The sequence below is a fragment of the Astyanax mexicanus genome, chromosome 16 (assembly GCF_023375975.1).
Source record: "Astyanax mexicanus isolate ESR-SI-001 chromosome 16, AstMex3_surface, whole genome shotgun sequence".
NCBI lineage: Eukaryota > Metazoa > Chordata > Actinopteri > Characiformes > Acestrorhamphidae > Astyanax > Astyanax mexicanus.
Window position 1 is genome coordinate 41,605,824 of NC_064423.1, and position 243,117 is coordinate 41,848,940.

At 37.8% G+C, this 243,117-nt stretch overlaps 4 protein-coding genes and 1 long non-coding RNA gene across 18 annotated transcripts; 1 reads left to right on the plus strand and 4 right to left on the minus strand.

The window, feature by feature from the left end:
• Window positions 1-6,367: 6,367 nt before the first annotated feature.
• On the minus strand, window positions 6,368-144,048 carry dennd2b (DENN domain containing 2B). 2 transcript variants are annotated; one of them, XM_022670121.2, is made up of 20 exons: window positions 143,908-144,048; window positions 97,073-97,168; window positions 80,772-82,040; window positions 77,195-77,340; window positions 61,627-61,772; window positions 61,004-61,198; window positions 58,402-58,498; window positions 58,194-58,238; window positions 56,086-56,270; window positions 53,099-53,208; window positions 50,441-50,510; window positions 40,677-40,754; window positions 39,039-39,179; window positions 35,410-35,558; window positions 19,286-19,463; window positions 14,014-14,055; window positions 11,390-11,501; window positions 9,142-9,381; window positions 7,589-7,675; window positions 6,368-6,960 (listed from the first exon to the last, which is right to left on the minus strand). In XM_022670121.2, the coding sequence occupies exons 2-20, from the start codon at window positions 97,144-97,146 to the stop codon at window positions 6,935-6,937; spliced, it is 3,390 nt and encodes a 1,129-aa protein (XP_022525842.2). In that variant the 5' UTR covers window positions 97,147-97,168; window positions 143,908-144,048; the 3' UTR covers window positions 6,368-6,934. The 2 variants fall into 2 exon arrangements, with proteins under 2 accessions (XP_022525842.2, XP_022525841.2); XM_022670120.2 differs by lacking the exon at window positions 143,908-144,048 and adding an exon at window positions 124,982-125,161.
• LOC125782179 (golgin subfamily A member 6-like protein 22) lies at window positions 47,291-50,434 on the minus strand. Of its 3 annotated transcripts, none has more exons than XM_049465402.1 (2): window positions 48,808-50,434; window positions 47,291-47,607 (listed from the first exon to the last, which is right to left on the minus strand). In XM_049465402.1, the coding sequence occupies exon 1, from the start codon at window positions 49,816-49,818 to the stop codon at window positions 48,913-48,915; it is 906 nt and encodes a 301-aa protein (XP_049321359.1). In that variant the 5' UTR covers window positions 49,819-50,434; the 3' UTR covers window positions 47,291-47,607; window positions 48,808-48,912. The 3 variants fall into 3 exon arrangements, with proteins under 3 accessions (XP_049321359.1, XP_049321358.1, XP_049321357.1); XM_049465401.1 differs by lacking the exon at window positions 47,291-47,607 and adding an exon at window positions 47,768-48,319; XM_049465400.1 differs by lacking the exon at window positions 47,291-47,607 and adding an exon at window positions 47,768-48,389.
• On the plus strand, window positions 106,017-238,537 carry LOC125782180 (uncharacterized). Of its 9 annotated transcripts, XR_007424760.1 has the most exons (5): window positions 235,272-235,354; window positions 236,153-236,272; window positions 236,313-236,561; window positions 237,823-237,982; window positions 238,478-238,537. It is a non-coding gene; the product is annotated as an uncharacterized LOC125782180 (long non-coding RNA). The 9 variants fall into 9 exon arrangements; XR_007424762.1 differs by lacking the exons at window positions 235,272-235,354; window positions 236,153-236,272 and adding an exon at window positions 106,017-106,100 and having other exon boundaries at window positions 236,353-236,561; XR_007424758.1 differs by lacking the exons at window positions 235,272-235,354; window positions 236,153-236,272 and adding an exon at window positions 235,374-236,072.
• On the minus strand, window positions 148,538-160,514 carry tmem9b (TMEM9 domain family, member B). The gene is made up of 5 exons (XM_022670122.2): window positions 160,246-160,514; window positions 158,213-158,304; window positions 157,499-157,607; window positions 156,617-156,751; window positions 148,538-153,151 (listed from the first exon to the last, which is right to left on the minus strand). Exons 1-5 carry the CDS (start codon window positions 160,321-160,323, stop codon window positions 152,996-152,998), a joined length of 570 nt encoding a protein of 189 aa, XP_022525843.1. The 5' UTR covers window positions 160,324-160,514; the 3' UTR covers window positions 148,538-152,995.
• On the minus strand, window positions 165,834-240,787 carry scube2 (signal peptide, CUB domain, EGF-like 2). Of its 3 annotated transcripts, none has more exons than XM_049465386.1 (23): window positions 240,027-240,787; window positions 234,638-234,760; window positions 232,526-232,651; window positions 230,705-230,839; window positions 225,932-226,057; window positions 225,453-225,569; window positions 221,758-221,847; window positions 216,112-216,228; window positions 214,872-214,994; window positions 214,378-214,494; window positions 212,516-212,638; window positions 209,315-209,431; window positions 207,709-207,762; window positions 207,071-207,187; window positions 205,125-205,292; window positions 202,719-202,922; window positions 184,598-184,768; window positions 178,958-179,125; window positions 173,119-173,280; window positions 171,708-171,905; window positions 170,240-170,392; window positions 169,357-169,436; window positions 165,834-166,853 (listed from the first exon to the last, which is right to left on the minus strand). In XM_049465386.1, exons 1-23 carry the CDS (start codon window positions 240,118-240,120, stop codon window positions 166,707-166,709), a joined length of 3,030 nt encoding a protein of 1,009 aa, XP_049321343.1. In that variant the 5' UTR covers window positions 240,121-240,787; the 3' UTR covers window positions 165,834-166,706. The 3 variants fall into 3 exon arrangements, with proteins under 3 accessions (XP_049321343.1, XP_049321342.1, XP_049321344.1); XM_049465385.1 differs by having other exon boundaries at window positions 202,719-202,925; window positions 240,027-240,785; XM_049465387.1 differs by lacking the exons at window positions 205,125-205,292; window positions 207,071-207,187; window positions 207,709-207,762; window positions 209,315-209,431 and having other exon boundaries at window positions 202,719-202,925; window positions 240,027-240,786.
• Window positions 240,788-243,117: the final 2,330 nt, after the last annotated feature.

Below are 243,117 nucleotides of genomic sequence, written 5' to 3' on the forward strand. Positions count from 1 at the left end.
TTTAGAGAATTAAGGCACAATATTTCGAGTATGTATCTAAACCATATCAAGACTAAATATATTGTGCAGCATGATCTGCATGTGAAAGTTATGATCTCTACAATGTGAAATTGTGTTTATTGAGATCTCAATACCTTTTTACCAATACAGGGCCAACATTGTATTAACTGAATAAACACAATTGATATTTAAAATATTATAATATTAAAAAGGCAGCCAGAGAAAAAAGGACCTCCTTTTTTCAAAATATTCCGAAATTAATATCGTAATATTAGGACTTTATTCTTAAAATATTACAACTATCATTTTAAAATATGTATAATAGATTATAGTCCTAATATTACAATATTAAAATACGTTATATTATTAAAATTCACAGTGGTAAAATTGAGAATCAAGACAGTGGCAGAATTGGGAAAGGACACTGATCCAAAACCAAATTCGATCCAGAAACACTGCAGATTTGGGACAGAGCCCTAATCCAAAACTTCTGAAGATTTGGGACAGAACCCTGATCCTAAACTTCTGCAGATTTGGAACAGAGGCCCGCTCCAGAAGCACTGCAGATTTGGGACAGAGCCCTAATACTAAACTGCTGCAGATTTGGGACAGAACCCTGATCCTAAACTTCTGCAGATTTGGAACAGAGGCCCGCTCCAGAAGCACTGCAGATTTGGGACAGAGCCCTAATACTAAACTGCTGCAGATTTGGGACAGAGCCCTAATACTAAACTGCTGCAGATTTGGGACAAAGCCCTGATTCTAAACTGCTGTAGATTTGGGACTGAGCCCTGATTCAGAACTGCTGAAGATTTGGGACAGGACCCTAATCCTAAACCGCTGCAGAGTCCTGATTCAAAACTAATGCAGTGCAGGTTTGGGACGAAACCCTGATCCAAAACCACTGCAGATTTGGGACAGAGCCCTGACCCAGACCTGCTGCAGTTTCAGGACTGGACCCTGAAACTTCTTACCTGCTGTAGATTTGGGACAGGACCCTGATCCTAAACCGCTACAGATTTGGGACAGAGCCCTGATCTTAAAGTACTGCAGATTTGGGACAGAGCCCTGATTCGTAATTGCTGTAGATTTGGGACAGAACCATAATCCTAAAATGCTGCAGATGTGGGACAGAGTTTTAATCCAGACTTTAATCCAGACTGTTTCTATAATTCTTCCAGGTGTTGTGGGCTATAATTATATACAATTGTATCTCTTACAAACTACATAATCAAATACTTGTTTAGTATTAGTAAATACCCAGCTAAATTTGGTTAGTAGAAAGTTTTCTGAACATTATAGTTAACATTCTTAGAATCTTCAATCTGTCAAGTAATCTTAAATTTTTTATTTAACGTTTTTAAGCATTCTGGTAGCGTTGCTGCAACGTCACTTGTGTCAGTGTTTAAATTTTACATTTTGGAAATGTTACTTTAAGTACTTAACATTTCTATAATGTTAGTATTTATCTAGCTCACAACGTTACATAAGAAACGCTCTAATATTGTGCAAACTAATATCATGTCGTACATGTTTTTTTTAATGTTCCTTGAACATTATTTCTGGCTATCCTTCCTGGAATCTTTTCAAAATGTTGCTTAGCATTATTTTAATGTTCTTTGTTACCCGGGCAGTATGCAATTGGGACACAGCCAAAGTATTTTTACAGCTTTACCTGTAATGTACATCACCTGGCCTTTCATAGCAATGATCGTAAATGTGCTGTACAATATAAACCTGATTAAGCTTTATAAAGGTCAGAGGTGGAAAGTAACTAATTACATTTACTCACATTATTGTAATTGAGTAGATTTTAAGAGTAATTTGTAATTTTTAAAGTAGTTTTTAAAATAGGTAATTTTCCTTTTACTCGAGTACATTTTGACACAAGTAATTTACTTTGCTACATTGGAAAACTCTCCGTTACTGAGTAAAAAATTAAATGCTGGTACAAAACGATTTGTATGAATTAAAAAAAAAAAGAGATTTGTTCTCCATGGCAGCGCAGCTGAACTTTTTCCAGCAGTGTTTATTATTACGGTTAGCGAGAGAGACGCTGTGTGAATCAGCTGTGTAGTCTGGGGTCTGTGCTCGCGGCTCGGGGGAACCGGTGTTCTGTCGAGTTATGCTACCCATCGATATGTGCTTCTTTACGGCACTGTGCGTGCACGACCAACATTCTTTTTTGTATGATTTCAATCCTTAAGTTTTTATTGGGAACCTAAAACAATCTGCTTGAATGTTAAAAAGAAACATGTAAATATCAGTTGAAGCAAAGAAAAAGTTAAAAAATAATAATGAACTGTAAAACTATAAAATTACAGTTTGTAGTCGCCTATATGACCATAACTTTTTAACAGTAAAAAAAAAAAAAAGAATCATAGAAACCTATACCACTTGTTCTTGAAAATGTTTTATAAGGTGGTCTGAACAAATACTGCCTGAAAGGTCCAAATTATTTAATTTATTAATTATTTAATTTATGATTTGTACTTTTTTTACATCAAATAAAAAAGTAACTATTTAACTTTTACTCAAAGTACATTTGAAATTAAGTACTTTATTACTTTTACTCGAGTAGATTTTTAGATGGGTACTTTTACTTTTGCTCGAGTAGAATTTTAGCAGAGTAAAGGTACTTTTACTCAATTACAATTTTTCAGTATTTTTTCAACCTCTGATAAAAAGGTAGAAGATAAACTACAGATAAATGAGATTAAATCAGTATAAATGCCGTGTCCTACTTTACTCTGTGAGGTGGCACAGAGTCTTTAGCGAGCGACTGAAGTCCGGGCGAGCCGTTTGTTAAGCAGTCAGCGGGACGAGCGCCATTTCCTGTAGAGCCGTCCACATGGGCCTCCGTCCCACTATTTGATACTGATATTTTATGTTTTAAGAAGGTTTTTATTCCGCCGCACGTTTTAACAGAGTCGCACCATCTGTGCTTAATCTGAAGCTCTTTGAAAAGTCGACAGGCTGAATTCTGCCTTTAACCCCTTTATTCTCTCGCAGGTCTCTCTGATTTGGCCCGAGTTCCTCCTCCTGGTCCAACGGCAGCTTCCATCAGATCCATCAGTACCTTTCTGTTGGGAAGGTAAGATTTTAAAAGAATAGTTTGGCACAAAAATACGCATACAGTATCCAACAAAAAAAAGTAGTAGAGTAGACATCTCATATTTCTGCAGATAATGTATTATATCTCTTACTGAGACCACACTATAGAAATTAATCTAAAAGCTATAATTTAGAGTTGTCAGTTTACAGCAGAGGTGGAAAAAGTACTGAAAAATTGCAATTAAGTAAAAGTACTTTGCTAAAATTCTACTTAAGTAAAAGTAAAAGTACCCATCTAAAATTCTACTCGAGTAAAAGTAAAAAAGTACTCAATGTAAAATGTACTTTGCGTAAAAGTTATATAGTTACTTTTAATTATTTGAGGTAAAAAAAGTAAAAACAAATCATAAATTAAATTGTTTTTAATGAACTATTATTCCACATAATAATTTGGACCTTTCAGGCAGTATTTGTTCAGTCCAGCCCATAAAACAAGTGGTACAGGTTTCTATGATCCATTTTTTTCTTTACTACACTTTACTATTAAACATTTATGGTCATATATGTGACTTTAAACTGTAATTTTATAGTTTTACAGTTCATTATTATTTTTTAATTTGCCATTGCTATTATTTAACTGCTATTTACATGTTTTTTTTTAACATTTAAGCAGATTGTTTAATTTTAATTTTGTATTGCATGAGGACGTTATTGCCTCATTAGTCCACATACGAGCATCCGTGCCAATTTTTAAAAATTCAGACAATTGTTTTTTCCCCAAGCACTTAATTATTAACTCAGTAATCAGGAGTTTTCCAATGTAGCGGAGTAAATTACTTGTGTCAAAATGTACTTGAGTAAAAGTAAAATTACCTATTTTAAAAACTACTTTAAAAATGACAGATTATTCATAAAATCTACTCAATTACAGTAACTTGAGTAAATTTAATTAATTACTTTCCACCTCTGGTTTACAGCTTGTATAGCAGTAAATATATATATATATATATAACCCATCCTCACACTCTTCTATAGAGGGTCCATTGAGAGCATCTTGAGCAGCTGCATCACTGCCTGGTTTGGGACCTGCACCGTCTCTGACCGCAAGGCCCTCCAGCGTATTGTGAGGACAGCTGAGAGGATCATCGGCGTCTCTCTCCCCTCCATCACGGACATTTACACCACCCGCAGCATCCGCAAAGCAACCAGCATTGTGAATGACCCCACTCATCCCTCACACAAACTGTTCTCCCTCCTGCCTTCGGGAAGAAGGTACCGCAGCATCCGGTCCAGCACGACCAGATTCTGCAACAGCTTCTACCCCCAAGCCATCAGACTCCTCAACTGCAGAGACTGAACTGATGGTTTTTCTGTACATGCACACACACTCTTACCCCACTTACCCCAGAAAATGGAAAGCACTAAAAACCCTACTACCTCACTGGACTCTATTGCACACTGTGTAATAGAGGTAATTACTACCCCACTGGTCTTTTTTGCACACTGCATAATTTGCACACTGTCTTGTTATTTATTATTCTTTGTCTGTATTGTGTTGTATTGTCTGTCTGCACTTTTGTACTGTTGCACTATTGTTCTGTCTACACTGTGTTTATGTGCACCATGGTCCCTGGAGGAACGTTGTTTCGTTTCACTGTGTACTCTGTATATAGCTGAAATGACAATAAAAACCACTTTGACTTTGATATAATAGTCCTCTGAAAATCTAAAACTCAACACACAGCTATTAAAAGTCTAAATAGCTATAATTCTGTCCATATTTTGAGGTAGCCTCCTTTTTTGTATGGAATTCACTAGGGGTGCAGGAAAAAATCGATTGGAGCTCGAGTCGCGTTTCTAACATTGAATTGATTCTCATTTTGCAAAAATAGTTTTTTTTTGCGGGTGCAGCTACTTTAGTTCACCATTGCTTCACAGGTTGCTTCTGGCATTCTCTTTTAACATCCCAGAGCTGGTTATCTTCTTCTTGAGGATGCCCCACAGGTGCTCAACTGTGTTTAATTCTGGAGACCTCACAGAGAACAGTTATTCTGCTAAATTTGGTGTTTTAAGTACAGTACTGTCATACTGGCCATTGGATATTCAGCATTATTAGGCTATTAAAAGATTGCGAACACTGTGAACCCGAGATGCAGCATGGTGGTCAAGGTCATACAGCAGTTTTACACTGCCCAAAGACCAAATAAGTTGAGTCCATGTGTTCAGTGTAATATCCAGAGGCTGGCTTTAAAAAAAATAGGCACGAGTGCTGCCAGCATTGCTGCAGAGGTTGAAGAAGTGTGAGGTCACCCTGCAGTTCTCAGACCGTATGCCCTGCACAAATATATATCTATATCAATCTGTCTGCATGGCACTAAAAGAAAGCCTCTTCTGAAGCTGATGCACAAGACAGCCTGCAAACAGTTTGCTAAAGACGATCAGTCCAAGTACATGGATTATTGGATTATGGATTATAGATGAGGAGTACCAAGACATGTACTATCACATTCTGAAGCAGAGCATGATCCCCTACCTTCGGAAACTGCCGTACGTCAGTTTGCCCAACGTAATATGACCCCAAACACACCTCTGAGAGGACATCTACCTTGTGTTGCAGCTGTTTTGAGATTAGAGACAACAGATCCTTAACCCGTCCCTGACAAGCCAATAATGTAGATTTCCAATAATGCAGTGGAGTGAAAAGTAAGATGCTTGAATTTTTAATGCAGTCAAATCAAAGTAAAGTCACCAAAAACAGAAATACTTTAGTAAATATGCACATATTTCTACAGCTCGGGGAAAAAAAAAGAGAACACTTCAGATATCTCTGATTTTGCTATTTATAGGTTTATGTTTGAGTAAAATGAACATTGTTGTTTTATTATATAAACTACAGACAACATTTCTCCCAAATTACAAATAAAAAGAGTTCAGAAATCAATATTTGGTGGAATAACCCTGGTTGGTTTTTAATCACAGTTTTATTTTCATGCATCTTGGCATCATGTTCTCTCCTCCACCAGTCTTACACACTGCTTTTGGATAACTTTATGCTGCTTTACTCCTGGTGTAAAAATTCAAGCAGTTCAGTTTGGTGGTTTGATGGTTTGTGATCATCCATCTTCCTCTTGATTATATTCCAGAGGTTTATAATCAATATAATCAGTATAATCAGTGCGTTGATGAACAATTAAGTAATCTTATTTGATGGCTTGATGTATTTACACAAATACTAAAAGTGTATATTAAATCATATTTATTACAATTAGATAAACAGAATTAAAATAAGTGTATATAAAGGACGACACAGTGGTAAAGAATACTCTGAAAAGCTTTATTGATTTATTTATTTTTTTGTACAAAGCATTGCAAGTATGGCAATTATATTCAAGTGTTAATAGATGTACAAAATGCAACACACTGAGCAAAACCTAGCGTTAAATACTACAGATAACTTTACACCCGCCTCACATTAGTTTCCATTTATTCATCCGACTACAGTCAGTACATTATACACTCCTCCTCACCCACCGCTGTACTGCTGCACTGTACCAGTATAACCAGCCATTCATTCACACAGTACCAGTCTATCATCTTCATCATCATCATCATCATCACCTCTCTCATACTCTCATACACTCGTACACGGTACCAGGAAACCTAACGACGTCGCTACATACCAGGATCACAGACGATTTTATAAATATATACACTAGATTAACTGCTCGAGTCAGTTCAGCCATATATCTACTGATATATAAACTGTGTTAAATCTTCAAACTCAGTGATTTGCCAAGAGTGATGTACAAATGTCCTTAGTTTTGGGTTTTTTTTTTTTGGTTCCATATTCCACAATGTTCCACATGTTTCACAAGTTCCATCAGTTCTTTTTATGGAGAAACCTCCCTGTAAAAAAATAAAATAAAACAGTGTTACTTTTAACTAGTTGAACGAACATTAATGAAAATATCTTTTAAAAAAATTCTAACATGAGGGCTCAAAGTGGTCCAGGAAATCACTGGTTCGAATCCTGTTCATGCAGCTTGCCATCAGCTGCAGGAGCCCTGAGAGAGCACAGTTGCCTGAGCCTTGCTCTCTCTCTGGGTGGGTACAGTACAGTAGATGGCGCTCTCTCTTTCTCCTCATCACTCCTAGGGTGATGTGGATCAGCACAAGGCTGCGTCTGTGAGCTGATGTATCAGAACCGAGTCGCTGCGCTTTCCTCCGAGTGTTAGCGCTGTGATGCTACTCAACAATGCTACAGCATCAGCAGCAGTTAAAAAAGAGGCGGAGTCTGACTTCACATGTATTGGAGGAGGTGCTAGTCAGAGTATTTTGGTTTTTAAGTTACTACATGATTCCTTATATGTGTTCCTTCATAGTCTGGATCAATTCAATACTATTCATTAACTATGTAGGAAAAAAAAATAGATAAAAGTGTGTCCAAACTTTTGACTGGTACTATATAAGTACTTATTTTAGCATTTATCATTTAGGATTCTAAAGAGTTCTAAAAAGATGCTTTAAATCTCACCTAATCCTTTCAGAAACTTGTTGACTCCACTCTGCTCTGTATCTGGTAACTCCTCCAGGTACTGCTCCACTCTCTGCTCAAACAGACCTGAAACAATAAAATCAAAATTTACACATTTTACAGTAAATTACTGATCATTTTACCATTTAACTATTCATCCAAACTGCAGCACAGCAGAGCTCCACATCACCAGCAGAGGGCAGCACAGCACAGAGCTGGATTTAAATCTGCCCCTCTGTTCCTCTCCTTCCTCTTCTTTACCCCAGAAGAAGGTGGAGGAGTCGAGGAGAGGAGCAAGAGGAGGTAGAGGAATGGAGGGAAAGAGAAGAAGATTAGTAGGGGAGGAGCAGGAGGAATGAAGGGAAGGAGAGGAGGAGCAGGAGAAATGGAAGGAAGGAGAAGAAGATAAGAAGAGGAGGAGCAGGAGGAATTGGAGGGAAGGAGAGGAAGAAGAATTGAAGGGCAGGAGAGGAGGATCAGGAGGGAAAGAGGAAAAGAGAAGCAAGAGGAATGAAGGGAAAGAGGAGGACCAGGAGGAATGGAGGGAAGGTGAAAAAGATAAGAAGAGGAGGAGCAGGAGGAATGAAGGGAAGGAGAGGAGCAGGAGGAATGGAGGGAAGGAGAAGAAGATAAGAAGAGGAGGAGCAGGAGGAATGAAGGGAAGGAGAGGAGGAGCAGGAGGAATGAAGGGAAGGAGAGGAGGAGCAGGAGGAATGGAGGGAAGGAGAAGAAGATAAGAAGAGGAAGAGCAGGAGGAATGGAGGCAAGGAGAGGAGGAGCAGGAGGAAATCGAGGGAAGGAGAGGAAGAAGAATTGGAGGAAAGGAGAGGAGGATCAGGAGGGAAGGAGAGGAAGAAGAATTGGAGGAAAGGAGAGAAGGATCAGTAGGGAAGGAGAGGAAGAAGAATTGGAGGAAAGGAGAGAAGGATCAGTAGGGAAGGAGAGGAAGAAGAATTGGAGGGAAGGAGGAAAAGAAAAGAGGAGCAAAAAGAATGAAGGGAAAGAGGAGGAGCATGAGAAATGGAGGGAAGGAGAAGAAGATAAGCAGAGGAGAAGCAGGAGGAATGGAGGGAAGAATAGGAGGAGCAGGAGGAATGGAGGGAAGAAGATGAAGAGTAGGAGGAATGGAGGGAAGAAGAGGAGGAGCAGGAGGAATGGAGGGAAGAAGATGAAGAGTAGGAGGAATGGAGGGAAGAAGAGGAGGAGCAGGAGGAATGGAGGGAAGAAGAGGAGGAGCAGGAGGAATGGAGGGAAGAAGAGGAGGAGCAGGAGGAATGGAGGGAAGAAGAGGAGGAGCAGGAGGAATGGAGGGAAGAAGAGGAGGAGCAGGAGGAAAGTGTATCAGAAAATTAGACCAATTGGTACTTTCTGCAGTGTGGGCAGTGTGCCAAGTCCTGCTGGAAAATGAAATCTCCATAAAAGTTGAGAATTTAATGGCCTGTCCTCCTGTTGCTCTGTAGCAGAGTGATGTCTGATTTTAGTGGGTGATGGTTTACAGCCTGCAGCTACAGGAACTGGAGTTTAAACGGTCGCTGACCCATCACTCCCTTTACCTTTAGCCCTGCACTTCCTCATCTCTCGGTCCTGAATGAACCCAGCGAACATCTGCGACTCCATGAAGACCCCCAGGAAGCGCCGGATGCTCTTAGAGGCCACAGATTTGCGGAAAGCTTCTCGCTGGAAGATGCGTTCCCCTCGTTCACCCTGTGTCAGGAACAGGGAGTAGTGCCCGATGGTCTCCAGGAAGAACCGGATGAAGGCCTCGGATACGACACTGTTCAAGGAGTTACACTCTGGAGGAATAAGGGGAAATATCATGTTAATATATTACAGATAGGACATATTTTGCAAAACGTCCCATCAACCCTCACCTGAGCTCCACCCACTAGATCAGGTAAAAAAATAATAAGAATTAAACACGTTCTGCTGGTTGAAAACCTCAGACAATACACAGCAAGAGCAGTTAGAGAGGGTAGACTTCTTCTGAGGGAAGGATCTGTACCTTGCTATAGTCTGCGACGAGTTAGCAGATGATGGAGATGTAGAAACTTTGAAATCCTGAACTAGCTTGTTTTTGTTTTGCCATTTAGCACATTTAACATTATTTAACATTATTACTTCACTTATGGGAAGTTCAGCTTCTTTACAATGGTACACTCTGGGTCAGGTCCCTAGACAGGGATTAAGCCTAGTTAAAACTCTATTTTTCTTTTATTAAGAAATCTCCATTTGAAATGTGTAGTCAGAGACTAGGCTAAATTCCAGCCTGGAAACCCTAGTGAAAAAACTAGATTAAAGATTGATTAAAGTATTAAGCGTTATTATGCTAAAGTGCACTAAAGTGTTTTCCTGTAGCCAAATTATTATTAATCAGTATATTTAAAGACAGCTAAAATTGACCCTTTTTTGTGCTACATTTAATTTAATTATAGTATAAAAATAGTACAAGTGCTAAGTGTACTTTACTGTATAAAAATATATGTAATCAATTTATATTAGAGTACAAATTAGAGTACAAATGTGCTTCTTGTGTCTTTTGTAAGTAGCACACTTCTAGTATAGAATACTTCGTTGGGTATAAAAATATATTTTAATATACTGTTCTACAATTTTTAGCGTGTTACAAATTTCCTTTCCTTTTTTTATTAGTAGTAATTTGATTTACTTTATAAAAAGTACTTTAAGTGAAGTGCTGTAACAGCTGTTTTTAACACACTTTGCTAAAAATGTACTTAATTATATTTGGAAATAAGTATTTTAGAAGTATATTGAATTACATTAAACTAAAAGTGTACTTTCATAGTAGTCAATTTTGTTAAGTACATACATAAATCTGTTAGTATATTTACAGCATACTTAAGACATTTTTCAATATGTTTTAAGTACAATTAAGTATATATATATTTCACCAGGGAAACTTACCCTATATATTCATATGTATGATTTTGAGCATTTACAAAAACAGGGATTGACATGACAAATAAAATAATAACTAAATGTAATTATTTTAAAATAACAGTAAATAAAATATAAAAATTGATAAAAATATAAAAATAAAATTTGAATTAAAATAATAATAATAATTATAATAAAACTTGGTTTAATTGATAAGAAATTAAGATCAAAAGAAGATAAGATTAATACGACAAAAATGACTTAAAATTAACTTAAACTTAAACTTTTACATAATGCAATAAAAAATACAAATAAATAAATGAACTAAAACTATATATGTATATATATATATATATATATATATATATATATATGTGTGTGTTTAAAAAATAATAATAATACTAAAAGGAAATCTAAATAAGTTAAAAAGAAATAATACAAAACGATTAATTAATAATAATATTAATATAAATATATTTTAGAAGTATATTGAATTACATTAAACTAAAAGTGTACTTTCATAGTAGTCAATTTTTTAAGTAAAGTACATAAATCTGTTAGTATATTTACAGCATACTTAGACATTTCTCAATATGTTTTATGTACAATTAAGTATTTTTTTACCCTATATATTTATATGTATGATTTTGAAAGAAACAGTAAATTAGCAGGTGTCCCAATACTTGTGTCTAGAGATGCACGAATACCTATACTGGTATTGAGCATCTGCCCAATACCCATGCTCATTTACCTGTACAGGTAATACAGATAATACAGGTAACACGTTCACACAGCCATGAAAAAATCAGATTTGAGTCACTTCAGCCTGACATAATGTGAACGTAGCCTCTGTCTGTTATTAACCAGGTACTAATGGTTTGGTGTGAGATATATCGGCCTCCTTACCGTCGTCTGATTCGCTGTCGGAGTCCTGATTGATGATGTCGTTCCTCTGCTCGAGGGCCAGCTCCAGAGCAGACTGCAGTTTGCGCGGTAGGAGGGAAGCCTCATCGTCCAGCTGCACAGTGACACACAGTTACAGAAGCACATTTATTACCAACATCTGTCTGCATAAATTCTCCTCAACCACACTGAACCTGACAAGATGCACTCGACTGCGCTTCATCGGCCGTAACCAAGAGTTCACACTGAACATGTAAACGGTAAAAGGTCAGGGGGAAGGGGCAGCGTTCAGAAAATAAACCAGGGATGTTTTATAATGGTTTTTGGTACTGAGGCATTCAGAATTTAAAGAAAAACGGCTGTAACTCGTGCTGTCCAATCGATTGCAGGGGGAATCTAGTAAAAGCAATAGCTGCTGGGGAATTATGGGAAATGCAGTGCCTGTAGTGAACCTATCATACATAAAAATCAGTCAATGAACCTTTATTTTGACTTGGAAGTACATTAAGGGCAGCCCTTACTTTTAATATAGTCCAGCATTTACAAAAACAAGGATTGACATGACAAAGAAAATAATAACTAAATTTAATTACTTTAAAATAACAGTAAATATATATAAACATTTATAAAAATATAAACATAAAATTAGAATAAAAATAATAATAATAATTAGAATAAAACTTGGTTTAATTGATAAGAAATTAAGATCAAAAGAAGATAAGATTAATACGACAAAAATGACTTAAAATTAACTAAAAAAAACTAACTTTTACATAATACAATAAATAATACAAATAAATAAATTAACTAAAAAATCGGAAAAAAAAATGTGATTAAAAAAATAATAGTACTAAAAGAAAATCTAAATAAGTTAAAAAGCAATAATACAAAACTATTTAAAAAATATATATATATATATAATAATAATAATAATAATAAAATAAGGAAATAAATAAAAAGGAAATAAAGAACTAAACTTGAATGGTTAACTGTTGAAGACAGATGGAAAGCCTGGTGAGATTCATAAAGAATACACAAGATCAACAACATCCAGTGGATTTTTATCATCAATTAGAGCAAGTAACAGAGAGAGAAACCAATACCAGAAGATATTCAACCAAACATTATTTCAGATTACCAAAAGCTAAAACTAACTACATGTGTAAAACAGTAATTTATAGAGCTATTAAAGAGTGGAATTATTTACCAGAATCATTGACTAAAACTGATAGCAAAACACATTTTAAAAAACGAGTGAAAAAACATTATCTAACTAATATTAAAGACAGTAAATCCTAACAATTAAATTGAACAGTGGAGGAAGTTGTGCAAGGGAAAATCAGGATTGAATAGAGGTGATGAGGTGTCCTGGACACACTAGATTATTATTTCTTTGTTTGTTAGTTTTTTTTTTTTTTTGTGTAGTTAATATTCACTTTTTATGTATATATATGGAAACGTGAACATTCTTTTGAACATATGTGTGTGTGTGTGTGTGTGTGTGTGTGTGCTTATGACTGGAATGTATTATTTGGCAATTGTTTGTATCTTTTTCTGTCGGACCCCAGGAAGAGTAGCAGCTATTGCGATAGCAGCTAATGGGGATCCAAATAAAACAAAACTAGGGGAAGAACTAAAATTACAAAAATATATAAAAGTTAAGAATAAAAAAGATGAAATAAAACAGGTAACGGGCCGTTTGAAGGTGGACATTGTGAAAACAACATCAGGTACAGGCTGTAACAGTGTGCACTGCAGTTTAACTGCTGCTGTAGTCTTTAACTCTATCTGGACGGGATTAGTTTTGAATAGTTTCTCAGGGGCACGTCTGTGAAAATAATTTTACACTTCTACTCTTTAGTGATAAAACTCCTGCATCCGGACTGCAATTGAAAAAACAGGAGCACCAGTGAGTTTTTATTCTCAATTACCAATAAAAAAGTTCACTGCGCTTTAAAAGGGTGTAGCTGCATTATTATCAATCAATCAATTAACCTTTATTTTCACTTAGAAATAGATTAAAGGTAACTCTTCTTGTTAGAGCTGCTGAGAATTAAAACATTTAAAGGGACAAAAAAATAAAACTAAAATTAAAATCAAGGATTTATTCAGGATAAGCTAAAGCAAAGTAACTACATAAACAGAATAATACAATTTAAACGGTTAAAGCCTTAGAAAAACAAACAATTATGATTTATTTAAGAAGAAATAAAATGATTCAGAGTTAAAGTTTAAAGAATAGATAAATAGATAAACAATTAGATCGATTATAGAAGACTAAAACATTACGTAGCTTAAAATAACACTACAATTATAGAGAAAGTAAATGATAGAAATAAAATAAAGAGGTAAAACAAAGAAATAGAATAAATAAAAGGAATAAATAAATAAAATGTTAAAAGAAAAACTCAAATAAAACAGGTACAAACTGAAGGTGGTTTAAAAATTTAAAAACGTTTAAAGTAATTTAGTGACTTTTAGTGAGTTTTAGAGTCTCCTGTAATGAAGCTTTGTAGCTAAAAGCAGATTTACTATTATATTATGGTTTATATTAGTGGACTAAAGTAAGTTTAATCTTAATGAACACAGTATTTTTGACATGTATGTGAGAACTGTGATAAACGTACCTGCCTGATGAACTTGTCTGTTCCCAGATCCACCATCAGGGCCTGAAAGGAGAGAACAGCAGTTAGCATGATCGCTGCTCACAATGAGGATCAGTTTTAATCACAGGGTTTCATTTATCGTGGGAACACGGTTAAGTCTCGACATCTCCAGATGCTGATCTGTAACAGATGGAGCTCGACAACCAATTAAATCTGAGGAGTTAAAAATGAGGAGTCTCTGAAAGAGCTGCTGCTGCTGTACACGTGTTCATCACACAGAGAGGACTGAACACCACGCTTCTGACCAACACGCTATAATCAATAAACAGGGGAAACGCTAGGGCTGCGCAATATGGGTAAAAATATTCTCTATGTTTATATCTATATATATTTATCTCGATATTTTTTATCCCATAAGGTAAAAACAAAAAGACACTTATGAGATAAAGCTATATATTCCCAAAAAATTGTAGGCACTTTTCTGACACTAATTGATTATATCTAACAGATCCTTTAAAGCTCCACTAGGTAGGATTGAGATTTTGTGCTCGTGGGCTCCCCCTACAGTTCTAGAGTGTAATAAATGTTTCATTAGAACTAAAGGTCGGAAAGCAGGTCGCAGTTCTCGCGAGCGTTGGTCGCGGCCCCCTCGGAAAACTTACAGAGTCTGGTTTGAGCTCAGAGGAGCTCCGGCACAGACACAAGAGCACCGCTATTCCTCCTATTACACCTCAATGTAGCGCTGCAGTGAGTTTCAAGATGTAATTTTACTTCTTTAAAAAGATCAAAAATCAAGGAAATCCTACCTAGTGCTGCTTTAAATAAATAACCATTTTCCAGTTTAAGTAGCCTTAAAAAACAAGCGACGCATTAAAAAATACAGTGCGTTTTTGGAAAACGCTTTAAAAAAGCGCTTTAAAAAAAATAAATAAGTGATTAAACAGTGCAGTTTGAAATTTTGTATAAATCTGGGCCGAAACAGTGTCCAATCTATTCTCTTTTTCTTTTTTTCCTAATTTGTCACCCATCTTTTACCGAGAGACAGTGCTAGCATAAGTGAGAGAGAAAAACAGAACAAGTTAGCGAGAGACAACAAAAGTGAGAGACATTGTGAGTGAGAGACGGCACAAGTGCGAGAGAGAGACAGAGCGAGTGAGAGAGAAAGACAGCAAGAGAGAGTGAGAGAGACAGCATGAGTGAGAGACTGCGCGAGTTAGCAAGAGACAGCGCAACAAAGACAGCGTGAGTGAGAGAGACAGAACGAGTGAGAGACTACGCGAGTGAAAGAGAGAGAAAGACAGTGAGAGAGAGTGAGAAAGAAAGCACGAGTGAGAGACTGCGCAAGTTAGCAAGAGACAGCACAACAGAGACGGCGCGAGTGAGAGAGAAAACACGAGTTAGCGAGAGACAGCACGAGTGGAAAGAGAGCGCGAGTGCGACAGTGCAAATGAGAGAGAGACAGAAGGAGTTAGCTAGAGACAGTGCGAATAAGAGAGACAGTGATTGAGAAAGAGACAACACAAGCGAGAGAGACAGCGCAAGTGAGGCTGCGTGAGTGAGAGAAAGACAACACGAGTTAGCGAGAGCTAAATAAGTTAAGTAAAGCTTAACTTTACTAGTATTTCTACTAGAGACAGATTATATCTGTCCAGTATCATTTATTTTACTTTAATCCTGGATATATGGAGATTTTTGGAGTGTAGTATTAGTATTATCATGATATTCTGGATCATTGACTTCTGTTAGAAATCTGATAAAATTCTTGTATTTTTTTTTATAACTCAGTTAGGGGTGTGCTGTATCATCTCGTATTTTCATTTTGTTGCAGTAGTATATTGCAGTAGTAGTTTTTTTTTTTTTTTAATTCAGCATTTTTTTCCATATCGTCAAAAGTATTGTTATCGCAAAAATACCATGAAATATCATGATATTATTTTAGGACCATATCGCCTATCCCTACTTACAGGTGTTGGAGAATGAAACTGAAACACCTGGTTTTAGAGCACAATAATTGATTGTGGTGACGGACAGTTCTGGTGGAAACAGGAGAGTTGAGGTGCACATTGAATTCTGCGTGATTTGATCAGCCGTGGTTTTATGTTTTTTGGATACAATCCGGGTTAGCACCCGAACATCCCTTTCAGACAGCTTCCTCTTACAGCGTCCACAGTTAATCCTGTTGGATGTGGTTAGTTCTTCTTGGTGGTATGCTGACATTACCCTGGATACCGTGGTTCTTGATGCATCACAAAGACTTGCTGTCTTGGTCACAGATGCTCCAGCAAGACGTGCACCAACAATTTGTCCTCTTTTGAACTCTGGTATGTCCCCCATAATGTTGTGTGCATTGTAATATTTAGAGCAGAACTGTGCTCTTACCCTGCTAACTGAACCTTCACACTCTGCTCTTACTGGTGCAATAATGTGCAATTAATGAAGATTGAACACCAGGCTGCTCCAATTTAGCCATGAAACCTAAAATCCCACACTAAAATGATGACAGGTGTTTCAGTTTCATTGTCCAACCCCTGTATATGTCATATGAAAATATATCAATATTTCTTAATATCTCAATATTTTGCCCAGTCCTAGTAAACGCCTTTCCTGCCAGCCCTCTCGCTGGGTGCAAATGTCACATCAAGCGGCAGCTTGGCACTGCCCCCTCAGGCAGCTGAGATCCGGGTCTCTCTCAGAAGGAGGAGAAGAAGAAGACGAGCCGCCAGAAACAGAAAGCTGGAGCTTAAGAAGTTGACGTCAGTTTAAAGACTGTTCAGGGCACAGTGTTCAGTGTGTGATGAGTTTTCTCGCTTCCTGGAAGCTGGAAAACACTAAATCTGGCCCCAGTTCCTGAGTTTCTTGGTACAGAGCTCAACTCAGCGGGTCAATGACCAGCCAGTTTATTTAAATAACGGGATCATTCAAGAGACAACACTGAAAATCAAACCTTTTTTTCCCTAAAACAAAAAAAAGGCTTCATTTCTTCATTTGACCTTAAAACAGTTTTTATAATCAAAGAACAGTCAAACAAAAGTCATGATTAAAAAATGACATTTTTCCTACATTCAGTAAATGAATAGAGAAGTGATCTATCAGATTATAAAGGAACACAAAAGGAATCATGTAGTAACAGTGTTAAACAAACCAGAATACTCTGTAAAGAATTATGTATTATCGGCATGTAGTCTGCTTCTAACCCTAGCTAGCACTGCTGGAGCAGCATTAGCATTACTCGCCAACTTTCGCTGTTTAGAGATGAGTGTTATCGGCCTTTAGCCTACTGCTAACCCCTGATAGCACTGCTTTAGCAGCATTAGCATTATCTGCTAACCACACTAATCGCTAGCTCTTTCATTGTTTAGAGATGAGTATTATCTTCCTTTAGCCTGCTGCTAACCCCGGCTAGTACTGCTGGAGCAGCATTAGCCGCTAACCGTGCTAAGCATTAGCTCTTTCGCCATTCAGAGATGAGTATCTCAGCCTGTAGCCTGCTGCTAGCCCCGGCTAGTACTGCTGGAGCAGCATTAATTTTAGCCACTAACCGTGCTAAGCGCATAGGTCTGTTTTATCTATCTTTGTCTATCTTTTGTCCTTCAGAGGAAAGTATATTAGACTGTAGTCTGCGTGTTTACGGTGTTAAAACAAGCTACTTTGGACGAACCGCTAATGGCTAGTGCTAGCGATTAGCTGCTAATGCTGCTGCACCCAGTCTTAGTGAAAATCTGGAAATCTAAGCTTACTGTGAATAAATGAAGGTGCTTTACTCGCCCCAATAAACAGTTTTTAGGAAATAAATCTGTGTAGATTGTTTACTTAACTAAGCTTAGCTTTGCTGATGAGACCTGCTGAATTAGAAGAAAAACATGTCTACACCCCTGTTCCTTACTAGTGTTGCATAATGCTCCTTATAATCCGGTGTGCCACAGTCTGTGTAAAATGATGAAACAGAAGAATAAGTTTGGACAGGTTTGTTGGGTGTTTAAGATCTCAGCAGGCTTTTGTTTGGGTGGGTGTGTTTGTGTAGTTTCTACATCATAACTACTCTAAGCGTACGCTGACGTGGCTCAGCTTGTGTATGTGTATTTACTCAGTCTGGATGAGTAATAATGAAGAAGAAGGACAGAAGAAAGCTGCTGTGGATGATAAACAGTGTGCTAAAAGGGTGGAGCTCTGAGTCCCAGCGGTGCTGAATCACTGTCCCTCTCTCTAAAGCTCATCAGATAAACCCTAATCTGGTCTGGACTGGTACAAACACAACATCTCCACAAATAGAGCCAAACAAGTAACTCAAACGCTAAATAAGATAAATAAAACTTATACAGAAAGAGACAAGCTGTATTTTTAAATATTAAAGATTAAAAATGGCCTTCTTTGCACATTAGACATAATTAACTGACAGAAAACCAGATGATAATGTTAGGAAAAGCAGAATTATTCTCATTTATGTGCATTTTGCAGGGTTCGTATGGTCATGAAAAACCTGGAAAAGTCATTGAATTTTTAAAATAGCAATTTCCAGGCCTTTTTTTTTGGAAAAGTTTAAAAAAAATAAGAATACTCAAAAGTTTTTTGTTAAAGTCATGGAAATTTGCTCTACAAATCTTTGTGTTTCAGTTTATCGAAGGAGAAAAAATATTTTGAGCTACAAATACATCAAATACATCAGCTCAGAATGAATTCAGTAATTCTCTACATAACGCTACATAATAAAGCTCTCAGGATCTGACACACATTTTATTATTGAAAATACATTTTAGATCTACTATAATCAATTTTAATGATAATTTTAGTTGTTTTTTTGTTTTATTGTCCATATAGCTGTATAGGTGTCCTAGAAGGAGGCCTCTTCTGAAGCTGATGCACAAGATAGCCTGCAAACAGTTTACTAAAGACAAACAGTTCAAGATAATCGATTCCTGGAGAACCGTGTCCTGTGGTCTAACGAGACCAAGATAAACTTGTTTGGTTTAGATGGTGTGAAGCATGGTGGTGGTAGCATCATGGTCATGAGCTGAATTCCAACACTTACGCTGACCTTTTAAAGTCGAGCTTGATCGCCTAACTTCAGAAACTGGGCTACATGGCAGTTTTTCAACACAAGAACAAGCCCAAATATACAAGCTTTCAAAATGAGTAAGATTAAGATTAAGATGATGGACCGGCCAAGTATGTCTCTAGACCTAAACCCAATTGAGCACCTGTGGGGCATCCTCAAACAGTGTCTTCCAATTGAAAGAATCTGTATTTAAATAATCTGTATATAAAGCATTATTAAAAGAGTGGTTTAGCGGTTTACCTCCTCCACTGGCAGTTCCTTGAGTTTGGGCAGTGAGCTGGACAGGATGCCCACCAGGAAGGGCGTGGGGCAGCAGACGATGTCCACCATGGACGTGGGCAACACTGGGATGAAGGTGTGCTGCCAGGAGAACGGGTACAGCAGTGCCACCACCGCGTGAACACAGCTGGAGAGGGTGCTGAAAAAAAAAAGAAGAAAACAATCAATAAAAATAAATAAATAAAAACAATCTTGTTACCAGGTACTGACAGGGTTCTTGCTCCATTTTAAAAGTCAAATTTAATTCTTTTTAAGACCTTAATAAATATAACTTAAGATTGTATTTATATACGCATTAGTTTCGTTAGTAGAAAATAATTTATTTTAATTGAAAAATAAAAAAATAAAAAAATGTTCAAAAATTAACGTTTTCCATTTGTTATCAATTTTATTTTTTAAATTTTGTTCCATTGTGATGCAGAACATGTTAGCTAGCTCGCCACTAATGTTAGCTAGCTCTACGCTAATGTTCGCTAGCTCTATGCTAACATTAGTTATCTCCCCAGTAACATTAGCTAGCTCGCGGCTAATATTAGCTTGCTCTCCCCTAATCTTAGTTCTCTCCCCAGTAACGTTAGCTAGCTTGCGGCTAATGTTAGCTAGCTCTATGCTAACATTAGTTATTTCCCCAGTAACATTAGCTAGCTTGCGGCTAATTTTAGCTAGCTCTATGCTAACATTAGTTATCTCCCCAGTAACATTAGCTAGCTTGCGGCTAATGTTAGCTAGCTCTTCCCTAACCTTATTCTCTCCCCAGTAACGTAAGCTAGCTCCCCACTAATGTCAGCTAGCTCTACTCTAACCCTAGTTCTCTCCCTGGTAACGTTAGCTAGCTCTCCACTAATGTTAGCTAGCTCTATGCTAACCCTAGTTCTCTCCCTGGTAACATAGCTAACTTGCAGCTAATGTTAGCTAACTCTGCGTTAACCTTAGTTCTCTCCCCGGTAACGTTAGCTAGCTCGTGGCTAATGTTAGCTTGCCCCCCTCAACCTTAATTCTCTCCCCAGTAATGTTCGCCAGCTCTACGCTAACCCTAGTTAGCTAGCTCTATGCTAACATTAGTTATCTCCCCAGTAACATTAGCTAGCTTGCGGCTAATGTTAGCTAGCTCTTCCTTAACCTTATTCTCTCCCCAGTAACGTTAGCTAGCTCCCCACTAATGTTAGCTAGCTCTACTCTAACCCTAGTTCTCTCCCTGGTAACGTTAGCTAGCTCTCCACTAATGTTAGCTAGCTCTATGCTAACCCTAGTTCTCTCCCTGGTAACATAGCTAACTTGCAGCTAATGTTAGCTAACTCTGCGTTAACCTTAGTTCTCTCCCCGGTAACGTTAGCTAGCTCGCGGCTAATGTTAGCTTGCCCCCCTCAACCTTAATTCTCTCCCCAGTAATGTTCGCCAGCTCTACGCTAACCCTAGTTAGCTAGCTCTATGCTAACATTAGTTATCTCCCCAGTAACATTAGCTAGCTTGCGGCTAATGTTAGCTAGCTCTTCCTTAACCTTATTCTCTCCCCAGTAACGTTAGCTAGCTCCCCACTAATGTTAGCTAGCTCTACTCTAACCCTAGTTCTCTCCCTGGTAACGTTAGCTAGCTCTCCACTAATGTTAGCTAGCTCTATGCTAACCCTAGTTCTCTCCCTGGTAACATAGCTAACTTGCAGCTAATGTTAGCTAACTCTGCGTTAACCTTAGTTCTCTCCCCGGTAACGTTAGCTAGCTCGCGGCTAATGTTAGCTTGCCCCCCTCAACCTTAATTCTCTCCCCAGTAATGTTAGCCAGCTCTACGCTAACCCTAGTTAGCTAGCTCTATGCTAACACTAGTTATCTCCCCAGTAACATTAGCTAGCTTGCGGCTAATGTTAGCTAGCTCTTCCCTAACCTTATTCTCTCCCCAGTAACGTTAGCTAGCTCCCCACTAATGTAAGCTAGCTCTACTCTAACCCTAGTTCTCTCCCTGGTAACGTTAGCTAGCTCTCCACTAATGTTAGCTAGCTCTATGCTAACCCTAGTTCTCTCCCTGGTAACATAGCTAACTTGCAGCTAATGTTAGCTAACTCTGCGTTAACCTTAGTTCTCTCCCCAGTAATGTTAGCTAGCTCGCAGCTAATGTTTGCTAGCTCTCCCCTAACCTTAGTTCTCTGCCCGTAACGTTAGCTAGCTCTATGCTAACATTATATATCTCCTCAGTAACATTAGCTAGCTTGCAGCTAATGCTAGGTAGCTCTATGTTAACTCTAATTCTCTCCCTGGTAAGTTGTTGCTAATGTTGCACTGAACGCACTGTCTAAAAATGTAATACCTACAGCAAATTTAAGACAATTTAAGCCTTAATTATCAATATTTTAATTTAAGACGTTTTTAAAACTTTTTCAAGACATGCAGGAACCCTGACTGATACACACACACACCTCACACACACTCGGCAGTCAGTCACACACACACAGCTCACACACAGATCCAGTGATGGACGCCGCTGTGGAAATAAAAGCATGGCAGGCTGAGATTTTCCAGTTGATCCTGGCTTTACTGAGCAGACGGTGGAATCTGTGATTAGTGAAGAATGCAGGAAAATAAGCAGCTCATCAGATACTGAGAAAGAACAGATTTAATACAGGATTCTGCAGAATATTACACAGTATATATTAAAACTAATGTATTTATCAGCTCCATCAGTGTGAGATAATCAGTATATTTTTATTAAATTAGTATATTTGTATTAATGAGAGGAGGTAGAGGTCAGATATATTTTTAGTTTTACTACACTATACTTACAAAGCAGGGATATATATAGCTTGGAAATAATAAGGGGACACTTAAAAATTATGAGTTTCTTTGCTTTTATATGCATGATATATACAGGCAGGCCTCCTCAGTCAAGTGATATCGGTTAGCGGCTAATGCCAATGCTGCTGCACCCAGCCTTAGTGCATGAGAAACTTCAATAAAAAACTCAACCTAACAAAATATTGGAAATCTAAGCTTACTGTAAATAAACGGAAGAGCTTTACTCACCCAAATAAACAGTTTTAAGCAGAGAAATCTGCAGAGAAATCTTTTGACTTTAAAAGTCAAAAGAAAATGTTTTTAATTTTTTTTTTACAGTTTTGGTGACATGGCGATATCCTTGCTCACTTCGATATAGGCATCCTTACTAGTGTCGCTTAATGCATCTTATAATCCGGTGCACCTTATGTATGGAAATTGACTAGAAAATAGACGTTCATTGATAGTGAGCCTTATAATCTGAAAAATACGCTACATAATCAACTAACTTTTTTAATTGTTTAATTCTAGTTTCTAGGCTGCAACAGGCTGTGCAAAAGACTTATTCTAAATTCATTTAAAAATAATTTTAAGACACTATGAGCGGGAGGTCGCAGGTTTGAACCCCTGCTCATGCAGCTTTGCCATCAAGCCGCCGGCGCTCAGAGGGAGCACAACTGGCCCTGCTCCCTCCGGGTGGGTACAGTAGATGGCGCTCTCTGCCCACATCACTCCTAGGGTGATGTCTGCAGCACAGGGCGTCTGTGAGCTGATGTATCAGAACCGAGACGCTGCGCTGTCAAGAGAGAACCATTACAAAATGAATCAGTAAAAATTGATATCACTCAGAATATCAATTTGATTTAAGTATTAATAACCTCCATAATAAATTATTCAAGTCCTGCACTGTTTTAATGTAGTAAGGAAGTTGTGAGATAGCTGATAGCTCGTAGCTGCAGATACCCTGCTGTTCTTCTCACGCTCCTCCGGCTGTTTACTGTGGCCGACTCGCCCCGACCCCGTCCCCGACCGCCACAAACCCACAACACACAGAGACAATGAAAATAAACCGGCAGAACCGGACCAGCGCCGAGAACCCGGCCTTACAGCCAGAACAGAAAGAGGAATGTAAACATTATACTCCAGATCAAATCCTCCTGTAATTACCACAGCGTCTACTGATCCACTTTCACAGCCCAGCAGAACAGCGTGCTCTACACTTCACTTTATTTCACTTTATTTCACTTTATTTAACTGTGGAAACTAAAGAACAGGGTTTCATCTATAACACTTTTCCCCAACCGAGCACCAGTACATGTATTTATGTACTCACTAGGGGTGAAACGATTACTTTAGTAATTTGAGTTACTTATTTAATTAATTTAAAAACCCAAAGCACGGAATTTAGCGAGGACTTTTAATGTGAAACAGCGCTCTTAGCGTTACGTCACCCACAAACAGGAAGCAGGAAGTAAAGGAGGAGGCAGAGGTTTTTAGAGGGGAGAGCAGGTAAATTTAACTTCTAATAAATCAATGAGATTAACATTAATGTACCTTAATAACAGAACTACAGTGCTGTGGAGTTCTGATTATTATTAATACTGTATAATGTGTGTGTGATTAGTTTATTACAACGACAACGAGATAAGTTCTCAACTTAATACAGACTCTATGTAATCAGTATATAGAGTATTATAGAGTTTATAAATAAATACATGTTAAATTTAGCTGGCTATGAATTTACTGTATTGTCATTTAGCTAAGATACACAACGTAAAGCCAATGTTTATGCCTTTATTATTGATAAATGCCCTGTTTTTAATACTTACAAGAAATCCTAAGTTGAAATAATTTAACTTAATTTATTGAATTATTACTTGTGGTATTTATGTCTGTTTTGTGTTTTATTTATTTCTATTTGTGTTTTCAGTGTGGAAATGTATGTTCTGAATTTAAAAATGAAACAAATTGGTCATTCATTATTAAGTGAAATTTCTTATTTTATGAAATCTCTTATTTTATGTTTTATCCGATTACTCGATTAATCAGTGGAGTACTCGATTACTAAAATAATCGATAGCTGCAGCCCTAGTACTCACCATTACCTGCTTACAATTAACCAGTCAAAAGCATTATGTAGTAGTGTAGTATTTAGAGAAAAGTAGTTCAATTCAACAGTTAATTTATTGATATTTAGATTTTTTTATTTTTACAAACAAGAATATTAAAAAGTTTTACTCTCTCTCTCTCATTCTCTCTGATTCTATCCCTCTATCATGCTCTCTCTCACTTTTGCTTTGCCAATTTGCTCTCTCTCTCTCTCTTTTTCTCTTATTTCCTCACTCGGGACTGAATATATATAATTCTGATATATAAAAAGTACAAGTAGGAGTGTGCCATATTATATCGTACATAATAATATTGCCAATATTTTTTAAACATGGTGAACGATATTATACACTGATATATGGTGCCATATCACCCACCCCCAATTACTACAGGGTACTACATTTTTACCGGTACAATACACTACTGCTGCCCCGGCTAGTGAATTGGGACACGGCTGGAAAAAAAACGCCCTTATAAGGAGATTGGGAGTCCGAGAATGGGTGGAAAAACGAGAACGGGCGGAAACTAAAGTCTAAAGTCACGCCGAGCGACAGTGATAGAGAGAGACAGGGGAGGAAAATAAACAAAAGCTCACCAGAGAAGAAGCATTTAATTTATTATTTTGTTCATTATTGTTCATTATAATTCAAACACCATTACAGGCCAGATGTTTCATGCTTGCGGGGCCACATCCGGCTGCCTATTGCCGACCCCTGTTATAATAATAATAAAATTATATTAAAATACCATAAAATTACATAAAATACCCCCCCAATTACATGAGCATGGTAACTGACCTGATACTGATACCAGTAATTATGCAACTTTACTTACTTATGCATTCTAGACTTAATGAACTCACAGTAAACCACTGACCGATCAGTACAGCTCTACACATAAACCTACTGGTGAACAGACAACTGGAAAAAGCTAATTGGAAACGTTGGAAAGAAAAATTATCATAAAACGTAAAAAAAGTCATAATTCTTACAGAGGGCTGTATGTGCTGCTGAGTGGAGCTCAGTCAAAACTGTGGCGTGTTGGAACAGGGTGTGTTAAGTGTTTAGAAAGCTTAGCCACAGGCTAGCGCTATCTAACAGCATCTACCAGCCTGTCAGTACTGCTCAAATTCAACCTCCGAGGGTCAGCCTGCATCTACAGACAGCTGCTGCATGTGTGTGTGTGTATGTGTGTATGTGTGTGTGAGAGAGTGTGTGTGTGTGTGTGTGTGTGTGTGTGAAGAGTAAAAGTGTAAATAGATAGTGTGCCTACGTCAGCACACAGCGATTAATACACTTATATCTCAATATTTTATAGCTGAAAGGATATTTATGATATCTACAGCTCTGGATAAAAATAGCAGAGCACTAAAAATGTATCAAATTAAAAACCTCTGGAATATAATCAAGAGGAAGATGGATGATCACAAACCATCAAACCACCAAACTGAACTGCTTGAATTTTTACACCAGGAGTAAAGCAGCATAAAGTTATCCAAAAGCAGTGTGTAAGACTGGTGGAGGAGAACATGATGCCAAGATGCATGAAAAAAAACTGTGATTAAAAACAACCAGGGTTATTCCACCAAATATTGATTATTTCTGAACTCTTAAAACTTTATGAATATGAACTCGTTTTCTTTGCATTATTTGAGGTCTGAAAGCTCTGCATCTTTTTTTTCTGTAAATAAATGCTCTAAAAGAGAATATTTTAGAATAAAACAACAATGTTCATTTTACTCAAACATAAACCCATAAATAGCAAAATCATCTACAGCTGAAAGTTAATAAAAGTGGCTTATTTGAACGTTAATCTGACCATTTTTTTTCAGTAAGGAATAATCTAACAAGTTACTATTTCCAATCCAGTAATCAGATTAAAGTAATTTATTAAACTTCAAAAATATATTAATTATTTCTTACTCCCATTTTTTGTTATTCTTAGATAATAATAATAATTGCTCTTCTGTATAATACACAGTATTTTTTTCCATATCAATCCAAAATCCATTACCACTTTAAAATAAGACTACCTTTATAAAGGGTTTATAAATGGTTTACAATTAGTGTATTAATGGTTAGTAATTAGGTTGTAAATGCCTTAAAAATCATTAATAATCAGTTATAACACATAATTAGAAGGGCAACAGTATAGATGGCTGTGGGTTCACTATTTAGCTATTTTTCTATGTATGTGTTATAACTGATTATTTATGATTTTTAAGGCATTTACAACCTAATTGGTAACCATTAATAAACTAATTGTAAACCATTTATAAACCCTTTATAAAGGTAGTCTTATTTTAAAGTGGTATCCAAAATCCAAACGCTGCTATTTTGTCTCTCAGGCTGAACTGTGGAGATTTCTGATGGTGGTGTTGTAGTTTATTTTATGGGAGTTTTATGAGAGCATCAGCTGTTTGGCTGCTGGCTGAAGAGGCTGTGAGTTCAGCTGTATCCTGTAAGAGCTATTAAACACGTGTTTTCACATTTCACATGCTGTACTGAGCTGTACTGATCTTCTTTACTGTGAAGAAAAGTAATACAGAACGCCAAATTTCCTCTTTAACATCAATAAAGCAGCAGTTAATATGGTTAAATGTGTTCTAGAACAACAGAAACAGTGTAGAACAGAGTGTGTTATAACTACAGTATCCAACAAAAGTGAGTATACACACTAGATATAGAATAAAACTGCTGCCGAGTGGTCCAGCAGTCTAAAGCGCTGCCACTATGAGCGGGAGGTCGCAGGTTAGAATCCCGCTCATGCAGCTTTACGATCAAGCTGCCGGCGCTCAGAGGGAGCACAATTGGCCCTGCTCCCTCCAGGTGGGTAGATGGCGCTCTCTCCCCTCATCACTCCTAGGGTGATGTCTGCAGCACAGGGCGTCTGTGAGCTGATGTATCAGAACCGAGTCGCTGCGCTTTCCTCCGAGCGTTAGCGCTGTGATTCTACTAGGCAATGCTACAGCATCAGCAGCAGCTCTAAAAGAGGCAGAGTCTGACTTCAAATAATCACTATATAAGTATTATTATTAGTTATTAGTATTAGTAGTAATAATACAAAGAAAACAAACAAGTTCATATTCATAAAGTTTTAAGAGTTCAGAAATCACTTTTTGGTGGAATAACCCTGTTAGTCTTCCCCCTCCTGGTGTGTTGGGGCATCACTAGTGATAGGAGGAGTCATAATGAGTGGGTTTGAGTAATTGGTCGTGTAAATTGGGGAGAAAATAGGAAAAATTTGAAATAAAATTATAAAAAATAATAAAATAATAATAATGCATTACTGATTCCAAATTGCAACATTACCATTGAGAGTCCTAATAAAACATTTTTTAATAATACTACTACTAATACTAATAATAATAATACTTATATAGTGATTTTCAAGAGTTTGAAAAAAAACAAACCTTAAAATGCTGAGGCTGTACTCCAGATTTACACTTCTCACTGAAACGACCATCATCTACACCCACAATCCACTGCTGCAGGCCAGGGAAAGTCATTTAGACGTAGCCCAGAGCACAGGCAGATCAAAACCAGCCAAAACCAGCCAACAAACACAAGATTAACCCTTTCCTGTCACCACAGATCCACTGGAACCCGAGGATAGGAGCAGGACGAGACTGGAGCAGTTATTTAATGTGAGTGTAGTTGAGTAATCCTGTACGACAGAGCGGCTGATGGATTTATCACTCTGAGAAGAAGCCGAGCCGTGTTTCCCCTGCAGGAGCTGAATCATCTGCTTGGCAGCGTTTCGCTGTCTGTCTGAGCAGAAGATTCTCACAGCAAGTGAGACACTGAGATGAAGATACGCTCAAGAGAATCCAGGAGTTCCTCAACACTCAGACTCAGATTAGCTCCACGCTGTGACTCTGCATGATCACTCACCATCAAAACAATGGCTGCACCCAGAAGGAAGTCTGGGAATGCGATATTATTCAGAAGGAAGGAACAATAAATTATTAAAGTTCTCCTTCTGCCAAAATGCACTTTTTCTTGTTCGTTTATATTCTGAAATACAGCAGGTCTCTCTGAGTTGTTTATGATGCTGCACATGATGAACTCTTCCTCAACCTCTTCCTCATTGTCTGCAGTAGCTGGTAGCATGCAGCATGCAGTTCATTCCTGTGTTATTTGTGCGAATAACACATCAGTGTTTATATACTTTACCCAGTAATTCAGAGCTAAGAAACAAATAGTTACAATTAGTCTATGGAGGAACAACACCGCCAGCCAAGTACAATTGAGATTAGGTAGGTGTAAAAACAGTTTAAAACAGTTCTGTTTACACTAGTTAAAAGTAAAAATCCAACCCGGGATTTTATTTGTTCCAACTGCCTGAACGGCTCTGCTGCAGCTCAGCCAACAAAACCCGGGGTGGATTTTAACTTTCTGGACCTGGACTCTACCCACCTCTGTTAGTGCTTTTCCACCGATGTGGAAGCAGCACCGTTCTGGTTTGCGGACCTAATTTTGAACCGCTTGCCATGTTTCCGGAACCAAGAACATTCATTCGTTCGCAGTGGGAACCAAAGAATACCAGGTTCCTCAGCGCAAACCGTGACAACATCTGTGGTCTAGATGGAAACAGGGGTCCACAAGCACATAGTGGATTTTTTTCGCTACCTGTTTTTTCTGAATCTTTGAAGTGTCTATTTTAAGATAATTACAGGTAACAGGATGAAATAATGTCCCATGACATTTACTTTTAACCCTTTAATGCATCTATTCCAATACCAAAAACCTATAAAGACAAATGAACACACTTTTCCATACAATTCTGGGCCAAGGAATTTAACAGAATAGTTATTTTTTAGTTTTTGACACATTTTGAGTTAATTCTGTGACAAAAATATCAAAAATTAGCAGAATTTTTTTAAAGTTTGCCTGTATGTTTTCACATTATACTAAAATCCTGTGCACTAAATAAAAACATCTTGAGTTTTTTCTTAATCTTTGAAGTGTCTATTTTAAGATAATGACAGGTAACAGGACAAAAAATGTCCTGTGGGGCTTATTTTTAACCTTTTACTACACCTATCCCAATTCTGAATCTGAAAAAATTATGAAGAAATTGGCATAGCTCCTTAAGTTAAAAACCTATACAGACAAATAAGCAAACTTTTCCATACAAGCCTGGGCCAAGGAATACAATGGAATAGTTATTTTTAAGTTTTTGACACATTCTGGCTTAATTCTGGGACAAAAAAAAATAGCAGAAAATGTTAATTTGCCTGTATGTTTTCACATTATACTAAAATCCTGTGCATTAAATAAAAACATCTTGAGATTTTTCTTAATCATTGAAGTGTCTACTTTAAGATTTTGACAGGTAACAGGACAAAAAATGTCCTGTGGGGCTTATTGAAACTCTACAGTGAACTAGAGGAGGATTTATCTCGGGCAGGATATGTTCACACTAAAGATCAAGTGTTTTTTTAAGCTGAAAAAGCTTAAAAATGGAGTGGAGTTGGGCGGGGGAATGGAGGTGGGTGGGGGAGTGTACCGGTGTTTTAAGGTGTGCTGGACAGAGTGCTGGGCAGTAGGTCAGATAACCAGATTACTGTGGTCGTGAATTCGGCCACTGCAGCGAACCAGTGCAGCCCTGGCTCTCCGACTCCGCCCACATCAGCCAATAGTGCCGCCGGTACGTTTCCTGATGTGACGTTTTGACGGTTCCACTAAAACTGGTAAAAATGTGGGCTGGTTCACTGAAAAGCACCACGGTTCTTATAAGTCCAAATGAAACTGGTTTAAGAACCAGAGTTCTTTTGGTGGAAAAGCACTATGTGTGTAACTATAGGTTTAAATAGGATCTCCAGTGGATTTGGCGTTTTACTCGGAGAGACTCTAAGACTATATCAGTATAGGCTAAACTGCACTTAGCAGAGCATTATTACACATGTTGTAAAGTAACATATAACATTGTAAAGACTGTTGTTAGTGTAAAAATGTCTTTATTTCAAAAAGTTTCTAACGGTTGGTCGTCTTGCTGGTGTCGCAGTGTTGTTAGCCAACTAAAGCAGCCCTCCTGCCCTGCCCCTAAACCCATACATCATCCAATGCCCCACTCAAACCACCCCTCCCATTTTTTTAAAAGTATTTTTCAAATTTGAGCTGAGGTTTACCCTTTAAACATTTAGGCTCATTTGAGCAATAGCACTTTATAACTGGAAACATAATAATTCCATATGTTTTTCTTCATAGTTTGAATGAATTTAGAATAATGAAAAAACACAGAAACTACTACAAACATGTTCTCTGTGTAGGAACATTTTTCCCTCAGATGAACTGAAAAGTAGTTAATTTAGCTGTAAATAAGAAAATAAGTCTTTAGAGGTGAAAATAATCCTGGATATTTGGGCTAAGGGCTGATTAATCAAGCTCAGACAGGGCTTTTCCTAACATGGTCTGAAGTTTTCTGAAGCAGTAAATATACATTACAGACTGGAGGAATTCAGTACATCATGCCCGGCTGGCAGGGAGAGCTGGGACTGGGCTATACTGGTTATACTGGGTTTTCCCATGGGGAGATGATGTGGGAGAGCGAGGGGAGTCTGACAGCATGTTCAAACCCACCCAGCCCTAAACAAACTTCCTACCTGCCCTCGCCCTCCTATATCCTGTTTTTAACAGGGCCGAACCCAGAGTTAAAAACATCACAAACACAGATCCAGCTATTGTGTAAAGGGGCGTGTCCTCAGGTTCACAACTAAAACTCAACGTGAGTTTACAAAATAATTCTATTTCTAATTTGATTTGTACCCTACCCCTTGTTTTGGAGTGTACTCCTTCTAGGGCTGCACGATCTTGGAAAAATTTTACAAGAATGTTTACAAAAATGTTCTTTTTTGACGATATATATCGCAATATTAAACAATGCAGGGTCCATGACGTCACCAGCCCCGGCCCCACCCGTGCACTGTCTCACATCCAGACCAATCAAGAGCTGAGTCAGCGCCAAGCTCTCAAATCCCGAGGAAAACAGCAAAACAACAGTAATCGGCCCTTTAATCAGGCGTTTAAATGGGTTTTTAAAAGGTAAATAAGAGCATTTTCTGTTTTTCTGGGATTAAAAGTGTGAATTCAGCTGTAAATGGAAATATCTGCACTGCTAAACTGTGCTGGACTGAGGCCATGCGGTTACCTCGTGTATACTCATCATTCTCTTTAAAAGTAGAACCAGGTGAGCTCTGTCTTTGGCGGATTGCTATTGTAACGGTGCAGCTACCTGGACGTGTTCAACAAACTCTTCTCAGCAGAGGAAACTGAGCTGCTGGTTGACGCTGTGAAGGAGCTCCAGCAGCTCATTTACGGGAACAGCAATGTTATTTTATTTACTATTCTGTTTATTGTTGGTGTAAAAGTTGGGTTTGTGCTGCTGTGTGTTCATGTGTGTGTAATAAGTGGGGGTGTACGCTCGGCTCGGCACGGCGCCTGTGTTACCGAGATAGCGATGAACGTCTGACTGTTGGCGTCTGTCTAGGTTGTATTCAGTCAGTGGAGCTCCTGTGTTTTCTGTTACCACGATAAACAAGATAAAACTCCAGAAATGTACCTGAACACACCTCATTTCCAGAACACCACGCCCATCAGTGTAGATATATTCAGAAGATCTGCTGCTATTTAAACTAGACTGCTGGCGGGGTGTAAGATAGCAATGAGCATCACAACGCACCTTGGCCTTGCCTTACACAAGAATGTAAGTCCTTAAAGAGTATGATGTGTGTGTCTAATGTGACAGAACTTTTTTGGTCAGTCACCCAGTGACACCGAGTTCACTTATCTCTCTCTCACACACACACTCACACACACACACACAGGAAGTACATTCCTTCCCTCCGCAGTCACTGCGTGCCCCAGGTTCCCCCCCGCTGCTGTTTGTTTAAACTGGCCACTGATTTGTAGAGATTAGCTTTTCACAAATAACCCAAATAACCCACTGCCCGGTTCCTCCGCCCCCATCCATCCGCCTCTGCCCAGCGTCCTGGGACCCGCCGTGCCCCCCGGCGCTGCCCTGACCCACTTCTACATCCACATCCACAGGCCGCCCCAGGAGCGCCGGGCCGGGTTTGAGTGGGGCAGCGGCGGGTGCGGTTCAGAGATGATTCCCCTGATTAATTTAGCAGCGACCCGCCGGAGCAGAACCGCAGAGGAACGCTGGAACGCTGCTATTAGCCAGATATTCCGGGTCTAACACCGAGGAGCTGACGGACTGACCGGGTCAGAACCCTGCAGTTCTGGCTCCACTACGCTAATCTGAGACGCTAAACTCCGTCTGTGGTGGAATTATATTATAGTACTGGTGTTATGGTTGGTATTCCACTCACAAATTCAGCAGCAGCAGCCGGAGGCAACAAGCTGCACTGTAGTTTAGCCAGAGCTGGGCAATAACTTGATATCAATATTTATTGCAATATAAATTTTCAGTATCACTTACAACCTGTTTAAGTTCTGTATTAGAAAGGTACTGTATTTTTCGCACTATAAGGTGCACTTAAAATACTGACATTTTCCCAAAAATCATCAGAGCTCCTTATAATCCGGTGCTCCTTATGTATGAATTCTATCAGTCAGGTATTAAGGAGCAGTGAAGACACTCCACTGAAGTACAGAGTTATACAGGAGTTTCAGTTTAGTTCTCCATCAGTATTAGCATTAGCTGCTAACCGTGCTGGTCTGCATGTTTACCGTGTTAAAACAAGCTACGTGGGTCGAACCGCAAGCTAATATCGCCCTGGTTTACCGGAACACTCAGGCGTCCTCTGTGTAGCGCTGTCCGGCAGCAGTTAGACGCAATTAGCGGTTAGCCACTAATGCTAATGCTCCAGCTTTAGTGCTGGAGAAATTTGGGAATGTAAGCTCACTGGAAGCGCTTTACTCACCCAAATAAACAGTTTTCAGGAGGGAAATCTGTGTGGATTAACATCCAGCACTCGATTGACTTGTCTGACTCGTCTGTACATTTTTTTTTTATTATTATTTGTTTTAAGAATTACATTTTTTTTTGTTTACTTAGCTTAACTTAGCTTAACAGGTCTCGCTGCTGCGGGGCTGAATTAGAAGGAAAACATGGCGGCACCCCTGTTCCTTACTTGTGTCGCATAATGCGCCTTATAATCCAGTACGCCTTATATATGAAAATAGACCAGAAATAGATGTTTATTGATAGTGCGCCTTATAATGCGAAAATCAATAAAATTGTAGTAGTTCATAAACTCGGTTTAACAGTTTAACCCTTAACTAGGCTACAATTTGATTGAAATAGACCATAATGTTTAATGTGCTCGACTACAGTTACAGTTCTGGAAACTAATACTCCGCAATACTCAACCCCTCCTCTACAGACCATTCCTCTATTTATAGATGGAACTAAAAGCTAAATAAAGACAGAGTTCACTAATATAAACATCAGTAAAGGATCTGCGCTGATGTCGGAGCGTGGAGAAATGGATGTGATGCTGCAGATCAGAGAGGAAGGCCGTTATTGGGAACAGCTGCTCGGGGTTCGCTCTGGAACTGCGCTGGTCGCGGCGGTCGGCGTGTTTTTAGAAGCTGTGGAGGATTATTTGACCATGTTTGGTCTGAAGAGGGAGAATCTCTGAGAGGCGGTCAATGTGTGATGTAATGCTGCTCACAGGATCTTCACACTCCTTTAACCAACCACACACACACACACACACATACACTAACTACCCCACACACACACGCTGCAGAAGAACCAAGTCAACAGCGAGTGAACGTCAAGGTCAAAAGGTCAGATTGAAGGGCTCTGAGTTGTCCGACGGTGTAAAGTACTACCACTTAGAGCTTAGATTCTCGGCCCGAACCCGACCTGACCCGAGGACGGTCGGGCCGAGATTTCCTACCACATTCCCCGGGCCGGGTCGGGTCGGGCTCCAGAAAATAGTCCGAGATGTAGGCATCTGTTTTCTAATTCTAGCGAAATAGTGAAAACTGAAAGTGAAAAAACATTTGTGTTAACTGAATCGGTAATTAAAAGGTAAAAACATAACTAACTCGAACTGTATTTTGTGTTTATAAAACTAACTAAAACAAACTGAAATTACTGATAGAATACCCTCATTTTCGTGTTTAATTTATTTATAAGCGCTGTTGTACAGCGAGTTGTACAGCGGGCGGTGTTGTGCCGATTCTGTTTGAGAAGCGTAGTCGGATTCAGCAGGGAGTCGGATACGGCACAGCAGCGGCCGCGCGCGCCACCTCGCGGTCCGTGGTATTAGTTCTAGTTTAAAGCGCTCGCGCTAGCCGCAAAATACGACATAAAACACTGAGAAACTGAGATACAGTGTGTGAGAACTTTTACCTGTGAGTAGCTCATACACCAGAACACGCAAATCTCTCTCTCTCTTTCTCTCTTTCTCTCTTATGTTTCTTACTTCTTAAAAATCATTTAAATTAAATAATGGTTTATGCTATGTTACAGTGTTAATTAACATAATTCTGATTATATTGCGCTTATTCAATCAGCCCAAAAACAGCCAGTTTATGGGTCGGGTCGGGCTCAGGCTCAGGCTCATAATGACAGTTCATCGTTCGGGCTGGGTCGGGTCGGATTTTTTTCTGGGCCCGATCTAAGCTCTACTGCCACTATAATCGTGGAGATCGCTGGTTTCGAATCCCGGTCATGCAGCTTGCCATCAGCTGACAGAGCCCTGAGAGAGCACACACAGTTGGCCTTGCTCTCTCTGGGTGGGTACAGTAGATGGCTCTCTTTCCCCTCATCACTCCTAGGGTGATGTGGATCAGCACAAGGCTGCGTCTGTGAGCTGATGTATCAGAACCCAGTCACTGCGCTTTTCTCCGAGCGTTAGCGCTTTAATGCTACTCGGCAATGCTACAGCATCAGCAGCATTATATATATGTATATCTAGGTGCATGTGTGTGTATGTACATGTATGTATATGTATATATATATATTCATTTATTATGTAATATGTACATATATATAGCATATCTTTAATATTTATTGCATATTACACTTATTTTCTTGCACTATTGCTACTATTTGCACTGCTGGTTGATGCTAACTGCATTTCGTTGCTGGGTACCTGTACTGAGCAGTGACAATAAAGTTGAATGAATCTGAATCACTAGTGATAGGAGGAGTCCTAGTGAGTGGGTTGGGTAATTGGCCGTGTAAATTGGGGAGAAAATGGGAAAAAATAAAAACATGAAGATTCCTCACCTGAGCTTATCGGCTACGAAGATGACCCTGCGCTCCAGCAGCAGCGAGGCGAAGACCCGCACCACCTGCCTCACACTCAAACACCTGAACAGGCTTCCAAAATCCACGTGTTCCAGCCTGGAGTCCATCGGCCTCCTCAGCTCAATCACCTACGACAAGATAATCAATACGCATCTTCATTAAAACACAGCACAACTCTAAAACTCAGTTTAAATACTCAATACTAATTACATTCAATCAAATAAATAACATACTAAAATATACCCTATATCCAACAGTATTAAACAAGAGTGAGAACACCACTGGCAGTCCTAGTGGCGGGGCCACGGGGGCATTAACCCTAATTGAAATCTGATTGGCACCCTGAAGTGCCCCTCTCCTGTCACTCATATTGTCTACGTACAGTAAAAATGCATGTAAAATTGGGAAGGAGATTTGTATCTCCTTATTTATTATTTTTTAGATAAAAAATTTGTTTTGGCAAAAGTTTTACACAAAAATATGAAATCTGCAAAAAACAAATTGCAGATTATTTACATATAGAAGCAAAAAAATAAATGAATAAGGAGAAGCAAAAGAGATATTCAAGATGCAAAAGGCTTTAGCACAAAAAAATATATTCTTTTTTATGTATGTTATAGATTTGTTATACTTTCTGTTTTTAATTTGCAACATACACTTTTTCCTTTTGATTCTTAACATTTTGATTGCAAATTTAATTTTTTGTTAAACTCTGGCACAAAAAAGATTTTACTTTGTAAGATTTATTTTATTACATTAAAGTGTTATAAAAATAACTCAAGACACAGCCCTTAATGTCTAAATATCTAACTCAAGTGAATACACATCTAAATCACTATATATTATGGGCCATTCCACTGAATGGGTGCAATTTAATTGCTGTAACTCTTCCAAATTAAAACTTATTTATTTTTTATCTTTTTTTTTCATTCTGAATCTAATAACACATATATTAAAATATTCAAAACATATACTACTCAAACTCAGGCAGCTTTACTTCATTATTTTTTTACAAGATCTCTAATCTGAAGATGTTTATAAATCTATATGTGACGTTTAAAAAGCTTAATAAAGTTTAAGTTTAATAAAGTTTAATAAAAGCAAGTCCACTAATTCCTTTAATTTTCTATAAAGAAAGTGTTTATTTAAAGAAATATACACTGCATGTTCAAATAATTGATATTTAGGACAAAATAAATCACTCCTTTCACTGACACTCACTCCTGTTACTGGAACTCACTCCTGTTACTGGAACTCACTCCTGTTACTGGAACTCATTCCTGTTACTGGCACTCACTCCTGTTACTGGCACTCACTCCTGTTACTGGAACTCACTCCTGTTACTGGCACTCACTCCTGTTACTGGCACTCACTCCTGTTACTGGAGCTCACTCCTGTTACTGGAACTCACTCCTGTTACTGGAACTCACTCCTGTTACTGGAACTCATTCCTGTTACTGGCACTCACTCCTGTTACTGGTACTCACTCCTGTTACTGGAACTCACTCCTGTTACTGGCACTCACTCCTGTTACTGGCACTAAATCCTGTTACTGGAGCTCACTCCTGTTACTGGAACTCACTCCTGTTACTGGAACTCACTCCTGTTACTGGAACTCATTCCTGTTACTGGCACTCACTCCTGTTACTGGTACTCACTCCTGTTACTGGAACTCACTCCTGTTACTGGCACTCACTACTGTTACTGGCACTAAATCCTGTTACTGAAACTCACTCCTGTTACTGGCACTCACTCCTTTTACTGACACTCCTTTTACTGGAAGTCGCTCCTGTTACTGGAACTCACTCCTGTTACTGGCACTCACTCCTTTTACTGACACTCACTCCTTTTACTGGAAGTCGCTCCTGTTACTGGAACTCACTCCTGTTACTGGAACTCACTCCTGTTACTGGCACTCACTCCTGCTACTGGCACTCACTCCTGTTACTGGAACTCACTCCTGTTACTGGAACTCACTCCTGTTACTGGTACTCACTCCTGTTACTGGAACTAATTCCTTTTACTGAAACTCACTCCTTTTACTGAAACTCACTCCTGTTACTGGAACTCACTCCTGTTACTGGAACTCACTCCTGTTACTGGAACTCACTCCTGTTACTGGAACTCATTCCTGTTACTGGTACTCACTCCTGTTACTGGAACTAATTCCTTTTACTGAAACTCACTCCTGTTACTGGCACTCACTCCTGTTACTGGCACTCACTCCTGTTACTGGTACTCACTCCTGTTACTGGAACTCACTCCTGTTACTGGCACTCACTACTGTTACTGGCACTAAATCCTGTTACTGGCACTAAATCCTGTTACTGAAACTCACTCCTGTTACTGGCACTCACTCCTTTTACTGACACTCACTCCTTTTACTGGAAGTCGCTCCTGTTACTGGAACTCACTCCTGTTACTGGCACTCACTCCTGTTACTGGAACTCACTCCTGTTACTGGAACTCACTCCTGTTACTGGAACTCATTCCTGTTACTGGCACTCACTCCTGTTACTGGTACTCACTCCTGTTACTGGCACTAAATCCTGTTACTGGCACTAAATCCTGTTACTGAAACTCACTCCTGTTACTGGCACTCACTCCTTTTACTGACACTCCTTTTACTGGAAGTCGCTCCTGTTACTGAAACTCACTCCTGTTACTGGCACTCACTCCTTTTACTGACACTCACTCCTTTTACTGGAAGTCGCTCCTGTTACTGGAACTCACTCCTGCTACTGAAGCGCACTCCTGTTACTGGAACTCACTCCTGTTACTGGCACTCACTCCTGTTACTGGAGCTCACTCCTGTTACTGGAACTCATTCCTGTTACTGGCACTCACTCCTGTTACTGGTACTCACTCCTGTTACTGGAACTCACTCCTGTTACTGGCACTCACTACTGTTACTGGCACTAAATCCTGTTACTGAAACTCACTCCTGTTACTGGCACTCACTCCTTTTACTGACACTCCTTTTACTGGAAGTCGCTCCTGTTACTGAAACTCACTCCTGTTACTGGCACTCACTCCTGTTACTGGTACTCACTCCTGTTACTGGAACTCACTCCTGTTACTGGCACTCATTCCTGTTACTGGCACTCACTCCTGTTACTGGTACTCACTCCTGTTACTGGAACTCACTCCTGTTACTGGCACTCACTACTGTTACTGAAACTCATTCCTGTTACTGGAACTCACTCCTGTTACTGGCACTCACTACTGTTACTCAAACTCATTCCTGTTACTGGAACTCACTCCTGTTACTGGAACTCACTCCTGTTACTGGAACTCACTCCTGTTACTGGCACTCACTCCTGTTACTGAAACTCATTCCTGTTACTGGAACTCACTCCTGTTACTGGAACTCACTCCTGTTACTGGAACTCATTCCTATTACTGGAACTCACTCCTGTTACTGGCACTCACTCCTGTTACTGGAACTCACTCCTGTTACTGGCACTCACTCCTGTTACTGGAACTCACTCCTGTTACTCCTGCTAAATGTGGCTGTGCTATTAGCATGAGCACACTGAGCACATTCTAGTGACTGAAGATAAAAAGCAGATTTGGATCTGGATCATACAGCACTACTGAACTCTGACCTCATTTCCTGCTCCAGGCAGGAAGGTTTTAACTCTGATGGTTTTGCCGGGAGCCGGGAACGGAGACTCCATCAGGCTTCTCATGAACGGGTAAACCAGCGCCGCCGAGATCCCTCTCCTCCTCTCCACCTCATCCAGAATCTAAAAATAAAACATACCGGATTAATATCAGGACTCTTTAAGTGGTGCAGCATGTGGGATCAATAACATGCAGATAAATTCATGTTATTTATATGTAATTCAGGCAACAAAATGTGTGTTTGATTATTACATTGTCCTTTCATTACTGTATTATTATAGTACGTATATGTGCCTATTTTGTTTTAATTTACTCACTAAAACACTGTTTTTAAATTGTTGCAGCTACATAACAAGCCAATCATACTGAATCAGTCTTTCATATTTTTTCAATTCAAATACCAACAGAAAAATATTTATTTATTTCTTAACAAATAAATAAAATCCTGCCATAAAGGATTAAAATCTAACTATTTTTTTTAAATTAACTTAAAAGCTAAAATCTAATTTTCTTAATGTTTTTATTTTGGTATATCCAATATTGCTTTGTACAATAATTCTACCTAATAAAAAAATTCCAGTTAGCTACAATATAAAAAATTCTATTGAAAAAAGAAAGTGCTATATCCTCTTAAAAAACCTGTGTCCTCAAATGGGGACATTACAGTTCTGATGAATTCAGTTCATGATACTGAATTTTTTTAAACTTCTTCACTTCGGCTTCATATGGAGGACACTGCACACACCAACCATACTAGTGATCACATGACAACCCTCGATTCAATTGATTAAAGTTAAGAAAGATGGTGGGAATCCCAGGCAAACCTTTCTACAGCCAACCCAAATTTCTCAGCCCGGTAAAAATTCTCACTGAATTTCATGTTTTATCTTTATATAGAATGTTTTTTAGACATTTTAGCAAATTTATAGAAAGCTACGAAAATACTGTCCCCATATGAGGACATGTTTGTTAAGTCCTACTAATGACAAGTAGCTAGGAGAAATTAAAAACACATATAAAATTAAAAAGTCCGGGTCTCAGGAGGATATAGTGAACAGGGCAGAAAACGACGCTTGTTCTTACAGCCTACAACACCGAGGCCAGGCAGTTAATCATAATACAGCTCTGGAAAAAAAATTAGGGACAACTTAAAAATGATGAATTTCTTTGATTTTACCAAATTGAAAACCTCTGGAATATAATCAAGAGGAAGATGGATGATCACAAACCATCAAACCGCCAAACTGAACTGCTTGAATTTTTGCACCAGGAGTAAAGCAGCATAAAGTTATCCAAAAGCAGTGTGTAAGACTGGTGGAGGAGAACATGATGCCAAGATGCATGAAAAAAACTAATTTACGGGAACAGCAATGTTTTTTTATTTAGTATTCTGTTAATTGTTGATGTAAAAGTTGAGTTTGTGCACTGCTGCGTTGCTGAGATAGCGATGAACATCTGACTGTTGGCGTCTGTCTAGGTTGTATTCAGTCAGTGGAGCTCCTGTATTTTCTGTTACCAAGATAAACAAGATAAAACTCCAGAAATGTACCTGAACACACCTCATTTTCAGACCAGTTCTGTTCATGATGAGTATAGAGGAGATACAGGTATGACCTCACCTTGGAGAACAGGTCGAAACACCCCAGTCTGCTGATGACACAATACACCTCCGGGAGGCGTGGCCCTTTCCCGCTCGGCTGCAACACAGGAAACATCAAACACCTGACGTTACAATCAAACACAGGAAACATCAAACACCTGACGTTACAATCAAACACAGGAAACATCAAACACCTGACGTTACAATCAAACACAGGAAACATCAAACACCTGATGTTACAATCAAACACAGGAAACATCAAACATGACGTTACAATCAAACACAGGAAACATCAAACACCTGACGTTACAATCAAACACAGGATGTTACAATTAAAACTGTGAAAAGTATCTCCATTCATTACTCTGTAGGTAGGAGTATATTTTAGATACTAGTGTTTAATAAAATACTTCTGTAGAAGCTGAAGAAGAATCAACTCAAGCTTTTTAATCTTTAAGTAAAAGTGTTTAAAAAAGTTCTGGTTTTAAAACTACTTAAAGTATAAAATTACAACTAATGTAAGGAGAAAAAATCAATAAAGCCATTAAGAACAAAAGCTTAGGCCACGCCCACAGAGTCCTATAGTGCACCCCCCAAAACACATTTTACTAAAAGCTATAATGACTATAATGTTAAAATATTAAAATGTTAATGTTGATAATATAATTTGGGATTTTGCACTAGGCTCCTCACTAGTGTTTCAGCTGCATATATGCCCCATTGTAAATCAATGTATTTTATTTAGTAGAATGTAAATATATTAAAGATAATAAGCTTTAGTTGAATGACTGGAGAGCTGGAGTTCTGTGGGGGCGTGTGCAGGTGTGATGGATCACAGTATAAACCAATAGGGAGTGGGAATGGTATATTTTTATAATTCTCTACATCCAATCAAATCAGATTTATTCACTCTATCTGGATGGAGAGATTTATCTGGATAGGGGTTTTATTGAACGATGAGAAGCCGGAATAAAAAACAGCTGAAATGAAACAGGAGTAACGAGGCTGTTTATTATAATCTGAAGAGTAGAAAGTTCAGATAATTGTGTGAAAATGTGAAAATTATTACTACAGTAAAGTAGAGATAACCAACATTTCTACTTAAGTAAGAAAATAAAGTATTTGTATTTCCTTATTTCACACCTTTGTATGTGTGTGTATAGGTTTATATTTGAGTAAAATGAACATTGTTGTTTTATTCTATAAACTACAGACAACATTTCTCCCAAATTCCAAATAAATATATTCTCATTTAGAGCATTTATTTACAGAAAATGAGAAATGACTGAAATAACAAAAAAGATGCAGAACTTTCAGACCTCAAATAATGCAAAGAAAACAAGTTCATATTCATAAAGTTTTAAAAGTTCAGAAATCAATATTTGGTGGAATAATCCTGGTTGGTTTTTAATCACAGTTTTTTTTTCATGTATCTTGGTATCATGTTCTCCTCCACCAGTCTTACACACTGCTTTTGGATAACTTTATGCTGCTTTACTCCTGGTGTAAAAATTCAAGCAGTTCAGTTTGGTGGTTTGATGGTTTGTGATCATCCATCTTCCTCTTGATTATATTCCAGAGGTTTTTAATTTATTTAAAATTATTTTTCTTATTCATATTTTTTCCAGAGCTGTATAAAAGTGAGAACTATGAGTGAGTATGAGTCTATGAGTATACTATACTGCGACAGTAACAGGTGTGTTAATGATTACTCACACACACAGTCTAGTTTTACTCTGATGAACCCACACACACACACACACACACACACACAAAAGAATTCTCTATTCCACTTCTCCATATTAGGTAAGCGATTCTCTTCTTCAGCTTTGTACAAATGGATGATTAAGTCAAGCATGTGGATCTGAGCTCAAATCCTCAGGAATGCCGCCCTCATGCCAGCGCCTGGACCTCCTCCACCCCAGCCTTGCTCTCAAACTTCCACATCTCACTAAATGATTAATGCAAAATATTCCGCTAAAATCTACTTTTTCTTGTTATTAGTGAAATATAGCAGGTCTCTCTGAGTTGTTTATGATGCTGCACAGGATGAAACTCTTCCTCAACCTCTTCCTCATTGTCTGCAGCAGCTAGTAAAAGAAAATATTCAGAAAAACACAAACGAGTCGATCAGGAAAAGAACCGTGTCTACATCAACCTGTGAATTGGTATTCATGGCCCCGCCCACCTCGGCTCAGGACCGCCCACAGACAGAGCAGAGCTGAAGCAGGGCAGCGACGTCGTCCCGTCAGATAGGAGATAACTAACAGTGCTAGGAACAGCATGCAGTTCATTCCTGTGTTATTTGTGCGAATAACACATCAGTGTTTATATACTTTACCCAGTAATTCAGAGCTAAGAAACAAATGGTTAGAATTAGTCTATGGAGGAAAAACACCAGCAGCCAAGTACAATAGAGATAGGTAGGTGTAAAACAATTTAAAACACTTCTGTTTACACTAGTTAAAAGTAAAAATCTAGCTTTTTACTTTTTGGACCTGGAATAACCACCTCTCTCTGTGTGTAAGTAACTATAGGTTTAAATAGGATCTCCGGTGGATTTGGTGTTTTACAGAGACTCTAAGACTAGGTCAGTGTCTGAACTGCACTTAGCAGAGCATTATTACACATGTTGTAAAGTAACATATGATGACATTGTAAAGACTGTTATTACTGTAAAAATGTCTTTATTTTAAAGCGTTTCTAACTGTTGTCCATCTCGCTGCCTCTTGGTGTCGCAGTGCTGTTAGCCAATCAGAGGCGACATGTTTTCTGTTTGCATGTAGGAATATTCATGAGCAAGAGCCGAATTCCTATTGTTTCTCCCTGTCCCCCACTCCTCCACTGGATTAAAGCAGTGTTATACCGGATCACCGGAACACTTTTTCTTTTCACAATAAACAGCTCACATGGCATTTATTGATACTAGAAACCACAACTAGACATTTTAAAATTAATTACAAAAAAATATGGAATGAGACCTTTAACACTTTTTTGTTTAATAAATAATTTTAGATGTTTTTCGTTACAGTTTGGATGAGTTTAGTAGTAATGTACAATGCAGAACATATTTAAATAATTGAAAAACACTAAATTTGATGCTTTTCTTACTATGAGGGACTAATCTGCGAGTGTTTTTGTCTCTGTGTAGAAATCTCCAGGTTTTCCCATCCACTGAAAAAAACTCTGTTTTTAGTTTTTCTTTAAAGATAAAATATGTTTACACAGCATCTACAGATAAAAATGTATTTCCGTGCTTTGATATTCACTTATAAACTGAAACCTGTCACACACACTCACACACACACACACATCACACACACACACACACACACATCACACACACACACACACTCGCTACATTTCAAAGAGTTCTCCTTCACTGATTAGATCCTTAACTCTACTGATCACACACAGCCAATCAGAACCCGTAGAGCTCCATATTCCACAGCACAGTTCTGATTATAGAATGATTTCTGATAAACTATCTCGATGCTTGAGTACACTGTAAAAAACAACAATATAATTTCCAAAAAATAACTTAAATAAAGTAAAGTTTACTCCATATTTAGAGAAAATATTACCTACGTATAACAGCTGAGACACACTAAAATATTTTTTATTTAACATTTCTTAGTACATAACACAAAAATTACACCTTTCCCATTGGTTCCTGGCATCATTTATTTGCATAATAGGCATGCCCCCCCCATATTTAGGAAAGGTTGGTTTTTGTTTTAGTTTCTCAATACAGGATAAAAGTTAATACAAGATGACGTCACACTTTAAAGCAGAGAATATAGTAACTTGCTCTAATAGCCTACAACACTGTGGCCAGGCCGTCAATCATTAAATAAACTACAGTAACTGAATGGTTGAGTGAGAGTTGGTTGGACACACCCATTTTGCAAATTAAGGAAACCAGAAGCCAATAGGAAAGAAGTAATTTTTACACTTTTAAAAAATCCATCTATCCATTTTCTTTGAATCAGCTAAAAGAGTTGTGGGTCAGAAATCATTTGCTTTTATAAGCCGTTTGGCTCCTCCCTTATTGTGATGTCACAATAAGGATACCCGAATAGAACCACCCTGGCATGCCCCTTCCTCTCCAACCCCCACCAGAGCCCCACCCACTAGATCTGTTGAAGAAACCTTTTCAATTAGGTCTGCTAGTTGAGAACCTCAGACAGTACACAGCAGGATTAGCCAGCAGACTTCTTCTAAAGGAGGGATCTATACCTACTTTCCCTCAGATCTCACTGGATCTCACTGGATCACGTTTTAACACACCCAAAGTCCATTTCACACCGGAGTTCTGGACATGCTGGACACGCCCCATGTTTACACTGAATGTGTGGTCAATGTTACAGAGCGTAACATGGGTCGTGTCCAGCAACAGCTTATTTGCATAAAAGTGACAGAGCCCTTAAACGGCTCATTCTGAAAGAGACTGAAACTGGTAAGAATAGAGCTGTGAAAATGATTTTGTGTAAAAAAAAAAATAATAATAATAAATAAATTGGTATTAAACATAGACATATTCTAACTTGTGTAAAAACAGCTATAATACGTCTTACATAATCAAACTTTAATTAATATTAAGTGTCTCGGCTGTTTAGTGTTGGTAATATTTTCTCCTAATATGCGATAAACTCTTCCCAAATACAGTGAGTGAATTTACTTATTTGTTCTTAGAAAAGAGCACAAAAAACCTACTCAAACAAATCCACACTGTTACCTGCATAAATAACTTTATATTATGCTATAATTACTATTACTCATGAAATGTTTAATTTTTGTACAGTTTTTTTTACTTGAAACTTTTATTTTGACTTAATAATAGAAATTATTCAGCTTTTGGCTACTCTACCCAAATTCTAATTTAGGATAATATGCTGCTATAAGCCATTTGGATGCTCAAAATCCACCCACTAGATCAGATAAAGAAACCCAATTTCAGTCTGCTGGTTGAGAACCTCAGACAGTACACAGCAGGATTAGCCAGCAGACTTCTTCTGAGGGAGGGATCTGTACCTACTTTCTGTGATAAGTCAGAAGATAAGGAAGATGTAAGATCACTAATTCAAATAATGTGTTTTGTGCTTCTATAGCAGCTAAGCATGAACTAATTAAACTTATTTTGGTGTTTTTCTGAGGCTATTGTTCATCCAATTTAATTCCTTCTGTTCTTTTTAGATCATATTTATACTCAGTAATTTACACAGTAATGAGAGATAAACACAAGTTTATTTTTCCTCTCTGATAAGCACAGGTTTTGTGATGTGCAGAAACATCTGCAGTAGCACATAATGAATGGATACGTACATTTCCATGCTTTAAAATAAACCAGCTACACACAGAAGCACATCACACACACTCGCTACTGTTCAAAGAGTTCTTCTTTCGACTGATGAGACGTTTAACTCCGCAGCCCGTATACAACCAACCAGAAACCAGAGCTCCATAAAACTACAAACACAGAGAAAGTACTGAATTACTGCATCTCTCTCTTTCAGTTCTTCTCCTGAGAAAAGCCCATTAAACTCAGGCAGTGTTTATGAGCAGCTGCTCCTTTTTTCAGCAAAAAACAAAGAAAGAGGAAGATACGGGCCGAACAGCAGTGATGTGGCTGAGATACGGGCCGAGCCGGCGCTGTTTAACCCTCAGTACCAGGTTCACCCTGTAATTACAGTGACCAGGGCCTTATATACATTACTCACACGTCATTCAGCAGAACAGAAACCCTAAACCCAACAAACACAACCTCGCAAACACAACCTCGCAAACACAACCTCGCAAACACAACCTAACAAACACAACCTCGCAAACACAACCTCGCAAACACAACCTCGCAAACACAACCTCGCAAACACAACCTCGCAAACACAACCTAACAAACACAACCTCACAAACACAACCTCGCAAACACAACCTCGCAAACACAACCTCGCAAACACAACCTCGCAAACACAACCTCGCAAACACAACCTAACAAACACAACCTCACAAACACAACCTCACAAACACAACCTAACAAACACAACCTCACAAACACAACCTCACAAACACAACCTCACAAACACAACCTCACAAACACAACCTCACAAACACAACCTAACAAACACAACCTAACAAACACAACCTAACAAACACAACCTAACAAACACAACCTCACAAACACAACCTCACAAACACAACCTAACAAACACAACCTCACAAACACAACCTCACAAACACAACCTAACAAACACAAAATCACAAACACAACCTCACAAACACAACCTCACAAACACAACCTCACAAACACAACCTAACAAACACAACCTAACAAACACAACCTCACAAACACAACCTCACAAACACAACCTAACAAACACAACCTCACAAACACAACCTCACAAACACAACCTAACAAACACAACCTAACAAACAACCTCACAAACACAACCTCACAAACACAACCTAACAAACACAACCTCACAAACACAACCTAACAAACACAACCTAACAAACACAACCTCACAAACACAACCTCACAAACACAACCTAACAAACACAACCTAACAAACACAACCTCACAAACACAACCTCACAAACACAACCTCACAAACACAACCTCACAAACACAACCTAACAAACAACCTCACAAACACAACCTCACAAACACAACCTAACAAACACAACCTCACAAACACAACCTCACAAACACAACCTCACAAACACAACCTAACAAACACAACCTCGCAAACACAGCCTCGCAAACACAGCCTCACAAACACAACCTAACAAACACAACCTCACAAACACAACCTCACAAACACAACCTCACAAACACAACCTAACAAACACAACCTAACAAACACAACCTAACAAACACAACCTCACAAACACAACCTCACAAACACAACCTAACAAACACAACCTAACAAACACAACCTAACAAACACAACCTAACAAACACAACCTCACAAACACAACCTAACAAACACAACCTCACAAACACAACCTAGCAAACACAACCCAACAAACACAACCTCACAAACACAACCTCACAAACACAACCTCACAAACACAACCTCACAAACACAACCTCACAAACACAACCTCACAAACAACCTCACAAACACAACCTCACAAACACAACCTCACAAACACAACCTCACAAACACAACCTCACAAACACAACCTCACCAACACAACCTAACAAACACAACCTCACAAACACAACCTCACAAACACAAACTAACAAACACAACCTAACAAACACAACCTCACAAACACAACCTCACAAACACAACCTCACAAACACAACCTCACAAACACAACCTCACAAACACAACCTAACAAACACAACCTAACAAACACAACTTCACAAACACAACCTAACAAACACAACCTAACAAACACAACCTCACAAACACAACCTCACAAACACAACCTAACAAACACAACCTAACAAACACAACCTAACAAACACAACCTCACAAACACAACCTAACAAACACAACCTAACAAACACAACCTCACAAACACAACCTCACAAACACAACCTCACAAACACAACCTAACAAACACAACCTCACAAACACAACCTCACAAACACAACCTAACAAACACAACCTCACAAACACAACCTAACAAACACAACCTAACAAACACAACCTCACAAACACAACCTAACAAACACAACCTCACAAACACAACCTAACAAACACAACCTAACAAACACAACCTCACAAACACAACCTCACAAACACAACCTAACAAACACAACCTAACAAACACAACCTCACAAACACAACCTCACAAACACAACCTCACAAACACAACCTAACAAACACAACCTAGCAAACACAACCTAACAAACACAACCTCACAAACACAACCTCACAAACACAACCTAACAAACACAACCTCACAAACAACCTCACAAACACAACCTCACAAACACAACCTCACAAACACAACCTAACAAACACAACCTCACCAACACAACCTCACCAACACAACCTAACAAACACAACCTAACAAACACAACCTCACAAACACAACCTAACAAACACAACCTCACAAACACAACCTCACAAACACAACCTCACAAACACAACCTCACAAACACAACCTCACAAACACAACCTCACAAACACAACCTAACAAACACAGTCAGGAGCCTCCGGGTCCATGCAGTGATTTGGGCACTTAGATTGTATTTTTGAATGTATTTTCCCCATTACTTTTCCATGACTTTCCATGTCTTATCCATGCTTTTTCCATTTCTTTTTCATGCCTTTTTCAGAGTCTTTCCCAAGCATTTTCCAGAGGCTTTTCCATGTCATTTCCATAATGATTTTCCTTGTCTTTTCCATGTATTTTCCAGAGACTTTAGCATGCTTTTTCCATGTCTTTTCCCGAGGCTTTAGCATGCTTTTTCCTGAGCCTTTTACATGTCTTTTCCAGAGGCTTTTCCATGTCTTTTCCCGAGCCTTTTCCAGAGGCTTTTCCATGTCTTTTCCCAAGCCTTTTCCATGTCTTTTCCTGAGGCTTTTCCATGTCTTTTCCTGAGGCTTTTCCATGTCTTTTCCCGAGCCTTTTCCATGTCTTTTCCAGAGGCTTTTCCATGTCTTTTCCCGAGCCTTTTCCAGAGGCTTCTCCATGTCATTTCCCGAGCCTTTTCCATGTCTTTTCCTGAGGCTTTTCCATGTCTTTTCCTGAGGCTTTTCCATGTCTTTTCCCGAGCCTTTCCCAAGCCTTTTCCAGAGGCTTTTCCATGTCTTTTCCTGAGCCTTTCCCAAGCCTTTTCCAGAGGCTTTTCCATGCCTTTTCTCGAGCCTTTCCCAGAGGCTTTTCCATGTCTTCTCCTGAGCCTTTTCCATGTCTTTTCCCGAGGCTTTTTCATGTCTTTTCCATGTCATTTCCAGAGGCTTTTCCATGTCATTTCCCAAGCCTTTTTTCATGTCTTTTCCCAAGGTTTTCCCAAGCCTATTCCAGAGGCTTTTCCATGTCTTTTCCTGAGCCTTTTCCATGTCTTTTCCCGAGGCTTTCCCAAGCCTTTTCCAGAGGCTTTTCCTTGTCTTCTCCTGAGCCTTTTCCATGTCTTTTCCTGAGCCTTTTCCATGTCTTTTCCTGAGCCTTTTCCATGTCTTTTCCCGAGGCTTTTTCATGTCTTTTCCAGAGGCTTTTCCATGTCATTTCCAGAGGCTTTTCCATGTCATTTCCTGAGGCTTTTCCATGTCTTTTCCATGATGACTGTCCATGTCTTTTCCATGTATTTTCCATGTATTTTCCAGAGACTTTAGCATGCTTTTTCCATGTCTTTTCCATGCCTTTTTCAGAGCCCTTTCCGGTGCCTTTACCATGATTTTTTCATGCTTTTTCCTTGTCTTTTCCATAATGATTTTTCATGTCTTTTCCATGCCTTTTCCCAAAACTTTTCCAAGCCTTTTCCTGAGCCTTTTCCCAAAACTATTCCAAGCCTTTTCCAAGCCTTTTCCTAAAACTTTTCCATGTCTTTTATGTGATGATTTTCAATGTCTTTTCCATGCCTCTTCCCGAGGCATTTCCATGTCTTTTCCCGAACATTTTTTACAAAGATGCTCTCGCGCTCTCTCTCACATTTTCTCTCTCTCTTGCTCTTTCTCTCACTTTCACACACAGTCTTACACATTCTTTTTCTCACAATTGCTCTCTCTCTCTTTCTCACATTCTCTGTTGTTCTCTCTTACACTTTCTCTCATTCTCACACACACATTCTCTCTCTCTCTCTTTCTCTCTCTCAGGACTCACTAGTAGTCGTCTGCAGTAGCCGAACCTCCGGCTCCCGTCTTCTCCGGTCAGCATGAAGGAGAAAGTTTCACTGCATCATAATCAGAATAAACACAGATCACATCCACACTCAGTTACTGCATACATACTATATCTCTTACTATACATATACTATATCCTGTATACGGGTGAAAAACGAGACATAGTTCTTAAGGGTCCTCACTTGATAAATGTTACAAAAACATTAATATCAGCGGATTTACCTTCAATCTGATCTCTCTATACATGTAACGTGAAATAAACCAATCAGAGTGTCTCTTTCTCATCATTCTCTTTAAGAGTAGATCAGGTGAGCTCTGACTTTGTTGGATTGCTATTGTAACGGTGCAGCTACCTGGACGTGTTCAACAAACTCTTCTCAGCAGAGGAAACTGAGCTGCTGGTTTAGACTACTGCAGCCTGGCAGTGCCAGTGCGTAATGTAGCTTAGCTACACCACAGATAATTTCCATACAAAAAATGATGAAATTCAGTCTCGATCACTTCAGATTCTGAATCAGTTTCTCTGGTTTTGCTATTTATAGGTTTATGTTTGAGTAAAATGAACATTGTTGTTTTATTCTATAAACTACAGACAACATTTCTCCCAAATTCCAAATAAAAATATTCTCATTTAGAGCATTTATTTACAGAAAATGAGAAATGTCTGAAATAACAAAAAAGACCTCAAATAATGCAAAGAAAACAAGTTCATATTCATAAAGTTTTAAGAGTTCAGAAATAATCAATATTTGGTGGAATAATCCTGGTTGGTTTTAATTACATTTTTTTATGCATCTTGGCATCATGTTCTCCTCCACCAGTCTTACACACTGCTTTTGGATAACTTTATGCTGCTTTACTCCTGGTGCAAAAATTAAAATTTAAGCAGTTCAGTTTGGTTTCATGGCTTGTGATCATTCATCTTCCTCTTGAATAACCAAACAAGTCCCCACACATCAACGGTAGTATATATTCAGTATTATTATATATATATATATATATTATTATCACTTCTGTCTATTAATGTCTCATTAAATCAGTCCTACACACAGTACTGTACTACTTTTCATACTGTTTGAATTCTGAGGCTACATGTCATTAGTTTTTATAAGGATACGCTCCCTAAAAAAAGCGTTTAAAGGTTCAATATGAATTATTATGAATGGGGTGAAAAAACCTCCAGCTGTTTAAGAACTGTAATTAAACAGAAAGCCTGGAGTATAATTTCTGAATAAACACACAGTAAAGACATTTAAAGACCATAATAGCTCTCAACCCTCAAACCATGACTGTGCTTATGGAGGAGATGCAGTCGAGCAGAAGCTGAAAACCCTTCAGTGATGGAGTCAATCACATATAAGCATTTTAAACCAAATTTTAGGCCAAATGTAATGTAAAAAAACATAAAAATTAAATGTATTTTTGCAATTGTTTAAACATTTAAATTGTTCAATTGGCTGTGGCACTAAAATGTCTAAAGATGTGACCATGGTTTGTTTATCTTATAATACAAATACATACATATATACACATACAGCTCTGGAAATAATATAAGAGAGCAGTTAAAAATGATGAGTTTCTTTGATTTTTACCAAATTAAAAACCTCTGGAATATAATCAAGAGGAAGATGGATGATCACAAACCATCAAACCACCAAATTGAACTGCTTGAATTTTTACACCAGGAGTAAAGCAGCATAAAGTTATCCAAAAGCAGTGTGTAAGACTGGTGGAGGAGAACATGATGACAAGATGCATGAAAAAAACTGTGATTAAAAACCAACCAGGGTTATTCCAACAAATATTGATTATTTCTGAACTCTTAAATAATCTTTATGAATATGAACTTGTTTTCTTTGCATTATTTGAGGTCTGAAAGTTCTGCGTCTTTTTTGTTATTTCAGCCACTTCTCATTTTCTGTAAATAAACGCTCTAAATGAGAATATTTTTATTTGGAATTTGGGAGAAATGTTGTCTGTAGTTTATAGAATAAAACAACAATGTTCATTTTACTCAAACATAAACCTATAAATAGCAAAATCAGAGAAACTGATTCAGAAACTGAAGTGCTCTCTTTATTTTTTACAGAGCTTCTAAATATATCTACACTGATGGGCGTGGTGTTCTGGAAAGGAGGTGTGTTCAGGTACATTTCTGGAGTTTTATTTTGTGTATCTTGGTAACAGAAAACACAGGAGCTCCACTGACTGAATACAACCTAGACAGACGCCAACAGTCAGACGTTCATCGCTATCTCGGTAACACAGGCACTGTGCCGAGCCAAGCGTACACCCCCACCCCCACCCCCTCAGTTTCCTCTGCTGGGAAGAGTTTGTTGGACACGTCCAGGTAGCTGCACCCTTAAAATAGCAATCCACCAAAGTCAGAGCTCACCTGATCTACTCTTAAAGGAAATGATGAGCAACAGAGACACTCTGATTCGTTTATTTCACGTTACGCCAAAAATTAACCACACCCATCATTAATTAAGAGAATTAGTACATGACTTTTACACAACATTTCGAGCTGTGCAAGGTGTACTTTTCCTGTCATTACGATAGCAAAGACACACTGACACGCCCTAAATCAAGCATCAAGCTGCTTATAACTTGCCTATAAAGAGTTAAAAGGTAATACCTGCTGTAATCAGACACAGGGCTCCAGTCTTTGGCGTCTGGGAAGCAGAACTGTGGGATGGCTTTGAGACGCTGCTCCGCCTCCCTCATCTGCTTAGTCGGTCTCTCGAGCTGCAAAAGTACAAAATACAAAAATACATCAAATATCAGGTGAAAATATATAAAAAAAACTAGGACTGTTTTAATATGCATCAACACAAATTATAGTTAGTCAATTGTAGTTAGGAACATTTTAATTCTATTGACTGTAGACCATTGAAACAATCTTCAAATTCAACAAATTAAAGTCAAATAAAGTCAAGCAACAGTTTCTTAATTTTGTTTTATTAACAAGTAAATAACTAATCATTAAAAATAGCATGCTATAAAAATGAACGCTGATTAATCGACTACCTTGATGCTTTTTAAATTTACTTGACTTTATAACCTTTATAAAGGGTTTATGAATAGTTTATAAAGGTTTTTGTTAATGGTTATTGATTAGGTAGCAAATACTTTAAAACCCATTAATAAGCACTTATACATATATAACAACACATAAATAGAAAAGGCAACAGTGAACAGCTGAACATTTGCAAAATAGTGATCACACTCATTATTACTGTTATTTACTCAACTAAATAAAGGTTAGTCAATCCGAAAGTCAACTTCAAGAATTCCGAAAGTTCAGCCGCAAAAGTTACCATCAAAAACGTTATAATGATGGAACTGGCACTTATCAGGAACGCCCCAGGAAAGGAAGAGCAAAAATTCCCTCTGTTATACAGGATAAGTTAAAAATTAAAAGATTAAATATAAAGATTACAAATGAGTAAAAATAAGTTTCTTTGATTTTACCAAATTAAAAACCTCTGGAATATAATCAAGAGGAAGATGGATGATCACAAGCCATCAAACCACCAAACTGAACTGCTTGAATTTTTACACCAGGAGTAAAGCAGCATAAAGTTATCCAAAAGCAGTGTGTAAGACTGGTGGAGGAGAACATGATGCCAAGATGCATGAAAAAAATCTGTGATTAAAAACCACCAGGGTTATTCCACCAAATATTGATTATTTCTGAACTCTTAAAACTTTATGAATATGAACTTGTGTTCTTTGCATTATTTGAGGTCTGAAAGCTCTGCATCTTTTTTTTGTTATTTCAGTCATTTCTCATTTTCTGTAAATAAATGCTCTAAATGAGAATATTTTTATTTGGAATTTGGGAGAAATGTTGTCTGTAGTTTATAGAATAAAACAACAATGTTCATTTTACTCAAATATAAACCTATAAATAGCAAAATCAGAGAAACTGATTCAGAATCTGAATCATTTTTTTCCAGAGCTGTATATATTTGGTATATATGGTATGATTGCTTACTTATGCTATTTATTCCCATCATATCATAAATCTTCTTGGCATAAATGTCAAAGATCAGTCAATTTGAAAAGTCAGCTTCAAGAATTTTTTTGAAAGTATCCTCAAGTGTATTTGTAAAAATGACCATCAAAAATGTTATAATGATGGAACTGGCACTCATCAGGACTGCCCCATGAAAGAGCAAGGAAGAGCAAGAGTTTCCTCTATTGCACAGGATAAGTTCATCAGAGTATTATGTGTTCCTTCATAGTCTGAATCACTTCTCTATTAATTTATAATGTAGTAAAAAAAAAAATATATATATATATATATATATAGAAACATTAGATGAAGACACAAATTAAAACTAAATTATTAAACTAAATCAGTGTTCTGCTCTCCCTCTGCAGCCCCTCAGCTCTGCTATGTGAAATATTTCTGGAACGGTCATCTCCCACACTGGGTCACCCCCCCGTCCCCTCTGTCCCCTCCGTCCCCCTCGTCCCCTCCGTCCCCAGTGCCCCGCTATTCCAATTCAGGACGGTGACGTCAGCAGGGTCGACCCTCGTTCTGGCTCACAGCCAACATATTTTCTGTTTATCGAGAGGACGCCGTCACCCAACCGTATCTAAGCGAATTAAATCCACATTTCAGAATAACTAAACAATTGTTGGCAGGGGCAACGGTCTCCTGGCAACAGCGCTCGGTGTCAATAATAAGTCTTTTATACTGTTACAGATACGAGGAAAAGCCAAAATACGGCATATCTGTAAATCTGAGCCAATGGCATTCATGCAAAAACAAACAGAACAGCCTAAGATAATTAAATATACCACATTCATATATATATATACCAACATCAATCACATTGTATCGTTTCATTGTATCGACACGTGACGTCAAATATGGATATTTTTATATCTATTTTATTTATTGCCCTAAACTTTCTAAAACGTACCCCCTGTTTGCACAACTTTGAGTGCACTCTATTTCTCTCGGACTTTGGCTGCTGATGCTGGAAAAGCAGCATGACCTACTTTACTCTCTCTCTCTCTCAGACTCCGGCTGCTGATGCTGGAGAAATAGCACAACCTACTGTACTCTCTCTCTCTATCTCTGACTCTGGCTGCTGATGCTGGAGAAATAGCACAACCTACTGTACTCTCTCTCTCTCTCTCTCTCTCTCTCTGTCTCTCTCTCTCTCAGACTCTGGCTGCTGATGCTGGAGAAATAGCACAACCTACTGTACTCTCTCTCTCTCTCTCTCTCTCTCAGACTCTGGCTGCTGATGCTGGAGAAGCAGCATGACCTACTGTACTCTCTCTCTCTCTCTCTCTCTCTCTCTCTCTCTCTCGGACTCCGGCTGCTGATGCTGGAGAAGCAGCAGTGTCTAACAATCTGTATCTAATAAAAGTAGAAGTTCTTTCTTTTCTTTAGAGAAATTACAGATGAAGTCAGAGAGCGGTGAGTACTGTTTCCTACACCTTCAAATAAAGACTCTTAGAAACTGGAGAAAAAAAACTGCTACAGGAAGACGTCTGTCTGACCCACATGGAAACAGCAGCTTTAGCCTTTAGCTCTTTAGATTAACGTGATTAAGGACTGAGTCTCAGTTTCAGCAGTAAAGAAGAGGAGGACTGGATTACCTTGGGGAACTGGTAGGTGACCTCGGGGGCGTACGAGTTCTTGGTGGGTTTCTTCTTCAGCGACACCACCACGAAATACTCGAACAGTTCCCGCTCCTGCCACTCGAGGAGCTGTAGCTCCAGCGTCCGGTAGCTCGGCGCTCGCCGTAGGATGGACTGTAGCTTCAGCAGCCTCTGGGTGTGAGCTGATTAAATTAAAAAAATAATTTAAAAATTACTAAATCACTGCAATCGACTATATCACCATCATTCATTTAGAGATAAAAATAAAATAAAAACCAGTTCACTCTTTATTTTCTTACTAAAGATTATTCTTAGATTAAAGGAGCTTTCATGTATGGAGGACCAAAAATGACATAAGTATAAAAAAATAAATGCACGCATAAATGTAGAAATAAATAAATAAATAAATAAATAAATGTTGAAATAAATAAATAAATAAATATATAAATAAATGCACATATAAATGAAAAAATAAATACATTTATAAATAAGTAATTGCACGCATAAATAATTGTATAAGTAAATAAATTAATTAATATATATTTATTTATTTATTTATTCATTTATATGTGCATTTATTTATTTATTTCAACATTTATTTATTCATTCATTCCTTTATTTCAACATTTCTTTATTTCTGTATTTCTGCATTTGTATGGTAATTAGTAGGCGGTCCTATCCTCGCTCGCGGGCCGCAACCAATCCTTCTTTTTCATATTTATTCATTTATATATGCATTTATTTACATATTTATTTATTTATTTATTTCAACATTTATTTATTGATTTATATATTTATCTATTTCTAAATGTATATGTGCATTTATTTATTTATACTTATGTCATTTTTGGTCCTCCATATTAATGTAATAATCAGTTTCTTCATTCAAATTTATTTACAGAAAAGCAAGATTTATTATTCTCTGGCTACGGCCATCTCATTCCCACTCATTAGAATCTTATCCTATGCCTTAATAAGTTGTGGCCACGACTTATTATCTCATTCAGATGCCTTAATTATCTTGTTCCCACGCATTAGTATCCTGTTCCCACACCTTAACTTAATAAGTAGTGGCTATGCCTTAATTATCTTGTTCCCACACATTAGGATCTCATTCTCATGCCTTAATAAGTCCTGTTTATGTTTATGTTATGTTATCTCGTGGCCACGACTTATTATCTTGTTCCACTTATTTACCTCATTCACATGCCTTAATTATCTCGTTCCCACATATTAGGACCTTATTCCCATGCCTTAATAAGTTGTGGCCACAACTTATTTTCTCATTCAAATGCCTTAATTATCTCATTCCCACGCATTAGTATAGTAGTAAGTTGTTCCCACACCTTAACTTAATAAGTAGTGGCTATGCCTTAATTGCTGTATTATCTCATTCACATGCCTTAATTATCACGTTCCACTTATTTATCTCATTCACATGCCTTAACTATCTTGTTCCCACACGTTAGGATCTTATACCCCTGCCTTGATAAGTCGTGGCCACATTTTAGGATCTCGTTCCCATGCCTTGATAAGTCATGATCATGACTTAATTATCTCATTCACACACCTTAATTATCCTCGATGATGTTATAGTTCATGGTCTATTTTGGTTTAATGAGTGTGTGATGCATAGCCTTATTAATGTTTTTTTGTGTTTTTTTGCTAAAGGCTATATGTTAAAAATATTTGTTTGTTCTGAAAGTATTTTTATTTCTTAGACAATGTTAATTATATTAGCGTAGATTAAGGGAGATCAGTTATTAATAAACGTTTTTTCTTAAATCATTGGTCTATACTTTCATTCAGAATAACATCATTCTTAACAGATTTTGCTCATTTAAACAGCCCGTAAATGTTTTTAGCTCAGTTTTAACGCTCTACTTACTAAAATAATGTCTGGTTTAAATCTGGCTCGGGCTCATAATGACAGTTTATGGGTCGGACTGGATGTTTGTGAGCCTGATCTAAGCTCTATTTTGAGATGTGTTCAGTCCGTGTTGTGTACAGTTGGACGCTCTGAGGAAAATAAAGTATTTAACATCTGCAGAATAAAAAACACTAAAAAAAAAAACTAACCTCCAGCTGAGGATCAAAACTCTTACCTTTAAACCGATCATCAGAGTCGCTCTCGCTCTCGCTGTTGTCGTCTGCAAACAGAAAAAAAAGAATTTGTTTGGTGTTAAAGGGCAAATCAGCTAAATTTAGCTCGGGCCCAGGACTGACCCCAGGGGCACTTCTTTTTATAAGGTCAATATAAATTATAATAGAGTAAATATATTTATATATATATATATATAAATATATATGTACCTCTGAGAGAAGCAGTCTCTATGTTGGTCAGTGAAAGTTTCTTTAGCCTCTTCTTGCCTCGTTTCGTACAGTAGATAGAGTTTATTCTTTGCACCACCTGACGAGAAAAATATTTAAAAAATATATATTATTATTGTGGACGCCCATTACGATAAGATTTGGTCCTCAGTGCTGAATTTCTTTGCTGACAGTATAAAGGAGATTATATTTAAGAGTGTAAAATATGTTGTAGTGGCTCCATCCTTTTGTAGGCATAGTAAAAGAAAAAGACTGCTGTAAAACTCATTTTTTTGTCAAATATTGGGTAAAAGAATTTATATATTCAGTAATCGGGAGCACATATTTATAATAGCTGTGTGACTGAAGATGTGGATAGACAGAATGTAATTGATGCTATGTGTAAAATATGATTGTAAACCAAAAGCATATTAAAAAGCATATTTTTATTTCATTTTATTATTATAATTTTTGTTGCTTGTGGGTTTTTTCTCTCTTTATATATATATATATTTGTTGGGTACCACTTTAAAATAAGACTACCTTTATAAAGGGTTTATAAATGGTTTACAATTAGTTTATTAATGGTTACTAATTAGGTTGTAAATGCCTTAAAAATCATTATAATCAGCTATAACTATATATAGACGGCTGTGGGTTCACTATTTGGCAAACAGCAGGTCATTGTTGCCCTTTCTACGTATGTGTTATAATTGATTATTAATTATTTATAAGGCATTTACAACCTAATTAGTAACCATTAATAAACTAACTGTAAACCATTTATAAACCCTTTATAAAGATAGTCTTATTTTAAAGTGGTACCATTTTTTGTACCTTTTGATTTGTATCTTGTAGCTGGTCTCGTCTGGTCATTTTTTAATTTTTTTTCTTGCTTGAAAACTGAATAAAATTTATTTCCAAAAAGAAATATTATTGTGATGTTGAACAACGTACTGTTAAAAAATCAATCTAACTTCATCTAAAATCAGTCAAAAAAGGAACAATTTTTCGCTTTTGTCCAGTAGAACAGTGCTTCTTAAACATTTTAGACCAACTAAAAACTCACAATATATATATAACAAGCACTAACAAGCACTAGGAAATCAATTTGATATTAAAAAAAAAAACAGTGATTAATTCAGCTCAGAAATACAGTTAGCGTCGCCGGTTAGCTATTGCAGCTAATCCACTAAGATACAGGAGCTACACACTAAGCTACATTGAAGAAATTATCCTCAAGTGCAGTCGCAAAAAAGACAATCAAAAATATTATTATGATGGAACTGGCACTCATCAGGACCACCCCAGGAAAGAAAGGAAGAGCGAGAGTTTCCTCTGTTGTACAGGATAAGTTCATTAGAATTTCCAGCCTCAGAAACAAATCGCAAGTTAACAAACAGCTCCCCAGATAAGATTATTTCAGAGTATTTTGGTTTGTTTAACACTGTTTTTAAGTTACTACATGATTCCTTATGTGTATATTTTATTATATAAGACTGTTTATAACTTTATAATGCAGAGCACACTGTGCTGATTATAACTGCAGCTACTGGAGCTCAGGAAAAACAGTGAAACTCTATCCTCCGGGCCCGAGGGCTCGAGTACCGAGCGCTCATGTGAACCTGAGTAATGAGTTCCATGTTTTTCTCTTCCTTTTTTACCTCACAGCTAATATTTATGAGCATTAAAACGAGCCCTGCCAGAAAAAGAGCATCACCCCCCCCGAAACATCTGCTCCCACCAAATACCACACAGCCCTGATACACATTAACTCAATTATTACTCTATTATAACACTGTATTAACTGCTTACAGTCAGGAAAGTGTGGAACTGTACATTTCTTCTAAACTCCATTAGAAAAAAATACAAAACTACTTAAAAATGAACTTCTTTAATTTTACCAAATTGAAAACCTCTGGAATATAATCAAGAGGAAGATGGATGATCACAAACCATCAAACCACCAAACTGAACTGCTTGAATTTTTACACCAGGAGTAAAGCAGCATAAAGTTATCCAAAAGCAGTGTGTAAGACTGGTGGTGGAGGAGAACATGATGCCAAGATGCATGACAAAAACTGTGATTAAAAAACACCAGGGTTATTCCACCAAATATTGATTATTTCTGAACTCTTAAAACTTAAAACATAAATACATAATACACACTTCTTAAATGAATGAAATTCATTAGACTAAAACTAGACTGAAATGTTGTTTATTTTCGTCGATTAAAACGAGACTAAAACTAATATTAACCAGAAGACTAAAACGTGACTAAAACTATTATACATTTTAGTCAAAAGACTGGGACTAAAACTAAATCAAAATCATCTGTCAAAAAATTAACACAGCATCATAGTAGTACCTAAATCTGCACCCCGCCATGAAAAGCACCCCCTCTCTGCAGCACGTATGCACCGTCTTCTTGATAAAGTTGTAAAGTTTCTAAACTTTAATTAGAAACGTGCTGCAGAGAGAGGGTGCTTTTCATGGCGGGGGTGCAGATTTCGGGTTTATTTTAAAACAATTTCAGCTTTTTCTGCGCTATCAAATGCCACCCATCCCCCCCCGGTTCCTGAGCCAGTGTACTGGGCATGCATACCTTGGGTACCCGCCTGTGTCTGCGGGAGGCCAGGGTATCGCTGGCGGTGCTCAGGCTGTGGTCCAGCACGCCCAGCTGGGGCATCAGCAGCATGTCGTCGTGACTGTGCCTCTTAGAGAGGCGGGACAAGCGGTGGCTCTTCCTGTCGGCCGGGCCGGAGAGACGCAGTGATTGGCTGCTGGGTTTAGACGGGAGCTGGAGGCAAAAAAGGAGAAACAATTACATTCAGGTATGGTGCATTACATCATACAGATATAGAGATATAGACCATCATCTCCAGAGCAGTGTAGAGTTTACCATAGTATAGAATTTCCCAACATGCTAAAAAAAAGCCCTGTCAAACCGTGCTTCCCTTGTTTATATTATATTATAAGGTCTCGGTAAAACGCATAATCAACCGGAGATCCTATTTAAACCTATAGTTACTTACACCAAATAGCTAACGCTAACTAGCTCTGTAAACAGAGCAGACAATGAGGAAGAGGAAGAGTTTCATGTGCAGCATCATAAACAACTCAGAACAAGCGGATTTTAGTGGAATGAGACCAAATAATGTTTATTATTTTTATAAATATTTCATAACGATCACTGTTTCATAGAGCTGCTTTATGAAGTGGAATTACCTGGGGAGGTGAAGTGCACTTGCTGTCTTGGGAGGTCCACATCCTGTTGAGGGAGTCGTTGGACCTATCAGGTAACAGCCGGGACTTACGGCCAGCGCCCCTCCCCTTCAGATCCACGTCCTCGTACGGATTCTCCTTCATAGACTCTGAGAGAGAGAGAGAGAGCAAGAGAGAGAAAGAGAGAGAGAGAGAAAGAAAGAAAAAGAGAGAGAAAGAGAGAGAGATAAATGGTATGAATGAGCTGTACAGGACTAGAATAATAACGTTAGCTGAGTCTGCCTTTCTTTGTGTGTAAATTTCCCCACACATGTGACTTGAGTAGCACTACTGAGGTAAATGTATGCTCAGAATAGCGCTGCTGAATAGGCCTTTCACAATAACATTCTTTTCTTTTAGACGATATATTGTCTAAGAAATAATTGTGATAAACCATGTTAAGAAATGTCTGTTTCCATTAGTTGTCATTTTATGTCACTTAATAATAACATAACATAAAGCAATGGCACCCTTTAAAAGAGCAAAACAATTGTTATCATTACCCAAAAAAACACAGAAAAAAGTATGTCTTTGCTATCGTAATGACGGGAAAAGTACACCTAACGCGACTCAAAACGCAATGCAAAGCCATGTACCAGTTCTCTTAATTAATCATGGGTGGGGTTAATTTTGGGCGTAACGTGAAATAAACCAATCAGAGTGTCACTTGCTCATCATTTTCTTAAAGACAGGGTTCTTGCTCCATTTTAAAAGTCAAATTGTTGCTTTTTAAGACTTCGATAAACAGATTTTAAAACCCAGAATTGTAGTCATAATTTATTTGGTAGAAAATAGTTGTATTGTATTGTATTGGAAATCAAAACTTATTGTTTCCTATTTGTTATCATTTGTTAGTATGTTAGCATGTTAGCTAGCTTCCCGCTAATGTTAGTTCTCTCCCCAGTAGTGTTAGCTAGCTCTCTGCTAATGTTAGCTAGCTCTCTCCAGTAACATTAGCTAACTCATCTCTAAAGTTAGTGTGTTCTCTAGCTCTTCACTAATGTTAGCCGGCTCTCTGCTAACCTTAGTTCTCTCCCTGGTAACATTAGCTAGCTCTCCGCTAACCTTAGTTCTCTACTCTGTATCATTAGCCAACTTGCCGCTAAAGTTAGTATGTTAGCTAGCTCGTTGCTATTGTTCCCTAGCTCTCTGCTAACCTTAGTTCTCTTCTCAGTAACGTTAGCTAGCTTGCTGCTAATGTTAGTATGTTAGCTAGCTCGCTATTAATGTTAGTATGTTAGCTAGCTCGCTGCTATTGTTCTATTGTATATATTGTACGTTAAATCCTATAGCAGGTCTATTGCTGAGATAAATATATTGTTTTGTCTTTTGAGATAATGAAAAAATATTGAAAAAAAAACACATTATGCTATGTAATTAATTCACTGGGGCAAAAAGGGGCAACATTATAATTATAACATTATTATAAGATTTAATTATATGTTCGGTTTCAGTTTCAGCCACAAACTAGATTTTCATTTCAGTGTATCTCTAGAATAAACTCAAACATTAGCGAATGGAGAATGGAAGAATTAATATATGTAATATATATTTAATAAGTTTTTTATATTTTTTATTAAAAATGGTATTTTAGGGGTGTATGGGAGCGAGACGGGGGTAGAAGAGCAGGACAGAATGAAATAAAGAAGCAGAGACTGGCATCCAGCTGGGCATCTATAGAGGGTTTATAGCAGATGAGTCAGGCTGGCATCCTGACGGCTCCACACTGCGTCCGGCACAAAACACCAGCGCCGGGGTTCAGACCAGATCATTCAGACCTGAACCATCACCATACTCATCTCACTAATCACCATAACACACTATAACACACCATAACACACCATAACACACCATAACGCACCATAACGCACCATAACGCACCATAACGCACCATAACGCACTATAACGCACCGTAACGCACCGTAACGCACCGTAACGCACCGTAACGCACCGTAACACACCGTAACACACCGTAACACACCATAACACACCATAACACACCATAACAAACACACTATAACACACTTTAATACACTATAACACACTATAACACACCATAACACACCATAACACACCATAACACACCATAACACACCATAACACACCATAACACACCATAACACACCATAACACACCATAACACACTATAACACACCATAACAAACACACTATAACACACTTTAATACACTATAACACACTATAACACACCATAACACACCATAACACACCATAACACACTATAACACACTATAACACACCATAACACACCATAACACACCATAACACACCATAACACACCATAACACACTATAACACCCTATAACACACCATAACACACCATAACACACCATAACACACCATAACACACTATAACACACCATAATACACCATAACACACCATAACACACCATAATACACCATAACACACCATAATACACCATAACACACCATAACACACCATAACAAACACACTATAACACACTTTAATACACTATAACACACTATAACACACCATAACACACCATAACACACCATAACACACTATAACACACTATAACACACCATAACACACTATAACACACCATAATACACCATAACACACCATAACACACTATAACACCCTATAACACACCATAACACACCATAACACACCATAACACACCATAACACACCATAACACACCATAATACACCATAACACACCATAACACACCATAATACACCATAACACACCATAATACACCATAACACACTATAACACACCATAACACACCATAACACACCATAACACACCATAACACACTATAACACACCATAATACACCATAACACACCATAACACACTATAACACACCATAATACACCATAACACACCATAATACACCATAACACACTATAACACACCATAACACACCATAACACACCATAACACACTATAACACACTATAACACACCATAACACACCATAACACACCATAACACACCATTACACACTATAACACCCTATAACACACCATAACACACCATAACACACCATAACACACCATAACACACCATAACACACCATAACACACCATTACACACTATAACACCCTATAACACACCATAACACACCATAACACACCATAACACACCATAACACACTATAACACCCTATAACACACCATAACACACCATAACACACCATAACACACTATAACACACCATAACACACTATAACACACCATAACACACTATAACACACTATAACACACTATAACACACCATAACACACCATAACACACCATAACACACTATAACACCCTATAACACACCATAACACACCATAACACACTATAACACCCTATAACACACCATAACACACCATAACACACCATAACACACCATAACACACCATAACACACCATAACACACCATAACACACCATAACACACCATAACACACCATAACACACTATAACACACTATAACACACTATAACACACCGTAACACACCGTAACACACCGTAACACACCATAACGCACCATAACGCACCATAACACACCATAACACCCTATAACACACCATAACACACCATAACACACCATAACACACCATAACACACTATAACACACCATAACACACTATAACACACCATAACACACCATAACACACTATAACACACCATAACACACCATAACACACCATAACACACTATAACACACCATAACACACTATAACACACCGTAACACACCGTAACACACTATAACGCACCATAACGCACCATAACGCACCATAACACACTATAACACACTATAACACACCATAACGCACCATAACGCACCGTAACGCACCGTAACGCACCGTAACGCACTATAATGCATTATAATACACTATAACACACTATAATACACTATAACACACCATAACATCCTCTCAATACACTCACATTCCATAAACCACAGGACACCATCATGTACAGTACATTCATCGTTACATGTTCCCTTAGGGGACAACAGGTTTGGGAACCCAGATTCCTGTATACGTAATGAGGTGTTATCCACTTCCACAGTGTCACGTATATCGAGGAATACACCATAGAAACATAATATTACCACCAGGGCTTGGGCCATATGGACCTAAAATAATATATGTGATTATTTCAGAGGCAATATCTGATCCAATCGGAATCAGTCATCATGTCAGGGCTGGGTTTGAGGACGTGGCTGAGTTGCTGATCACTGCAAACAAAGACTTGCTGTGAGGAGAGAGATAAACAAACCCAGAACAAAACTAAACACCTAAACACTGAATAACTACACTCAGCACTAAACTCAGCACTTCTTAAACTCAGAAATCAGAAATCTACAGCTCTCAGGACAGTGTTAACACTCTAAAACATTAAAGCTGAGAGACAATAACAGATCCAAAGCCTCATAACATACCCAAATCATGCAGTGTAATCACATGTTACTTGAAAACAATCTCCATTTAAAAAACTAAGTCTATCATCTACCCTATTATATGCAATGAGTATATATATATATATATACATAAACATCTCTCAAAACAAATTAGACGAATTAAAATTATTATTTTCTTTGATTTTACCAAATTGAAAACCTCTGGAATATAATCAAGAGGAAGATGCCAAACCATCAAACCACCAAACTGAACTGCTTGAATTTTTGCACCAGGAGTAAAGCAGCATAAAGTTATCCAAAAGCAGTGTGTAAGACTGGTGGAGGAGAACATGATGCCAAGATGCATGAAAAAAACTGTGATTAAAAACCAGGGTTATTCCACCAAATATTGATTATTTCTGAACTCTTAAAACTTTATGAATATGAACTTGTTTACTTTGCATTATTTGAGGTCTGAAAGCTCTGCATCTTTTTTTGTTATTTCAGACATTTCTCATTTTCTGTAAATAAATGCTCTAAATGAGAATATTTTTATTTGGAATTTGGGAGAAATGTTGTCTGTAGTTTATAGAATAAAACAACAATGTTCATTTTACTCAAACATAAACCTATAAATAGATAAATCTGATCCAGAAACTGAAGTGCTCTCTTTCTCTCATTTTTTACAGAGCTGTACATATGTGTAAAAAAATTATGAATCCAGGGAAATCTGGGCCAATGGTTAAATCACCTTTCAATACACTAAAATGCAGCATAAAGTGATGTAAGATTATTAAGTAAAATTAAGTAATTGACAATTAATATAATACATAATAAAAAGTAAAAAATTATATTAAAATTATCACACTTTAGGCAGCATTAGGCTGTTACCCATAGAGGGTGGAGGGAACGGAGGGTAGAGGAGGGGGTTAATATGAGTAATAAAAAAGTTGGGAAGGACGAGAGGGGAGGGAAAAATATGGGTGGATTTGGGGGAGGAACTGGATTTGTCTTGTTTCTCTAACTTCCTGTTTTATTATTGTTATTTTTGTCCTCTTCTCTCACTCCCTGAATAAAAAAAATCAATATATGCATTTATAACTTAAAGAGAGAATACACACCCCGGTTTAACTTATTTACTACTAATTTAAGCTAATTTAATTTAACTAATTTAAGATATGTATACCTTACATTTCAGCTGCACACAAACAATACAAAAAAAGCTTTATCCTGAGAAATGAGTTTTCACATTTTGTGGTTTTAAACGCAGAAATCTCCATCATCCACAGCTCCTCCATCTCTTTCAGGAGGAGGAGGAGAAAAGTCTTTAAACTCTAAAAACTCCTAATAACTCTTAAAAACTCTTAAAACGCTAAAAGATTAAAGCTGAGAGACAATAACAGAGCCGGAGTTACGATACGCCCCCCGACCGCTGATCTGCTGCTGGGTACTAATCAGGAGCTAACACAAACACACACACACCCACTACTTACACACCCATTACACACACACACACACACACACACACACTATACACACACACACACACAGCGCTAGTCCTTGTTTACACAACAGGCTTTCTTTGAAAGCAGAACGGACAGAGAGTTCAGTTCAGAGGGTGAATCAGACAATATGCTGTATATCACATTACAGATAAAAACACCACACTGAACTGCACTCAGAGCTGCTGTAATCTTTACAGCAGCAGCAGCAGCAGCAGGAATTCGTGTGGTGGTCTGAACGTCCCTCTGAAGCGACGGTTCGAGGGGTTCTGGCTCTAATTAAACATTATGTGGCACCAATAAACTACAGTGTATAATCCAACAACAACCCGACCATTCCTGCTCTGTAAAACCTGAGGAGTTAAGTGAACTTAAAGGCTTTAAGGAAACGGGCAGCCTTAACTTATTTACGTTACATTATTTTTTCTTTATTCGCCTAGACATTTTTTTACATTTTGTTTTACATGTTTAACACCTTGCAACCACAAAATTAAAAGTATTTATTGGAGATTTTAACCCTCCTGTTATGTTCATTTGTCAAAAACATCAATGGTGTTCCCAGGTCAGTTTGACACGGTGCATGTTCAATTATCCAAAAGAAACCAAAACATTTTTTTAAAGGACCATCAAGGATTATTTTTTCAGTAGTAAATGAAAAAAAGATCAGGATGTATCATCAGATATTAAGAAAACATGCCAAGTTAAAGCACTGGTAGCTCGTCAGCAGCAGGTAACTCCACTCCTGAGGTGGCCAGTACGGTACACAACAGGGAGTGATCGGTGCTGCAGCATGGAAGCTAACAAGCAGAGCTGGTTCAGTTAAACCTCGGCTGCTACACAGCTTAAAAAGCCTCAGCATGTCTCAAAAAAGCTCAAAGATCAAAGAAGGAATAATAGATAAGGCAGCAACAAGATAACAAGGCTACTCAAATATAGATATATTCCCAGGTTCGCAGTCAGTTTGATCCGGTGCATCTTTTATTTAATTATTCAAAAGAAACCAAAAAAATCATTACAAGCAGTGTAAATATTTCATTACTAACTACATTACTAATTATTCTCCCAATATTTAGTTCAATGCTGTTCCTTTCCTCTAACAGGTAATGCTTCAATTAGGATTATTCACAAAGTTTTTCAAAAACAAAAATACATTATTACTTTATTACTTTTTAAAAAACAACATATAAAACACAATACTTTTATGTAACATTGAAACATAACGTTGCAATTTAGTTTTAGTTTTTGCAAATATGTGAGAAGAACAATTTTCATATTATATGTTGATTACACTAATTATAGCAAATAGAAGAAGTTTCATACTGAAAAAAAATACTTTTACCTATTTTTTTACTTTTAATTATCTTCAAATTTTAAAACACGTCAATTTGACCTGGAACAAAATAGGAGGGTTAAAAGATAGACCAAAAAAATAAAAGTAGCACATAATTGTGAAGAGGAGAGAAAATGCAGTGCAATGTGCAAAAACTATTCAGCTTCCCTCTAACAATATTTAGTAGAGCTATCTTTCGCTTCAGTTACAGCTACAAGGATTTTAGGATTTTGCCCAATTATTCGTCTTTTAAATTGCACGTCCTATATCTTTCTTTCAACAATGGTTTTCTTCTCGCCTCTCTTAAATAAAGGCCAGATTTGTGAAGTGCAGGACTTATGAGCTGCGATCCACTGAGCTGTGGATCTCTGCAGCTCCTCCAGAGTGACCATGGGTCTCCTGGCTGCTTCTCTGACCAGCCAGTGCTCTTGTGAATGTTGCTGCTGTTGGGTTTACGTGTGGAGGAGTGTAAGGACTGGAAGGCGGGCTCCACCAACAAGAGAGAGACGAACACATCCGAGGTAAGTGCACAATCCCAAGTGATTTTATTTTAGTTCTCAGCACACAGAAAAAATGTTAAGAAAAACTGTACAAAAAATGATAAGAAATGAGTTTTAAAAGTAACGAGGGCTACCTGACTTCACATCAGCCAGTGAAGGGTCACAGCTGGCCTGCTGCACAAAAACCCTACCTCCCTCTAACAATGCCCTTTCCAAATACAAAGAGGAGCCCCAAGTTTAGTCACGCCTCCCCTTTTAAGGCTGTAGCCCCACCCACCAAACAATCGGCTGCTACCATTACTAGGGCTGACTAAAACATATATATATAGACATACAGATACAACACTTATTTATACACACTACTGATATCAGTTATTTACAGACATGTCTCATCCCCAAAATAGTACACTTTACCGGTAAGGGGGTCAATGTGGAAGTGGTAAAGTTCTACAGATACCTTGGTGTGCACCTGGACGATAGGCTGGACTGGTCAGTGAACACTGACTCCCTCTACAGGAAGGCTCAGAGCAGACTGTACTTCCTCAGAAGGCTTGGGTCCTTTAACATCTGCCAGAAACTCCTGCTGATGTTCTACCAGTCTGTGGTAGCCAGCGTCCTCTTTTACGCTGTAGTGTGCTGGGGAGGCAGCATCAGCAAGAGGGACGCTGGACGACTGGACAGGCTGGTGAGGAAAGCTGGTTCTGTGTTGGGACTAGAGCTGGAGTCCTTAACACCACTGGCAGAGAGGAGAGCCCTCAGCAAGCTGCTGAACATCATGGACAATGTTCACCACCCTCTGCACAGCACCATCACCAGGCAGAGGAGCTCATTCAGCGGCAGACTGCTGTCCCAGTCCTGCTCCACAGACAGACTTCGAAAGTCTTTTGTCCCTCAGGCCATAAGACTGTTCAACTCATCTCAGCACAGCAAACTGAAGACTCTGTGACACCTTTTCTTTCCAGCAATTCTGGCCACACCATGGACACACCCTCAGCTATGGAGACACTCTCAGACTTGCTGATGCCTATAACAGTATTTTTATAGTTCTACCCTATTTTGCACTAGTAGTTCATTCACTAGTTCACTCATCTACTGTTTACGTATCTTTTGCACTGCTGAATTTAAATCATTATATAACTGTGTTTGCACTTTCTGTATGGCGGACATCAGTTATCCTTATCCTCACTTTATGCACTTTATCAACTGGTGTTCACTGTCTACTGTTCAACTGCACTACCTCCAGTCTACATTACACACACACACACTAAAGACTGTACTTTTATACTTTTCATTTTATTTTTTATTTTGTTGTATTTATATGTATCATTATATTTTATCTTTTTGTAACTTTGTGTACTATACACACCTGCTGCTGGATGTCAAGAATTTCCCCTCGGGGATCAACAAAGTCAACTATCTATCTGTCTGTCTGTCTGTCTGTCTGTCTGTCTGTCTATCTATCTAAGTATTTACACAATATATTATTAATAACATTCCCCTTTTTCCCCCCACAGGATTTACGGAGCAGCAGTCTCACCCCCCTCCCCACTAGTGAATCGAGGGCCCTTCGATCACCCAGGAGAGAGCTGGCAGACCACGAGTCCCCTAAGGAAAGTTATCAGGTAAGTATTACAGGTTACAATCAATTATTAATACAGTGTTCATATTAAGGTTTTAGAAAGTGCTGGTGATGGGTCTGGCCTATTGACATCATCACAGCTCTCCTTACTCCATCTGTCAGTTTTTTTATTATTATTTTTTTGGATGATGGATTGATGGAACAGAGCTCTTTGGGATGCTCAAAGCGCTTGGGACGTGTTTTTATGATCTAACCCTGCTTTAAACATCTTCTCCACAACTTCTATCTGTCTTTTTTCAGACCCGTCTGCTGAGTTCCTCCTTGATCTTCATGATGCTGTTTGTTTCTTCACTCGTGTTCACCAACAAACCACTGATAATTTCACAGAACAGCTGTATTTATACTGAGACTGAATCACACACAGCTGGATTCACTCTATTAACTCATTCAGTGACTTCTAAAGGCAAGTAGGCCTGTCACAATAATCGCAATATCGATTTATCGTACAATAAATGAACATGACCTCAATAATTTTTGATAATCGTGATATTTTTCGTCTATTGTGTTTATTTGTATGTTTGTTCACATATATATATATATATATAAAACAGTGAAAAGTATATTAGCCAGTCATGCTTCAATAACTGTGACTCCATAACATATACACACAGTGTGGACTAAAGTAGGTGAAGAGATAAGTATATAATTCTCAAACTAATTATAATTAATGGTTATTTCATTTTTTGCTGTCTTTAAAAAGTTTATAATTACTGTTTTATGCTATACTGTGATCATTATGTCAGTGGAATTTATAGTCTTAAAATGACAAAAATATCGAGTATCGCAATCATTTTTGGGACAATATATCGTTCACAAAAAATCTTATCGCGTCAGGCCTAAAGGCAAGTTATTGATTGAAGTGGATTTTATTTAGGGAAGGATGTACAAACTTTTTTTGTTGGGGCCAGAAGGAGAAATATATTTGAGGTCACGGGCCACACTGTAATAAAACAAATAATGAAATATACCACTTTAAATAATACTTTTTCCTGATTATTTCATTTACACACCATTTTACTTGACTTACTATCTTTATCTTTGACAGTGTTGTGTAAACTAAGATTTTTTAAATTGATGTTTCATTTCATGATGCCTCTTAATATTAAACTCCTTAATTACGCCAACTTTTAGACTCTTTGGCCTGTTTTTCTGTGCTAGAAATGCGCACTCTCTCCGCTTTTAGACTCTTTGGCCCGTTTTTCTGCGCTAGAAATGCGCACTCTCTCCGCTTTTAGACTCTTTGGCCCGTTTTTCTGCGCTAGAAATGCGCACTCTCTCCGCTTTTAGACTCTTTGGCCCGTTTTTCTGCGCTAGAAATGCGCACTCTCTCCGCTTTTAGACTCTTTGGCCCGTTTTTCTGCGCTAGAAATGCGCACTCTCTCCGCTTTTAGACTCTTTGGCCCGTTTTTCTGCGCTAGAAATGCGCACTCTCTCCGCTTTTAGACTCTTTGGCCCGTTTTTCTGCGCTAGAAATGCGCACTCTCTCCGCTTTTAGACTCTTTGCCCCGTTTTTCTGCGCTAGAAATGCGCACTCTCTCCACTTTTAGACTCTTTGGTCCGTTTCTGACACCTAGCGTTCAAACTTTGAATCTCACAGTATAAAAACCTGCTTAACAGCGGGCCAACTTTCATTCTATTTCTAAAATACCTCGCGGGCCGCTCCAAAAAAGAAAAAGGGGCGCAAATGGCCCGCGGGCCGTAGTTTGGACACCCCTGATTTAGGGGTTCAGAGTAAAGGGGATGAATACTTTTGCACGTCACACTTTTTTTTCCTGATTTTTCGGATCGTGTGTTGTTTTTCTTCCACTTCACAATGATGTGCTGCTTTGTGTTGGTTTATCAATAAAATCCATTTAAATTTGGGTTGTAAGGTCACAAATTGTGACAAATTGTGAAAAGGTTCAAGGGGCATGAATACTTTTGCAAGCTATTGTAATAGAAAATGGAAGTAGCTCTGAATGGAAGCCTTGGAGCTCGTATCTCTGCTTCTGAGCTGACGTCTGCAGCTTCCTCCAGGACTTTCACATCGCAGCTGAGTGTAATCTGAGGCGTCTGCAGGAGCTGTTTGACGGATCCATCATCACTAAACTAATGTTCTCAGCACAGCGACCCTGAGGCAGCGTGGAAAATAAGAAGGCTATGTGCTAAAGCTGCTCCTCCGTCAGAGCACAGCGAGTACAACTGCGGAAAAACAGACCACGCTCTGTCCTTGAGTCCTCCCCAAAAATGAAAGTACAGCCTGATAACTCTGATAGGACCAGAGAACACAGTGATATCAGCTTTAATATTTATAATTATTACAGACTCTGAGTCTGTTTACCAGAACAGGATTAAGCCTAGTTATAGATCGTTTGTCAAAGATAGCTAAAATATGGCTCCAGGTTTCTTGTTTAGCCCAGTAAACCAAGGCTGACTGAGATACAACTGGCTAGATTGAGGTCAATGCGTGGAAACGACCATCATTCTTCTCCCAGACCAATGATGCTCATCTTCTCAGAGTCTAGAAAGTAAATGTTGAAGAAAAATGCCTTTAAAACTGTAGTCTATCAATCAGTGATCTCTCACCAGGAGGTACACTACCCTAACAAAAGTAGCTTTTGAGTAACTTTCCAGTAATATTTGCTATAAACGTCTTTGGCTTGGTATTTATTATTATACACTCTGGATTCGTTTCCTAGACAAGGAATAAGCCTAGTTATACACTGTATTTTCTTTTGCGATATGCACGATTGACAATTCGCCAAAGATTGCTAAAACAGGGCCTTGTGTTTCTCGTTCAGCCCAGTAAACGAAGACTAAAAGAAGTACAAATGGACCATCTATCTTCTTTCAGTCCAATGATGCTCCCCCTTCTAGACTCTAGAAAGTAAATGTTGAAGAAAAATGCCTTTAAAACTGTAGTCTATCAGTCTGTGATCTCTCACCAGGAGGTACGCTACCCTAACAAAAGTAGCTTTTAAGTGACTTTCCAATAATATTTGCTATAAATGTCCTTTTGTTTGGTATTTATAATTATTGTACACTCTGGATTCGTTTCCTAGACAAGAATTAGGAATAGTTAAAAGACTGTATTTTCATTTGCGTTGTGCACGATTGACGATTCACTAAAGATTGCTAAAACAGGGCCTTGTGTTTCTTGTTCATCCCAGTAAACGAAAGCTAAAAGAAGTCCAACTGGCTAGATTGAGGTCAATGCGTGGAAACGACCATCATTCTTCTCCCAGTCCAATGATGCTCCCCCTTTTAGAGTCTAGAAAGTAAATGTTGAAGTAAAATGCCTTTAAAACTGTTGTCTAGCAATCTCTGATCCCTCACCAGGAGGTACACTACCCAAACAACAGCCTTTGAGTGACTTTCCAATAATATTTGCTATAAACGTCTTTTTGCTTGGTATTTATAATTATAATACACTCTGGACTGGTTTTCCAGATGAGGATTAAGTCTAGTAATAGCATAGTAATATTAGTGTAGTAATAGTAATAGTAATATAGTGTATTTTCTTTTGTGTTGTGTACGATTGACTATTTGCCAAAGATCGCTTAAATTGGGAACAACCATCTTTCTTCTCTCAGTCCAATGATGCTCCCCCTTTTAGAGTCTATAAACTAAATGTTGAAGAAAAATGCTTTTAAAAATGTAGTCTACCAGTGAGTGATCTCTCACCAGGAGGTACGCTACCCAAACAAAAGCAGCTTTTAAGTGACTTTCCAATAATATTTGCTATAAATGTCATTCTGCTTGGTATTTATAATTATTATTCACTCTGGAAAACTAGTTATAGACTATATTTTCTTGACAATTCGCCAAGAACCGCTTCTTCTCTCAGTCCAATGACATGCCCCTAAAAGTAAATGTTAAAAAAATGAAGTGTAAAGTAGCAGTCAGAGATCTCTCAACAGGAGATACACTACCCAAAAAAGCAGTGCAACCCACTGTCTAATAAGAGTAGCTTTGATAACAGTGATAGCACAAAATAACAATGCAATGATGTTGGCTATGGTTGTCCTTCTACTTTGTATTTAGAAGTTTCCCAGAAAGCGATTGAGCCTAATTATAATCTGTATTTTTGTGACTGTAAAAATCTCCATTTAAAACACTGTTTAGTGAAAAAATTGGCCTGAATCCTGTTTGGAAAACAGCTGCTCAATGTCCGAACGTATATTGTAAAATATTTAAAATAATATATCATAAACAATAGTAGTTTAGTAGCTTATTGTTAAAATACATGGTAACATTTTTATTTGGTTTATCAAACTTGAAAAATGACTAAGACTAAAATAGTTTACAGGCCCAATCTTACAAAGCTCATTGCTATCTTACACCCAGTCAACCCCATGCCTCGTTTAAATAGCAACTAGTAGCCGTAATTCACGGCTGTTACCCGAGAGGTCCAACAATTCACTCAACAGGATGTGGACCTTCCAGTACAGGAAGTGCACTTCCCCTCCCCAGGTAATTTCACTTCATTTCACTAGATCATTGACTTCTGTTACAAATCTGATAAAATTTATTGTATTTTTTAATCTCAGTTAGGGGTGTGCCATTTTACATTGTGTGCAATAATAAAATAAAATTTTCATTTTGTTGCAGTAGTGTATTCTTGAAATATGTTTTGTCAAAGAATATCGTCAAGAGTATCGGTATCACGAAAATACCATAAAATATCGTGATATTACTTCAGGGCCATATCGTCCACCCCTACCCCTAATTAATACTCTTGATTTCAGAAGAAATAATGAATCAGCATGTCTCCCAACACTTTCATCCATAGGAGGAAAAGGGAAAACAGCATTGATTTCACTAATCATTAATGAATCATTAATTAATCATCAACTAATCATTTAACTAATCATTTAAATAATTATTGAACTAATCACACAAAGCAGCTGAAATCCTATTAAAAACATCCTGCAGGCGCTGTAAGCTGGGGAACGGCCAGGTTTGGCTTTTCCCAGGAGGAGAATAAAATATAATATATAATTTTAAACATGACTTTCTGATTCTGCTCTTCCAGCATTACGCAACCCATCAGTTATTGCTGGCTTACTCCGCTTTATTGTCTGGAAGCTCTGGCAACCCGCGCACATCAATCATCCAAATAAAATGCCTTTAAAAGCCTGAGATCTGTGGGAAAGGAACACCGCCGGCTTGTCTTTTCTTGCTGAGTTAGCGACTGCTCTCATACCATCCTGTGCCAATAGAGCAGCGCTCTTCTGCCAATAGCATTACTGCAACAAGTTACACTACAGTCAAACGTTTCTGAGCACTCCTATAGTTTAATAATCTGTTTTTTTTAATATTATTTTTATCTTATTAATGACTTTATTACTGCAGTTCTTCTCCTGTCCTGTCAGTCTACCTCTGATTCTTCTCTTCTCTGCTGAAACTGAGACTCAGTCCTTAATCACAGCCAGACGTCTTCCTGTAGCAGTTTTTTTTCTCCAGTTTCCAAGAGTGGTGTTCTGGAAATGAGGTGTGTTCAGGTACATTTCTGGAGTTTTATCTTGTTTATCTTGGTAACAGAAAACACAGGAGCTCCACTGACTGAATACAACCTAGACAGACGCCAACAGTCAGACGTTCATCGCTATCTCGGTAACACAGGCACTGTGCCGAGCCGAGCGTACACCCCCACTTATTACAAACACATGAACACACAGCAGCACAAACCCAACTTTTACATCAACAATAAACAGAATAGTAAATAAAATAACATTGCTGTTCCCGTAAATGAGCTGCTGGAGCTCCTTCACAGCGTCAACCAGCAGCTCAGTTTCCTCTGCTGAGAAGAGTTTGTTGAACACGTCCAGGTAGCTGCACCGTTACAATAGCAATCCACCAAATCCGTCAGAGATCACCTGATCTACTCTTAAAGAGAATGATGAGCAAGAGACACTCGGATTGGTTTATTTTATGATACAGCCAAAATGAACCACACCTATGATCTCTATTTAATTATAATAATTAGTACATGCCTTTTGCACGGTGTTTTGAGCTGAGCAAAGTGTACTTTTCCCGTCGTTATGATAGCAAAGACACACAGACACACCCTGAATGAAGCTGCATGGTGCACGGTTAAGGACTCATCTATATATCACAAACCAAATAAGTAAAAATGATGAAAAAAAAAATGAAATAAAAGAAGTAACATAAAAGTCGACAGTTTTTATTTTATCTACCTATGATGTCCTCGTAGGCGTTCTCCTCTGGCATGCTTTTAGATCCGGGTCGGCTGCGGTTCTCTGTGGACGCCGTGCCGTTTTCCGTGGGCGAGGAGGGGTAAGAGGAGGGCAGGCTGGTGGCGTCTTCAGATTCACATGATTCTCTGGAAGAGAAATGAAAGAGAAAAGATAAAAGAAAAGAGAAAAAGAGAGAAAGAGCTCAGATTTAAACCTTTAAAAGATGTTTTTTTTCACTGAAGCCATTAATAAAGTACAAATGCTGTGATTCCAATCAGACTGGACCACCTGGGCAGATAAAAGCCTCTTAATATGATACAAAGAGTCCAAATACGTTTCATCTCTCAGCGTTTATCTCTATATACCGGCTTTAGACGCGCCGTTCTTATTAGGTCTGCACAATATATCGCTTCAGTATCGAAATAGCAATATTTACACAATCCGAACCAGAGCTGTAAACTAAACTAGTATCACGGTATTTCAGGGATATTTCATTTTTTTTGCGATTAGGAAATAATTTTTATACTTTCTATTTTCTGGAACTTTCTTAAACCCACGTATTTTGTTCCAATTTTAAAAATTAAAAAAGTAATTAAAAATTATTTTTCTTTTCCTTTTTTGGGCCCCCCAATTAAGCTTTATTTTTATTTCAGTGGTCACTTTGCTCATATAAATGTCAATAAAATAACAGGCAAAAAAAATGAGGGGGGGGGGGGGGGGGGGTTGAGAGAACAAAAAAAATGGTAGTAAAAAAAATAATAAAAAAAAGAACATAAGAGAGAAAGACCATATATAGTGAAAAAAGAATAAATAAATTAAGAATAAAAATCGGAAAATAGTAAAATAAAATAATAAGTAGCCTGTCTGCTCAATGTGTGTGTGTTTGTGTGTATAAAATTATTAAAAAGATGTTAAAACAGAAATTTGGTGATACGAGGAAAAATAATAATAATAATAATAATAATAATAATAATAATAATAATAATAATAATAATAATAATAATAATAATAATAATTGTGTAAAAAATTACAAAAAATTTAATTAATGTAACAACTAAGCATCTAAAATGCAGCAAATTCAAAAGCCTCTTTGTATGAGGAGATTGAGAGAACAAAAAAATGGCAAAATAAAAAAAAACAACAGACAAACCAACTAAAAAAAAGAACAAAAGAAAAAGGTGAGAGAAAAATATATAGCAAAAAAATAATAAATAAATTAAGAAAAAAAAAAAATACAAAATATAAGTAGCCTGTCTGCTCAATGTGTGTCTGTGTGAAAAAAATCATTAAAAAGATATTTTGGTGATACAAGGAAAAGGAAAAACACTGAATATATTACTGGAACTATATTTTATCTAAATATAGGAGTTTCATATATCCAATAGAAACAAAAAAAGTATATTTTGTGCACAGTAACCAATACTTATTTTGTATAAAATAATAATAATAATAATAATAGTGTAACCAAATAAAACAAAATGACAAAAAATGTAATTAATTTAACAACTAAGCATCTAAAATGCAGCGAATTTAAAAGCCCCTTCGTTTGATATGAAGCATCCAAATACACATCATCCCTCAGGTTTATCTCTATATACCGATTTTGGACGTGCGGTTTTAATAAGAGCTGCACAATATATCGCTTTAGTATCACAATATCACTGTTTTCATATCGCAGGAAATACAATATCATGGGCAATGCTAAACCATTTAAAACATCTTATTAAATCTGGTTAACCTATCATGATATTTTTTTTTTTTGTGGACAATATATTGACATAAATTACTGTGATAAATAGGGGTGTGACCAGACGCTAATATCACGAGACGAGACGAGACACGATACTGGGTTCACGAGAACGAGACGAGACGAGATTTAAAAATAAAATTGTAAAGAAAACGTCAAAAATGAAAAATGGCTTGAAAACTATATAACGCAAACTTAATAGACTGGTTTCTCTCAAATATTTATTTTATAAGAAATAGAAATAAGAATAAAAAATAAAAATAAAACTTTTCTAGGTCTTATATAGAGCAAACAATAAGTGCAAACCACAACCAGTCATATTAAGACTATGGTTTGTGTTTTTTTTCTCCTAAATCTCTTGTAATTTAACTATTCATAACCATAACCAGTCATATTAAGACTATACTTGAAGTGAAACAGAGACAGAACATGTTTTTAAATACAGTACAGAGCTAAGGGATTAGTACAGCTGTCTATGAAACAGTCAGGTGTAGGATTTATTTACAGTATTTATATATGGTTTGTATCTTGTTGGTCACTCTGTTACCGTTTATTGTTTCCACTGGAGCCAAAATGCAGCCAGACATACAACTAAAAAGGGGGTATGCAGCCTGTGCTACGCATAAGGGCGCTGCACTAAAGGGGGCGCCAAATGAAAGCCCTAAATATTTTTTTCTCAGGAGAAACAGCCAATCAGCTTGCTGGTTTTGTGGAGCGCGGTGGGCTAGTAATGACAGAACGTATCTCCTCCACAACAACCTCCCCCAACCACAACCCCAACCCCCCCCGGGGGGCTCAGATACTACGTTTGCATACACCAACAGTACATAGTTGCACTCCTGCTGTGTTGCCAGATCCCGATTAAAAAGTCCACACTAAACTCTTTTTTTTTCCACAAGACAGATTAAAGCTTGACGAGAAATATCGTCACGTTTAATCTTGCGAGATATCGTGACACGAGATCTCATCACACCCCTAGTGATAAATGATATTATTGTCATTTTAAAAGCATTAAATGCACATAAAGAAAATATAATAGCTTAACAAAGCAATTATATATGTAGCAATATATTGTGGTTTTTGAGGCTGGAAACTCTGATGAACTTATCCTGTACAACAGAGGAAACTCTCGCTCTTCTATCCTTTCCTGGGGCGCTCCTGATGAGAGCCAGTTTCATCAGTGTATTATGTTTTTGATGTATTTGCAGTGACTGCACTTGAGAATACTTTCTTGATAAGTTCTCCAAATTCTTCTTTTCAGATTGATTGATCTTCATTTTTTCATTTTTTATTATTTCCTTTACTTAGTTAAGTATTTCTTGCATCTCATAATCTGGATTAGAACATTACTCAAATATTCACTATTCACTGTATACCTGTAACTCTACCTCTTCACTACTTGAAGAAACACCATTTTGCTCATTTTGGTTGATAATCTCAGACAGTACACAGCAGGATTATCCAGGAGACTTCTTCTGAGGGAGGGATCTATACCTACTGTCTGTGGCATTTAGGTACAAAAAAAAAAAACACTGATACCTTTTCAGCTAATGCTCTCAAACACATTAAGAGACAAGAAATTCAAGTAATTAACTCTTGATGAGTTCAGCACAGCTGTTAAAGCTCCACTAGGTAGGATTGAGATTTTGTGCTCGTGGGCTCCCCCTACTACCAAAATGGTTTTGCCTTGTTTTTGGACTTGTTGTGATGTCCTCTATAGCAAAACAAGTTACAGTTACGTCTATAACTTTAACATATATATATATATATATATATGTATATATATATATATATATATATACATATATATATATATTTTTTTTTCCTCACCTGTCCTGAGATCTTCGGGAGCCTTCATTGGTCTTCAGGTGGCGCGGCAGTGTCGGGGTGTTGGATCCGGAGCTGAGAGGTAATCCATTGCTGGGTGAAGAGTCCCTGTGGTTGCGATTGGCGTCGTACTCAAAGGTGCGCTTTGGTTTAGGCAGGGGGTTGACGGGGGTACCCGGCGTTCCCGGTGCGGAAACCGGAGGAAGCTCCAGGTTCTCAGACCTGATGGAGCTCACGCTGAACCTCTGCCTGAACTTCATGAGTTTTTCCGAGGCGAGGCAAGAGTCCGGCTCGGTGGAGACGGAGCAGATGCTGCTCCGCTTGCTTCCACATGTGCTGTCCAGGTCGTCCATCCCGCCGATGGTGAAGGGCTTGTGGCGGGGCTTGTCCAGGCCGTAGCAGTTGTTGAGGTACTGCGGTGGAGACGGGGACGGACTGTCCTTCAGGGCTTGCTCGATCTTCTGTATGCGGTTGAGGACGGCGGAGGTCTCCTTGCGAGCGGAAGGATTCCGGAGAAAGATGCCGGATTCGGTTTTTATCGTCCTCTTCTCTCGTTCTCGCTTCTGGAACTGCCTGAGGCACTCCCGATCCGAGGTCCCGTCCTCTTCCTCGGTCTCCGGGTAGGAACATTCGGAAAGCGCCGTGCTCATCCTCCGAACGCTTTTAAAATCGAAGGTCTTGTCGCTGCAAGGAGACGACAAGAGGCTGGGGCAGCCCTCGCTTCCACCGCCAGGCCTCTTCTCCAGGCAGAGACTCATCCTGGACCGAGCCTCTTTACGACATTCCCATTCCGAGATCTTCTTGCGGATAGTGGCGGCCGAGGCACCGCTCCCGGCGAGGCTGAGCGAAAGGGTGCGTTTGTGGCCGTGGTTGGCGCTGACGTTGACGGCGGAGGGCGCTAAGGAGAGGGTGCTCCAGCTGAGAGGTCCAGGACACAGTCCATCGCCTGCTGAAGGTCCCTCCTGTGGCTGGTTCTCCTTCTGGTCCTGGTCTCCTCCTCCAGACCCAGCAGATCCAGCAGTCGGCCTGTAGATGCTGAGCTTCTTGTCGAGGTGACCGATGCTCTTGGCCTTGGTCAGCCGGCTCTGGGGTTCGAACTCCGCGGACAGCGAGGATCCGGGCCGCAGACTCGCAGTCTTATAGCTCCAGTTCCTCTGAGATCGGAGCTTCAGGCCCGGCTGAGAGACGTTCTCCTCCTCGGTGTCGCTGAGCTGAGACTGACGGAGATCTTTTACAGAGGAGAGATGGGCAGGAGGGAACGCAGACCGGCACCTAAAACAAAGAGACAAAGAGACAACAAAAACGGGAGTTTAGAGACAACATGTTCCAAAAACCAGTGTTTTGGTACTTTATAAAATACACTGAAAGAAGAGAACGCAAAGCTACACTGCAAAAAAAAAAAGATAAAGGTGCACTTAAACACTTTTCATTTTCCCAAAAATCGTCCTGGTTTATATCGTGGCTGCCCAATGAAAAACACTCCAAAACATCTCAACAATGAAAAAATCTCCAAAACAGCAACTTTACAGGAGAGAGAAAAAACCTGTTTAACTTTGTAAAAAGAGTTTATTTCAGGTCATTTTGATGAGTTTCTATTGGTCCGTTCATCAAGAAATTTTGGCACAGTGTAAGGGACGGTTTGTCTGTTCAAATTATGTACTAAACTAAAAATCGACACAAATGGAGATAAGTGTTTTTTTTTTATTGGACAGCGACGATATGCATTTTATGAAGTTGGGGTGGGTGAATCAGCCTTTTTTCGTTTTTTTTTGTTGTTTTTTTTTTCAGTTTGTTCAATTGGTGTTCATCATTTTATATTGCTTAAAAAGCTTAAAATAAAATTTAATACAAAACTTTAATTACGAAATAAAATTCCCAAAAATGGTCAGTGCGTCCCATAATCAGGTGCTCCTTATGTGTGTTTTTTTTTTACTGAATTCTATCAGTCAGGTATTAAGGAGCAGTAAAGTCACTCCACTGAAGTACAGAGTTATACAGGAAATTCAGTAAAGTTTCTCCAGCACCCAGACTGGAGCAGTATTAGCATTAGCTGCTAACCGCGCTAAGCGCTAACGCTTTCACTGTTCAGAGGTGAGTATATCGGACTGTAGTCTGCACGTTTACCGTGTTAAAATAAGATACGTGGGATTAACCACTAGCTAATATCACTTTGACTTACATTTTCTAAATTACATTATCGACTAATCGTACAATAAATAAACAAGACGGCGATAATGTTCAATGACCTTGATATTAATGCTGTGTTTATTTTGTATATATTTAAGGTATTTAAGCTTTTTTTCAGTTTATAGTTTATATGTTTATTTAGTTTAAATGCTCTAGCAGTTCACTGCAAATCTAGTACAGTAGATTTTGTGCAATTTCCAGTTATTAACCAGATCTGAAGAGTTTAAATGGGAAAAAAAAGTTCAAAACCATGTACTGTAAAACAGCTATCACGACAGGTCCAATTTTAATACTTAAGCATGTTAAAAATAATAATTAATAAATAATAAAGGCATTAGTTAAAACATGTTTTAGTAATAAATAACTATGCTCTCTCTCTCTCTCTCTCTCTCTCTATATATATATATATATATATATATATATATATATATATACTGTATATATATATATATATATATAACCTTACTCTAAAATGTTACCAAAATAACAGTACAAAATAGAGGAAAAAGTACAACTATTTTCTCTACAAAGATTTTCTCTGAAAAATATAATATTAATGTGACAAGAATACAGTTTTTCATGGGATTTTGGAAATTCTGTATATACAAGATAATTTAAACAAAACTACATAACCATCAAAAGCTTTTTGCTGTTTTTTTTAACAGTGTTTGCTGACTATAGAATATGTTCTGTATTTTACATTCTTCAAAATTGAACATCTCTGCTGGATTTTCTCAGTCAGCTTTATGAGGTAGAGTCACCTGGAATTCAGGCTTTCAGTTAACAGCTGTGCTGAACTCATCAAGAGTTAATTACCTGAATTTCTTGTCTCTTAATAAAGTGTTTGAGAGCATCAGTTAAAGTAAAGTAGTGAAGAGGTAGAATTACAGGTATACAGTGAATAGTGAATATTTGAGTAATGTTCGAATCCAGATTATGACAAGCAAGAACTACTCAACTAAATAAAGAAAAGTGAAAAATGTCTTTAAGAAATGAAGATCAGTCAATCCAAAGTAAATTTCAAGAACTTTGAAAATATCCTCAAGAGCAGTCGCAAAAAAAGCCCATTGAAAATGTTATAATGATGAAACTGGCACTCATCAGGTCCGTCCAAGGAAAGAAGGAGAAGAGTTCCTTAAAGCTACGAATCCGGTGAATGATGTGAGAAACTATGCATGGAATTACGTCATTATCCTGAGATGTTCTCCGCCTGCCAACAACTTAATCTGTATATCTCTGAAATAATAAAACACTTCAGAAAAAAAACTCTAAAACATAGAAACAGGTTTTATATAAAACTCAGCACTGAGTCAAATTCCAGAAAACGCTGGAAGGTTTTACAGCAAATCTCTCTCAGCTTTAGTGAAACAGAATCTCAATCCAGGCCAAAACAAATACAGCTCAGCAAAACGCCTGAACATGAGGAATTTTCCACCTAATTACTGAATCATTTCTGAATTTATACAGAACTCACGCTAGAAACGGGTGATATGTACCAGTTAAAGTCTTGAACACACCTTAACTTTCAGTATAAAAAAAAATCCCAATATATTAAATAAATACAGACTATGAAGGAACACATAAGGAATCATGTAGTAACTTAAAAACAGTGTTAAACAAACTAAAATACTCTGTATTTTTCTGTATTTAAGGTGCATCAGATTATTATATGCAAAAAGCAACAGTACTAAGGATGCTACATCGACGTTAACAAGAGTTTCGCTATGTTTCTTTTCTAATATTTAATTTTTAAAAAATAAATAAATTGATATTTGGCTTGTCACGATAATAACATTATTAAATTATTGTACAATAAATAAACATTTATTATTTAGTATATTAAGGATATTTAAACTTTTTTAGTTTTTAGTTGTTTTGTTTTCCTTACATGCTTTTTACTGCAAATCTAGTACACTGGATTTTGGAAATGTCCAGTTATTAATCAGATCTAAAGACATTAAGCTGCAAAAATAAAGAGAAATTTCTAATCCTTTAAAAAACAGTTAAAAAGTATAATGAATGAATAATGAGACATTAAAGTTAAAAAAATATATTAATAACTGTGCTTTATCTTGTATCAATTAAATATTACTCTAATTGGTTACCAAAATAACAGTAAAAATTTAAAGTAAAAATAGTACAAATAGTAAAAAGTTTTTCTCTTGAATTATTAATATTAATGTGACTTTAGGAAAGTCATGTGATTTTAGGAAATTCTGTATATACAAAGCAATTTAAACACGACTAACAATAAAATTTTTCGTCTGTTTTATTATTTTTTTTACAGTTTATTGACTAGGAGTGGGAATCGCAGGTTATTCTGTATTGTAGATTAATACTAAACTACTCATCTAAACTATAAATAAAACATATGTAATAATTTAGTGAACAAAAAAGTGTTAAACAAACCAGAATATGTTTTGTATTTTACATTCTTCAAAGTTGTACATCTTTGCAGGATTTTGGGGAAATAAATAAACAAACTGTAATTCTTAAAAAAAAAAATTCTGTTAAAGTTAAACGAGTGCTGGATGTTAATCTAAACAGATTTCTCTCCTGAAAACTGTTTATTTGGGTGAGTAAAGCGCCTCTGTTTATTTACTGTAAGCTTAGATTTACAGTATTTTGTCTAAGGGTGAGTTTCCAGTAAAGTTTCTCCAGCACTAAGGCTGGGTGCAGCAGCATTAGCATTAGCATTAGCCACGATGGTGCTAAACTGAGAAACTTTGAGTGTTCCGGTAACACAGGGCACTATCAGTTTGCGGTTCATCCCATGTAGCTTGTTTTAACATAGTAAACACGCAGACTACAGTCCGATATATTCACCTCTGACTGGCGAATTAGCTAGCGCTGTGGTTAGCGGCTAATGCTAATGCTGCTGCCCTTAGCCTTAAAGCTGGAGAAACTTTACTAAACCCCTACTTTACTGCTCCTTAATACCTGACTGGTAGAATTCATACATAAGGCACACTGTCAATTTTTGGGAAGAGGATTTGGGGAAAAAATTTTAAGGAGGAAACTCATACTCATACTTCCATCCTTTCCTGGAGCGGTCCTGATGAGTGCCAGCTTCATCATTTATAACATTTTTGATCGTCTTTCTTGCGAATGCACTTGAGCATACTTTCAAAGCTCTTGAAATTTTTCTTTAGTATTTAAGTACTTTAAAAACACTAGTTTTCCTTTAATTAAGTAGAGTAGTTGTTTCTTCTCATAATCTGGATTCGAACATTACTCAAATATTCACTATTCACTGTATACCTGTAACTCTACCTCTTCACTACTTTACTTTAACTGATGCTCTCAAACACTTTATTAAGAGACAAGAAATTCAAGTAATTAACTCTTGATGAGATCAGCACAGCTGTTAACTGAAAGCCTGAATTCCAGGTGACTCCTTTTCCTATAATCAATAAAATATATTCATATTGCTTTTCTCCACTAGAAAACTGTTAAACAATACAGAATCTGAATGAACATACCTGTTGAATCTTCACCTGTCCTGAGCCGTATCCTTTAATGTGTCTTTATGGATTATCTCAGCTCTTACACTTTCTCTCATAGACAGACTACCTGATTGCTTCATCATCATCATCATCATCATCATCATCATCATCATCATCGTCATTTCCCGCCCCATTGTTCAGCACTCAGACGCTGACTAATCACTGCTGAGTGATCCCAGCGCTGACCTCATACTAGCCGTCGCAGCGTCGCTCTCGCGCTCGCTCTCGCTCTCTCAGCGTTTAAACTCTCGCTCTGCGCTGAGCAGATTCCAGCCGTCGCTCTCGCGCTCGCTCTCTCAGCGTTTAAACTCTCGCTCAGCGCTGAGAAGATTCCAGCTGTCACTCTCGCGCTCCCTCTCTCAGTGTTTAAACTCTCGCTCTGCTCTGAGCAGATTCCAACCGTCACTCTCGCGCTCGCTCTCTCAGAGTTTAAACCCTCGCTCTACGCTGAGCAGATTCCAGCCATCGCTCTCGCACTCTCAGCGTTAAAATTCTCACTCTGCGCTGAGCAGATTCCAGCCGTCGCTCTCGCGCTCGCTCTCTCAGCGTTTAAACTCTCGCTCTGCGCTGAGCAGATTCCAGGAAGCGGGGCTTGACTCGGCTCGTAGCTGAATGAAAGCGTATCTGATGTCATACTGCTGGTTAGAATAACAAGTGTGAGCTGGGAGGAGGCAGCGCTGAGATCCAGGCTGCAGGCTGGGGCAGGTTCTCCAACACCTCGCCCAACATCACCAGAGAGATACACCAGCACCCGGAGCCTGCAGGCCCTCCTTTACACCGTTACACCTTTCTGCCTTTCTACCATCATACTATTACACCACCTCCACCTGCTGAACATCAACGGCTCTGCTGTGGAAATTGTGAAGAACACCAAGTTCCTCAGTGTTCACATTGCAGAGAACCTCACCTGGTCCCTCAACACCAAAACCAGAACCAAGAAAGCCCAGCAGCGCCTCTACTTCCTGCAGAGACTGAGGAAAGCACATCTCTCACCTCCCATCCTCACCATGTTCTACAGAGGGACTGTAGAAAGCATCCTGAGCACCTGCATTACCGTCTGGTTTGGGAACTGCAACACCTCAGACCGCAAGACCCTACAGCGGATAGTGCGGACAGCTGAGAAAATCATCGGAGTCCCTCTTCCCTCCATCACCGAGATCTACACCACACGCTGCATCCGCAGCCATCCGGCAGAAAATACAGGAGCATCCGAGCCTCCACAACCAGACTCTGCAACAGTTTCTTCCAACAGGCAGTCAGACTCCTCAACACACAGAACCTCCACTACCAGACTCTGCAACAGTTTCTTCCACCAAGCAGTCAAACTCCTCAACACACAGACAGAGCCTCCACTACTAGATTCTGCAACAGCTTCATCCACCAGGCAGTCAGACTCCTCAACACACAGAGAGAGTCTCCACTACCAGACTCTGTAACAGCTTCATCCACCAGGCAGTCAAACTCCTCAACACACAGAGCCTCCACCACCAGACTCTGCAACAGCTTCTTCCACCAGGCAGTCAAACTCCTCAACACACAGACAGAGCCTCCACTACCAGACTCTGCAACAGCTTCTTCCACCAGGCCGTCAAACTCCTCAACACACAGACAGAGCCTCCACTACTAGACTCAGCAACAGCTTCATCCACCAGGAAGTCAGACTCATCAACACACAGAGCCTCCACTACCAGACTCTGCAACAGCTTCTTCCACCAGGCAGTCAAACTCCTCAACACACAGACAGAACCTCCACTACCAGACTCTGCAACAGCTTCTTCCACCAGGCAGTCAAACTCCTCAACACACAGACAGAGCCTCCACTACTAGACTCTGCAACAGCTTCTTCCACCAGGCAGTCAGACTCCTCAACACACAGACAGAGCCTCCACTACTAGACTCTGCAACAGCTTCATCCACCAGGCAGTCAGACTCCTCAACACACAGAGCCTCCACTACCAGACTCTGCAACAGCTTCTTCCACCAGGCAGTCAGACTCCTCAACACACAGACAGAGCCTCCACAACCAGACTCTGCAACAGCTTCTTCCACCAGGCAGTCAGACTCCTCAACACACAGACAGAGCCTCCACAACCAGACTCTGCAACAGCTTCTTCCACCAGGCAGTCAGACTCCTCAACACACAGAGACAGAGCTGCCCCCCCAACCCACCACACACTCAACACACACAAAACTGAACTAAACCTGCCCACCACCACCCTTTACACACAAACGACTTTTCTGTAAAGGGGTCAGGACAACTGCATTGTATTTAAGGGGAGACAGGTGGAGTAACGTATTGTGAAATTTTTAAGATGGGTCATGGCTGGGTCTTCCAGCAGGACAATGACCCGAAACACATAAAACAGGACAACCAAGGAGTGGCTTTATAAGAGTTATTTCATGTTCTTCTAGTGACCTAACTAATCTCCAGAGCTGAACTCAACAGAAAGTGTTTGGAGGAGCTGAAACTTAATGTTGCCCAGTGATAGCCCTGAAAAACAGAAAGATCTAAAGATTTTTATTGCATTTATTGCAATAAAACGTTTCGGCACCAAATTTTAAGTTTTGTTTTTTGTCTTGTGTAAAATAATTATTTCAAGCAATAAAATTCAAATGAATTATTTAAAATCATACATACATAAAGATATCTATTTGTTTTTTTTCTGTTTGTTTTATATGCGTGAAACTAAACCAGGTTGACCCACCTGTCAGCCCAGCGTTCACTACAGTTCAGTTTAAAATAAATTAAAATTAAAACAGTGATTAAAAATGCTAAACTCAACATCAGATTTCCTTCAGAATTGATTTAGATTATTATCAGTGAGTACTGATGAGTTTAATGTAGAAAATTAGCAGCTCACCATCTGTCTTGTAGTCCTTCTGGGCTCTAAGCTGTCTTCATCTATTACTGGCGTTTTACTTTGTCTTTGCTTTCTGTGCTTTTTAAACGGATGCCGAGGCCCTGTTAACTTGTAATTGTGTTCCACACCTGGCAACCAAGGGTGTGGAAATAGAGCTAGGAAATGGGTGGAGTAGTGGTCGGGTTGAGATGCTGATACACAAATTTTCAAATCGTAATGAAGCTCTGCTTTCAAGAGCTTAAACTTAGCTTTTTTTAATAGCATGCAGTTTAATATATACTTATTCTTTATATATATTTCCATTTATCTTCACTGCAGTTGGTGTAGTTTAAAGCTCAGCATCTCTCTGTAAAAACATTGCACAGAAAATAGTTTTTAATCTATAAACAAACACTGAGCAGTTGCGAAATGTACTGTTTGCACTCGTCCAAAGTTTACTGCATGTTCTCTGCTTATTCTATTATTGCATTATTTCACTGCCAGCTATATTTCCTCTGTATTTCACTACGCCAATAATTAATCATACTTTGAGGACCCTGATTGTAGTGAGTTTCCTATTTTGCCTGTCAGATTTCTCCATAACAATGTTAATCAGCTCAGACAGCCCGGTAATACAGAACACACTGCAATCTGGGATTATATTACAAATGTTGGACACGCTGTGTGATTTTCCCCCAAGATTAATCGCTTATTTCCCCCCATATTTAAACTGAACTGAAGAGAAATAGCAAGAAATGGAAGATGTTCAGAAATTCAGCCTATATTTCAGCTTATAGTTCAGTCAAAATTAGCTGAAAACCACCCCACCCCAGTGTCTCCATGCCCTCTAGAGTGGCAAAATGAGTAAAAGTGCCCTAATTGTTGCCCTTTTTTGTGGGTAAGATAATAAATAATGATAATGTGCCCTCTAGAACATAAATGATATTATAGTGTCGTTATGACAACATTAGCTAAAGATTACATTAGATGAAGCTCTACCATTCTACCACTCTTTCATTCTACCGCTCTACCATCATACCATTCTATCATTCTAACGGTCTCCCATTCTACTGTTCTGCTATTCTACCGTTCCATCATTCTACTTTTCTGCTATTCTATCGTTCCATCATTCTACTGTTCTACCATTCTACCGTTCTACCATTGCACATTCCATCATTTTAGCATTCCATCATTCTACTGTTCTACTCTTCTACATTCTATAATTCTACTGTTCCATAATTTTACCATTCCATTATTCTTATGTTCTACTCTTCTACCATTCTATCATTCTACTGTTGTATTTATCTACCATTCTATCATTCTACCATTCTATCATTCTACCATCCCATCATTCTACTGTTGTATTCATCTGCCATTCTCTAATACCATTGTATCATTCTACCATTCCATCAATCTACTGTTCTATTCTTCTACCATTCCATCATTCTACCATTCCATCAATCTACTGTTCTATTCTTCTACCATTCCATCATTCTACCATTCCATCAATCTACTGTTCTATTCTTCTACCATTCCATCATTCTACCATTCCATCAATCTACTGTTCTATTCTTCTACCATTCCATCATTCTACCATTCCATCATTCTACTGTTCTACCATTATATCATTCTACTGTTGTATTCATCTACCATTCTATCATTCTGCCATTCTATCATTCAACCATTCCATCATTCTACTGTTGTATTCATCTGCCATTCTCTAATACCATTCTATCATTCTACCATTCCATCAATCTACTGTTCTATTCTTCTACCATTCCATCATTCTACCATTCCATCAATCTACTGTTCTATTCTTCTACCATTCCATCATTCTACCATTCCATCAATCTACTGTTCTATTCTTCTACCATTCCATCATTCTACCATTCCATCATTCTACTGTTCTACCATTATATCATTCTACTGTTGTATTCATCTACCATTCTATCATTCTGCCATTCTATCATTCAACCATTCCATCATTCTACTGTTGTATTAATCTGCCATTCTATAATACCATTCTATCATTCTACCATTCCACGTTCCACCATTTTACCATTCCATCAATCTACTGTTCTATTCTTCTACCATTCCATCATTCTACTATTCCATCATTCTTCTGTTCTACTCTACTACCATTCCATAATTCTACTATTCCATTATTTTACCATTCCATTATTCTACTGTTCTACTCTTCTACCATTCTATCATTCTACTGTTGTATTCATCTAGCATTCTTTCATTCTACCATTCTATCATTCTACCATTCCACATTCCATCATTTTACATTCCATCAATCTACTGATCTATTCGTCTACCATTCCATCATTCTACTATTCCATAATTTTACCATTCCATCATTCTACTGTTCTATTCTTCTACCATTCCATCATTCTACCACTTTACCGCTGTAACATCCGACTGTTTCACTATTGTACCGTTCTACCATTTTACCTTTATACCACTCCACTCTTCTACCATTCTACCTCTATTAAACACACTAACAATATTTACTACTGTGTTGTGGAGCCAGAGCTGCACCATGCTGTGCTCACCTGTTATTATGTTCTATACTTGACAAACAGGGGTGTGGAATAAGAACTAAGAAATGGGCGAAATCCGAGGCTAAAACACAAAGATTTCAGCATGAAGTTCAGCCTATAGTTGAGTCAAAATTAGGGGACAGGACAAGCTCTCTGAAGACGTCCACTCAGCATGAAGAAGAGCTGAAATTAAGGTTAAAACAGCACTTAACATCTCTTAACATCTATTTAACACTGGGCTCTTAGCTCTAGTTAAAACATGCCATTCCAGATCAATGACTGTATACATAAAGCAGGGACAACACAACGTCTCTAAAGCAATGAAACTAAAGGTCTTCAGCCACATCCTTTATAGGATTATTTTAAAATCCATATCAATTTTTTTTTGTGGTTGGGTTTTTTTAATCCCTATCGCTGGCTCACATTTAACAAACACAAACACTTGTTAAAATAAAAGTTTCTTTAAACAGAAACTACATTAATCTACATTAATCTACAGAAATCTACATTAATCTACATTAATCTACAGAAATCTACATTAATCTACAGAAATCAACAGAAATCTACATTAATCTACAGGTCCACCTACTCATCACATCTCACACCTGAACACAGCTTTTACAAATGTAGAGAAATCTACATTAATCTACAGAAACCTACTAAAATCTACAGAAATCTACACTTCCACCTACTCAGCACATATCAAGCCTAAACACAGCTTTCACAAAGCTACATTAATCTACATAAATCTACAGATCCTTTTAGAGGAGTGGTCTCAAACTCATTTTATCTGGGGGCTGGAGGTGGATTCTGGGTGAGGCTGGGCCGCATCCGGACAACGACTCACTGAATGTATTTTCTTCAACACATTCTGCCATAATCCCCTCATCACTCCTAGGGTGATGTGGATCAGCACAAGGCTGCATCTGTGAGCTGATGTATCAGAACTGAGTCGCTGCGCTTTCCTCCGAACGTTAGCGCTGTGATGCTACTCGGCAAAAAGGTTCGAAAAGAGGCGGAGTCTGACTTCACATGTATCGGAGGAGGTGTGTGCTAGTCTTTACCCTCCTGGTGTTGGAGCATCACTAGTGATAGGGGATATACAGCTAGACAATTGTTCTAGATAAATTGTGGAGAACTTTGAAAGTACCCTCAAGTGCAGTCCCCGTAAAGAAAATCATAAACATTAGAATGATGAAACTGGCTCGCATCAGGATTTCCCCAGGAAATGAAGAGCAACAGAGTTACCTCTGTTGCACAAGATAAGTTCATCACTAAACATGATGTGTTTAAATGCAGTATTCAGCATGTGTGAGAGTTCAGTACAGGGAGCTCCAGGGCTGTGGAGGCTCAGCTGCTCGGGCCACACAGGAGTCCAGCTCAGTGCCAGCGCCGGTCTGGCCGTTCCCGGGTCCTGAGGGCAGAGCCGACCGCAGGCCGTTTCCTGCTGAAGAGCTCTGCCATCATCCTGAAACCCTGAAACTCCACCAACACACATCAAACAGCTCAAACCCAACCCAAAACCAACAGCTTCAGTCTCGTGCTTACACCAGCGCTTCATCTGAGAGAGAGAGTTATTACTACATTTATTATCTTTATAATAAACAGAACTGAACTTATACTCCGTGCCAACCGCCCGCCCACCCGCCACCACCCGCCACCACCCAGCATTAATCTACACATCCACCTACTCAGCACATCTCACACCTGAACACAGCTTTCACAAATCTACAGAAATCTACTAAAATCTACTGAAATCTACAGAAATCTACAGAAATCTACAAAAATATACAGAAATCTACAGAAATCTACAGAAATCTACAAAAATATACAGAAATCTACAGAAATCTACAAAAATATACAGAAATCTACAGAAATCTACTAAAATCTACAGAAATCTACTAAAATCTACTGAAATCTACAAAAATATACAGAAATCTACAGAAATCTACAGAAATCTACAGAAATCTACAGAAATCTACAGAAATCTACTGAAATCTACTGAAATCTACTGAAATCTACAGAAATCTACAAAAATATACAGAAATCTACAGAAATCTACTAAAATCTACTGAAATCTACAGAAATCTACAGAAATCTACAAAAATCTACAGAAATCTACAAAAATATACAGAAATCTACAGAAATCTACAGAAATCTACAGAAATCTACACATCCACCTACTCACATCTCACACCTGAACATAGCTTTCACAAACCTACATTAATCTACATTAATCTACAAAAATCTACAGAAATCTACATTAATCTACAGAAATCTACATTAATCTACATTAATCTACATTAATCTACAGAAATCTACAGAAATCTACATTAATCTACATTAATCTACATTAATCTACAGAAATCTACATTAATCTACATTAATCTACATTAATCTACATTAATCTACATTAATCTACATTAATCTACAGAAATCTACAGAAATCTACATTAATCTACATTAATCTACAGAAATCTACATTAATCTACATTAATCTACATTAATCTACAGAAATCTACAGAAATCTACATTAATCTACATTAATCTACAGAAATCTACATTAATCTACATTAATCTACAGAAATCTACAGAAATCTACATTAATCTACAGAAATCTACATTAATCTACAGAAACCTACTAAAATCTACAGAAATCTACACTTCCACCTACTCAGCACATATCAAGCCTAAACACAGCTTTCACAAAGCTACATTAATCTACATAAATCTACAGATCCTTTTAGAGGAGTGGTCTCAAACTCATTTTATCTGGGGGCTGGAGGTGGATTCTGGGTGAGGCTGGGCCGCATCCGGACAACGACTCACTGAATGTATTTTCTTCAACACATTCTGCCATAATGCGCATGCAGTGTTTTATAATAATTCGTTTTTTCTAGTATTTTTTTGTGCATTAACAACCTGGACTCACTGTCATTACACTGTCAAAGTGTAATGGCATTTAATAATAATAATAATAATAATAATAACAATAATAATAACAATAATAATAAAATATTATCTAAAAAATAGTACATAAACTTCTACTGGAAACATGCTCTAAAATTGTGCTTCTTTTGTATTTTTACCTTAAAATATACACAAAAGGACAGAACACCGTGCTCATCGTGTGGGCATGTCCATGTGGGCGTGTCCGTGTGGGCGTATGTGGCGTTTTTTAATTCAAATAAAGCAACAGATGTAGTCAATGATAAGTTTAAGATTTTACATTTTCAATCAACCTTACTGTGATCTAGTTCTATTAATCCATATTCCGCCGTTTTCAGCTTCTCCTCCATGGATAAGAAAAGGCAGCTGTTCTCTGTATGTGTGTGTGTGTGTGTGTGTGAGGCTCGCTCGTATGTGTGTGTAAAGTCGCAGCTCTGCTGAACGTTTTTGCCGGAGGGTGGGGTTGTGCTCAACGCAACCCAGCATGCACCGCGGCATGCAGCGGCTCTCTTCACTGATATGAATAGGATGCGCTGTGCTGGTGGACGGGAAGAGGGTGCATCTTTCTTGAGGGCCACACTAACAATACAATTTAATTTCAAGTAGCGGGCCACAAAATATTGTTCTGCAGGCCGCGAGTTTGAGATTCATGATTTAGAGGAACCCTTCAAGGTACCCTACACCTTTTTTAAGCGTAAATCTGTTCCAGGGTGAAAGAACTGGGACAACCCCTTAAGCTCCCGATACGGATATATCTATATCTATGGTTTATCGTATGTCTTCAGAAAGGGGGGAGACTAAGTGCAGAAATTAATTATTATTCTCCATTCCTTAATTCCTCTGTGAAGGGAAGCTAAAATGAGCTTTGATAAGCTTTTATTTTACTTTATTGTTCCATTCCACCTTAAATGCTGCCGTGTATGCTGTCTGTTTTAAGGTAGACCATATAAGGTAGAACGAGAAAGTTAGCTAGATAGTTAGCTAGACTGAGACAAACTACTACAATTTCTTTAAAACTTGATGAAAGCATGAACAAAATGTCAATAAAACATTGCAAATAAACATTAAACTATAGTAATATTGTGGATATTGTCATTTTAACAAGGAAAATACTCAACTGTAGCCCTTCCTTTATTAACTATTATGGTTATCGCACTTCTTGTACGGTTTTCGTGAAATCTTTGCACAAATGACCTAGCAACACCTGAGCAACCACCTAGAAACCACTCAGCAACACCACAGCAATCACCTTTGACCAGTTAGCTACCACTTAGCAACACATTGGCAACCACTTTGCCACAGCTTACCAACACCTTAGCAACCGCTTAGCCACACCACAGCAACTAACTTGGACAGGTTAGCTACCACTTAGCAACAACCAGGCATATCGTAACACTTTTTCTTAAATTCTTTATTTAACCAGACAAGACATTAAGAACACTTTCTTATTTACAATGGCTGCCTGAACACCACCATATGAACCACCTTGGACACATTAGCTAATTAGCAACACCATAGCAACAACAACCAGGCATACCATAACACCACTATACAAAACACATTGGACACATTAGCTACCACTTAGCATCACCATTGCCACTACCACTACAGATACCACTACCACTACCACTACAGATAACATAGCAACACCCTAGCAACCGCATAGCCACACCATAGCAACCAACTTGGACACATTAGCTGCCACTTAGCAACACCAAAGGAACAACCAGGCATGACATAGCAACACCATAGCAACCACTTAGCAACCAACTAAGATACGTTAGTGATCGGTGTAATTCCTTCAGGTTGGTTTGAATAGTTTTTTTTCCTTTAATAAATAAAATCATTATTTAAAATCTGATTTTTATATTTACCCGGTTTATATGTGTCTGGTATTAAAATTTGTTTTAAATTAAAAAAATATAAGTATGACAAAAAAGCAAAAACAAAAGGGGCACATTTTTTACAGCACAGTACAGTAGATACAGAAAGTTTCAGCAGATACTGAATCAGGATTTACAGTGTTTGCAGTTGTTCTACAGAACAGTCAAAATTATTTTTATAATATCACATTTTCCAGGTGCTAAAGCTCAGAAAGTGAGTATAAACTACCTTAGAAACGGCTGTTTTGGCAACTTTGACGCCAAACTTTCCAGAGAGGCTCGGGTTACTCTCTAACACGTTACAGCACAGAGATCTGAGTATGAGATATGTGAGATCTGAGCGTTATTGTCTGGGTTTGGGGGAAATTCTGGCCGGTCCGGTTTGGTGCTCACCTGTCGGGGATCTCCTGTGGGCTCTTAGTGCCTCCTGATCTGGGAGCAGTCTTGGCGTTCTTGTTGGCAGTCATCTCCTCCCTCTGACCACCCACTCTAAAAAACAACACACACAAAAACACAGAAAAACAGTTATCACAAGATAACACCTCACAACTTATACTGGTGAGCACCATCTTCCTACTTAATATAGAGAGCATGGCCTTTTAATAGTGCTCTCTCAGACTCCAGCTGCTGATGGATCTATTATGTAGTACTGGGATGATCCACTTTTTTCAGCTCCGATCCAATTCCGATATAAAACTGATATAAAACTGCCGATACCGATACACATACCGATACTTTTAGTTTTTTATAAGTACTATGATTAAGATTACATAATGAGGCTAAAACAGATACACAGCTCTTTGAAGAGTTTACACAAGCACATTTAATGAAATGCATTTAAAAGTCATTTATTTGACACACTTTATATCCAAACACACAATAATTTTCTTTCAAATTAAATATTTTATTGTTTATTAAATATAAAAAAGTTAAATATTAAATATGTTAAATATTAATTTCAGGGCTCTAGACTATTTTTTTGCACTGGTTGCGCAGGAGACAGGTAGCGTAGTGGATTAGCTGCAATGGCTAACAGCTAACTGGCGATGCTAACTGTATTTCTGAACTATATTAATCTCTGTGTTTAATAACAGATGGGTGTGTTTGTGCTTGTTAGTGTTTGTAGATGCTGTGGTTTTATAGGATATGTGGATTATGACTATAGTTTAGTCCAGTCTGTAGTCTGTAGCTGTTTTTCTACATTTTTTTTAGATAAACAGCTAAATTTACTCAGTCAGGCGCAGACTGAAGCTGCTGGGGGTTCAGGGTAAACTGTGGAACTGGAATCTGGATCGTGTTAACGTTTTGTGTTAATGTTACAGAAGGTTATCCGATTCATTAAATTACACCAATATTGAGTAACTGAGTAACTTTAGCTGTACCGATATTGTGTCGGATCGGTCCCATCTGTACTATTATGGCTTGCTTTCAAAATTTGTTTTCTTCTTGCTTCTCTTCCATTAATTCCAGATTTGTGGCGTACACAACTTATAGTTGTCCTGTGGACAGATTCTCCTGATCCACCTGAGCTGTGGATCTCTGCAGCTCCTCCAGAGTGATCATGGGCCTCTTGGCTGCTTCTCTAATTAGGTGTCTCTGGTCTGAGCTATCAGTTTATCTGGTGTGTTCTCTGATTCTATTTAAATACTCAGGTTCTCAGGTTCTTCTCAGTGTGAATATTTCATTACTAACTCTATAATAATAGAGTTGATTGAATAATTTCTGATAATTTCTAATTATTCTATCAATATTTACTGCAATGGTGTTTCTTACCTCTAATAGGTAATGATTCAATTAGGAAAATTCACTTTTTTCCCCAAAAAAAAAATACATACATTACATTTGAAAGACCAACACATAAAACAAAATAGTTTTACATAACATTGCAAGTTTGTTTTAGTTTGCTCTGGACAGCTTAGTACAGTTCTGGAAAAAAAAATGAAGAGATCACTTCAGTTTCTGAATCAGTTTCTCTGATTTTGCTATTTATAGGTTTATGTTTGAGTAAAATGAACATTGTTGTTTTATTCTATAAACTACAGACAACATTTCTCCCAAATTCCAAATAAAAATATTCTCATTTAGAGCATTTATTTACAGAAAATGAGAAATGGCTGAAATAACAAAAAAAGATGCAGAGCTTTCAGACCTCAAATAATGCAAAGAAAACAAGTTCATATTCATAAAGTTTTAAGAGTTCAGAAATAATCAATATTTGGTGGAATAACCCTGGTTGGTTTTTAATCACAGTTTTTTTCATGCATCTTTGCATCATGTTCTCCTCCACCAGTCTTACACACTGCTTTTGGATAACTTTATGCTGCTTTACTCCTGGTGTAAAAATTCAAGCAGTTCAGTTTGGTGGTTTGATGGTTTGTGATCATCCATCTTCCTCTTGATTATATTCCACAGGTTTTTAATTTGGTAAAATCAAAGAAACTCATCATTTTAAGTGCTTAAGGGGTATGAATACTTTTTTTACTGCATTGTAAAACTGACTTCTACCAGGAAAAAAACATTTGTAAGTATTTTGTAATCCATTAAGCGTAACTGTTCATGGGAAAATGCGAACGCTGGGCTGTTTAATGAGCTCAGAGACTGGTCTGTCCTGTTACTTTTGGCTGTTCTGTTAAAACATGGCTGAAGAACAGCAGAAACACCGACTCCCAGCAGAGGCTGGAGAAACGCCGGGGCTCAGCTTCTGGCACGGCTCTCTGTTTGCAAATAATCTTTTATCCCAGCTTTCATCAGGCTGAATTCCTCCCCACTCTCGCTGATGAAGGGCTGTGATGTCATCGGTTAGAGTTGGTACTGAAGGACTGTGTAAACCCATTAAACACGACTCTCACGCAGTGGAAAATCCAGTGATCTCACTGTAAACAAAATCCATCACAAAATCCCTGCTGAGGTTTAGAGCCGGGATTTTATTACTGTGCTAGAAATTCATTCAGCCCAAAAACCATCATTCAGCCCAAAAAACATCATTCAGCCCAAATCCCATCATTCAGCCCAAAAAAACATCATTCAGCCCAAAAACCATCATTCAGCCCAAAAAACATAATTCAGCCCAAATCCCATCATTCAGCCCAAAAAAACATCATTCAGCCCAAAAAACATCATTCAGCCCAAATCCCATCATTCAGCCCAAATCCCATCATTCAGTCCAAAAACCATCATTCAGCCCGAATCCCATCATTCAGCCCAAATCCCATCATTCAGTCCAAAAACCATCATTCAGCCCAAAAAACATCATTCAGCCCAAATCCCATCATTCAGCCCAAAAAACCATCATTCAGCCCAAAAAACCATCATTCAGCCCAAAAAACATCATTCAGCCCGAATCCCATCATTCAGCCCAAAAAACATCATTCAGCCCAAAAAACCATCATTCAGCCCAAAAAACATCATTCAGCCCAAATCCCATCATTCAGCCCAAATCCCATCATTCAGCCCAAAAAAACATCATTCAGCCAAAAAACCATCATTCAGTCCAAAAACCATCATTCAGCCCAAATCCCATCATTCAGCCCAAAAACCATCATTCAGCCCAAATCCCATCATTCAGCCCAAATCCCATCATTCAGCCCAAATCCCATCATTCAGCCCAAAAAACATCATTCAGCCCAAAAAACCATCATTCAGCCCAAAAAAAATCATTCAGCCCAAATCCCATCATTCAGCCCAAATCCCATCATTCAGCCCAAAAAACATCATTCAGCCCAAAAAACATCATTCAGCCCAAAAAACATCATTCAGCCCAAATCCCATCATTCAGCCCAAAAAACATCATTCAGCCCAAAAAAACATCATTCAGCCCAAAAATCATCATTCAGCCCAAAAAACATAATTCAGTCCAAAAACCATCATTCAGCCCAAATCCCATCATTCAGCACAAAAACAATCATACAGCCCAAAAACCATTATTCGTCCCAAAAACCATCATTCAGCCCAAAAACCATCATTCAGCCCAAACACCATCATTCAGCCCAAACACCATCATACAGCCCAAAAAACATCATTCAGTCCAAAAAACATAATTCAGCCCAAATCCCATCATTCAGCCCAAATCCCATCATTCAGTCCAAATCCCATCATTCAGCCCAAAAACCATCATTCAGCTCAAATCCCATCATTCAGCCCAAAAACCATCATTCAACTCAAAAACCATCATTCAGCCCCAAAACCATCATTCAGCCCAAAAACCATCATTCAGCCCAAAAACCATCATTCAGCCCAAATCCCATCATTCAGCCCAAATCCCATCATTCAGTCCAAAAACCATCATTCAGCCCAAAAACCATCATTCAGCCCAAATCCCATCATTCAGCCCAAATCCCATCATTCAGCCCAAAAAAACATCATTCAGCCAAAAAACCATCATTCAGCCCAAATCCCATCATTCAGTCCAAAAACCATCATTCAGCCCAAAAACCATCATTCAGCCCAAATCCCATCATTCAGCCCAAATCCCATCATTCAGCCCAAAAAACATCATTCAGCCCAAAAAACCATCATTCAGCCCAAATCCCATCATTCAGCCCAAATCCCATCATTCAGCCCAAAAAAACATCATTCAGTCCAAAAACCATCATTCAGCCCAAATCCCATCATTCAGCCCAAATCCCATCATTCAGCCCAAATCCCATCATTCAGCCCAAAAAACATCATTCAGCCCAAAAAACCATCATTCAGCCCAAAAAAACATCATTCAGCCCAAATCCCATCATTCAGCCCAAATCCCATCATTCAGCCCAAATCCCATCATTCAGCCCAAAAAACATCATTCAGCCCAAAAAACATCATTCAGCCCAAATCCCATCATTCAGCCCAAAAAACATCATTCAGCCCAAAAAAACATCATTCAGCCCAAAAATCATCATTCAGCCCAAAAAACATAATTCAGTCCAAAAACCATCATTCAGCCCAAATCCCATCATTCAGCACAAAAACAATCATACAGCCCAAAAACCATTATTCGTCCCAAAAACCATCATTCAGCCCAAAAACCTTCATTCAGCCCAAACACAATCATTCAGCCCAAACACCATCATACAGCCCAAAAACCATCATTCAGTCCAAAAAACATCATTCAGCCCAAATCCCATCATTCAGCCCAAATCCCATCATTCAGTCCAAATCCCATCATTCAGCCCAAAAACCATCATTCAGCCCAAATCCCATCATTCAGCCCAAAAAACATCATTCAGCCCAAAAACCATCATTCAACTCAAAAACCATCATTCAGCCCCAAAACCATCATTCAGCCCAAAAACCATCATTCAGCCCAAAAACCATCATTCAGCCCAAAAACCATCATTCAGCTCAAATCCCATCATTCAGCCCAAATCCCATCATTCAGCCCAAAAAACATCATTCAGCCCAAAAACCATCATTCAGCCAAAAAACATAATTCAGTCCAAAAACCATCATTCAGCCCAAATCCCATCATTCAGCCCAAATCCCATCATTCAGCCCAAAAACCATAATTCAGCCCAAACACCATCATACAGCCCAAAAACCACATCATTCAGTCCAAAAAACATCATTCAGCCCAAATCTTATCATTCAACTCAAAAACCATCATTCAGCCCAAAAACCATTATTCGTCCCAAAAACCATCATTCAGCCCAAAAACCATCATTCAGCCCAAAAACCATCATTCAGCCCAAATCCCATCATTCAGCCCAAATCCCATCATTCAGTCCAAAAACCATCATTCAGCCCAAAAACCATCATTCAGCCCAAATCCCATCATTCAGCCCAAATCCCATCATTCAGCCCAAAAAAACATCATTCAGCCAAAAAACCATCATTCAGCCCAAATCCCATCATTCAGTCCAAAAACCATCATTCAGCCCAAAAACCATCATTCAGCCCAAATCCCATCATTCAGCCCAAATCCCATCATTCAGCCCAAAAAACATCATTCAGCCCAAAAAACCATCATTCAGCCCAAATCCCATCATTCAGCCCAAATCCCATCATTCAGCCCAAAAAAACATCATTCAGCCAAAAAACCATCATTCAGTCCAAAAACCATCATTCAGCCCAAATCCCATCATTCAGCCCAAATCCCATCATTCAGCCCAAATCCCATCATTCAGCCCAAAAAACATCATTCAGCCCAAAAAACCATCATTCAGCCCAAAAAACATCATTCAGCCCAAATCCCATCATTCAGCCCAAATCCCATCATTCAGCCCAAAAAACATCATTCAGCCCAAAAAACATCATTCAGCCCAAATCCCATCATTCAGCCCAAAAAACATCATTCAGCCCAAAAAAACATCATTCAGCCCAAAAATCATCATTCAGCCCAAAAAACATAATTCAGTCCAAAAACCATCATTCAGCCCAAATCCCATCATTCAGCACAAAAACAATCATACAGCCCAAAAACCATTATTCGTCCCAAAAACCATCATTCAGCCCAAAAACCATCATTCAGCCCAAACACAATCATTCAGCCCAAACACCATCATACAGCCCAAAAACCATCATTCAGTCCAAAAAACATCATTCAGCCCAAATCCCATCATTCAGCCCAAATCCCATCATTCAGTCCAAATCCCATCATTCAGCCCAAAAACCATCATTCAGCCCAAATCCCATCATTCAGCCCAAAAAACATCATTCAGCCCAAAAACCATCATTCAACTCAAAAACCATCATTCAGCCCCAAAACCATCATTCAGCCCAAAAACCATCATTCAGCCCAAAAACCATCATTCAGCCCAAAAACCATCATTCAGCCCAAATCCCATCATTCAGCCCAAAAACCATCATTCAGCTCAAATCCCATCATTCAGCCCAAATCCCATCATTCAGCCCAAAAAACATCATTCAGCCCAAAAACCATCATTCAGCCAAAAAACATAATTCAGTCCAAAAACCATCATTCAGCCCAAATCCCATCATTCAGCCCAAATCCCATCATTCAGCCCAAAAACCATCATTCAGCCCAAACACCATCATACAGCCCAAAAACCACATCATTCAGTCCAAAAAACATAATTCAGCCCAAATCTTATCATTCAACTCAAAAACCATCATTCAGCCCCAAAACCATTATTCAGCCCAAAAACCATCATTCAGTCCAAATCCCATCATTCAGCCCAAAAACCATCATTCAGTCCAAATCCCATCATTCAGCCCAAAAACCATCATTCAGCCCAAATCCCATCATTCAGCCCAAATCCCATCATTCAGCCCAAAAACCATCATTCAGCCCAAAAACCATCATTCAGCCCAAATCCCATCATTCAGCCCAAAAACCATAATTCAGTCCAAATCCCATCATTCAGCCCAAAAACCATCATTCAGTCCAAATCCCATCATTCAGCCCAAAAACCATCATTCTGCCCAAATCCCATCATTCAGCTCAAATCCCATCATTCAGCCCAAATCCCATCATTCAGCCCAAAAACCATCATTCAGCCCAAAAACCATCATTCAGCTCGAATCCCATCATTCAGCCCAAAAAACATCATTCAGCCCAAAAACCATCATTCAGCCCAAATCCCATCATTCAGCCCAAATCCCATCATTCAGCCCAAATCCCATTATTCAGCACAAAAAACATCATTCAGCCCAAAAAACATCATTCAGCCCAAATCCCATCATTCAGCCTAAAAACCATCATTCAGCCCAAATTCCATCATTCAGCTCAAAAACCATCATTCTGCCTAAATCCCATAATTCAGATCAAAAACCATCATTCTGTCTAAATCCCATAATTCAGATCAAAAACCATAATTCAGCCCAAAAACCATCATTCAGCCCAAATCCCATCATTCAGCCTAAAAAACATCATTCAGCCCAAATTCCATCATTCAGCTCAAAAACCCTCATTCTGCCTAAATCCCATAATTCAGATCAAAAACCATCATTCTGCCTAAATCCCATAATTCAGATCAAAAACCATAATTCAGCCCAAAAACCATCATTCAGCCCAAAAAACATCATTCAGCTCAAATCCCATCATTCAGCCCAAAAACCATCATTCAGCCCAAAAAACATCATTCAGCTCAAATCCCATCATTCAGCCTAAAAACCATCATTCAGCCCAAATCCCATCATTCAGCCCAAATCCCATCATTCAGCCCAAATCCCATCATTCAGCTCAAATCCCATCATTCAGCTCAAATCCCATCATTCAGCTCAAATCCCATCATTCTGCCTAAATCCCATAATTCAGCCTAAAAACCATCATTCAGCCCAAATTCCATCATTCAGCCCAAAAACCATCATTCAGCCCAAAAACCATCAATCAGCCCAAATCCCATCATTCAGCCCAAATCCCATCATTCAGCCCAAACACCATCATTCAGCCCAAAAACCATCATTCAGCCTAAAAACCATAATTCAGCCCAAAAAACATCATTCAGCCCAAATCCCATCATTCAGCCTAAAAACCATCATTCAGCCCAAAAAACATCATTCAGCCCAAATCCCATCATTCAGCCCAAAAACCATCATTCAGCCCAAAAAACATCACCCTCACACGCCTCCTCCAACACATGTAAAGTCAGACTCCACCTCTTTTTGAACCTTTTTGCTGATTAGCATCACAGCGCTAATGCTCTGAGGAAAGCGCAGCGACTCGGTTCTGATACATCAGCTCACAGACGCAGCTTTGTGCTGATCCACATCACCCTAGGAGTGATGAGGGGAAAGAGAGAGCGCCATCTACTGTACTGTACCCACCCAGAGAGAGCAAGGACAACTGTGCTCTCTCAGGACTTCGGCAGCTGATGGCAAGTTGCACGGTCAGGACTCGAACTGGCGATCTCCTGATCATAGCGGCAGCCCCCACAATAACATTTTTGACATGAAAAAGAAACTTCAAAAACTGGTGTTAATAGAAACGTTTAGAAATGTCTTTTATTTATTTAATATGTATAGAATGTATCTGTAATTCCTAATTGTTTGCATGTAGTTTAGATGCATGTGTAAAGTTTAAATTGAGAGCAGAATTGGGATATACTGTAAAATGCTTTTTCCTGTGGGAGGAAGATGAAATCTTGAGAGGAAGGAGTTCAGTATCCTAAACATTCAGCTCATCCGGAGTTAAACACTAACGTCATCAAACCAGTTCAAAAAGTATGTCAAAACTAAAATTTGCATTGTGATGTACAATTTTGTACCAAATTAAGCTGCATGAAGTTTGGAGGTGTGTAGTGATGAACTCTGAAGCTACATGAAGTTTGGAGGTGTGTAGTGATGATGAACTCTGAAGCTACATGAAGTTTGGAGGTGTGTAGTGATGATGAACTCTGAAGCTACATGAAGTTTGGAGGTGTGTAGTGATGAACTCTGAAGCTACATGAAGTTTGGAGGTGTGTAGTGATGAACTCTGAAGCTACATGAAGTTTGGAGGTGTGTAGTGATGATGAACTCTGAAGCTACATGGAGTTTGGAGGTGTGTAGTGATGAACTCTGAAGCTACATGAAGTTTGGAGGTGTGTAGTGATGATGAACTCTGAAGCTACATGAAGTTTGGAGGTGTGTAGTGATGATGAACTCTGAAGCTACATGAAGTTTGGAGGTGTGTAGTGATGATGAACTCTGAAGCTACATGAAGTTTGGAGGTGTGTAGTGATGATGAACTCTGAAGCTACATGAAGTTTGGAGGTGTGTAGTGATGATGAACTCTGAAGCTACATGAAGTTTGGAGGTGTGTAGTGATGATGAACTCTGAAGCTACATGAAGTTTGGAGGTGTGTAGTGATGGACTCTGAAGCTACATGAAGTTTGGAGGTGTGTAGTGATGGACTCATCACTGGAAGTGGAGCGTTAGCCGTTGCCGCTACGCTAACAGAAGTCAGTGTTGTGGTTTATGAGGAGGTCAGTGAGAGAGCCGGGTTAATAGGTGCTGAGAGCTGAAGCTTGTTTACAGGAAGTGTTTGTATGGAGTAAAGAGTCTAAAGCCCTGCAGAGCCGAAGGAGCAGCGACGGCATTCCTTCTCCTCAGCTATTTCCTGTTTCAGAGCTGCAGGATGAACATGAATCTTCATTTATGATCTGACCCGGGGTTCACTCGTCCACTCTGTCCTGCGCTCTGCCCTGATCTGACTGTTTGTTGTTCGCCCTTATCTCGCTAAATCTCTGTAAAAGCTGGCCTGACTCTGTAGTAGGGGTGGGCGATATGGACCTAAAATAATATCATGATATTTTATGGTATTTTCGCGATAACGATACTCTTGGCGATATGACAAAACTGAATTAGAAAAAATATTTCAAGAATACACTACTGCAACTAAATGAAAATGACATTATATTATTGCATATGATATGATATGATATGATATGGCACACCCCTAACTGAGATATTAAAAAATACAAGAATTTTGTCAGATTTGTAACAGAAGTCAATGATCCAGAATGTCACAATCATCTATTAGCATTAGCTGCTAACGGTGCTAAGCACTAGCTCTTTCGCCATTCAGAGGTAAGTATTATCAGTGTGTAGCCTGCTGCTAACCCTGGCTAGCACTGCTGGAGCAGCATTAGCATTACCCGCTAACTGCGCTAAGCACTAGCTCTTTCACAGTTCAGAGGCGAGTAATATCAGACTGTAGTCTGTGTGTTTACCGTGTTAAAACAATCTACGTGGGACAAACCGCTAGCTAATATCATCCTGCCTTACCAGAACACTCAGGGTTCCTCAGTGTAGCGCTGTCAGGCAGCTAGTGCGAACGATTAGCTGCTAATGCTAATGCTGCTGCACCCAGCCTTAGTGGAAATCTGGAAATCTAAGCTGATTGTAAATAAACTGAAGCTCTTTACTCACCCAAATAAACCCAAATAGACATATATATATATATATATATATATATATATATATATATATATATATATGTGTGTGTCTATGACATTATCAATACAAAGATGGCGGCGCTCAGAGCTGAAGCTAGTAGCGTTATGGGATGTAACCAGTGTTTTTAATGAGCTTCTTCTGCACTTTTTAAGTTATTAATGCCTCGTTTTAAATGTCAGGACTCTCTGGATTCTAGTAAAGAGATGTGGAGCTACTTTGAGCTGGATAACGGTGTAAAAAGTGATTTATCAGGGTAAATTATGCCCCATATCTCCCAGTCTGAAGGGTGTTTGTTGGATAAACTGTTAAATTTCTGGATCTCTGAACGCTGTGGGAGAACGGAGGTGTGCTATTCATCAAAGATAAGAACTTTTATCATGTTTTACTACAATAAAAGTCCATTTTACACCAGAGATCTACTTTAATAACCAGCACTTGTTAAAATTACGTTTTGTTTACTTAGCTTAGCTTTCCAAGTCACCCAGCGGTGAGATCTGCTGAGTTAGAAGGAAAACATGGCGACACCCCTGTTCCTTACTAGTGTCGCACTAAATAATCGCGCCTTATAGTCATTCGCCTTATAATTACATGGTTATTTACATGCTTGAGTTTATACAGTAGTATATAACTGATCCATCCTATGGTGCATGACTGTGTTGTGTTTGTATCTCCTTTTTTCCTTCCAATTACAAATACGAATCTTTTTGCTCTCCTTCCTGAAACAAATCTCCTCAGAATCGTGAGTCACTTTCAGTCACTTTCAGTCCGACGTGTTTAGATTACCGTTATAATCCCTATAATCTGCTCCTAAGATCACAATTTATCATGTTTTGTGTTTATACGGTATGACTCATGTTCCAGTTAGGGTTGGATATTGGTTCTGTGTTGTCTTCCTTCTGCATCATCTCCACGGTGCTGATAAATTCCAGCCAATCAGGTGGAGCCCCGCGCTTCCTGCTGCAGATATTTATCTCTGAAAGAAGGGATTGTTCTTCACTTTTCTGAAAATGAAAGCTCTGTACGGTTCAGACGGCTGAGAAGAACACATGATCCTACAGCATGAAACAGTATATCCTCTGTATTACACTGTAATAAAAATTATAATGCATGTATTATGTGATTAATTATAGATACGGCATGAAAAAATTGCATTTATATGCTATTCGAGCAGCACTAATATTCATATTCATGCTATTTTTAATGCATAAGCATTACAGCTGCACAATGTTTCATGTATACTGACTGTGTAGAATAGCACCACCAAAGAAAGAAGTAGATATAGCTCGCTAGCTAATGCTAGTCAGTTAGCATAGCAAGCTAACATGCTTGAGTAATAATAGCTAAGCTCCGCAGAGTCAAAACGCTAACGCTTGTCTCGCTTTGTTCTGTCTGGAGATAAATGAGAACATCACTTTATCTGAGGAGCTCCTGCTGCTGTTCCTTACTGTATGAGTGTTTTTATCTGAGTAAAATAGAAAAACAACAGGAAACAGCAGTTAAAAAAAGGAGACAAATGGAATTATACATTCAATCCACAGCTCGGAGAAAAGTTTCTTTCGTCTCTGAGACGATTCCAGATCCAGTCCTAAACAGTTCGGTACAGAATCTTTACTCAGCACAAGAGATAAAACTCTTAAAACAACTCCACTAAAGTAAAGCATTATACAGGAGTTTCAGTTCAGTTGTCCAGCAGTATTAGCATTAGCTGCTAACCACTCTAAGAGCTATATCTTTTGCATCTTTTGCCGTTCAGAGGTAGTGTATAGTATTTTCGGACTGTAGCCTTTTGCTAGCTAACCCTGGCTAGCACTGCTGGAGCAGCATTAGCATTAGCCGCTAGCAGTTAGCCACTAATACTAATGCACCAGCTTCAGTGGAAATCTGGAAATCTAAGCTTACTGTAGATAAACGGAGGAGCTTCACTCACCCAAATAAACAGTTTTCAGGAGAGAAATCTGTGTAAATTAACATCCAGCCCTTGTTTTTTTAAGAATTACAGTTTTGTTTACTTAACTAAACTTATCTTAAAGAAAAATATGACAACACCCCTGTTCCTTACTAGTGTCGCATAAAATGTGCCTTATGTATAAAAACAGACCAGAAAATAGATGTTTAATGACAGTGCGCCATATAATCCGCTGTTCCTTATAGTGCGAAAAATACAGTAATACATATTTATAATATATGAGTTCCACATTTTCAACTGAATTACTGAAATAAAGTAACTTTTTTCAATGATATTCTCATTTTTTTGAGATGCACTAGTAGACCTGAATAAACTATTTTTGTAATTAGGAATCTTCATGTGTAAACAGAATAAATGTGGTGTTTATTAAAAAGCTTCACTCAGATTTATTTTTATTTCAGCACAGTTCTGTCCAAATCAATATTCCTGAACTGGTTTTGCCTGATTGTGTATTGAGCAGCGTGCTGCAGCCTGCAGGTCGAGTAACTGGAGCTGTGAATCCAGAGATTTACCACCACGGCCAATTCAGAAAAACCTGTTTATAAACAGAAACTCCTGCCAAGTCTTCTGTTCCAGCTTCAGGAGAGTCATCACTGCTCATACTGATAAATAAAATTATATACCAGCAGGCCTGTGTGTTGGCGATTTAAAACAAAAAAGAGTATCAATATTTTATTATTAGTTTACCATATTTTCGCACTATAATCTGCACTTAAAATCCTTGAATTTCCCAAAAATTCATCAGAGCTGTTTATAATCCGGTGCTCCTTATGTATGAATTCTATCAGTCAGGTATTAATGAGCAGTAAAGACACTCCACTGAAGTACAGAGTTATACAGGAAATTCAGCCAGTTAAAGTCTCTCCAGCACTAAGGCTGGAGCAGCATTAGCATTAGCCGCTAACCGCGCTAAGCACTAGCCATTTCGCTGTTCAGAAGCGAGTATATTGGCCTGTAGCCTGCTGATAACCCTAAACTAGCACAGCTGGGGCAGCATTAGCATTAGCCGCTAACTTTCTTTCGCTAAAAACAGTAAAAAAAAAAAAAAAAAGTAGTACCCTGATGTGATAATAATATAATATTCCAGGGTAAAATATCATTCATGATAATCAAAAATGTTGGCAATATAATTGCGTACGATACAATATGGCACACGCCCAATATAGCATCAGTTAAAAGTTTGGTCACAGGTTAAATTCAGTGTTTTTTCATCATATTAAAATGTTCTGCATTGTAGATTAATACTAAACTCATCCAAACTATAAAGAAAAACAAAGGGAATTGTTTTATAAACAAAAAGGTACACATACAGTGAATAGTAAATATTTGAGTAATGTTCTAATCCAGATTATGAGAAGCAACATCTACTCAACTTAGGCTACGTTCACATTATCAGGCTGAAGTGACTCAAATCTGATTTTTTCATGGCTGTTTTATTAAAATCAGATTTGCGTCACTTTCATACGTGCTCCTAAATCCGATACGCATCCGATCCACGGACATGCAACATGAATGTGAACGGCCAAATCTGAATTCATCCGTCTCCTTGGCCTTACGCATTAGCATTAGCGCTATGTGCTTCTCTCTCATACCCAAACTGTATCTCTTGGTGCAGCTGTGCAGCTATAGCTGCAAAAAAAAAACAGCAAAAGCAAACCACCTGTCCTTTTTTCTTCACCTCCTGGACCTGAGCATGAACTTCAGAGCAGCTGTTTACTCCCCACTCCAGTAAAAGATGCTCCACATATGAGCTGCTAACTCATCCATTTCCCTTTATAAAGCTACGAGTCTCTCCTCTCTCTAATATGAGGGTTTTTGTGAACCGACAAGACAGAAAAATCTGATCTGATCTTGAGCAACGTTGCTTATAATGTGAACCTAGCCTAAGTAAAGAAAACAAATGACTAAAAAAAAGTCAGTCAATCTGAAAATAAGAATTTCAAGAACTTCACCGTAAAGACAATCAAAAACATTATAATGATGAAACTGGCACTCATCAGGACCGCCCCAGGAAAGAATAAAAGAGCGAGAGTTTTCTCTTTTGTAAATATAAGTTTATCAGAGTTTCCAGCCTCAGAAACCACAAGTTAACAACACTTTTAACCCATTTTAAGTTACTATAGGATTCCTTATGTGTTCCTTAATAATGTGGATCACTTCAGCTGTTTCCTCATAAAACAGACTGAGAAAATCCAGCAGAGACGTGTAAAACTGATGAGCTAAACCAAAAGGAGCTACTTTGAAGAATCTTATATATAAAACATATTCTGGTTTGTTCAACACTTTTTTGTTTCTAAAATAATTCCATATTTATTTTTTTCTTCATAGTTTGAGTGATAAGTTTTAGTATTAATCTACAATGAGGAACATTTCAAAATAATGACAAAACACTGAATTTAATATGTGTCCAAAACTTTTAACTTTTAAAATAGCATACTCCAATAATAAATATATAGAGCTCTGGAAAAAATGATGAGTTTCTTTGATTTTACCAAACTTCTTGAATTTTTGCACCAGGAGTAAAGCGGCATAAAGTTATCCAAAAGCAGTGTGTAAGACTGGTGGAGGAGAACATGATGCCAAGATGCATGAAAAAAAAACTGTGATTAAAAACCACCAGAGTTATTCCACCAAATATTGATTATTTCTGAACTCTTAAAACTTTATGAATATTAACTTGTTTGAAAGCTCTGGATCGTTTTTTTTGTTTGTTTGTTTGTTATTTCAGCCATTTCTCGTGTATCTATTTTCTGTAAATAAATGCTCTAAATTACAATATTTTAATATTTTCATTTGGAATTTAGGAGAAATGTTGTCTGTAGTTTATAGAATAAAACAACAATGTTCATTTTACTCAAACATAAACCTATAAATAGCAAAATCAGAGAAACTGATTCAGAAACTGATTCAGAAACTAGTGTTGAGAGGCAGGGCAGTGGAAAGTGTTGCGGTGGGTTTTGGTGATCTTAACTCTGAACTGGTGCTGGATTTGAGCTTCAGGCTCAGTGATAGAGATGATTTAATGGTGTAATATATTTCCCAGAGCAGTGGACTGTATTTATACAGCTGTTCGTCCTTCAGCAGCTCAATAAAAATATTCAGCCTCATTTAAAAAAACAGTTCCATCTGAACGCGCTGTGTTTGAATCAGAGAAGAAAGAGTATTTATTCTTTCGGCGCTGTTCTACCACAGCTTTATCTTTATTTTTCCAGCGCCTGCCAATCTGGAGCCTGGAATATTTTGGTAATATTTCGGTCCATTTGATCTGTGTTCACTCGCTGCTCCCCGATCCGTTCACTATAACGAAGAGAACCGTATAAATGTTTTCAGAAAAAGTTCTCCAGTGAAGAAAAGTACTTACTGAAAGCTGAAAGCAAGACCTGGATGAGTCTTATTTAAAACCAGTAGCGTGCAGTGAATATAGTGGGTACCCCTTCTGCAACACTGCCCACACTGTGTCCCAAAAGTACCAATTGGTCTTATATAATATTATATAATCTTGAAACATCTCAATTAAAGCTAAATATATTTAATATATTTACATTCTACTAAATAAAATACATTCATGTACAATGGGGCATATATGCAGCTGAAACACTAGTGAACAGCCTAGTGCAAAATCCCAAATTATATTATCAACTTTAACATTTTAATATTTTAACATTATACTCATTATAGCTTTTAGTAAAATGTGTTTTGGGGAGGGGGAGGGGGGGGGGGTAATAGTGCACTATAGGACTCTGTGGGCGTGGCCTAAGCTTTTGTTCTAAATGGCTTTATTTTTTCTCCTTACATTACTTCAACTTTTATACTTTAAGCAGTTTTGAAACCAGTACACATGCCAGAGGTTATTTATAGGAGATTTCACACTACTCAAATATATTTTAAAGAGTAACCACACTCAAATATGTTGCTGTGTACTCATAAAATATACCAGCCTAATATACCCGCTTCATATTATTAAAAATTAGATACAAATATGAATATTTTAAATGATTAACAGCTAGCTGGCAATGCCAACTGTTTTCCGAGCTGAATTAATTGCTGATTTTTGGCAATATATTGATAAAAGATAGAAAATGTGTTTAACAGTTTAATCACCTTTATTAAAACATTTCCTACTGCAATAAATATCAATATATACATTATTGCTTAACCTATATTTGCGATATTGTCTTAAACTACAGTTTCTACAGATATCAGTCGCAGCTCGTTTTAATGTGTTCGTTTTTTTTGGCAGATAAAGTAAAAGCTCTTTGTTTAAAAGGTCCTTGAGAAGAAAAGAGTTAAAAAGTAAACCTCTTTATCAGCGACTAAAACAAACCCCGCTCTATCTGAGCAACTCTGTTACGGGAGCGCACGCTGTGGAATGTTCCGGGTCAGGAGAAGAACTGACGGGTAACTGGTCCTTGCTGCAGAGCTCCATCAGCAGAATGAGCTAATATTTACCCTGTCCATCACATGCATTTATATAGAGCACAGAGAGGAGGACGGGGAGGGTGTGATTTTGTAGAATGAGGTTGAGAGGTTGTAATCCTGACACTGAGTTCTCCATCAGCTAAAAACACACCGAGCAGAACCGTAAACTCTGCACAGACAACACTTCTCAACCCAGACCAGACACCAGAACCCCTGGAGATCCAGAGCTGAACTGGACCGGTCCGAGTATTCACAGGAGACCCATTCATCTTCTGGAGAAGATCCGTCTCCATCCAGCCAATCGTTCTTTAGTTCAGAGTCAGACGGGACTGTGTGAGAGCTGAGGTTAGATTACTGGGTAAATACTGAAATACGGAGGATTCCCTTTACAAACACTTAGATACTTACCATCGACCCAATCCCATCCTTTATTTATACCCTACCCCCTGTTTCCAAATGTCTTCCCTCCTTCTTCCCAAGAAGAAAAATCAGGACACCCTACTGCTCTATCCAAACAAAGAGAATCAGGACACCCTACTGCTCTATCCCAACAAAGAGAATCAGGACACCCTACTGCTCTATCCCAACAAGGAGAATCAGGAAACTCTACTGCTCTATCCTAACAAAGAAGTATTAGGGCATACTACCCCTCTATTCCAAAAAGAATCGGTACACCCCCCCCCAAAAAAGAATTGGGACACCTTACTGCTCTATCCCAATAAGAAGAATCAGAAACACCCTACTGCTCTATTCCAACAAGAAGAATCAGAAACATCCTACCACTCTATCCCAAAAACAAGAAACTGGAACACCGTACCCCTCTATCCCAACAAGATGAAACTGGACACCCTACTGCTCTTTTGCAACAAGAAGAGTTAGGGCATCCTACCCTTCTATCCCAACAAGAATTGGTACAACCTACCCCTATATTCCAAAAAGAATTGGAACACCCTACCCCTCTATGCCAACAAGAATTGGTACAACCTACCCCTCTATTCCAAAAAGAATTGGGACTCCCAACCCCTCTATCACAACAAGAGAAAGAGGAAACCCTACTGGTCTATCCCAAGAAGAAGAATCTGGACATTCTTCTGCTCTATCCCAACAACAAGAAACTGGAACACCGTACTGCTCTATCCCAACAAAAAGGATCTTACTCTCTATACCAACAAGAACTGTAACACCCTACTGTTCTATCCCAGCATGAACGACCTAGACAACCTACTGCTCTATCCCAACAAAAATAATCAGGACTCCCTACCCCTCTATTCCAACAAGAAGAATCTGGACACCCTACTGCTCTATCCCAAAAAGAAGAATTAGGAAACCCTACTGCTCTATCCCAGCATGAACGAACTAGACACCCTACTGCTCTATCCCAAAAAGAAGAATTAGGAAACCCTACTGCTCTATCCCAGTATGAACGAACTAGACACCCTACTGCTCTATCCCAAAAAGAAGGATTAGGAAACCCTACTGCTCTATCCCAGTATGAACGAACTAGACACCTTACTGCTCTATCCCAAAAAAAAGAATTAGGAAACCCTACTGCTCTATCCCAGTATGAACGAACTAGACACCCTACTGCTCTATCCCAAAAAGAAGAATTAGGACACCCTACTGCTCTATACCAAAAAGAAGAATTAGGAAACCCTACTGCTCTATCCCAGTATGAACGAACTAGACACCCTACTGCTCTATCCCAAAAAGAAGAATTAGGACACTATACTGCTCTATCCCAAAAAGAAGAATTAGGAAACCCTACTGCTCTATCCCAGCATGAATGAACTAGACACCCGACTGCTCTATCCCAACAAAAATAATCAGGACTCCCTACCCCTCTATTCCAACAAGAATCAGGGTTATCTACCTCGCAGAAAACAGAAGGGTAGAGGCACGGGGTGCAAACTAGGGCTGCAACTAATGATTATTTTGGTAGACGACTAATCTGACGATTGTTTCTGCCGTGTCCTCCATCTCTAAAAACAATAGAAATGGCTGAACATGATGTTTAAAAGGCATTTAAATGTCTGGGTGTTGTTTAAATGTGGAAAGTACTGATATTTACTGAGTAAATATATAATCTGTTGTGTTTGGGCACTTTTGGAAACACAAACTGAGTTGAATTTAAACTGTTTGAATGAGTCATTTAAACACATTTATCTCCCACTGCGGCGCTTCTGTCTTCAGCACTTTGTGTAATGTGGTACTGTTACAAATCAACAATTAGTCGACAACGAAATTTGAGTCGACAAATTTAAATAATCGACATTGTCGATTATATTGACTAATCGTTACAGCTCTAGCGCAAAGGGAATGAGTCTTAGCTTTCCACCATCATCTGTTCTTCATCAGGGCTCACATTAGCTGAACAGGACTCGAGTCTGCAGTAGATGTTCCTGCTGGTGACATCGTCCAGTCCTGTCCTGTTTAGACTGAGAAGAGCGAGGACGCGAGTTCTGTCTGGACGTCCTGAATAAAGTGAGAGGTTTTTAAACAGTGGTCAACCTGGACGAATCCCTGGTGCCGCTAATGAACTGCTCACAGTTCCGTCTCCGGCAGAGACGAGCCCTTACACCACCAAACCACAGCCAACAAAGAAGCTGTCTTCTGTCTCCTTTTGACTCTGGATTCAATGCCCGGGTCGTTGTGTTTGGGACGTGAAGGGTAGGGGACGGGGGGACGGGGGGGTGCTGGACCTCGCCGAGCTCAGAAACGTCTCCCCATCTGAATCCTTTTCTCTGCAGCTTTCTCAGCCGGTCACAGCTCACAGCAGCTGCACACTCTCCCCAAACAATACCCACGATCCCTCGCTCCCAGAGCTCCCCACCGGACAGCCAGATGGAACCAATTCTTTAAGACCCTTTTATTCCATTTCTGCTCTGACGCTCAGCTGCTCACGGCTGGGAAACATGGAGAAAAGTGCATTTCTGCAGTTTGAGGAAGATTGTGCAACTGGAACTAAAACTGGAACAACAGCAAACTGCACTAAACTCAATAAACTGATCTGGTTCAATTTCCACTGGCAATCATACCTACATACATATAAATATATACACAGCTCAGTTTCTGAATCAGATTCTCTGATTTTACTATTTATAGGTTTATGTTTGAGTAAAATGAACATTGTTGTTTTATTCTATAAACTACAGACAACATTTCTCCCAAATTACAAATAAAAATATTCTAATTTAGAGCATTTATTTACAGAAAATGAGAAATGGCTGAAATAACAAAAAACTCAAATAACGCAAAGAAAACAAGTTCATATTCATAAAGTTTTTAAAATTCAGAAATAATCAATATTTGGTGGAACAACCCTGGTTTTTAATCACAGTTTTTTCATGCATCATCTTGGCATCATGCTCTCCTCCACCATGGTGATAGCAACCACCAAGCATACTATAGCAACGCCTTAGCAACCACCTAGCAACACCTTAGCAACCACTTAGCAAAACCATAGCAACCACCACGGATACCATAACACCACCTTAGGAACCACCTAGCAACCACAACAGATACCAAAGCCACGCCTTAGGAACACCTAGCAACCACAACAGATAACTTAGCATCACCTTGGCAACCACTTAGCAACACCACAGCAACCACCACGGATACCATAACAACACCTTAGGAACTACCTAGCAACCACAACAGATAGCATAGCAACACCTTAGGAGCCACCTAGCAACCACAACAGATACCAAAGCAATGCCTTAGGAACACCTAGAAACCACAACTGATAACATTGCAACACCTTTGTAACCACCTAGCAACACCTTAGCAAACACAACAGATCCCATAGCAACACCTCTGCAACCACTTAACAACACCATAGTAACCAAACGGTGAACCGTGCTTGGTAGGTGGTTGCAGAGGTGTTGCCATTTTAGCTGCACTTTTCCGGTTTTCTTCTGTATTTCGACTCAATGCTGCCTGTATTTATCAAACTACTACATTTAACACTGTTTTAAGTTGTTTTCCAGTGTTGTTTTCGCCTGTATTTGAATTAAAGTAAGACCTGTCCCGCTGAAGCTACAGTTAGCTTAGCTGGTTAGCGCTTTACTGGTTAAACTAATCCCCTTTTAGCTGGGTATCCAAACACCAAACGCGGCCAGCACGCTAAGCTAACCCCGCTGGTGCGCTATAGCAGCTTCAGGCGGTCGCTCAGTGTAAAAGGTTTAACTGTTAGACGGAAAAACTGTAGATTAACCTGTAACTGAGTGATTTAATGTGTAAATAGTGGAATTATGATCATGTTCTTTACGAAGCTCAATTACTAATTCAGATTATTTTATCCCCAGAGCCCCTTATAACGGGAAACTGAACTCCGCTCAGACCGGCCGCTTTTCCTTTGAATTTAATACATTTTTCTCTCTTAACATTATTATTATTAACATTTTACTTGTTGTCTTTTTGTTGTCACTGTCACAGATTGTGCTTATTATATTATCACATCTGAATTAGTGGGTCTGGGTAAATTTCACACTTTTATTTACACATAAATAAGAAATGTATAAAGCATGTTATGTTTCAGTTTTATGAAACTCAAATGTCAGTATATATGTTCATACAGCACTGTTGAAAACAATGCTTTTCATCGAAGCCTCATTAACGCTCTGGATCACGTTATGTTTTACCCAAGTCATTCCAAACCTGTATAGAGATGTGAAACACGGTGTAGCAATGAACAAAGCTACTTTAAATTATATTAAAAGAAGAATGTAACCGTTGTGTTTATACTAGTCTATATAATATAAACACTAATATTTTAATAATGGGAGTGTGAGTGTTCCTTGTATAATTACATTTCATATTTATATATACAGTTTTTATTATAACTAAAATTTACCTAAATTAATCAATTTTGAATTGAATCGGGACCATGTGAATCGGAATCGAATCGAACTAGGAAATCAGTGACAATTCTGATACCACCCCTAGTGTCTGGTCCTGAGAGCTGTATTGTTTGGGGCTAAATTATTGAATTAACTCTGAGCTAATGTATTTTATTCAGCTCAAAAGCTTTTCCAAAACTTATCCAGGCCTGGAAATTGGCATTTTTTAAATTTCATGACTTTTCCAGGTTTTTCATGACTGTTTGATCCCTAGTAGAATATAGTAAAATATACAGGGGTTGGGCAATGAATCTGAAACACCTGGTTTTAGAGCACAGTAATTGATTGTGGTGACGGACAGTTCTGGTGGAAACAGGAGAGTTGAGGTGCACATTGAATTCTGCGTGATTTGATCAGCCGTGGTTTTATGTTTTTTATTGGATACAATCCGGGTTAGCACCCGAACATCCCTTTCAGACAGCTTCCTCTTACAGCGTCCACAGTTAATCCTGTTGGATGTGGTTGGTCCTTCTTGGTGGTGTGCTGACATTACCCTGGACACCGTGGCTCTTGATGCATCACAAAGACTTGCTGTCTTGGTCACAGATGCTCCAGCAAGACGTGCACCAACAATTTGTCCTCTTTTGAACTCTGGTATGTCCCCCATAATGTTGTGTGCATTGCAATATTTAGAGCAGAACTGTGCTCTTACCCTGCTAATTGAACCTTCACACTCTGCTCTTACTGGTGCAATGTGCAATTAATGAAGATTGAACACCAGGCTGCTCCAATTTAGCCATGAAACCTAAAATCCCACACTAAAATGATGACAGGTGTTTCAGTTTCATTGTCCAAACCCTGTATACAGTAGAGTCTTCTTTTTTGTGCATTACAGACTGAAGAAAAACGACAATAATATCGTCTATCGTAATAATTTCTGGTACGATATATCGTGAAAGTCCTACATAAGCTCAAATTAAGCTGAATTAAAACGTCAGTCAGAAGAGCTAAAGGCGCTAATCTCTGCAGGGCTGTGTCCTGTATGACCTGAGTTTGACACCTGTAGACTAGATACAGCATGCGTCTTACGAGCTAAACGCGTGAATTAACCACCGACTGACGCTTTTCCAGCTGAAATCTCAGGGTTAAATCCGTATCTGGAGGTGAGTAAAAACTGGCTCGTGTTCCAGAGTGTTTCTAATGATAAATGGTCCAGAAAACAGAGACTCTGCGCAGAGAAACTGCAGGTAAATAATCATAAAGCCTGGAGGTGTGACGAAACTCTTCCTGCCCAAACACTCCTCCTTCAGTTCAGCACTTAATTACAGGGGTTTTGTAGTTTTTCACTCGTCACTCCAGTGGACATCCCCCCATCTCTTCAGACACACCCTCCTAATAGATTCCCTGTTTTTATCATGATTTAAAACCATTTTGCACTAATAGTTTTAACAGTTTATTTAATATTTATTGTCCACTGTTTGCATCTTTGCAAATTTGCACTGCTTTATGATTATATAACTGCATTTTCGCATTATCACAGATGTATCTATCTGTCTGTCTATCTATCTATCTGTATGTCTATCTATATCCATAGAGAGAGTTGCGGTGCACATTGAATTCTGCGTGATTTGATCAGCCGTGGTTTTATGTTTTTTGGATACAATCCGGGTTAGCACCCGAACATCCCTTTCAGACAGCTTCCTCTTGCAGCGTCCACAGTTAATCCTGTTGGATGTGGTTGGTTCTTCTTGGTGGTACGCTGACATTACCCTGGATACCGTGGCTCTTGATGCATCACAAAGACTTGCTGTCTTGGTCACAGATGCTCCAGCAAGACGTGCACCAACAATTTGTCCTCTTTTGAACTCTGGTATGTCTCCCATAATGTTGTGTGCATTGTAATATTTAGAGCAGAACTGTGCTCTTACAGCCAATTAAAACAGCAGGATCTAATGGCGATAAGAGTACAACGCCGCTTTCTAGTGATTTCTTTATACCTAAACTAATCATTAAAATTAAATTCTGTACAAAATACCATCATGCTGCCCAGCTCTAATGCTCTAATGCAGAATTGTTCATGCTAAAACTCAACTCAACCCTACAGACCCAGTTTCTACACAAAAAACAACCTGTAACAGATCTGAATCAGCATGTGGATCAGAGATAAGCCCTGAAATAATCGATACTGCTGGATGAAAATGATAAACAGTCCAATGTCTGGTGACATCCTGCCCTTGTCCACATTACGCAAGATCTGCCCCCCCCCGCGAGCTCCAGCGGACCATCCGGCCAATCAGGAGGAAGGTCATTGTTCGGGGGGCACAATAGCCAGTCTGTTCAGAGGACTGGAGAATAAAGGCCTGCAGTGAAGGGGCTGCTGGGACTGAGGGCAGGAGCAAACATTACTTTCACCAGTTACACCAGTATAGAAACACCTCAACCACAGATCTGACTGGAGCCTGATTCATCAGGAAACCAGGACCTGGCTCTGATTTTATATTGTCTGCTTTTCCTATTAAATAATATTTGTTTACTATAAAATGAAGCACAAACACACTGAAAAGAAATTTCACAACTTTCTTCATTTGCTTTTTTTTTAAATGTTACATAAAGTGCATAAGTAAACTGAAATAAGTAACCTTTACTTTAGTATTTTACTGAATCAATCCTTTCTTTTATTAAACTTTACTTCATTTATTTTTACTGAATCAATCCTTTCTTTTAGTAAACTTTACTTCATTTATTTTTACTGAATCAATCCTTTCTTTTAGTAAACTTTTACTTCATTTATTTTTACTGAATCAATCCTTTCTTTTAGTAAACTTTACTTTATTTATTTTTATTGAATCAATCCTTTCTTTTAGTAAACTTTACTTCATTTATTTTTACTGAATCAATCCTTTCTTTTAGTAAACTTTACTACATTTATTTTTACTGAATCAATCCTTTCTTTTAGTAAACTTTACTTTATTTATTTTTACTGAATCAATCCTTTCTTTTATTAAACTTTACTTCATTTATTTTTACTGAATCAATCCTTTCTTTTAGTAAACTTTACTTCATTTATTTTTACTGAATAAATCCTTTCTTTTAGTAAACTTTACTTCATTTATTTTTACTGAATCAATCCTTTCTTTTAGTAAACTTTACTTCATTTATTTTTATTGAATCAATCCTTTCTTTTAGTAAACTTTACTCCATTTATTTTTACTGAATCAATCCTTTCTTTTAGTAAACTTTACTTCATTTATTTTTACTGAATCAATCCTTTCTTTTAGTAAACTTTACTTCATTTATTTTTACTGAATCAATCCTTTCTTTTAGTAAACTTTACTTCATTTATTTTTACTGAATCAATCCTTTCTTTTAGTAAACTTTACTTCATTTATTTTTACTGAATCAATCCTTTCTTTTAGTAAACTTTTACTTCATTTATTTTTACTGAATCAATCCTTTCTTTTATTAAACTTTACTTCATTTATTTTTACTGAATCAATCCTTTATTTTAGTAAACTTTACTTCGTTTTATTTTTGCACATTTAAGTCTTGAAACTGAGTTAAAGTTACTTAAATTTACACAAAATTAAATTAAAGTAATTTTTACTCAATTTTTTTCAGTGTACTTTTTTTTTTACATAACTTAAGTAGAAATGTTGGTTATCTCTACTTTACTGGAGTAAATATTTTACATTTTCACTATCTGAACTTTCTTCTCCTTAAATTTTAATAAAAATATCCTCGTTACTCCTGTTTCATTTCAGCTGTTTTTTATTCCGGCTTCTCGTCGTTCAATAAAATAAAACCCCTATCCAGATAAATCTCTCCATCCAGATAGAGTGAATCTGATTCTGATTGGATGTAGAGAAGTATAAACATATACCATTCCCACTCCCTATTGGTTTATACTGTGATCCATCACACCTGCACACGCCGCCCCCCCTCCACACACACACACTCCAGCAAGAACATAGCAGACGTATGTAGTCTAGAATGAAGATGATCCGTGCAGAGACTCAAGAGAACTCCAGCTCTCAATACTCTCAACTAAAGCTTAATATATTTAATATATATTTACATTCTACTAAATAAAATACATTCATGTACAATGAGCGTATATGCAGCTGAAACACTAGTGAACAGCCTAGTGCAAAATCCCAGAATATATTATCAGCATAAAAATGTGTTTTGGGGAGGGGAGGGAGGGTAGTGCACTATAGGACTATGTGGGCGTGGCCTAAGCTTTTGCACTTAATGACTTTATTTTTTCTCCTTACATTACTTTTACTTTTATACTTTAAGTAGTTTTGAAACCAGTACTTTTTTAAACACTTTTACTTAAAGAGTAAAAAGCTTTAGTTGATTCTTCTTCAACTTCTACAGAAGTATTTTATTAAACACTAGTATCTAAAATATACTCCTACATACAGAGTAATGAATGGAGATACTTTTACACCTTTGGCTAAATGAGATAGGAAAGAATAATTCTGGGAAAAACATAATTCTTTTGAAAATAGTGATGCCCTGTGTGTTGGCAAGAACTTGGAGATATGATACGTATCTCAATACAGGAGTCACAATATATTGCGATACTGTAAGCAAGGTGATATACTGCATTTGTTTTAATCAAATGTTAGGAAAACACTTATAGTATAAAATAGGGATGCACAATTATATAAATTATATTGGTATTGGCCAATAATTGCTTTATTTTTTTATTATCGGTAAACAGCCCCCATCGGTTTCTCTCATTGTTGCATCCCTAGTATAAAAACATGAATAAAACTAAAACTAATCTAATAACACTAAGAGAACAACACTGTTTCTTAGGGGGCGGGGTTTAAGCACAACACTAAACAAACCACTTCTGAATATATGAGTGTTCCATACATCAGCATTTTCTTACATCCATAGGATGCACCAAAATGTTATGTTATATTATGTTTTTTTTTTGCCCACAACTGAAATTAAACAAAATTAACAATTTGTCAAAAACCTGAATAGCAAACACATTCCTTTTAGTTTTTCATTTATTTATTTTGCCAATATCAACTTTTTCATCTTTGCAGAAACTAAAGAGCCTACAAATATTGTTCTGTATAAATAATTTTATATTTTTTAACTATAAGATTTTTCACCATTCTGGTTTTAGCAGTCTGCCTACACAGATTTTAGGTTATACAGATATGGCTACACAATACATTTTTTTAGGATTATTATGTGTCTGTGCTCAACAGTCACATAATGTTAAATCTATTTATTTAAATGGTCAAACTTAATGAATTTACTTTTTTTCTGCTTGATGTAAAAAGAACATTCACACTGTTCTCACTATCTGCCCAGTATCATTCAGTTCACTCTAGACATACAGATGGATAAACCGAGCCCAGGGACGGACAGACAGACAGACAGAAAGACAGATGGATCAAAAATTGTGTAACGGGATGGAGTTACAGACTAGTAGCTCTCCAGCCCAGAGGGATGTTGAACCCAATTGCAGAACAGAGCAATCTCAAAACAGGTAAACCCAAGAAGAAAGAAATAAAAATAAATAAATAAATAAATAAACACAACGCTCCTCAGGAGGGATCTATCTATTGTATGTGTCTATCTATCTATCTATCTATCTATCTGTCTGTCTGTCTGTCTGTCTGTCTGTCTGTCTAAATCCGTGTCTGTCTATCTATCTATCTATCTATCTATGAATGAGAAGAAATAGGCAGTTTAGTGACAATAGCTGAAGGAGTTGAGAAAATCAGAGATAATGAAGATAATAGTAATATAAACTGTATAAACATAAGAATAAACTGTTTTAATATTCTATACACACAGTGCTCAGCATTAGTAATATTAAGCTACAGTATGTTGGATCATTGATTTTGATTTCTGTTGATAATCAGAAGCTTTAAACACGCTAAAATATAGTTAATAAAGTAAAACTACTGCAGTGTGATTTAATTCCGATACCGACCAGCCTTCACTAACTAACTACACAGAATTACCGATCATAAAACCACCACTAATAACCCTACCAGCTTTAGTTTCCGCCGGATTTAACGGTAGCGGGACTTTTTTCACACGTTTAAAAGTTGTTTTACGCTTTTCTGAAAATCAAAACATCTAAAATCAACATGTAAGAGTGGTGTTTAGCGGATGGACTGAAGACAAAACTGTGTTTTAAAGAGTTCCGCTGTTTTTTTCTCAGAGGAAGATAAATAACAAAAAATAACAAAATAACCAAAAGCGGGAAAAGCGGTTTTTACCTCAGAAAAGCGCGGCAACGTCCGACCCATCCTGCCGCCGGTTTCTCCCAGAATAACGCGATTTATCCGGTTAAATAAAGCCCGAATCTGAGGTCGGATCTGCCGGTGCTTTCAGAAACTTCTCCTCCAACTTCCAGACATGTTCTTCTCCTGTTCTCCTGAACCCTGCCTTCTGCACAGGCTTTCTGGCTCAGGGCTGGGTTGCCAGATTGCGACAGAGTTTTCCATCCAAAACGTGTTCCAGAACCATAAAAACGAGCCAAAAATTTTAAAACAAAAAATACAACCCCAAAACAAATAAAACAGCCGCTGTTCTTCAAATCAACACTATCAAACTTTATTAAAGATTAAAAACTGAATGTCCTAAAAATAAAATTGTTAAATAAAACTGTTCATCTTAAAATTGAACAGATCAGGAATTGCCAAAAAATATTTATAAATAAATTATTAAATTATTATAATCTTTTAAGTAGTTTCGAACTTGTTTTTTTCTGAAGTTAAGAGTCAAGCATTTATTTTCTAAATATTAACTATTTAGCATGTGTGTGTATTATACACATTTTTAGCTTATATTTGAAATTAAATGCACAATTCTTATAATAAAGGCTTAAAGAGTTTAAAATATTAACATTTTAGCTGTTTGTGGAAAGTTTGTAAAACCCTTTAGAATTTTCTATATTTCTGCATAAATGTGACCTAAAACCTCATCAGATTTTCACACAAGTACTAAAAGTAGATGAAGAGAACCTAGTTTATCAAATTAGACACAAATATTATACTTCCTCATTTATTACGGAAAATTATCCAATATTACATTTTTATGAGTTTAAAAGTATGTGCACCTTTGCTTTCAGTATCTGGTTTAATTTCCCCTCTTTGCAGCAATAACTGCTATAACTAAATGTTTTCAGTATCTGTAGATCAGTCCTGAACACCAGCCTGGAGGAACTTTAGCCCATTTCTCTGGATAAAACAGCTTCAACTCTGGGATGTTGGTGGTTAATCTGATTTTCTCACATTAACTGATCACTTCAGCTCCGCACACAACATTTCCATTGGATTAAGATCAGGACTTTGACTTGGAACCCATTCTAAAACATTAACTTTATTCTTATTGATCCATTTTCTGGTAGAACGATTTACGTGATTATAGGGTCATTGTCCTGCTGCATGACCCACCCTCCCTTGAGATTCAGTTCATGGTCAGATGTCCTGATATTTTCCTCATCATAATTCTTTGATATAATTTAGAATTCAATTAAGACAAAATAGGCCCAAACCATGATACCACCTACACCATGTTTCACTGATTGCATAAGGTTCTTATACTGGAATGCAGTGCTGTTCTTCTCCAACATAATACTGTTCATTTAAACCAAAAACTTCTATTTTAGTCTCATCCGTCCGCAAAACATTCTTCCAAAAGTCTTCTGGCTTGTCCACGTGATCTCTAGCAAACTATATATGAGCAGCAATATTCTTTTTGGAGAGCTGTAGCTTTAGTGGCTTTTCTTCTAGCGACATCGCTGAGTATTATACTTTTTCATTATTGGTCAACCACTTCTGAGGAGGGTAACAATGGTCTTGATTTTCCTCTATTTCTACACTGTAATCTGTTGATTAACGGAGCCCAAACTCTCAATTTAGAGATGTTTTTATAACCTTTACCAGCCTAAGGAGCATCAACTACTCCTTTTTTTGGTCCTTAGAAATACCCTTTGTTCGTGTCATGATACATGATACATTTCCACAAACGTGTTGTGAAGAGCAGAATTTGATAGATCCCTGTCTTTAAATAAAACAGGCTCCGCCCACTCACACCTGATTATCATCCCACTAATAAAAAAAAACACCTGAGTCTAATTTCACCTTTAAATTAAGTGCTAATCCTAGAGCTTCACATACTTTTAGCATAAATATGTAATTTTGGATCATTTCCCCCAATAAATAAATTATCAAGTAAAATATTTTAAAATATCACAAATATTTTACCCTCATATATATGTGACATTTGATCATTTCCCTCAATAAATAAATGGGCAACTATAATATTTTTTTTCTCATATGTTTATCTGGGTTTTCTTCATCTACTTTTAGAACTGAAAGCAAATGTTCACAAACTTTTACCCTCATAAATATGTAATATTGAATCAATTTCCTTAATAAAAAGAGGAAGAATAACATTTTTCTTTCTTTTGTTTAAATAGGCTCTCTTTATCTACTTTTAGGACTTTAAGTACAAAAAATCTGATGATGTTTTAGGTCATTTTATGCAGAAATGTAGAAATATCCAAAGGGTTCAATACATTTTCAAGCCCCACTATAGACCTGTAGTATTTTCATATTTCATACATATTTCTTCATATGTTGAAAAGAAATACTTTTTAAAGTCTATATGTTGTTTATTTAATTCAGTATGTGCATTCAATCTTAAATGGATGTTTAATTAAGAAAAATAATAGTTAATCTGTACATTTATTCAGTACTGTGCAAAAGTTGTAGGCACCAAAGCAAATTACACTAATCTATTTATCTCAGCAATTTCTTTGTGTTTTTACTTGAAAAAAAACATCAAATTTGAACAGATGCAAATAAACATAAATACAGTAAAATGTAAGAAGGAATTCTCATTTTTAACTATAAGTATGTTTTATATCCTGTGAGCCGAGCTGAAGAACAAAGTGTAGACATTCAGATTTCTCCTGGATGCTCCTCAGACAGCATGTGTTTATTATGTTCAGTTCCGTCAGCAGCTCACCTGATTTACCACATTTACCAGTAATTTACCAAACCAGCTGTTGATTAATATGATGAGAACTAGAAATAAATAACTATATTAAACTCAGATTAAGAGGAGGAGAGATTAGGAGATGTTTTGTTGTTTTAAGGAAAACTTTTGCTTTTTGTAAATTTGCTGTTTGTATTTATTCTAATGCTGTAATGTGTTTTAATGAGATAATAAACACTTACTGCACAGATAAGAAGCTTTTTCTTTACTGAAATTCCCACAGGTGCCTAAAACATTTGCAATATACAATATACAGTTATATACAATACTGTATATAACAGAATACGTAGTTTAAAAAAATTATATTAAACTTTTCAAGGTTTAAAACAAGGAAATATATTATATAAGATCACAACATCTATACCTGAATTAAAGCAACTTGTTTTATGTTCTTTCTTTCTTTCTTTCTTCTATTAATTTTATTAATGGGTTTTGAGTTTGGATGTGTTTCTAATTACTGTTTAAGAATTTAACCCTCCTCTTATGTTTTGGGTCAATTTGACTTGTTTTAAAGTTTGAAGATCTAGGAAAAATAGTGAAAAGTATTTTTTTTCAGTATGAAACTTCTTCTGCTTGCTTTAATTTGTTTAATCAACATATAATATGAAAATGATTCATCTCACATATTTGCTTCAATCACCCCCTGCAAAAACTAAAACTAAAACTAAAACTAAATTGCAATGTTATATATGTTGGTCTTTTAAAAGTAATAAAGTAGTGAAACATTTAAAAAGTTAAAAAAATATATTTTTTATATGAAAAATTAGTAAATTATCCTAATTAAAGCATTACCTGTTAGAGGTAAGGAACACCATTGCACTAAACATTGACAGAATAATTAGTAATGGAGTTAGAAATGAAATATTTACACTACTTCTAAGGATTTTTTGGGGTAATTAAACATGAACCGGGTCAAATCAACCCCAGAACACCATTGCTGTTCGTGACAAATGAACATAACAGGAGGGTTAAACTTGTCTAAACCAATAGAAATCATGTTGCCACCAAAAAAATAAAAAATCAGCTTCAATTTAAGTGTGAAACTGCGCAATCTGGCAACCCTGTCTGAAGGCTGAGCCTGTTCCCATGGAGAGGGGTTGTTTTGCCCCCCACGCGCCTCTCTCTTCACTTTCTCACTCCTACACAAAACCCAGAGCATTCCTCAATCAGAACCACATGGTCCAGTTCAGCTCCAGCCAGAACTTTATGCTCTATATGGACAGAAGTGTCGGGACACTGATCTCTCACTGTTTCTTCTGAAATTAAGGCTTTAAAAAAGAGTTTATGCTGCTTTTGTTGGAGTAACAAAAGATTATACAAACAAACATGCAAACATGCAAACCTCTGGGTCTCAAAGATCAAATTTCATAGTTTTTTAATTCATTTTAAAATGTCTAGGTGTGTTTTTTATGGAAAAAAGTGCTCCAGGGATCCTGTACAGCACTGTTTTAGTCCGGTGAAGGAGTGGACAGAAAGCAACAATAAGATTTCCGCTTTTGCTTATAAATATTCATACATGAAAACATAATACATCGCCTCTGATTGGCTAACAGCACTGCGACACCAGGAGGCAGCGAGACGAACAACAGTTAGAAACGTTTTAAAATAAAAATACATTTTTACACTAATATCAGTGTTTTGCGATGTCGTATGTTACTTTACAACATGTGTAATAATGCCCTGCTAGGTGCAGTCCAGCCACCTAGTCTTAGAGTCTCTGAAAAACACCAAATCCACCGGAGATCCTATTTAAACCTATAGTTACACACAGCGGTGGGTAGAGTCCAGGTCCAGAAAGTAATTTCTGTTTAACTAGTGTAAACAGAACTGTTCTAAACATCTAAACACCTACCTATCTCAGTTGTACTTGGCTGGTGGTGTTTTTCCTCCATAGACTAATTCTAATCATTTGTTTCTTAGCTCTGAATTACTGGGTAAAGTATATAAACACTGATGTGTTATTCGCACAAATAACACAGGAATGAACTGCATGCTGTTCCTAGCACTGTTAGTTATCTCCTATCTGACGAGATGGCGTCGCCGCCCGGCTTCAGCTCTGCTTGTCTGTGGGCGGTCCTGAGTCGAGGTGGGCGGGGCCATGAATACCAATTGACAGGTTGATGTAGACACGGTGCTTTTCCTGATCGACTCATTTTTTTCTGAATATTTTCTTTTACTAGCTGCTGCAGACAAGTCAAGTCAAAAGTCAAGAGGTTTTTATTGTCATTGTAGTGAACTTACGTTCCTCCGGAACCATGGTGCAACATGGGACAACAAGCAATAGACAAAATAAAGTGCAGGAGTGACGACTAATCATTGCAGTCCTACTAATAACCAGAGGTTTAATTGAGTAGATTTTATGAGTAATTTGTAATTTTTAAAGAAGTTTTTAAAAATAGGTAATTTTACTTTTACTTAAGTACATTTTGACACAAGTAATTTACTTTGCAGCATTGGAAAACTCCCTGTTACTGAGTAAAAATTGAAATGGTGGGGAAAAAATAAAATCGTCTGAATTGAAAAATGAGTTTTTTTCTCCATGGCAGCGCAGCTGAAGAGACGCTATGAGACGCTGTGTAGCCGGTGTTGAGTTAAGCTACCCATCGATATGTGCTTCTTTACGGCACCTTAAGTTTTTATTAGGAACATTAAACATCTGCTTGGATGTTAAAAAAACATGTAAATAGCAGTTAAAGCATAGGAACGGCAACTTAAAAAATAATAATGAACTGTAAAACTATAAAAATACAGTTTATAGTCGCCTATTCGAACATAACCTTTTAATTTTTTAACAGTAAAGAAAAAAAAATTATCATAGAAACCTATAACACTTGTTCTTGAAAATGTTTTATGTGGTGTTCTGAACAAACACTGCCTGAAAGATCCAAATGATTTAATATAATATAATTTGATTTGTACTTTTTTAGATCAAATTGATAAAAGTAACTATGTAACTTTTACTCAAAGTAAATTTAAAATGGAGTATTTTTTACTTTTACTCGAGTAGATTTTTAGTTGGGTACTTTTACTTTTACTTGAGTAGAATTTTAGCAAAGTAAAGGTACTTTTACTTAATTACAATTTTTCAGTACTTTTTCCACCTGTGCTAATAACTCATTTGTAGCACTTTGTCTCTGAGTACACAGCATTTCCGTGGTTTATAAACTGGCAGTTTAAAGAAATGCACCGTCCAGAACTTGTGACTTGATGTTCTAACCCCAGATTTTCCTGGTTTTTGTGATAAAAACACTCTCTAAATATTGCCGCTGTGTTTTGTTTTGAACGAGGAGAGCAGATTCCTGCGGGACTATAATTAGGTCTCTGGCTCGGACTCCGCTGGACGTCCACGCCTGCCGGGAAGCCCACAGACATCCAGAACCCTCGGCTGATTTACCGTCCAGCCATGTGCTCCAGTTCCTCGCTCAGCGCAGAACAAGCGTAACGCATCGCTCACAGCTGCAGAAACTGAGGAATGCAGAGCTGTGCATTAAAGTCATACGCTGCGTAAGTGGAGGAGGAATTCTGGGAAACATTGGCAGCTCGGATCAGATCTGAGGAGCACTGTCCTCCTCACGGTCCCTCCAACACAGTGTCATCAGCACTGAGCGGCCGGGTCACCGACCTGCTGTCCACATGCAGCCGCCAGAGTCCTGAGAAACACGACGCGTTCCAGAACACTGACTCATTATTCACATTCCTGCATAAAACACGCAGTCACTCTCATATAAATTCAAATTTAAAGGAGAACTCTGGTGTAAAATGTACTTTTGTTTTAGTAAAACATGATAAAAAGTTCTTATCTTTGATGAATAGCACACCTCCGTTCTCCCACAGCGTTCAGAGATCCAGAAATTTTAACAGCTTATCCAACAAACACCCTTCAGACTGGGAGATACGGGGCATAATTTACTCTGATAAATCACTTTTTACACCGTTATCCAGCTCAAAGTAGCTCCACACCTCCTTACTAGAATCCGGAGAGCCCTGACATTTAAAATGAGGCATTAATAACTTAAAAAGTGCAGAAGAAGCTCATTAAAAACCACTGTTTACATCCCATAATGCTACTAGCTTCAGCTCCGAGCGCCGCCATCACTGTACTGATAATGACATAGACATATATATACATAGACTGCACGTAGCCTGCCTCCTGGCGCCAGCTGCTACACTATGTAGAGTCTATGTATATATTCGTCTATGTTATTGTTTTAGTTCAGTTCAGCGGCGCTCTGAAGGGTGTTTGTTGGACTAACGGTTAAAATTTCTGGATCTCTGAACGCTGTGGGAGAACGGAGGTGTGCTATTCATCAAAGATAATAACTTTTATCATGTTTTACTAAAACAAAAGTACATTTTACACCAGAGTTCTCTTTTAAGATACAGTTCTGGAAAAAAATAAAGAGAGCACTTCAGTTTTTAATTCAGTTTAAGTTTGAGTAAAATGAACATTGTTGTTTTATTCTATAAACTACAGACAACATTTCTCCCAAATTACAAATAAAAATATTCTCATTTAGAGCATTTATTTACAGAAAATGAGAAATGACTGAAATAACAAAAAAGATGCAGAACTTTCAGACCTCAAATAATGCAAAGAAAACAAGTTCATATTCATAAAGTATTAAGAGTTCAGAAATAATCAATATTTGATGGAATAACCCTGGTGGTTTTTAATCACAGTTTTTTTCATGCATCTTGGCATCATGTTCTCCTCCTCCACCAGTCTTACACACTGCTTTTGGATAACTTTACGCTGCTTTACTCCTGGTGCAAAAATTCAAGCAGTTCAGTTTGGTGGTTTGATGGTTTGTGATCATCCATCTTCCTCTTGATTATATTCCAGAGGTTTTCAATTTGGTAAAATCAAAGAAACTCATCATTTTTGTGATCTTTTTTTTTTTTTTTTTTTTATTGGTCTAATGTGGAATGATGCACAAAAGAAAAAATGTACTGTCTCTGGTTTGTTTTCCCAGTGGTAGTGAACTGGAGGTCATAAAGGCAAAACAACACACTGTAAAAATAAAAAAAAGCTTGAGCAATTCAAGTTATGACAACATACTTTTTATAGAATTTATCCTGATTCATCACTTATGACTTAAGCTACAGTGGATTGCAAAAGTATTCATACCCCTTGAACTTTTTCACATTTTGTCACCTTACAACCGCAAACTTAAATGTGTTTTATTTTATGAGATTTTAAGTGATAGACAAACACAAAAATATTGCTATTTTAATGGTGCAGCTACCTGGACGTGTCCAACAAACGTCTAGCGTCCATAGCAATGCCATGTGTGCCATTTATGCAAATATGTTATTTAGCAACCACCTAGCAACTGCTTAGCAACATCATAGCAACACCATAGCTACCACCTAGCAACACCTTAGCAACCACCTAGCAACTACTTAGCAAAACCATAGCAACCACCCCAGATACCACAGCAATGCCTTAGCAACCACCTAGCAACTGCTTAGCAACATCATACCAACCACCATGGATACCATAGCAACACATTAGCAACCACCTAGCAACTGTTAGCAACATCATAGCAACCACCCCGGATACCATAGCAACGTCTTAGCAACCACCTGGCAACACCTTAGCAACCACCTAGCAACTGCTGAGCAATACCTTAGCAACCACCATGGATACCATAGCAACGCCTTAGCAACCACCTAGCAACATCTTAGCAACCACCTAGCAACTGCTTAGCAACACCTTAGCAATCACCACAAAAACCATAGCAAGCATCTATCAACATCATAGCAACGACCATAGCGATCGGTGGGAGAAATTTTAGCTGCGCAACCATCCTGCGTTTCTAGTTTTATTTACTATTCTGTTTATTGTTGATGTAAAAGTTGGGTTTGTGCTGCTGTGTGTTGATGTGTGTGTAATAAGTGGGGGTGTACGCTCGGCTCAGCACAGCGCCTGTGTTACCGAGATAGCGATGAACGTCTGACTGTTGGCGTCTGTCTAGGTTGTATTCAGTCAGTGGAGCTCCTGTGTTTTCTGTTACCAAGATAAACAAGATAAAACTCCAGAAATGTACCTGAACACACCTCATTTCCAGAACACCACGCCCATCAGTGTAGATATATTCAGAAGCTCTGCTGCTATTTAAACCAGACAGGAGGAAAACAGGAGTAAAAATAGACTGTTGGTGGGGTGTAAGATAGCGATGAGCATTGCGATGTGCCTGAATTATCAGAACAAGGCTAATTGGCATTCTCCTAATATTTATCTGTAGAGTAACTGAGTCACAGTCAGTGCAGCTGGTGATTAATCACAGTGGCGTGGTGTTGAGCGCTGAGGCTGTAATTGGTCTAATTGTGAGAACATCAGTTCACCATCATCCCACAGTGAGAATTACAGATCAGTGTGGTGAACCACATCTCAGACTGGGAGCTGTGGACTGGGTTCAGCTGACACTCAAACCACTGCGGCTCAGTTTAACAGCTACTGGTGATGCTCTCAGTTAAAGAATAAATCTTCTCCACGTCTTTTACATTAAATCTGTTCATACTATATCCATCTGATCTCTTTACTGAATCTTTATTTTACTAAACTTTACTTTTATATCATTATATTTGACCAAAAATGAAGCAAACCCAACTTTTACATCAACAATAAACAGAATAGTAAATAAAATAACATTGCTGTTCCCGTAAATGAGCTGCTGGAGCTCCTTCACAGCGTCAACCAGCAGCTCCGTTTCCTCTGCTGAGAAGAGTTTGTTGAACACGTCCAGGTAGCTGCACTGTTACAATAGCAATCCGCCAAAGACAGAGCTCACCTGATCTACTCTTAAAGAGAATGATGAGCAAACAGATGACACTCTGATTGGTTTATTTCACTTTACGCCCAAAAGTAACCACACCCATGATTAATTAAGAGAATGAGTACATGCCTTTTGTGCACAAGGTGTACTTTCCCCGTCGTTATGATAGCAAAGGCACATTGATATGCCCTAAATCACGCTGCACAAAGAGGGCCCCAAGCTTTGAAGAAAAATAGGAGATCACTTAAAAATGATGATTTTCTTTGATTTTACCAAATTAAAAACCTCTGGAATATAATCAAGAGGAAGATGGATGATCACAAACCATCAAACCACCAAACTGAACTGCTTGAATTTTTGCACCAGGAGTAAAGCAGCATAAAGTTATCCAAAAGCAGTGTGTAAGACTGGTGGAGGAGAACATGATGCCAAGATGCATGAAAAAAAAACTGTGACTAAAAACCACCAGAATTATTCCACCAAATATTGATTATTTCTGAACTCTTAAAACTTTATGAATATGAACTTGTTTTCTTTGCATTATTTGAGGTCTGAAAGCTCTGCATCTTTTTTTGTTATTTCAGTCATTTCTCATTTTCTGTAAATAAATGCTCTAAATGAGAATATTTTTATTTGGAATTTGGGAGAAATGTTGTCTGTAGTTTATAGAATAAAACAACAATGTTCATTTTACTCAAACATAAACCTATAAATAGCAAAATCAGAGAAACTGATTGTTATTATGACGTTACCATAAGGAAAACAGGGCAAGCGATTGAGTAAAGCTGTGTGATGTATATACAGGTGTAATCAGGTTGTAAAATCACAGATTATATCCTGTAGAGTCGTGTTCTGTACTGAGCGTATCCGTGTGTGTTCTGATCTTCTGACCCGAGAATAACTCGCTCCTCCAGCAGCAACATTCAGCTACAACAATACGGCTCAGTCTGAACATCTCCCCAGAGACTGCAGGTCTGCGAACATCATCACACAACTAAAATATGCAGGACCCGAGCTTCATCTGACCACACAGACCTTATTCTACTCACACAGCGCCGCCCACACCAGCGTAATGCATTCTCAACCTGCAGACTCTTCACTACAGCCCAGCGTACAGAACTCAGGAATTCAGTAACCACAAGATCCGGCTGATTTACACCAGTTCCTGTTCACACCTTCACCAGGGTCCACCAGCACATTCTTCCCTCTCCATCCCACACAGTGCAGCACTTAAAGCAGCACTAGGTAGGATTTCCTTGAGTTTTGATCTTTTTAAAGAAGTGAAATTACAGCTTGAAACTCACTGCAGCGCTGCATTGAGGTGTAATAGGAGGAATAGCGGTGCTCTCGAGTCTGTGCCGGAGCTCCTCTGAGCTCAAACCAGACTCTGTAAGTTTTCCGAGGCGGCCGCGACCAACGCTCGCGAGAACTGCGACCTGCTTTCCGACCTTTAGTTCTAACAGTTCTACAAGGACTACTGGTTCATTCTTTACAAACTAACATACAGACACTCTGGCAGAAGCTGGAAAGAGACCGAATATGTCTGTGGAAGCCAGAAAACGAGAAAGAGAAACTAAAATCTGGCTGAAACATTTATTACACTCTACAACTGTAGGGGGAGCCCACGAGCACAAAATCTCAATCCTACCTAGTGGAGCTTTAAATGATACAGCATATTCTACCGAAACGGTGCCAGATAGATATTTACAGTTACAGAAAAACAACAGGGGTGATGCAATATAATCAAATAAAGACGTAAGTAAAGGTGCAGCAAGAAAAAGAAAACGTATTATTATAAGATATATGCAAGGATATATAGATACAAACAATACACATTTTTTTTTACAAAGTATGAAGGTAACCTGACTGTAAATGGGAGAGAGCGCTGTAATATAGAATAAATAAAATTTAAAAACTTATGTAAGTATTGTATAGTATTTAGTAGAATGTAAAGGTGACAGTAGTGTATTGCTTACTGCAATTGTTTTATTATTATTACTATTATTATTATTATTATTAGACTTTTCTCAGTTAAAATGAGACAAGGTGCAAATAACTAGAAGCACCAAACTTGGACACAAGGCACAGTAGGTGTAAAATGACTTGACCACCAAAAATTACATTCAAAAATTACAATCATTATTATTTTTGAGCCATAATTTTTAAAACTCAAGGCCTATTTTTTAAATTTTAATTTAAAAATCTTTTGGAGCTACATTCCTTGAAACTGTGGATGAATATATATCTATATCACTATCATATAAAGAGATCTCAGCAGCTCCATTCTTGTTTCCAGTTTCAGTTCAGTTTCAGAACGAGCTGTTTAAGGGCTCTGTCACTTTTATGCAAATAAGATGATGCTGGCCACGCCCCATGTTTACGCTGAGCGTTTACCATATGGTGTTGACAAAACATTAACTGTGATAGAAGCACAAAATCATTTTTTAACGTTCTTACTCATCTGATCGCTCTCATTTGCTGACTTGCCATAGACAGTAGGTACAGATTCCTCCCTCAGAAGAAGTCTGCTGGCTATTCCTTGCTGTGTATTGTCTTAGGTTTTCAACCAAAGTTACCGAAATGGACATTTTTTTCAACTGATCTAGTGGGTGGGGCTCTAGTGGGGTTTGATAAATGAGGGGTGGAGCCAGAGTGGTTCTATGCAGGTTTCCTGGTTTGTTGTGATGTCACACTAATAAGGGAGGAGCATCCAAACAGCTTTTAGAAGCAAACGATTCCTGACTCAAATCTCTTTCAGCTGATTCACAGAAAACAAATTTTTAGTGTTTGGAGACCAAAGTAGAAATAAAAAAGTGCGCAAAACGTGAATTTTGCATAAAAATAAATAGATTTATCTGCTAAAGATCAGAGTCAGTTCCTCCAGCTCTGCCTCTGGAAGTTTTTTTTTTAAGAATTTAAAGACTGGAAGATTCTGGAATAATGATCAACACGTTCTCCAGCTGCTGCCGGAGGACAGTTATGTCTATAAAAGAGTTTCAGAGGGACATTTTCCGGGAGACCGGGAAGCTGTCACGTGTGGGACATGTCCTCTGAGACGTCCCATCAACCCTGAGAGTGGGAGCAGGTCCCAGAACAGTGGTGTAGATCTTCACTCAGAGCTTCTCTTATCTTACAGGATGTTGACCGTTGGTGAAAAACGTCATTTTTTCACTGCTTTAAAAAAACAACCATTTAAAATTATTTTTTAAACTCAAATTTTATAACTACAGCCAATTAGAAGCTAGTGGATAAAGCTACTGCCATTTCTAAACTGTGTTACTGTGTAAATATAAAGATATTATGCTCATTTAAATGTGACTGTAGAAAAATATAACTCTATTTCAGTGTACCTCTCTCTGCCTCAGTTTACTTTGCTCTGCCTCGTTCTCATTCGCTTCACCTCTCTCTGCTTTGTTGTATCTTATTTTACCTCTCTCTGCCTCAGTTTATTTTGTCTCACTCTGCCTTGCTCTAGTTCTCTCTGCCTTGCTTCACCTCACTCTTCCTCAGTTTACTTTGCTTTCATCTACCTCATACTACCTCGCTCTGCCTTGCTGTACCTCATACTACCTCGCTCTGCCTTGCTGTACCTCATACTACCTCGCTCTGCCTTGCTGTACCTCATACTACCTCACTCTGCCGTGCTGTACCTCATACTACCTCGCTCTGCCTTGCTGTACCTCATACTACCTCGCTCTGCCTTGCTGTACCTCATACTACCTTGCTTTGCCTTGCTGTATCTCATTTTACCTCGCTCTGCCTTGCTGTATCTCATTTTACCTCGCTCTGCCTTGCTGTACCTCATACTACCTCGCTCTGCCTTGCTGTACCTCATACTACCTCGCTCTGCCTTGCTGTACCTCATACTACCTCGCTCTGCCTTGCTGTACCTCATACTACCTCGCTCTGCCTTGCTGTACCTCATACTACCTCGCTCTGCCTTGCTGTACCTCATACTACCTCGCTCTGCATTGCTGTACCTCATACTACCTCGCTTTGCCTTGCTGTACCTCATACTACCTCGCTCTGCATTGCTGTACCTCATACTACCTCGCTCTGCATTGCTGTACCTCATACTACCTCGCTCTGCATTGCTGTACCTCATACTACCTCGCTCTGCATTGCTGTACCTCATACTACCTCGCTCTGCCTTGCTGTACCTCATACTACCTCGCTCTGGATCACTTCACCTTGCTCTACCTTACTCTCCCTCACTGTGATTTGCTGTACCTCACTCTGTCTCACTCTACCTCGCTCTGCCTCAGTTTACTTTGCTCTGCCTTATTCTACCTCAATCTGGAGCCCTTTGCTTCGATCTACCTTAATCAGCCTCACTCTGCTTCACTCTGCCTCACTCCACCTCCCTCTGCCTCAGTTTACTTTGCTCTGCCTCATTCCACCTCTGCTTTTCTGTACCTTACTTTACCTCGCTCTGCCTCAGTTTACTTTGCCTTGTTCTACCTCGATCCACCTCCCTCTGCTTTGCTCCACCTTCCTCTGCCTTACTGTATCTCATTCTACTTCGCTCTGGATCAATCTGCCTCGCTCTACCTTACTCTGCTTCACTCAACCTCAGATCACTTTGCCTCAATGTACGTTGCTCTACCTCACTCTGCCTCAGTTTACTTTGCTCTGCCTTGCATCACCTCACACTGCTTTGCTGTACCTCACTCTGCCTCGCATTGCCTCAGTTTACTCTGCCTCATTCTAGTTTCCTCTGCCTTGCTTCAGTTTATTTGACTTAACTCAACCTCAGATTACTTTGCTCTGTCTCACTCTGCCTTAATGTACTTCACTCTACCTTGCTCTGCCTTAGTGTACTTTGTTCTGCCTCATTCTACCTCAATCTGCTTTGCTGTACCTCATTTTACCTCTCTCTGCTTTAGTTTACTTTGGCTTGCTCTACCTCACTTCATCTATCTCTGCCTCAGTTTACTTAGATTTGCCTTGCTCTACCTCAGCCTACCTCACTCTGCTTCAATTCACCTCCTTCTTTCTGCCTTAGTTTACTTTACTCTGCCTCTTTATACCTATATACCTACTCTGCCTCGCTCCACCTCACTCTGCTTTGCTGTACCTCACCCTACCTCAAGCTGCCTAAGTTTACTTTGCCCCGCTCTGCCTCACTTCATCTATCTCTGCATCAGTTTACTTTGCTTTGCCTTGCTCTACCTCAGTCTACCTCATTCTACTTTGCTCCGCCTCACTTTCCTTTGCTATATTTTTATTTACCTGTCTCGATTTACCTGACTCACTCTTCCTCGCTTTGCCTCCAGCTCTGTTATGTAATGAGTGCAGTTTGCAGTGTGGAGAGCTCCCTCTGAGGCTGCATAAGGCTCTGCTTCACTCTACCTCAGTTTACTTCTTTCTGCCTTGTTCCACCACATTCTGCCTCACTTTATCTCAGTTTACTTTGCTCTACCTCACTCTCTCAGTCTCACTCTAACTCAACTCTCTCTTGCTTTACCTCTCTCTACCTCTCTCTACCTCACTCAGTGTTATCACGATAACAAATCCTCGATTTGGCTTCCCTCATCATTTTCTCGCTGGTTCTTTTGACCTTCATCAAACCTGTGTTTCCATCAGGCCTACAGTTGTGTAGTTTTTACACCTGTTAAATCAATCCCAGCTCAGGAAAACATGATCCCAGTGCTGCTTAACCCCGTCCACCTCCCCCAGTACACAGATCCAGAGCCTCCATCAGTCCTGTTCACTCAAACCCACAGAGGCACCAAAATACACCAGCCTCTTTATTCCAGCTCTCCTGGAGCTCCTCCACACCCTCACCACAAAATCCTCCCATCAGGATCTGCTGCAGCGTCTGGAGAGAACCAGCAGCTCTCTACAAGATACGGGACAGGATGACGAGACGTCAAGACTCAAAACTCAATGAATCATAACTGTTTTTGATCACTGAACCATGTGCTTTATAATTCACAGATATTACTGTATGCTAATCACTCTCTTATTGGCTGCAATAAAGAACAACTCTGAAGCATAAAAACAGTTCATAAATAGAGCTAGCCTGGCTAAAGTACAGCCTCCACACCAGGGGGTTAGTTATTTAATATTAACGTAACTATTCTGTTAATTCACTTTCTAACTTTTGTCAAGGCCAATTGTCCCTCCCTTCTGCAAATCCTTCTATTACTAGTGAAGACTAGCACATGCCGAGTAGCATCACAGCGCTAATGCTCGGAGGAAAACGCAGTGACTCGGTTCTGATACATCAGCTCACAGATGCAGCCTTGTGCTGATCCACATCACCCTAGGAGTGATGAGGGGAAAGAGAGAGCGCCATCTACTGAACTGTACCCAATTGTGCTCTCTCGGGGCTCCGGCAGCTGATGGCAAGCTGCATGACTGGAATTTGAACCAGCAACTTCCCGATCATAGTGGCAGCACTTTAGACCACTGGACCATTTGGTGCCCACCAATCAAAAATGTTGTAATAAAGTTGTTTAGAAGCTCAGTCACTAAACTGCAGTGTAAAACTGGACAAAACTAATCAGATTCAATTCTGTACAATAGAATATAACGTAACACACACATCAATGTTAGTTCTTAGGTTATATCATGTTCTGCTCTATACTTGGAGGGTTTAAAAGCTCCTACTAACTACTGTAAATCACAGAAAAAAACAAAAAGTTAAGAAAAATAAGAAAGCTTTTTCTCCAACACCGATTGGCCAATTGGCCAAGCTGAATCACGGTTACCAACAACAGTTCGACCTTCAACAGTTCAGTGTGACCTTCACAACCACACAGATCCGCAACTCCATTAATAACACACAACATCTGAACAGACCTGAGGTCAAAAAGTCCATAAAATCTACACTTTCCATGAATTTCTGTGTAATGCTGACGGGTATGTGAGGAATGCAGCATAAACAAGGTCAAACACATCCCATAATAATCAAACATTTACAGACAGATCTCTGATACAGTCAAAATACCAGAGAGAAAAACCTTGAAGAAAAAAGAGGGAAAGAAAGAAAGAAAGAGAGAGAAAGAGAGAGAGGTGTATATGTATATATATCTACAGCTCTGAAAAAAAAAACAGATATCACTTAAAATGATGATTTTTTTTATTTTACCAAATTAAAAACCTCTGGAATATAATCAAGAGGAAGATGGATGATCACAAACCATCAAACCACCAAACTGAACTGCTTGAATTTTTACACCAGGAGTAAAGCAGCATAAAGTTATCCAAAAGCAGTGTGTAAGACTGGTGGAGGAGAACATGATGCCAAGATGCATGAAAAAAAACTGTGATTAAAAACCACCAGGGTTATTCCACCAAATATTGATTATTTCTGAACTCTTAAAACTTTATGAATATGAACTTGTTTTCTTTGCATTATTTGAGGTCTGAAAGTTCTGCATCTTTTTTGTTATTTCAGCCATTTCTCATTTTCTGTAAATAAATGCTCTTATAGTTAAACATGAGAATTCCTTGTTATGTTTTACTGTATTAATGTTTATTTGCATCTGTTTAAATCATATGTGCTGCGATGGATTATATATGTTTATATATATAATATATATGCGATGGATTTTATATATATATATATATATATATATATATAGGAGGTTTCATGGCTACATTGGAGCAGCCTGGTGTTCAATCTTCATTAATTGCACATTATTGCACCAGTAAGAGCAGAGTGTGAAGGTTCAATTAGCAGGGTAAGAGCACAGTTCTGCTCTAAATATTACAATGCACACAACATTATGGGAGACATACCAGAGTTCAAAAGAGGACAAATTGTTGGTGCACGTCTTGCTGGAGCATCTGTGACCAAGACAGCAAGTCTTTGTGATGCATCAAGAGCCACGGTATCCAGGGTAACGTCAGCATACCACCAAGAAGCACCAACCACATCCAACAGGATTAACTGTGGACGCTGTAGGAGGAAGCTGTCTGAAAGGGATGTTCGGGTGCTAACCCGGATTGTATCCAATAAAAAACATAAAACCACGGCTGATCAAATCACGCAGAATTCAATGTGCACCTCAACTCTCCTGTTTCCACCAGAACTGTCCGTCACCACAATCAATTATTGTGCTCTAAAACCAGGTGTTTCAGTTTCATTCTCCAACACCTGTATCTCTCTCTCCCTCTCTCTCTCTCTCTCTCTCTATATATATATATATATATATATATATATATATAGAGAGAGAGAGAGAGAGAGAGAGAAATAGAGATAAAGAGAGATAAAAAAGAGAGAGAGAGCTGTAATCATTTCCCACACTGGTATCTGTGTTCCTGGGGGGTGGGGGTGGGGGGAGTGTCCGGTTGGATGATGGTAGAGATGAGCTGAGAGATAACGGTTGATATAAACACTGTGAATTGCTGTATCATTTACAGATCCCTGCTGGGCTTAATTTCCTCAAAACCAGAATTTATTCCAGCATTAAACCATAATAATATGGTACGAATCCCATCTCAGCCTTAACCTGCTGATAATAACCATTAATAATATTTCATATTAACAATAACAGTGATTATCAGTCCATCTGACAGCAGAACACTGAGCTCTCTGTGATTATAAAAGGTGGAAGAGCGCCCCCTAGCTTCTGCTCAGTGTCAGTGTTTCTGTAAACATTGAATTTCATTGAAAAGTTACTTTATTTCAGTAATTCAGCTCATCAAAATGTGAAACTCTGAAAACTGAATCAGTTTCTCTGATTTTGCTATTTATAGGTTTATGTTTGAGTAAAATGAACATTGTTGTTTTATTCTATAAACTACAGACAACATTTCTCCCAAATTACATATAAAAATATTCTCATTTAGAGCATTTATTTGCAGAAAATGAAAGAAAAATGGCTGGAATAACAAAAAAAATGCAGAACTTTCAGACCTCAAATAATGCAAAGAAAACAAGTTCATATTCATAAAGTTTTAAGAGTTCAGAAATAATCAATATTTGGTGGAATAACCCTGGTGGTTTTTAATCACAGTTTTTTTTTCATGCATCTTGGCATCATGTTCTCCTCCACCAGTCTTACACACTGCTTTTGGATAACTTTATGCTGCTTTACTCCTGGTGTAAAAATTCAAGCAGTTCAGTTTGGTGGTTTGATGGTTTGTGATCATCCATCTTCCTCTTGATTATATTTTTAGAGGTTTTTAATTTGATAAAATCAAAGAAATAATTCACCATATTATCATATTTCACACTTAAGCTGGTTTGTTTTTATCACTTTTACAGGATTTAGACCTCTGCAGGTCTGTAAAATCTGTGATCTACAGAACTCGGCTAAACTATTTCCAACTCTGTTGGAAGTTCTGAACTTCTGAAGTTTAGAAAAACTCAGAAAGAGAGAGAGAGAGACAGACAGCCGTCTTACCTTCAGAACCACAGACCGGACCTCCTCTAACAGCAGCAGCAGCCAGGTTTAACTCTCCACATCTCCACCAGCTTCTTCACCACCAGGATCCAAACACCACCACCGTCTCCCAGCTCTCACAACTCTCTCTCTCTGAGTGTGTGTGGTGTGTGTGTGGGAGAGAGAAAGCTGAGCTGCTCTCTCAGTCCCACAGCAGTGGGGGGAAAACGAGGAAAGCAGGAAACTGAAAGAGAAAAAAGCTGCAGTTCTGCTGCTGAAGAGATTCCGCACACCAAACCCTGCTTACTGAAATAAACCTGCAGCATGAAATCTAAACTACACTGAACTACACTGTAACTTACTCTTACAGCCTACAACTATCCTGATAGCCTTCATTTCCTTCATTACTCTGTAGGTAGGAGTATATTTTAGATACTAATGTTTAATAAAATACTTCTGTAGAAGCTGAAGAAGAATCAACTCAAGCTTTTTACTCTTCAAGTAAAAGTGTTCAAACAAAGTACTGTTTTCAGAGTTTAATAAAATATAAATACTAGATACTAGTATAAAAGTAGTGTTTAATAAAATACTTCTGTAGAAGTTAAAAAAGTATCAATTCAAGCTTTTTACACTTTATTTAAAAGGGTTTAAAAAGTACTGTTTTCAGTACTTCTAAATACTAGAGTTTAATAAAATACTTCTGTAGAAGTTAAAAAAAGGATCAATTCAAGCTTTTTACACTTTAAGTAAAAGTGTTTTTAAAAAGTACTGGTTTCAGTATTTTTAAATACTAGAGTTTAATAAAATATAGATACTAGTATAGATACTAGAGTTTAATAAAAAAATATCAATTCAAGCTTTTTGCACTTTATTTAAAAGGGTTTAAAAAGTACTGTTTTCAGTACTTCTAAATACTAGAGTTTATTAAAATACTTCTGTAGAAGTTGAAAAAGTATCAATTCAAGCTTTTTTACTCTTGAAGTAAAAGTGTTTTTAAAAAGTACTGGATTCAGTACTTTTAAATACTAGAGTTTAATAAAATATAGATACTAGTATAGATACCAGTGTTAAAAATACTTCTGCATAATAAACTGAAGCTTTTTACTCTTTAAGTAAAAGTGTTTTAAAAAAGTGCTGTTTTCAGTACTTTTAGACATTAGTGTTTAATAAAATATAAATACTAGATACTAGTATAGATACCAGTGTTACAAAATACTTCTGTAGAAGCTGAAGAAGAATCAACTCAAGCTTTTTACACTTTAAGTAAAAGTGTTTTTAAAAAGTACTGGATTCAAAACTACTTAAAGTATAAAATTAAAAGTAATGTAAGGAGAAAAAATAAAGCCCCCCCTCTCCAAAACACATTTTTCTAAAAGCCATAATGACTATAATGTTAAAATATTAAAATGTTAATGTTGATAATATAATTTGGGATTTTGCACTATACTCTTCACTAGTGTTTTAGCTGCATATATGCCCCATTGTAAACAAGTGTATTTTATTTAGTAAATAGGAGTAACGAGGCTATTTTTTAGAAAGTTCAGATAATTGTGTGAAAATGTAAAAATAAATTACTCCAGTAAAGTAGAGATAACCTACAGTTTTACTTAAGAAGTACAAAGAATTTGTACATCTATACTTTACGCTTTTGAGGACATCTGATTTGCATTTGGGCCAGAACTATGACTTATTTTTATACCTGGTCCAAAATTGGCCTAGGTCCACCCATCTTCCCAACAAAACACATTCAAACACAAAGAAGATCAAAAATATGCAGCCTTACTGTATATAAATTAATAAAGGCAAAAGACTGTCCATACTTACACATATAAACACACACTATATTTATACAGATGCATCTCAAAAACATTAGAATATCATTGAAAAGTTGTGAAACTCATATATTATATAGATGTATTAAACACAGAGTGATCTATTTTATAAGCTTTTATTTTTTTATTGTTGATGGTTATGGCTTTTGGAAGTGTGAGCAGTGTGTCAAGTCCTGCTGGAAAATGAAATCCACATCTCCATAAAAGCTGTCAGTAGCAGAGGGAAGCTGTAAGATATGAAGTGCTGTAAGAGTTTGTGGGAAAACAAAACTGCACTGACTTTAGACTTGATAATAAAACACAGTGGATCAACACCAGCAGATGACAGACATGACTCTCCAAACCATCACTGATCATCAGTAAATTTTACATTTCATTTAAAGGAAATCAAGGGATCAGAGTCTGGAGGAAGAGTGGAGAGACACACAGTCCAAACTGCTCGAGGTCTAGTGTGAAGTTTCCACCAATCAGTGATGGTTTGGAGAGTCATGTCTGTCATCTGCTGGTGTTGATCCACTGTGTTTTATTATCAAGTCTAAAGTCAGTGCAGTTTTGTTTTCCCACAAAATCTTACAGCACTTCATATCTTACAGCTTCCCTCTGCTGATAACAACTTTTATTGAGATGAGGATTTCATTTTCCAGCAGGACTTGTTACACTGCCCACACTGTGTACCAAAAATTTCAATTGGTCTTATACAGCTCTGGAAAATGATAAGTTTCTTTGATTTTACCAAATTGAAAACCTCTGGAATATAATCAAGAGGAAGATGGATGATCACAAACCATCAAACCACCAAACTGAACTGCTTGAATTTTTACACCAGGAGTAAAGCAGCATAAAGTTATCCAAAAGCAGTGTGTAAGACTGGTGGAGGAGAACATGATGACAAGATGCATGAAAAAAAACTGTGATTAAAAACCAACCAGGGTTATTCCACCAAATATTGATTATTTCTGAACTCTTAAAACTTTATAAATATGAACTTGTTTTCTTTGTATTATTTGAGGTCTGAAAGTTCTGCATCTTTTTTGTTATTTCAGTCATTTCTCATTTTCTGTAAATAAATGCTCTAAATGAGAATATTTTTATTTGTAATTTGTGAGAAATGTTGTCTGTAGTTTATAGAATAAAACAACAATGTTCATTTTACTCAAACATAAACCTATAAATAGCAAAATCAGAGAAACTGATTCAAAAATCTCTAAAATATAATCTGCCATATAAAAGAATGAATAAATTACTAAATAATAACAATTATATAAGAATAACTATTCAATTTGTTTATTAATAAATATCCAGAAAGTCTGTGGATTTAAAGGGTTAAATATGTACCATTTGAGGAATTCATGAATTCCTGCTTGAATTTTGTGTTTATTGTATCAGGATGAACTGATAAGTGCTGCTCAGGGCTTCGTTTTTGACCTTTAGAAAGTTATTTTTGACTAAAAGTATAAAAAAAAAGAAACAAACTTTATTTTAAACTGTGCTGAAAAAAATGCTGAGCATCTAAAAAACTTTAAATAAGGTTTTATTCAGAAATGTTGGCTATTTTTCCTTCTTTAATACAGTAAAAAGATCTATATTATTTATGAATTATTTATGAATCAATATCACTGCGCATATTTTATAACCAGTCATAAAAAATGTATAAAGGCTTTTTGGGAAATGGTTGTTTGAGCGGATGATAATGAATGAACATAAAATAAACATCATTTAAATTTGATTTTTATTGATAAAAAATGAAATTTTGAACAAAATAAGGTAAAAATCTTAATTTATTAAAAGTTCTAGCTTATTAATAATACTTTTTGTAGTTTGTGTTTTTAATTGAGCTACAAACAATAGCTGTGGGAAGGCCCATCATATTTCTAAATGTTTAGAAATGCAAATGGAAAAATTGTCCCTTTTTTAATATAATATAATTTAATATAATACAATATAATTAGCTACTTTTGCTCAGTCAGTATACGTCTATATAAGGATCATTTTAACCTTCTCTGTTCATCTGTACTTCTAGTCTGCATCAATCATAAAACAAACGAAGAAAAATAGAGTTTTTACCTCAAATATCCCAGCAACCTTCAGAAAAATAAAACCATACTCCAAACGTCACGTAGCTTCAGATTAGCTGTAGAACAGTGGAGCGTAAAGAGCTTTATGGAATGGAGAGTTTCCTTGGCTGAACAGCTAAAATCCATCCATTGTGCTGAGTGTAAAGTTTGGTAGAGGGGGGATCATTATGATTATGGTACTCGGTTGTTTTTTTCAGGAGTTAGGCTCCGCCCCTTAGTTCCAGTGAAAGGAACTCTTAGGCGTTTTCACACCAGCACTGTGTGGTTCGGTTAAAACAAACTCTGGTCCGTTTGTAACTTTAGTGCGGTTTAATTGATCAGGTGTGAAAACAGTCGTAATCACACTCGGGTTTCGATCCAAAGAACCGGATTAAAACCAGGTAGAGGAGGTGATCTCTATCTCAGTCCCAAAAAAACTCTGGAAACTTGTGGTGAGAAGGTGATCCGGTCTCGATCCGACCCAGATATTAAATATAGTCCATTTATTTGAGCTAAACTGCTGATAAGGTGCAGTTTAATCTGATATATGATAGTTTTTTTATGTTTTTCATGTTTTGCATGAAATAATATATATATTTTTGGGTTGTTCCGATACATACAAAGGAAATAAACAAGTATATAAGAAAACCTAACATTTTTTGTAATTTCAATCATTTTCTGGGAGAAAAACTTGCTACTCAGATGTAGCAACACTTCCTATCGGCAATGACTGCAGATAGGAACAAAACAAACACAAAACACACATAAATTACACAGAACTGTATTGAAAATTAGAAAGTACCACCAATACAACACAAAACACTCCTCCTTCCTCTACAAACTCAACAGCCAATCAGACACAGTTACATGATTTGAGTGAAACAACCCATTTTTTTTTTCTTCAACAAAAACGCAGATAATGCAATACTGTCCTTCCATATTAGTCTGCACACGTTTTACTCAAATTATACAAAACATGAAAAATCTAGATTACATTTTTAATATTGTTAATTAACGAACTGACACAAGAAAAACTAAAGCCTTAATCCGGATGGGATTAGTTTCTCAGGAGGTCATTTTTAAGGTAGTTTTCTTTTTTTATGGGGTTTTTTATCTTCTGTGATTTTATTCCTGTCCAGAACGATCATGTAGGTGTTTTTCTCAGATGTCCTCTGAGAAAATTACAGGATTACTGAATTATCTAGTGTTTTTCTCTGAACTCTGTGCTCCTCCAGTAATTTTAGTTTATTTTAGTTTAGAGTTTAGTCTCCTCGTATTTAATAAAATAGCTATTTGTCCACTGCTTGCGCACCGTAATTACGTAATTTGGGTGCACCACGGTTTCCACGGAGATCCACGTAAAAAAAAAAAAAAAAAGAAAACAGAGAGTGGAAATGGAGGAGCTACTGAACTCTGCGATGAGGTCATGTGACAGAGAAAGCCTTGAAAAAACTCACTGATCCTCCTGTTTTTTTAATTGCAGTCCAGATACAGGAGTTTTATCACTAAAGAGTAGAAGTGTGAAATATTTTTTTTCACAGACGTCCCCCTGAGAAACTATCAAAAAATAATCCCGTCCGGATAGAGCTGGATTAGACTGGATTCTGAAAGTGGACAAAAAGACATAACATCTGAAAAAAAAAGTAATATAAGTGTGATTTGTTAACAGCGATTTTTTAAAAGCGATCAACTTGATTCTTATGTTTTTTATATATATTTATGTACAAGCTAACAAATGTTTTGGTACCACTTTAAAATAAGGGTAACACTTTATTTCAAGGAACACAAATTAGGCGCTTATTAATGTCTTATTATTTGCTTAATAAATACTTAATTTGTGACATTTGTAAATGATTTATTCACTACTTTCATTTCATTTCACTTCATTAGGCTTTATTGTGTGTTATAAAGTGCTATTGGTGCTTAATTAGGGGTCTGTGATTGATTAAATATATATTTATTCAGTGTTTTTTAGTGTGTAATTAGTGATGAACAGAAGCTCATTTTAGAATATGGTGCACATCTTGGTGTATTAGTGACTTATTAACCCCTTATTAACTCTTAATAAACTCCTTTATTCTATATATATAACTTGTAGAACATATAACATGTAGAATTAGCTAATAGTTAATGCTTAATAATCTAATCTGATTAACAGGGTTCCAACATAAGATAACTGTTTATTATGCTCTATAAGAACTAATACAGTTATTATTAATCATTTCCACATAAGACCCCTAATTAAGCACCAATAACACTTAATATCACAGAATAAAGCCTAATAATAAGTAGTGAATAAATAATTTACAAATGTCTAATTAAGGCTTTATTAAGCAAATAATAAGACATTAATAAGCACCTAATTTGTGTGGTACATAAAATAGTGTTACCAAAAATAAGAATACCCTTGTAAAGGGTTTATAAATGGTTTACAATTAGTTTATAAATGTTTACTAAATTAGGTTGTAAATGCCTTAAAAATCATTAATAATCAGTTATAACACATACATAGAAAGGGCAACAATATAGATGGCTATGTAATATAGTTCACTATTTGGCAAACAACAGGTCATTGTTGCCCTTTCTACGTATGTGTTATAACTGATTATTAATGATGAATGTTTAAGGCATTTACAACATAATTAGTAGCCATTTATAAAATCATTGTAAACCGTTTATAAACCCTTTATAAAGATAGTCTTATTTTAAATTGGTATCATAAAGTGTTACCAAAATAAGACTAATTTTACAAATGGTTTATAAATGGTTTATAAACTAGATTATAAAGTGTCATTATTGATTAGGTTGTAAATGCCTTAAAACCATTGATTAACAGTTACAACACATCAATTAAAAAGGCAACAGTGATCCGTTGTTTGCTTAGAGTCATTAAATTCAATCATTAGTTCATTTAATTTATACTAAATCGTTAAACATATTTACAAATATATTAATACGGCAGGTTTTATGCTGATTGATGGAAAACACAAAGTAAGATCAGTATCTAGAGATATCTGGGGTTTGACAGTAGAAATTAGTGTAGAATCACTATTAACTGCTTATTAATGAGTTTTAAAGTATTTGCAGCCTAATTAATAACCATTAATAATCTCATTTATAAACCATTCATAACCCCTTTATAAAGGTAGTCTTATTTTAAAGTGGTACCAATGTTTAAAAAAAAAAAAAAATCAATGGAGATCAGGGAGTGTGATGAACAATAGAAAACATTTCTGTATACAAAGAATCATCATCATAATCATCATCTTCAAAAATGACCCGCAGTGCTCACTGATATAATAAAGCATGTTTCAGTGTGAGAATTCAGATTAAAGCGATAAATCTCGACTGTGAAAGGAACTCGTATCATCAGCTCGTATAGAAATTGGCACTTCTACCTCGGCGTTTATCTGTGACTGATCTGCATCAGGAGTAAACTGTTCTGTTTACGGAGGAGGAACACCAACACTGCGTTTCCTTTAAACTCGGATATCAGACTATTAATCTAGAAGTGTTTAAATATCTCTGATCACTTTAGAAACATCAGGAGAACCCTAATAGAGAGAAGAATACAAGTGTAGGAATCTATTTTAGGTTTGCTTGGTCACCAGAGGGCGCTAATGAGTGAATGAGTTCATATTGAGCCACTGAGCTTTCTTTGATTTTAGTAAATGTAAAACCTCTGGAATATAATCAAGAGGAAGATGGATGATCACAAACCATCAAACCACCAAACTGAACTGCTTGAATTTTTACACCAGGAGTAAAGCAGCATAAAGTTATCCAAAAGCAGTGTGTAAGACTGGTGGAGGAGAACATGATGCCAAGATGCATGACAACATTTGGAATTTGGGAGAAATGTTGTCTGTAGTTTATAGAATAAAACAACAATGTTCATTTTACTCAAACATAAACCTATAAATAGCAAAATCAGAGAAACTGATTCAGAAACTGAAGTGATGTCTTATTATTTTTTTTACAGAGCTGTATGTTCGAGTAACCAAAGTAGTTTGAGTAATCGAACCAGTATCAGTTTTTTTTAAATGCATCTCAGACCACCTCCTAAAGGGGTTTAAATTGATGGGATTTGAATCTGCTTCGAGTGTGTCTCAGACCACCTCCTTCAGTGGTTTGCGTGATCAAATCAATATCTGTTTTGAAAGTGTCTCAAACCAACTCTTAAAGTGGTTCAAGTAATCATTTTGGTTTTATTTCTGCTTTAAATGCGTCTTAGACCACCTCCTGAAGTGGTTTAAGCGATCGTTTTTGATTTGTTTAAGTTTTGAATGTGTCGGATCTGTATCTGCTTTAAATCTGCCTAAGACCACCTTCTACAGTGGTTCAAATGATCGTTTTGGATTTGTTTAAGTTTTAACTGTGTCTCAGACCATCTTTAGAGTAGTTTGAGTAATCGAATCTGTAACAGTTTATTAAATGCGTCTCAGACAACCACCTGAAGTGGTTTAAGTAATCATTTTGGATTTTTATTTGTTTGAAATTGGTCTCAAACTAACGTCAGAACTGGTTTGAGTAATCGTTTTGTATTTGTATCCTTTTTAAATGTGTTTTAGATCACCTTCTAAAGTGGTTTGAGTGATCAAATCAATGTCTATTTTGAACGTGTCTCAAACCACCTCTTGAAGTGGTCCATATCTGTATAGGTTCTAAATGTGTCTCAAACCCATTTTAAAAGTGGTTTATGTGATCGATTTGGATTTGTATCTGTTTTAAATGCATCTCAGACCATCTCCTGAAGTCCTGAAGGGGTTTAAGTGATGGGATTTGTATCTCAAACATCATTTTTAGCTCAGAAATCCGAGATAAACGGAACGCAGCATTAAATTTCATGCATATTAAATCCTCCGTCAAGTAAAACTAATCTTAAATTAAATGATATAAATATGAAGTGGCAGAATTGGACGCAATCATTCAGAAATCATGAGAGATGAACATGACGATCACGCAGTGAATCATCAGTGGTGCAGCGACGCCCACTGCAGCTCATCAGACGCCTACAGAGAAACACGGGACAGACCGACGAACGCAGGGGTTAAACACGGGCACTGCACTGGAACGGGGTTATGGGGGTAGTGGGTGGGGTTATGGGGTAGTGGGCGGGGCTTATTATTGGGATTGGACAGGTGTAGACCCAGTTTTCGGCAGCACAGCGACAGACTGAGCCCCGTATGGTAAAGTCCAGGAGTTTTCCGTAGTTTTCCGTTTTTAGCTTAGCACCACGTGCCGGTCGAACACAGACTTGCGCTGTTCCTGGACCTGCCTCCTCCAGCGCTGCTGAGCATGCTCCACTTTATTCAGAACGTTGGGACGAGAGCGCGAGCGCGACAGCACGTCATGGGCATTCGCAAACGGCTGCTGGTCCTGCTAACACAAAAAAACAAAATAACAGTGTTTTAAAAACAGACAGGGTTCAAACACCTTTAACAAGGTAAAATTCAAGCACTTTTTTATTGGTGTCTGGATTTATTGGTGTCAGTTTCACACATTTTAACCCTTAATAACCTATAGATGGATTTTCCCTCCAAAATCTCACCTTGTGTTCTCAGCTTAATTACTCAGGAATCCCTTCACACATAAACATAATCCATATATGGTTAGAAAGGGCGGAGCTTACTCTTTCTAAAAATAGTGATTAATAACATCCCAGTGCGGTAAAGCTAAATCTACAAGAAACCCATTGAGAGAAAAACACCTAAAAAAGTGAAAAATCTCCTTCCCCAACCAATATTATTTACCTTTAGTGCTTCAAACATATTTATATGATGTTTCATCAGTAACCAAATAATATCAGTAAATAAAGACTCAAAAGTGTCCACAGAAAAAAACAGTGTGAAACTACCTGCTTTACTCAAACTAAAGCTAGGTATGGTGTGCGCACTACTTATAGTATATATAGTTTTTAATAATTTTACTCGCACATTTTTACTAAGTAGTTATTTTGCACTAAACTTAATTTTTATTTATTTAGACTAAAAAAAAAAAAGTTTACATTTTTGTATATATAGTTAGTTTTCTTTGTGTGTCCTGACTGATTAAAATACTGAAAGGTATACGCTGCTCTGAGTGTCAGGTTTTTAGTATCTACATGTATCCTAGAGGTGTGATTAAGAGCCCGATGCTGTTTCTCCAGGTATTTTAATCAAAGTAATAATTAATAAGCCATGTAATGAACTCAAATCATCAATATTCTTATGCTTTCAACTCAAAAACACTCTAATCTAAACATTTTTGAAAATATATCTTAGGTGTGAATATATTTAAAGTCTATACATTCAAAAATAAGTAATAAAAAAAGAAACGTTTGGTAAAATTTTGAGTAAAACCTGATCAGTTCCAGGAAAATATAACAATTCTGCTTCCTTTTACGTGATTTTAAATGATGATATTTTTGAGCAGCCGTATGTCTTCTGGAGTAAAAGAGATCAGGGCATGTGTCTGTCTGATATAATTACTGTGTTATAAGACCTGAAAGAGGAACTGAAAACAAAAACGCAGAAAAAACACATTAAAACAGACTAGAGTTCAAAGGGTTAAATACCAATGTTCTTCACCCTATTCATTTGATTGAGCTGATTGAGTTACTGTAGAATTTCGAGTTTAGGGGTGACTTGAGAGCATTTATACATACATATATTTAAAATTATAGATGTGCTTTTTGTCACACTGCAAGAGAAGGTACTATATTTACTTGAACACAACCAGAATTGTGTTTGTTAACTGCAGAAGGAGAAGAAATTAAAGTCTTTTTTAATTTACGCTCTGTAATTTTTTTTTAAAGCAAACTTATTTAGTTAATTTTAAGCATTTTCAAGCAATTTCTCCAAAATTCCAGCCTGGAAAACAGAACGTTAAAATTTAAGCTTTTTCCAGAATATCAAGCACCCGTACAAACCTTGAACATCATGCACTTTTTAATCTTGATTACAATCTGATTATTCAGGTAGGCGTGTGTAAACAGCATATTCTGATTCCATAGATTGGAGTAAAAAGGCGTCAAATATTACTAAGAAATCAGATTAAGAAATGGAAGCTGAATGTTCGTTCAGTGATCAGATTTCTCAGTGCATTTATCTCACAAAAGTGAGTACACATCTCATATTTCTGTAAATATTTTATTATCAATATGATCTTTTTTGATTGGGAAACATTGAAGATATTGAAGATATGAGACTTTGATACAAACATTTTTTGTTGGGGGACAGAAGGAGAAATATATATGCAGTCACGGGCCACAGATTCTGTATTAAAACAAATAATTAAATATATAACTTATAATAATAATCAATTTTCTTGATTACTTTCTTGATCTGTATCTATCGTAGACAGTGTTGTATAAACTAAGATTCTTGCTCTTTCATTTCATAATGTCCCTTAATATCACAGTCCAGCAGACTAAGGCGCTGCCACTATGATCAGGAGATCATCTGTTCGAATCCTGTTCATGCAGCTTGCCATCGGCTACCGGAGCCCTGAGAGAGCACAGTTGTTGGTCTTGCTCTCTCTGGGTGGGTACAGTACAGTAGATGGCGCCATTTCCCCTCATCACTCCTAGGGTGATGTGGATCAGTACAAGGCTGCGTCTGTGAACTGATGTATCAGAACCGAGATGCTGCGCTTTCCTCCGAGCGTTAGCACTGTGATGCTACTCGGTAATGCTATAGCATTAGCAGCAGTTCAAAAATAGGCGGAGTCTGACTTCACATGTATCGGAGGAGGCGAGTGCTAGTCTTAACCCTCCTGGTGTTGTCATTTTCCCAACGAGCCGGAAATTTTATGCATTCGCTTATTATTTTTTGTTTCTTTGGAGCTGCCATGTTCTCCCAAAAGGTACATTACTGTAGGCATTATGAAGGAAGAAAAGGAGATCAGGAGCATTTTAAATTGGGTTTCTATGATAGCGACACCTAGCGTTAAAACCTTGAATCTCACATTATAAAAATCTGCTTAATATCGGGCCAACTATCATTTTATTTCTAAAAAAACCCTCGCGGCCAATAATTGGACACCCCTATCTTAGAGCTAAAGCTAAAACCGTGTAAATGTTCTGTGCCCTCAAAATAAAACAAAAACACCTGGTGACAAAAAAAGCAAAGCAAATGTCCTTGCTTACAGTCAAGCATGTTGGTGGTAGCATAAGCTCAGTAAACAAAACTGTAATAATAATAAAAGACTTTCTTTTAAAGTCAAACTTTAAAGAGTGCTGGATGTTAATTTAGACAGATTTCTCTACTAAAAACTGTTTATTTGGGTGAGTAAAGCACTTTCATTTATTTACTGTAAGCTTAGATTCCCAAATTTTGCTGGAGCATTAGCCGCCTGACTGCACTACACTGAGGAACCCTGAGTGTTCCGCAGACTACAGTCCAAAATATTGCAAAATAATGCTAATGCTGCTCCAGCAGTGCTAGCCGAGGTTAGGAGCACATTAAGGCTACAGGCCGATAATACTCACTACTGAATGGAGAAATTGTGGTTAGCGGCTAATGCTAATACTGCTGGAGAGCTAAACTGAATCTCCTGTATAACTCTGTACTTCAGTGGAGTGTCTTTACTGCTCCTTAATACCTGACTGATAGAATTCATACATAAGGAGCACCAGATTATAAGAAGCACTAAAGATTTTTTGGGGAAATTAAAGAATTTTAAGTGCAGCTTATAGTGTGAAAAATACAGTATCGTGGTGCTCATAATAAAGTGCAGGGTCAGTGTATATAGTGTTTTGGGGCAGGTGTTTACTTACACTGCACACCAGATCAACACTTAACAAAACAGTATATTTGCTGTTTACAGGAAGACGGTTAAAGAAACATCTATATAAAGACGTACCCCAACATCATCATCGTTCTGGATGAGCTGAGAGTGTCCGAACAGGCGTCTCTTCAGTATGGGCTCCAGCAGAGTCAGATACACCATGTAGAGCAGGAGCAGCCCCAGAACAGACAGGTAGATTATAATCGTCCCCTGAAAACAAAAAGGTTTAAGAGTTTTACTGTAAAACTTACAATAAACAGGCAGATACACTGTTCTGTGCCAAACAATAAAAAAAAATATCACATCAAATCGCACTTTTTATTCTTCTCAAAACTAAGCTTTTAATTCCGGGTATTTAAATGTGAAAAAAATAATCAGTGGGAGACTGCGCGAGAGCACAAGAGACTGCGCGAGAGAGAGGGCGAGAGCATAAGAGACGGCGCGAGAGCACGAGAGACGGCGCGAGGGCACGAGAGACGGCGCGAGGGCACGAGAGACGGCGCGAGAGCACGAGAGACGGCACGAGAGCACGAGAGACGACGCGAGAGCACGAGAGACGGCGCGAGAGCACGAGAGACGGCGCGAGAGCACGAGAGACAGCGCGAGAGCACGAGAGACTGCGCGAGAGAGAGGGCGAGAGCACGAGAGACGGCGCGAGAGCACGAGAGACGGCGCGATAGCGCAAAAGATTGATTTAGCGTATAAGAGAGAGAACTTAAAGAAAATTAAAAAGTTTAATTTTCACATGGTAATTAATTTTTTTTACTTTAGGACAGAGTTATGCAGACAGAGATGATGCAGTGTGTGCAGGGCGTATGGTCTGAACACTGCAGGCTGACCTACAGCTTATTCAACCTCTGCAGCAATACTGGCAGCACTAATGCATGCATTCCACTAAACACATGTACTTCTGAACTTCTTGCTGTATAATCTTAGTTTTTAGAAGCAGAAACTCACTTTAATGGTTCCAGAACTTCTCTCCTCGTATTTGCATTCACAGCGCAAACAGTACGCCTCCACATCCTTCCCCTCCACCGGCATCGGCTCCACAACATGCAGGCAGTTACTGAGGACAAGAATATAAATGTTAAATATAAACCAATCAACAATTACGTTAACGATTTAAAAACTCGAATTTATGTAGGAATGAACGATGGAAAGGATGGAATCATAACAGTAACAACAGAGAATTTAATCCTAAGAAAATATAATATTAGGTATTACAGAAAAAAAAATAGTTGAGAAAAATGTATTTACTGCATTTGTTATTGTATTTAAGAATTAGAAGGGAATTTTTTGTTTACCTAACTAAGCTTAGCTTTACAGATCCGCCACCCAGTGGCAAGACCTGCTGAATTAGTAGGAAAAAATGGTGACACCCCTGTTCCTTACTAGTGTCGCACAATGCACTTTATAGTGCAAAAAAAAAAAAAACGGTACTCTCAACCGGAAACCTCCGTCCATCAATCCCTATCTGGGCTGTTTATAAACATTAATAATAATTCTGAGTTCAGCGGAAATGACAAAGGTTGTGCCGGGTATAGTGTACAATAAATCAATAAAGTAATTATCGTGTCAGGCTCACTGCACTGTGCAGCTCTCTGAACAGCCCAGAGCTAAATTTAATCCCCTGTGGAAAAGCAGATTCTCAGATTGTGTTTAATGGATTACCAATCCTTCAGTGAAACGTTCTGATTGTAGATCTGTCCTTCGATCTCTTTGTAAGGTGGGCAGATACACTTGCATCGTATGTCTTCAGAGTTCTGAAACAGAGTAAAAAAACAACATAGAAACATAAAAAAACAAGATTAACAAGGGAAATATCTAAACCCTGTGTATCAATCACAAGACGCCACAGGTAAGGGCAGGGCAAAAAACTGTTCACTGTTAAAAATCACCATTATTGCATATTATTAAGGTCATGTCAATTTATTGTACAATTAGTTGATAATGTAAATATCGTGGCAGAGCCTAGCCCCCTTGTTTTGTTTTTAACCTGAGTTCTGCACTACTGGCGGATAAAGAAACATAACCACACTTTATCAGCTAACCAACCCAACCAGCTACATATCCAAATAACTGCAGACATCCTTTTAATTAATACATTAAATCACAGTACTGCCAAAAGAATAGGACTCAGGTACCAGGTACCTTTGTGCACAATGCCTAATCTTAATCTAAATTCCCTTAAAAACCCTGATATACTTTTTGAGTTTCTGAACAACCTTGAAAAAAAAGATTAAGGAGATTATTAAGTAAAAAAAGTGTCAATATGGCAGTAAGTGTAACTAGCTGATGTTAGTGTTATTATCTACCTAAAACTAGAGCTACGGCCAAAATTAGGGCTAAAACTAGGGATACAGATAAAATTAGGGCTAAAGCTAGGGATACAGATAGGGCTAAACCTAGGGCTAACGCTAAAACTAGGGATACAGATAAAATAAGCGATAAATCTAAAGCTAGGCATATAGATAGGGCTAAAGCTAAAACTAAGGATAAAGCTAGGGCTAACGCCAAAACTAGGATTGAAGCTAAAACTAGGGATACAGCTGGGGTTAAAGCCAAAACTAGCGATACAGCTAGGGCTAAATCTAAAATTATGGATTCAGCTAGGGCTAAATCTAGGAATAAAGCTAAATCTGAGGAATACAGCTAGGACTAAAATTAGGGTAAAAAACTGGGGATACAGCTAAAATTAGGGATAACTCTAAAACTAGGCATACAGCTAGGGATAAAGCTAAAACTAGGGATACAGCTAATACTAGGGATAAAGCTAAAACTAGGAATAAAGCTAAAACTATGGATAGGGCTAAAGCTATGTCTTCAGCTAGGTCTAAAACTAGGACTGAATCCAAAACCAGCAATACAGCTAGGGTTAAAACTAGGGCTAAAGCTAAAACTAGGGCTAAACCTATGACTAACTATGTTAAAAGCCCTCAGTTCTAGCCTACACTGCTAACTGCAGCTAGCTAAAGCTGATAATAAAACATGTCATATATGTTTTTGTTTTTTTACTATAACAATTTTAGTGAAAAATAAAAGAATAAGGCGATTTTTATTTAAGATAATTGTCGAAATGACATTTAGTGTAACGTTAACTAGCTGACGTTAGCGTTATAAACCTCATTTTTCAAGTTTTTCTGGAAAACTTGAAAAATGAGTAAGGAGAATAATTTAGGAAGCTAAAGCTAACTATGTTTAAAGCCCACAGTTAACTAGGTTATATACTGCATTACTAACTAAAGAGTTAGCTAAAGCTAAAGCTAACCAGGTAAACTATAGAGTTATTATTTAGCTAAGGCTAATGCTAAAGCTAGCTGGTCACTCAGTTTACAGTCCGCTGTTATATAAGTTAGTTAAGTTACTACACTGATTAACTACAGAGCTAGCTAAAGCTAAAGCTAACCAGGTTTAAAGTCCACTGATAACTACAGAGTTAGTGTTATTATCTAGCTAAAGCTAGCTGGCTAACTGGGTTTACAGTCCGCTGTCATATAGCTATAACGTTAGTTACTACACTGATAACTACAGAGTTAGCATTAGCGCGCTAGCTAGTGAAGCTAAGTACAGTAGCTAGCCTAGTGATGTTTATATGTAAACGGTATCCTGGTGTAGACGCTGATACAGAATGGTATATTTAATAACTGATAGTGTATATTAATGTTTATTAATATTAATATTAATAATTAAATGTGATTATTTACCTTACTCTCGGCGAGCTGCGCTGAGAGCACCAGAACACAGCCCAGCGCCAGCAGCCGCACTCCGCCCGCAGCCTGCATCTCTCTACCGCACAGCTCTCCGCTCACACCCCGCTCACACACACCGATCAGAACCGGAGCCGATCAGAACCGGAGCCGCGGGTTCTGGACGGTTCTAAAGGCTAAAGATCAGATTAATAACCGAGTGTAATCAGTACTGCACTACCAACACATCAGCTGATCATCAGCACCCTGTGCAGCACCAATAACACTCCCCCCTCAAACAACAGGAACCAAAAAACAGGAACTATACAGCTCTGAAAAAAATAATAAAGCACTTAAAAATGATTTTACCAAATTAAAAACCTCTGGAATATAATCAAGAGGAAGATGGATGATCACAAACCACCAAACTGAACTGCTTAAAGTTATTCAAAAGCAGTGTGTAAGACTGGTGGCGGAGATCATGATGCCAAGATGCATGAATGAAAACTGTGATTAAAAACCACCAGGATTATTCCACCAAATATTGATTATTTCTGAACTCTTAAAACTTTATGAATATGAACTTGTTTTCTTTGCATTATTTGAGGTCTGAAAGTTCTGCATCTTTTTTGTTATTTCAGACATTTCTCATTTTCTGTAAATAAATGCTCTAAATGACAATAAATTTATTTGGAATTTGGGAGAAATGTTGTCTGTAGTTTATAGAATAAAACAACAATGTTCATTTTTATCAAACATAAACCTGTAAATAGCAAAAGCAGAGAAACTGATTCAGAAACTGAAGTGCTCTCTTTTTTATTTTTATACTAGTGCATCTTAAAAAAATAGAATATCACATACCTGTCAAGTTTTAGATTTAAAAATAAGGGATATTTTCCTCTGTCCACTTAAAGCCGTCCCACCATCCCCAACGAAGGTTCAGTATCCCTTACATTTTAAGACAGGTTTAAAAAAAATCTAAAATAACCACATGTGAAACACTTACACACTACAATTAGATTATCAGAATCTGAAATGTTGTGGACAATCCTACATATGTCATTCTTTTAATGCAGCCAAATTAAAAATCCTTATCTAGATATTTTAAAAAAAGTTAAGATTTCATGTCTTGGCTTTTTTGGCATAATGCACTCTTTTATATGATATATATATTTTTTTATTTAATGGATTTAAAATTGAACAAAGGGTGCACAAATTCTACAAAATGACTGTAGGTGACCTAAAAAATAGTATCATGAGCTTTTACTAAAAGGACAAGGACCAGATATATTCCATCAGTAAAAATTAGTCCTAATGGGCCTACACAATTAATAATCTTTAATTAATACTTCTTTCTTTTGATCACTCCACCCCTGATCAGTTCAGTTCATTTCGGTCCTCTACAAATTTCTAGTTAAACTGAGTCACAAACTTTATTTTTATAATTTTAAAAGGTTTAATCTGTGTGTTTTATTTCGGAGATGAGTATTTTTAAGCAGCTATCAGAAAAATCTCATCATAGTTTCCATTAGCCTACAGTTACATTTCTTTTAGAAAAATCGCTGTATATACAGATAGGTTTTATCATCAGCTGCTCCGACGAGCTGCCTGAACTCACCGCGACGGGGGGCTTCCCCACACTGACCCTCCTTTGCAAGCTGATTGGCTGTTTCTCCTGAAAGGCGGGACTTTCTCCTTGAACCGGCTCCACGATTGGTTAAGAGACACAGAGCGGTCAGTGCCCTGTCTCCTCAATAATATATATATATATATATATATATATATATATATATATATATATATATATATATATATATATTATTTTAATATAATACGGGAAATTTACGGGAAAATAATAATACGGGAGGACGGCGTGAAAGAGGAGTAAAATACGGTAGCTTCCCGGCCAAAACGGGAGACTTGACAGGTATGGAATATCATTGAAAAGTTATTTTAATAGTTCAAAATGTGGAGCTCACATTATATAGATGTATTACACACAGAGTGATCTATTTTAAGCCTTTATTTATTTTATTATTGATGATTATGAAGCTTACAGCCAATAAAACCCAAAAATCAGTGTCTCAGAAAATTAGAATATTATATAAGACCAATTGGTACTTTCTGCAGTATGGGCAGTGTGCCAAGTCCTGCTGGAAAATAAAATCCACATCTCCATAAAAGAAGAAATTACTTTAGACTAGATCTAGTGTGAAGTTTCCACCAATCAGTGATGGTTTGGAGATGAGGATTTCATTTTCCAGCAGGACTTGGCACACTGCCCACACTGCCAAAAGTACCAATTGGTCTTTTATAATATTCTAATTTTCTGAGACACTGACTTTTGGGTTTTATTGTCTGTAAGCTTCATAATAATCAATAATAAAATAAATAAACATTTAAAATAGATCACTTTGTGTGTAATACATCTACATAATATATGAGTTTAATAAAGCTTGATACAGTTTTACGTAAGGACGGGGCCACAATGACATTTTGGCCCAAGCTGAAACCTGATTGGCCCCCTGAAGTGTCCCTGTCCTGTCACTAATTTTTTTTATCTACGTACAGTAAAACGCATGTACAATGGATAAACAGATTTTTATAGAATTAATTTTGTACAAAAATTTACCCACATTTTCCGTTAAACTTCCGTTCACACCTTCAACAGAGGAGGAGCTGCGTCTGTGGTTGAGGAGCTACATTTTAAAGACCCACCCACCACACGAGAACGTAATGCAGTCTCGATCTGACCCAGCTATCAAATATACTCCTTTAATTTGAGCTAAACAGCTGTTCAGGTACAGTTTAACCTGATTTATTACACAGATTATTACTACAGTTACTTCATTCTACTCTCCCACCCATCGGTTTTTAAATAGATTTGAAACAATACCAGGTTTATTTGTTTTTTTATTTACATGTTAGATGTACAGACATAAAAATATAGACTTTAATTTAAACTCTGTAACATAAATGAGTAGCGTTAAGTAGCCCAAGCTCAGATTCCTGTAGTCAAAACATACCGTTAAATTCCCAGAAACTGATCAGTGATCAGTTGATCAATTTTGTTGACCTAATTTTTAGTAGCAGTAAAAGAGCTAATGCTAACTTTAAGCCCCTGCATCACACAGACAGCAGAGCTTTAGCTAGGAGGTTCTTCCATTAATTGTTCAATATGGAGTGTAAACCTGTTTGTCTCTGTTTTAGTCTTAAACCACGCCCACTACCTCTATCAGGTTGCCAGGTATGGAACACACTAGCGTAGGTAAACTTTGGTGTACTGTAGCCTCAGCATCTTCTTAAAAATCTTTCTTCTACATGAGCAGAGATAGTTTAAAACACCAGTAGATGGAGATCGCTTGGATCCCAGAAGGACTACAAGACGGATGCTGAGCTGCTCATTTTCTCCTCAATTGTCTTTTTTTAAGATAACGGTGCAGCTAGCTAACAGTTTAAAAAGCTAAAAGTTATATAAACTCCATATCTGCTGGTTTATAATGCTGCAAGAATAATGCATACATCGCAACCTTATACAAACATATACATTAGCTGATCGAATTATTATCAGAGTACAGTGTTGAAAGCCCTTTAAAGCGTTCTTGAACTTGCTTTTTCTTCCCTGTAGGTTCTGTTCAAGCAGAAAGCTTTGAAATTGGACTCCGTTATCTATTTTACATGCTTGCTGTAATAAAGTACATTTTGTTCCTTTAAAGGAGAACTCCTGTGTAAAATAGTGTAAATGGATTTTGTTGTAGTAAAACATGGTAAAAAGTTCTTATCTTTGATGAATAGCACACCTCCGTTCTCCCACAGCGTTCAGAGATCCAGAAATTTTAACAGCTTATCCAAAAACACCCTTCAGACTGGGAGATACGGGGCATAATTTACCCTGATAAATCACTTTTTACACCGTTATCCAGCTCAAAGTAGCTCCACACCTCCTTACTAGAATCTGGAGAGCCCTGATATTTAAAACGAGGCATTAATAACTTAAAAAGTGCAGAAGAAGAAGCTTATTAAAAACCACTGTTTACATCCCATAATGCTACTAGCTTCAGCTCTGAGCGCCGCAATCACTGTACTGATAATGACAGACATATATATACATAGATTCTATAGATGCAATGCAGAGTCTATGTATATATATGTCTATGTCATTATCAGTACAGTGATGGCGGCGGCAGCTAGTAGTGTTACGGGATGTAAACAGTGGATTTTAATAAGCTTCTTTTTGTGCACTTTCTAAGTTATTAATGCCTCGTTTTAAATATCAGGGCTCTCCAGATTCTAGTAAGGAGGTGTGGAGCTACTTTGAGCTGGATAACGGTGTAAAAAGTGATTTATCAGGGTAAATTATGCCCCGTATCTCCCAGTCTGAAGGGTGTTTGTTGGATAAACTGTTAAAATTTCTGGATCTCTGAACGCTGTGGGAGAGCGGAGGTGTGCTATTCATCAAAGATAAGAACTTTTTATCATGTTTTACTACAACAAAAGTACATTTTACACCAGAGTTCTCCTTTAAGACCAGACTAGAACAGCATTTCTATCAGAGATTCAACACAAGCATTGCAAACATTGCAACCGTTAAAGTTACTTAACAACCAGTGCTGCACTGAAATTGCTGAGCTGGAAAAGGAAGTGTGCATTCTTGTGAAGTGTTAACAGTGTGTTGCAGCATCGGCTTCCTTCTAAAAAGCTCCATGAACAGAGACGAGGTAAAATACCAATAGATGGAGACAGTTTGGAACCCAGAAGGACTACAAGACGGATGCTGATCTGCTTATTTTCTCCTCAGTGGGCTTTTTTTTAGGATAACAGGCTATTAAATATTTTTTTTTGCTTTAAGCCTAGACCAGCATTTCTATCCGAAACTTAGCACTAGCATTGCTAAATTTCCTTCGGGATCAATAAAGTATCTATCTATCTATCTATCAATCAATGCACCCATTAAAGTTACTGAACAACCAGCACTGCACTGAATCTGCTGAGCTGAAAAAGGAAGTGTGCATTCTTTATCGAGTTAATCACTGCAGACTAACGAAGCGTACAGAACCCCTGACCCCACCTTCAGAGTTTAACTGAATCTAATACCTTTACACACAATATATACAACACATTCATATCATCATAAACGCATAAACGGCCACTGCGGCCACAGAAGTGAAGTAGCTGGAGATTAAAAATAGATATGTACTATATATATATATAGATTTATTTCATATGCAATTGTATCATATCCATATATAACCTAAAGCTCTCAGAAAAAATAAGAGAGCACTTAAAAATTATGAGTTTGTCCGATTTCACCAAATTGAAAACCTCTGGAATATAATCAAGAGGAAGATGGATGATCACAAGCCATCAAACCACCAAACTGAACTGCTTGAATTTTTACACCAGGAGTAAAGCAGCATAAAGTTATCCAAAAGCAGTGTGTAAGACTGGTGGAGGAGAACATGATGCCAAGATGCATGAAAAAAAGTGTGATTAAAAACCACCAGGGTTATTCCACCAAATATTGATTATTTCTGAACTTTATGGATGCCATTTCTCATTTTCTGTAAATAAATAAATGCTCTAAATGAGAATATTTTTATGTGGAATTTGGGAGAAATGTTGTCTGTAGTTTATAGAATAAAACAACAATGTTCATTTTACTCAAACATAAACCTATAAATAGCAAAATATATATACACACGGTACTAAGAAGTGTGGAATATGGTGCTAGAATGGTTACACTTTGGGTTGGTTTACACCTGGCATTAATGTATATTACAGTATATGTTTTGTATCAGGATAGTATCTGAATCTTATATGATCTAAATCTGTTTACACCTGACCTAAAGTATTTCTACTTACAGGACCCCGCCCACTGTTGGTCCTCCCAGGTTGCCAGGTATGGAACACAATAGTGTAGGTAAACAACAATGTGTTGCAGCATCGACACTAAAAAGTTCGGTATCCTTCGAAAAAGCTCCATAAGCAGAGACGTAGCAAAACCGCAGTAGATAAGAGACCGCTTGGAACCCAGAAGGACTACAAGACAGAGACGTATGCTGAGTTTCGTCTGTTAAGCAATGTTAATACCAGGTATAAACAGGATTTTTTGAGTCAGTGTGAAAAGTATTTTGAGTTTAAAGTCCAATATTTAGGTATATACTGTATGTGTATATTTCGTTTTTTACCCCAGACAGGTACGGATCATCACCTGATACCTCTAGTCTTTACAGTTTTACACTTTTTCAGTTACAGTGGCAGCTACCTATTCATTCAGTTGGAAGTAAAGTTCATTCCCTCGTGGAAAAAAAAAAAAGTCCCAATGAAAAAACTTTGGAGGGCAGGAGCTTCTCACTTTCCAGTCTTTTATCCTGCCGAGGAAATTCAGATTCTTTCTTCTTTTTACAGGTTTGTAACTCAAGGGCTGTCCAAGATCCAAAACTCGTAACTTTACGAAGAGTTCTCTGCAGGTTTTAATCCTACGGACGCAAAAATCGCAGAACTTTGGAGCGCAGGAAGCGGATGAAGGATTTGGGGAAGAGTTCTCGGGACTCCTGAGCCGTGTAGTTGAAGAAGTTTTGAGGATGAGCCAGAACATCAAAGAGACACTTCATCAGCTTCTTGTCCTGAAGATAAAAAAAGAAAAGGTTTTAGAACTACTTAAATTAAAGTATAAAAGTAAAAGTAATGTAAGGAAAAAAATATTAAAGCCATTAAGAACAAAAGCTTAGGCCACGCCCACAGAGTCCTATAGTGCACTACCCCCTCTCATTAAAACACAATTTTCTTAAAGCCATAATGACTATAATGTTAAAATATTAAAATGTTAATGTTGAAAACCCTATATTTGGGATGCACTAGGCTTCTTAGTGTTTCAGCTGCATATATGCCCCATTGTAAATGAATGTATTGAAGTAGAATGCATATATATATATATAAGAATATATATATATAAGAATTATCAAGCCTTAGTTGGACTGGAGTTTGTCTGGAGTTCTCTTGAGTCTCTGCACGGATCATCTTCATAGGCAAAGCAAGTTTATTAATATAGCCCCTTTTCATACACAACGGTCATTCAAAGTGCTTTACAAATTCGAAAATAAAAAAAGAAGTCAAAATAAAAAAACGTGTAAAAGAATAACAGTAAAAATGCAATAAAAAACTTACATATGCTTATAACATAAGAATAAAGCATGATAGATTCAAACATGATTAAAACAAAGAGAAGTAAAATTTAAGACATGTAAAAGAACAACAAGGAATTGGAAATAAAAATGAAATAAGAGTAAAGCATGATTAAAACATGATACAAACATGAAGGTTTTCAGCCTAGATTTATACTAAGCTACATGCGCCTGCTATGTACGTGTGCAGGTGTGATGGGTCACAGTATAAACCAATAGGGAGTCAGAATGGTATATGTTTATACTTCTCTACATCCAATCACAATCAGATTCACTCTATCTGGATAAAGGAGAGATTTATCTGGATCGGGGTTTTATTGAATGATGAGAAGCCGGAATGAAAACCAGCTGAAATTAGTAAACAGGAGTAACGAGGCTGTTTTTATTAAAAGATAAGGAGGAGAAAGTTCAGATAATTGTGTAAAAATGTAAAAGTAGAGATAACTAACATAGAGAATTTATAGATAAATTATCCTATTTTAACTAGAAGTACAAAAAGATAATCTGTTTTTCAGGGTTTTTAACACTAAACAACTCCTGCTGTAGAGTTAATGTGATGCATTGCTGCTTTTGTCCACAAGGTGGCGGACTAATCTCATTTTCAAATCCATTATAAAGTTCAGAATAGTTCTCAATAGTCACAAAAATATCAACTACTTTTATAATGATTTTTGTTATAAATTGGTCTACATAAATAAAAAACTGTGTTGGCAAACAGTTAAACAGGGTTGGCTATGCTGTTTCAGTAATATACAGTTAGATTTGTGTTAAAACCAATCTTTTTAGGTTAAACTTAAACCTTTTCTTTATGTTCAGCTGTATGTTTCATTTCCCTGTTTTTAATTTTATTATATTTTATTTTAAAAACGATTACTTAATGATTTTTTTTTTTTTGCTTTTTTTGTATGTCTCTGTGTTTTGTATCACTGTTTATGTAAAGCACTTAGAATTTGCCACTGTGTATTAAAGGTGCTATACAAATACCAACAATGTAAACCTTCCCATTGGCTCTTGGCAACATCAATTTGCATACTGGGTGTTGGTGTGTCCTTCCACCTCTCATCCACTATCAGAATCTCAAAAAATGTAATTAGAATATCATTGAAAAGTTACTTTTTATTTCAGCAATTCAGTTGAAAATGTGAAACTCATATTATATAGATGTATTAAACACAGAGTGATCTATTTTATTAAGTGTTTATTTATTTTATTGTTGATGATTATGAAGCTCACAGCCAATGAAAACCCAAAAATCAGTGTCTCAGATAATTAGAATATTTTATAATAAGACCAATTGATACTTTTGCTACACAGTATGGGCAGTGTCCTGCTGGAAAATGAAATCTACAACTTCATAATTTTTTTTTCTCAGCAGAGGGAAGCTGTAAGATATGAAGTGCTGTAAGATTGTCTAGAAAAACAAAACTGCACTGACTTTAGACTTGATAATAAAACACAGTGGATCAACACCAGCAGATGACAGACATGACTCTCCAAACCATCACTGATCATCAGTACATTTTACATTTCATTTAAAGGAAATCAAGGGAGCAGAGTCTGGAGGAAGAGTGGAGAGACACACAGTCCAAACTGCTCGAGGTCTAGTGTGAAGTTTCCACCAATCAGTGATGGTTTATGGAGATGTGGATTTCATTTTCCAGCAGGACTTGGCACACTGCCCACACTGCCAAAAGTACCAATTAACTTAACTTGGTGGTTTCTGAGGCTGCTAACTCTGATGAACTTATCCTGTGCAAAAGAGGGAACACTTCCTTGCTCTTCCTTTCCTGGGGTGGTCCTGATGAGGGCCAGTTTCATCATTATAAAATTTTCAATGGTCTTTGTGACTACCACATAAAGCTGACTGAGAAAATACCAACAACAATACACCAAAAGGTGCTTACAAAAAATAAAAAAAGAAAGAAAAAATTTATTTACGGTATACCTTTAGTATTTCCTGATGATTTTCGGAGGCGTACAGTCGTCCATCCCTCACTATGTCCTCGATGAGCTCCTGGTAATCCTCTGAATAAAACAATACAAAATATAGGAACTCAATATTCAGTGCAGCACATCATCGGGGGTGGGACAAAATATCGATATCACGATATATTGAATGGTTTTCGTTTACTGTTCATTATCGATATGTTGCTTCAAATATGTGATGTTATTTTTTACACAAACATAGGAATTATAAGCCATTAAGTGGCCACGAAAAAATAATTCTGTTTTGTAAAATGAAGTGGGTGGAGCTACAGACTAGTAGCTATCCAGCCCACAGGGTTGTTGAACTCAAATGCAGAGCAGTTGAACAGGTAAACTCAAGATATAAGGAATAAAAAATGAATAATTAAACACACCACTCCTCACGCGGGATCCAACCCGCGTCTTCAGGGTCGTGCTCCAATACACTACCACTGCCCCGAATAGTGAATTGGGACACGGCCAGGGAAAAACGCCCTTATAAGGAGATAGGGAGCCCAAGAACGGGCGGAAACAAAAGTCTAAAGTCACGCCGAGCGACAGAGAAAGAGAGACAGGGGGAGAAATGTAAACAAAAGCTCTCCAGAGAAGAAATGTATTTTATTTTTTTAATTGTAGATCATTATAGTTTAAACAACCTCACGGGCCAGATGTTTCATGCTTGTGGGCCACATCTGCTCTAAGCCCCGCCCCCCCCTATTTACAATTATTAGACTTACTAATGTTACTGCTTTATTTTAGAATTTTATCATCTTTATTAACACAGCTGCTGTGAAAATCATAGAGTATTGTATTGTGATATATAGAGTATTGGGATAATATTGTTACTATATATTGACTCTTACCGTCGTACGTTACGTACGGCACCTGGAAGCCTTTCCCACTGTTGCCCTCGTTAGACCTGAACTGGATCCACAGCTTCTTGGAGCGAGAGGTGAAGGCGATTGGCCGCTCGTACGTCTGACACGTCTCGTACGTCGTCACTGAGTTCGGCTGAGCTGTTAAAGAAATAAAAAACAAGAGTTTCTTATTGTCAGTGTGTCAGTGTGTCTTTGCTATCATAAAGACGGGAAAAGTACACCTTGCTCAGCTCAAAACACTGCGCAAAAACATTAATTAATTAATCAGGGACCAATCAGAGTGTCTCTTGCTCATCATTCTCTTTAAGAGTAGATCAGGTGAGCTCTGACTTCGGTGGATTGCTATTTTAACGGTGCAGCTACCTGGATGTGTCCAACAAACTCTTCTCAGCAGAGGAAACTGAGCTGCTGGTTGACGCTGTGAAGGAGCTCCAGCAGCTCATTTACGGGAACATAGTATTTTAACCTGAACATAAAGTATATTATAACCAGATATTAATATTTTCATGAGATTCTAGAATACTTACATATGTCTTCAATTGAGATGTTTAAATTAGCAGAATTTATCTATTATCTTAAATTTGACAATGTTTTATATGTGACAGGTAGTGTATAATAAGTGCTTCATAACAAGTGCTTTTATAATTTATATGTTATTTATTAGTATTTACATCTTTTAGTATTAATACATTCCCTGTGGGTTCTGAGTATTGAAGAACAGGGTAAAAGGAGGATAGTAATAGTATAAAAAATTATACAGAGAAACAGATACACAACTACAGTCTGTAAAAGTGATATACAGCTCTGGAAAAAAAAGAGAGCACTTAAAAAATGATGAGTTTCTTTGATTTTTACCAAATTGAAAACCTCTGGAATATAATCAAGAGGAAGATGGATGATCACAAACCATCAAACCACCAAACTGAACTGCTTGATTTTTTGCACCAGGAGTAAAGCAGCATAAAGTTATCCAAAAGCAGTGTGTAAGACTGGTGGAGGAGGAGAACATGATGCCAAGATGCATGAAAAAAAAACTGTGATTAAAAACAAACCAGGATTATTCCACCAAATATTGATTATTTCTGAACTCTTAAAACTTTATGAATATGAACTTGTTTTCTTTGCATTATTTGAGGTCTGAAAGCTCTGCATCTTTTTTGTTATTTCAGACATTTCTCATTTTCTGTAAATAAATGCTCTAAATGAGAATATTTTTATTTGTAATTTGGGAGAAATGTTGTCTGTAGTTTATAGAATAAAACAACAATGTTCATTTTACTCAAACTTAAACCTATAAATAGCAAAATCAGAGAAACTGATTCAGAAACTGAAGTGGTATAATATATAATTTTTAATTTGGAGGAGACGTAAGTTAATGTTTCTCATCACTTTCAGAGATCTGTAGAGTGTATAATTATCTATATCATTACTCTGAACAGCAGGTTTCACTCACAGCTCTTCCTCATCACTAGGAAGTCTCCGCACTCGTCCTCCATGGGGATGAAGATCTCGGGGACGATGATGAGGATCCTGCGTTTGGGCGGGGGGTTGATGATCCAGGTGCACTCGATGTTGGCGGGGTAGTTGCCGGGGTAGTTGGGCGACTCGATGTAGCCGGTGAAATCTCCCAGCTCTCCTCCACAGTGCCTGTCTAGGGTCATTTAGAGAACGAATATTAACAGATTATTAATAGATTAAAAGTTATTAAGGGCTCAGAGTGGTCCAACGCACTAAGGTGCTGCCACTATGATTAGGAGATTGCTGGTTTGAATCCCAGTCATGCAGCTTGCCATCAGCTGCAGGAGCCCCGAGAGAGCACAGTTGGTCTTGCTGTTTCTCTCTGGTTGGGTACAGTAGCAGTAGATGGTGCTCTCTCTTTCCCCTCATCACTCCTAGGGTGATGTGGATCAGCACAAGGCTGCGTCTGTGAGCTGATGTATCAGAACCGAGTCGCTGCGCTTTTCAGCTCAAAAAGAGGCGGAGTCTGACTTCACATGTGTCGGAGGAGGCGTGTGCTAGTCTTAACCCTCCTGGTGTTGGAGCATCACTAGTGATAGGGGGATATATAGTTGTGTAGCAGCTTCTCAACAGAGAACTATATTAAATGTTTAAGTACTGCAGACATAGTTTTATAAGATTAAAATGCAGTTAGTAAGGTTTTAAACTCAGTGCTCTAGATGTAACTCTAGCTCACAGTAGCAGTAATGCAGCGTCTTTACTGACTAAAACCTGTTTACTGTAGAAAACGGAAATATACAGGTATGCTTTCTTTTTACTTTTTAGTAAAATACATTATTCTACTTTTTAAAATTAAAGGAGTACTTAGAGCAACTGTTTTTCATTGAAGTTTTTAGCTTTATTAGCTTTAGCTTTATTTAGCTCTATTCGTCCCCATTTATAGAAAACTCACTCGTGAGCTCCCTCAAGCAACAGTGATTTCCTGATATAACAGGAGAAACAGAGAGTGGTCAGAATCTCAATAAACATTTTGCTAAGGTCACGCAGAAGATGTGTTTTGGACATGTGGTTCTCTTTCTCTCTTTCTACGTTAGCCCCTGTTCTTGACTCCTAGTCTCCGACTGGACCAGATATTAAACCTGCTAGATATTTGCCGGGAGTCTGCCATTCGTTGGTGATCACTCAGTAAACATCTTTCAATAGTTCACACAATATACAACTGAGCGAACGCAGAAAGATTAGCCCCCGATTTGCCTCCTAACAGAGCTTTTTGTCTTTGATCTCCAAAAAAACTGTCGAAGACTGAAAAAACAGGCTAAAATAGCGTAAAGTGTGAAGCTGGCATTAGGGAGCATCCTTCTTTTTACTGCTCGTTGATAGAAAACCCCTCAGATCTGGCTGCTTACTTTTGCACTGAGTTACATCAGTTGATCCATCGTAGTCGGTGGTGGTGTTTCCAGGACAGGAAACACAGAAATTCTGCCCAAACTCCAGCTGATAGGTTCCCAGAGGACAGCGGATGCAGCGGTGTGTGCTGGTGTTGTAGTAGTGCCCTGGAGAACACTGCACTGTGAGGAGAGAACACACACACACACACACGCACGCACACACACACACACACACACACACACACACACACACACACAGTCATTCGGCATGGTATCCAGAGTTAATACACATTTTAACCAATACGTTTCCATGATTTTTTCCTCACTTTTCCATGCCTTAAAGGCAATTTTTTTATGACCATTTTCATGATTTTTTAACATCAGTGCAGACACGGACAATAAAACCAAAAATCAACTAAAACTATAATAAAAACTGATTATAGAAGGCCTAAAATTATTCTGATAAAATTATTACATTACATTACATTTGGCAGACGCTTTTGTCCAAAGCGACTTACAATAATGAAGTACAAAAGTAATAGAAATTAAGATAACCCATTTTTAGATAGGGCTTAAAGGAGGTCAAAGGGAAATAAAGGGATAGAGAAGTGAAGGAGGGGAAGAAGGAAATGAGGTTAGAAGTAGTTAGTGTGTTAGAGGTGTTAGGAGAGTACGTGCTCTTTGAAGAGCTCTGTCTTCAGGAGTTTATTAAAGATAGTGAGAGATTCTCCTGATCTGGTAGTGGAAGGTAGTTAGTTAGAGGTGTTAGGAGAGTAAGTGCTCTTTAAAGAGCTCAGTCTTCAGGAGTTTATTAAAGATAGCGAGAGATTCTCCTGATCTGGTAGTAGAAGGTAGTTTGTTCCACCATTGGGGAACTCTGTATGAGAACAGTCTGGATTGCTTTGTGTGAATGTTTGGTAAAGCGAGGCGACGTTCATTGGAGGAGCGCAGCGGCCGGGAGGTAGCGTAAGCCTTCAGGAGTGAGTGCAGGTAGGAAGGAGCTGTTCTGTATCACCTTGTAGGCGATTGTAAGAGCTTTGAATTTGATGCGAGCATCAACTGGTAGCCAATGGAGCTCAATGAGCAGCGGGGTGACATGTGCCCGTTTTGGCTGGTTGAAGACCAGACGTGCTGCTGCGTTCTGGATCATTTGGAGTGGTTTTACTACACAGGCCGGGAGGCCAGTTAGTAGGGCATTGCAGTAGCCGAGGCGTGAGATGACGACCGCTTGCACCAGGAGTTGGGTGGCCTGTTGCGTCAGAAACTGTCTAATTTTCCTGATGTTATAAAGCGCGAAGCGGCAGGATCGAGCAACTGAGGCCACATGGTGCGTGAAGGAGAGCTGGTCATCAACCAGAACACCCAGGTTCCTATAGCAACCTTTGTCGGTGAGAGAGAGAGAGAGTCGATGCTTATAGAGAATTTGTGTTGAAAAGATGGTTTTGCTGGTATAACCAGAAGTTCAGTCTTTGAGAGATTTAATTGAAGGTGATGCTCCTTCATCCATGAGGATATGTCAGAGAGACACGACGATATCCGTGCAGAGATTGAGTGATCTTCAGGTGAGAACGACAGGTATAGCTGGGTGTCATCAGCAAAGCAATGGTAGGAAAAGCCATGTGAGTGGATAACCTGACCAAGAGAGGTGGTGTATATGGAGAAGAGAAGGGGTCCCAGTACCGAGCCCTGGGGAACCCCAGTGGATAAGGAGCGGGCTGAGGACAGCTGTCCTTGCCACGACACCTTGAACGAGCGCCCAGTGAGGTATGATCTGAACCATGACAGCACATTGTCTGAGATCCCCATGTTTGAGAGTATAGTTAGGAGGAAGTCATGGTTGACTGTGTCAAATGCGGCCGAGAGGTCCAGCAGAATGAGCACTAAGGACTGACCTGCAGCTCTGGCAGTTTTCAACGCTTCAGTCACAGACAACAGAGCCGTCTCGGTAGAATGTCCTTTTTTGAACCCAGATTGGTTCTGGTCCAGAAGGTCATTCTGGGAGAGGAAGCCAGAGACCTGATTTAGAACTGCTCTCTCGAGTGTTTTAGAGAGAAAGGGTAGCAGTGAGACCGGTCTGTAGTTGTCAACCTGGGCGGGGTTGAGAGAAGGCTTTTTAAGCAGTGGTGTCACATGTGCTTGTTTGAAAGCAGTGGGGAATACACCAGAAGTTAAAGAGGCATTGATCGTGTGAGTGATAGCCGGAATGATTGCAGGTGCGATAGTTTGCAGTAGGTTTGAGGGAATTGGGTCAAGCGGACACGTAGTAGGACGGCTACGCGTTAGGAGAGCCAGTGTCTCGTTCTCAGTGAGAGGAGTGAACGAGGAGAAAGCAACGCCTTCGGTGGAGGGACACCGGGCAGTAGAGGATGTAGTAGGACGGCTACATGTTACATCAATAAACTGGTTGCTGATGGCCGCCACTTTGCCAGTAAAGAATGAGGCAAGTGTTTCAGCAGTAAGGCATGTAGCCGGAGGAGGAGGAGGAGGGTTGAGTAGTGATTTAAATGTAGCAAATAGTTTCCGGGAGTCTGTGAGAGAGCAGAATTTATTGTGATAAAATTCAGCTTTAGCAGTCGTGATGGTGGCTGAAAAAGAAGCCAGGAGCAGTTGGTAGTTTTTTAGGTCTGCTTGTTTTTGGTTTTTATGCCATTTTCTTTCGGCAGCTCGGAGTTTGGAGCGTAGTTCCCTGAGTGTGTCATTTTTAAGCCATGGCTGCGGTTTGTTTGAGCTAATGGCTCGAGATGTAAGAGGACAGAGGTTGTCCAAACAGGAGCTTAGTGTGGAGCAGAGTGTATCGTGGCATCATTAACATTGAGTGATGAAAATGAGCCTGGTGGGGGCATGTTGTCAGTCACCAGAGAGGAGTACTGGTCTGCTGAGATATCTCGTAAATTTCGGCGGAACGAGACCAAATTGCTTGTCAAATTATGTTGACAAGCAATCTTTAATAATAATTGAATTGACTGAATTAACTATGAGCTGATGCATTTTTTCTAATGCAAAATTGTTTTTTTCCATCGATAAACTGAAACGTAAAGACTTTTAGACCAAATTTGCATGACTTTTCCAAAACTTTTCTGGGTATTTTTTAATTTTCCAAAACTTATCCAGGCCTGGAAATTGCTATTTTTAAATTCCACGATTTGAGAGTAACAGGTGTGAGAGTAACAGGTGTGAGAGTAACAGGAGTGAGAGTAACAGGTGTGAGAGTAACAGGTGTGAGAGTAACAGGTGTGAGAGTAACAGGAGTGAGAGTAACAGGAGTGAGAGTAACAGGAGTGAGAGTAACAGGTGTGAGAGTAACAGGAGTGAGAGTAACAGGAGTGAGAGTGGCAGGTGTGAGAGTGGCAGGTGTGAGAGTAACAGGTGTGAGAGTAACAGGAGTGAGAGTAACAGGAGTGAGAGTAACAGGTGTGAGAGTAACAGGAGTGAGAGTAACAGGTGTGAGAGTAACAGGAGTGAGAGTAACAGGTGTGAGAGTAACAGGAGTGAGAGTAACAGGAGTGAGAGTAACAGGTGTGAGAGTAACAGGAGTGAGAGTAACAGGTGTGAGAGTAATAGGAGTGAGAGTAACAGGAGTGAGAGTAACAGGAGTGAGAGTAACAGGTGTGAGAGTAACAGGTGTGAGAGTAACAGGAGTGAGAGTAACAGGAGTGAGAGTAACAGGTGTGAGAGTAACAGGAGTGAGAGTAACAGGTGTGAGAGTAACAGGAGTGAGAGTAACAGGAGTGAGAGTGGCAGGTGTGAGAGTAACAGGAGTGAGAGTAACAGGAGTGAGAGTAACAGGTGTGAGAGTAACAGGAGTGAGAGTAACAGGTGTGAGAGTAACAGGAGTGAGAGTAACAGGTGTGAGAGTAACAGGAGTGAGAGTAACAGGAGTGAGAGTGGCAGGTGTGAGAGTAACAGGAGTGAGAGTAACAGGAGTGAGAGTAACAGGAGTGAGAATCTCAGGGCATCTTATGATACAATATCGCATTATCGCGATTCGTTGTCCACGGTAACAAACATATCGCGTTACTGATTTAAAATTTCTCACGATACTCGATATATCACGAGATAATTCTCTACGATATTTCACAGCATCTGTGTTTCTGAAGAAGATAAAATACTACTAAATAATCAAATACCAGCAATTATGGTATTTTTATTGGTGTTACTGTTTTACAGAAAGAATTTAACAATCAATATTCTTCTCCGCAAATTTATAAACCCTATTAATTTAATTATAGCGCCACCGTGTGGAGTAATTATTGAAGCAATAACATTAGTAAGTCTAATTGGGGGCGGGGCTTAGGGAGTAGTTGATACCATGTATCGATATGATATCATACAATTGTATTTATGTATCATACAATCCATAAATATATCATGATATTGATACATTGGCTAACACTTTCTATGAAAGTCACCTCTATAAGACTCTATAAATATACTTATAGTACATTACAATGAATTATAAAGCATTATAAACATGATTATACATATTTATAAAAATGCATAACCCTTTACACCCATGTTTATTATGAATTATGAATTGTGCATTGTCATAATGCATCATTAATAGCTGTGTTTATAACATGTTTTACATCAATACCAAGAAACTCAGTCCCAGCATGCATAATTATGAATTATGATTTAAAAAGCAGCCAATTTATAAACACACTCATGAATTATACCCGTCTTGAACATTAGTTATAAGCACTTATAATGTATTATAACAGGTCTTTGTGTTCTCTAAGTAAAGTGACTGACTTTCATTGTGGGACTAGATTAATAATTACAGATATACTGTATACTATTTTAATATACATATAAACACAGAATATAATGTACTATGTTCACAAGTCATAATGCATAAAAAACTATATGGTTATAATGGGTTATGCATTTTAAAAAAAATATTTATAATCATAATAAATGTTTTTTTATATTATTCATTTTAAAATGTCTAGTTTTGGTCTCTAGTATGAATGAACACCATGTGAGCTGATTTTTGTGAAAAACAAAGCGCTCCGGTGATTCGGTATAACGTTGCTTTAGTCCTGTGGAGGAGTGGGCAGGGAGAAATGATACGATTTCCACTCTTGCTCTTGCTTATGAACATATATTCATACATGCAAACATATCGCATCTGATTGGCTAACAGCACTGCAGCACCAGTAGCAGTGAGACAGACAACAGTTAGAAACGCTTTAAAATAAAGACATTTTTACACTAATAACAGTCTCTGCAATGTCATATGTTACTTTACAACATGAGTAATAATGCCCTGCTAAGTGCAGTTCAGCCACTGACCTAGTCTTAGAGTCTCTGTATAAATGGCAAATCCACCGGAGATCCTATTTAAACCTATAGTTACACACTATAGAGTCCAGGTCCAGAAAGTAAAAATAAATCCCCCCTGGGTTTTTTTGTTAGCTGATCCACAGCAGAGCAGCAGAAACAGGCAGTTGGAACAAACAAAACCCTGGAGTGGATTTTTACATGTATTTTAAACTAGTGTAAACAGAACTAACCATTTGTTGCTTAGCTCTGAATTACTGGGTAAAGTATATAAACACTGATGTGTTATTCGCACAAATAACACAGGAATGAACTGCATGCTGTTTCTAGTGCTGTTATTTATCTTATCTGACGAGACGGCGTCGTCGCCCGGCTTCAGCTCTGCTCTGTCTGTGGAGAGTCCCGAGTCGAGGTGGGCGGGGCCATGAATACTAATTGACGGGCTGATGTAGACACGTTGCTTTTTCTGATCGACTCGTTTTTCTGAATATTTTCTTTTACTAGCTGCTGCAGAACAATAGAGGCTGGAGTTAAATTCTAGTATCTATACTTCTACCTACAGAGTAATCGTTACCTTTGGTCTCACAGGCCTGGAAGGACACGGCACCCTCGTGTTTGGTTATCAGACTCCCTCCACAAGGCAGGCAGGAGGTGCGACCCACTTCCGGCTGGTAGGTTCCTCGGGGGCAGGGCCAGCACGGCACGAAGCCATCGTGGGAGGAGTGCCCTGGAGAACACTGCCCTGAAGACCAGAACAGAAAACATAACCAGAAAAAGAGGTTAAAACACCAAAAAGAACACAACAAAAGGTCCATTTTACAGGAAATGCAGCGGTGTGCTGGAGACTACGTGGGAATCAGACGGCTAATCATTGGCATATATTCTGGGAATGTGCAGTAATCAGGGTTCATACACTTTTTAACCAATACATTTTCATGGTTTCTTCATGACTTTTCTAGGCCTTCAAGGCAAATTTTCATGACCATACGATTTTTAAAAGATCAGTGCAGACAGACAATGAAACCAAAAATCAACTCAAACTATAATAAAAATTGATTATAGTAGGTCTAAAATGAATCTGATAATGTTGGCACACAATCTTTAATAATAATAATAATAATATGTGTGTCATATCCTGAGAGCTCCATTGTGTAAACTGGGCTAAATTATTGAATTAATAAAAAAAAAAGAAAAAAGAAAAAAAAAAAGATTTTCTACGTTGATAAATGTGAATGCAGAAATGCAAATGATTGTATACCAAATTTCCATGACTTTTCCAAAACTTTCTGGGTATTTATATTTTTCCAAAACTTATCCAGGCCTGGGATTTTCTATTTTCAAATTCCATGATTTTTCCAGGTTTTTCATAAATGTATGAACCCTGAGTAATACAGGATTATTGGCTAGAGGTTCATAAAGCATTGAAGGAAATATTCTGCACGGAAATACCTTTTTAATTTGAGGTGAGGATTTGTACCTGGGGAACTGGATGTGGGAAAGTCCAGATAAATATTTGTTTAAGGTTTTGATATCTGCATGTAAAAAAAAATTAACAAGGTGTTTGTGTACTTCTGAACCTCCTCTAACAGACAATTGGATTGATCTAGTGAATGATACGTATACATATATCATGTATATATATCTCATTTTCACTCTGTTTACAAATTAAAAGAAAATTGTATTTTATATGTTAAGACATGGTCAAAATGTCCTTAGGTCCAGATTTCATGGAAATACCCAGTGAATAAGAAATGGTTGTTTATATATTAGTTTTTTTACACTTGGCTCTAATACTATAGTACTATTGTAAAACTGTCAGATATGTGACCCCCCCCCCCACCCTCTATTTTTGTTTAGTTTTTGTTAGTTTTTTTCTTCTTCATTTTTCTCTCTTTTTTATGTTGTTGTTTTCTTGTTATAATTGACAATATAATTGTTTTCTAAAAATGTATGAAAATGTTCTAAGCAACAAAATTTGGATGATGTATATTTCGTCCCTGTCCAATGAAAAACACTTATCTTCACTTTTGTAGATTTTTAGTTTACTACAACATTTGAACAGACAAGCTTACACTTGTCTGTTCCTTACACTGTGCCAAAATTTATTGATGAACGGACCAATAGAAATACTTTAAAATCACCTGAAATAAACTCTTTTTACACTGACTTCCATTGAATGTTTACAAGGTTTTTTCTCTCTCCTGTAAAGTTTTACAGTTTTGGAGATAAGTGTTTTTAATTGGACAGCGACGATATGCAGAGATATGTCTCTTAAAAAAAAAGTATAAAAAAAAAAGAAAAAGAAAAAAACATCAGAAAGACCAGCTATGGTTCCTCACAACCCTGTAAACCAGGGGTGTCGAAACTACGGCCCGCGGGCCATTTGCGGCCCGTTTCCTTTTTTGAAGTGACCCGCGAGGTATTTTACACATAAAATAAGAGTTGGCCAGGTTTTTATAATGTGAGATTCAAAGTTTAAACTCTAGGTGTCAAAGAGTAGAGAAAAACCAGCCAAAGAATCTTAAAGCGGAGAGAGTGTTCAGTTGTAGCGCAGAAAACCAGGCCAAAGAGTCTAAAAGCGGAGAGTGCGCACAGCTGTAGTGCAGAAAACAGGCTAAAGAGTCTAAAAGCGGAGAGAGTGTGCAGTTGTAGCACAGAAAACGGGCCAAAGAGTCTAACAACTCCAAAGAAATGAAATATGGACAGCAAATGCAGAAAATTTCAGGCATGTTGGGAAAATTACTATTTCTTAACTAAGTTCAGAGGGAAGTGTGTATGTTTAATTTGTCAGGAATCAGTCGCCTTATTAGGAGTTTAATATTAAGAGACATTATGAAACGAAACATCAATTTGAAAATCTCAGTTTAAACAACACTGTTAAAGATAGATAAAGACAGTAACTCAAGTAAAATGGTGTGTAAATAATAGTAATGAAGAACAAAAAAAGTTTGGACACCCCTGCCTGCTGTAAACACTCTCAAAAAGAGAGAGAAAGAGAGAAAGATCTGGTTTAAATGATGTAATGTTGTTGTATAAAGTTCTTTATCTCGGACCACACAGATCTTTCCACACGCCCTGAGTGACATCAACAGGCCGGCTGAGGCTCTGAGACACGGCCGATACCCTTCTGTTGTGTCTATCAGGAGAAAGAGAGCTCCAGATTAGATCAGGGCCTCAGCGGAGAGAGAACAGAAACATGGTGGTGCCTTTTTGTTCCTCATCAGGAGCTCGGCTGAAAGAATCGGCAGTGAGAGTCATTATCAGCACAGCTACGCTTCCTACTCATACCTGCAGAACAAAAACGCAGGATGTGATTCATCCCGACACTTCCAGAGCAGAGGAGAGCAACACGGCCGAGAGAGCGGCTATTAAAGATAATCTCTCTCTCTCTCTGGTGAAGCTCTGCCAAAAAACATGCAAACATCCGCGCTGTCAAACGATCCCAGAGCAAAGCCACCTCAATCAGAGGCCACACCTTTAAAAAAACAAACAAAAAAAACTATATAAAAATAATATATAAAATAAGAAACCACTTTAAAAATGATGAGTTTCTTTGATTTTACCAAATTAAAAAAACTCTAAAATATAATCAAGAGGAAGATGGATGATTACAAGCCATCAAACCACCAAACTGAACTGCTTGAATTTTTACACCAGGAATAAAGCAGCATAAAGTTATCCAAAAGCAGTGTGTAAGACTGGTGGAGGAGAACATGATGCCAAGATGCATGAAGCATGAAAACTTGTGAAAATCGCCCAGCACTACTGGTTAGTTTTGTTCACCCTGCACTAAACATAATCACCTACGTGGGCGGAGTCTCACTTTACTCAACACTGATTGGTTTGCTGAAATTTGAGCAGCAGAATCAGTGTAGCAGATTCCCCTCAGATTATGGCTGGGTATCATTTTAACATTTTCATTACCAGTACAGTACCTTGAATTTGGTACCGATACCCAAAGGGTACTTTTTCGATACCTTTTCTAAATTTCAACCAGAAAATACAAAAAAACGATAATTATTCTCACACAATGAGCCTGATTATTTGTGGCGCTTTATTATGAACAAAAAACAACAGCATTAATTTAACTGATTAAACTACACATATTTTTCCCTAAATAAATAACTGGATATTTCAGTGTTCAGTGTTCAGAGTTCTTTTCAGAGAAATTTTGCCAGCATTAGACTGGCAAAATTAAATTATATTATAATTGAAATCTTATATATTTTTTTATAGTGGAATTTTCCAGTATTATTGTAGGGGGACAGTAATAATAGTGCAGTGTGGTTTTGTGTGGTTTTACTCTACAGTTATACAAACCTAAATAAACGAAAATGCACACCAACAAACTATATGAGCATGTTGTCTCTTCTGATTGGTCAGAGCTGTTTGGCAAGGGCATTAAACAGGAAGATGGTTCTGTGTTTTAGACCAGCATGTATAGTTGTGCAGTGTGAAGTCTGTTTTTAAACACATTGTTAATAGCTTAATAGTGATTATCTGGGTAATAAATCAGGTTAAACTGCACCTGAACAGCTGTTTACAGTGTCTTCCATAATTATTGGCACCCCTATAACAATTCTTAGGAAATAATGTAATTAAAGTGTTTCTGTCACTTCTACAGTAGTTTACAAAGTTCATCAGGGTATGTAGGGACATTTAATTAGTAATTCACAACTTCCCTGGTATATAAATATAAGAGAAATAAAAAGTTCTCCAAAGTTCACTGTTACAGAATTGCAACAAATGGTAGCTTCTTGGGGTCACAAAGTCTCCAACACAACCATCAGGCGCTATCTACATGCCAACCAGCTGTTTGGGAGGCATGCAACATGGAAAAAAAACGTTTCTCACTCACAATTATAAACGTGAACGTTTGGAGTTTGCTAAGCAGTACTAGGATTTTAACTGAAACCGTGTGCCTCGATCAGATGAAACAAAGATAGAGCTTTTTGGCAACAAATGCTCTAAGTGGGTCTGACGTACCACAAGAGCTGAGTATGCAGAAAAGCACCTCATGCCCACTGTGAAATACGGGGGAGAATCAGTGATGCTGTGGGCTGCTGGGTACCTTGTTAGGGTGCATGGCATCATGAACTCTTTAAAATACCAGAACATAAAAAAAAAAAAAAAATCTGGTGGCTTCTGCCTGAAAGCTGAAGATGGGTCGTCACTGGATCTTTCAGGAAGACAATGACCCAAAATATTTGGCCAAATCTACTCAAAAATGGTTCACCACACACAGAATCAAGCTCCTCCCATGGCCATCTCAGTCCCCAGAGCTGAAGAGGAGAGTTTAGAGGAGAGGACCCAGGTCGCTGGATGATTTAGAGAGGATGTGTACAGAGGAATTAATGGTGGAAGATGCCTCTTTCTGTATTCTCCCATCTTGTGAAACATTATAGAAGAATATTTTTGTTTTGTTTCGTACAAAGTATTAACATCAGGGGTGCTAATAATTGTGGCACACATGATTTGATGTTAAATAATTATTTCTTAATGTGGGATTTTTTTCCTACTGAATAAATTCACTGGAGTTAACGGTTGGATTTTACTCTTTTTTTTCATCGTGGTCCTATATTATTTAGAAAAAAAAACTCAATTAGTTAGAAGCTACAGAACACATCTTAACCAGGGGTGCCAATAATTATGAGGAGTATGTTTGAAAGTCAGGACGGTCAGGGCAAATTGTGGATGGATCATTTTCTCACAGCAGAACTGCTCTAGGGATCTGGTTTTGGTGTGGTTGTTTTGGTCTGCACCTGACTGCAATTACTGTTTTCACACCTGCCCAAACGAACCACAACAAAAGTGCACAGAAACCAGAGTCTGATTTAACTGGGCTAAATAATGCTGGTGCAAAAAAAACCCAAAACATCAAGCTGCACTGTGCATGGCTCACCTATAGATTGTTTAAGTAGGGACTTAAACAATCTATAGGTGAGCCATGCACCGTGCAGCAGCTTGATTTAGGGAATGTCAGTGTGTCTTTGCTATCGTAACCACTGGAAAAGTACACCTTGTGCAGCTCATAATGCACAAAAATCATGTACTAATCATGTCTTAATTAATCATGGGTGTGGTTAATTATTTTGAGCGTAACGTGAAATTAACCAATCAGTGTGTCACTTGCTCATCATTTGTGGCAGCAACATAGTCAGTGTACTCATACAGCCTCTTCCCAGGCATGTTTAATGTGTTGAAATGGTCTCACCTCCGCACTCTGCGAGGCTCCGGGCTCCTGGGGCTCTGGCGGTGCTCCTGCCCTCCGGCCCCGGGCAGACCTCACACCTCAGCTGCCCTTCCTCGTCCTGGTACGAACCAGCAGGACACAACATGCACCTCCCCTGATCTGTGTCGTAGAACGTCCCGACACTGCAGCTCACTGTAAAGAAACCACAAAGGTAAAAGAAAAGAAAATAGACTGATTAAAAACACTACTGGAGGGCAAACAATTATGATTTTCTTTGATTTTACCAAATTAAAAACCTCTGGAATATAATCAAGAGGAAGATGGATGATTACAAACCATCAAACCACCAAACTGAACTGCTTGAATTTTTACACCAGGAGTAAAGCAGCATAAAGTTATCCAAAAGCAGTGTGTAAGACTGGTGGAGGAGGAGAACATGATGCCAAAGTGCATGAAAAAAAGCTATGATTAAAAACCACCAGGGTTATTCCACCAAATATTGATTATTTCTGAACTCTTAAACCTTTCTGAATATGAAATTGTTTTCTTTGCATTATTTGAGGTCTTTTTTGTTATTTCAGACATTTCTCATTCTCTGTAAATAAATGCTCTAAATGAGAATATTTTTATTTGGAATTTGGGAGAAATGTTGTCTGTAGTTTATAGAATAAAACAACAATGTTCATTTTACTCAAACCTAAACATATAAATAGCAAAATCAGAGAAACTGATTCAGAAACTGAAGTGCTCTCTTCATTTTTTTCAGAGCTGTATAATAAAAGGACTCCTACACTGAAGTGATTGTTTGGTATTGAACTGTGGAGCAGTGGGACTGTGTTCTCTTGAATGATGGTCCAAAATCCTGACATTGATTTTTTCCTACATAGTAAATGAATAGTGAAGTGATCTATCAGATTATGAAGGAACACATAATGAATCATGTAGTAACTTAAAAACAGCGTTAAATAAACTAAAATACTCTGTGAAGTATTTAGATACTCTTATCTGGGAAGCTGTTTGTTAACTTGTGGTTTCTGAGGCTGGAAACTCTGATAAACTTATCCTGTACAACAGAGGGGGGGGCGGACCTGATGAGTGCCAGTTTCATCATAATAATGTTTTTGATGGTCTTTTTTGCGACTGCACTTGAGAATACTTTCAAAGCTCTTAAAATTCTTCTTTTCAGATTGACCGACCTTTCTTAGTCATTTTTACTTTTCTTTATTTAGTTGAGTAGTTGTTGCTTCTCATAATCTGGTTTAGAACATTATAACTCTTGACAATTCAGCACAACTGTTAACTGAAAGTGTGTGTCTGGGGTTATATACCGTTATGGATGATATAAATATTCTGTCTGAATGATAAAAAGAATAGTATCTTAGATAATAATAATAATAATAATAATAATAATAATAATAACAATTAGAAAATGTACAATTATCAAAGACAAGTTATTGTTAAAACTGCTGAGACAGAAACCCCTATTCATATGTATTGCAATGTGATTATGTTTACTGTAGAATTCACCCTCCAGTACCATGCTTTATAACAGGTTCTACAGTGAGAATTTGCACATGATAAATAACTGCGAAGAGAAATAAAGTATTAAAAAATATATGCAATTCATTTTTATTGTTTTAAAAAAGTTATGTATTGAAGATGAATACTAAACTCATCCGAACTACAAAGAAAAACATATAGAACTATTATTCACTTAACAAAAAAGTGTTAAACAAACCAGAATGTTTTATATTTTACATTCTTCAAAGTAGCTCAACCTGCAAAGATGATCAGTTAACAGCTGTGCTGAACTCATCAAGAGTTAATTACTTGAATTTCTTGTCTCTTAATGTAAAGTTTGAGAGCATCAGTTAAAGTAAAGTAGTGAAGAGGTAGAGTTACAGGTGAAGAGTAACTGTTTATTATACCTTGGGTGTATTGACAAATATCTTTAATTATGATTACTTAAAGCTCACCTTCCGTCGATTTTTCTTTCATTTTAAAATGTCTAGTTGTGGTCTCTAGTATGAATGAATGACATGTGAGCCGTTTTTGTAAAAAAAAAAAGTGCTCAGGTGTCTCTGTATAGCTCTTTTTTAATGGACTGTTTTAGGGGTGTGTCCAAAATGACCGGATTCCAGCTTTGCTCATGAATATTCATACATGCGAACAGCATGCAAATATCTCTCCTCTGACTGGCTAGGAGCACTGCGACGCCCCTCCGCCACTCTGCCGCTCACTGCCTCCCACCTCCTAACTGATGAGCGGTGATGTTGCGTCGCTTCAGCTCCGCCTCTGGGAGTTTCTCGAGCCAAGGTGGGCTGGTCTGTGAGTTTCTGCCTACGTAGGCAGAAAGATAATTCAAAATTCACCCGTTTTTCGGAGGGGGGGAGGGGGGATTTCTTTGCTTAGCTCCTGCAGACAATGGGGGCTGCAAAACAGTTTAATGTGCAGGTGTACACATTCAACTCGGAGAGACCTACTGTATTCCACAAAAAACAAGAAAAATCGGATTTTCGCGGAAGGTGAGCTTTAACTTTAGCATCTATAATTACATAATGGTGTGAAACCTTGTATTTCATATGCATTAACCAATACTCACATTTTATTTTATACACATTCAGATAGAAGACTAACCAATAATCACAATATATATTCTTTACACATATAGTAAAACATTGCTTTATCAGGCATGTGACAAACACAGAATGACAAATTAACCCACATGATACATAAGGCATTTACTAACACATAGGATCTATTATATGGCAGACTAACCACGCGTTATTAACACATTAACATATAACATATGGAATCTATTGTGTGACTTGCGTAGCTCATGCTTGAAGCATTTCGTTCACTGCATGACCCTGACTAACGGCCATCAATCATCGGCTGGTACACTCTGTGTGATTTCGACTGGTACACTCGGTACGAGGCTCTTAGATCAAAGCGGCCTACTCTGTGTGGGTGCCTCCCTAAAACCGCTGCTTCAAAGCGGGGGGTGACGCACACACACAGATAGTGCCACGATGTTCCATTCTGGAAGAACACAGTCAAGGTCAGACACTAGTGGTCCGGTCAGACCTGTGAAACTTGAGTACTAACACGTGAAATTATGCATACTAACATGAGCTAATCGTTAGCAACGCCTCATCAGCAGGTTTCACGTCATTTGGGGTATAAAACATGGAGTCAGATCAGAGGGGGGTCAGAACTTATGCTGGGACGGCTGTTAGACGGTCTTTCATGTGTGGGTTCTCCTGAATATTCAGTACTTTGTAATAAATACTTGGTTTGCTTTCAACTTCACTCCACCTGTCTGCGACTCTCTATCAAACGAACACATAGGGGAGTTGGACCCCGGATGAGGGGTGGGTGTGGACCCATCTTTCATTTCTTTTCTACAACACAGGTATACAGTGAATAGTGAATATTTGAGTAATGTTCTAATACAGATTATGAGAAGAAACAACTACTCAACTAAATAAAGGAACGAAGGTCAGTCAATCCTAAAAGAAGAATTTCGAGAGCATTAAAAGTATCCTCAAGTGCAGTCACTGCAAAGACCATCAAAAACTTTATAATGATGAAACTGGCACTCATCAGTTAACAGCTCCGCAGAGAAGAGCACCTAAATGCTTCTTCACAGAGTATTTTAGTTTGTTTAACACTGTTTTTAAGTTACTACATGATTCCTTATGTGTTCCTTCATAGTCAGGAAAAATAAGAGTGAAACAGGCTGAAGCTGTATTTTAGTGAACTACATTTGGTGAAAATGGTGAACACCGCACCAAGCTTTTTAAAAGGGCGTCGCAAATTCTCTTAATACAGCTATGCAGAAAATTCAGATAAACAGCAGAGCTGATCTTCTCTACAGCTCCGGGTTACGCACATCAAAAAGCTGCGTACACACACACACACACACAATCCCACCATAATCACCCCCGTCCCCGGCCCAGCCGCCGAGCCGGTGCTTCCCCTCACCTCACAAAAACACATAAACCCTGATTACAGGGAGAACAGAACAGCCTGCTTAATGTTTGCTTTGTAAAATAAACCATACAGGGTAATTTATAGCCAGGCTTTTACATCAGGGTAGAAAGTGCTACCGTCTCTGCTGAGGGGGTTTATTACAGTGGAAGATGATCTAAAGCTACGTTCACAAAGAGAGGAAAACTATCAGCAAATCTCATCTTATTTTCTCACCAAATCCCATCTTCTTTTTAACATTTTAAACAGTTTACGCTCCTAAACTGAAGCTCACTATCAATCAACCTTTATTTTCACTCGGGAAAACATTGAGGGTTACCTTTATGTACAATGTTACAGAGTATTTACAGCATCAAAGGGATTGAAAAGAGAAGTGGTGTGAACTGGAACTACAGTTCTACAGTGTGTCTCAAACCACCATTTCATTCCGAGGAGATCAGAGACATATGCATATGATCATTTTATTATTATTATTATTATTGTAGTTTGAACACCAAAGCAACGTCTCAATGCATCCCTGACAGCAGAGGTCCGACCACATTAACCCCATCACTGCCCCTGCTGGTGAACATACGTTATAACCACAGAACCACACCGTCCACCATCTGGAGAGGTTAGCTGAGCTACATGCTACAATAACAAGCTGGATTAGGGCTAAGGACTCCATCTTAAAAATAAAATAAAAAAACTGGAAGATTCACCCTCACCCTGCCTCCAGCCCCGCCTCTAAAATCAAAGATACAGGAAAAGAGATGCATTTCGAATGCCGGGTGTAAATCACTTTAACTTTTGCCACTTGTGTGTGTGTATGTGTGTATGTGTGTATGTGTGTATGTGTGTATGTGTGTATGTGTGTATGTGTGTATGTGTGTATGGATGGATGGATGGATGGATGGATGGATGGATGGATGGATGGATGGATGGATGGATGGATGGATGGATGGATGGATGGATGGATGGATGGATGGATGGATGGATGGATGTGGATGGATGTGGATGGATGTGGATGGATGGATGGATGGATGGATGGATGGATGGATGGATGGATGGATGGACGGACAGATCTTAATTGATCCCTTTGGAAGGGTTCCCTCAGGGAAACTAGTTTCCAGAAGCATCATTACAGGGTACAATAAATACACACAAGTAACAGAGGGAAATAAATAAATAAAATACAATATGCAAGTACAAAATACAGCAGAGGAGTTATTGCACAGTATTTTTGCACTCGGTTTTCGATTTGTGTTTATTATAGTCTTTTAGAAATGATTGCAGTCTGGTTTATGTTTGAGTCTCTGTCCTCCTGTAACCCACTAATCTGTAGTCGACTAATCTGGCGATTATTTTCCCAATTATTCGATTAGTCAGCGATTATTTCTGCTTGCTGTGGCTCCGGCTCCTGTTTCTAGCTTTCTCCATATTCGCTTCACAATGATAGAAACAGCTAAACAAGGGATTTAATGTCCTTCAAACATCCAGAACATCGCTCTTTAAATGTGGAAAGTGATGATATTTAGTGAGGAAATGTGTAATTTGTTCTGTTTATGCACTTTTAGAGGCTGCAAACTGTGTGAGTGTCCCCAGTACTTTGTGTAGCACTGCAAATTAACGATTAGTCAACAATGAACATTTGGAGTCAACAATGTCAATTATATCGACTAATCGTTGCAGCCCTAATTAACAGTACTGTCATTAAATCTCAGTACAAGTAAAAGTAAACATAAAAGTCACACAAACTCTAATCTGTCTGTTCAGACTATAAAAGTGCTTATAGAAGTGCACACTGCCAAAAACACCAGATCAGAAACATTAGAAATGAAAAACTCACACCTTTTATTACTATTACTATTTATTACTCTGTGTAGAAGTATATTTTAGATACTAGAGTTTAATAAAAAAATACTTCTGTAGAAGTTGAAGAAGAATCAACTCAAGCTTTTTACTCTTTAAGTAAAAGTGTTTAAAAAAAAGTACTGGTTTTAAAACTAAAAGTATAAGTAAAAGGGGAAACAATAAATCCATTAAGAAAAAAAAGCTTAGGCCACGCCCACAGAGTCATATAGTATACTATTATCCCCCCCCTCCCCAAAACACATTTTACTAAAAGCTATAATGAGTATAATGTTAAAATTTTAATGTTGATAATATAATTTGGGATTTTGCACTAGGCTGTTCCCTGTTTCAGCTGCATATATGCCCCATTGTAAATGTATGTATTTTATTTATTAGAATGTAAATATATTAATCTTTAGTTGGATGTTTGGAGAGCTGGACGTGTGCAGGTGTGATGGATCACAGTATAAACCAATAGGGAGTGGGAATGGTATACGTTTATACTTCTCTACATCCAATCACCAATCAGATTCTCTCTATCTGGATGGAGAGATTTATCTGGATAGGGGTTTTATTGAACGATGAGAAGCCGGAATAAAAACCAGCTGAAATGAAATAGGAGTAACGAGGCTGTTTTTATTAAAATGTAAGCAGTAGAAAGTATTGTAATAATTGTGTGAAAATGTAAAAATAATTTCTAATACATTTCTATTGAAGAAACGTAACTTCACACCTCTCATTACATATAACCAAAAAGATCAGATTTGCACCACTTTAACCTGCTGTGTAATCCTCCTGTTATGTTCATTTGTCAGGAACAGTAATGGTGTTCCTGGGTCAGTTCGACCCGCTGCATGTTTAATTATCCAAAATATGATTTGAAACCAAAGAAATCCTAAAAATCAGTGTAAATATTTAATTACTAACTCTATTACTAATTATTCTATTAGTATTTAGTGCAATGGTGTTTCTTACCTCTAACAGGTAATGATTCAATTAGGATAATTCACTCGGTTTTCATATTTATTTTAATGTTGCACTACTTTATTACTTTTATAAGACCTATAAAACACAATAATTTTACATAACACCTAACAAACCTAACATTGTAATTTTGTTTTAGTTTTAGTTTTGTAGGGGGTGGTTGTTGCAAAAATGTGAGATGAACAATTTATTCATCATATTATATGTTGATTACAGTAATTAAGGAAAGCAGAAGAAGTTTCAAACTAAAAAAATACTTTTAACTATGTTTCCTAGATTTAAAACTTTAAAGCGGGTTAATTTGACCCAGAACAAAACAGGAGGGTTAAAAAAGCCTTTAAATTTTTGAGGAAAAGAACAACATTCAAGAAAAGCTAATAAACAAACACAGCAGAGGGAAAAAGGAACTGCTCAATTGTTTCTTTATGTAAAAATAATAAAAAAAGGAAAAAAAGTGTAACTCTTAAGAGCTTTTCACGAGTTTCTCTTTCTCTCTTTTCTTTTGTTCCGTTTCTTTTCTTCCTGAATGAGCATGAAAAACCACTCCTGCATTGTCTCGGCCTGGAGAGGAGGGCGAGCGAGAGAAAGAAAGACTAGGATACAGAGAGAGAAAGAGAAAGAGAGAGAGAGAGAGAAAGGAGTAAGTGAGTGGAAACTTCTGGAAGCTTTTCAGATGCAAAGCGCTGATTCTATTGAGTTCTGGAATTGATGGCCCAAAGAGGTTTAAAGGACCTTTCACCTCTTTTCAGCCCCCCGGAGTCCCGCCCATTTGATGACATAGGCAAACACTGTGCCGGCACAGCGGTGCGGAGCTGAACCCAATAAAAGGGGTCAGGATTGTGAATCCCCCCATTGAGAGGAGCCCGGCCGGCCCCCTGAACCCCGTCAGGCATGGGGCCCGAACAGCTGATGCTAATTGATTCCCATGGTGTCACTGAAGTCAATTTTCTGGAGTGGTTCGGGGCCGGGGTCACGCCGAGCGGCCCTCCGCTACCAGGAGTCCGCCACTTAAACTGCCCACTCCAATAAAAGCCCTGCTCAAACGTCTTTCTTACCAAAAACAAACACGCCAACAATACAGATACGTATTTATACACTACAGAAACAGCCGACGCTATTCAAACAAACTGCAGCTTAAACCTTTTAGCAGCTATTTAGAGGTATTTAAGTGTTCTCAGAAAATTATTCAATGTAAACAAATGTATTAAGCTGTATAATTCTCCAAATAATTGATTTAGGGTGTATCAGTGTGTCTTTGCTATCGAAACCACAGGAAAAGTATTCCTTGCATGGCTTAAAACGTGCAAAAGGAACATATAAATTTTCTTGAGTGGCCCTTAACTTTTTTTGCAAAAAACAAACACGACAACAATAATGCTACGTATTTATACAAGTTAAACGTGCCAATGCTGTTCAAACAAACTTTAGCCTACTTTATCTGGATGTTCTTAGAAAATTATCCAGTGTAAAGAAATGTATTAAGCTGTATAATTCTCCAAATAATTGGATTTAGGGTGTGTATGTGTGTCTTTGCTATCGTAACAACAGGAAAAGCACAAATTCTTGGCAGCGACCCTTTGAGACTTTCTTACGAAAAACAAACATGACAACAATAACACAACGTATTTATACACTACGGAAACAGACGGCAGCAAAACGTGCCAATTCTGTCCAAACAAACTTCAGCTTAAACCTTTTAGTAGTTATTTAGAGTTATCTGAATGTTCTTAGAAAATTAACCAGTGTAAAGCAATGTATTAAGCTGCATAATTCTCTAAATATTTGGATTTAGGGTGTGTATGTGTCTTTGCTATCGTAACAACGGGAAAAGCGCAAATTCTTGGCAGTGACCCTCTGAGGCTTTCTTACGATAAACAAACATGAAAACAATAACACAACGTATTTATAAACTACAAAAACAGACGGCAGCAAAAGGAGCCAATTCTGTCCAAAAGAACTTCAGCTTAAACCTTTTAGCAGCTATTTAGAGTTATTTAAATGTTCTTAGAAAATTATCCAGTGTAAACAAATGTATTAAGCTGTAAAATTCTCCAAATAATGGATTTAGGGCATGTCACCATGCACCATCATCCGTGCACCATGCAGCTTGATTTACGGCGTGTCAGTATGTCTTTGCTATCGTAACGACGGGAAAAGTACACCTTGTGTGGCTCAAAATGAGCAAAAGGGGTGTACTAATTATTGTATGTGACTCTTCATTACGAGAAATCTGGCACTTAAACTGCCCACTCAAAAAACTTAAAAAGCTCTGGTCAAATGTCTTTCTTACCAACAACAAACAGAGCAACAATAACGCTACGTATTAATACACTACGGAATCAAACGGCATTAAAACATGCCAATTCTGTCCAAACAAACTTCAGCTTAAACCTTTTAGCAGCTATTTAGAGTTCTAAATCTAAATGTTCTTAGAATATTGTCCAGTGTAAACAAATGTATAAAGCTGTATAATTCTCCAAATAATGGATTTAGGGTGTATCAGTGTGTCTTTGCTATCGTAACAACAGGAAAAGTATTCCTTGCATGGTTTAAAACGCGCAAATGGAACATACAAATTCTCTTTAGCGGACCTTCGTGAACTTTTGTGCAAAAAAAAAAAAAAAACACAACAATAATAACGCAACGTATTTATACAAGTTAAATGTGCCAATGCTGTCCAAACAATTTTTTGCTTAAACCTTTTAGGAGCTATTTAAAGTTTTTTGAAATGGCCCAATTTTAGCGATATATATCATGTAAAATTCTCGTGAGCGGCCCCTTCGTGAACTTTCTTGTGAAAAGCAAACACAACAGCAATAACACTAAATATTTAAACACTACGAAATCAAAACGTGCCAATGCTATTAAAAAAAACTTTATCTTAAACCTTTTAGCAGCTATTTAGAGTTATTTGAATGTTATCAGAACTTAATCCAGTGTTGAGAAACGTTTTAAGCTGTATAATTCTCCAAATAATAAGGGTGTGACGAGACACTAATCTCACGAGACGAGACGAGACACGATATTGGGTTCACGAGAACGAGACGAGACGAGATTTAAAATAACATTTAAAAAAAAAAATCAAAAATGAAAAATTAATAAAACTAGAGTTTTATTTGACAAAATCATATAACGCACCATTAACAGACTGGATTCTCTCACACATTGATTTTATAGGAAATTAAAAATAAGATAAAAAATGAAACGTTTCTAGGTCTTATATAGAGCAAACAATAAGTGCAAACCACAACCAGTCATATTAAGACTATGGTTTGTGTTTTTTTCTCCTAAATTTCTTGTAATTTAACTATGCAGAACCATAACCAGTCATATTAAGACTAAGCTTGAAGTGAAACAGAGACAGAACATGTTTTTAAATACAGTACAGAGCTAAGGGATTAGTACAGCTGTCTATGAAACAGTCAGGTGTAGGATTTACTTACAGTATTTATATATGGTTTGTGTCTTGTTGGTCACTCTGTTACCGTTTATTGTTTCCACTGGAGCAAAAATGCAGCCAGACATACAACTAAAAAGTAGCAGAAGCATCTTCTATACCAGGAGTAAGTTATTTAATTAGAATTCAGAAGGGTCCAGTTCTTTACATTACATTACATTACATTTGGCAGACGCTTTTGTCCAAAGCGACTTACAATATTGAAGTGCAAATAATAGAAGAGGTTAAGTACAAAAATAATAGAAGTTAAAAATAAAGCATCTATAGATAGGGCCTTAAGGAGGTCAGAGGGAAATAATGGGATAGAGGAGTAGAGAAGAGGAAGAAGGAGATGAGGTTAGAATTAGTTAGTGTGTTAGAGGTGTTAGGAGAGTAAGTGCTCTTTGAAGAGCTCTGTCTTCAGGAGTTTATTAAAGATAGCGAGAGATTCTCCTGATCTGGTAGTAGAAGGTAGTTAGTTAGAGGTGTTAGGAGAGTAAGAGCTCTTTGAAGAGCTCTGTCTTCAGGAGTTTATTAAAGATAGTGAGAGATTCTCCTGATCTGGTATTAGAAGGTAGTTTGTTCCACCATTGGGGAACTCTGTATGAGAACAGTCTGGATTGCTTTGTGTGAATGTTTGTTTGGTAAAGCGAGGCGACGTTCATTGGAGGAGCACAGCGGGCGGGAGGTAGCGTAAGCCTTCAGGAGCGAGTGCAGGTAGGAAGGAGCCTGTTCTGTCATCACCTTGTAGGCGATTGTAAGAGCTTTGAATTTGATGCGAGCAGCAACCGGTAGCCAGTGGAGCTCAATGAGCAGCGGGGTGACATGTGCCCGTTTTGGCTGGTTGAAGACCAGACGTGCTGCTGCATTCTGGATCATCTGTAGTGGTTTTACTACACAGGCCGGGAGGCCAGTTAGTACGGCATTGCAGTAGCCGAGGCGTGAGATTACCACAGCTTGTACCAGGAGTTGGGTGGCCTGTTGCGTCAGAAACGGTCGAAGTTCTCGTTTTTCCGCCCGTTTTCGGGCTCCCTATCTCCTTATAAAGGCGTTTTTTAATGACCGCGACCCTTCCTTACCGCGTCTGCACAGATCTGATTGGCTGAAGAGAGCGTTTGGTGATCTTACCCCGCATGTGATTGGTCTGTGATTTACCGCGCCCGCAAGCGTGTATACAATTATATCCTTCTCAGTAGGTTTGGGTCCGCATTGGACAACGTTTGGGTCCGGACCCGGACCGCGGTCCGCCCATTAGTGACCTCTGTTCTATGCAAATGCCCGAATTTTCCTCTTCTGCTGAGAGCTGCTCTCTGCTCAGTATTATTTATGTTATTTATATTTATTTTATAGTGAAAAGTAGCTCACTCCTCAGCCGCTCGCTGTATCGCTACTGGGTTGCCAGATCCCTCTTGAAAAATCCACACTAAAATTTTTTTTTTCTTCACGCGAGACAGGTTTAAGCTTGACGAGAAATATCGTCACGTTTACTCTCGCGAGATATCGTGCCACGAGATCTCGTCACACCCCTACCAAATACTGCAGGTAAATATGTGCAAATGAGGTGAACTGATACTGAAATAATCTATATTCTATATATGTGCCCAATTTTAGCAAGCTATAGGCAAACCATCATCCGTGCACTGTGCAGCTTGATTTAGGGCATCAGTGTGTCTTTGCTATCGTAATGACGGGAAAAGTACACCTTGTGGGCTTGAAATGTGCAAAAGGCTTGTACGAATTCTAGTGAGTGTTCCTTCATTACAAGAAATCTGGCACTTAAACTGCCCACTCGAATAAAAGCCCTGCTCGGCAACAATAACGCAACGTATTTATATGCTTTAAATGTGCCAATGCTGTCCAAACAAACTTCAGCTTAAATCTTTTTAGGAGCTATTTAGAGTTATCAGACTGTTCTTAGAAAATTATCCAGTGTAAACAAACGTGTTAAGCTGTATAATTCTCCAAATAATGGAATTAGGGTGTGTCAGTGTGTCTTTGCTATCGTAACAATGGGAAAAGTACACCTTGCGTGGCTCAAAATGCGCAAAATGCACATACAAATTCTCGTGAGCGGCCCTTCGTTATGAGGAATCTGGCACTTAAACTGCCCACTCCAATAAAAGTCCTGCTCCACTTCTGACACCAATCTTTACGTCTAAACTAATAATTAACCCATAAAAGCCCAGACACATTTCTCAATTTTGATACTGAAAACTTGAAAATCAGATTAATTCAGTGAGTAGATCATTCATGTTTGTTTCTTATTGTGGGAAAATGACTGCAAAATGACGGCGTCAGTATTTAGGAATAAATCTACACTGATGGGCGTGGTGGTCTAGAAGTAAATTTCTGATGTGTATCTATTTAGGTGGTGGAAACACAGGAGCTCCACTGATTGATTAAAACCCTGACAACAGCCAATCATCAGAGTCAGTTAAACACTCACGGACGTACTGCAGAGCACAAACCCGACTTTTAACTCAACAAAAAACAGAGAAAAAAATAAAATAATATTGCTGTTCCCTTAAATGAGCTTCTGGTGTAATTTAACAAGCATCAGTTTCCTCTGTTGAGACGCGCAAAAGCGCTGCACTGTTAAGATATGAACGCGTCAAAGTCAGAGCTCACCTGACTCTTAAAGAGAATTACAACCGACACTCTGATAAACAAAAAAACAAACAATCATTAACACACTGTCCTGTATTGAGGGAAACATCTCAGAATGCTTAGTGTAAGTTACTGAGGATTTACAGGGTTTGTGACATAAAAATACATCAACATGGGCTATTTTGGGTTAAAAATCAATACAGTATTGCAAAACAACACACCAAAACACCATGATATATTTATATTTGTTTACATTTACACTTTTTCTTACACCCTTTTTTTAAACTTTGCATTTTATTCAGATTTTGCATAAAGTTTTGGGGGCAGGCGTTCCCAGGGGCCGGGGTAAAGCCTTCAGGACTCCCAATAAAGCTCTTTTTTCTCCCTGAGTGGAGCTCAGTGCTGATGTGGGGATTTTTCCTCGCCCAGTTCGAGCCCCACTGGGATTTACAATAGAGTGGGCAATCTGAAAAGTCTAAACAGCACTTAGTGCAGGCTGCCGGTGGGGGAGGGAGGCGGCAGCAGGGGGAAATATAGCTCCTTTTAAAGAGGAGAACTAAAGCTGCCTTTGAGCTGCTGCTGCTGCTGGAAACTGTAGCTTCTACAACCGAGACCTGTGAGAGTAAAGATGGGACCGATCCGATATAATATCAGTATCGGTATCGAGGTCGATATTGATGTAATTTAACGTATCGGATATCGAGCGACCGCGGCCGACCCACTTACAGATCCATATTCCAGTCCACAGCTTGTGCTGGACAATAAACCCGCCGTAACATTAATACAAAACTCATCACTGATCCGGATTCCAGTTCCACAGTTTACCCTGAACCCCAGCAGCTTCAGTCTGAGTAACTTTATCTGTTTATCTACAAAAAATCTATAATTTATCTGGAGATTTTTTACTTTGGAAACACAGAACAGCTGAACGGCTAAATGTAATATTTATAAATTCAGCTTCCGAAGAGTGAACAGTAGTGGTGGGCAATATTATATTGTATACAATATATCGTGACACAGAAATATCATGATATTAAAAATCCATATTGTGATAACAGGGCTGTTCTGCCTTAAAAGTGGTCTATTATTTACTGTGAAGCTTTAGGTGTATTTATTGTATAATTGTTTTAGTTTGCAGTTTATATTTATGCACTAAATATTCTGCAATATTTTTTGCTGCATTATATTATTGTATGCTATATTATTTATTTTGCCACATTATGATTATACTGTTATACTATTATACTATATTCCTGAAATTAACTAATTATTTCTGTTTTCCTATATCGCCAAGTATATCGTTGTCACAAAAATACCCTGACATATCGTGATATTATTTTAGAGCCATATCGCTCACCCCTAGTGAACAGATTAACACCAGCAGTCTGTTAGCCTAGCTAGCATTAGCATTAGCACTGACAGCAGCATTCTGGTGTTATAAAGGTATTAAACTACAGACTGGAGTAAACTATAGTCATAATCCACATATCCTATAAAACCACAGGATCTACAAACATTAACCAGCACAAACACACCCATCTGTTATTAAACACAGAGATTAATTTAGTTCAGAAATACAGTTAGCATCGCCAGTTAGCCGTTAGCATCTCCATTAACATCTGCAGTCTGTTAGCCTAGCTAGCACTGAGACAACAGCTTCATTCCCGCATTGTGAATCTAACTACAGTAAATAATCCAAATTGAATATTAAACCACAATCCTCCTCACTCTAACCAGCACTAAGAAATCAATCTCTTATTAAAAAACACAAAACAGAGATTAATTCAGCTCGGAAATACAGTTAGCGTCGACAGTTAGCTGTTAGCCACTGCAGCTAACGTGTCAAAATAAAAGTCTCCTTTGCAACCAGTGCAAAAAACAGTCTAGAGCCCTGTATTTAATATTTAACATTTTTTAAAATATTTAATAAAAAATAAAATATTTAATTTAAAAGAAAACTATTGTGTGTTTGTATATAAAGTGTGTCATATAAATCACTTAAAATGCACTTGTGTATACTCTTCAAAGGGCTTTTTTGTGGACGATACATTGTATATACACAATTAAAATACTGCGATAAACAATATTATTGTCATTTTAATATTATTAAAACCCACTGAAATAATGATAATAAAACAGCAAAACAAAACAATGATAGAATTTTCAACACAACAAGCAGTCCACACTGTGTGTACGGAGTCACAGTAATTGAAGCACTGATTGGTCATTTAGCATGACTGGATAAAATACTGTTCACTATTAAATATGTGAACAAAAACGTATTAACAAATAATCACAATAGACCAATATCACCATTAAAACAAATGTTACTGAGGAGAAAAGTACACCTTGTGTGGCTCTAAACGCTGTACAAAAGGCATGTACTAATTCTCTTAATTAGTCATGGGTATGATAATAAACCAATCAGAGTGTCTCTTGTTCATCTCATCATTCCCTTTAAGAGTAGATCAGGTGAGCTCTGTCTTTGGTGGATTGCTATTGTAATGGTGCAGCTACCTGGACGTGTTCAACAAACTCTTCTCAGCAGAGGAAACTGAGCTGCTGGTTGACGCTGTGAAGGAGCTCCAGCAGCTCATTTACGGGAACAGCAATGTTATTTTATTTAGTGTTCTGATGTAAAAGTTGGGTTTGTGCTCTGCTGCCTGTGTATCCAAGATAGCAATAAGCGTCTGACTGTTGACTGTTGTCAGGGTTTTAATTCAGTCAGTGGAGCTCCTGTGTTTTTTCTGTTACCAAGATAAACAAGCAAAACTCCAGAAATGTACCTGAACACACCTCATTTCATAACCAGAACACCACGCCCATCAGTGTAGATATATTCAGAAGCTCTGCTGCTGTTTAAACCAGGCAGGAGGAAAATAGGAGTGAAATTGGAGCTTGGAGCTGCATCCATTAGGAACCTCTACAACTCTCTACAAGCTGAAACATGCATTCTACACTACTTTTCTAGTGCACTGCTCTGCAAAGCAAACTGAAGGCAAATTAGGCACTCTTTTACTACATACAGTCATGAATATAGGCTTCAATAAGAAACATGAAACCCTCGACCTCTCGACAATGAGTCCTTTAAAAGCTTCTGGACTTTTCCAGCCACACCATGACGTCATAAACGAGGCCAGTGAGGGTTTCAGTCGCCAGCAAACTTTTTTCAGAAACCTCACTCTCCTGGTGCGTTATCTACGCTAAAAACAGTGAGTCACAATCTCAAACTGCTGCCCAGCGCTGCTTAAACACAGGCCGTGCCAGAACCAGAGCTGGACCAGAACCAGAACACTGAGACCCGAGCCAACAGCTCCCCCATGGGCCACTTTCCAGTCCCCTAAACTGGACCTCAACACCTCCCACAGCAGCCCACTCCCTCCACACACTCTCTATACTGCACACGGCCAAACACACAGCAGCCAGAATACATACTGGAGTTTCAGCGCCAATATAATAAATGACTGGCTGATACTGTAAAAACCCTGTACAGAAAACCCTGGAAACTCTGCAGAGTTTAACGCATGAGATTCCTGCAGATATTTGATATTTTATGATATTTATTTTCATTGGAGAACACTATAGAAATTAAACCTGGTTATAACTAAGGCCCAATCTCTTTTCGTTTTAGTTCTCTACCCCTTATTTTCAAGTATAACTCTGTTCCAAGGTAATTACATGTATAAATGTGCACACAAAATAACTTTAAAATACATTTTATTATTAACCATGGTGTCTTGTACCTATGTACCTTGACCTAATTGCAAAAGTAATATATCTAATTAAAAAAACATTACTAAAAACTACTACTTAGAATACTGAAAAAGCATTTGCTACCTGTCCCCACTCTCCAACTATAAACTTTACCATGAAATATAATTATTTAAATCCTTCAGAGACCCCACATCTCATCTATGCTTTAAAAAATCATAATAAATCCATAATATAACATCTGGAACATTATACAACAGGAAGTCACATCTACAACAGGAAGTGACGTCAGCTGGTTCTTCTGAAGATCATGGGAAGACCAGAATTAAGTTCCTCATTAGTTTTTTTCTGTATATTTGATCTTATTGTAACTCTGACTGAGGAGCTCAATCTCAACACTCCAGTAACAGTCCTGTTACCTACATTAATTCTTACATCTTATAGATAGATAGATAGATAGATAGATAGATAGATAGATAGATAGATAGATAGATAGATAGATAGATAGATAGATAGATAGATAGATAGATAGATAGATAGATAGATAGATAGATAGATAGATAGATAGATAGATAGATAGATAGATAGATAGATAGATAGATAGATAGATAGATAGATAGATAGATAGATAGATACTTTATTGATCCCTGAGGGGAAATTCTTCTTATTTCTTTATTTTTAAAATACAAATTTGGGGAAAATCACTACAATGTGCTCAGTGTCCTCATGCTGTTAGCATTTCTCCCAAATCCCCGAACAAATATTAAAAATTAGAAAATTTAAAAATGGAAATGAGAAATGTCTGAAATAAAAAAAGATGCAGAGCTTTCAGACCTCAAATAATGCAAAGAAAACAAGTTCATATTCATAAAGTTTTAAGAGTTCAGAAATAATCAATATTTGGTGGAATAATCCTGGTGGTTTTTAGTCACAGTTTTTTTTTCATGCATCTTGGCATCATGTTCTCCTCCACCAGTCTTACACACTGCTTTTGGATAACTTTATGCTGCTTTACTCCTGGTGTAAAAATTCAAGCAGTTCAGTTTGGTGGTTTGATGGTTTGTGATCATCCATCTTCCTCTTGATTATATTCCAGAGGTTTTCAATTTGATAAAGGTTCATATTTTGAGAAAGTAGAATATATTAATTCATAACTAGTGTTGTCCAGCACTCTAAAATTTTAATTTGTCTAGGCCAAAAATGGCTTTTATAAGTTATAATAAATAACGTCAGATCAAGTGTAGTTCAAACAGCAAAGCAAAGGTATAAAACACATTTTAACCACCATCTTTACTAAAATGTTATATTGTTGTTTAACCAATACAGAGGTAAAAAATCAGACAGAGCTCGGCTACAAATATAACCATATAAAACTCAGTTTACTGAAATAATATACTTAAGATTAAGAGTAAGGGCATGTAAAGTTAATCAAATATTGTCAAATATAAAGGATAGGTTTATCCGTTCTAGTCTTAAAGACAGTAAACAGCTGGTGTGCATGGATACTGCTGAACATGTTCCAGTCTGGTTGTATTCTGCTGTCAGTAACTATTGGAACGGGACTGTATTTTTACTCACCGCACTTCCTGTCCACCAGCACTTGTCCCGGGCCGCAGTGTTCCCGAGAGTCCGCGGGACGGCCCAGTTTTTTGGAGAGTTCGTACTCGGAGCCGGCGAAGTGCAGGTGGAACTGCTCTCTGTTGATGGATTTGCGAAGAGTCCGGATGGTTTTCCTCAGACGCTTCTCAGAACGTCGCTTCACACAAGCCAGGTCACAACCCTCTGCTGAGAGAGATACTCAATACCAAACATCGGCCATGGCAACACCGTAACACACATAACAACAACACACACACACACTATAGAGCTTACACAGACACAAAACACAATCTACACTAAACTATATAAAAAAATAAGCTATATCGATTCGCACCAACAGCAGATTTCAGCCCCAAAACAGGAGATACTTTAACTAGTTTAGCTTTATTTTAGTAAAAAAGCAAACAAAAAAAGCAGCAAGCCAAGCATTGTTCAGTAACACACCATCACTGTCACGAGAAAACATATTTTTTTTTAAAGTAGCATCACAGCACTAACGCTCGGAGAAAAGCGCAGCGACCTGGTTCAGATACGTTAGCTCACAGACGCAGCCTTGTGCTGATCAACATCACCCTAGGAGTGATGAGGGGAAAGAGAGAGCACCATCTACTGTACTGTACCCACGCAGTGAGAAACAGCAACGCCAACTGTGTGTGCTCTCTCGGGGCTCCAGCAGCTGATGGCGAGCTGCATGACTGGGATTCGAACGAGCAATCTCTTGATCTTAGTGGAAGTGATTTATACTGCTGGACCACTTGGAGCCCCGACGAGGAAAGCCCCTTCTATTTATCCCCAGTATTCCCAAATACAGCGCTTTTAGCCGATGCTCCCAACTAGCTTACAATGCTAGCGATAGGGGCATAGAGTTACCCATGCAAAGAAATGGCTTTTTTACTCCTGTGTGGAATGGATTTTGGTTATATTTATTAAAACATGATATAAAGTTGTTATCTGTGTTGAATATCTCTCCTCCGCTCTCCTGCAGCTTTCTGACATCCAGTATTTTCTGCTCTTTACCCAAACAGACTTTAGAATGAGTGATATGGGGCATATTTTACCCTGCAGATAAATCGTCGAGCACGAATAGTAAAACATTTTGAGCAACATTTATGAATTTGTTGATCTTTGGCAATCTAATATCGACAGTAACCAGTTTTTTTTTTAATACAGCTGGAATTCATGCATTTCCACAGTATTAATTTATAATCTGCTCAAATATCCTACCTATTAGTTCTCGTGCTCGACGGTTGATTTATTGTGATTAAATTTAAGATGCCGACACCAGAGGTTTATCTACATTATGGGATGTAAACAGTGGTTTTTTTTTAATCTTCTTGTTCAGTTTTAAAGCTCTAAATGTCTGGTTTTAAATATCAGGACTCTCTGGATTCTACCAGTGAAGTGTGGAGCTACTTTGAGCTGAATAACGGTGTAAAAAGTGATTTATCTGCAGGGTAAAATATGACCCATATCACTCATTTTAAAGTCTGTTTGGGTAAAGAGCAGAAAATACTGGATGTTAGAAAACTGCAGGAGAGCGGAGGAGAGATATTCAACACAGATAAGAGTACATTTCACACCAGAGTTCTCCTTTAAAGGTGTTAAAATAGCCATTTCTTTGCATGGGCAGCTCTGTGTCCCTATTTCTAGCATTGTGACCTGTTGGAACATCAGCTAAAAGTACTTTTTTCACATTTTAACAAACATTTTAGTACACCCAAAGTCCATTTCACACCGGAGTTCTCCTTTAAAAAACTCAAGGTATCTGCACACTTCATTGACAGAATTCTAACATTTAAAACAAGGCAGTGAGAACTTTAAAAGTGTACAAATAGTTCTTTAAAAATACTTTTTATACACTTAATTCCTAATGAATATCTATCTGTTTGTGCTTGTCAATCAAACATGAGCGAACTGTGTTATACACAAAAGTGTTTTTAATAAATTAAACAGTTCACACAGTATAAACTGTGTTTATAAACAGCGTTTTTAATAAACTATTTGTGCAGTTTTAAAGTTCTCATAGCCTCGTTTTAAATTTCAGGGCTCTCAAAATTGTACCATTGAAGTGTGGAGCTACTTTGTGCTTGTTGTTTATGTTGTTAAAATAGTAATTTCTTTGCATGGGTAACTCTATGCCCCTATCATTAGCATTGTAAGCTAGTTGGGAGCATCAGCTAGTCCATTTCACAGCAGGTAAGACCTTTAATGAAAGCTGATGAAATAACAAATAACATTTTTAGTCCTATTAGTTTTGGACCGTTTGGAAACTGTAGCTTATGAAATCTTGGTATGACAGTGATGAGGTGAATGCGAGAGTGAGACAGACGCAGAGGGCGGGGTTTATTAAAGGCGAGCTCATGCAGGTGCTGCAGTGAAACCAACCTGTTACCTCCTCTAGATTCACATCCAGCTCAAACTGAGCCGTGATGGACGAGCCCTCGTCCTCGCCCGCCTTCCGTCCGTGCCGATTCCTCAGCCGCCGGCCCGAAGAGCTGCAGTGCAGTTTCACAAAGCTGAACTGCACATTCTCTGTGGGCAACGACCTCTTATCTGCACAAACAAACAAACAAATAAACAGGTAATTCAACAAATAAAGTCATGAATTTTCTATCTTTCTGCATAAATATGACCTAAAACATCCTCAGAAGTCCTAAAAGTAGACTAAAGCCCTATCCGGTTAAGATTAGTCTGGTTCTGGGGTAATTTTCTCTTTTATGGGTTTTTTTATCCTCTGTGATTTTATTCTCGTCCAGAACGATCATGTAGGTGTTTTTCTCAGACGTCCTCTGAGTAAATTACAGGCTGAATTATCTACTGTTTTTCTCTGAACTCCGTGCTCCTCCGGTAATTTTAGTCCCGTCCGGACGCACATCTCTGAGTTTCATCTCCTCGCCTTTAATAAAATAGATATTTGTCCACTGCCGCGCACCGTAGTTACTGTACACTTTGGATGCGCCACAGTTTCCACGGTGAGATCCATGTAAAAAAACACAACAGCGAGTGGAAATAGAGGAGCTACTGAATGCTGTGACATCATGTGACCGAGAAAAAAAAAAAGGCTAAAAACTCACTGATCCTCTTGTTTTTTTAACTGCAGTCCGGATGCAGGAGTTTTATCACTAGAAGTGAGGAGAAGTGTGAAATATTTTTCACAGACACCACCTGAGAAACCCAGTTAAAGCAATTTATTTATTAAATAAAGAGTAAACAATGATCCACATGATACATATTTATGATAGAAAAGGTTCGTGAACCTCTGCTTTCAGTATCTGGTGTAATTTTCTCTCTTTTACAGCATTAACTGCTATAACTGTATATAACTGCTATAACTGCACTCCTTTAGCTCATTCCTCCGTACAGAACAGCTTCAACTCTGGGATGTTGGTGGTTAACGGGGTTTCCTAACATTAACGGCTCACTTCAGCTCCGCCCACAACATTTCTACTGGATTACCCATTTAAGTTTTCAAATATTTTTCCAATTTTCAAGTTTTTAATTTCTGCTCCTCACGATCAGATATACCTAAAATAAATTCTATTCAGTTTTCTGATTTTACAATTTTTGCTTTTTGTAATAAAATCCTGATGGTATAATCCAACCTACTTCATTACAAGATAAAAAAAATGGGCAGAAATCAAAGAAGAAAAAAGAAAATTATTAAAATATTGAATCAGTTTCCTCATGATGATGCCAAATGGACAAAAATAAATCAAGTTTTACACCCAATTTTCTATTTAGCCTCAAACGGTCAGAAAACTGAACTGATAAACGTTACACTGACCTACAGGAATTAAAACTAAAGTCAGAACTTTGACTTGATTCAGTCCATAAACATATGTCCTGACATTTTCCTTTATAATTCTCTAATATAATTTAGAATTCATGGTTCTGTCAATGAAGTAAAGCCATCCTGGCCAAGAAACAGCAAAACAGGCCTAAACTGTAATACAACCGCCACCATGTTTCACAGATGGGATAAGGTTCTTATATATCGGAATGAAGTGTTGTGCTTTCTTCAAACATAACACTTTTCCTTTACAGTCAAAAAGTTCTATTTTGGTGTCATCCGAACACAAAACATATTTAGCAAACTGCACATAATCAGCAATGTTATTTTTGGAGAGCAAAAAGAGCTTTATTGGCTTTTTTCTTGCAACACTGCCATGCACATCATTGTAGTTCGGTGTTCTCCTAATGGTGGACTCATAAACATTAACAATAGCCAACGTAAGAGAGGGGCCTTCGGTTGCTTAGAAGTTACCCTGCCTTTGTCGGCTATTCCACACCTTCTTTTTTGAGTGATCTTTGTTGGTTTGTAGAGGGTTTACCTGTGAGAGCGGCGCTGAAGCTCTGGGTGAACTTCTCCTGGGTGCGTTTCAGACTGCACTTCCCTGGGCCGGATTTAAAGGTGGCTACTGTTCTGATCCGGTGAGCACAGGACGAGTCTAATAGAAAGAAAAGGATTTGTTTTACTCATTATGATGATGAAAAGAGCCATAGTACAATTATTGTGCAATTGTTATCATATACTAAATTTTTTTGGTTCCATGCACGGTGCAGCTTGATTTAGGGTATGTTTAGGGTGTCTTTGCTATCGTAACGCTGGGAAAAGTACACCTTGTGTCTCTTAATCAATATATAATCATGGGTGTGGTTAATTTTGGGCGTAACGTGAAATAAACCAATCAGAGCGTCTCTTGTTCATCATTCTCTTTAAGAGTAGATCAGGTGAGCTCTGTCTTTGGTGGATTGCTATTGTAACGGTGCAGCTACCTGGACGTGTTCAACAAACTCTTCTCAGCAGAGGAAACTGAGCTGCTGGTTGACGCTGTGAAGGAGCTCCAGCAGCTCATTTACGGGAACAGCAATGTTATTTTATTTACTATTCTGTTTATTGTTGATGTAAAAGTTGTGTAAATGTCTGTGTTGCCGAGATAGCGATGAACCAATATCTGAATGTACTCACGTCCGCACTGAGAGCCGCCCACACCACAGGTCACTGTATAGGAATCCTCCGCCCCTAAATAAACAACATACAGAATAAACAACAATAAATCAGGACTGTGATTTATTTATTTTTAAATATACTTAACTGTTGATGTGCTACAGATAGGGTTACCATTAGCTTGCTTTAATTTGGTTACAATATTTCTCTATTCATTGTTAAATATATGATTATTTTAATCAAATTCATAACATTCTGCCATTACTGAGCAGATTTTCTGTCAGAATTACATAAATACATAGTACAAGGGTCAGTGTAACATTTATCAGTAGTTTGAGGCTAAATATGCTAAATGACAATAGAAAACTGGGTTTAAAACTTTATTATTTAATGTTTTTATTTGATATATTAAAGATGAATTTGGGTTTTCAAATATTTTGTCAATTTTCAAGTTTTCAATTTCTGCTCCTCACGATCAGATATACATAAAAAAAGATTTCTATTCAGTTTTCTGTTTTTAAAATGTTTGCATTTTGTAATAAAATCTTGATGGTATAATCCAACCTATTTTTTTTACAAGATGAAAATCTAGTAAAATGTTGTTTTTTTTCCTGGAATTCAAATCTTTATCGGGCAGAAATGGGAAGAAAAAAAAAAAAAAAAACATGATTTCTCCTGATGATGCCAAATGGACAAAAATAAATAATTAAGTTTTACACCCAATTTTCTATTTAGCCTCAAACGGTCAGAAAACTGAACTAATAGACATTACATTGACCTACAAGAATTAAAACTAAATTAGAAAAACATCTCAGCTTTATTTTAAAGTATAAATTTTGCTTTACAGATCGATTGCATTGTTTATATAATAACTTATCATAACTTGGTATGGTAGACAACCTTACTGAAGCTCAGTGATTACCTGTTCAGCTGAAAAATAGTCAGCTTGACCATTTCTATTGCTGCATTTAAAGAACTGCAGATAGTAGCTAGCTATCTATAGACAGACAGATAGATAGACAGACAGACAGACAGACAGACAGACAGATAGACAGACAGACAGACAGATAGATAGACAAACACATAGATAGATACATAGATAGATAGATACATAGATAGATAGATAGACAGACAGACAGACAGATAGACAGATAGACAAACAGACAGACAGAGAGAGATAGACAGATAGACAGACAGACAGATAGAGCAGTAGCAGGTATACATAGTACACAAAAGTTATAAAAGAAGAATAAGATATAATGATATAAAAAAAAAATCAATAAAATGGAGTATTAGAGTAGAGTCTTTAGTGTCCGTGTCATGCAGTTAAACACAGTAATACAACAATGAACAAGTTATTAGATTTGAAAATAAAAAAGAATTCCTTAATAATAAGTGATTTTTTTTTTCTTTTAAAAATGCTTTTTATATTTACTCAGGTTTTCTTTGTTTTAAAAAATGGTTTTTAATCTAAAAAAAATGTAAATATGATAAAAAAGCAAAAAACAAAAATCTGTAAGGAGCAAATGCGTTTTCACAGTCCTTTACTTTTTGTCAGTAAGTGTATATAAGGTTTATTATTATTATTTCTGTAGTGTATAGTTGTGTTGGGAGGTGTATAACGTACCGCTGCTGATGTTGATCTGTGATTGGCAGGTGAGGTAGCAGTGCTCCGCCCCTCCCTGTTTACTGCAGTTCAGGGTGGGTTTAACCGGCGCTGCTACTGCTGAATACCCATCAGCTTCTGGATACACAAGATCAAAGCAAACTCACAGATAAACACACACACATGCAGCACACACACACTGCGGCGTACGAAACCACTTCACTTCACTGAAACACTGATTAATTAGATCAATTAAAAGAAGAGAAAACGATTCACGCTCATCATCAGAAAGATAATAGCTGCACACAGAAGGAATCAACGGACAGGAGTAAAACTTGGTGGGTAGTCGTGCAAAACTGAGGATCATCTTATGTTCTGAGTCAAGGTATCTTTTTGGTGGGGTCTACCTAGACATTGTCAGCTCCCTGATAATATCAGAGCTGCAAACAGCCCAAATTCTTTTATACCTTTTACCGTATGTTCCAGACTATAAGGTGCACTATCAACGAACATCTATTTTCATCTATTACATAATGGGGACGCCTAAGTAAACAAAACTGTAATTCCTTGTGGCGTGAGGAGTGCTGGATGTTAATCTACACAGATTTCTCTCCTAAAAATTGTTTATTTGGGTTAGTAAAGAGCTTAGATTTCTAATATTCTAACAGCGTGAGTAACAGAAATGCTTAGCGCTTAGCGGTAACACTAGGAATGCAATGGTACAGCGTGGCCACGGTTCGGTTCGTATCGTGGATCTTGGGCCACGGTATCGGTTCGGTTTCGATATATCAATATTAGAGCTTAGATTTTCTGCTCGAACTGAGATTTCCCACCACATTCCTCGGCCTGGGTCGGGTCGGGCTCCAGGACATAGTCTGTGACATAGGCATCTGTTTTTTAATGCCATTTTTATTTTATATAAAGCTCTGGTGTGATAATTACAATATAGTCAAGTAGTGCTGGGCGATATGGGAAAAATCATATATCACGATATGGAATTTTTTATATCACGATAACGATATATATCATGATATGCCACATTTGAGTATGTTTTCAGTTATTCTTCCAAAAAATATGACAAAATAATATCATTACTTAATTTTTTCCAACTTTATTTCAAAGTGGCATTAAACCCAACTTTCACAAATGAGAATTACTACCTTTTAGTGCAGCAATATATGTGAATATATCAAATGGAAACAGATGGGGTAGATGCAGTAGCTCATTTTTTAAAAGAACAATGCGTCTTCACTGTTCAGCTCTTATGAGTTTAATAACGTAAAGCACGTCTCAAACCGGCGTGTCCGCGCGTGACCGTCAAATAACGTAAAGCAGCGTCACGTCCCAAAACCACATTATAAAGCTTTTTTGTGAAGATGACTTTATTATCACTTATATAAACCGAGTTTATGCAAAGTGATCACGTCAATACATTTCATCATAACCTGCTTTATATATTTGCATGAATAATTGATGAAATTACTGTAGAAACGATAGAGACGATAAGAAGGTAAGTAGCAGGATAGACACTTTTCTATCATCCCCATGATATTTATCGTCATACCGTACAGCACTATAGCCAAGTAACCAAGTATTATCGTTACCAAAACCGAACGAAATAACGAAAACTAACAGTAAAAAAACATTTTCATTAACTGAAACTAATAAAAACGGTAATTAAAAGAAAAAAGGTAACTAACTGGAACTGTATTGAGAATTTATAAAACCAACTAAAACTAAAATGAACTGAAATTACAGATAGAATACCCTTAATTTTCGAGTTTGTTAATTTATAAGCACTGTTTCCACTCCAGCAACAGCGGCAGCGCGGCAGCGCGGCGGCGCCTCGCGGTCCGTGGCATTAGTTCTTGTTTAAAGTGCTCACACTAACCACAAAATAACGACAGAAAACACTGAGGAAGCTGCAGAATTCTGTATGGGATTAGAATATGAGCGTGAGGGAGATAAAAGAACATGTTCTGTAGTAAAACAGGAGATACAGTATGTGGAATAAACTCCACACAGATATAAATCCATCTGTGAGAACCTTTACCTGTGATTAGCTCATACACCAGAACACCCCACGCGGGAGAATGAACTGAAAAATCTCTCTCTCTCATAGTTGATAATTTTGGTGAAAAAGGAGAAGCACTCACTGCAACCACCAACCGCCGCCCCACCAACCCCCACAGCACACGTTCAGCAGCCCCTCCCCCTGGCCATTCAGTACCAGAGCGTTCCAGATATATCTAACCGTACATGTAAACGTCGTTGAGAATTTTGAAAAAAGTGCTATATAAATAAAATGTATTATATATATACAGGGTTTGGGGAATGAAACTAAAACACCTGGTTTTAGAGCACAATAATTGATTGTGGTGACGGACAGTTCTGGTGGAAACAGGAGAGTTGAGGTGCACATTGAATTCTGCGTGATTTGATCAGCCGTGGTTTTATGTTTTTTGGATACAATCCGGGTTAGCACCCGAACATCCCTTTCAGACAGCTTCCTCTTACAGCGTCCACAGTTAATCCTGTTGGATGTGGTTGGTTCTTCTTGGTGGTATGCTGACATTACCCTGGATACCGTGGCTCTTGATGCATCACAAAGACTTGCTGTCTTGGTCACAGATGCTCCAGCAAGACGTGCACCAACAATTTGTCCTCTTTTGAACTCTGGTATGTCTCCCATAATGTTATAGTGTGCATTGTAATATTTAGAGCAGAACTGTGCTCTTACCCTGCTAATTGAACCTTCACACTCTGCTCTTACTGGTGCAATGTGCAATTAATGAAGATTGGACACCAGGCTGCTCCAATTTAGCCATGAAACCTAAAATCCCACACTAAAATGATGACAGGTGTTTCAGTTTCATTGTCCAAACCCTGTATATGAGCACTCCACATTTTATTTTATTTTATTTTCATTTTTATCTTTTTTCTGATCAGCAGCAGTTAAAAACCCATTCCACACTTCCTTCTGGGTGCAGCTGTTTCTGTGAGGATGAGTGTGAATCACATCATTACAGCTGGATTAAAGTGATTAGTTTGAGACGTCTGTCAGCAGAAGCAGGTGAAGAACGAGAGGAAAAGAGAGACGAGTGAGGAAATTAAAAGTATCTCCTGTTTTTTGCTGTGATATGAGGATAATTACTGCCTGATCAAACGTTCAGACCCCGGGGAAGACCACGCCCACACCTATACCCACGCCCGCAGTCTTACCAACACAGTCCTTCCTGTTCCAGTGCAGTCTGTACCCGGCGTGGCAGTGGCACTGGAAGCCCCCCATGGTGTTCTCACAGGTGTGCCCACAGCCTCCGTTATTCACACTGCACTCGTTTATATCTGGGGAAAAAAAACAAAAAAAACAGAAAATTTTGCACTGGGGTTCAATTAAACCACATTAGCCATCTGTCCAAGCTCCTCCTACTTATACACAGGGTTTATACACATTTTAAACGAAAAATTTCCATGATTTTTTCATGCCTTTAAGGCAAATTTTCATGACCAAATGATTTTCAAAACAAAAATCAACTAAAACTATAATTAAAATTGATATTTAAAATTTTGTAGGTCTATAATAAATCAGATAAAATGATGTTGACACACAATTTTTAATAATAATAAAATGTGTATCCGATCCTGAGAGCTCCATCATGTAATAAAAGTTAAATTACTGAATTAACTCTGAGCTGATTGATGTATTTGATGTATTTGTAGCTCAAAATACTGTCGATTTTCTCCATCGATTAACTGAAACTCAAAGTTTTGTAGACCAAATTTTTTATGATTTTTCCAAAACTTTCTGGGCATTTTTATTTTTCTAAAACTTACCCAGGCCTGTAAATGAATGTTATATTCAAAGTTTTCATGACAGTATGAACCCTGAATACATGTCTGTTGCTAGGTCAGACAAACAGGCTAATTTTATAGTTTCCCATATTTCACAATAAGGGTGAATGATATGGCTTTAAAATAATATTAAAATATTTCATAGTCATTTTTAATAATGATATTCTTGGCAATATGTAAAAAAAATACACATATATATATATATATATATAAACTAATAACATACACTACTGCAACAAAACACAAAATGCATGTTAAAGATTTGCTTAGTGCAACAGTTTAAAAGATTCTGTAGAAACAAACAAATCTGCACACTTTTGTTGATTTTGTTAAAAGTGTAACCAAGTCTAATGTATAATATGCAATATATATATGTCAAAGGTTTTTTTATTATCTGATTAGTAAATTTGTTGTGTTATAGCAGCACATAGGACAGAATGGCATGTCAAAGGTCACTCCCATTTTTTCTTCTTTTAATTGGTGTACAACAATTTTGCATTAGTCTGCCTTTAAATATCATAATATGATATCTTGACTATATCATCCAGCAGCTTTATCAGCACGTAATTACAAACTTTGGCTTTTATTCTGTTCATATCAGTGTCAGAATTGTATTTTATCGACCCAAACTAATAACAATCCTACAATCTTCTCTTGGGCTTCATCTCTCTCTAAGGACCGTCAGCCATGCAGCTTGATTTAGAGCATATCAGTGTCTTTGCTATCATAACGATGAGAAAAGTACACCTTGCGTCATGAACTAATTCTCTTAATTAATTAATGATGGGTGTGGTTAATTTTGGGCGTAATGTGAAATAAACCAATCAGAGTGTCTCTTGCTCATCATTCTCTTTAAGAGTAGATCAGCTGAGCTCTGTCTTTGGTGGATTGCTATTGTAACGGTGCAGCTACCTGGACGTGTTCAACAAACTCTTCTCAGCAGAGGAAACGGAGCTGCTGGTTGACGCTGTGAAGGAGCTCCAGCAGCTCATTTACGGGAACAGCAATGTTATTTTATTTACTATTCTGTTTATTGTTGATGTAAAAGTTGGGTTTGCTCGTGTTGCCAAGATAGCGATGAACGTCTGTTTGACTGTTCAACGACTGGTGATGTCTGTCACATCATTTCCAGAGTGAAATTAGACTGTTGAGCATTGCTTCGATTTTTAAATATAAGTAAATATAAGTAAATATAAACATGCAATCACACAGAACCCGCCGGCCGGGCCTACCTCCACAGTGCGCCAGCCCATACAGCGTATAACCCCTGTTACACACACACTGAAAGCTGCCGGGGGAGTTCACGCAAGTGTGGTCACACGTCCTCTCAAAGAAGCACTCGTCGATATCTGTAATTAAGAAGTACAAACACACAGGAGGAGGTAATTACAGCCAGCCGTCACGTCAACATCGCCTCATTTTGGGTTCTATCATCAAATATGGAATATGAAAGAAGGGATGGGAGCTCGGGTTAATAATAATAACAGGGAGCGCTGCATTCCTGCGCGCCGCTGCAGGTGGAGGGTGTGCTCTTTACCCAACCGTGCTCCTCCAGCCTTTATTCCCCCTGCGTTAAGGATCTTCAAAGGAATCCTGCAAGTCGATACTGGCACCTTTCAGGAGAATCCCACCCTGTCTTATCTCCCAGCGCCACCGCACACACCGGCCCCCGCCCGCCAGCACCCCCCCCCTCATCCCCTCATCCCCACGCGGTGCAGAAGCGTACCCTGGCAGGAGCGCTCGTCCGTCAGCAGCTTGAAGCCTCGGCGGCAGCTACACTCGAAGCTCCCCACTGTGTTCCGGCAGAAGTGGTCGCAGCCCCCGTTGTGGAATTCACACTCGTCTATATCTACAAAAAAATAAATACCATTACACAAAATAACTATTTCTTGCTATTTATAGGTTTATATTTGAGTAAAATGAACATTGTTGTTTTATTCTATAAACTACAGACAACATTTCTCCCAAATTACAAATAAAAATATTAAAATATTGTAATTTAGAGCATTTATTTACAGAAAATGAGAAATGCAGAGCTTTCAGGCCTCAAATAATGTTTAAAAATCAATATTTGGTAGAATAAATCTTTTTTTTTTTTCCACTGTTTTTTGGAATCATGATCTCTTCCTCCACCAGTCTTACACACTGCTTTTGGATGAATAAGCAGATTTAAGCAGATCAGTTTGGTTTAATGGCTTGTGATCATCCATCTTCCTATTAATTATATTCCAGGAGTAAAGCAGCATAAAATTATCCAAAAGCAGTGTGTAAGACTGGTGGAGGAGAACATGATGCCAAGATGCATGAAATAAAAAACTGTGATTAAAAACCAACCAGGGTTATTCCACCAAATATTGATTATTTCTGAACTCTTAAAACTTTATAAATATGAACTGGTTTTCTTTGCATTATTTGGGGTCTGAAAGTTCTGCATCTTTTTTGTTATTTCAGTCATTTCTCATTTTCTGTAAATAAATGCTCTAAATGAGAATATTTTTATTTGGAATTTGGGAGAAATGTTGTCTGTAGTTTATAGAATAAAACAACAATGTTTATTTTACTCAAACATAAACCTATAAATAGCAAAATCAGAGAAACTGATTCAGAAACTGAAGTGAAGTCTCTTCATTTTTTACAGAGCTGTATTTTACAATATTTGGAAATGACCTCAACAATTTTTGCAGACAACGACATCACTTTTTTGCAATGTCAGAATGTTCCAAATTAGTCAGAAAATATTTCCAAGTTTGCAATTATAAAATATCTTAAAGGGTGTAATAGCATTATTATGATATTATGTTATATTTAGTGACATTTAAATATTTAAAATTAACAGTAAATCCTGATTATGGTTATAGTTTCAGGTACAGTTTATGGTTTATTGTGTGTATTAGTTATAGTTGAGTGTATTAGTTAGGGTTTATTGTGTGTATCTGAGGGTGGATCTGGAGGGCAGCAGTTCTGACCTTTACAGGTTTTGCCGTCTGGTTGGAGGGTGAATCCGACCGGGCAGCTGCAGCGGACGCCCGTCGACGTGTCCTTACAGGTGCTGTCACAACCGCCATTATTCACCGCACAGGTCTCTGTGTAAACACACAAATAATAAAAATGATGGTAAAGTATGACTCAATAAAACCCAAACAACTTGATTTTACAGCTTGTTTTGGCTACTGCACCTGCGCAGATCTCCACAACAGATCGAGAGGTTGGGCAGCAAACTGACTGGCTATTTTAGTTGAAGGACTGATTTGGCCATTGCAATGCTCTTTTCTATTCAAATAGAACAACTGTCTTTTTTTACCCCTTCCCTCTGCTTTGTTTAAATAGCAACGGTGCTTCAGGTGTGTTCAGGTAAATATTTTGGCGTATCGCAGTCAGACAGGCGTTCATTGCTATCTTGGTAACAAGTATACACTCCCACTAATAACATGAACAAAACTGTTCTTTCTAAAACTTTTACTACTACTACCAATAATAAAAAAATAAATAAAATAATAATAATAATGATAATAATGAAGCACAGGATGATTGGACAGCTTTAGAAGCGTCTACAAGCAATTTAGTGGCTGTGGTATATAAAAATTTAGTTTGGGGGAGGGGATTTATATGGGCGAAAATATAAGCAAGTTAATGGGAGTTAAATAAATCAGGGTGAAAATGAAAGAACAAATAAACGAGTGCAGGTCAAAACAAATGTTAATTTGTTCTCAGGTCCCCTTCCTGGTACAGTTTATCACAAAAAATAAATCAGAGTTTAACTGAGTTAAATATGAAAACTGTGTGTACCATCAGAAATCTTCGCAAAACAACACCAATACGTGCTTTAGAGCACCAATCACATTTATTACAAAAAATATATACTTATGGCCATGAGAGCCATAACAAACACATAGTTCACACAGTAACAAATACAAATGAAAAACCAGATCAGACTGTCAAAATAAAAGTCACTAAAAGTCACAAACAAAGCAGTATTTATATATATATATATATATATATATATATATATATATATATATACACACACACAAACTTCTGCTCAAAGGTTTTAGAACATACGCAATTTTTGTTCCTTTATCTTTGACATTTTACCTCTTCAGGTTCAGCCATGGAAATTATATAAAATTCAGTGTACCAAATTTTTCAGTAAATCGCAAGAGCCTTTACGCAAAACAAAAGAACCAAAACCTTTTTTCCTGTTTTATATATTTATAATGTATTAGTATATAGTAAAAACAACTTAAAACTGGGTGATTTTTAGCAAACAGACGGTCAGTAGTAATGGAAATAAAAATTTACAAAATTAAAAAAATGACAATTTCACTTTCATTATCATAATAACTAGAAAAAGACACAAAAACATGTGTCTTCCACCTTTCTTCCTCACTTTCAGTGTGTAGTCATTCCCTCCAGGCTACCTTCCCCAGCTATGTGCTCACTTGTAATGTATATGGTATTGAACTTGTGTATATATATGGTATTAAATGCCTGACCTTTAAGTTGTAGACTGTATAAGCAACCATCATTTGTATTGGCAAATTGGTACATCACTGTACTGACTGTGTGCTTTAATGTTCACTCTCTATTTCTCTCACTCTCACATTTTTCTCTCTAAACTCTAAACTCTAAAAACTAAATACATATCAATTTTATTTACAATCTATTTTCTTATTAACTCAGATAGACATAACAACTAAATATATAACTCACTAAACATTACTAAAAAATGATTTAGGTACATTATTTAAAAATTTCAAGGGATACCATGTAGGTAAAACTCTTCGTTTCAGAGAATTTACTGCAAAAACAAGCTAATAGAAACACCATAATGTCACTAACGATTAGCTTCTTATTCACTAACTGCTAATGCTAATGCTTCAGCCTTAGTGCTGGAGAAATTTGGAATTCTAAGCTTACTGTAAATAAAGAGAAGCGCTTTACTCACCCAAATAAACCATTTCCAGAAGAGAAATCTGTGTAGAATAACATCCAGCACTTGTTTAACTTTAAAAGAAAGACTTTTTTGTTACAGTTTTACTTAGTTTAATTAGCTTAGCTTTACTTAATTTAGTTAGCTACCCCCACCACCATTCAGCGTTGAGACCTGCTGAATTAAAAGTTTACCTTATAGTGTCTCTTAAAATTCGCCTTATAATCCAGTGCGCCTTATAGTGCGAAAAATACAGGGATTTACATTGTATTGAACTGTATTGTGGCTTCAATGTTGTAGGCTGTAAGAGCAAGCTATCAGTACAGTAACGCCTTACGCACATTTTGCCATCAGATTTATGAAGAAGATGGTAAAAGACGACGGTTATGGACCAATTTTGTTGGGTTTTTTTCCTCCCACTGTTTTCTGTAGCTCTATAAAGTTTTTTTGTGTTTTATGTAGAAAAATACAGTTAATTTATGTTATTTTTTGTTAGTGTAGACGACTTAAACACAGGTTATCAGGCAGTGGGATACAGTAGGTCCCCTGGTTTCTCTCAACACAACAAAACAGCAGCGGTATCTGAGCGGATTCTCAGCCATTTCACAGTTTGCTTCAAAGCCTGAGGAATGCCCAGAGCGGCCAGGAAATACTCCTCACTATTTACACTAGAGCAGAGATTCAGCCCCGGTCTCCTGAGCCGCTACTGGAAACCATTATAGTTTACATTCGGATTAAAGGGAACGCTCTCTCCTAAATTCTTCTTCTTCTTCTTTAGGTTTTACGTCGCATGAATCACGTGGAACAGCGTCGAAAACACAATTAGCCTCCTGAAGCGTTGCTTTAAATACATAAAGAAGAATATAAGAGTATTTATATTAAATTATAATTGAATTGGACTTGGGTTATAGTTAAACAAGATAAGAAACATCAGTAAGAACTTTTGTCGAATAGCCTACGTCTAATTATTTTGGTTCGAGATACTCATCATTCTCATTTTACATGAAGGAGCACAATACATTTTATCCCATGGAGGTTTAAGACCCAATTTGGAAAAAATACATTGTTTTAACCCTTGTGTGGTGTTCATATTTTTGTTACTCGTTTACTTTGTTACTTGTATTTAATTCAGCAAAATTAAGCAATTCTACATTAAAATGCTTTACACATGCTTGCTTCAATATAAGCAGCTTACATGGTTAATATTTGCCCTTTACCTTTCTTATGTTACATTTCTTTCAAAAAGTGCTGCTCTTTTTTTATTAGTTTTTTAATAAAATGTAAAAGAAAATGAATTAAACTCAAGATATGAGTAGAAAATTATTAAATTTTTAAATTTACAAATGAAGCAATGTTTATTAGCCCTTGGCCAAACATACTGTATGTAATATAAATGTGTGTGTGGGGGGGGGGGGGGTGTACAGTGTGTGTTTATAGAAAATGTGTTTTGATACATGTTTTTCACAAAAAATGAGCCAATGCCAATGAGTTTGAGTTAGAAAAAATATTTTTTTATGTATCATTTGATGAAAAATGAAAACGGGTCCCACAGACCCGAACACCACACAAGGGTTATTCTGCAGCTTTGCTTTGGAACAGACTACCTATAGAAATTAAATGTAACTCATCGGAAAAAAGGTTTTTAAACAGGTTTTAATAGATGATTATTAAAAATATATATATATATATTTTTAATTTTATAATCCCTAGACATTGAGAGTACTAAATACATAACATTATAAGGAATGCCACCTCGCTGTCTGTCATCTTGGAGTATATTTTATGTTTTATGTTGGTTTATTATGGGTGTTTTGTGTTTTGAGGACCACAATGAAAATAAGCCTTTGTGCTCTATTGTGTTTTAATCCTCAATGATCTGAAGTGTGTATAATGTCTGTTGTCTGTGTATGTACTTTTTGAATCATGAAATAAATTCAACAGCCCACCTTTATTTATCCCCAGCATTCCCAAATACAGAACTTTTAGCCGATGCGCTCAACTAGCTTACAGAGCTAGTGATAGGGGCATAGAGGGGCATACCCATACAAATAAATGGCTTTTTTTTACACCATTAACAACGAGCTCAAAGTAGCTCCACACTTCAATGGTAGAATTCTGAGACTTCTGACTCTTAAAAAAACGAGGCACTGAGAACTTTGAAAGTTGCAATAATATTTCTATAATTCTGTGGAAATGCATGAATATTATAGAGATATTTTTGCACTATAAGGTGCACCATCAATAAACGTCTATTTTCTGGTCTATTTTATATGCATAAGGCGCACTGGATTATCTGAATTATAAGGCACAATATGTGACACAAGTAAGGAACAGGGGTGACGCCATGTTTTCCTTCTAATTCAGTTAACTAAGTTAAGTAAAGCTTAACTTAAGTTAAGCAAACAAATTATTTTACAAACCTTTCTTTTAAAGTTAAACGAGTTAAGGAAATATCTCTCCTGAAAACTGTTTATTTGGGTGAGTAAAGCTCTTCCGTTTATTTACAGTAAGCTTAGATTCTTGGGGTTGGAGCATTAGCATTAACATTAGGTAATGTTACTGCAGCTCCAGCATTGCTAGCCGAGGCTAGCAGTGGACTACAGCCTGATAATAATCACCTCTGAAAGGTGAAAGAGCTAGTGCTTAGCGCGGTAAGTGGCTAATGCTAATGCTGCTCCAGTCTCTGTGCAGGAGAAACTTCACAAAGAGCTAGTGCTTAGCACGCTTATTGAGTAATGCTAATGATGTTCCAGCAGTGCTAGCTGGGGTTAGCAGCAGGCTACAGGCCGATAATACTCACTTCTGAACAGCAAAAGAACTAGTGCTTAGCACACTTAGCGTCTAATGCTAATGATGTTCCAGCAGTGCTAGCCGGGGTTTTCATATATGTTTGATATGTGGCGTCAAATATGGATAATTTTATTGAAACATAGACGCTCCAAACTCCCTAACTTTGTAAACTATGTAGCTACTACGGTTGCTTCATTACTACAGAGGAAACTCTTGATCTTCTTTTTCTGGGGTGGTCCTGATGAGTGCCTGTTTCATCATTCTAATGTTTTGAAGGTGACTTTTTGATTGACTGTCCTTTTTTCATAAAGTTTTTTTTTTTACTTAGTTGAGTAGTTGTTGCTTCTCATAATCTGGATTAGAACATTACTCAAATATTCACTATTCACTGTATACCTGTAACTCTACCTCTTCACTACTTTACTTTAACTGATGCTCTCAAACTTTACATTAAGAGACAAGAAATTCAAGTAATTAACTCTTGATGAGTTCAGCACAGCTGTTAACTGAAAGCCTGAATTCCAGGAGACTCTACCTCATAAAGCTGACTGAGAAAATCCAGCAGAGATGTTCAAAACTGATCATCTAAACAAGAGGAGATACTTTAAAGGATCTAAAATATAAAACATATTCTGGTTTGTTTAGTAAATAATTCCATATGTTTTTAGTGGATGAGTTTAGTATTACTTAATACATAACATTTTAAAATAATGAAAAATCACTCAATTTAAGGTGTATCCAAATTTTGCTTTTGTATGAAGCATTATGTGTATGATTTATTTTGCCTTATATAATTTTGCACATCCTGCACTGTGACTATAGCATATATATTGCAATGGCTCAAACGATATATTGTGCAGTGCTGGTATTTACAGTATAGCAGGTTCTTTACCCATAAGCAGACGCCTCTTCACTCGTTTGTCCACCTCGGAGAGGGACGTGGCATTGTGGTCAGACGCGGTGGTGGTGGCATCATCTCGTTCTAAAATAATAAAAAATATATAGAGATAATTTTGTTATTTTCACAAAAATACTTCACAGATTTTCTCCTAAAATTGTGAAAACTGAGAATATAGTGATACTTCATCTAACATTAAATCACATTTAATCACATTCATTCATTCATTCATCCATTCATCTCTTTTCACTCCTCTTTCCTCCTGCCTGGTTTAAACAGCAGCAGAGCTTCTGAATATATCTACACTGATGGGCGTGGTGTTCTGATTATGAAATGAGGTGTGTTCAGGTACATTTCTGGAGTTTTGCTTGTTTATCTTGGTAACAGAAAACACAGGAGCTCCACTGACTGAATACAACCTAGACAGACGCCAACAGTCAGACGTTGGGAACTGTATTCCCTGGAATGATGGAGCTCCATCCAATACATTAAGATGGGATGGGGAGTTGGAAATAAGGGATATACAATATATAACCACAGCTCTGGAAAAAAATAAGAATTAACTAAAAATGATGAGTTTCTTTGATTTTACCAAATTAAAAACCTCTGGAATATAATCAAGAGGAAGATGGATGATCACAAACCATCAAACCACCAAACTGAACTGCTTGAATTTTTGCACCAGGAGTAAAGCAGCATAAAGTTATCCAAAAGCAGTGTGTAAGACTGGTGGAGGAGAACATGATGCCAAGATGCATGAAAAAAACTGTGATTAAAAACCACCAGGGTTATTCCACCAAATATTGATTATTTCTGAACTCTTAAAACTTTATGAATATGAACTTGTTTTCTTTGCATTATTTGAGGTCTGAAAGCTCTGCATCTTTTTTTTTGTTATTTCAGTCATTTCTCATTTTCTGCTTAAAATTAATGATCTAATTTTAATATTTTTATTTGGAATTTTAAGTTTGATGTCACTATGGTTTGGTTGTCTTTAGTTCGTTAGTCATTGGTAGATTTTTGTTGTTTGTTTTATAGTCTTTGTTTTTATTACTTGTTTTTTGTCTATGTTGACTCAATGTTTTTTTTTTTTTGGTTTGATATAAATACTAATAATAATAATAAACCAACATGTGCTTGCTTCCTGCTTCTGGATCGTTACAGAGACGCTGTTCTGAAGGAAATGGTTCTGCTGTTGTTTAGAAGATAATGATAAAGAGCTGAAATCTCCAGAGAGATGAGCTTCTTTATGTTCTGAGGAGCTTCTCAGTGCAGTTATTCACAAGCCGACTCTGTTTACAGCTTGTGTCCTTTTTATATCACCATGATCACCACGATCACTGTGATCACACAATCACCTGCACTGATCTGTGCTCAACAGGCCGAGGAGATAACTTCACCTCCGGCGTTGTGATGCTCTGTGTGGTAACCTCCACAGCGGACCTCCCGGACCGCCGGCCCGCTGTTTACACTCCACCCATCGTCTCCATCTCTTCTCACTGTGAGAGAGAGGAGATAACCAAGAGGAGCGAGCCAGGGACCAGAGGACGAGGCTGGAGGGACGAGCTTACGATAAACACGGACCCCACACACACACACACTCTCTCTCTCTCTCTCTGACTTGTGGTGAGCAGACACAGCCTGCAGGCTCCAGCTGTAGCTCCTCACTATCTGATCTCAGAGTGTGTGTGTGTGTGTGGGGGTAGGTTGTGTGTGTTTATGTATATGTGTGTTTATATGTGTGTGTGTGTGTGTGTGTGTGTGTGTGTGTGTTTATGTGTGCGCAAAAAACCCTATCACCTGCTCTGTTTGGAAATGGAAGAATTATATATCAGCTGCGGCCGCGAGCGACTTGCTAAGAGACGGGAGGGTGAAAAAAAGGTAAAACAAACAAAAACAGAAGAAAGAGAACAAAAACTGAAGCAGAACAGAACATCCACCATCCACAACAATGATATCAGAACATTTTAACCCTTTTTTATATTAATTTTGGCTCAACTGTTTGTTACAGCACATACAGTCATATGAAAAAGTTTGGGCACCCCTATTAATCTTAATCATTTTTAGTTGTAAATATTTGGGTGGTTGTAGCAGCCATTTCAGTTTGATATATCTAATAACTGATGAACACAGTAATATTTCAGGATTGAAATGAGGTTTATTGTACAGAAAATGTGCAATATGCATTAAACCAAAATTTAACCGGTGCAAAAGTATGGGCACCCTTATCATTTTATTGATTTGAATACTCCTAACTACTTTTTACTGACTTACTGAAGCACAAAATTGGTTTGGTAACCTCATTGAGCTTTGAACTTCATAGCCAGGTGTATCCAATCATGAGAAAAGGTATTTAAGGTGGCCAATTGCAAGTCTCCTATTTGAATCTCCTCTGAAGAGTGGCATCATGGGCTCATCAAAACAACTCTCAAATGATCTAAAAACAAAGATTGTTCAACATAGTTGTTCAGGGGAAGGATACAAAAAGTTGTCTCAGAGATTTAACCTGTCAGTTTCCACTGTGAGGAACATAGTAAGGAGATGGAAGAGCACAGGGACAGTTCTTGTTAAGCCCAGAAGTGGCAGGCCAAGAAAAATATCAGAAAGGCAGAGAAGAAGAATGGTGAGAACAGTCAAGGACAATCCACAGACCACCTCCAAAGAGCTGCAGCATCATCTTGCTGCAGATGGTGTCACTGTGCATCGCTCAACAATACAGCGCACTTTACACAAGGAGAAGCTGTATGGGAGAGTGATGCGAAAGAAGCATTTCTGCAAGCACGCCACAAACAGAGTCGCCTGAAGGATGCAAATGCAAAAGCACACCTCAGGCGACTCTGTTTGTGGCCTGCTTGCAGAAATGCTTCTTTCGCATCACTCTCCCATACAGCTTCTCCTTGTGTAAAGTGCGCTGTATTGTTGACCGATTGTTAACCGTATTGTTGACTCTCTGCTTTGAAGTATGTGTCAAAACGAAAAAATTCACACGACCGTCCAAAACAGGTTTCATTATGTCACAAGTTTTCGAAAAGTTTTGAATCTTTTCGTACATTTCGGTTCGCGCCTAAGAACCAATGCTTTGTCCCCAATTGACATGAGATGACATTAGATGTTTGAATCATCATCCACCATCAAAGTGAAATCTGGTGGCCAATCAGAACTACTAAACAACAGGATATCCACCATCCACAACAACAATATCCACCAATATTAACCCTTATTTTGATAAACTACGGCTCAACTGTTTGGTAAAGCACATACGAGTCCCTATATTTTTTATATATGTGTTGAACTAGACTTGTGCTTAAGTAAGCAAAACTGTAATTTTTAAAATAAAAAAAAAAACATCTACACAGATCTCTCTCCTGAAAACTGTTTGTTTGGGAGAGTAAAGCGCTTTTGTTTTACAAGCTTAAGCTTAGATTCCCAATATTTTGTTTAAGGATTCGTGTTCAGTAAAGTTTCTTCAGCACTAAGGCTGGGATGCAGCAGCATTAACAGTAGCCGCTAACAGCAGACTGAGGAAACCTGAGTGTTCCAGTAACCCAGAGTGATATTAGCTAGCGGTTCACCCCACGTAGCTTGTTTTAACACGGTAATGTTATGGTTGAATGGCGAAAGAGCTAGCGCTGAGGTTAGTGGCTAATGCTAATGCTTTTATGTGCACCCTATAGTTACAGACTCCTTACCTGTACAGGTGCGTCCGTCGGCCTGCAGCGTGTATCTGCCGTGGCACCGGCACACCGGCCCTTGCTCTGTATCCTCACAGATGTGTTGGCAGCCGCCGTTGCCATGGATACAGGTCACTAGGCAACAAGCACATCAACACAGTCAGATCATCCAGCCTGGGTCTGAACCACAGCAACATTTCTTAGCTCAGTATTGTTCAAGTGCAATAATAGAATAACCCCTTGCCCCCTTTCTGCACTGTAGATTAATAGTAAAAAAATATATATGTTTTATATTTTGCACTTCACTATTCATTAACTATGTAGGAAAAAAGAAAGAAAATCAAAATTACTTAATGAGAAGGGTTTTTCACACTGTATATATAAATATACTGACAATGATGTCACTTGGACTGAATTTAATAGGCACCAACTGTAACTTTCCTTTTGTAAAATTCTCTTTCTAGAGTCAGAGTCAGTAAATGTATATTGGTACGTACAGGTGCAGCCGCGCTGGTTCTTGGCAAGCTCGAACCCGGGCCGGCACTCGCAGGACACGCCCCCCTTGGGCGTCTCTCTGCAGATGTGAGCACAGCCGTGGTCTTTATTCATGCAGCTCAGACCTTCTGTAGAGGAAGAGAATCAGTTATCTGAGATACGTGTTCTCACAAACTGATCTGAGCTCATATAGTATCACCCAGCTCTAGTACAACTATTATAAGATTATGGGCAGCTTGATTTAGGGCATGTCAGTGTGTCTTTGCTATCGTAACGACTGGAAAAGTACACAATGCACATCTCGAAACACAACGCAAAAGTCATGTACCAATTCTCTTAATAAATTATGGATGTATGGATGAATTTTGGGCGTAATATGAAATAAACAGAGTGTCTTTTGCTCATCATTCTCTTGGTGGATTGCTATTGTAACGGTGCAGCTACCTGGACGTGTTCAACAAACTCTTCTCAGCAGAGGAAACTGAGCTGCTGGTTGACGCTGTGAAGGAGCTCCAGCAGCTCATTTACGGGAACAGCAATGTTATTTTATTTACTATTCTGTGTTAACATGTGTGTGTAAGGAGCAGTGTGTACACGTGCTGGGCACATGCCAAGATAGCGATGAACGTATGACTGTTGGCATAGAATTAGCACAAACATGAAAAATATCTAATTGATATTGAAAATCTGTATCTTAAAAATAAACCAATAAGATGTAAGAATTAATTTAGGTAACAGGACTGAGTGTTGAGATTGAGCTCCTCAGTCATTACAGTTACAATAAGATCAAATATACAGAAAAACTAATGAGGGAACTTTTGGGGAATTTTGGTCTTCCCATGATCAAATGGTATTTTTTCAACTGATTTTTAAAGTAGTTTTTATTAATGTTTTTAATTGCATATCTTACTTTTGCAATTAAATCAATGTACAAGACACTTTGCTTAATAATAATAAAATATATTTTAAAGTTATTTTGTGTGCACATTTATACGTGTAATTTCCTGTGGAGAGAAATGGCACAGATTCTTTGGAATTTCCATTAAACATACATTCATGTTTATACTTTTACATTTTCACACACTTTCGTGTTCAAGTGCAAGTATAGCTTAAGTACTACCCAGATTAACACTGCACACTATATCCAACTAAACACACACACTCACACACACACTTCCAGCCTGATCCATCTGTTCCTATACACACCTGTGTATAACTCTTTTCAAATCCAATGCCATTTAATCCCGTGCACTCTGACCCCCCGTCAATAGCACTCTCGCCCGCGCGAGTGTAACGGGTCAGCTCCCCCCATTCACTCTAACCTCCAGTGGACGTGTTAATGGGATTTAGCACGTTTGCCCAGAGAAACCCAATGGGGTGGAAACCTCGCAAACTTCAGTCCATTTTAGAGAAGAGGGGGGGGTGGGGGGGGGGGTTATTGGTGGTAGGAGGGTAGGATGGGGGTGTGTCTTTGAGTGGAAGGAAAAGAGAGGCAGGAGGAGGGGGGGGGGGGTTAACAATACTTACGGCTGAGAAGCTACAGACACATAAAAAGCTGCTTTATTCCCGTCTAAGGGCCCGGCCCAAAGGCTGAGTGTTCAGTTATTAGCCGGTTTTGTTGGGCGGGACTCGGGGCTCCCGTTCCCACAGCGGGGGCCCTCAGGAGCCGAGCCGCTGAGGATAATGACCCGGAGAGGAGCCCCACTTAAAAGCTGCCACTCCCCCCCTCCCTCCCTCCCTTTTCTGCCGTCAATCACCAGACCTTATGTGCCGACGTTTACGGATCGGCCCGGTTCTCTTACGACCTCTCCCCCGACACGGTCCAGCGACCACTACTGTCAGTACCTTACTAACTTACCCTGATCTCGTATAAAATAGTGTTTTCTCATTGTAAAGTTTTACCTATTATTAGTTTAAATGTAAAGAATGGTGTCAGAAATGGTCCACTTCATGCTGTGTTTAAACTCCGCCCACTAGATAACAGTAGTGAACTCTATCATTCGATTCCACTGTTCTAACTCGATAAAAGAAAACCTAAATCTTTAGGTTTTCTTAAAATTATTTTATTTAAACCATCATAATATAACATGATATATTTAATATCATATATCGTATGCCCTATATTGTGATACACATCAAATCGCTGATTTCTTATACAGGGCCATCTTAAAAAATTAGAATATCTTTGCAAACGTGAAACTCATATTATATAGATGTATTAAACACAGAGTGATCTATTTTAAGTGTTTATTTCTTTTTACTTTTATTGTTGATGATTATTATGGCTTACAGTCAATGAAAAACCAAAAATCAGTGTCTCAGAAAATTTGAATATTATATATTAAGACCAATTGGTACTTTTGGCAGTGTGAGCAGTGTGCCAAGTCCTGCTGGAAAATGAAATCTGCATCTCTATAAAAGCTGTCAGTAGCAGAGGGAAGCTGTAAGATATGAAGTGCTGTAAGATTTTGTAGGAAAACACTCACTGCACTTTAGACTTTAGACTTGATGATAAAACACAGTGGATCAACACCAGCAGATGACAGACATGACTCTCCAAATACATACTTATAAAGAAATGGTTATAGACTGCATGTTCAAATAATTCATATTTATGACAAAAAAATTTACTCCTGTTACTGGCACTCACTCCTGTTACTTTTTATGTTATGAGTGACAGGAAGGAAAGTAACAGTAATAAATGTTTAGCACAGAATTAGCAAATACATGAAAAATAGCTAAACAGCGGCTATGCTAATGATTTCCTAAAATTTGTATTTTAAAAATAAACAAATAAGATGTAAGAGTTAGTTTAGGTAACAGGACTGAGGGTTGAGATGTTATGTGCCGACGTTTACAGATCGGCCCGGTTTTCTTGTGAACTCACCCCTCGACACGGCCCAGCGACACACCTCAACACGCACACACAACTCACCAGTGTGTCCCTACACACTACACACACACTGTGGGCTAACAGCATCTTGTGTCTCACAATATATAATATTATATTTTCACCGCGTTTTTTACTCACTATCAATGAACATCTATTTACTGGTCTAATTTCAGGTTTATTTTCAGACATAAGGTGCACCAGATTATAAGGCGCATTATGTAACACTAGTAAGGAACAGGGGTGTCGCCATGTTTTCCTCCTAACTCAGCAGGTCTGGTCGCTGGTTGGTGAAATCTGTACAGCTAAGCTAAATAAACCCTTTCAGACCCTGCGTCCATTACAGTGGACATCATGTATTTTCTTATTTTTAAATGTTTTGTTGCACAGAACACTAACCGAGATAACTGAGATTAACCTGTTGTTAATCAGTATAGACTTTAAACTAGCCAATAATAAAGTTTATAAGCCAATGAAACAACAGCTTAGTCCCGCCCACTGCACTAGAAAAAAAAGACAGCACTAGAGCCGAAGAGGCAAATTAAAAGAGCTTGATTGTATGTGATTTAGAACTTTAAACACTTTTTTCATGTTTAGTTTGGTGTTTAGGGATAACTTTCAATCCAATGGACATAAAAAAACGTACTTATTTTAGTTAACTGGATTTGATGCTATGTTTTATATTAGAATATTAGAGTCTCCCTTTGTGTGCATTACAAAAGAAATAGCATTGTTATTATTATTTTTATTTTGACAACAGGGGCACATAATTCAGGTCTGAATGGGTTAAGTAAACAAAACTGTAATTCTAAAAAAAACAAAAAAAATCTTTTAAAGTTAAACGAGTGCTGGATGTTAATCTACACAGATTTCTCTCCTGCAAACTGGACTCTTTTTATTTACAGTAAGCTTAGATTTCCAGATTTCCATTAAGGCTAGCCGCGGTTAGCGGCTAATACAGCCGACAGCGCTACACTGAGGAACCCTGAGTGTTCTGGTAAGCCAGGGTGATATTAGCTAGCGGTATGTCCCATGTAGCTTGTTTTAACACGGTAAACACCCAGACTACAGTCCGATATACCTACCTCTGAACAGAGTAAGGGCTAAGGGCTAAGGGCACTTAGCATGGTTAGCGGCTAATGCTAATACTGCTCCAGTCTCGGTGCTGGAGATCTAAACTAAACTCCTGTATAACTCTGTACTTCAGCCAAACAAAAATATTAATATTGGCAAAATATCAATATTGCGATATTGCTGTTTTGCTGCATCTGGATCAGGATGGAACCATGAATTCTGAATCATATCACAGAATTCTCAAGGAAAATGTCAGGACACCTGTCCATGAACTAAATCTCAAAAGGAGGTGAGTCATGCAACATGACAATGACCCTAAGCACACTAAAGCTGCCTGCGATATAAAACAGCAACAGAAGTGAGGTGTGTTCAAGTACATTTCTGGCGTATTGCTATCTTAGCAATGGAAAACACAGGTTTTAAAATAACATTGCTGTTCCCGTAAATGAGCTGCTGGAGCTCCTTCACAGCGTCAACCAGCAGCTCAGTTTCCTCTGCTGAGAAGAGTTTGTTGGACACGTCCAGGTAGCTGCACCGTTAAAATAGCAATCCACCAAAGTCAGAGCTCACCTGGTTCTACTCTTAAAGAGAATGATGAGCAAGAGTCACTGTGATTGGTTTATTTCATGTTACGCCCAAAATTAACCACACCCATGATTAATTAAGAGAATTAGTACATGCCTTTGGCACAGCATTTCGAGCTGCATAAGGTGTACTTTTCCTGTCGTTACGATAGCAAAGACACACTGACGCTGTAAATCAAGCTGCACAGTAATTGGTGAGAGCACTGGTGTGTTGTGGAGCTACTCACCCACAGAGCGATGGATGCATGTGTGCTGATTGTCACTTAAGAAGAATCCGTCTTTGCAGCGACACTCGTAGCTTCCCATGGTGTTCACACACACATGCTGACAGCCGCCATTGTTGCACAAACACTCGTCCACATCTAAAACAGAACACAGCTCATCACTACAGTCCATCAAACACACAAACTCCATTTACTACAAACACCAGCTCACCCTGTAAAAAACACAGCACAGAGTACCCCCCCACTATACACTGACAATAATACTACACGCTAGATAGATAGATCTCTGATTTTTCTATTTATAGGTTTAAGTTTGAGTAAAATGAACATTGTTGTTTTATTCTATAAACTACAGACAACATTTCTCCCAAATTACAAATAAATATATTCTCATTTAGAGCATTTATTTACAGAAAATGAGAAATGACTGAAATAACAAAAAAGATGCAGAGCTTTCAGACCTCAAATAATGCAAAGAAAACAAGTTCATATTCATAAAGTTTTAAGAGTTCAGAAATAATCAATATTTGGTGGAATAATCCTGGAGGTTTTTAATCACAGTTTTTTGGCATCATGTTCTCCTCCACCAGTCTTACACACTGCTTTTGGATAACTTTATGCTGCTTTACTCCTGGTGCAAAAATTCAAGCAGTTCAGTTTGGTGGTTTGATGGTTTGTGACCATCCATCTTCCTCTTGATTATATTCCAGAGGTTTTTAATTTGGTAAAAAAAAAAAAATCATGATTTTTAAGTGTTCTCTTATTTTTTTCCAGAGCTGTAGATGGATTGATGGATGGATTACGTCATCCTGGTGTAAATGTCTTGTCATCTGACATCATAACCAACATTAAACCTGTGGTCAGCTGGGTAGATTTATTGTATTGATCTATTAATACAGAATTATTTACACAGTGTGTAAAAAAATAAAAACCTGATCCGCGTTTTTTTCTTCCAGTGTTAACATCCTTACATAATAAAAGTCACTTTAACAATATGTACCACATAAATAAACATGATTAAAGTGTAACTAAATCCCCTGAATTTAGCTGACTTCACCCTCAACATTTAGAAAATGAGAGGAGTATAGTAGTGATGTATGGGTTTAGGGGCGGGGCAGGATGGAGAGTTTTTTCAAAGTGTATACACAAGTTTTTGGGACACAGCCATCTTCACCACCTACACCCAAACCCCCCCTCGGCACTAACTAATGATACTAGTCAATACATTCCCTTGTGAAAAGTAAAATAAAATGTATTTTTAAGAAACATTACTTTAAATTAAACGTTTTGTTGACAGAAAATATATATGTCTTAGCTTTAAATAAATTTATATTTTTTTCCAGTGTCATTAAGGTGCACACAATATGTGCATCAATATGCAAAGCACTAAATTTACAATATACTTCATGTGAATTACAAAAATGATGTTTAAAAAACACAAACTTAAATCTACTTAAGTTTGCAGAACCTAATGCTTTTATGTTGTATTTAAATATAGCTTAATTACAATTAAAATATACTTACGTTTCCATAAGTTGTTCCAAATAGTACATTTAGTTTGTATTTAAGTACATATTAATTTTAATGCTTAAAGTATGTACTTTTCCATATTAAGTATACTTAAATGCACTTTTCTTTTACTAGGGATATTTAACATTACCCTGTTTTAATGAGTAAGAATGTTTTAAATAATAATGTTTTATAATAAAATATTGTAATGTGTTATTTAATAATTGACATTCTGTTATTAGTACGGTTGTAATTAATGTACCCTCATTGTTACTGCACTATAACCCCAGCTGCGGTGTATAATAAGCTTCTTACCCAGGCAGTTGTGTCCGTCGTGAGCTAAGTTGAATCCATCGTGGCAGGTGCAGCGGTAATTACCGGGTATGTTGTTGCACTCGTGAACACAGCCGCCGTTATACTCCGAATCACACTCATCTACATCTAAAAACAGGAAGCAAGTCAATGTTAATGAAGGATCAGAGTTTCAATAAGAAAAAGCTCTTTAAAGATCAACAGCAGAGAAAAACACATACAAAACAACACAAAACTGCAGGGAAATATTAATAATAAATATGACACTAGTCTAAATAAAAAACTATTGATTGTTAATAACTGAACAGAGAATAAATAATAATAAATACTGTCGAATTTTTCTTTAAAACTACTGATTTATCATTAGATTATTAATAATTTAGTTAAATAAATCCAGGTAAAAGGTTCAGATAATTAACTGCACTCTCCTTTTTGCTGTGCATCTGGACTCACACCATGAAGTGTAGAGTATAGGTGTTTTTCGTATTTGTGTTGCAGTAATTTACTTTTAATAGAAGTTGTTTTAGAAGTTGCCATTTAATTGCTGCAGTCACACTTCACCTTTCACCATACTTAAAATATTCCTTTTAGGCACCATAAAAGTTAAAGTCTATTATTATGTTTTATTTATTACAGATTTGTGGATATACATTGAATTTCCTATACTTATTTACAGTTCCAGTCAATAGTTTGGACAAATCTTCTCATTCAATGTTTTTATTTTTTATTGTTTTCCCCACATAGTAACTTAAAAGTGTTAAAAGTGATGTTAACTTGTGGTTTCTGAGGCTGGTAACTCTGATTATCTTATCCTGTACAACAGAGGAAACTCTCGCTCTTCTTTCCTTTTCTGGGGCGTTCCTGATGAGTGCCAGTTTCATCATCATAACGTTTTTGATTGTCTTTTTTGGCACTTGAGGATACTTTTAAACTTCTTGAAATTGACTTTCGGATTGACTGACCTTCATTTCTTAAATTTATTTATTACTTTTTTTCTACTTTCTTTACTTTACTTTACTTCTTTCTTCTATACACACTATATAGATATCTGCACATTTATATTGCATCGTATATATTTATATATCCAATCTTACTTAGCATATTTCTGTGCAATACCATTTGTCAGTATGTCTGTGGTATAAGTTATTGCGTTTATTGTTTATACTGTAAAGCTATCTGTACATTCTTTTTATTTCACTATTCTACATGCTGTAAAAATTGTTTCTCTGCACAATTTTGGGAATCTGCCCCCAAGTTTTTCACTCCCATATACACCTGTACTGTAAAAAAAATGAATGCCATTTTATAGATTAGAACATTACTCAAATATTCACTATTCACTGTATACCTGTAACTCTACCTCTTCACTACTTTACTTTAACTGATGCTCTCAAACACTTTATTAAGAGACAAGAAATTCAAGTAATTAACTCTTGATGAGTTCAGCACAGCTGTTAACTGAAAGCCTGAATTCCAGGTGACTCTACCTCATAAAGCTGACTGAGAAAATCCAGCAGAGATGTTTAAAACTGTTTAAAATAAAATATAAAACATATTTTGGTTTGTTTAACACTTTTTTGGTTTATTAAAAAAATCCATATGTTTTTCTTCATAGTTTGGATGAGTTTAGTATTAATCTACAATGCAGAAGTTTTTTTAAATAATGAAACTTATTCATTTAAGATGTGTCCACACTTTTGAGTAGTACTGTAAACACACACATATACAATATATATATACAGATTGGTGTAGCTCTGTTTTGAAGCATGATGCATAAAAACTCACAGTAAAAGCTAATTAGGCTAAAGTACAGCCTCCATACCGTGGGGTTAGTTTTACCATAACTTACCATAAAAGAGGAAAAGGAGAGATGTCCATATAAACTCAAATACATTAAAAACAACAAGATTATTTAAGACTTTAAGGCTCAGGTAGAGGCTTTAAACCATTATCATTACTCATTTATGTCCAACAAGTGTGAAAACATCCTAAACTTCAAAGATGCATTTATTTAGCTAGCTAATGCTAAATATGACAGTTTACCTAGCATATGCACTACCACTAAACCATAAAAAAGGAAAATTTAGATAAAGAATTAAAAGGAGGTTAAATTACCTTCACACTGTTTACCGTCTCCTTTAAACCCTGTTTTGCATGTGCACTTGTAGGACGTTGGGGTGTTCTGACAAATCGCGTCAATGTGGCAGGCATCGCTCCCCTCTGCACACTGGTCCACATCTACAACCAAACCAACACAAACACCAGCTCAACACTATTCAACTAATCCAGAAACAATAAATCCACCAAATATAATTTTCTAAATGAATTAGAATTAAATGAATGAATTAAAATCGACATAAAGTTTGGAGGTGTGTAGTGATGAACTCTGAAGCTACATGAAGTTTGGAGGTGTGTAGTGATGAACTCTGAAGCTACATGAAGTTTGGAGGTGTGTAGTGATGAACTCTGAAGCTACATGAAGTTTGGAGGTGTGTAGTGAGTGATGAACTCTGAAGCTACATGAAGTTTGGAGGTGTGTAGTGAGTGATGAACTCTGAAGCTACATGAAGTTTGGAGGTGTGTAGTGAGTGATGAACTCTGAAGCTACATGAAGTTTGGAGGTGTGTAGTGATGAACTCTGAAGCTACATGAAGTTTGGAGGTGTGTAGTGAGTGATGAACTCTGAAGCTACATGAAGTTTGGAGGTGTGTAGTGATGAACTCTGAAGCTACATGAAGTTTGGAGGTGTGTACTGAGTGATGAACTCTGAAGCTACATGAAGTTTGGAGGTGTGTAGTGATGATGAACTCTGAAGCTACATGAAGTTTGGAGGTGTGTAGTGATGATGAACTCTGAAGCTACATAAAGTTTGGAGGTGTGTAGTGATGAACTCTGAAGCTACATGAAGTTTGGAGGTGTGTAGTGAGTGATGAACTCTGAAGCTACATGAAGTTTGGAGGTGTGTAGTGATGAACTCTGAAGCTACATGAAGTTTGGAGGTGTGTAGTGAGTGATGAACTCTGAAGCTACATGAAGTTTGGAGGTGTGTAGTGAGTGATGAACTCTGAAGCTACATGAAGTTTGGAGGTGTGTAGTGATGAACTCTGAAGCTACATGAAGTTTGGAGGTGTGTAGTGAGTGATGAACTCTGAAGCTACATGAAGTTTGGAGGTGTGTAGTGAGTGATGAACTCTGAAGCTACATGAAGTTTGGAGGTGTGTAGTGATGAACTCTGAAGCTACATGAAGTTTGGAGGTGTGTAGTGATGGACTCTGAAGCTACATGAAGTTTGGAGGTGTGTAGTGATGAACTCTGAAGCTACATGAAGTTTGGAGGTGTGTAGTGATGAACTCCGAAGCTACATGAAGTTTGGAGGTGTGTAATGAGTGATGAACTCTGAAGCTACATGAAGTTTGGAGGTGTGTAGTGAGTGATGAACTCTGAAGCTACATGAAGTTTGGAGGTGTGTAGTGAGTGATGAACTCTGAAGCTACATGAAGTTTGGAGGTGTGTAGTGATGATGAACTCTGAAGCTACATGAAGTTTGGAGGTGTGTAGTGATGAACTCTGAAGCTACATGGAGTTTGGAGGTGTGTAGTGATGAACTCTGAAGCTACATGAAGTTTGGAGGTGTGTAGTGATGAACTCTGAAGCTACATGGAGTTTGGAGGTGTGTAGTGATGAACTCTGAAGCTACATGAAGTTTGGAGGTGTGTAGTGATGAACTCTGAAGCTACATGAAGTTTGGAGGTGTGTAGTGATGAACTCTGAAGCTACATGGAGTTTGGAGGTGTGTAGTGATGAACTCTGAAGCTACATGGAGTTTGGAGGTGTGTAGTGATGATGAACTCTGAAGCTACATGAAGTTTGGAGGTGTGTAGTGATGAACTCTGAAGCTACATGGAGTTTGGAGGTGTGTAGTGATGATGAACTCTGAAGCTACATGAAGTTTGGAGGTGTGTAGTGATGAACTCTGAAGCTACATGAAGTTTGGAGGTGTGTAGTGATGATGAACTCTGAAGCTACATGAAGTTTGGAGGTGTGTAGTGATGAACTCTGAAGCTACATGAAGTTTGGAGGTGTGTAGTGATGAACTCTGAAGCTACATGAAGTTTGGAGGTGTGTAGTGATGAACTCTGAAGCTACATGAAGTTTGGAGGTGTGTAGTGAGTGATGAACTCTGAAGCTACATGAAGTTTGGAGGTGTGTAGTGAGTGATGAACTCTGAAGCTACATGAAGTTTGGAGGTGTGTAGTGAGTGATGAACTCTGAAGCTACATGAAGTTTGGAGGTGTGTAGTGATGAACTCTGAAGCTACATGAAGTTTGGAGGTGTGTAGTGAGTGATGAACTCTGAAGCTACATGAAGTTTGGAGGTGTGTAGTGATGAACTCTGAAGCTACATGAAGTTTGGAGGTGTGTACTGAGTGATGAACTCTGAAGCTACATGAAGTTTGGAGGTGTGTAGTGATGATGAACTCTGAAGCTACATGAAGTTTGGAGGTGTGTAGTGATGATGAACTCTGAAGCTACATAAAGTTTGGAGGTGTGTAGTGATGAACTCTGAAGCTACATGAAGTTTGGAGGTGTGTAGTGAGTGATGAACTCTGAAGCTACATGAAGTTTGGAGGTGTGTAGTGATGAACTCTGAAGCTACATGAAGTTTGGAGGTGTGTAGTGAGTGATGAACTCTGAAGCTACATGAAGTTTGGAGGTGTGTAGTGAGTGATGAACTCTGAAGCTACATGAAGTTTGGAGGTGTGTAGTGATGAACTCTGAAGCTACATGAAGTTTGGAGGTGTGTAGTGAGTGATGAACTCTGAAGCTACATGAAGTTTGGAGGTGTGTAGTGAGTGATGAACTCTGAAGCTACATGAAGTTTGGAGGTGTGTAGTGATGAACTCTGAAGCTACATGAAGTTTGGAGGTGTGTAGTGATGGACTCTGAAGCTACATGAAGTTTGGAGGTGTGTAGTGATGAACTCTGAAGCTACATGAAGTTTGGAGGTGTGTAGTGATGAACTCCGAAGCTACATGAAGTTTGGAGGTGTGTAATGAGTGATGAACTCTGAAGCTACATGAAGTTTGGAGGTGTGTAGTGAGTGATGAACTCTGAAGCTACATGAAGTTTGGAGGTGTGTAGTGAGTGATGAACTCTGAAGCTACATGAAGTTTGGAGGTGTGTAGTGATGATGAACTCTGAAGCTACATGAAGTTTGGAGGTGTGTAGTGATGAACTCTGAAGCTACATGGAGTTTGGAGGTGTGTAGTGATGAACTCTGAAGCTACATGAAGTTTGGAGGTGTGTAGTGATGAACTCTGAAGCTACATGGAGTTTGGAGGTGTGTAGTGATGAACTCTGAAGCTACATGAAGTTTGGAGGTGTGTAGTGATGAACTCTGAAGCTACATGAAGTTTGGAGGTGTGTAGTGATGAACTCTGAAGCTACATGGAGTTTGGAGGTGTGTAGTGATGAACTCTGAAGCTACATGGAGTTTGGAGGTGTGTAGTGATGATGAACTCTGAAGCTACATGAAGTTTAGAGGTGTGTAGTGATGAACTCTGAAGCTACATGGAGTTTGGAGGTGTGTAGTGATGATGAACTCTGAAGCTACATGAAGTTTGGAGGTGTGTAGTGATGAACTCTGAAGCTACATGAAGTTTGGAGGTGTGTAGTGATGAACTCTGAAGCTACATGAAGTTTGGAGGTGTGTAGTGATGATGAACTCTGAAGCTACATGAAGTTTGGAGGTGTGTAGTGATGATGAACTCTGAAGCTACATGAAGTTTGGAGGTGTGTAGTGATGAACTCTGAAGCTACATGAAGTTTGGAGGTGTGTAGTGATGAACTCTGAAGCTACATGAAGTTTGGAGGTGTGTAGTGATGAACTCTGAAGCTACATGAAGTTTGGAGGTGTGTAGTGATGATGAACTCTGAAGCTACATGGAGTTTGGAGGTGTGTAGTGATGAACTCTGAAGCTACATGAAGTTTGGAGGTGTGTAGTGATGAACTCTGAAGCTACATGAAGTTTGGAGGTGTGTAGTGATGTAATGACTGCAGAAAGTTGATGAACTCTGTGCACTATGCACTATGTCGCTGTCGTTCCCAGTCTCTTCCACTGTGTTATAATATCACTGACAGTTGGCTGTGGAATATTTAGTAGTGAGTAGTGAAATTTCCCGACTGGACTTGTTGTTGCACAGGGGCTGCATCCTATCACTGAGCTCCTGAGATCCATTCTTTCACTAATGTTTATAGAAGCAGTCCCAGCATGCCTAGCTGCTGCTTTTATTATCATACACCTGTGGAGACGGAAGAGATTCAGGAACACCTGAGTTCAGTCATTTGGATGTGTGAGAGAATACTTTTGGCACTTTGGCATATAAAATAGAAATTATTAGGTTTAAACTTATTAAATGTTTAAAGACTAAGACATAAAATATACAGCTTTGGACAAAAAATAAGAGACCACTTAAAAATGATGAGTTTCTTTGATTTTTAGCAAATTGAAAAGCTCTGGAATATAATCAAGAGGAAGATGGATGATCACAAACCACCAAACCACCAAACTGAACTGCTTGAATTTTTGCACCAGGAGTAAAGCAGCATAAAGTTATCCAAAAGCAGTGTGTAAGACTGGTGGAGGAGAACAAGATGCATGAAAACTGTGATTAAAAAACAGGGTTATTCCACCAAATATTGATTTCTGAACTCTTAAAACTTTATGAATATGAACTTGTTTTCTTTGCATTATTTGAGGTCTGAAAGCTCTGCGTCTTTTTTGTTATTTCAGACATTTCTTATTTTCTGTAAATAAATGCTCTAAATGAGAATATTTTTATTTGGAATTTGGGAGAAATGTTGTCTGTAGTTTATAGAATAAAACAACAATGTTCATTTTACTCAAACATAAACCTATAAATAGCAAAATCAGAGAAACTGATTCAGAAACTGAAGTGCTCTCTTCATGTTTTCCAAAGCTGTACATTGTAACTGTGTTTTGAAGTATGCAAAACAACCCACAGCACAGTGACAGCTAGTCAGCTAGTACAGCCTCCACACCATAGGGTTAGTTTTACAAATGCCATATGAATAAATATATGCTGCTGTTAGCTTTTGCTAATAAATTAGTTAGCTAGATCGACATATCTGACTCATTTATTTGAAACAACATCCTAAACAACAAAGATTCATTTATTTAATTTATAGATAGTTATAGATAACTAGCTTGCTAATGCTACAATTGACTATGTATGTTTCTGGTGCACACAAGCAGAGAACCAAAAATCTTTATTTTTTTTATTTTAATTATGTACTTAAATAATATTTACTTAATGTATTGCACAGTATTATTGTTTCTATATGCATTTATTAATATTAGGTTAACATTGCAGAGTTCCTAACAAGTAAAATGTGTAATAAATGTAATACAATGTTTTAAAGTGTAACTATACATGCAGTGTGTGTGTGTGTGTGTGTGTGAGACAGTGTGTGTGTGTGTTACCGCTGTGCTGCTGGTGGAGGAGCGCGTGGATCTGTGCAGTGTGTAAGAGCAGCAGCAGTAAACAGAACCGCCTCGTGACCCGAACAGCCCGCATGGTCCCGCGCGCGCAGATAATCCTCAGAACCGAACCTCAGAAACACGAGTCCGCGCGCAGCAGCGTCCCGCTCATCTTCACTCAACTCCAGCTCACGAGCCCCAGAAAACACAGCCTCCCCGCGCGCACTCACTCTGTCTAAGCGCTCGCGCGTGTGTGTGTGTGTGTGAGAGAGAGAGAGAGAGAGGCAGAGTGTGTGTGAATGACAGAGAGATAGTGTGTGTGTGAGAAAGTGTGTGACAGAAAAAATGTGTGTATGTGTGTGTGTGTGAGAGAGAGAGACAAAGATAGAGAGTGTGAGTGTGTGTGACAGAAAGTGTAAAAAAGTGTGTGTGTGAGAGAGAGAGAGAGAGAAAGACTGTGTGAGAGAGAGAGAGTGTGTGTGTGTGTGTGTGTGTGTGTGTGTGTGTGTGTGTGAAACAAAGTGAGTGTGTGTGTGTGTGTTTGTGAGAAAGTGAGTGTGTGTGTGTGTGTGTGTGTGTGTGTGTGTGTGTGTGTGTGTGTGTGTGTGTGTGTGTGTGTGTGTGTGTGTGTGTGTGAGAGCGCGAGAGAGTATGTGTGTGACAGAGAGAGAGTGTGTGTGTGTGTCGGAGAGAGAGAGAGTGTGTGAGTGTCAGAGAGTGTATGAGTGTGTGTGTGTGTGTGTGAGAGAGAGAGAGAGAGAGTGTGTGTACGAGAGAGATAGAGATCTTTATAATAAAGCGTAATAATATAAATGTGATTTGATTGTATCTTAAACAACCAATCAGCTCGCAGTAGCAGTAATGCTAGCGCATCTATTGTCTGAAATACGTTTGCTGTCTAAAAATAGACAGTAATCGGTAGTTTTTTCTTGTATTTTTAGCTGAATGTATAATTCAACTTTCCGAAATTAAAAGAAAATCTTAGAAAAGTATTTAGTTAATATTTTTAATTAGTGTTTTTAGCCGTTTAGCTCCGTTTAACCCATTAATTTTAGACTCACTCGCGGGCGCCCTCTAGCGGTTAGGAGTGATTATCTGAAATGGGCAGTCTCGCTATAAACCAGCTCTGGTTCAGGTAGAGTGTGGAAGGATGCACGGAGCGCCCTCTGCTGGATACAGGTGAAAACTACCACTTAAACTAATCTGAGCATTTTTTAATAAGTTTGACCTCAAATATCTCCAAAATTCTACATTAATATAACTTTATACTTATATCATTAATACTATAGAAAGACTTCTTCAATAATTAAATTATATCTTTAGATAACAGTTTAATTTTTTGGTTTTATAGGACAGAATTTCTTAGGTTTGACCTCCAATTCCTCCAAAATGTTACACACCTTTAATATATGAGAATGATATGTTAAAGACTTCAGCTGTGTTATTCGATAATCCTTTGCTTTTTTTATTTTATACTAGTCTAAATTCTGGTCTATGTAAAACCAAGAATACATTTTTTTTCTAAATGTTCCATACCATTGCTCCAAAAAGTAATATAATTTAAAAACTTACATAATTAATACAATGGAAAGTGTTTTTCAAGACTTGAGGTGTTTAATTTGACAACAACTTGATTTTCTTCTTTAATACGACTTTAAATTGTGGTCTATACATAATGTACATAATAAGAGAAAGGTCTGCATTTTGAGAATGTTTCAATGTTCTACAGACAGGTTTCTGGTGTATATGTGTTAATTAGAGCTGGTTAAATTATATGTTTATTGAGTGTAAAACTCTTGTTTTTTTTTTTAATATTCAGTCTCTGCAGGAGAAGCGAGCGCAGCTTTCTCCCCCAGCTCTGCTGTGCACGCAACTACTATAATACACAGTTTATACTCTATCTTATGTGACATTACTATTATTAAAAGAGAAATTAGGATTACTATTATTATAATAATTCTGAAGACGGTGTACAGATACGTAATTTAATCATGACATTATTAACCAGTATAATATTTAGATGTTTATACTTAAAGTATATAATTTTTAAAATGTATCAATTAAATGATTAATTTAAACATTTGAAATGTGTAGGAAAATAGAAAATATAAATTAAATGTTTTGAACATGTATTTACTTAAGGTGGGAATACTGGCTGATGATGGGATAGCTAGCTAGCTACATTGGTTAATTCGTTAGTTAACTAGCTAGCTAATGTCAACCACAGATTCACGATTTTATTTAGAATACCCTTAACTTAATTAGGACCAGTTAATTAATTAATGCTACCTAGGTATGTTAGTTAACTAGTTATTTAGTTAACTAACTTACATGAGTAAATTAGCTAGTTAGCAAGCTAGCTACAATAGTTAGCTAGTTAGTAGCTATCGACATTAGTTAACTAGTTATTTAGTTAGTTAGCAAGCTAGCTACAATAGTTAGCTAGTTAGTAGCTAGCGACATTATTTAACTAGTTATTTAGTTAGTTAGCAAGCTAGCTACAATAGTTAGCTAGTTAGTAGCTAGCGACATTATTTAACTAGTTATTTAGTTAGTTAGCAAGCTAGCTACAATAGTTAGCTAGTTAGTAGCTAGCGACATTAGTTAACTAGTTATCTAGTGTTGTAGAAAAGAAAATGAAAGGTGGGCTACCCCCACCTCTCGTCCGGGGTACAACTCCCCTGCGTGTTCGTTTGATAGAGAGAGTCAGACAGGTGGAGTGAAGCTGAAAGCAAACCAGGTATTTATTACAAAGTACTGAATATTCAGGAGAACCCACACATGAAAGACCGTCTAACAGCCGTCCCAGCATAAGTTCTGACCCCCTCTGATCTGACTCCATGTTTTATACCCAAAATGACGTAAGCCTGTTGATGAGGCGTTGTTAAAATCATCTCATGTTAGCATGCACGTGTCTGACTGGACCACTAGTGTTTGACCTTGACTGTGTTCTTCCATCCTGGCACTATCTGTGTGTGTGCGTCACCAATCCGTGTATCATTCGTTCATTTGATATTCAATTGAGAATCAAAATCGGAAAATTAAAAAACCAATTCGTTTTTTCGTTTTTCGTTTTTGAATATAATACCAAAAA

Coding starts and splice junctions, on each gene's coding strand:
- LOC125782179 (XM_049465402.1), bottom strand. CDS start 49,818: ATGAAAAAGCCTCGGGAAAAGACATGGAAAAGGCTCAGGAAAAGACAT.
- dennd2b (XM_022670121.2), bottom strand. CDS start 97,146: ATGACTGCCAACAAGAACGCCAAGACTGCTCCCAGATCAGGAGGCACT. Junction 58,499..61,003: donor GACACAGGCGGGTACCCAAG/GTATGCATGCCC, acceptor TTTTCTCGTCAG/GTGGTGCAAAGAATAAACTC. Junction 56,271..58,193: donor CTCTGATGATCGGTTTAAAG/GTAAGAGTTTTG, acceptor TAATTTAATCAG/CTCACACCCAGAGGCTGCTG.
- tmem9b (XM_022670122.2), bottom strand. CDS start 160,323: ATGCAGGCTGCGGGCGGAGTGCGGCTGCTGGCGCTGGGCTGTGTTCTG. Junction 158,305..160,245: donor CGCAGCTCGCCGAGAGTAAG/GTAAATAATCAC, acceptor ACTCTGTTTCAG/AACTCTGAAGACATACGATG. Junction 153,152..156,616: donor AGAACGATGATGATGTTGGG/GTACGTCTTTAT, acceptor TTGTGTTAGCAG/GACCAGCAGCCGTTTGCGAA.
- scube2 (XM_049465385.1), bottom strand. CDS start 240,120: ATGCGGGCTGTTCGGGTCACGAGGCGGTTCTGTTTACTGCTGCTGCTC. Junction 226,058..230,704: donor ATGCATCCATCGCTCTGTGG/GTGAGTAGCTCC, acceptor CTTCCTCTACAG/AAGGTCTGAGCTGCATGAAT. Junction 205,293..207,070: donor CTTCAGCGCCGCTCTCACAG/GTAAACCCTCTA, acceptor TTGTTTGTGCAG/ATAAGAGGTCGTTGCCCACA.